We start from the raw sequence: 277,995 nt of genomic DNA on the forward strand, positions 1-277,995 counted from the left end.
TCTCTCTCTCAGTGGTGGGAAGGTTTTTACCACCGCTGGTCAAAAGCGCTCCAAAAAACTTTTGTCTTCCAATGGAAAATGTCTTTTTGACCAAAATGAACCTTTTCACACACCCAAAAAATCACTTTGAAGTTATTTTTAATTTTGGACAATCTTTCAAAAAGAAAAATTTGGATTCCCCTCCATGGCCCTGAACAATTGTTTGGCTTGGGTGAGGGAAACAAAACGAACATGCCCCTTCACCTCACTTCTAGACTTCCCTTCCCCCTTTTCCAAGGGAGGAAAGTTTTTTAAAAAAAGTGAAAGTGAGCAGAGTTTATTTTTCTCTACTGAAATAAAATGAAATATTTTGAAAATATTTCCTCGAGAAATGTTGTCTCAAGTACAATAGGTAAATACGTCATAGAAACATTTGAACAAAATTATTTATCTCCCCCCACATTTTGCAGATGGGAAACTGAGGCACAGGGCAGGGAAGTGACTTGCCCAAGGTCATCCAGCAGACCAGTGGCAGACCCAGGCATAGAACCCAGGTCTTCTAAGTCTCAGTACTCTAGCCGCTAGGTCACATTGCCTCCCAATAATAAATCTCCCCTTGACTTCAGCAAGTGCCCCCACACTGCACCCCCACTCCCCTTCCCCGGAAACTGTGTAGAACACCCGTGGATTCCCACTGAGACTTCACCCTCCGGTGTCTGGCTGCTGGCACTCTTGGCTGAAAAGATCACTTCCAGGTCTGGTGGTTCAGCTGAGAAGATGTGTGCTGTTATGTAGCTAGAATGACAACTTACAGGCAGGTTGGAGAGGGGAGGGTTCACAGGTTGGAGGCAGTTCCGTCACTCTGTCTGCTGCCTGCCTTGGCCCTGCCCTGGCCTGAACCCACGCAGGAACAGCAGGGTGCAGGTCCGTATTGGAATTGCATGGCGAGCGCTCCATTATCTTTGGTGACAGTTGGGAGGTCCTGTGGCATGCACCGAGAGTTCCTGCCAGCAACCGAACACTGGGAGCAGCTACTCCTCTGGAGCTCTGGTTACCCACCGGGGCAGGGAGCAGGATCACCCAGGCCGGTAGGCAAAGCTAATTTCTTCACAGAGTAAAATGCCAGCAGGAGCTCACTGGAGGCTGTAAGCCCCAGAGACTGGGACTGAATGGGAGAAGCCGCTCTCTGCATTTCTGAAACAGCTCTGGGTATTACTTACTGGGTATATACACCATGATTCAGGGTACCTACACACATTCACATACACACCCATCCCACCACCGCAGTGCGTGCCTCCAGCATACGACAGCCTCTCGGACCACTGGCAACGGTGCTGCATCTCAACCAACGGATTTGCTTTTTCACAGAACTCCGCAAAAAAACGTTTAGATTAATCGTAAAGGGGCCAAATTTTCAGTGGGACTTAAACTCAGTGTCTATTTATTCAGGCAAAACTTTGCTACAGTTGTATGCACATCAGTAACTGAATATAAACATTGGCCTGCAAATTCACGTGTATGTTTCCACATACAGCTGTGCACAATTCTGAGAATGTGGGTGTAGGCAGCTACTGTCCCAGTGTAGCCCCTTATGGCCTGAGATGGCCCTGCAGGCACCTGGCCTCAGATTCCCTATGAACTCCAAGAATAGACCACTTACATCCAGCGTCTTAAAGAACAATATTTACCCTCTCTTGGGGCTAGTGTATCCAGATTAACCAGCTCCTCCCACAAAGAGCTCCTCTTCTGGAAGCAGGATGAAGTGGCCATACCTCTTTATGGCAGTTAAGGATACAAGCCTGGGCCCACAATTTATTCAGTGGATTATATATCACAACCCGAAAAGCAATATAAATATCAATGGGTGCTAGTCAAGTGGCTTGTGCTAGTTGGAAATACTAGACAGGGCTCCCCTCTTTTACCTTTTCTTTACCCTTACTTGAGAGCCATTGACCTAGTTACACCATCAAAATTTCAGGTTTTACTGTAAATCACAGACAGCTCTTAAAATAGCACAGCCCCGTGATGACACATTCACCACAGTCCCCTTATCTCGGCCAGGCATCGTAAGGGCACATGGAACCTCTGACTTCTTAGCCAGGTTTAGAATTAGTCTAGGTAAAATGGAGTTGCTTTCTCTCTCTCGTCATCAGCAGCCTGAAGTCATCAGCGGCCCCTGTTTGTTCCTGCCCTGTGGGCCAGATGCAAGGCTCAATTACTGATTCAGGAATATTCCTGTCTCCAGAATGAGAGGAATTATGTGAATTAAATTTCTGCTCCCCCCTGCCCCCCCAAAATGAGTAAAGCCTCACGAGACTGGATGTCTTTGATTCTTTCCTGGAGAACTAGGATTAAGTCTTTTAACAGGCAAAATACATGCTATCATGAGGGCTTAACTGGAACTTAACTTATGAAGAGGCCTCCTGTTGGCCTTCTGCACAGGGTGAATTTGCCCCAAACAAAGGTCCTTCCTAGTCTGATGTAACAGGATCCCTGCTGCCAGAGTACGCCCTTGTAGCCTGAGGCATCCCTGGTTCAGTTTCCCTCTCCCCAGGCCTCCTTAAGAACTCCACACAGGCTTTTCCCTTGGCCAATAATACCCTGGTTTATTATCACAGACCATTCATAATAAAGTCCTCAAAGTTCGTATATTCATCCCATCCCACTCTTCACCAAGCCCCTCCCATGACCTCCTGCCTGGAGTCTTTCAAGCTACTCCCAGTCCTACCTGCTGAAGTCTTTGCTCCCCCAGTGTCTCTGGGGGTGTCCTCCAGGAGCCCTTCTGCTTCTGACAGCTTTCTCGAGCAGTTATCCCAGATGTCTGATAGAGCTACATGACCCATTTTCCCCATCTGGGAAGGCAAATTAGGCATGTCACAGGTGGGGCTGAGACCACGCTCCCCATAAATGGCCACCCAGTTGAATTACTTATTTCAAATCCTTCCCACTGGACTTCCAGATCCTATTTTACATTTTTTAAGTGACCATGAAATTTCTCAGGGCAGGTGGTAAAGATGAAATGCCAGATTCCCCTCAGTTTCCCCCGGACTCACTGTAAGCCCTATGTTGCCCTGTGAGCAGTCCCAGTGAAATCAAGATCTCCCCAAAGATCCCTGTTTTGATCTGTGTGTATTGATTATATTTTACCTAGATGGAAATCTCTAGCTAGAATGCTGAGCTCTCCCGGTCCTGACCCCCTCTCATTCCTATTCATGCGACTTCATTCTTCAAACCTGCTAACTTTCTGGGAGTCTCATTAGAATGGTTCAAAGGAGAAATCTCTCAGCATGGTCAATTAGGAGCTGAAAATGAGAGTCTAAAATTGAAGGAACTCCTTTAAAAAAAAAACACCCCAACCTCGATGAAACAATTATCCCTGCTTCGATGCATTCCAATTAAGGAAACTTTCCCCCTTACTAAGTGCCCATTAATTCACCATCCACATCTACTGGAACTTTTATTCCAAAACTATCAAGATAGCTTAAAACCTCCCAAACACTTGGTCCCTAATTTCTATGAGCTCCTCCATTTTGCCCACGCCCCTTCCGAAAACACCTCCCGACCCCTGCAAGACTGTGGGCTGGTTCCTTGGCTACTTGAGCAGTGCAAAGAGATTCTTAAATAGGTGGCTGAGATTCTACTGGTGGGGGGGAGAATCCTAATTTGGAATATTTCATGTCACTTCCTCTCCGCACTCCCGTAGGCGCATGTTGGGAGGGTGGGAAGGAAGTGCATCGGGGTGGGAGGAGGTGGAGCCACTGTGTAGCTCCAGTGATCCTGGACCAGCAAAACAATCCTAGGGATGGTTCCTGCTGGCTTTAGCTGGAGCAGCCCGGAGGCAGCTCTGATTTGCGTGGGCTGTTTTGTAGCTGTTTTCTAGCCTGCACAGGAAGCAAAACCACCATTTCTCAACCACTAAATTGCACTGTGCATTGGCTCAGTGCAACAGAGGATTCAGACCTCTGGGTTTAGGACTTGTTCATGTTGGGGATCAGGCTACTCTGTATGCTGGCTGCTGCTCCCAGAAGCATGGCAGCCAAGGAAGACTTGAGGGGCTAGCAGTCCATTGCCCACTCTTCCATACTGGCTGGTGAAGGTGTGCATGGGAGTTGGAGGGGGGTGAACACTTTGCCTCTGCTCCCACCCTTCTCTTTGGGGAATCTAGCTAGAAGGAACTAGAGGGCCCTGCCCATGGTCAGTGACCTCGATAAAGAATCCTCTTTTTGTTTATTACAGCCAGTCCTCTCTCTGCCATGTGAGGAGCAGTCAACACTGCATTCTTCGCTGGCTGTCATCATGATTCAGGGGGTCCTGCTTTGCCACAGGGCTCTGGCTGCCTGGGTCCCGTCGCAGGATCAGGGCCTCACTCCCTGTGTTTTTGTGCATCAGGAGTGCAAGAGCCAAGATTCTGTAGGGTCCAACCAGAACGCTGCAAAGCAAAGAGCCAAACTTCCTTTACCCACTTCCATCCTTACACCACCACACAGGGTGAGGCATAATTTAATCCTGGCTGAGAGAAATCCCCATTGATAAGCAAGATTCCTCCTGGCCTAAGGTCTGTGAGCAGAACAGTAAGATGCCTATGGGTGCCTCTGCAGCGACTAGGAATAGGGTAGTATTGTTTTAAATAGTTTGTGAGCCCTCCAGTGGAGTTCACCAGGTTCTGTGGTTTTAGAGGCCTCCAGAAAGCAGCCAGAGAACAGTGCGTACCTAGCCTGGCCTTCCAGGTTTGTATCTGTTTAGTAAATGCAGTTCTGTGTCGTGTGGCTGCTTCATGTTGCCGTATTGTGTACAGAGCAAAAGATTCAGCCACTTCCCCTCTCAGATCCTGCTCCACTCCACCCCTGTGAAAAAACTATTCTGTTCAGCCACCCGGGCGAGGCTTGCCCGTTATCCCTGCCACGCAGACAGGTTGATGAGTTTGAAACCACTCTGTGTCCCAATAACAGCAGGGTCCCCCTTCAGCAGGCCAAGTCTCATTATGCATTCCGCGTGGTGGACTCCCCTGCATCAGCTTCATTAACAAGGTAAAAAAGAAAGGACCTTTGAGGAAGTCTTAATGATATTATCAATCTCGTCCTGAATGGCATCTGATCCATCCCGGCACCATTCTGAGTTCATTAGCAAGGAATCGAGATTGATTAGGCCTGGAAATACCAGCAAGGACATTAGACCTTGTAAGGCTTCCGGTGAAATCCATTCCAAGGAGTTTCATGTCCCTAAGACAGATAGGCCAGTAAAATCCCCTGGGGAGGCTAGTCTCCATTATGGATGTCTATCAAGCCTCTTCCCATCGTGCTGTGAGTAAAGGCGAACGGAGCCATCCTATCAGCACTGAACTGGCATGACTGCTCCCATTGCTGAGGTGGAGGATGGTGCAGCTTGATCCTTCGGAAGGTTGTTGCTGATGAACAGATGCGACTGACAGGATCCCAGCACAGCGTGAGCTGCAGCCCCGCGAGGTGCCCTGCCGCAGTCCCAGCAGCAATGCCCTCGCTCCAGTGTTGTAACGCTCCAATCTGGATCTAGGTGAAGGGCCCCGGCTATGCAGAATCGGGTGGCAGTTCTGTGATGTGGAGAAATGCCTACTCGGGACTAGGATGGAACCACCAGAGTCACAGCCCTGAAAGAAGAGAAAAGAGAGACTGAGAACTCACTAAAAAGAACAGGAGGACTTGTGGCACCTTAGAGTCTAACAAATTTATTTGAGCATAAGCTTTTGTGAGCTACAGCTCACTTCATCGGATGCATTCAGTGGATTCACTGTCAGGCTGTGGCTGCATTACAGAAATGGCCGTGTTGGCCATCAGAAAGTGACTGCAAGCCCTCTTGGTATCTGTATGTGGAGACCTCACACAGTGGGACCCACTCCCGGGCTGAGGCCACTCAGTGCTACCATGATGCAAATAAATAAATAAATAAAATAAAAATAATGTGCATGAAAGCATGAATAGGCAATTCTGTGTGCACCCGACATGCCCAGGAGCACTGGATGCCAGGCACATCAAAGCCAAAGTTTCTGCATGCACATGCCTAAGAGTGAGTGTATTGCATTAGCAAAATGCGTGCTACTTCTCTCTCCAGTGGCTACAGTACTGGAGGATGACAGCCTACTACTGCTACTGGGTAACAGAATTATTCCTTAAGCTCAAGCAGTAAATTCCACATTCCGACCTTGCTGACAGCTCATGCGTGGGTGGTTATTGGAGCACAACCCCCACAGTTGCTCACATGTCTCAGATGTGGTGTGCGTGAAAGGGGCATGAGCAATTCTGAAGACCTGAGCCCAGGGTTCTCAGGGGACTGTCTCCAAGCTCATGTTTTAATATGGTTCTGTCATTGTTATGGCTGGGGCCACTGAGGTTTGGCTGTATGGTAGCAAAGTGTGTTCGACTCTCCACTTGACTCCGCTCTGCTACGATGGCTGGTGAATTTGTTTGACCCTGCACATGTTCATTTTCAGTCATCAGTGTAGAGGATACTCCTGTGTTTCAGATCCGTTGGCAAGTGATGTGGGGGAAGCCAGCCCTTCTGCTGCCCGCGCTGTATCTTCTGTGAATACATTTTGTCTTTCAGGGGAATGAGTGCTTCACTGTGTAACTTGGATCGGATCATTAGTACAGCTGGAGCTTTTCCACACAAACTCTAGCTCTGGTCTGTCAGTTCCCCCATCTGTGAGATGGTGAGAATGTTGCTCACTCACTTTGTAAAGGGCTTTGAGATCTGCTTATGGGTGAAAAGCATTAAAGCCTGCCCCACGCTCTGGTTATTTAGATACACAACTGCAGCTGTCCTTGTATTCAAGAACTCTAAAGAAAATCAATATCTGCATTTAGTATCTGCATTTAGTATTTTTGTTGGTGACGGTGGATTTGCACATGCTTCATGCGTGCTTCTGCCTTTTGGGTTTTCCAGTGTGTGCACCATCTGATAAGAAAAACCTTAAAATGTTTGCGAGTAGGGATTGGCTTTTTCCCCAGAGGAGATTCTCCTTATATATAAATGTTTACCACCAAAGAGAATTACCTGTCTGGTACAGATGCATGCTATGCATTGCGGGGATTGGAGGGCTCTCCTGTTCTGTCATGTGATACTGTAATATTGACTTTATTGTTTCTTACCTGTCAGTTTGTTATATTATTTCCTGCTGTCTCGCATTCCCCACTGCTTTTGCATGTGTACAAATTCCTTTACAAGAAGGATAATACAGATGAAAAGAAAGTGGTTTTGTTTAGGTAAAGTATGGGATTGTCATTTCCTGTGGAGACCTGTTTAATTTAAGTCTAGGTATTCAAACCTTAAATTTGATCTGGTGTCTAATCTCCTGGGGAATGTCTTCCAGGTACCAACAGACCTTGATCCAGCAAAGCCCTTAAGTACACACTTATGTCCATCCCTATTCAGCAAATCGTTCAGCATGCTTAAACTCCACTGAAGTGACTGGAACCGAAGTATGTGCCTAAAGTTAAGCAGGTACTTAAGTGTTTTGCTGGCTAGTGAGCGTTTGCTGAATTTGAGACATAATCAACCAGATCTGCAGGCAAGTAAGGCATGCAGATACCCAATTTGCCCAGGCAATCTTGGTAACTATGTGTGCAAATTAGGCATTTATTTTGCACATGTAATTGCATTGCTTTACTTGCTCAAAAACCCAGCATGATAGCTTTACAATTTATAACTGAGCGTTGTCACCGAGACTCTTATTGTTTAGGGAAAAGAAAATGATAGCTGTTATATTTGATGCAATGGTGCATTTTCCAGCTTATTACAAAAAATAGCCGAAAGCAGAAAAAGTCAATCAGATATAATGCAAAATCAAATAGCCCCCAATATCTACCATTTCCAGTTCTGTTTGCTTTAGGCTGAGCTTTAAATGTCTGTTCAAAAAAGCCTTTCTGTTGCCAAAGTCTTTCTTCGCACGGCATTGATTTGATTTGATTTTGGTGCTTTATGTTTATTTTAATTGTTGTCTGTTTTTAATCTTGCATGAATTTGAACCCTATTAATCTGCCTTTCATTGGCTTGTGTGTTGGTTTTGGTGCAGGGCCTGGAATGCTATTGGCAGATAAGAGCTAGATAAATATAAGTCATTATTATTGCTCTGGGAAAGCTGAGCAATGGCAGAGGCATCATGCCAAAAATATAAAATAAAAGAATATAGAAGGGTTTGAGGAATTGGGGGTGGGAGGAAGGAGGGTGTGTGAGTGCGCACATGCTCTCCATTCACATAGTATTTGCACAAAGGGGATTCATGACCTTGGGAATACATGTCTATGCCTGGGGCTGTGCTGATATACTTGCCATTCAACAGGGCAGAATGTGTCTCTACAAATGTGAGTTCATGATGCTGTTACAGTAATTGCCATAGCTGGTGAGGGGTTACATTTCTAATTGCTCCTCAGGACCCTATGGTGGTATCTCTGAAGCTTTGAAACAGGCATCAAGGTGGGCAGTGTTTGCCTGATACAGCCCACTGTGTTATCAGGCATTGATCCTACTGGGAGAGGGTTTGGAGGGCTCTGCTGACTTGTTAACCCTTCAGGAGTTAAGAGAGGGGGAGAGGTTTTCTGGGAGGATCTAGGGTGTGGGCTGAGCAGTCCTGATGCAGGATCTCTAGTAGCATCAGGCACAGGGCAGAGCAGTGCTTCAATGTTGAGGTGACAGCCATGAGTAACTGCTTCAATCCACATCTGAGAGGGAAGGTCACAAGCTCTGGGCCAGACAGACAGAGAAAAAGATGTCTGGGTGTGGATTCCACCTGGGAATCCAGCCACAAGTGTGGACGCAGAGGGGCCCTAACTGGAGACCTTCTTTAATAAGGATGGACAAATACCCTCAGTAGAGAGGACAGACAGACACAGCCCCTATCAAATCCTCCAGAGGCTCATCTCCACTTCTCAGTCAGGCACTGGGGCAGAAGCAAGGTGGCACAGACTGTGCCCGAAGAGAAGACATACCGTTGGGCCTGGCAGAATACCTGGCAGTTTCCCTGCATGGCCACGCACACACGGTGCCTGGGGGGCATGGGGAGTGGGACAGACCAGGGCTCCATGCGCCGACCTCATGCGGTGGCCAGGCAATCGCCCAGCATCACCCACTGAGGTCCCCAGAGAGCCAAGAATGAAGCTACTGGGTGGCACCCTGCCAGCATCTGCTGTCGACTGACCCACACCTCGTGGTCAGCAGTTTCAAAGGTGGCTGGTAGTGCTATGGGGTCATGATGGGCCCCCGACCTCTGGCAGTTGCTAGAAGATGGTCCACCAGAGGGACCAGAGGAGCCCTTCACCGTATCCACGCCTGAAAGCAGCCGGCAAGGGGCCATAGAAACCAGGGGACTCTAGATGGCGCCAGAGCTGTTCCAACCACAGTCACCTTCTCCAGAAAAGGAAGGAGCCTGGCTGTTAATGGGGGGTGCCTGCCCCCAGCACTGAGGCAGGATTTCCTCACTGGGGACCTGCCAGCTACTCCTTTGGGGCGGGCCAGTATTGAGACTCTTCCTTAGGAGCAGAGAGAGCCAGACGAGGGCTCAGGTAGAGGCTTGGCCCGTGCTTTACCTGCAATGGCATTTCATTGCTCGGGACCGGTAATCGGCTGGCTTGTTGGGACAGAGCTTTATAACCTGGCCACGGCCTTCAAAGGGGCTGGGGGCAGCGTGTTTTAATTCCGGACAGCAGAGCGGGTCCCGGGGCAATGGCCTGAGCTGGCCAGCTGGGGAAGGGCATCAGCCCCTTTGCAGGCTGGCCATGGCGGGAGGCAGAGCCTGCAGGGCCTGCTACACCCGCACTCCCTCAGGGCCACCGTTTGCCAGCTTGGAAGCTGACCCAGCATAAACCCCTGGGATTTATTTCCACTTGGGGGGGGCCCAGCCCTGAGGGCACCAGCGCTAGAAGATCAAGGCCAGAAAGGGCAGGGAAATAGCTGGTGTCAGGCTCTCTGGTGTCAGGCCTGTGGCCTTGCGTCCTGCAAGGCCACAGGCCTGCCCCTCAGCGGTGACTGGGTCATGTTAGGTCCACCTTGCATCTCTCTGGTTTTTGGCTGGATCCGTGACCCGGGGTGACCCAGGCCACTATACGTCAGCCTGGACCCACAACAACCCAGCCAGCTGTCCCCACATCCCCAGCCAGGCTGATCCAGCTGCGATCTGCCTGGACAGCAGAGTGGATTCAATGTTTGTTCCCTGGCCCCAGGGAAGAGTTGCCCTGTCCCAGACACTAGCTCCCGCGCGCTCCTCCTAGATCCTCAGTGCTGGGACCTTTCCGCCAGGTGCAGCAGGGCTGAACGTGTTAAGGGCGTGGTGGATGTCTACCCGCCCCAGAGTGGCTTCCAGGCTCGCGCTCCTGGCCCGCCCCCCCCACACGCAGACAGCGCTCACCATGCACCCAGCCAGGTGCGGGATGGGAAGAAACTACAGGCAAGAGAAGAGCAGATAAAACGAACTCCCTCACACCCCCCCCGTGCTCACCGATTGGGGAAGTTAAAGCCCCGGGCCCTTTGCCATAGGGTGAGTCCCGACATTAGGGGTTTTGTCTTATGTAGGACCCTATTGCCCCCCAATCCCTGTTTTTCACACTTGCTATCTGGTCACCCTACTTTGCCACGGGGCAATACGCGGCACAGGGCAGCGGGTGCGGAGGCTGATGGCTGGAGTAGAAGCACACTGCTGCCACCTAGGGGATAGAACAGACACGCTGGTCTCTAAATGACCCCTAGTGGGGCTGGGCCCTTAGCTTTCAATGTGCCATGAAGCGGAGGGCATGCTGGTCTCCCAGCTGCTCCCTACCAGTTTCCAGCTGGCTGGTGCTGACCACGGGCTCTTTGTCCCAGGGTCACAAACTGAAACAACGCAGGCACAGAGGCCGCATGGGGAAAGCATCATTTTGAAACAAGCAGCCACCTGCCCAGGTTGTGTTTGGAGGGGAACCGACTGAGATTAGCTGGTAGCGCGGCCTGAAGCCAAACCCAGCAACGATGCAGTCACTCCTCTTTCTGTCTGAGGGGCTCTCAAATCAAGGCGCAGCATCTCCTGCTAATGATACAATGCTCACCGACAGCGAGAGACGGGCCAGACGCAGCGGTAATGTCACTGTCCACAAACCCAGGGCAGCGGTCAGGGGGAGACCCAGAGCGTTAAAACAGAGCGGCATTACCCTGGGGAGGAGGGTAGGAAGAGTCTGAGCCAGAGATACAAGAGATTCATGGAAACAGTGCAGGCTGACCGGAGCACTACAACTACCTGGTCGCAACTGCTGTTTCTGTCTGCAGAACCCGGGGGCTCCCCAGGTGGGTGTGGGAAGGCCCCATGAGGCTACCTTGGCCATTTCCTCTGCCGGAATGTTTGGTTGTTCTCTCAGTACAAGATCCCAGCCCCCAGCCCGCCGAGCAGCCCTACTCCATTTGGGGAATGGAGCGGTGTTCTGATAGGCCAGCTACCTCTGTAATGAGCCCAAACCCCTAGATCTACGTCCCTCCAAACCTTGGGCTGCTGGAAATACTGAGCCACGTCTGATGTTCACAGCTCCAGCTGTGATGATACTTAGTCCTTCCATGAGTGCAGGGGACCGGACTAGATGACCTCTCGAGGTCCCTTCCAGTCTTATGATTCTATCCACTCATGCTATCCTCCTGTTGTATGGTTTTTTCAATTTGCCTTCCCACCACGCTCTTCCAATGATGCCAGCCTGGACTTCCCTCTTCCATTCCCCTCTCCATGTTGTCCCCAAGGTAGAGAATGACCTCCCAGGCCTGGTTCACAAAAACGCCACCCTCTTCTCATTCAGGTCCCTGTTAATAACTCATTTCTTCTGCCATGCCCACCAGTTGCATGTTCATAATAACAGTAACAATCACAAAAAGAAAAGAACCTGAAGTCATTTACGCTCTGGATTTCCTGGCGTAGCCTCTTTGGGGCAGACATTCTTTTTATTTTTGTCTCATACAGCACTGAGCGTAGCGTTAGCGATCAAACAAACAAGGATAATGGTCACATTGCTCAAGTGATGTGACTTAGAAAATGGTGCTTGTGTAGAAGTGTCTGAGTTTACTGTGTCTAAGACAAATCCAGGCTCCCAATGTCTGTCTGCAATACCCAGAGGGGGGTGCGGGGCTAGATGACAGTAGGCTGGCTGGGTATGGGTGTGCATGCGCACACGTGGGTGCAAGAGAGTTCAAAATGAATGAGTGAGACGCTGTGGATGGGATCAGAAATCACTCGGACCCCTGACGGAGCAGGCCTGTTTCTTTATTCAACGTGTATATTTAATTCACTTTGCAGTTGGGGAATGTGATTGTTTTCTCAGGGAACTTTTTTGCTAAATACCATGGGGAAAACATGGATCTGCGTGGAGTTCAGGGTGCCTGGACTGTGAGGATACATACCTGTGTGCCCATGTGTATACAGTCAGCCTTACAATGTTCAAAGTTCCTTAAATACCAGCAGGATTGAAAACTCAGCCCATGAATTGTTTCCTGCTTCCACTCCTTTGCTCTGTGTATGTATGTGTTTGTGCTCTGCTGGCAAGTTGCTTTCTTTTAGCTGCTTCCGCTGCTGGAGAGGGAGATCTGATCAATCCATCTATTTTAGGTATTGATATAAAGTTGCCCATCACTGTGGCAACCAGGCACAGAAATAAGACTACCTGTGTGTTGTGGAGCTTTCACATGGGGGCAGGTTTTCCCAAAGATTAGGAGCCCAGGAAGCTGCTTGCTTTGCTTTTGCTGCTTGCTGGCCAGGCGCGTGCATGCAAACATGCAGAGATGCACAGACACAGCACCCGACATTGACCCCTCTCTTCCAGAATGCGGGCCATCGTCCAGCAAATCTACTTGCATGCCCAAGAACGGCAGTTATCACAGAATCATAGGACTGGATGGGACCTCGAGAGGTCATCTCGTCCAGTCCCCTGCACTCATGGCAGGACCAAGTATTATCTAGACCAGAGGTGGGCAAACTATGGCTTGCGGGACCCTCCTGCCCAGCCCCTGAGCTCCTGGCCCAGGAGGCTAGCCCCCGGCCCCTCCCCTGCTGTTCCCCCTCCCCCGCAGCCGCAGCTCACTGCACCGCCAGTGCAGCTGCAGAGCCCGGGCTGTCTGCGCCGCCAGCCGCCAGCGCTCCAGGCAGCGCGGTAAGGGGGCAGGGAGCGTTGAATAGAGGGCAGGGGAGTTTGGGGTGGTGGTCGGGGGTGGGAGTGTGGATAGGGGTCAGCAGTCAGAGGGTGGGGAACAGGGGGGTTGATTGGGGGCAGTCAGGGGACAGGGTGTGTGGATGGGGTAGGGGTCCCGGAGGGGGCCGTCAGGGAACAGGGGGGGTTGGATGGGGCAATAGTCTGTGGGGGGTGCGTCAGGGGGCGAGAAGTGGGGGGAGGAGATAGGGGGCAGGGGCCAGGCCACACCTGGCTGTTTGGGGAGGCACAGCCTCCCCTAACCGGCCCTCCATACAATTTCTGAAACCTGATGTGGCCCTCAGGCCAGAAAGTTTGCCTGCCCCTGATCTAGACCATCCCTTACAGGTGTTTGTCTACCCTGCTCTTAAAAATCTCCAATGGTGGAGATTCCACAGTCTCTCTAGGCAATTTATTCCAGTGCTTAACCACTCTGACAGTTAGGAAGTTTTTCCTAATGTCCAGCCTAAACCTCCCTTGCTGCAATTTAAGCCCATTGCTTCTTGTCCTGTCCTCAGAGGTTAAGAAGAACAATTCTTCTCCCTCCTCCTTGTAACACCCTTTTACGTACTTGAAATCTTTTATGCACTTATCTCCTCCATGAACTCCATCACTCACGCTCTCTGTCTGGAAAACCATTCTGTTCTCAAGAAGGAATTGCATTCTGAACTCTCCCTGGGCTGCCACCACCCACCCTGCACTCCTTTAGCTGAAACGTTTTCACACTCTTCCTCTCCACACCTTCCATTGCAGCTTATTGCACCCAGCTCAGAGGTGTTTTTCTAACTTCACAGAGCTCTAGCTTATTTTGTTAGCTCTTTATCCACACACTGAAGCTGCAATTTTATGCTTCTCTCTTTCAGATGCTGGCTTGGCCACGGTCTGTATTGGAGCAGCTTAGAAACCCACTCTCTCTGAGCCTGTGCTTTGAGGAAAGAACTGCCCCCTCCGCCAGAGGATTTCTGGGGGGCTGAAAGCTAAATTTAGAATGAGAAAAAGCGAGTGGACAGGGAATGGAGCCGGGGCATTTGTCCACAGAATTTCAGTGCTTTGGTTTTTATTTAGCTTTGATCTTCAGTTTAAAAGCTTCATTGGGTTTTTATAAATTACAGTGTGGGAAGAAAGAGAGGCAACAGGGAACTGACTCCCTGCATGAACCAAGGCACCTCAATTTCATCTCTGTAAAACGAGGATCACAGTGAGGAAATACTGACATCTCTTGGGATGACTAAGGGCACGTTGCTGGCTGCTGACTGCTAGGTCCTGACGCACCTCGGAGCAACATGTGGGCTGTTCAGGTGGTGTCTGCCCAGCAGCTTGTTAATAAACTCAGTTTCCGCAGCTGTGAGAAGTCCTGCTGAGATCTTCAGGCTGCACAGAGTGAAGCTGAATACCAATAAATAAATAAATAAATAAATACAACCCAGTCAGCCTTGTTGCCTTGGGGAGTGCTAGAGAGGTGGCAGGAGCCAATATCAGCTGCATTTCTGAAAAGGTCAAAAGTAAGCAGAGAAGGAAATTCAGATTGCAGATTGTTTTTGCCAGCAACTAAGCAGAAAAGCCACTCTCTACAAATGGAGACTGGCGGTTTTCTTCCAATCAACCCGCTGCAGGTGATCAAACACAAATAGAAATTAACTGAGCCCCTGGGGTGGGATCAGGACCCAACCAACGTTTGAGAAAGAGGGGAGCCTGGATGTGGTGTTTTGGTTTAGACCAGCATCCAAATTTCCCCGCATTGGCAGAGCAGTGTTTGATCTGAGCCTTGAGTTGCCTCCAGAGCAGCATCAGACCTTCGACTCCAAGCTGAAGGACGATAAACGCCTCTTGGTGACAGCAGAGTAACACAGAAATCACTGGAGTCACCCTGGGGGAACTGAGAGCAGAATTTGGCCTCTGAGATCGAAGCACCATCTGGCAAAGCAATTAACCAAACCAAAGCTGTTCAATGTAAGAACCAGTTTTTATTCCTGATCTCTGTGTCAGGTATAAAAAGAAGCATTCCAGCTATTCTCCATCTCTTAATCCAACTCCCTGCTGAAACCAAAACCAAATTAACAAACCCTACACACAACATTCAAAGCCCAGGAAAAGGATCAGGTACCACAAAGCAAGAGAGAAAACTCGCAGACACCTTGCTTCTCACCACGTTCTCTTTAGTACATTCAGCCAAGACCATGATTGCCATTACATCACGTGCAGCATTGCTTAGGAGACAGCAAGAGTAGAGCCATGGGGCAGGACAAAGGTCACATGAGAGATGCACTCCCTACATCTGGCTCTCTCAGTGTGAACCTCTCTTGTCCCTGCGATGTTGGACTCAAACTGCAGCAGGAGGCCTCCTCCATTCACTTACAGAGTGGGAAATGGCATTCAAATAGGAAAGCCCAAGAGGTCTCCCCGTAACTTTTATTCTTTTAGGATACGCCCCATCTCCCTTGGAAGTCAATGGCAGAACTCTCCAGTGACTTCCATGGGCGCAGGGATGGGCAGTTAGTTCCCTTGTCGAGTTTGAAATACCGTAGCAGGCTGGGAGGTGCCCCACGTAGCACAACTTACTGCAGAAGCACTGGGGTTTTGGCCCTTTGCTGCCAGTGCCGTTGACTCCTAGTATTTCTGCCTCTTCCTCCTGATAGACCAGATGCTGATGAGGAAGAGGAAAATGCGGATAGACTTGGGTAAAAGCCTTTTGCTGGCCAATCACACCAAAGGGCACAGCGTTCCTTCAAAAGTCCTGCAGGACTCAGTGACTCTTGCAAAACCGGTGTCCTCATTAAAACACCACGTTGGAAGAACCAAACAGGCCCACGCCAGAAAAGCATGTAGCAAAGCTGTTGGCGAGCGTAACAGGATCTGGGTGCCTGGGAGAGCTCCGCTGTGCAGATCTAATCCCCCTTCTTGGTGGCATGCGCGACAAGGCCGATTAATTAAGGTGGCTAGCCTCCCAGGGGGCTCTGCTGTCCTCTCTTAAGCAGCCCTATTGCTGATATGGAATCCTAGGGAGATTTAGGGGAGACTACTTAGGGAAACCACTGTGGACACTTGAAATGGATAGTTATTGTGGAAGACGAAGCTGCTGTACAAGGATTGCCGGAGAGCTAATCGGAAGCATTTCTTCACGGCTGGCTCCCAGGGCGCTGCACCTCACCAGGAGGTGAGCAAGCCCAGCGTACCATCCAGCCACTGGGTGCTGGGGCTGGGAGCTCTGCCGAACCCCTTTCTGAGAGGGATGCGCTTAGTGGCCTCTGCAGAAGAGTGAGGGGCTGGGAAGCATGAGGGAACCGTATGTCTACACTGCACACGACCCCTGGGCTGTGACCCAGTGCCAAGCCCAGGCCCCCTGAGTCCGACTTGGGTTAGCAAGAACCCAGGACCCGGAGCCTACCACCCTGCTCAGGGGGTGGGTCAGAGCTTGAGTCCCATCGTGACTCAAGTCCAGGTCCAATCATTTTGCAGTGTGGATGCAGCACAAGCCCAAGACCTGAGTCCGAGGTCTGCGTAGCGCCGTACAGATGCATTGGCACGGCTGTGACCCGCAGGTCCAGTAATTGTAAGCCCAAGTTTACCACGCAGTGAGGATGCTCAAGCATGGGCTTGGAAACACTGAGTCCACAAGCGCTGGTTCCAGAGATGTCTGCGGTGCAGACATACCCTGGAAGGACCCTGTTTTATTTGGACAGGGTGTGGTTATGTGCCAGGCCTTGAGGACAATGTGGGTAAGAGCATAAAAGGGTGGGAGCTGGGGAGAGCCAGATCCACCTGGAGAAAAGATCCCTGCAGTCTGGAACACCCTAGTCTGCGCCGCGTGCACCCATGGTCCAGCCATTAGCGATTAGGGGATTAGACTTGGGCAGGGTCTTGCCTCCTCCCACCCTAAAGCAGAATGCTAGAGTTGGGCCTGAGCGGCACAGCTTGCTCTGTGCACCCCACCCCGAGGGGTTCCCTGGGCCGCCTGACACAGGGGCTCAGCTCCAGTGACGAAGGGCCACCCAGGAGCCGGGGGAAAACCCGTAGGGGTCCCCAGAGCAGGTGGGATGGCACCAGGCCCCCATGCAGATGGAGTGATCTGCAGGGCTTGGGAGCTGAGCTCTCGGATTCTCCCATGGAGTTGGAGGGGACAGGAGAGGTTTCAGATGGATGGAGACTGAACGACTAATACCAGCCTTGCCAAACTCAGACATTAACACCCATGAACCTGTCCCCCTCTAACATCATGAGATCAACTTAAAAGTCATGAGATTTTGTTTAAATCATATATTTGGGATCTTTCTATTTGCCTTCTGCTTTTTTAACCTTTAGGGGACACTCCGGTCATCTTTTCAACATTTTCAAGGCAACCCTGAAGGCTAGAAACTCAGGGGAATTCTCACACCGTCACTTGCCTCTAGGAGCAGGGACTTAAATAAATGCATAAGAACGGCCATAGTGGGTCAGACCAAAGGTCTATCTAGCGCAGGATCCTGTCTTCCGACAGTGGCCAATGCCAGGTGCCCCAGAGGGAATGAACAGAACAGGTAATCATCAAGTGATCCATCCCCTGTCGCCCATTCCCAGCTTCTGGCAAACTGAGGCTAGGGACACCATCCCTGCCCACAAACTATCATGATACTTGTGATAAAACTGCAATGGTTGGCAGCACTGTAAGACCCCTGAGCCAGATGGGTTCTCAGCCAGCCATGCACACGCCTCGTGCAGTTAATGGAGCTGCACGTGGAGGGCAGGATTGGGCCCAACATTTGGAGCAGTTGTTGGTACAGTATGTTGAAATTTCTGGTTTTCGCTTAGTACCGAACATGATCATACCCCACCACCAATGCTCTGCATGGGGCACACCTCTCCTAAAACCCCAAAGTGGCACCACGCACCCGTCCAGTGCCAATCCTGGAGTCCTGGCTCCCATCCCCCAACTCCGGCAGACGGGGGTTCAAGGGGGGCATGCAAGGGAGGGATTACAGTGCTCCAGAAGGGTCACTCCATCTCTTCCATACAGGCAGGGAGAGAGAGACCTGCCTGCAGAGGAGACCGGCCATGCATGCAGCTGGGGAGCCCCTCTGGCCCAACAGCTCATTGGCCATTTTACCTGCACTGTGCTGAGGAGCATTGCTAGATCTCAGCTGACACCACGAATGTGGGCTCTCAGCCAGCTGACCCAGGAGAGCCCTTACTGTGGTCACTGAGCACCCCCAGCACCCCGAGTCCTTGCTGGAGCCCGGCTCCCCGTTCTGGGCTTTGAATGCCTGGGTGCTGTGACTCAGCAGTGGCACCCAGCTTCCATGCTCAGATTTTCCATCCTGAGCTGCAGGGGTACGGAGTCCACTGCGGAGACCAAAATGCCCTGTACTGGATCTCTAAGCCATGGCAGTCATCAGCTGCTCCGGGGGGGCTGCCGTCCCCCGAGGATGACCTGAGACAGCGGCAGGTGGCTGTGGGGGGCCGAGAGGGGGCCAAGCCCCCCACAAAGATTCTGTTGAAGCTGCTAATATTAATGTGACTAAGTAAACCAGGCAATTGAAGTAAATCAGCCTGGGACCTGCAAGAAGCTCCAGCCATCCTACTCTGTGCATTATTAATAAGAGCCTGGGGCCTGCAGTACTTCCGACTAGAGACACACATCCCGGCCCCACACAGCTTCCCTTCTTGATCCTAATCAACCCCTGCAGCCCTCTCCCCACCCACACACACACATGAGTTCCTGTCAAAATCCCAAGTCCCAAGCCTCAGTCCATTTCCTGCCAGGCAGGTCGGCCAATGTACTTGAGCTGGGGTTAGCCAAGAGTAGAACAGAATTAACAAATTAACATAAAAATACTACATTTTGATTAAAATTGCATGGACAATATCCCCAAAGAGCTTACAGCTTCCAAGCCCTTTCCCTCCACGAGACCCTTCATCCTCCGCTTGGCCTTGCGCAGGGCAGCAGTGCTGTGACTGACGCAAAGAGACGCAGAAGCACAGACGGAGCTGACTGTTCACATGCTGAAGGCCTCAGGGAAGATGCAGGGCTTGGAGATCTTCCATGTCTTTTTGGAGGGAGCTCACCTGTTCAGTAGGGTAGGGTCAGGGCCCAATTTTCCTCTCATGGAACTTATCTGAAGGTTTTATATTGCTGCCCATCACCATAGTATCTGAGCACTTTCCATTGGGCTGCAATGGAGCTATTCCTGATTTACACCAGTCTGAGAAGAGAATCGGGCCCTTTGACTGGCGTTCCTCTTTAACAGCCCTGCAGAGCGTCAGAAATTAGAGGTTGTGAAGGAGCTGTCGGATCGTCTAATCCATCTGCTGGCCAACACAGGGTTGCTCCTTGCTGCATATTGCAAGAGGTTTGGTGAACATTCATAGAATGACTATGAGCATACAAAGCAGTCCACTTTTCATGGCTTCATTGCATTGTGAGGAATGGATTTTCCCCCAGACGCAGGGGGGAAAAGGTGGATTCTATGGCAAATAGATGTAAAGCTGAAAATTGGCTGGGATTTTGGGGACATTAATGTGCCTCACTCCTACCGGACCCATCACTGGGTTAGTCCCCTTTCTGACTGATGGCTAGTGGGTATGGAGTAATGGGGACTTCAAAGGCTGTCCGACTCTTTTGATTTCTGTGAGCTGTTGCTATTACTTTAGCAAATAAGACAGCTCTCTTGGCCAACTTTGATGGGCCATATAGCTTCACGGAGTGTCATCATCATTGACTGGGGACAACTTCATATGGTATTTTAACACCACACTGCTAGACCTCCATGTTCACAGGCCCTGATACTGCACCTCTAAAGATTTATACGATCTGAAGAGAAACCAGAGTGAGTCAATGGGAGCTTTATCATTGACTTCAGTGAGTGCAAAGCACTAGCTCTGTAAGTGATCACAGTCGTTACTAGGGCTGGGCAAATAATTCATAACAAATATTAATTCCACATCTTTTTCTCATTGCAAATTGTCCACAAACAGATTGTGATTTTCCCAAGCTTATTTGTTAATCAGAATTAGTCACTGAATTTCCACAATTCTTTGTCTCTAGCGCCCCCTGAGCAGTTAACAGAGAGTACTAGTGATCGAGTGGTTTTGATTGGGCACAGGTCACATGGTATGTTTCTGGTCCCTGACTGGATAAATGAAAGGTCAAGTTTCTGGTGTAAATAGGAGTCTGAAACTCATGATCTCTGAATAATCAACAACATTTGCTGAAATTCCCAAACATTCTTGCCAGTAAACTCATTTGCTAGACTATCCACGGGGAGCAAACACAAAAGGGACACATGCAGCCAAAGCAAATTCATTTAAACATTTTAACAAGCGGAAGTTAAAATTGCCGTATTTGCCCAGCTGTTGCAATGCTATAGTCTGCAGTGATCTTTCTGCTCTGGGGAGAGTGCAGGAGTGGCAGATGGGTGTTGGGTATTTGCACACATTCTCAGCTGCTAGCTGCACCTCTGTGATACCCCTGATATTGCCAGTTGCAGTGCTGTGATGGCTTGCAGGGTGCACCTCTGCGGTGTAGGCACCATATTGGGCTAAAACATCAAAACCTGGTTTAATTTTTCCAATTCCTTACGCATGAGAATCTCCAGCTCCCTTCCAGTGACACTTAAATGGTCTCTGTTATGTTCATAACATACATAGAGAGAAATTAGATAAAAAAACATAATATACTCTTACTGGAACACTACTTTATTTCTTAGACTTCAGAACCTAACACACAAGAGTAATGGTCTCAAGTTGCAGTGGCGGATGTTTAGGGTGGATATTAGGAAAAACTTTTTCACTAGGAGGGTGGTGAAGCACTGGAATGGGTTACCTAGGGAGGTGGTGGAATCTCCTTCCTTAGAGGTTTTTAAGATCAGGCTTGACAAAGCCCTGGCTGGGATAATTTAGATAGGGATTCATGGAGGTTAAGTCCATTAATGGCTATTAGCCAGGATGGGTAAGGAATGGTGTCCCTAGCCTCTGTTTATCAGAGGGTGGAGATGGATGGCAGGAGAGATATCACTTGATCATTACCTGTTAGGTTCACTCCCTCTGGGGCACCTGGCATTGGCCACTGTCGGCAGACAGGATACTGGGCTGGATGGACCTTTGGTCTGACCCAGTAAGGCCATTCTTATGTTCTTATGGGATTGGTCCTGCTTTGAGCAGAGGATTGGACTAGATGACCTCCTGAGGTCCCTTCCAACCCTGATATTCTAAGAACCAAAACCAGAAAGAGACAAAGCAGGCTGCTCCCTATGGCAAGTCACAACTCAACCCATCTCGCTCTAGTCTGGCTCTTTGCAGACTGACTCTGAAGAGTGAAGATCCAGATCACACGCTTCCCTACAGAGCCCCCTAGCCTGCAAGCAAGACCAAGAAGCCCCCTGAGAATTTAGAGTGATTGTTTATAATTTTAACACAGTTTTCAATGCATCACATTCTCCTCTTTAGTGACACTCAGGGGATCATGTCCCTGCCAGCACCCTGCCAACTAGCAGCCTGCACTGTCGGATGTGTTAATCAGTGGGTGCAGCACTGGGTGCTCCTACTCTGCTTACCACAACACATTAACTTTGGAAATGCAGCTTCCACTCAAGTTGGCGGCCTTTCATTTCCCATGTGTTGTTAGCTGTACTGAACTGTTAAAATATGAGCAAACATAAACCCCTCACTCCCACAGGGGCAAAGATTACAGGTTCCTTGATTCTCCTTTCTGTAGCATTTCTGTGGAATTGTTTTGGATTTTAAACAGTCAAAAATTAAAAGGCCAAGTCTTTCTTTTGAGATGCCCACAGCCACCCCTGCCCATCACACGGGGCACTCTGAGACTGTTGTAAGTCCCTCCCGCCTGCATCTCCCCCAGCGTGACACTTCTGAAGTGTGCTGCTTTTCTGGATGTCATCTATACAGGTGCCCTCTGCATCACTACAGAGTCAACAGGCTGGTCCAGTCTATTTTTAAGCTGCAGACGTGCTGAGTATTTTGTGCTGGGCTGTTTAAAAGAAAAAATAGCCTCTTAGCAAACTCTGATTGCATTGAGTCAACAGGGCTCAAGTGCAAGTCCGTTTGCTTTGCACAGAGACAGGGCCAGAGCTGGGTGAATGAGGCATAAGCGTTATCTAGGTATAAATCCCACAAATTTCCTTTGAAGTTACTCACACCTTATTTTAGCCCTTTGTGGGATGATGTGTGCAAGCCTATTTCATTCCCAAGGATGTTCATGGAAAGAGTAATTGTGGATACACCTATGAAGGAGTACTTTCCGTAGCATTTGGATCAGGAGCGTTCACGCAACCAGCTTGAAAGCTACGCATGAGCAGGGATACTAGAAACCCATCTGCCATGGAAAAATGTGGAATTTGCATTTTTACAGAGAATCTTTAGTTTTTATATTTTGTGAACAAATAAAAACATAAACAGTGGAACTCCGATTATCTCATCTAATTGGAACAGGAGCCAGATCGGATAATCAAAAATTCAGATAACCAGGAGAATGGGCAGGGCCCGGCCCTGTCGGCTTAAAAATTGTAAATATATCAATAAAATATTGTGTTTAACTGAAAGCTGTGTATATTGTGGCTAGGGAAACTAAAGTTCAACTTTTCATTTTAATCGCAGAAAAATGTGGATTTTTATGGTTTTCTTCATCAGAGAATTTTGTTTTGTTTTTCAATCACCAAAAACTAGGATACCTGCTCATGAGTCATCCAATCAGGATGCAGCAAGAATACCATGTGACTTAAGTGACCAATCACACAGATATTGCTATGTGAATACTCAAAGTAATTGTTTCTGACTGATTCCTATGTTTGAAGACTAGAAGAGGCTATTATACTACAGTCATCCAGTCTGCCCTCTTGCATAACACAGACCACAATATTTCACCCATCTAGTTTAATAACTTGTGGTTAAACTAGAGCATCTTGTTTAGAAAGGCATCCAATTCTGATTTAAATACTTCAGAAGACAGAGAACTTACCACAGCCCTTGGTAAGCCGTTTCAGAAGTCAATTACCCTTGCTATTAACATTTTTCATCTTGTTTCCAGTTTTAATTTTATCTACCTTCTGCTTCCAACTATTGGTTCTTGCTCTGCATAACCTGAAATGTTTACAAAACCACCTGCTGAGTAATATCAAATAATGGGCAAATCCATACAAAAAAGCAAAGCCTATTCTTTTGTTAACAGAAAAAACAGCTAGATTCATAGGATAAATTGTTCACTGCAAATAGTTTGCCCAGCTCTAGATAAGACAATGGGCAGATAAGACGAGCCTTGTTTGGTTTTTGTTTCTGGCCTGAGAAATTTGAGGGTGTACAGCAAATGTGGGTGGAGAAGCCCTGGGCCCAGATACTTAGGGCTGATGACACTTCTGACTGCTTTCTGGGTGCATAGGTTTGCCCTATTCACCGAAAGTTACAAAAGAATGGAAAGTCTGAGACATACCAGAGAGAGACCCCGCAGATGAAAATTCCAGGGTTTGTTTCACAGTTTCTTACCTGCCTGCTAGTTTGTGAAATGTGATATATCAGCCAACTGTTGCAGAAGCAATGCCTGCCTTACCAGGGTGGGGTGTGCAAGGAGGGGGCCAGATGTGATGGTAAAGGAGTGCTGCTGGTACTAATCATGTCACGGAGGCCAGAAAGGCGCCTGCATTTCATGAGCCAGGGCAAGCAGCAGCAATGCCAGGATACTCCTGGATAGCAGTTCAGGCTTCAGACCTGGATTATTGTGTGCGGTGGAGAATCAGAATTCAGAACAGAATCCTGGGTGAAAGCTCGAAATGCAAATGAACCAGGGGAAAAAAAATATAAACAAACATGGAGGTTTTATAAGGAGTTCTCTAGATGAAGGGTATGAGAGGACACAAAAGCAATGGACTATTGCATCAAAGAACCCTTGATTCTTAGCCCTTAAGCCAGTCTCCTGCCCAGTCCTGCCGCCACATCCTGTTGAACCAAACTACCCCGGAGGCTCCACCGCATTATAAATACAGCCAGTGTGAGCTTCACGAACTGTTAGGAGCTTGCCGTTTTGTAGGCTGACAGCCAGGCAAGGCCTTTGGCCACGGCATAGTTTCCCTCAGCCAGCATTTCTGAGCTTTACAAAGAGGACTGCCTGTTCTCCCTCAGCTCTGACTGCATCGGCAGTGCAGAAACCAGTCACAGAGGTGGGTGGTGCCAAAGCAGACCAACTAATCATGGTTCCTCCATATTCCCATAAATGAGGACGAGGCCAGCCCAATGAACGTTTCCTGGTGTTGCTTCCCAGAGGTCACAGTGACCTCGTCGAGTGTGTGGATCCTGCATTTTCTCTTTTATGGGTAAGCGTTCTGGCTTCGGTGACTCAGCTCTTTAATTCACAAAGCGAAGCCAATCTCCGGGGGCTTGGCTCTGCCGTTAGTTTTTCTGGCTTGTCCAGTCATCTTATTTGCTGCTGCTAACGTTATCTCCTAGGACACTGGAAGACAGCCCAGTCTGAAGAGAGAACTAAAGCTTCCCCAGTAAGCTCCGAGGCATTGACACTAGCGGAGTCTGGGGACATCTGCAGCCTCCACTGGGCCCAGAGGGCCTCCTGGTTAAAGCATGTCATTGGGCACATGTGGTTTCATGGTGCATGGTTTTGATTAGTCCCAAGAATGACCATGTCATTAGTCCTAAGAATGACCTTAAAATGAACTGTCTCCAGCTACCACATTCATTTTGAGGTCTTTCCCCCTGTGATTGACTGGATCCCAGAGGGGAGCATGTCACATGTCCTGGTGACCATTTTCCTAGTTTGCCTCTAATTGTCAGCCATGTCTGCTGGAGAAAATGTCTGATCTCTGCACAGGAAAATATTAATAAAAGAGAGAGCGAGAGAGAGAGAGAAGGGAGGGAGAGAAGACCCATGAGTGGTTTGGAAACTGTCTCTTTATATTCCAAGCATGCGATTCAGGTTTTCATATCTGTGGTCCACAGTCCATCCCAGAGGTGCTCGGTTCACAGTGTTGAAACAATCTGCCGAACAGACTGCTCGGCTAGGAGACGTTTCCAAAAGAAGCTGGAATAAGGAGGAAAGAGAGAAGAGGATGAACACCAAGCCTGCCGTGCAATAGCTTAGGGCTTGTCTACACCTGAAACTCTACTGCGGGATGGCTACAGCAGCACCACTATCGCGCTCCAGTGTAGACACTACCTATGCCAAGAGCCCGTTGGAGTAGGTAATCCACCCCCTGAGAGGCAGTAGCTAGATCAACGGAAGAATTCTTCTACCCCATCTACACCATGGGCTAGGTCGGCTTACCTATGATTTTTCACACCTCTGAGCGATGTTGCTGGGCTGACCTAATTTTTGAGTGCAGACCAGGCCTTAGAGAGTGTGCCCACTGCAAAGCACAGAGAACTTCGCTGCATCTTTACAGCTGCCACAAATGCCGTGCTGCACCCCAGAGAGCCAGCTGTCCCTCAGTGCTAATGGAAGGGGCCCTTGGCTTAGACTCAGCTTTGCTATGACTTACGTCGGGAATATGGCCCTAAAGGAAGCAGCGTCAGAGAATTCAGTCCTGTATTGTTCCAAGTTTCCTCCTCTATTCCCTTGCAGTCCTCATTTTGGGCTTGAGCCTTGAGAAATCCTGGGACAGCAGGCTAAGGCACCATGGAGGGTCCCCAGCTGTGGCTTGGGTCTAAGACAGTGTTGCAAAAGGAACAATGGCATTGCCTGTGTCAGCGGAAGGAGCTGACTGTTGCTCTCTGCTAATCTCCAAGAAAGCAGAAGCTCCACAGTGTAGCTGAGCCCTGTTCTGTAGTGACACTGCCAAGGGCAGAAGAACGGTTCTCATGCATGGGATCCTAGGTAGTACTTAATGGGGGTTGCTTTTGGGAGGAGGTCACCTATCCCCAGGGAACTGACATCATCAAATCGATTGCATGCAGGCCACCACATAGCCATTGGCCACAACAACTGTCAGTCAGAGCCGACCCGGGCTGGATTCGAACCGGTGACCTACAGACGAAACGTGCCACAATCCATTACCTAGCCTAAGCCATCTGACCCTTTTCCCCTGTCAAGCCCCAAGAATGTTGGCATTTACCCAATGACGGCAGAGCAAGGCATGTACCACTGCAGTCACCAAAGGATTCATGGCTGCTGCTTCACAGCCCCTCCTCGCCCTCCCATGTACCTTGGCTGAGCAGCTGTAGGTTCCGGACCTCCTCCCGCACCTGGAGTTGCAGGACTTGCTGGAGGACCTCCTGCCGCTGAGACTCGTGAATAATGCCCATACGCTGCAGCTTCTCTGCGTTCAGCCGCAACAGTGCCCGACCTGCCAAACGCAAGCGAAGAGACAGCGCTCGTTCAGAGTGACGGAGCAAGGCAGCTCTGACTCGCGTCAGCGGTGAAATGGTGAGTGCTTAGGAAAGCCAGGTGCTGGGAACACCGGCCAGATTCCATAGGCAGGCGCTGCGTTAACCACTGTTGGAGTTGGTGGGTGTAGCAGCTGCCAGGATGGATGTAAAAAAACCACTAAACTCCTTCCTATAACCAGATAGCTGAAACAATAGGAGCCACCACCCAAAACAGGCATCTGGCAAGGCTTGAGTAAAAACTGAAGTGTGAGGCCCAAGGGGTTTCCCTGGGAACTGTCATGGCAAACACAGGGGCTGGGGCATTGATTGGTGGAGCTGTGGGTGTCTGGGTGTCTCAGAGAAGCAGGGTGAGAAGCAGCAGAAAGCCAAGGACGCTGTCAGAAAAAGCACTGGCAACATGGCCCTGAGAAAAGCTAAGAGAGAGCTTTTGGGCTAAGCGGTGGCTGGAAAAGGGGCTCAGAACAAAGACACCATCTCTTGTTATTTGATTCCTGCTGGTTTAGGGAAACAGGACTTTGTACATTCTATGCAAATCAACAGGACTGCATCAGAGAATCACCTGATTCCATCACCAATTTCTCCTCCTAACTGGAACAGCCCACAAGACCTTGAATTTTTGGCTAACCGCTTGGGTCAAAAGGTGCATGCTTCCAACAGGCAGCCATCAGGAAGAGTCCTAGCACAGTGAGGCCAGGTACCCAAACAGGCTTCAAAAGTGCCCCATGAGTAACGGCCACAGGATCAAGCTGCAAACATCAAACATCCATACACATAACCTGGCATTTGTATCTGCTAATGGGGAGGGGCATGTTGAAAATTCATCCCCCAATTGCAGAACAAATAAGAACCTGAATTCCGATCATCAGAAAGGCAAGAAGGGAAGGGCGGAGGGGAAGAAATGGTGACAAATGCAGCCCCCTCCAGCAGTTATCACCTAACACAGCTATGCAACAGCCTCAGCAGCAACCCTACAATACAAAAGAATCATACCAGAGATGCACACATGTAGTGTTAGCTGCTGCCTTATCATGTTCTTAGGCTGAATCGTAATGCACCTCCAGTAAGACTGTTCGGAAATTGAATTGTATATTGATGACTCTCCCCAGCTCCCTTCATGGGGAGAGTCTCAGTCCGGCACTGACAAGATTTATGTCTCTGTCAAAATGACTTCTGTGGCCGGCAGTAAGTGCTCTATTGCTTAGAGCCCCGTGCAAGGAGTACAGGAGCCTGGGCTGTACCTGGGGCCTATTCCAGGTGGTCATGGAAAGTAAAATCAGGAACGGGGGGGAGGTGTTTTTCTGCAAATAAAGCCATGCTGGCACGCTTGTTCCCAGCAGGGGGTTTACTGTTGAATGCACAACTGCCAGTGTGTACTGCCACTCAGTGTAAACATTCCATTTGTGGGTTCAGTGAGCCTGCCCTAGAGGATAACCCGCGGGGCTCTCCCACGACACAGCTGCAAGGGCTGTGCGAGTACTCACACAAGGCTAGGACCATCTTCTGTCTCAGCAAAAGATCTAGTCACTCACCCTGCTTGTTAAGGGCTGGGATAAATCAAACAGAACCTAACAGTCACTGGGCACCCTTCACCATCCTCTGGCATTTCTGAAAAGGACAACTCTCCAGCAATGCCAATCAGACAGTGGCATGGTGGAAGCCCTAATCCTAAAGTTTGGGTCAAGGGCTTGCCCCTCAGATCACGTAATCCCTAAAGGCAGGAGCTTTCTATTTGTCAGCTCCATCTCCTGCATCAGGACATATTGTTTGGAATGCCCTGGCTCCGCTCTTCTCTGGTATACTGGCAATGTGAGGAGTTAAATTAGAAGTACCCATCAGAACACATTAACGTTCCCATCAGCGCTTTTAGTCACAGCCATTCTCCTCCAGTCCAGGGGCTATCAGAAGAGGGGTTTTACAGCCAGCTTTTGTCCCTGCCTCCCAGAGTACATTCGCTAATTCTTCCTTTATTTCCGATGCAAGGACTTGGGTGAGCTGTTACATTAGAGCCGTATCATTCCTCTAGGGCATGAGACAAAGGCATACAGCTTCCCATCTCACTCGCTCCCTTCCCCGCTGCCTTCTCCTGGCAAAGCATTGTATTATCCATCTCTGCCTCACAAAGCAGGCTGCAGACTAGTGGTTCTGTGCGAGGTAGAGAGGGAGGAAAAAAAGGCCGGGACTGAGTCAATTATGTTTGCTTTGTGGGGACTTGATTCATTTTCTGGGTGTCCTCTCAGAGAGACACACCCGTGGAGCGGACACTACTTTGACTACCAACACCCAGCTGGCTAATTGAAAACTTTAAAATATTAATTCTGCAGCTTCGCTTACTGTCTTTCTTGATGTTCTTCTACAAACATCCCTTTGTTCTTCAGATCAAACAGCCCCTGATTTACTATTTTAGGATACTCTGCTGTAGTCTAACACCTGAAAAAAGTGTAATTTATGTGACCATATCAGGTACCTCGATATTAAATACATATGTAAGCAATAACACCTGGCCAGATGTGCAGTGTTACCAATACCTGCATAATGTGGGTAGATTGTGTAATATGAGGCTGAAGATCAAAGACCCTTTAACCGCTTGAGAACGGCAGGTATTTACTATAATGAAACTTCTTGAACTAGGTTATTGCTTTGCTTTGTTGTTATTTCTGGAGCAGGGAAAGAGCGGGTGTTGACTACCTTTCTGTAACAAACTAATGAGCCCTGGCCTTTGTGGTTATTCCCAGTGACAGCTTGGCTAGAACCTTCATCAGCTGATTAGAGTCCTCCTTTGGTAATGCTAATGTAGCCATCCATTGAAATGAAAGGGATTCATGTGTACGCATTCCAGGGCAGAACTTTGGCTATAGTATGTGTGTGTGGGACATAGGACAGTAGCAGAATCTCAGATCTGAAGCCTTTGAGAGTTTGAGGGAGAAGTGGGTGGATCCTCACATATTAACCCACTGCCTAGGGCTTTGGTTCTAGGTTGGATCCAGAACTGGGAGAGGTCTCTGGTATTTTCTGGTTTCTGTTTGGATGTAGCAAAATCTTGCGAGAACAGTCGCTGATGAGATTTTTGCTGAAGATGGTGGAAGTCTTACTACAACTGCTGATCTCACTAGATTTACATCTTCCGAGATGGGCAAAATATCAGGATATCAGCAGAGCTGGTTTCATTTATTTTTCTTAAAACAAAAAATGGCCCTTTTTAGAAAACAAAGAAATTCACAAAAAGCTGGTGACTTTTATAAGCTTGTCTTCTTTTGCAAAATTTTTCACAACACTTTATCAAAAGCATTATCCAAATATTTTTATGTATTGAAAACTGGTTTTGATGAAAATAGATTAAAATGTTTTGCAAAAACAAAACAAAATACATTTTAAAAATCCCAGACAATGAAAAAAATAGGTCTGTTTTGAATGCTGCAAAACAGAAACAACTTAGACATTTTGAAATTGTTTGCAAAAAACAATTTGTTAAGATTTTTATCCAGCTGATATTATCATAGTCGATAGTTTGGGTCAACGTTCTTGCAAGAACAGCTTATGAGATTTGGCAACTGTTGATTTCTAATACACCACCTAGGCATGATTTGCCTTGTAGATGCATCTGAACTCAACCTAAACCTAAGTAAACTGAATTTGAATATACAGAACAGAGCAAACTGTCCCATTCATACATTATGTACATTCTGCAAAATGTTCCACGTTTGGCTCATATTTGAGGTGCAGAGGGCCCACTTTCCGGTGTATCATTGGGTTAAAGGCTTTTGATGGCATTTTCAGCCTTTTCCTTGGCTGCTGCAGAATGAAAAAGTGAACAAGTTCCCATGTCTAACCCTGCAGCTTTTGGCATGCAATGCAATCAGCAACAAATGATGAGGTAGGAAATTGATATTATGAGGAACAGGAAATTTGTTTAATATTTAATCCTCAATCATCTCTGCATTTCTACTGACTTTTCCAATCACTTCCATTTTTTTTGGTCACATCAGGCTCCTTATTAATATTATATGAGATGATGAGTCTATTGCTGCATTGAGCAGAGCAATAAACAGCAAGGCAGATAGGAAGAATGGCTTAGTAACTAGGGAACAAGATAAGGACTCAGAGGACCTGGGTTCAATGCCTGACTCTTGGGCCAGTCATTTAATTGAACCTAGCCTCAGTCCCACTTCTGTAGACTGGGATTAATATTTTCCTACCTCTCAGAGGTGGTGTGGGGGATAAAAGTCTCTGACTCATTACCAGGTGCTCAGATACAACAGTGGAGAACCTAGCTACTCAGACTCTGGAGTGACGGGATTCTAAAGAGGACACTTCTGTTCACCCGTTTCCTCTTTTCACACAAAACCCACAGCCGCCTAAATTCTGAACTGGGAAAGAAACTGGAAATGGTTAAATTGTGCTGTGAAAACAGTAAGCCCTGACTCTTGTTTATTAAAGAAATAAGGTGGGGGAGGTGATAGGTTTGATTGGACTGACTTCCGTTGATTGAAAAGGCAAGCTTTTGATCTTACACAGAGCAATTCTTCAGGTCTGGGAAAGGTACTCAGAGGGTCACAGTGGAACAGATTGTTAAACTTAAGGAGTTAACACATGTTGCAAGAGACCATTCAAGGTGAAGTGGGCAGCTAACACCTCTGCAGCTGCAGGAAAAAGAGGGTTAGTGTGTTATACAGATTGTTATAATGAGCCATAAATCCAGTGTCTGTTACTGAGTCCATGATTTTTAATGTCTAGCACAGTTATGAATGTAAGCTCCCAGGCTCGTCTTTTGAAGGTGTTGTGCAGGTTTCCTTTGAGGATGAGGACGGAGATCAGATATGGAGTGTGCACCTTTCCCAGACCTGAAGAAAAGCTCTGTGGAGCTTGAAAGCTTGTCTCTTTCTCCAACAGAAGTTGGTCCAATAAAAGATATTCCCTCACCCGCCTTGTCTCTCTGATATCCTGGGACCAACATGGCTACAGCTACACTGCAAACAACAATGGAAGATCCGTCTTTCACGACGTCACCTTCAGGTGCCTAGACAGATACTTGAACATAAGATCTCGCCTTACAGTTTATATTAAAAGACTGCTGTGACATCCTGACAAAGCCCCTAGCCCTTCTCAGAACCCGTCAGCTTAAAGAGATAGTGGCTAAGGAGCTCCTCCCAGGTGTTGGTTAGCAGAGGGCCAGGAAGAAAGTCGGCTGATTAGAGCCGGTCTTAGCATTCTGGGGTGGGAGTGTGAAGCAGTTTTTGCTGCTGCCTCTCCTCATGCTCCCCATGGCTGCCTGAGCAGGGAAATGGGAGAGAAACTTACTTAAAGAAAGAAAAGTAGCTGAAATTTCCCTTTAAATCAGGGATGTCAAAGCCCTCATGGGACCCAAAGACCAACTTTGCCTGTCACAAGACATTCCCCCTGCAGTGTAAGCTAGGGTTTTAAATGGCCTGGGCTCTGGGTGCAGACAGATCAGAGCTGGCCCAGCACCCTACCCTACAGAGGCATGACTCTGGCTTGATTCATAGAGGTAGGGGTCTCGTGCAGAGTTTGGATCTGGGGTTTGATTCCAAACCCCTGGGCCCTGAAATGGTATTTGAATCTAGGGGTTTGGCTGAAGGCTTCCCTCTAGCTCTGAGTGTGGTGTTAGCTACAGGTGAGGACTGAGCTGTCTTGCGGGAGAGGTGTTGGGGAAACGTGAATCACATTCGGCTAGTTCTGTTAATAAACCAAACCACCTGTACACAACAACCACCGAAAGTCTTTACTCATCATCAGCATTTTTCAATTAGTACCAGCTGGAGAGGGAGCATCTACTGTACCTGTGATAGCGTGATGGGAAAAGGCCTCCACATAGATGAGATAGTTATGGGGACAGTGTTTCTTTAGCCATCTGCACACATCCTGTTGGGTCCATAACACCACCGGCTTGGTAAGGCTGCCTAGCGTGGGGCTGGTATGGTAAATGCCATAGTGATCACAGGGACGACTCTACAGAGGTTTGGAAGCAGGAAACAGAGAAAGGGGAGGGTGTTAATGGACTTCAGTACCACCAGGAAGAAAAAACTCAGCCATGGGATGAACAGAGGCCAGGCTGAAACATCTCTGGAGAAGAGAGGTGCTTGGATAGTCTGAAAGGGAGAACCCCACAGTCGGTAGCAGGAATGCCTGCATAATATTGCCCAAGATACTTTGTAAGATCATCCTAACCCTCCTAATGGTCTTTTTCTTATTGGCGTGTCCAGAAGCAGCCACAGCCGAGTTGTAGGAAACCATGCATGGACGGAAGCTAACAAACCAACTGCAGAAGGGAGAGAGGAGAACTCAGATCCATGGCAAGCCTGTTGACCACACCCCAGCTGCATATTCTACTCCTGCATTGTCCTGTCTTTCCCAGAAAGCAGGCATTCAGGAAGGATGCTGCATTGCATGGGCATGCTATGACTGCTGCTTACTGTACTAATCAGGATAATTTCCCTGTCAGTCTGTCCTCCCCACATCAGCTCTCTCCACCCATTACCTCATCCTGTGTTTAGATTGTAAGCTGTGTGGGACAGGGACCATCTTTCCCTCTTTGTATGCACAGTGGCTAGCACAACGGGGTGCAGAGCAGGGCTCCTAGGTTGCCTACATACAGACTAATACCAACAATACAGCAACATTTGTCTCAGAAGCATTGTCACTCATGGTACTGCCCTGATTGAGAGGTACTGCCAGGAGCAATGCAAACACTGCGTGTCTTCGTTCAGTGCACAGGCAGATAGCACCTGTGCTCAGCTGCTCGCCAGTAAGCACCTTCACAACTTACCGCTGCTTTCCAAACAGTCAAGGCCCAGCTGCACCTATATTTAAAAAAAAGTCTTTGCAAGAGCACTCCAGCAACGTGCTCGGAGCTGCATGGGCAAACGGGGTAAATGCACCTGCACGTGGCGAGTGAGGCGTGACCCAGCCTCGTTAGCCCTCGGAGGTGCACTCGTCTGATTTGCACCCATAATCACGGAGGCTCTTTCGCCAGAGCATTTCTTGAACAAGAGCCTCTGACAGGAGAGAACAGCGCAGGCAGGCTCCCAAGAGTAACTGCAACCTGGGCCCCACAAAGCCTATCAAGCCAATACTCTGACCTCCCCCAAACAAATAACTCTGTCATCTCTCTTCCCTCCCTATCCACCAGTCCCAGCACCTTCCCCTGCAGGCTGCCAATCACTATCAGTGGTGAGGATTGTTTGGGGGAGGCACCTGTCCAGAGAGGATGGGGCTGAGACCCGCCCAACTCCTGACACAGGCTGCAGACAGTTTATCATCAGCATCGACCTCTTGTGGATGAGAACCAGCAACCCAGGGCCTAAAGGCGATCTCTCCAATTGCCAGTCCTTGAGGCACCTGTGAAGGGTTTCCCCTGGGATGCTACCTGGAACTGGAGTACTACTGAGCCCTCTGACCCACCAGCCTGGGCTCCCTCTCACATTGTGCTGCTGTGACAAATTGTAAAGCCCTCCAAGCTTTGCACTTTCACCAGCATTTACACAGGTAGGGACACGCCCAGCTGCAGTCACATGCAGGCTCTCTAACTACCAGCTTCCCCGCCTAGGACCCCAGAGCAGTACCGTCCTGCCCTGGTCAAACCTGGCCAAATCTGGTTTAATACCCGGTCCGCCTCGTCCTCAATGTGAAGAAGACCATGCACCTTTTGGTAACCAAACGGAGATTTTTCCCAGATACCTTAGTCAAATGCAAACTGGTTTGGATTAAACCACAAAATAAGTTTATTAACTACAAAAGGATAGATTTTAAGTGATAGCCAACAGATCAAAACAGATTACCTAGTAAATAAACAAAATCAGAAACTGGGTTTAACATACTAGATAGATAGGATATGAATTAGCAAATTTTCACCCTGAGTGAGAAACAGGTTGGCAGATTCCTAAGGCACAAGCTGCCTTGGCTTTGCCAGCTGGGTTTCCCAGGTTTTCATACATAGGCTAGAAATCCCTTTAGCCTGGGACCTCACTTCCCCCAGTTCAGTCTTTGTTCCTCAGGTGTTTCCAGGTGTGTTGTTGTAGGGAGAGTGCGGTACCATCACAATGTCATTTCCCCCTTTTTATATCTTCTTCCCCTTGCTGGAAAGCTTTTTTGCTGTGACCTGGGTCAGACAGTTCCCATTGGGTAATGCTATCTCTGAGAGGTTTCTATTGTGCCCAGTTTCTGGGGTAATCCTTGTGCTTGTGTGCATTTCCTCAATAAGCCATTAACATTGTTTGGCCTTTTTATTGTTGTACATGAAAGGCTGCTTGTGGGTGTTTTCAACCTCCAACATATTTTGGTAACACACACATGGCCAAACTCCATAACGTCACATATGACGATAACACATACAATCCAATGAGATATTACTGTCCAGCAGACAAGACTTTGAGAATGCTACCTCACAAGGCATACTTCATACAAAACATATCCTAATTACCTGACAATGGTGAATAAGGGGCTGCCAGGATGTCACACCACCCACTCCCCCGCTGTGTGTGATTTAATGCCGGCATGGCTGCGGCATCTTCCTCTGGATAAACAGGAGAGCTCCACCTTTTTGAATTCCCATTTCATCACTGTGACGGGGGCTTGACGGGGGTGCGGGGGATGGAAGGGGGGCCTGTCATGGGCTATTTCCTTCCCTTTCGCAGAAGAGTGTATGTGACATTCCCGGGAACCGTTCTGTGAAGATGCCCCAGCCAGCCGTGACTTTGCTAGTTAGGAATCCAATTACAACGAATGCTCAGGGCCGTTACGCACTAATGCACAGGCCAGAAAGCACTTGTTTATTCCTTCCCCCTGCCTCCACCTGCCCGGGAAGCCTCAGTCACACATAATACTAGGAGATGATAGCTCCTTCCTCAGCTCCCTTCCCGGGGGGGTTGCACCCAAAGGCAAGTAGCAATGAGCTCCCAGGTCTAGCTGTTACAGGGCTCATCCAGGACCTTCTGCACCCACCCAGGGGATCAGCTGCAAAATCAGCCGCCCTCTCCAGTGTGTTCCCTAGGTCCAGTGGGGAGGAAGAGCAGTTGTGCAGGGTCACTGTAGTGGCAGGATCATTTAGGGGACAGGGTTAATCTCCAAATCACAAGACGTTAGCCCTGACCAAAGGGGACCTGAATGCATTTCCCAGCAGTGCCTGATGCCTTGCTGTCCCCGTAGGAATTGCCAGAGCAGAGCAGTCATGCACCGAGTTTCACATCCCATCTCTGAGAGCTGCCAGTGCCAGATGAATCAGAGGAAGGTGCAAACCCCATCCATGGGGGCTGCTTGCTCATGGGGAAGTCACTTCCCTGCCCTGGCAATTAGAGGTTGGCTCATCCCCTGATGCAGGAAAGAGTCTCTCTTATGTATTTTCCATAAACTTTTCAGCAGAGCGCAGCTCCACCCAGCAGGTAGCAAGACCTCCAGGAGCCCTCTCACTCACCCCTTCTCTGAGAGAGGGTCTGGCTCCCAAAGCCAGGGAGCAAGACTCGCCAGTGCTGTCCTAAAGCAGCAGGGCTGAGTGTGCGGCACCACGTGTGACCTGGAAACAATAACAACAGGCTGGGACTCGTCCCTCCCCCCCCGGTGCTCAGTCCCGCGGTTTCAGTGCACATACCCAGCACCGGACTGGGAGGTCCAAATACTGCCAAGGGATTCAAATGGGGAGTTCGAGCGACATTTCACAGCCCGCTCCATGGATGGTCCTCCCAGAATTTAAGCCCAACATTTGAGACATTAAAGCTACCTAGAAACCCCCTCCCGCCACATAAAACCGCCTTGTGCTTTGCAATGCTCATGAGATGGGTACGGAAGCTGCAGCCCACCATCCTTTGCCATCCGGCCCTTGCTGTCCCCCTTTGGCTTCAAGAATCTCTCGGTCTCCATCTCATCCCCAAATTCTTTATCCCGCTTGCACTGGGAGTGAAGTCATCCCAGGCTTTGGACACTCACAAAGAGTCAGAGTGAGGGAACATGTGACTAGCTCCTTGCTAGTCTCTCCAGAGCAAGGGGGCCACCCTCACAGATTGCAGGGACTGGTCTGATTTAAACTGCTCAGTGTGGAAAGAAGCAGCCGCCAATAATGGGAGGTGAAGGGACGGACAGATGCATTGCACATTATGCAACAGAAAGAAAGGGGCCGGAACTGCATCTGCAGCTCACAGCTCCTGCAAATGAGTGGGCTAATAGACCTGTCTAGGGTCCACGGTAGTCAACCAGGCACCAGCAAGTTACCGCCAGCAAAACGCAAAAACCCTGTTGATGGCGCTAGGAGCACATGGCCTGGGCTGGTGCAATGGCATCACTTACACCTGGACCCTGTTGTTCTAAAGGGGATGGAAAGAGTACAAGAACAGCTTGAGATTCAGCAAAGGCTCCTCTGGTCCTGGTGGACCTGCTGGCTTGCTGGTGAGAAGAGTTTTTCTGTAGTCAGGCTGCTAACAACTGGAAACCCACCAAAACAGGGACTCCAGGGGACCACTCACCCTCTGCCCCACCCCAGTTGTGGATCCCCTAAATATCCCCACAGAAACCCTTTATCAATAAACTCCCTGCATTAGGAGGCAGAGAACCGTAGAGCATCCACTTTCTCTCCCCCCCTTTAGAGGCTGCATGTCTAGTGGTTAAGAGCATGAGGCCAGGATCCTGGATTGGAATCTTGGCATGGCCATGCCACCCTGGGCAAGTCACAGAATCATAGGCGTGGAAGGACCTCGAGAGGTCATCTAGTCCAGTCCCCTGCACTCATAGCAGGACTAAGTATTGTCTAGACAATCCCTGACAGGTGTTTGTCTCTCATCCTCTGTGTGCCTTGCTTTCCTCAGCTGTTAAATGGGATTCCTTATGGAGAAACATGGGGCTCAGCACTCAGTGACCCTCGGTGCCACGCCAGAGCAAAGGCCTACCTGCCAGCCTTAGTCATTGTCAACCTTGCTCGAAGCTTTTCTCTTAGTGGTCAATATGGGAAGAGGCCTCGTTGAAAAGCAGTCAGACTGTAGAGCCCCATGGGGGGACAGAAAGGCACATCCCTTCCCTTACCCAGAATCCCAAGTAGTTTTGGGCCTTACTCTCATGGTGTTCCAGCCAACGTTCAGTAGAACCTGGCTTGTCAATGGCTTCAGTGCAGCCAGAGGAATGTGGCGCATCCCCGCTTTCATTGACTCTAGCGGGCTCTCGACAGCAAACAAAATCCAAGATTCAGACTCATCCTGGTGGCAATGTGATAAGGTTAAACTTGCCTCCCAGCCTGTGTCAGGAATATGTTCCTCACTGGGGTTCCTGTGGCACCGAATTCCTGCCTTCGCCTTCACTCACCTGGGAAATGGTCTCCCCTCTCCCACCGAAGAAGCTGTCTCCTGCAGCTGGCCCATGCACTCTGATTCTGAACAGCGCTATGTCATGCAGACCAGAGTGTCCCATCAGGGACTTGAGCATTGGTCCTGGGTGCACATTATGTGTCTTCTTTGCCCTGGCCAAGTTCTGAAGCCTGCAGGTGGCTCTGAAGTTGTGGTAAAGTTTTCTTCTTCCCATTTGATTTTTACAGAAACTTCAGCGTTGCAAGGCCATTGCAACCTGGATTAAGCTCAGTACAAAGCAAATAACATGTCACGAGCAGCAGTATCAGGGAGCTGACTATTCCAATCCTTCACGGAGAATGTTTCTGGCCAGCAGGAGTTCTCGTCCTGTCAGGAGTCAGCCGAATTAGGTGGGGAAATAGGCCTGGGAGACCAAAGTCCACAGTTACTTTTTAGTGCTCCTGAAAAGGAAGGTAATAATAGCCTTGGCTGGAGGCTGGCACAGCCCACAAGTACAGCAATGGGGCTCTTGGAGAGCTCATTGCAGGAACTACCTGGGCTGGGGGCCATAAGAAGACCCCTTTCTGCACAGAAGCACTGAGTCAAACCGTGCTCAGAAACAGCTTCCACCAATGATCACAGGTCCCAGTCACTGCCCATATGGCCCAGGGCTGAATTTTTTAAATGTTTCTTATTAGCCACTGTGTTAGGGAGGAAGGGTGGGCCAGTAGTTAGAGCAGGGAATTGGGCATCAGGATTGTGCTTTCGACTCTGCCACACACTTACCACCTGCCCTTGGACGAGTTATTTAACTTCTCGGCCCCTCCATGTGTCACAGCACATTGGATGACACGTGGGTCGGGGGTGGGGGGGCAGTTTGGAGAAGGACCATAGAACTGCTCTCCTGCTCCTGGATAAGCAGGATCTTATCCACCCTACACCCTTCTTCCAGTTGGTTTGGATTCTGTACAGGGAACCTCCTCCTTTGCGTGTCCTCATCTCCTCGAAAGGAAGAGCTTTCTTTTCCGAGTCTTTGTTGAGATTCAGCTTTTCTGAGACAGAAGAAAGCTGAATTTCCCAACGCCCGCTGCGGCTCAGGAAAGGGCCAACGTGCTGAATATGGCTGGGGCATATTCGAGGCAAGCAAGAAGTAGGGGGTGGTGTTTGGAAGCGGCTAGTAGCAATATGCCAGGATTCAGAAGGTCAGCTGTGTTTGTACTGCAGTGTCAACTTCCTTATGTGAACACTGACTAATTAAGCAAGCAAAGAGAGACAATTAGTGCACCAGGAAGTTGGGCATTCCAGGATTACTAAAACTAGTCCCATGTCCCTGCAATGGCAAACACCAGCCAGCCACAGGCAGCTGTGACACGAACTTGCTGCCCCGTCCCTGCAGACAATCTGGTGCCTTTTATCAGCCATGACCTTAAATGTTCTCCTTTGTGACTCCCCTCCATGCAGCCGCAGGTGTCGGAGTGTGGCCAACTTTTCATCTTGGAGATAACAAGGGTAGGAATGCCCCAAATCCACCCCCTTCACACATTGGCAATTGGATGCACAAGGAGTGCTCAGATGGGTGGAGCTTTTTCTCGAGCAAATTTTGCATCCAAGGACGGATGAGACTGAACGGCAGCTTTGCCCTGGGGGGCAGGATCATGTGTTGTGCCTCCAGGTGGCATAACGCACACTGGTACAGCCCAGGGGCAGGTGGGGGAAGCCACCTTTCCTTCCTCCTGATTTTGGATTAGTCAAAGGCAAAAATTACCCCGGAGAGGGCTGGGCTAAGTTACAGCTCTGCAACACAGCGCTGCTCCAAAATCCCCCCAGCATTATGGCTGTGGGTCCGACATGACCCTTTCTATCCTGAGCCGTGCCCATCAGCACTTCAGGGGGGTCTGTATAGAGCAGCCATCAGCTGCCAACAGTGCCTGTACCAGGAGAATTTCCCCCGGCCATCTTAGAAGTGTTTAAGGCCTCAGTACACCACTACATCATACAGGGGCTATAAGGGGCGGGAGAATCCCTCCCGAGATCTTTTGGGGGAATTTTGGGAAAATAGCTCAGGTGTGTGTGAGCACATGCATGAGTGTTGGTGCTGTGTGTACAGGAGGGAAAGATTTTCAAAGAATCTGAATAGCAACTGAATAGCCTAAATACACACTCCATTTGTATGCACTGTTACCATGATTTTTGTGAACGCAAATTGGGGAACTGAACACACTAGTTACCAGAATTGGCATTTGCACATGCAGTTACCCACTTTGCATGAGGTTATATTAACGGCATGCATAACGTAGAGGTACGCTTTGAGACCCTTCAGAAATCTGGCCCAGGAGTCACAAAGAGTTTCTGTTGGATATCCCATGACTCATGGAAGCTAATGCAACAAGACATATTCAAAAGGTTCATATTCCGGAGAGGTGAGTAAGGAGGGGAAGGACTTTGAGCTTTAACATTTTCTCTCCAACACGCGACATGTTTTCTGATGAAGGCCTGACCTAGTGGTTTGAGCACAGGAGTGGGAGCCAGAGAATTCAGAGTCCTAATCCTGACTCTGATTTGGATTCCTGCTGTGGCCTTGAGCAAATCACTTAACTTCTCCGTGTCTTGGTGACAACAATGGTCACAACCCTTACTCCCTCAAAGGGGTGTTGGGAGAATGAATTCACTGGGGGTAGGAATTAGCAAAGATGCAAAATGCTATTTAAAACACCCAGGATTCGGTTCCATGTGTTAAGCAAGTTGCACATTTAAGTCCCACGCACATCTTTGCATGTCTCTTCCCCATCGTGGAGGACTCACAAGATTATGATCTTACATGGGCAAATCTTCCAGTGAGCTCAATGGCACCATGGGCAGGAAGGAGATTGTTACGTGCCTGTATGGAGCCTTTCCTCATTATAGCCAAAATCGGCCTGAGTCCCCACAGTTCATTCCCATTCATGCACCATGGAACACCAGGGGCTGGTTCTAATGCAGAACACCACTATTTGCCCACAGATATCAAAGTAACAAGCAATGATGGGAAAAGGAAAACAAAGTGCCCGAGCATAACAATGGCTCTTTAAAACCAAACAAAGAAACAATGCTGAGACTACAGCACCACTTACCCAAATAACCCACCAACGGGGTAATAGACACTTAGGAACCCGTAATTTCCCCAGACAGGAGTGAGCCATGCAAAACTCTTGGTGGTTGAGCACGTTTTCATAAATTGGCAAGCTGTCTGAAATCGCCTCTCCCCCTAATTGGCTGAGATTACACCTCGTTGCCTTGAACGTGACCGCTAAGCCAAACAGATGCAGCCTTGCACCTGGAAATTCTTTCAGAGCATATAATAAAATATTTCCTTTGCTCGCTCCAGATCAGAATCTTTCAAATCTCCTTTCCCCACCCCAGTGATCTTCAGACTCTCTCTGCTGGCCTGGGCAGCTGCAGTTCTGAGCAGTAAAGTCACAGTGGGACTTCCTCAAGCTATAGTTGGGGTCCAGAGAACCAGGCTCTAAGGGTGGGAACAGCACACCCTGAAGCCTACTCATCTGCAGGTTCTCTCTCTTGTTATTCCTGCTCAGCTGGAAGCTCAGCATGAGTCCCTGGGCTCCTGAAGGTGGTAAATGGGGAAGTGTAATGAATCAATGGCTCCTCTTCCAGCTGGCTGAACTAAACTGTCTCTCTGATAAACTCACAGCCATGAATATCAAACGCTAGTGTTTCAGGGACCGAGGTAGAGGCTGCCTTAAAGGCTGTTCTACTGGGAAGAGACCAAGGAACCATCTGCAAGATATGATGCCTTTTAATGTCTTCCTTCTATGGGTCACATGTGAAAGGGCTACGAGGCAAGGGTTTTGAATACAGTGAAATCGCTTTGCATTAATTCACCAGGCTTTTCTTCATTAGCTTCTCTTCCTTCAGGGACAGCAAAAGTTGAAACCTCTCTCACCTTGAATCCCTGCTTTGGGGACTTGGAGTCAGCCAGCAGGGAGAGAAGACAAGCTTCAAAGCAGTTAGTATTAAAAACCAAGTGGATGCCCTGACCCATTTCTGATGGGACTGTGTGACAGGGGGCAGCAGCTTTGCTTCCTAGTCCCCAGTGAACCAGGACTCAACCCCAGCTCCACTTCGCCATCACTTTGCACAGGTGCTCAAGGAAAGGGGTACAAGGATGGCTGCTTGGGACAGAGTTGGGAAAGTCAGGGGATGCACCCAGGGCTCATAGGGCAGGGCTGCAGCCCTAGCTGCTGCCTGGTCCTTTTCTGATGGTAAGTCACTTAAATTTTCCTCTCTCCTAGCAAGAAACCTTGCTGACCACAGCTGCATTTCTCCACTGAGCCACTGCCCCAGCTGACAGTCTGTGGGTCACCACTGCTCAGGGACCCAGAGGTGGATTACCACAGGGAGAGGGTGAGATCTACTTTGTTTTTCTAATCCCAGAGAAAAATGCCCTCCAGGGAGCATCTCCGGAGGCCACCCTGGGTTCACTGCAGGGACTAAAACAAAACCACCCATGCTGCAGCCATCAGATCTGTCTCTAGCTCGGTCACTGCAGAGCTCCAGCTGGAAGGGCTGGAGATTTTGTCATCAAGACACTGTTAATCTCACCCAAAGCTTGAGACCTTTGACTGTCCCCTATGAGCAAATTACATTTCCATCAGGGGAAAGGAGCCTGCCAGTCCATGGATGCAGCCGTGGGTCCTGAGCAGAGTGGTCACTGTTGGGCAGGATGGGTCAGCTACCTGCGTGGATTCTCTTTATCCACAGAATGGGCTCAGCACAGACTGCAGCAGGGCAGCTTCCTCAGGCTGGCCTGCCCGTCCGTGGAGACTCAGCCCTGCTGCCTGGGAGGCTGAAACGGGAGTTTAAGCTCCATGGGTCATCTAGGGTTTATGGACACAGAGACTTAGTGCGTGGCAAGCTGAGGCTGTGTGAATTTGCTGCGCACTGATCGGCCAGGTGGTCCCTGCTCTTGGGCACTAAAAGTCCCCTAGCGCACATTCACCAACTCCCACGTCAAGCAGCAGCGGGTCAAAGTGCCCTAGGGACCATTCAGTGCACGGCAGTAGGGTCCGCGCAGCCAGTTAGCGTGCTGCAGATCCACACCCCTGCTTCCCAGGCACTAAGCCGCCTTATGGACAAGCCTTTAGCCCTTGACTTCTCTGCCAACACTGCCAAGTGGAAATGGGCCCTGTTAGTACAAACTGGATTGTGGGCACTTGACTGAAACCCACCAAACTCATGTCACAAAGGGGAGGGGGCCACTGAACTGTCCCCCCTGCACTCACAGTGCGTACTGAACACCGGGGAAAGGAAATTAAACTTCAGTGGCACCCTGGCCAGGAGGAGGCAGGATGAACACGCAGCTGGAATGAGATATTGCAAGTTTAAAGCCAGACGCACGCACTGCATATTCTCTTAGGGTCTGATTCAAAGTCAATGGCAAGGCTCCCCAGGTCTTCAATGGTCCTTTAGCACCAACCTTTTGTAGTGGTAACCACCCATTTTTTCATGGTTTGTGTGTATAAAAAGATCTTCTGTGCTTTCCACAGTATGCATCCGATGAAGTGAGCTGTAGCTCACGAAAGCTTATGCTCAAATAAATTTGTTAGTCTCTAAGGTGCCACAAGTACTCCTTTTCTTTTTGCGAACACAGACTAACATGGCTGTTACTCTGAAGCCCGGTTGTAGTCGGTGGGGTTGGTTTCTAATGCTGCAGAATTAAATCAGAGGCCGAGACATTCAGCAAAGAGAGAGACACAGTCCTCGTCTCTCTGCACAGAGAGACGCTGAGCTGGAGACACAAAGCGAAATGCTTCTGGCACCCTTAACTCAGCCTCTGATGAACAGGAGTTTGCACTGGAAATGAAAGAACCCATGATGCAGAATTGCTGATGTCAGCACCTTTTGCCTCCCTCCTTGGAAATACTCCAGTGAGGAGGCAGCACTGACTAGTGCCTTATCGTTAATATCTTATAATAACGAATACAATGTCCCTGTGGGTTCACCTGCCGACTTCCTGCCACAACAGGCCAATCAGGGCTGTAGTGAGACCTTTGACGATGAAAGAACAGCAGGTGTCCCCAGTCCTGGCTGGAGCAAAATGCAGTGAGCTGTCCCATGGCAGCTTTATGGAGAAAGAACACCGGGGCAGTCACTGCAGAGATGGGGCCAGAACCAAACCCCTGGACTTTGGGGGAGTTCGGTCCAGACTCTGTAGCTCAGGCTCATCTCTGCTGCAGAGATCTAGCATTACACCCCCTCGGCTTCAGTGGCAGGTACTGAATGCCGTGCACAAAGCAGGCTTTAGGGCCAGTCTACACTGCAGTTGGAGGTGTGTGATTGCAGCTCTCTCCTGCACTACTTTTAATCTAGTTAGCACGGGTACTAATACCAGTGAAGACATGGCAGCTCAGGCCGTCCAAGCCGGCCTGGAAGCCTGGGGACATACTTGCATTCCTAGCTTGGGTGGCTGTGTCTTTACGGCTATTGTATCCATCCCACTTAGACTGAAGCTAGGGCGGGTATGTCTACCTGAGCGGCAATCACACTTCCAATTGCACTATCGACATACCCAAAGGGGACGCTGCAGCACGGTCTGTACAACAGAGAGCCCATGCCCACTCCAGGTCACCACGCCTGCTCAGTGCAGGACACCAGCATGCACTCTGATGGTGCCCCCACGTGCCACTGAACCCCAGTGGCAGGTGCAGCCTGACTAATCAAAGTACCTCTTCTCTTTTCAGCTTCAAAGCCCTGCAAAAAAAGAGAATTAACAATGCTTGCGGGGGAAAGGGGAGGCAAGCTCCACTCCCCACCCCTACTCCTTCCACAAGGTGGGTTTTTTTAAAATCTCCTTTCAATAATCATCTCTTAAATTCTGCAGGTTATGAAGTCATCATGAGAACGTAAAGCAAAACCAAGAGCCTGCTCTTGCGAGGTTCTGAGCTCCGTGGGAGAGACACTCCCCTTAAAATCAGTCAGTTTGGAAGGTGCTCAGCACATTACAGGACTAGTCTGGGAGGACAGGCCTTCTCTTTCCCTGCTAGGCAGGCAAAAGGAGCGTGAGCTCGGAGATCGGAGCAAGCCAGAGCCTATGACTCTGACACCTCATGCACTGCCAGGGGGTGGGGGTTAGGGGGACAGCATGCTGGAAGTATGCTGGAATGGCCCCCTCTAACCCAAAGGGCCATTCAGCAGTGCACATAGACATGGCTAGCGTCCCATAAGAGGCGAGGAACGTACACTCGCGACAGGCTGGTACCTGTGAGCCTTCGGTTCCCGGCTGCTGTAGGAGCTTGACGGTCCTGCCTCCTGCTGACCTCTGACTCCGCCCGTCGTGCCAGGTGAGGCTGCTGCCCGTGTTCCGCTGCAGACGGTAATTGAGGTTTTCGGCCGACACCGTGTGCTCCAGGAGGTTCCGGCAGAAGCTGAAGTGCGCGGCTGCGGCTGGGGAGGAGAACGATTATATCAGAAAGACAACAAACATACCCCATGCACCAGCGTCCTCCCACAGCTGCCCAGATAGCGCTATGCGCTGCTGCTCAAGAGACAGGACTGAGTCCACGTCCTCCAGTCTTCTTCTCTGCCCCTGAGGCCGAAGGACCTGGGAAGGACGGGGAAGTGCACCACATTGGCAAAGCCTGTGTTGCTTTCCCCTCTGGTGGCTGGTCCACTAGAGGACAACAGCCTACTACTGCTACCTGCTCTTAGCTGACGTGGCAGAAGTCTGTTCTACACATCACAGATGCAAAACTCCATTGAGCAGCCATGAGGAGAGGGCTGTTGCTATGGCAGCGCTTGCAGCCAGGAGAAGGTCTTGCTGGGAGGACAGGGGTATTTTCCAAGAAGAAGCAGGTGAGGCCATTCTAAAGGAAGGAAGCTTGTCTGTGGGCTGCCCAGGGAGCAGCTGCAGCATGTCAGCAATCCCACGTCTTCTGAAGGAGCAGGAAATCAGCCCCGGTTCTCAGTGACCAGCTTTGGCTGGTCGCAGGCACTTAAACGCACAATGACACCCTATGGGGCCACAGCCGCTGACGAGGACCCACGCACCCGGGCTGCAAGAGCTCCGACCGCAAATCCCAGTTCTGTTAGGAAATGGGCTGGCTCTGGAGCCCATCTCCCACTGGCATGTGGGATGCTACGCCCCTCACTCAGCTGCGCTTGGTGTGGACACAGGTGCTGCATTGGCGCTGATTCTGGAGGCTTTGACGTAGAGCCCCCCCCGCAGCCTAGGGCTGGCTAACTGGGTCCCCTGGGCCTGAAACTGCCACACACAGGCAATACGATTACATTTAGTGTCCCAGCAAATGAAGGCTTATTGGAGGGGAGTTTGCCTCAAGCAGCCATGTGACCCGCTAGGACCCGTTAACCCTTTAGAGGCGACAGTGCCTTAAACTCCTGGCACTGGCCTTCTGGTCCGTGGGGCTCCATACTGTGATGGGAGGTGCAAAGAGGAGGTTGAACAAAGAGCTGCTTCCCTTGCCAGTCCTGGGGGAGGTGCAGTGGGGAGCTCCGAGTGTGCACAGGACCCTCCGGCTGTGGCTTGAGCTTTAGGCTGGCCAGGCCTGCCCCTCTCCTGTGTGGGGGGAGGGGACCGAGTGCCTTTTTGCCGTATGGCTCCCCGAACACTTCTCCAGTCCGGGCACTGCCAGCAAAGACGTACCTTACCATGAAGAAATGCCCGAGAGCTCTGCAGTGAGAAGCCCACATGCCAGGGCTCGGAGCGGGGCAGGCGCCGTGTCTCGGACCATTGCTGGGCAATCCTGGCGCCTTTTCCAGGGGCAGTTCAGCACCAAAAATGCTGAGGAGGCAACATCCCGGGGGCTGCGTGCTGGGATCGTGAGCCGTGGAAACCACGCTCCAGAAAGTAAAAATAGGAGGACGGGAAGAGGGGGGTGTCGGGGGGGGGGGTGTCCAACAGCCGTACACCTCTGCTCCCGAAACTGCCAGACAGGGTCTGTGTAACCCAGGATCCCACGCTCAGTGCTATGACCGTTCCCAGAGCCGGACTTGAGGAGGGCTGGGGGCCTGGTGGGTAGAGCAGGACGAGCCTGTGTTGTCTGGCTCGATGGAGGCTCGCGAGTGACGGGGGAGCTGCCTCTTGCCACCTCGCGCCTGTGAAACCATCCTGTCTGCTCAGATGGCTGCTGTTACCATGGCAACAGATTCTGCGACCTGAGTAACAGTGGGTCTGCGCTGTGGGCATTCCCGGCTCTACCCCAGTCCTGCTGCGAACCCCCCCTTCCCCCCCGGACCCCAACCACTTGATGCCAGTCCCCGCAGCCCCTCCCTTCCCACAGCCCAGCCCAGTTTTCCTTCAAAGGAAAACACCTGATGGAGGAACCTGTGCAGAGATTTTGGCTACGATGGGAGGCCTCAAGCTTCTCATCACTGGTGAGCCAGCGAAAGGCCGTGAGCAGCAGGCTGAAGCCCCTTGACCTGAAGGAATGGCAGGTGTGGTCTGAGAGTGCGCTGGCTCTGGGTACCTGGGCACAGGCTTTAGGGATGTATCGTCTGAGGGTGCTCATGCATGGGGCTCTACGTACCCCGACTCTGGGTGCATGGTGGATTTGCCTGAAGCATAGAGATTATCATAGCCGAAGGTCGCAATACAAACTGCAAAGGCACAGCCTTCAGGATGAGGTTAAAGCCATGGGCCTGAGTGACTCCGCACGGCCTCTCGTGATCCCTTGGCACTGGTTGTTAGGAGTAGGGACATAAAGCACGATCCTTTGGCCAAATGCCAACACGGATTTTTATATTCTACTTCCCTGAAACACCTCCCCCGACTGCAATTTCAAGTGACTACAGGATCCTTTTGTACTCCCTGCCCTAAGCTGTTGTGCAACATTTCAGCGTCCGTGCGACCTCTGAGGTGGCTGCATTTCAGCAGTCAGTGAGGTGATTCCTCAACTGAGGCACTTTGAAATTCTTGGCCGATGGCGCTAGAGAGGTGACAAACATTACTCTTCTTCTTGACTCAGCCCCTAACCCGTGCTCTTGTTAACAACACCAGGAGACTCTGGGGATAGCAATGACCCATTCCCAGGCTGGGTCATACCCTGAATGCTGTTTAAATGTCTTCCTGCCCTCACCATTCTCCTGTTTTCTTTTCAAAGAGACGCGAACAGCCCGCAACGACAATTTCTTATGCCAGCTTGCTCTGATGAAACGAACAGAGGTGCCCGAGACATTTGCCCACACAGTGCTAGCACCGGCGAATCTTGCTTTGACACCAATATTCCAGCCAGCGAGACACACAGGGTCTGATTCACCAGTTTGCTACACCAGTTTTATGCCAGTGTGAATCCACTGGGCCGGTCCTCAAATGCTGTAAATTGGGGTATTTCCGCTGACTTCAACAACGCTACAGTTTGCCAGTTTATGAGAGCTGAGTATCTGGCCCATTGCCTCCATAGAGTCAGACTGGTGTTATGGAGTGGTCAATCCATCCCCTGGAGATCTTTGATAAAATTCCATCCACGCCCTCCTATCCCCAGACAATTCAGGGGTAAAGGAGATTTCTTGAGATTATAATGAAGCCCAGCAGATCCTGCCCATTTCCTCTTCCAAATCCTTATGAGACACCAATCAGAGCGTTTACAGAAATGCCCGTGTGTCTGTGAATGTGTGATCACTTACACAGCTCTGAGTACATGCACACATGTGAACTTTGAACAGATACACGCAAGTGTGAATTCACATCCAGCATATGTGTGTGCGTGTGTGTGAATGCACTGGGAACCCGAGTACATGCACACAAGGGTGTATTTGCATGTGTGGGTGAATAACCACATGTATGTGCGAGCTTGCCCACATCTGCACATGCACGACCATGGTGAGAAAGAAAAGTAATTGTGCTCATTCGATATTGACCGTTTGGTTGCTCAGAAGCTTGGGCTATTCCGTTTGTTCCAATTAAAATGTAACATTTTCCTTTGGGGGGAAAGAAAATGAATCCTTCTGTAAGAATAAAGTATCAGTACAAGAGACACACGCTCATCTATTCTAGATGAAAGGTGGGAGGCTTGGCATAAGCCACGTGGATCCCACAAAGCAGGGACTAAGATCTCGCTGTTTAGACTACAACGAACAATCTGAAGCCACACACAGAGAAGCCTCTTTCTAAGGATACCTGATGCACTGTAGGAATTAAAGGTTTAAAGAAAAACCATCACTATTGGGCGCTAATGTCTATAGTTGGGATCTCTAGGGGAGATCCCTCACTTGAAAAGAAAAATCAACCCTTGTGCAACAGGAAACTGAAATCTAAGAAAATGCCCCTCACTCAAATGATACATTGTACAGAACTAAACCTATCCAAGGAGTAGTACTGGGAGCAATGGGATCACATTCAGCAATGGAAATTTGAGAGAGAAATATCAAACATTTCCTAAGAGTGAGAGCGATTAGGCTGTGGAACGGTGTCCCAAGGGGCGAGGTGGAAATGCCATCGCCTGAGACATTTTAATCTGACTTAAGGAACCGTTAGGGAACACACTGTGGAAAGCAATCTTACACTGGTCCCCAAGGGAGGAACTAAATGACCCAACAGCTCAAAAGGACCATGGGTCTCTGAAAGGGAATGTCCTCCTTTCATTAATTTTCAGAAATAGAGAAAAGCCCTCGTCAATTAATTACGACATAAACCAGCTAAGGGAATAAGGGAAAACGGAATGGGAAACTGGCCTGATCTAGGAATGGGCTTGCTAAATATATCTGCTCTCTATATGCCATGAAGGTTCTGATGACGCCCAGGGTCATGAGAGCACCTGGCACCAGAACCCTTGATATGAGATTATTGCTTGGTAAACCACTGCAGCAATTCTCTTGTGATTACTTCTTCTTTGAATATAACAAATGGAGCTGAGTCTTCCATGGAAATGCAACTGCATAGAGAAACCTGGTGCTCGGAGGCCATGTCGGTACTTAGAGAGAGCTAAGTCAAATCCGTGCAAGGGCCTAGCAACAGAGGCCACCCCACTGCAAAGAGGGGTCTGCTGGAGAAGCCAGTCACAGGTAAATACCAAAAGGAATCAGTAACTGGGAACAATGAGAAGCCCACAGGGCTGTTCTGAAGAAGTGCAGAGGTTCAGACGTAAAGGGCTATTTCATCATTCTGATGCCAGTGCCGTGTAATGTGACTTTGACATCACAGACGGGAGGGGACCTTTTCTTAAAGAAGAGCTGAAATGTAAATGCTGACTCATCCACAGGTTATTAAGCATTATAAGATGGCTGTCACAGAAGTTAAAGCCCCGCTGGTGGGTGAACATTCCAAGCCAGGGTGATAGAGGTTACCAGCTGCACTCAGAAACCCAAGAGCCAATTGACAAGAGTTTGGGGGTTTTCCCCTTTTAAAAGCAGAAGTATTATATAATAGACATGATGCACCCACAGATGGAATGCTCGGTCTAGTATCATTTGTCTTTATGCGCCCTCATTAGGGGGACAGTAGATTCTATTTCCACACCATGCCATGTTTGGCTGTTTACTTCCTTTGCTGATGGGACCGTAATTCATAGATACCAAGGGCAGAAGAGATCATGCTGACCATCTGGTCTGACCTCCTGTATAACACAGGCCAGAGAACTTCCCCCAGATAATTCCTAGATAAACATCCAATCTCGATTTAAAAACTGTCAGTGATGGAGAATCCGCCAGGACCCTCGGTATATTGTTCTCGTGGTTAATTACTCTCACCATTAAAAATGTACGCCTCATTTCCAGTCTGAATTTGTCTAGCTTCAACTTCCAGGCATTGGATTGTGTTAGACCTTTCCCTGCTAAATTGAAGAGCCCATTATTAGCTAGCAGCTGGTCCTGCTGTTACCCTGAGGCTGTTGAAGATAGACAGCTCTACTGCAGGAACCCTCCAGTTTAGTTCATGTACCGTGTAATGCCATTCACATACATACCCACAATGTGTGTGTTATTTACATACATAAAATTGGGTGTGTAAGGAGAAGCTGGCTTCAGATTCACCGCAGAAGGACTAGCATCCCTTCCCAAATACTTGCATCTATGCGGCATGTAGTACAGAAGGGGTACACAGGGGAGCAGGGGTCCTGCTATGTTAAAGAACTCCTGGTCCTGGCCAGAAGCTGAAAGACAGGGGCCTGTTTCAAAAGGTCATTATCTTGCATCTGTCCCCCCAGTATCTGAGGCTCTCACAGGAGCTCAGGTAGCTGTATTCAAACTTGGTCTGAGACGAGTCAACGGTGTCAGAGAGCAGGGAGCATATGGGAGAAAAGCAAAAAATGAAAGAGCTCCAAATAAAGGCAGCATACCGAGCGCTCCGATGGGTTTATGCTCCGATGGAGAGAGGCAGCAGTTGTATTATCCCAGAGCTCGGAGGCAGTTCTTTAGAAAGCTTCTGCTCCCTTCTCCCACCCAGCCCTCAGGTTTCAACTCTCTGGTTACTCAACAGCACTTACTTCTGCAGCACAGAAGCAGAAGTCAAGGTATCGCTTAGCAAGGGCCGGAGTCCATTCTTTCTTGAGCAAGAGGGTTCAAGGTACAAGCAGATCAGCAAGCCATAGAAGGGTCCAGCAGCTAAGCCATCCCTAGCTTTTCCTTTGAGCCCCTGACTGTACCGGGACACAGTGGTGGCGATGGAAGAGATTTCCTGTCTTTGCATAGTCAAGAACCGAGGCCAAGCCCAGTGTCGCCCTGATCCATGCCTCTCATACGCTACAGTAAATACAGTAATAAATACGCACAGATGAATGCTCGCTAGCAGAGCCACAAAACCAAAAGCATCAGCCGGTTTCCTCCTACAATGACCCTAAAGGAACGAATTCAAAAATCAGCCAGGCCTTTGTCTCCTTCTGCACTGACTATAACTCCCTTTGCTTTGGCTGCCCCTGGGCCCACCTCTCCAGAGCCAGTGTTTGTACGGAGGTGGGCAGAGGCATCTTTGCAAACACAAAGCAGCATGACCCCTTCCCTTCCTGTTCTCAGACACATCTCCCTGCCGGTGCAAGTCAGCAGAGCTCCACTGACTTCAATGGAGCACCAGCCGTTTACACCAACAGGGAACTGGGCCCTTGCACCTCAGGTTCACCAGACCCAGCCTTCCCGGGGTGCACCGCAACGGCTCTGTATGTCAGCGCCGTGGGAGAGGGATGGTCGCCCTGGCTGCAGCCTCAGAAGAGGCTGGATGAATGGGAGCGAGCCAGCGCTGGGCGAGTGCTCAGGACGAGCTGTCCCGAGCGCAGCTGCGTCCCTTCTGCCCTCAGCCCTCTGCCATACCTGACCGACTCCTGCTGATCGGCGCTTCAGCCCTCCTGCCAATATGCAGCACTCGGTACCCTCTGCTTGTTCTGCGTGCTGGGCAGCGACCCAGCCAATCAGCAATGCAGAGAGGAGGATTAAGACCCTGGCATTCTTTATACCCAGCGCTCTCCTGCTGACAGCCCAGCCAAAGCTCCCCTCCCCCCACGTCATTGTCCTTAGATAATCCCCTCTTCTATCCCACAACCCCCAGCCCCCTCGCTAAGCTCCTTCATTTACATGGCCAGGAGTGACACAGAAGGGCAGAATGTAAACTACTTTGAAAAGGGCTTAACCCGCTAGCACTAGACCTAAGTATCTGCCTGTCATTTCCTCCGCTCGCCCCTTCTAATCCTATGTCAAGTGGAGATTTCAACGGGCTTGAATACCTGGGAGGTGAAAGTATTCTCCAAGAGGGGAAGGAGCCTTGTTCGGTGCACTATTCAGCAGCTCCCCACTGGAGACAAAGCTGCCAGTGGAAACCCAAATCAACAAATAAAATTAAGGCTAAGGGCCTGTGGCAATCCTGCATATCACAGTTCAGTGGTCATCAACTGCCCGTGCAAAGCGGAACTCATCTGAGAATCAGGAAAGCCTCGGCTAATCTACAGGAGACCCAAGTTCTGTTCCTGGCTTGATCCCAGACTTGCTGAATGCTCCTGGGGAAGTCACTTAGCATCTCCGGGCCTCCGTTTCCCCATGTTCCGTTCTTCATTTGACTCCCCTGGGGTGTTGTGTAGAGCTGAATCAGGAACGCTGGGCCGGAACAGTTTTCCATGAGAAAAACGCAGCCCCCCCGAATCGAAGGCTGTGCTAAATCATGTGGATTTCACCAACATTTAATTCAGAGGAAAACAAAAGGGGAGGAGGTGAGTTTGATTATGTCCCATTTTGACATAATCCACATTTCAATTTTTCCTTTCAAAATGCCTCATAATTTCCAGTTTCTAAAGAGATCCACACACAAACAGCTCTTTGGGCAATTTGGCTTCCATGGAGAATTTAAACATGTGTAGGTTTAGTTCCAAATCGGAATGAAATCGAATTCTGAAATGGCAAAATCCTCCCGGAGACGGAATCTCTGTGCTCTGCCCAGCTCTAGTGGTGCGGCCTCACTGGTTTGGGCTGCCGCGTGCTGACACCATGGAGCCCGGGGTGGGCGGAAATCAGGGGGGTTGGAACAGTTTGTACAGTGGGGGTGCTTGGAGCCACTGAACCAAACTGTAAACCCTGTATATGACAGAAACCACTTCAAGCCAGGGGGTGCAGCAGCCCCCCCAGCACCCTTAGTTCCAGCATCTATGGTGAGGATCAGCGTAGAGCTTCACCATCCCAGAGGGAGACCTTCTCAGTGCAACACAATGCCTCCAGGAGCCGAGCACGTGGCAATGCACCCTCGGTCCCGCCACTAAACTGGAGCAGTCCTTGCACTCAGGGGAATACTAGGAGTGTCCAGGTGTGCAAAGAGCAAAGGGGCATTTCCCCCTCCTAGCTCTGAGCAGGGGCTCGTCCGAATTGGGCAGTGTGAGATGCTGGGATGGAAGGCGCTACAGAAACGGGAAGTATTAATCATCATTTTTACTCACTGCTTGCAAGACTTTGGCTTCTTTACTTAGCAGGCATGTATGAAACACAGAGCGAGAAAAAGGTAGGAGACTTTAATCTTCTCAGCTTTCTGCCTCCCTCGCCTGTATTAACGGAGCTTATCCCGTCTCCCTGATGGCCCAGCACATTCTCTTTCTCATCCCCAAAGCACCAAGTCAAGTCTTGGACCCGTGGGCAGAGCCTGCGGCTGTGTCTACACTCGGTGCGCTTTGCCGGGATGGGGTGACTGGCATACTGCACCGGCAAAGTGCTCCTAGTGTGGACCCAGTGGTACTGGCCAAGCTATACTTTTACTGGTATAGCTAATTCCATCCTCCTATCCCCAAGTGAAACAAGCTTGGAAGCAGAGCTTTGCCAGTATAACTGCGTCTACATGAGGGGTTTCTGCCGGTCTGCAGGGGGTGGGGGAGAACGTGTCATGTCTCTTCACATCCCTGAGCGACACAGCTATGCCAGCAGAAGTCGGTAGTGTAGACACAGCCAGGGAGCCTCAGCCAGGGGACTTCAGCTGGGTTCAGAGGGATGTAACCTTTCTCCGCCACCAACCCAGTGCCATGGGACACCCATGTCCCCTGTGCTCCTGCACATCCAGGCCAGATCACTTGCTGCACCTGTGCTGCTCCCATTCTTACCCCAAATCCCTCTGCCCGCAGCCATCTCCACAGCAGTCAGAGAGCCCAAGTTCTTCACTCACATATGGGGGGCAGCTGCCCTGTCTGGACCTCCTGCAGCCTGGCCACACTCCCTGCTTTGGGGGCCTCCTACATACCCAGGATCCTCCCCCAGACCTCTCACCCTGGTAAGGCAGGCAAATATCATTAGCTTCACTTCACAGATAAAATGGTGTCCAAGGCCATAGACAGAGGGAGTTCATGTCAGAGATGGAGTGACAGCTCAGGAGTTCCTGCCTCCTATGCATCTCCACTTACCCACACGTAGTTTACACTTACCTCACCTGGTCTATTCTTCCTATACAATCTCACTATCCTGCCTTCCTCATCTTAAAATGCTATCTGGCTTCAGCTATGGAAAGTTGATGCTTCTTCCAAGCCTACCTGTTTCCCACCATGCTTCCTTTCCTAAAAAAATCATACTCCTGATCTGTTCCTTTGCTGCCACTCGCCTTGGAGCAGGGGATCTCTCCTCGCTTTATAGGGGTCTTGCCATTTCAAAACATCTCTGCTGGGGTCCGTCAACCAATTATTTGCCTACAATGAAACTTGGCAGTAAAAAACCTTGTAAATTATTCTCTTTGATTTATTGTCTTTTTGTAATCATAATAATACTTAGCACTTCTAGAGCGACTTCCAGCCCAAGACCGCAAAACACTTGACTCACATTAATTAAATATTGCAACACCTTTGGGAGCTAAATACAAAGAGGGAAGCTGAAGCAGGAAGATTATATAATTTTCCTCGTACCTCACAGCACTTCAGGAGCAGAGGTCGGACTAGAACCCCGGAATCCGGACTTTCAGTCTTCTGCTCTAGGGGATAGAACTCACCCCTCTTAACCCGCTAGGAGCAAACTGCAGCAGCAGCAGTGAGCAAATAACTGATGTCTCAGTTTGGGGCTGAACCAAAAAATCTGAAAAAATTCATTTCAGGTTGAACAAAATGTTTCGTTTAACCCAAAGTGAAGTTTTGGTTTCAGATCATTTCTGAGTGTGTCTTTTTCAGCAAATTTACTATTCTCCAAAAAAAATTCATCCAGCTCTATCCAGGAGTCCTGAATTCCAGTCCTGACCTGGCCCCCCCAATCTAATCACTAGACAACACTCCCTCCTTTAGAGTAGGTTTCACTGCATTTCTAGACAGCACTGGTTCTTGTATCCTCTTGCTGCGTTTTCCTTACTAGGCCAAGCTGATGTGCTTAACAGCAGCGTTGAACCAGGAAGAAAAAGGGTTATTTTTTATTAACCTGGTTCATTCCATCCCTCTAGCATTTCAGCCTCCACCAGCAGCGACTGGAGATGAGCCTGTCCTAAATCTTCCTTGGAGATAGGTGAAGTCTGGGGACAAAGAACTAACAGGTTAGCATGTGTGCTCTGAACAGAAAAACACTGGCTGATCTCCCACTGCCTCCTAGTTTTCTCTCGTTGCCCTTTGATTTATTTCAGTGCCTCTCCCCTAATGCTGGAAAGGCCAGAGAGGCTGAACAAGGCTAACCTGCTGCATGGAAACCTATAGCAGCTGTTGCTTTCTGTGACAGGTGACAGGAACATAGGCATTGCATATACATTCACAGCCTAGGGAGCTTCTTCACTGTGCATGCATCTTGGTTGGGTTCAGAATGGGCGAGAGTCTGGCTAGGAGAAGGTTGGGAGCTGCCATTTGGAACAGCACAGGAAGATGGAGTTCACTCGACTCACTCAAAATATACAGCAGCTTCAATTCTCCCCCCCCATCACTTTTAACACTAGCTACGTGTTGATGAAAAATGGATGTTACCTGAGCTCATGCAACATCAGTTACCACTGGGTAGGAAAGGAGAGGGAAATGTATGATTTCTGAGTCCTCCACAATAGATCCCACTGTTCAGTCCAGGACCTGAAAGCACTGAATGAGACAGACAGACAGTGGCAGTGTCTCAGGGAAGGGAGTGCCTCGTGTTTTGAGTCGATGCAGTTTGATCGCTACCTGCTGCTGTAAATTTGCTTGGAACAGACTTGATATGACAGTTTTGCCAACCCACTTGCAGATGTTACCAACCTCCCCTTGCGAGAGAAATTTCAAGCAGCCAAATTCATATCAAAAGCATACAAATTAGGAGCAAGATTCCCATCACCTGGCAAAGAGGAAGGATTGCCTAGTGGTAAGACCACTAGCCTAGGACCTAAGGATATGTCCACAGTGCAATAAAACACCTGCGGCTGGCCCATGTCAGGGGACTCAGGCTTGCAGAGCTCAGCTATAAAGTTGCATGTAGACATCCAGGTGTGGGCTAGCACCCGGCCTCTGGAGCCCTGTGAAGGGAGAGGGTCCCAGAGCCCAAGATCCAGCTGGGGCCTCGATGTCTGCACAGCAATTTTATAGCCCCTCAGCTGATGCCCAGTCAGCTGACACAGGCCAGCTACAGGTGTTTTATTGCAGTGTAGACATATTCGGAGAGTCCCAGGTTCAGTTCCCTGCTATGCCACAGATTTCCTATGTGACCTCGGTCAAATCATTTCGCCTCAGGTCCCCAGCTATAAAGTGGCCTTATCTGCCTGACCTCACAGGGCTGTTGTGAGGATAAATACTTGAAAGATTAGAGGCGCTCAGATACTATGGGAATAGGGGCCTGTTAAGTGCAAAATAAAAATGGCAGATCCCCCCCCAGATTTCTAGATCTGTAGGGATCAGCTCTCCCTATGCAGATCTAGAAAAGCAGAACATCAGCACACAAGTCAGAGAGGTGAATTTTGCCTCAGGGAAATAAGCTCCATTTAAAATTTGTGAGTGATTTTGCTGTTCATGAAAAGGAAGAGCTAATACCCGGGGAAAGGCAGATAATCTTACACGTACTGCAGCCCTGCTGTTCCATACCCAGTGCACCTCAGTCTTGACCTGTGACACTCCTGCTATTCCAATCTTCCCTTCACCTCCAGAGATAGGCCCTTTGATGCACCTTTTCCCCCTCTCAATTGTCAGTCCTTCTGAACCATGCCAGACTTCACGGGGGTTTACAGCCTGGGACAAATGTCAATAGGAGGCCTAAATATGGGGCCATACATTTATTTCAGAGTCTCTTATTTAAAAAAAAAAAAGCCCAAGCAAATAATTCAAACTCATACAAAACACAAGGGCACAGCTTTTGCATCTACTTTGTGTGCTCCGTTACTGCAGCTGTGTGAAGTGATACGTGCGTGTGCAAGTTAGGAGTGCACAGATGTTTCTTTCACACACCATTCTGGGAAATCTTGGCCCCAAACTCTTGAACTTCCTCAGAGAAGAAGGATGGTCCAGTGGTCAGCGTGCTGGGCTAGGCTGTGGGAAACCTGGGATCAGTTCCTACTTAGCCACAACATCCTCTAGGACTCTGAGCAAATCACTTAGTCTCTTGGGGCCTCAGTTCCCCATCTGTAAGATGGTGATAATAGCACTTTCATCTCACTGGGTGCTGTGAGGAGTAAAGATTGTGATGTGCACAGATACTATGGAGATGGGGGTCACATAAGTACCTACAATAGATTATACCCAGTAACAGAAATGCTAAGCTTCATACAATGCCTTAGAGAAGTGTGCTTTATGACGAATAAAAACGGTTTGTCATTTTGCTGCATTTCCAACTTCCCCGTGGGAAAGAGACATTTAGCACCTAATGGTGCAAGAAACTGGGCTGCAATCAAGAAGATGGATTTGTGGTTCTGATTAACTAGAGGCCCGTTGCATTTCCTTCATTGCTTGCAGCGGGGAAAGAAAAAACAATCAAGGTTCTTCTGGGGCTTCTGAGGACTGGGTGAATAAATCACATTATTCACTCATGGAATGGGTCCCCAGAGGTCGTGCCTGGCCTTCGACACCTTCACCATGTGAACCACAAAATAAATTGGTCTTCACGTGATTTTACTTTTCCCCTTCAGCTGATCTTAAAATGCTGTAAAGGATGGAGAATTCTACTCGACCCTCTGGGAAAAATTCCTGGGCACTAGGGCGTGAGTGACGTGGTTCCCCTGAGAAGAGTGGTTCATAGCACATTGGATCACTAAGCCTCCAAATTATGACATGGCCTTCCCACCCCCAGCCCAAGCTTCAGTGCAACATATAGCCCATATTCTACCCTCCGCTGTATCCAGAGATCCCCATTGGCTTCAGTGAAATTACACGCCATTAAAGGGAAGGCTTGACACCAATGAACCAATTCATTTCTATTGTCAATGAAGTTACACCATGGACACATTTGGCCCATTAAGTGTATATCAGAGCCTTGGTTTATGCTAATCCCAATATTCCATTAAAGCTTCCATTCCTTTAAAGCTCTCTCATTGAATATTTACATTGTAAATATTATTTTGTTCTTTTAAAATTAATTTACATTAAGAGGCATCAGGTCGATGCCTTTTCCTGCTATTTCATCTGAGGGGGAAGAAAGAAGAGAGGAAAGAAAACAAACTGCACCTGCTTTATTCTGTTTCCTGCACTGAATTCCCGGTTTTGGTTTGAAAATTAAAGCTAGGAGCCAGGTGAAGTGCAAGGAACGATGACAAAAGAGAACGGGACTGTGCCTGTAAGTGAGTGCTCGCTGACATGAGCGCAATCCGGCCCAAAGGTTGATTTAGCTGCAAATTTTGGAAGATTTCCCACCAGGCCAGAACTAGAAGGCACCCAGCGAGTACGCGGGCACGCCAAGTGGAGACAGGCACTACCAGGATGAGTTGCCTGTGCTGGGTTTGAGTGACAGGCTCTTTGTTTAATGTATCTGTATGTATAATATTTCAAAGGCCCTGACAATCAGACAGGAAAATTGGTGTTTCATTCCACCCAGAGCAAGACTACAGAAAATCTAGGCATGGAGGGTTACATGCGGGCAGGCGCTCAGGACCATGGGATTTGCTAGTGCTCAGTATGTGTCAGGATTTAGCCCAGAGGTCTTGTTCCTTCCTTGCCTGAAGTCAATGATTAGGCTGCTGCATTAGGGAGGTCTGATCTAGACTCTGGATCAAAGTCTTTTGAAAGAACAGTGTTCGCCCCCTGGATTTGTGTGGAGTCCTAAATAATGCTCAAAAAGAACAGGAGGACTTGTGGCACCTTAGAGACTAACCAATTTATTTGAGCATAAGCTTTCGTGAGCTACAGCTCACTTCCTCGGCACTTACAGGGACCTTTCATCTGAGGATTTCAAAGCACTTTACAAACATTCCTTTAGCTTCTCAACACGCTGAGAGGGAGGGAAGTATTATTACAGAGGGGTGACTTGTCTTAAGGATGGTCAGCCAGGGTGAGATGCAGAGATGGGGACAGCAGGTGGAAGATGCCCTGGACAAGCCTGACTCCGAGCAGCAAGACGGGCCCAGACAAAGGAGCGCGGATGGTTAGATGAAGCTGCCACATCCCCCTCGGGGCTGTAAAGGGGAGGAGAACTTTTAGCACCTAGGGCGTAGGGCAGCTCCTGGAAATTGCACCGCCTGGATGTGATCGATGCCAGAGTCTGGTGAAAGCACAGCCGGGGGGAGCCAGAGACCACTGTGCATGGAAACCACTCCCCGGGGATGTCCTCTGCGAGCCCTTCCAGCCCAGCACACCGAGCCTAGACAATTGCTTCGCTCATTGTCCTTCTACCCCAAGGCGATTGAAGTCTTTCTCCCCCCGGGTCCGTATCGCTCCAGCGGACACGCTCTTCTCTATCTGACCCCCCCTAGCCCCGAGGGGTCCCGCCCACAACCAAAGCACCCTAACACCTGAGCTAAGCCCCGGCCCCTCCGTCCCTCCCTGGCACTCACGCCCCTGCCCGCCGCAGCCCGCGCTTCCAGCTCCCGCCCCGTCTCATCCTGCCTTTACTCCTCCTCGTTCAGTCTTGCAAACCCAGGAGCGCCCGGAAGGAGCTCAAGACACCTCGCCCCCCCTCCCCGCAGCCTGCTCTGCGGGGGCTCCAGCTGCACAGGGGACCGACCCCTGCAAGGTCTGGAGGCCCAGATAAAGGAGGGGAGGGGGAAAAACACCCCGGGTCGAAAGCTTGCGAACCTCCCCCCACCTGGTGCATCCGGCGGAGGGCCAGCCCCAGCGCCAGCGCCAGCCCGGGCTCTGCCCCCCGCCCGCCCCCCTGCCCCTCGCAAGCGGCGCGTGTGGCTTGGGAAGAGCATCCCCAGCTCGCCCCAAGGTGCCGCCAGCCAGCGCCCGCCCCATCGCTCTTTACCGTCCATCTCGTTCGGGGCGCCGTAGCTCCTTTTCAGAGCCCCGTCTCGGCCTCTCGGGGGGCTGAGCTTGGCTCGAAGGTCGGTGAACATCGGGCGCCCGGCTCCCAGCGGGAGAAGGAGAACCGTGCTGGGGGAGGAGGAGGACCTAGCCCGCTGCCCCGAGCCCAGCCGCGGCCGCCTCCCTCTGGGCGTGTGGGCATCCAGCCGGGCGCCGGCTTCTCTCCCGCCCGCCCCAGGGGGATCCCACTTCGGGCGCTAAGAATCCGCCTGCCCGGCCCCGCTCGCTGCCCGGCCGCCTCGCCTCTGTGTCCCCGGCGTGAGAGCCCCGCTACGCGGCTGGCTGGAGGGAGGGGGCACCGGCGCCGGCATCCCAGCAAGGTCACCAGCCCAGCCCCGCCGGGGCGATGTCCCAGCCGCCTCCTGGCCCCGGCTCCTCGGCCGATCCGGCTCAGGGAGGAGCCTGGGCGAAGGGAGCCAGTCCGTCCTTCAGCGCCCGCTCGCCCCTTTCGGCCGGCGGCGCCGGGTCCGCAGGCAGCCGCCCTCCCCCTGCGCTTGCAAGTCCGTCAACAGCTGGTCGCAGGATCCGGAGAGGTCAGGGGGCCGCCCGGCCGGGTCTCTTCCCCTCGGGCGCCGGGGTTCTCTGCTCCGGGGTCCCCCCGGGCTGGAGGGGATCGGGGGAGCGGTGCAATGGTCACCCCCAGGCCCGCTGCGTCTGGCGGGTCTCCTTTGCGGCTGTGCGCTCCCTTCCCTGGCGCGCTCTGCAGGGCGCTGGTAGGTTTCACTCGGCCACATGTGCCGCCGCCGCGGCTGGTTCAATCCTGGCTCTGAGCTTGATCCGGGCGGACAAGGGAAAGCTGCTCCGTTTCCAGCTGAGCAGCCCCCTCTCGCCTCTCTCGCGCGCCGCTGCCCCCGATTGGCCCCCTCAGGGCAACAGCTGCAAAACCGAGCCCCGGGTATTCTCCGGGCTCCCAGGCATTATTCCCCCGCAGCAGGGAAGAGATACACCCACTTCCCTTCCGCCCACGGTTCCACCTGAGCGGGGAGGCGCCGGTTGGAGGGACAGGACCTTTGTGGTCGCGTCGTGCGAGGGGACGGTCGGACAGGTCATCCGCTAATTTGCATATGATTAGGGAAGCCCGGTCAGTTAACCATCAATGAGTGCTCGGCAAGCGGGGCGGTGCACCATGCGAGGGAGGCAGATAGGAAGATCGAAACAAAATATTTCTTCCCCATCGAGCCTGGGGGTGTGTGTGTGTGAAAACCAATCATCCAGCCGCCTGGTACAAAATAGCATGGCCGTGCAAAACATTGGCAGTTAATCCTCAGATGTGCTGGAAACTAAACCCCCTTCCCTATCAGAAAGCCCATTCTCTTCACGGCACAAAGCCTCTATTCTCTCCCTCCAGATCTAGAAAGATGTACAGGATTTACAGACTTGGAAGTTTCCGCAGTTCCCTGACAAGGTGCTATGAAGTGAAATGAGGAGTGAATAGTTTCTTCTGATCTATGCAACAAAGGAATCCTGCAAGCGGCTGGAAGGGGGGAAATATTTCACAAATGCCTCTATAATAAAAGCAAGAACTGAGTATTTCTGGCATGTAGGTTTCTAGCTTGTACTGTGTTTTCCTGAGTACTCTGAATTCAGCTGCGAACCAGTGACACTGGCACTGCTAAAGCACCGGGATACTGCGAAAACCTGCATCCCACTGCTTTTATTAATATTGATTATAAACCAATCTCATGATGGCATCAGATCCATCCAGATCAATGGGACTTATGCCCATAAGTGTCCAAGGCACTTTTTAAAACGCGATTAGACCCCTCACCACTTTCCAGATTTTGACACGGTGATTAATAAATATGACCTCGTATTAACATTAGCCAGAGATGTCAAACCTGCCCCCCCCAACCCCTAACCGCACCACTCCCAACAGTAATGCTAGACCAGGATCATTCACCAGCTCCAAATCGCACCCGAAGGGGCCACCAACCAGCCCCTACGCTAAGTGTAGTGTGAGGAAACCTGCCGACCCCAGCCCTGATACTAGGCTGAGGCTACCAAGGGGACCCAACCAAAACCCTGACAAAGGTTGACCAACTGTTCCAAACTACAACCCTAGACTGAGGCCAGCGACTGATGCCACATGACCAAGGCAACAATCAGACCTCAGCCCTGTCAGTAGCCTGGAACCACCAGCCATCTCAAACCCTTGCCTGGAGCCACGTGTTCAGCCATACCATAACCTTAGCTTGGAGCCACCGATTGAGCTCAAATGTAACTCTCGACTGGGGAGCCCTACTGGCCCCAGCCCCAGCATGAGGAACAACACCAGTATCAACAGCACCTCCACCACTACCTTGGCCAAATAGCCCCAGCGGCCCCTGCCCTAAACATAGACAGGGACCACAACAGACCCCAACCCTAACCATACTCCACACCCAACCTAGTCTGAGTACAGGCCCCCTGCCAGCCAACCACTGTCCCTAGCCCAGAGAGCCCTACTAGACCCATCCCTAACCCTCCGGTCCGGTCTATAACCTAGGGTCCCCTACTGGCCCCATCCCAAGGACCCGTACCGGCCCCAGCTTTAACCCTTGTCCAGTGAGCCCTGGGGGCCCCAACCCTACCCAAAGAACCTCAACCAGCACCAACCCTGACTTTGGCTTGGGGACCTCTACTGGCCGCACCCTTCACCTCGGACATTGTCCAACCAGGGAGCCCATCTTACAGAGAAAAATGGAGGCACAAGGCAATTTCCATGAGCCACCGTGGCAGCTTTGCCAAGCGGAAATGTTCTGGTTTTCAGAAACGGAACTTTTTTTGTTTTTCAGAAACCATGCAACTGTTATCTACATGCGGGCTCTGAGCCTACAACCACCGACGCACGTGCTTAGCTTCATGTGTAATGTCACTGAAGTCAGTGGGGCTATTCGCGAATGTCAAGTTAAACATGAGTGTAAGTCTTTGCGCGATCAGGGCCTAGGATTTGGGCGGGGAGGGGTTGCCCCGAGTTTCCTATCATCATTCCTACACACAGAGCTGAACTGGAGATTGCAATGTTGGGAGCAGTAGCAAAGGCCATTCTAACCACCTGCCAGGTTAGATGAGGTCCCAATAGCTGCTTGACATCCCATCTACACTAGCACGGTTGCTACCAGCATTCCTTTCCCACTGCGAGTAACGCTGTTGGGGAATATAGGTAAAGAAAGCTTTCTGTAAACATCTCTCCCTCTGTTTAGAGACCCTGTTATCTATTACTTTTTAAATCCCAGTAGTTTAAGGCTCTGTCTGTACACCATGTCCACAATCTTCCAAGAAAACTGTGCTTAAAAAATGGATCTGGGGAGAAAGAAGCTAACGCGATTGGAAAAACGTTTGCAGACCAAGCCCAACTGTGTTTATTACGAAATAAGTGCTTCCCTGTTCTGAATTCATACAGTTCACACTGTTCTAGCAGCAATCAGGGGTCTCGGGGGAAGTTCTAACAAGTTTGTGGGCACAGGGCTTGGAACCCCATTCTATGCAATGCAAACCTAGGGTCCTTTCTTGAATTCCTTGACGTCAGTGGGAGGTCCAGCTGCAGTCCAGGACTGTCTCTGTAGAGCAGCATTTCACTAACCTGTAATTTCATTTTATTTCTCCGCAACATTCCTTATCTAGGAAGCTGCTGAAACGAAGGGCCAGTGTGCAATGCCGAGAAGCAAACAGTTGTTGGAACAAGAGCTCTGCGTGCACACGCTCTGGGCTCTTGTATTATAAACCTAACCCCATTTTAACCCTGGGGTTTATAACCCTGGGGTAGCCAGGTGCCTGCCAGCGGTGAAGTGTCTCATACACTTCCTATATAAAACCGAGTAACTCAACTGTAAGCATTTGCTCTGAGAGGAGAGCGATCAGAGGAAGTCTGACCCTAAAAATACATTTCTCACAGGTGCCAATTCAGAATCAGATAATAACAAATAAATAAAATAATAATAATAATAATAATAATTCTGGACATTGTAAAGTTAGGTGATTTTTTTCAATGGAAGTTTGCTATTTTCAGTCCATTCTCGCACTCCAGTAAAGCAAATGGCTCTGTTTGCTCCAGTGAAATGTCGCAGGCAGTCAGGGCTCAGTTTCTAGGTAAATCCCCTCCTCCATCTTAAAAAGGAAGCAGTGAGCTGATCAAGATATTTTGGATGATTGCTTTCATATTTTCTTCTTCCTCCTCCGGAGTCTCAGCTCCAAGCCACTTCTATTGGGGCAAGGTAATCAGCACTGCCAATCCCAGCATTTCCACAGTCATGAGTCAGAACCTCCAAGATCATGAAATTAAGGGAAAAAAACCACTCCTGATATTTAGGCCAAAGAATAAATCCTGGGTTTGGGTCTGACCCCACTAGCTTCCTGTAACCCCCACTCCCTCTGGCAGGCTCCCAGAGATCCCCATTCCTGCACCCAATCACCCAGAGCCCAAATCCCCTGGCAGGTTCCAAGAGCCCCCACATGATCCCAGTCTCCCCACTTCCCTGGTGGGCTCCAGCAGATGCCCCTGTCTCCAATCTGCAAGGGAGGGGACTTCCTCTGGGCCCTTACTCCCGTGAGCTATCCCTTCCCAGCCTGCAGTGGAGGGTGAGTGCTACCAAGCTTGGAGAGAGGGGCCATTTCTGAACCTCTGCCTTGGCACTGCAAGGCAGCGCAGTGGCTTCTAGCAGGAGAAACGGCAGGTGGCACAAGCAGAATTCCTGTGTTTTATTGAGAGCCCCCCAAAATCAGCTACACAGAGTTGACATTATAGTGTAATTAAGAACAGCCCTGGGGGAAGGAGCCACCCAGAGACTAGCAGGGATGGGGTCAGTATGGTACCTATGCATCTTCATACTTGAGCCTAGTACTGCTAATTCCCTCTCCAGGCACAGCACGGGTGTGTCCCCTGATGTCCCAGACAGGTGCCACCCCAGCTGAGCTATCAGATGAGAGCAGTGGCTCCCAGGACAGGAGTGGGAAGTGAATGGGGTCAGTGGAGCTGGTCAGAAAATGGAATTTCCATTCTGCTGTCAATTCCCCTTTGCAATTTGTTTTGTCCAGAACTGGGATGAAATCTTGGACTATTTCGATTCGATTTCGATTTTGTTTCAGTAATGGCAAACCATTACAACAGAGACCATTGACATGTATGTTAATAGAACAGCATATGCATCGAAAGGAAAGACTCCATTTTTATTTCAAACCTTTTCCATCAAACGTTTCATTGAAATTGACATGTTCCCACAAAATGTTTCGGTTTCAACAAACCTGCATTTTCTGGGGAAACCTGCCAGACCAGTGCTAAGTGACAGTAATTAAGCACAAGCTTTCCTCCCTCCAGCCTAAGCCCTCGGATGCAATCTTAAAGGAGGAAGACGAGATAAAAAGATTTCTGCCGGAAGTTATTTGTATAAGGAGAAAAATGCAGGAACAGAAGTGGATAATTTCACCGTTACTTCACTCACACATTCATTAATGGAAACCTCTCATCAGCCGGAAAAATCATAGCACACGATGGGAATAAATCAAAGAGGCCATTAAGTATATCTAGAATCTAGAGGACATTATTAACCTTCGCCATCAGGATTCAATTCAATACTATGCCAAGGCCCATCAGTGCTAATGAATCAGCCGCATTTGATGTCTCTCCTTTTTATTCCGTTGTACTTAAACAGGGTAGGCCCTGAATTGTGGTTGGGGTGGGGTCCCCTGAAAAGCAACAAATCGTCCTCTGTCTCAGCTTACGATCAGGTCCCATATCCCCCTTGGGGTGCCCTCCTGCCTAACCTGTGATCCCCTCCCTCACCTCTGTGGAAGATTGCACAGCCTCTGGTGATTGTCCTATAGGGACCAGAAAGCCAGAAGGTGGTGTTGGAGAGCTATTTTCCAGGCGGGCAACTAGTGATTTCAGCTGCTGGTGCCAGAGGTGTAGAGGACATAGAATTGGGAATGATTCCAAGGCTGGATGACCAGGGAGGTGGGTAGGTAGGTATGGATATTTTATGAGCATAAAAGGGAGTTAAATTCACTGGAGATTTTAGTCCTTGCCAAAATATTCTCTTAGCTTTATAAATATTCTCAACAGTGAGAATGTTGCATGGAAAGAGTCAGAAAATTGTATTTAAAAACAGTAATCTATACTCAGCACGCTTAAAGGAGGAGGAAAGTTCACCTTTAACTCCAGCTTATAACTGTAGTGGTAGCAGTCTACAGGGCTATGAAAAGCTAATCAGGATTATGTCAAGGCAGCAAAAACAAACACTAGTAAAAAATCCAATTGAATATAAATGACTACTGGTCTCAGTATAGGGATTTTATCCGTTTTCAGGTGTCACTGCAGGCTACAGAAGGGTGACCCCCGTCAGCCATGGCTTTAGCAAAGGGGGAAAAGGTATTTTTGTCAAATACAAATGTGCAGAGAGGCTAGTTTTATTGGGGCTATAGTCTTGCAATATTCGTGCTTCTTCATTCTCCTCCCCAGCATCCTATCTCAGTCCCGTTAAATTATACTGTTGGCTTTGTTCTCCTCGCTTTCATCATCCTCAGGCACCATTGTCAGCTGCAATGCAAAGACAGAGGTGACACAATCCTAGTGGCTTAATGGAAGGACTTTGTAGTGTGTGCTCCCTTGATAATATATCCATGCTGTCTGTTCCTTTGGGAGCTCCAAATGCATCTATCCATGTCTTCATTCATTACTGAGTGTTCCACCTGCTCCTGGAGGTTCTGATCCCATTGGCGGGAGGGCTTCTGTTGTTATTTGTATTATTGTAGTACCTAGGAGGCCTAGTCAGGACCCTCTTGTGCTAGGCGTTGTACACACACACACACACACACCACAAAGACAGTTCCTGCCCAAAAGAGCTCTCAGTTTAAGTGCCCTCAACTCCTGTTGTCTTCATGGTGAGTGGAGAGAGCTTATCAGCTTGTAGAGGATGCTCAGCACTCTGCAGGGGTTTGTCAGCCAAGAAGGGAAGCAGTACCGGAAAACCCGACCCTCTTGGATGGCTGAAGAATCTGGCCTTGAACCTCCTGCGTCACCACTTTTACTACCTCCTACTCCCCCAGGGGTATTATAGAGTCTTGCCGCAAACCACCGCACATCATGGATGAGACCCTGAGAATCGGCACCAGGATGTGAGTGAACTCCATAAGCCCAGTAAAGAGTCCAACAATGGAAACCTCAATGGAAGGGTGAGCTAAGGGCCAGCTGGTCCACTGAAAGTACTGGTGAACTCGCTCACTTTAGCGAGCACTTACGCAAGTGAGTCCCACTGAAGGCAGTGGGTCTACTCACGTGAGTACATGCTCCACAGTTTGCCCTTGAAATGGCAGCATGTAACCCTGTGACACACAGGAGGCCAGAAGCCGACAGCCTTACTCTCAATGACTAGTTCTTTACTCTGCAAGCTGCCCCACTGAGATCAATGTGGCTATGTGCCTATTAAGATAAGGCCCTACAAAGTTACCCAAGAAGGGTTTCTAAGCCCCTAGCTGCTAACCTGCATGAGAAGTATAGTAGTTATATACAATAGTGTGACCTGAAGTTCTCACTCCCTTGCAGGACTGTGATTTGAGTGCTTGCTATCTTTAATTGCGTATGGCATTTGATTTATTATTTACACTGCTTGATTATAAAAGATAGAGGACAGCTTGAATTGATTTGCTGTGCTCTGATTATAACTGCATGGTGTTACGTGATCTGATAAGTGATAGGTACGTACTTGTGAACCACAAACCATCAGCCTGCGATACAGTTATATTACACCCCAAAAAAACTCACACTGAAAGAACATTAGTGAGGCTGCAATGTCCAGCCCTCAAAATTTAAGAAATGCCAGAATTAAGGTTGCCTGTGCAACCTTAATTCAGCCCCCTTGGGCATATGCATTATGATGCAGTCTTTTATTATGTGGTCGCATCTATTTTTAACCACAGGACCCCGCTTCACTCAGTGCACAGGTTGGACTTGCTCTGGGGATGAATCAGGGCTGCAGAGTAAAGGAGAGCATTGTCTGGAGAGCTTGCTCAATTGTTGCAGACCCACATGTAATTCTATATGCAACAACCAGCGGTCCCTTATACATTCTATATTCCCAATCAGTGATTGTTTTGAGTCTATTAATAATATTCCACACCAACTGTCAGCTCCATGTGCTTTACAAATAATTAATGTGAAGGAGCTAAGTATTATTACCCCCGGCTGGGAAGATTTGAGAAATCACCTAACTGCTCTGTGCCTCAGTTTCCCTATCTCTAAAATGGCTTTAAGAAGTCTCCTCTTTCACAGGGATGCTATGAGGGGTAAGCCAAGAATTTCAGAAGTGATTAGTGATTTTGGGTATCCAACTAGAGACACCTTAAAGGGTCTTCCAGAGGGCAGGAACTCAGTGGTTTCTGAAAATCTTTAAGGTATCTCAAGTTCCAAAATCATGGGTCTCTTTTGTGATAAATCTTGGCTTTATTTGGTAAAGTCCTTGGAGATCTCTGGAGGAATGGTGCTGTAGCCATGCTACGTATTATCATTAGCTGGCTGCTGGCAAGAAACTACTGCCCTTTAGCTTTCTCTGGGCTGTCCCTAAAATGGGGATTATTCCCAGGAAGCTGTTAGCTGACATTCACCCAGTTTGCACCATTTCAAAGGATGCAAACTCTTCACAGAGGAAACTTTAGAGACAGGCAATGTTCCCTCTAATTTTTTACATCCATGTGCGGAATGAATTTTGTTACGTGCACCAATATGGAGGTGATTTGTAGCAGGGGTGGGCTGAAGGGTTTGAGGTGTGGGAAGGGGCTCAGGGCTAGGGCAGAGGGTTGGGGTGTGTGGGGGGGTGAGGGCTCTGGCTGGGGGTGCAGCCTCTGGGGTGGGGCCATGGATGATGGGTTCAGAGTATGGAAGGGGGCTCAGGGCTGGGGCAGAGGGTTGGGGTGCGGGGCGGGTGAGGGCTCCAGCTGCGGGCTCTGGGGAGGGGCTGGGATGAGGGATTTGGGGTGCAGGCTGCCCCGGGGCTGCAGCAGGGAGAAAGGATTCCCCACAGCCCTCTCTTGCTGCAGCAGTCCAGGGCCGGGGGAGAGCGCCTCTCCCGGCCGGGGCAGCTCCGGGGCTGAGGCCAGGGGAGAGGCACCTCTCCCCACCGGGGCAGCCCTTTATAGCCTGCTGTGTGGCCGCGCAGCTTAGACAGGATTTATGAGACAGGCCCTGCTAATTGTCTCTGGGATATGGGCAGGCTTAGGCAGAATCAGGTTTTGCAGCCAGGGGTGGTGATGGGTCACTGGTGGTGGGCTGGAGAGCGAGTCTTCCCCGCGTGCGCCCAGCAGCGGTGGCTTCTGTCAGTGCCTCACTCCAGGCATTGTGACCTGGTGCACGGGGTTGTAATGCCATTGAGGTTTGGCCCGGCTATGACGGAGGGGAGGGATGGCTGGGCCAACTATGAGTAGGTGGCTTTGGGACCTGGCACATGGGATCCCAGCGCCACATGACCCTCTGCACTATCTTGCAATGCTCAGGCCAGGTGAGCATGGGGCAGGTTCACGTTCCAGTCTTTGCGCCGGACAATTCCTTTTGTCAATTGCAAAATATGCTTGAAAAGCTGCCACACGTACATGTGAAGGCCGCTGCGGGTGGCGGACATCATCCCTGGCTCTCTTGTTAGCTCTGCCACTGGGCGGAGGGGGAGATTTTCAAAGGCTCCAAATTCTCCCTGAACATTGATAGGAATTAGGCAGCCAGTTACCATTTGTGCCTTTGAAAGTCTCCCCTATGATCGGCAAGTTTTGAGCATCTGTTTCCCATCCTGAAGCAAGCAGATGTGGTAGTTGTATCCTGAGGGAGCCCCTCAGGATTGCTGCATGGGACTACTTAATATTTCAGGAAGTATATTTACCTAATGCAGAGTTGATTTCGCTAAGTAGGACATCCTGTCTGCTGAGGATTCGGCAGCACTGATCAAGTGAGAATAGTTTCCAGACGTGTTAATTTAATAGTTGATGAGGCAGACACAGGATTAAAAACAAGTCCTTTTTTATAGCCCTTTCTCTCACTTTCATAGCTGAAATCTAAGTCATCATCACACTGAGGCTTATAACGCAGCAACACCTAAACAGAGCTAGTTATTTGCAAAGTGCAGGGGCCAATTTCCCCGGATGTGGCTTTGCATTACATTCCGGGCTCTGGGCTTGACATCTCTGTTAGCATGAGACACCTCACTGTAATTTTTCCCCCTCCTGAGTTGCAGCCCAGCCTCCAAGGAGCCACCTGCAGGCTACATCTGTGCTCCGAACTAGGGGTGTGATTCCCTGCTTGCGTGCACAGACTCTGGTAGCTCGAGGAGAGCTAGCATGAGTATACATAGCAAAGCCATGGTAGCATGGGAAGTGGTGGCTTGGCTGAGCTGGGCCGAATGGGTGGGTTTGTAGCTAGACTGCTATTTATAAATACACTAGTTCTCGCCGGGAGAATTAGTACACGAGCTGGGAGTCACTCCCCTGCAGCGAATAGCATAGATGCGGCTTTAATGTTGTGCACAAGTCATAGTGTGTGTGCGAGAGAAACAGAGGGCTGGTCTACACTTGAAACACTGCCTCAGAGCTGTGCGGCTGGAGCGCTTTAGTGAAACCGCTCTACGCCGCCAAGAGAGAGATGGTAGCTATGTTGGCAGGAGAAGCTCTCCCACTGACAGCACTGTCTACACAGGGGGTTAGGTTGGTCTAACTGTCACTTGGTCTACACTACGAGTTTATGTCAGATTTAGCAGCATTAAATCGAATTAACCCTGCACCCGTCCACACAATGAAGCCATTTTTTTCGACATAAAGGGCTCTTAAAACCAATTTCTGTACTCCTCCCCAACGAGGGGATTAGCACAGAAATCGACATCGCTGTTTCAAATTAGGGTTAGTGTGGACGCAATTCGAAGGTATTGGCCTTCGGGAGCTATCCCACAGTGCACCATTGTGACCACTCTGGACAGCACTCTGATCTCGGATGCACTGGTGTAAAGGAAAAGCCCTGGGAATTTTTGAATCTCATATCCTGTTTGGCCAGGTGAGCTCATCAGCACAGGTGACCATGCAGTCCCAGAATCGAAAAAGAGCTCCAGCATGGACCGAACGGTAGGTACTGGATCTGATGGCTGTATAGGGAGAGGAATCCGTGCTATCAGAACTACATTCCAAAAGAGAAAACGCCAAAACATTTCAAAAAATCTCCGAGGCCACGAGGGACAGAGGCTACATCAGGGACACAACACAGTGCCGCATGAAACTTGAGGAGGTCAGACAAGTGTACCAGAAAACAAAAAGAATCAAATGGACCCTCCGGGACAGAGCCCCAGACATGCTGCTTCTACGCTGAGCTGCATGCAATTCTAGGGGGGGCCGCCACTACTACCCCACCCCTGTCCGTGGACTCCGATGATGGGGTACTCTCCACCATGCCTGAGGATTTTGCGGATGGGGAATATGAGGAGGAGGAGGACGAGCTTGAGGAGAGCACACAGCACACCATTCTCCCCGACAGCCAGGATCTTTTTATCACCCTGACTGAAATACCCTCCCAACTCAATGAAGCCGGAGAAGGGACCTCTGGTGAGTGTACCTTTTTAAATATAATACATGTTATAAAAGCAAGCGTTTTTTAATGATTAAGTAGCCCTGAGGACTTGGGATGCATTTGTGGCCAGTACAGCTACTGGAAAAGTCTATTAACGTGTCTGGGGATGGAGTGGAAATCCTCCAGGGACATCTCCATGAAGCTCTCCTGGAAGTACTCTAAAAGCCTTTGCAGAAGGTTTATGGGGAGAGCAGCCTTATTCCGTTCTCCATGGTAGGACACTTTACCACGCCATGCTAGTAGAAAGTAATCTGATATCATTGCATGACAAAGCCTGGCAGCGTATGGTCCCGGTGTTTGCTGATGTTCAAGCAACATCCATTCTTTATCTCTCTGTGTTATCCTCAGGAGAGTGATATCGTTCATGGTAACCTGGTTGAAATACAGGAATTTAATTAAGGGGACATTCAAAGGTGGCCGTTCCTACTGGGCTGTTTGCCTGTGGCTGAAAAGAAATCCTCCCCGCAGTTAGCCACGCGGTTGTGGGGGGGATATTGGCACTGAGCTGTTCGCGTTTGGCGAGCAGGGATCTTCCCTGATACCAGCCATGCGGTGGGGTGAGGGGTAAAGCAATCATCCCAGAGAACTGGGTGGGGGGAAGGGGTTAGTATGATTTCTGCTGCTGCACGTTAACAGGAAAACCGCAGCACTAAATGGCCAACTTAACGTGCTTTGCTTGGTATGGGAGAGGAGGGCGCTGCTGTTATGAAGGTTGCAGAAGCCAAAAGACTATGGCTTACCATGGCGCCTGCAAGCCTAATTCTGTTGCCCGGCCCTGCGTGTGTGATCTCTAACACCAAAGCCGCAGGCACTCAATATAAGATGCAAAATGCAACCTTGTACCAAAATCACATGTGCCACGTAATGTGAATAGTGTTGTTCACCGTGAAAGAGTATAGCCATTGTTCTGTAAAATGTATCTTTTTAAATACTTCACTCCCTTTTTTTCCTCCAGCAGCTTCAAATGTTTCAAGCCTCCCTCCTCCATCCCAAAGGTTATCTCAGATAAGGCGGCGAAAAAAACGCATAAGCGATAAATGTTCTCTGAGCTCATGCAGTCGCCTGGCACTGACACAGCTTAGCAGAATGTGTGGAGGGACACAATAGCAGGGTATAGGAAAGTGGCTGATGGACGTGAGGAGAAGTGGCGGCAGGAAGATCAGAGGAGGCATGAGGCAATGCTGGGGCAACTGCAGGATCAAAGGGACATGCTCCGGCATCTGGTGGAGGTTCATGAATGGCAGCAGGATCACAGACTGCCTCTGCAACCCGTTTAACCGTTCTCCCTCCTCCCCAGGTTCCATAACCTCCTCACCCAGGTGCCCAAGAACGCGGGTGGGGAGGAGGCTCCGGGCACCCAACCATTCCACAAGAAGTTTTAAAGTGGCCTTTTCCTTCCCTCCTACCACACCCCATCTGGGCTACATTGTGAGTTATCTCCCTATTTTTATAATCAATTAATAAAGAATACATGTTTTTTAAAGGATAGTGACGTTATTTTCTTTGCAAGCAAGCTGTGATCGAAGGGGGGAGGGCAGGTGGCTTACAGGGAATTTAGAGGCAACCAAGGGGGCGGGTTTTCATCAAGGAGAAACAAACAGAAGTGTCACACAGTACCCTGGCCAGTCATGAAACTGGTTTTCAAAGCTTCTCTGATGCGCAGCGATTCCTTCTGTGCTCTTCTAACCTCCCTGGTGTCTGGTTATACGTATTCAGCGGTCAGGCAATTTGCCTCAACCTCCCACCCCGCAATAAACGTCTCCCCCTTACTCTCACAGAGATTATGGAGCACACAGCAAGCAACAATAACAATGGGAATATTGGTTTCGCTGAGGTCTGAGCGAGTCAGTAAACTGCACCAGCGACCCTTTAAACATCCAAATGCACACTCTACCACCGTTCTGCACTTGCTCAGCCTATAGTTGAACAGCTCCTTACTACTGTCCAGAGTGCCTGTGTAAGGCTTCATGAGCCAGGGCATTAAGGGGTAGGCTGGGTCCCCAAGGATAACTATAGGCATTTCAACCTCCCCAACAGTTATTTTCTGGTCTGCGAAGGAAATCCCTTCCTGCAGCCATTTAAACAGACCAGAGTTCCTGAAGACACGAGCATCATGAACCGTTTCCGGCCATCCCATGTTGATGTTGGTGAAACGTTCCTTGTGATCCACCAGTGCTTGCAGCACCATTGAAAAGTACCACTTGCGGTTTATGTACTGGCTGCCCTGGTGTTCCGGTCCTAAGATAGGGATATGCGTTCTGTCTATAGCCCCACCACAGTTAGTGAATCCCATTGCAGCAAAGCCATCTAGGATGACCTGCACATTTCCCAGAGTCACTACCTTTGATAGCAACAGCTCAGCGATTGCATTGGCTACTTGCATCACAGCAACCCCCACAGTAAATTTTCCAACTTCAAATTGATTACCAACTGACCGTTAGCTGTCTGGCATTGCACGCTTCCAGAGGGCTATTGCCAATCGCTTGTGAAATGCGAGGGCTGCTCTCACCTTGGTATTCTTGCGCTTCAGGGCAGGGGAAAGCAAGTCACAAAGTTCCACAAAAGTGCCCTTACGCATGTGAAAGTTTCGGAGCCACTGGGAATCATCCCAAACCTGCAACACTATGCGGTCCCACCACTCTGTGCTTATTTCCTGTGCCCAGAATCGGCGTTCCACGGCATGAGCCTGCCCCAGTAATACCATGATCTCCAAATTGCTGGGGACTGTGGTTTTAGAGAAATCTGTGTTCATGTCCTCATCACTGCGCTGCTGTTGCCTCTTTGCCTGGTTTTTTAGGTGCTGGTTCTGCATAAACTGCACGATAATGCGCGAGGTGTTTACAATGGTCATAACTGCTGCGGTGAGCTGAACAGGCTCCACGATTGCTGTGCTATGGCGTCTGCTCGGGCAATCCAGGGAAAAGAGCATGAAATGATTGTCTGCTGTTGCTTTCACGGAGGGAGGGAGGGAGGGTTGCCTGACGACATTTACCCATTTACCCAATTTACGATATTTACGCGACAAATTTTTGGCCCCATCAGGCATTGGGAGCTCAGCCCAGAAGTCCAATGGGCAGCGGGGAGTGCGGGAACTGTGGGATAGCTACCCACAGTGCACCGCTCGGAATGTCGACCCTTGCCATGGTACTGTGGATGCACATCGCCGAATTAATGTGCTTAGTGTGGACGCATGCACTCGACTTTACACAATCTGTTCCCAAAAATCGACTTCTGTAAAATCGGAGTACTTTCACAGTGTAGACGTGACCTCAGGGTGTGGATTCTTCACACCCCTGAGCAACATAGTTATACCTGTATAGGGCTGTAGTGTTGACCAGCCCAGCCTGGGTTTAAGACCTTTCCCCATATATTTATGGGCCTAATTACTCCATAAAATCACTTTGTGTAGACACATTAGTTAATTGCACTCGCAATTGACCAAGGTTGGTTATTTGCATGAACAACCTTGGTAACAACACATATAAATTAAGCATGTAATTGCCACACTCTTCGAGAACCTTCTCCTTGGAGCCCATGGCTACTTGCCACTGACTTCTATACTCCCATTGAAATCAATGGGGAGGTGCTCAGCATCTGCAAGGCTTGGCCATTGGAGGTTTGCCCATGTAAAGAAAACAGTAGGATCTAGACCTTAGTAATTACCCCCACGCTCCAGGAGTCTGTATGTCTACACACCAAAAGCTGGGTAGGGGCTAGCTGACCCGAGCTAGCTTGATTCAGTCAGCAGGAGTAACGACAGCAGTGAAGATGGCTCGCCAGTGCGCTCTGCTCTGAGTACATACCCAGGGTCCACATTGGACTTGTTCTACCTGCGCTGTCCTCACGGCTATAGTTACCCTCTCTAGGCTAGCCCGTGTGCAGACATACCCTTGGAACTATACTCAGGAGATCCTAAACTAACCACCCTGGGACCAACCCCAGATTTGGGGGAGAGAGATAATCACTCATTATCCATTTGCTTTGCAGTGCATGGTACTCTAGTTACATTACTTTCTATACACATGTAGAATTCTGAGTTTCTCTGTCAGATAAAGCGCTAGCCGGCTTTGGAAGCCCGGAGGAAAGGACCAGGGGTTCCCAGAACCTGGTTATAATCCCTCCACTGTTTACAACAGATCTTGCAAAAGATGTTAAGAAAATACCATACGCAGCACCGAGGGCAACAGAGGTCCTAGGGGACAGGCTGGCTTTGCCTGGAAAGGTGTCCTCACTAGCCGTCTCCACGGAGACACTGGGCTACTCATCAGGCTGCTCGCCCCGCTGACAAGCCTGCGACACTGGAGGATTTGTAAAAAACAAGAACTTAATCGGAGATGGAAACAGACCATGCATTGTCCAGAGGAGTGACGGAATAGCCGACCGGCCCTGGCTCCCAACACGCTGGAACAGAATAGCGTGGGCAGAGGCCAGATGAATGCAACCCCGCTAAGCCCACCCCAGCTCCCTCGTCTTGTATTTCTGTTGTCCCGGGAGAAGAGGGCAACTTGGTGGTCCCTTCCCTGTTGTTAATGCTGAAAATAGCCCCGCTCAATGGAAAAAGAAAGGCCTGTGCCAGTCTGGTCCTGTCCTCTGTGGCATTTGATTTTTCAGAGGCTCAGAGGAGGGCTTGTGTGATAAAGGGGCATTGGAAATGTCATCATGTTAATTTCAGTCTGGTGGGAGCAGCCAGAGCATGACTCACGGTCACATGCCTGAAGTTCGACAGCTTGGCTCCCAGCTGCTTTCAGTGTTAACAGCGGCCCATGGAGACTGGGGATCCCAACACACAAGCGGTGCCCCATCTCCGGCCAAGCAGGCAGCTGCTTTGGACGCTGGGATCTGCTCTCCCTATGGCCTCTTTGTTAAAGAGGACAGATGCTTTTTTCAAGAGGGGAGTATTGTAAAGTAGGGCCTTCAATCTCCGTGGACGGTGCCCTCTGTAGCAAAGAGTTTACAGTCTGTCCCATTTTCAACTGTCCCTTGTGCTCCTGGCAAGAAACCAGCGTGGCTCCTTGGTAAGGCCAAGTTTGGACACCCTGACTCTGGGAGTTCCCCATGCCATTGGTGGGTTCAGCTGTTGGCTGCATTTGTGCTGTACACACCCGTTGTACGTCTGTAAGGGAGTTACTGTGACAGTCTGGAAGCATGGTTCTGATGTGCACCTGGCATGGCAGGGGACAGAGAACGATGTTCCAGAAGCAGCAGTGGGATGGGAGAGATGGAGCGTGCCCTGAAAGCCGGAGGAGAGGCATACAGCCTCGGGTGCAGATGGCTCTGTGCCTCAGGCGGGCCCCTTAAGAGCCATGTAGATCTGCAGGGTTTGGCTCCTGCACTACAGAGACACAAACCCCACTCTTCTGCTGGTGAAATTCACATGATATTTGTCCGGATTTGTCCTCCTACGGGTTTTTCAGGACGGCATCCTCGGCGTTAGGACTGCAGGGCTGTACGCGTGGGGGACTGGCAAAATGAGAAGACTCAAGGTACATACAAACAGACTCTAAAGGGGAATGGAGGAAACTCTTGGGAAGCTAGGAATTGAAAAACACATGTGTGACAATTCCCTCCCCGGGGCCACCAGGAACTGGGATACAGCTGAGCCCTCTGTCTCACCAATCTGGATTCCCTATAACACTGTGATGTTGTGACGAGCTGCAAAGCCCTCCAAGTTTGCACTCACACGAACATCCACAGGCAAGGGCCACACCCAGCTGTGTTCATGAATGCTCTGCCAGCCACTGCATGAAGCAACAATAGAGAGGCTTCAGCCAAAATACCCCCAGCTCCGAAGCCTAGGACCTGGTCAAAAGCCTGACCAGCATATATGAGTTATTACCCAGTTTGCCACTTCTACAAAGGAAAGTGGACGTGTACCAACTCTTGTTCATGAGCTGAGATCTTTTCCCCAAGCACTCCCCTGACAATTGCTGCAGAGTACAGCGACCAGGACAAGTGCTTGGTGCTTTCAGGCAAGGCCATGCCTCAGTCTCATTCTCTGAGGACGTTATGGAGAGGTTCAAATATCATAACAATGAGCAGCACAGAATAAGCACCAAAAGGGTACAGAAGCTTAAGTTCTGTTAGGGTCTGTGACACCACACCCAAAGCCTCACTGATGCACTATGGGTGGGGCCAAAGTGGCCAGGTTCATAAGGAAAACTGAAAGGGCAGAATAAATATTCTGGACTGGAGAAGCAATATCAAGTATAGAGCTCATAACATGTGCCAGACTGACAGCCTCGGAGAGTGACATCCTTAACTGACCCACAGAACAGGTGCAGTCTGGGCAGTGGTAGTGCAGCCTTCCCCCTCCCTGCCCCATCCATCTGCTTTGATGCTGAGAGGGAGGAGTCTCTCCTAAAATGGGGGTGGGAAGCTGATCATCTATGGGGGCGGTTCCTGGATCAAGTGAAACAAGGGGGAAAAAAACCTTCAGCGGCTTGAGTCAGATTCTCACGTCACTTTGGATTTACATAACGGTGACTGAGATCAGAATCCGGATCACTGTCATTCACACTCTATTCTTAGGAAGTCTTTATGCTCTGTAAGCTCTTTGAGGCAGAGACCATCTTTGTGTTCCGTATTTGTACAATGCTCAGCACAGCAGGTTCTGATCCGCGTCTGGGCCCCCAAAGCACCAGTACAATACAAATAAAGAAATCATTTTGTCTACATTCCAAAACCCCAGAACTTAAGTATCAACCCAGTGAAAGCAAAGCCAGATGAATTACACTGTCACGACAAGGGGCCAAAACGTTGAGGCCTAAGACAGAATCAGTGCTTGGGCAGATTTGTAAGGAAAAAGATATTAAAGGGCATGGAATACATCTGCCTGCCACTGGGATGGTAACAGGCAGTGTTGTTGTAGCCGTGTTGGTCCCAGGATATTAGAGAGACAAGGTGGGTGAGGTCTAATGAAAGATATTATCTCAGTCACCTTGTCACTCTGATTGTAAGTCAGGATCAAAAGCGAGCAGTTCCATAATGGCAGTAAAAGGGTGCCTGACAATAATATTAAGAGGCCAGCTGGCAAGTAACAAAGGGTTAAACCCTTCAAGGTGCAATGTATCCTCAGTCACCCTGTGTGGTAGGTACTATCATCCCCATTTTACAGATGGGGACACTGAGCCACAAAGAGGTAGTGTGACTTGTTCAGTGTCACACAGGCGGTTGCTAGCACAGCTGGGGATAGACTCCCAATCTTCCCATTTGTGTGCCTTCGCCGCAAAACACTTCTGTCAGCCTGTTTTTCCTCCACCTGTGACTCTAACACCAGTGGATGGCTGTATGTACCAATGTGAATTTTATGAGTGCAAGAGATGTGTATTTTTTGCAGGCTCTGCCCTTTTACTTGCCTTTGAAAAGGACACGCAACGTTGCCACACCAGGTATTAGACATCATGGAAATCAAGTAGTTTTGTGAAGTGTTTAAACTCTTCTTAGTCTACTGTGGAATGTCTGGGCCTACCGAGCGATCAGGAAATGATTTGCCCCCTTCTCCTCATGGGTGCAGAGGCGAGCCCTGGGTGATTCTAGCCTAGTTCCCCTAGCACATGAATCCCCCTTTTGTATTTTAGAACAACAGGGTCTTTTCAGAGCCATGTCTCTAAATTAAAAAAACAAAAGCAACACCACAGATGCACACACACACACACACACACACGATCTGCTTGCAGACAGATGCAGTGACTGGGAAGGGTCCACAGTTCACGTGCTGCACCCAGTGATGAAGAAGATATTGTCACATTTGTCTGGAGAAACAGATCAATCTTCTCATCTCCCAGCTGAATCTATGGCCCAGCACTTTGTGTTTGTAGCCAGCCAGGAGGCAGAGGGAAGAAGCTGAGAGAGAGAGAGAGAGAGAGAGAGAGAGAGAGAGGGGGGTCTGGCTAGGTAGTTTTATCTGTGAAATTTAATAAGGCTTTTAAGATTTCACCCAGAGACTTATGTGCAGTGGCACCTCTTCCTTCTGTTGATTTAATGTGCCTCCAACCTTCACAGCCAGCTGAAAGACAGGTAAGGTCACCTCTGCAATTCCCATCACAGCCTGTACCTGTCTGCCTTATGCAAAGGGTTCCTCTGATGACTCACTGTTTGATGTACTTTCTGAAGGGACATTGGCTGACAGTATTAACCTGGCACCCAGGCTGCCTGTGAAAACAGATTTACGCTGCCTTCAACCTGCTGCTCAACCCCTCTTTGGAAAGGAACTGGTACAAGGGGAGGACACTGTCTTATTCCTCCCATCAATCTTTCTCAGCTTCCCTTCCTCCTCTGTGACGTTACTAACCAGGGAGGCTGCAAAGCCAGCTCCTTCAAGGCCTCTGCTGCCTCGAGAAATGCAACTCTTGGCCTGGCCTTTCCTCTCTAGTGAGTGCCAGGCCCTGGCCTGAAAGGCCCCTTATGCCATTACTCCTTCAGCTGTGCTGCAGCAAGCTCTCCTCCTCCAGCGCCAGAGAGCGGGGAAGGAACGCTGGCTGTGGGGAAGGAAGAGAGAGGAGACATGAATTTGTTCCTTACCTTCTCTTCTCACCCCCTTCCTTTCATTCTTTTTCCTCCCTGAATCTCTTACCTCTGTTCTCTCCCCTCCCCACTTTCTCTGCTGTCTTCTCCCCCTTCTTTTTGCCTCTCCACTTCCCACCCCCCCCGTTTCTTCCCTTCCTCTGAGCCCATCCATCCTCTCCTCTCTTTTTTCCTGGCTTGATTTTTAACCAGTCCAGGTACCCAATGGTCCATCATCCTGTTGCCAGGCCCTGGCTCCGTGACCAACAGCAAGTAACAGCTCCCACCCACTGTAATTCAGCTCAGCTGGAGGCCTGTGAGAAATGACGCCCTTGGTCTGCAAAACCAGGAACCAACCAACTTTCCCAAGAAAGCCAGGCATTCCCTGCCCAGGTTAAAACCCAGAAACCAATCAGAGAGTGACCTGTCCCTCGTGTAGGTAAAAGGTAGATAGGTGGCGGCACTGCGGTGCCTCCGCAGCCTTGCACAAGCACTGCAAGTGATCACTGTACATCTGGAGACACCATCCTAGCTCACAGGCCAGGGCCAGCCAGATTTCCCAGGAGGGAGGCAACCCGCCACCTGATCTTCTGCAACAACAGCAAGGCTGGAGGGGCGGCACTTCACTACTGAGCCCTCCTCCTCTTGGCCCCAAGTCCTTGCTTGGGGTCCCAACAGGATAAGTCCACCCACCTGACACAGTATTAGTACTGTCACAGAGAGAACCATTGACAAAGTCGTGCCCCTCCCCCCCCCCCATCCCTTACCCTCGTCTGCTCCCAGTGGGACAAGCCAGACCTAAACACTGGCTCCCAGCTGTTGAAGCAATGATTGCAAAACACGCAGAGTGAACTTTCTAATGCCCCCCAGCGCACACCGTATGGAGAAGAGATGATTCATCTCGCACCCCAACAATCCAGCCAGAGCAGCCTTACAAAAGCCCAGCTGTAACAATGACTTTGCCCTTGGCTGGCCCCTCCCCTCCTAGGTTCCCAGAATTCAACGATTAGCAAACCAAGTCTCACACTCCATCTGGGAGGCAGCTCAGTGTCATTAGCCCTCTTTTATGGAGGGAGAAACAGAGGCAAGGAGAAGTTAGGTGACTTGTCCAAGGTCACGAAGGGCAGTCTGTGGCAAAGCCACAAATGTCTCCCACTGCTGTGAGTTAACCTCAAGACAATCCTTTTCCGTCTCACGCGTGGCCAACCTCCCTTCTTTGGGTCAAACATTAAAATTGCAGGCCCAAGCCTACAACTGCACCCTTACATTTATGTGCACAGAGCAAGTAATGGAGCATGAAAATGGCTGTTTCGGAACTTACATGTCTGTCTGCCTAGCCCAACACCAGATTTCCCTCTAGAACCATGGTGACAGCAAGCCCCGGCCTTTTATGTGCATAGTTCTGGTTTGCCGTGCTCTCCATTTATTACAACACTGCGAATTCCGGCCGCAGCGAAGGGTTACAGCCTGGCCTGCCATATTTGCCTAGAAAATGGCAGCTGAGCAGCTAGAAAACATTAAGCTAAGCAGACTGACACTTCAAAGCTAGGGTGGGGCAGCTGGGCTGCTTTCTTCTCTGCTGCTTGCATTGACAGTGTTGTTCTCTGATGATCTAATTTTAGCAAATTGGCGAGCGCACACGATGGTATAGGATAAAGAAATATTAGCAGCACCCAATCCACTGCACAGTTATTGCAACTATGCTAATGGCAGGAAGAACCACAGAGCCGGGGCAAGTTTGCCTCGGGGAACCAGAGTTGCTTTGTTTCTTCCTAAACTAGGTGAAGTTTGTATTCCTAAAAGCAACTGGCTAATTGCCTTGGCTGGAGCCAGGCCTGGCACACACAGGGAAGACTGCCCCATGCACGGCTTTCTCCTGACTGCTCTGATCTTGGGGATTTCCTCGGGAGAAGCTGCCAAATAAGTCATCTTCTGAGGACCAGTCTCAGATCTCTATGGGCATTTCCAGGGCTGGTCTTGAGAGCACAAGCAAGTGACCTCCTGGGGAGCTAGAACTTTGGAAGATCCTGCAACCACTTAGCAATTCTTGGTGCCCTTTCTCCTTCCAGCAGCAGGAATGGAATGGGAGGCAACTGATGCCAGCTCTGGGCTCGCTGATGGAATCAGAACACGGGCAACTCATGACTTGATCTCCTCCCCACCAGCCTGGAGTAGCAGCTAACGCATGGCACTTGGCTCCCTACAGCAGTGTGGAGCCCTGTTGCTCTTGCTTGGGAACCCTCAACCTGGAACCCTGGGAACACCAAGGGAGGAGAAACTGCTTTTGTAGTTGGCGAGCCATTCACAGTCTTTGTTTAATCCTGAGCTGATGGTGTCAAATTTGCAAATGAACTGAAGCTCAGCAGTTTCTCTTTGAAGTCTGGTCCTGAAGGTTTTTTGCTGCAGGATGGCTACCTTTAAGTCTGCTAGTGTGTGTCCAGGGAGGTTGAAGTGTTCTCCTACAGGTTTTTGTATATTGCCATTCCTAATATCTGATTTGTATCCATTTATCCTTTTATGTAGGGACTGTCCAGTTTGGCTGATGTACATAAGAGAGGGGCATTGCTGGCACATGATGGCGTATATTACATTGGTGGACGTGCAGGTGAATGAACGTGTACCCAGAAGCCTCCTGCTGCAAGACAAGCCCAAGAAAGAAACCAACAGAACTCCACTGGCCATCACATACAGTCCTCAGCTAAAACCTCTCCAAAGCATCATCAGTGATCTACAACCCATCCTGGACAATGATCCCTCACTTTCACAGGCCTCGGGAGGCAGGCCAGTCCTCACCCACAGACAAACTGCCAACGTGAAGCATATTCTCACCAGGAACTACACACCACACCATAGTAACTCTAACTCAGGAACCAATCCATGCAACAAACCTCGATGCCAACTCTGCCCACATATCTACACCAGCGACACCATCACAGGACCTAACCAGATCAGCCACACCATCACTGGTTCATTCACCTGCACGTCCACCAATGTAATATACGCCATCATGTGCCAGCAATGCCCTTCTGCTATGTACATCAGCCAAACTGGACAGTCCCTACGTAAAAGGATAAATGGACACAAATCAGATATTAGGAATGGCAATATACAAAAACCTGTAGAACACTTCAGCCTCCCTGGACACACACTAGCAGATTTAAGGGTAGCCATCCTGCAGCAAAAAACCTTCAGGACCAGACTTCAAAGAGAAACTGCTGAGCTTCAGTTCATTTGCAAATTTGACACCATCAGCTCAGGATTAAACACAGACTGTGACTGGCTCGCCAATGACAAAAGCAGTTTCTCCTTCCTTGGTGTTCACACCACAACTGCTAGAAGAGGGCCTCATCCTCCCTGATTGAACTAACCTCGTTATCCCTAGTCTGATTCTTGCTTCCATATTTATACCTGCCTTTGGAAATTTTCATTACATGCATCTGACGAAGTGGGTATTCACCCACAAAAGCTTATGCTCCAATACGTCTGTTAGTCTATAAGGTGCCACAGGACTCTATGCCGCTTTTACAGATCCAGACTAACATGGCTACCCCTCTGATACTGGGTCAATTTGTTCCCTATGCTGCATCTGAACTCTGAGATCCAGCCTCTCGGACAGAAGCCTGCCGTTCCATGCCCAGCATTCATGATCCTCATGCAACCCCAACCTTTCGCCTTAGGTGAACGATTTCAAAACTAAAACCATAGAGCTCAATGTGAAACGCGTATGTGAAACCTAGCTGTGTGTCCTAGCTACAGCTGCTTTACACTTCAAAATCCAGAGCTCAGCAACCTGGCAGGGACTTCAAAAGAGAGGGGGAGCCATTGGCCAGAGGAGCAGTGAGGTTTTCTGTGCTTGCCGGGTTCACATGCCGACATCTTTTCCTCCAGAGCCACAGGGCTCTCTCTTTTCCCTGCCCTCGCCGAGTAGGGAGTCAGTACAAGCTCCTTGGCTTGCCTGATGGAAGAAAAATCTCCCTGGGCTCTCTCTTTCGGACAGTCTTTTATTTCTCCCCCTTCCCCTGCTCAGATTCAATTGTACATGCTACTACTGCCTCTCTACTGCAAACAGATGCCAGCCTCAAATTCTGCAGAGCCCTAATGAGCACTGCTGACGTGGCCCCAGCCAAGGCCCTAACCTTTCGTGAAGAGCTGCAGACAGCAGCTGAGCGCAGTGTGTTCTAGGATGACGGCCGTTCAGCTCCACGGGCCCGTTAAATCTGTGTAGAGAGATATTAATACTTAGCGCTTGTCATCTTCAAAACCAGTTTGCACATCTTAACGAATTAATCCTGATACCAGCTGTATGGGAAAGGCAAATTAATAATAGCCTCGTGTTTACAGCTGGGGAAACTGAGGCAGATAGGTTAGGTGACTTACTCAAGACCACAGGGGGAATTAGTGTCAGAAACAGAATTAGAACGGAGAGGTCCCTGAATCCCAGCCCTTTGCTTATGCTACTGAGTTGTGTAACTAACGTCTTCCCTTGTGTACACACACAATTCTTCAGAGTCTGAGCTTTCATTAAAATAAAGAACCCTTTTCTCTTTGTGGTTGTGAAGAGCCTTCATGTGAATCTACAATTTGCTGTTTTAGGCCCCATTTACCCATCCCAGCTGCAGCAAATCTTCAGGGTAACAGGGCCTCTCTGAGTCTGTCTTCAGACAGATGGACCTAGCAAAGCAAGAGGGGGTGAACTTCCTCTACTCCGAATGGGCTGCTAAGTGGTAGAGATTGTTTCAAACTCCAGCCCCATTAGACAGCTCCCCAGTACATGCATTGCCAGTATGGCAGAGATGGAGTCAGCATGGGGATCATTTTGACTCTGGGGGATGCTGTTCCAAACATCCGCTCATCTACCTCCCCATAACCCAGAAATGGTTCCAAGTGTCCATGCTAGCGCTGCAGGCTCCAGCTTGAAGGAAGATAAATGGTCTGAACTGTGGCTTCTCCCCTTGTATCTAGGTGTAACATGCATTGATCGCTCCCGGATCGCTTTTGCAGGCTGCACCAAATGAATCATTTTCACAAAGTCTGGAATTTTGCTTTTCTGCACAAAAGAAAGAGAGAGACTGACAGAGCTGGTCTACGCTGATGAATTGCCCCTACTTCAACTTAATGTAGGAAGGTGAAGATGCTATTGACCACAAATTGCTTTAGTGCAAATGTAACCTGTCCACACTAAGGGTCGTGCCAATGGCTGGGCAACTGATGGGTGAAATTGGGGAAAAGCATCAGTGCAGACAAGGTCACAAAGAGAGTGCAACCCCCCACCCCCCCGCACTGTTTATCCCTATCGTATAAAGTGACACCATTGCATGTGGCCTCTTTGGATCTATTTAGAGAGCCCCCTGTGTGGAATCCTTTTATAAGCTCTTGCATTTCTTTGTGGATTCACTCACTGGCAAAGGCTGATTGGCAGGGCTATCTCCCTGGCAGCTGCCGAGAGCTGAGCAGTGAGGAAGCATGAAGAGAGTTCAGAAACCAGTTGCATGAGCAATAAGCTGCACCAGAAATGAGACACCGTGTGTTTGCTTGTCCTTGGGCTCAGACTCTGGAGACTCTTCTAATTGGTGGGTTGGCCCAGTTGACTAGAACATGGGTGGGGAAAGGAAGGCGTGGTTATGGCTGCCTGTTGTGTGTAGTAGTGGGAGTAGTAGTTTTTTTTTTTATAGTAAGCAGTGTGGGCAGAAACCCCATCGATGGGCAGGTCATAAGGGCAAAGTTCCACCACCCTTACTTATGTTGAGTGGTTCCTTCCTATTTGCAGAGTAACGGGGGCAGACTGACTCCATCTCGGTTAAGTAAAGGACTCAGGTTTTGTCTAAAGAGAGGTGAGAAGTCGGTGTTTTCAATGGTTGACTTGGTGGTTGTATAATCCAAGCCTTGGAAAGATTTCACTCCACCCCTTACTTTGTTTAGCTGGTCTCTACATGCTATGGAATTTTAGCCCCTAAACCTGCTGTAGAATTGGATCTAGAATCCACCACAGCCTAAAAGTGCAAGAAATCCAGACAGACCAGCAGCCACGGACAAGGGGCTGATGAAATTATTCAATACACCAAAACCTCTTCATAGTCACAAGGATAATTTGCCTTTGAAATGATTAGTATGTTTTATACGAGGAAAAACAAATCCAAGGTGAATTGAATCCTCTACATAATCCAGCATGCACAGGCCAGTTCCATGCCATGACTACTGGCACATAAAGCCAACGTTAGCTGTGGTTGTCAAAGCAAGGAGGTGGCCGGCAAGACGTTCTCTGTGAGGGTTCCAAGACTTTAGAGTTTGATCCTCCCACCTCCCCCCCGGGGTCCAAAATACCCTAAATCTGGTGTCTGGCAGCATACCCTGAAAGTCACCTGTTTGATAGGGTCTTTGGAGAAGGCTGAGGATATGCTTCCTGGATGATGGAAGGCTAGGTGGCCAACCAGCCAACTTCCTGTGGAATCGATTTCATTGCTGCTGAGTTTTAATGTAATTGCATTTATTGGGCAATTAATTACATTAAGGTGCCTAAAGCCTCAGAGAGGCTTCTTTATTATTTTTTAAATCCAACTAGATAATTACACATCACTTAGGTAGAATTGCAGGCATTTTTCCATCCTGTGTTGCCAACTCTCCTAAGTCTTACACAATCTGGTGTTTTTCTTAAATCCTAGTACACCTCAAGCTCTGCTTTTGGTTATTTTAAAGCCAGGTTCCAGCCCTGAAGAGTTTGAAAATATGAACCCTAAAAAATTAATAAACAAGCAGGCAAGTTTAAAAAAAACCCCTCAGTTTTAAATAAGATCTCAATTTTGGGAGGCGTGACATGATTTTTTGAATCCTCAGTGTTAGCAAAACTAGGTAGTCAACCAGAATGATGAACTATATGGAGTTAATACAAACACCAGTTACGGACACAGGACCCCAGCATGCTAGACATTGTAAAAACAGAGCAGAGTTCCTGACCCAAGGTGATAATTCAAGTAACCCAAGACTGCTCCTAAATATCTAAATTGGTTTCAGAAAACAGAAGTTAGCTCAGTTCCTGATAAATAGGAGAACAAGCAGCCCTTGTACCAATAATGATAGCTTGGGGAGTGGAAGGTGGGCTTGACACAGAAGGAAAGGGTGCACCAGACCAAGCAAGGTAAAATAAAATATATTAACCTCCTTTAGTGGAGAGAAAGGAGCCAAAGGCACAAGAATATCAACAAACTTACTATAAGTAAAATCTTTAGACCAAAAGTAGAATGAGGTTTTCTAGCCAGCTCCAGCATTAGACTCTCTCTTCATAGCTTCCTTATCTACCCTGCTGCTAAGTTTCCTCTTTATATTCCTGCACTTCCTGAAACTCAGGTTCCAAGAGTTTGCCAATTCACTGCACCTGAGATCTAAACAAGGCTAATCTGACTGTATGAGACAGCAGCAGCCAGGCCATCCCCATGGCAGTTCCTTATGCAGCAAGGTAAGATTTATACATTAGGGCCCTGATCCTGCAATGGCATCCATGTGGGTGGACCCTTGGACCCGTGTGGAGCCCCACCGAAGTCTATGGGCTCTCCATAAGCTCAAGGGACCTCCTGCATAGAGCCCTGTTGACTTCAAAGGGCATGCAGGCCTGTATCCATGGATGTACCTATTGAGTTCCCACGGCACTGGTGGGCACAAGCCCATCTAAAGGCCTATCCATGGATGCAGTTGCAGGATTGGAAACTAGGCTCAGATCCTCAAAGGTATTTAGGCACCTAACTCGGGTTGATTTCAGTGGCAGTTAGGAACCTAACTATCTTTGAGGATCTGAAACAGAGAAACTTAAGGACCAGCACTAAAACCTCACTACCTGCTACTCCAAGGTGCATTTCTTTGGCCTTGCCTTCTCTAACATAAATATAGAGCAATACGCACATTTAAACCCAGACCAAATCCTTAAATCCCAACAATAACAAGGACTTGACTGCACATGCTTGTGCCCCTGGAGAAACGGACGAGAAAACAAACAATCCATGACAGATGTGTTAGTCATGTTAATATGCTACTGGAGGACACAGATACTATGGTGATGAACACGGAATCTACAGAGACTAGAACAGAACAGAATGGAACAGACTAGAGATGGAAAGTCTACAGCAATTTAGAACTTGCCACCATTCACACTCACATTTGCTAGCACATTCCTGCCACAGGGAAAAAGGAATATCCAGCACACGAACAAAAAAAAATCAATCCTCAAATGGAAAACCTCCCCCCAACAAGCTCCCACCCCCCCAAAATTAAAAACAATTAGCCACCCGGCGGCAGGCCTTGCTTTTTGTCCTCCTCACTGTGGCACAAACAGGAAGCAAAATAGAAGCAAGTTCATTTCAAGCACCGTTAGAAACAATGTGGGGCGAGGGGAGGAAATCAATGTCTGCCAAATGAAAAAGAACCAATTGGTACGGGGTTAAAAACGGTCTATTTCCAGCTTCTGAGATGGGCTTTGGAAAGGAAAGCAAGTAGAAAACAAAAGCTAAAGGGATACGGAAAGGAGGGAGTGTGATCTAGTGATGCAGGAGTTTGCATGGATAGTCGGGGCTTGCGAGTTCTATTCGCTGCACCGCCACTGACTTGCTATTAAGACTTGGGCATGTCACTTCACCGCTGTGTGCCAGTTTCTTCCTCTGCAAAGTGGGATAATACAGAGCTATCTTACTGGGGGTGTCAGAAGTTAAATTCATTAGCATTTGCAAAGCACGTTAAGGTGTGGGGATGAAAAGCACAGCAGAAGGGAAAAATATTGTTAAGAATGTGCCTGACACCAGCTCATGCATTTCCGGGCTCACCAGAGATGAGTGAGAGAATTTATGGTGTGAGAACTGCAACAAAGCTGAGTGCTTCCAACTCCTCTAGGATGCACAAAACGCTTTATACACCCACAGGGGGCGTGCCTTTTATTTTATAGAAGCATTGCCAGTGTATTCTAAGGACTCGGGCCCCGATTCTGCCCATGGAACATGAGTGACTTCTCCAGGGCTCTGTGTCATTGCAGGTTGTTGCCGGCAGGATTGGGGCCTAAATCTGTGTTGTGTCTTTATTAGCCATTGTCACACTGGCCCAGATCCTCAAAGGGATTGAACCACATAACTCTCATTGATTTCTATGGGAGTTAGGTGCCTAAATACCTTTGAGGAGCTGGGCCATAGCTGCGCTCCATTTGTGTTACCTTTGCGACATCTAGAGGGAAATGGACGCGATGCCCTAAATATACATTTTTTTTAAAAACAATTTTTAAAAGAAACAATAGAAATTATTCCACGTGCAAGATTGCTGTGTGCCATTGAGAATTCACCAATGCCCTCATTTATTTAGGACCTGGGATCTTTCCAATTGCATTGAGGGAATAACTTTATAATCAAATATTGAGCCGAATGAAGGACGCCACATTTGCCAGTGGTTTAAAGAGATTTACACAAACAATAATCCTGCTTTAGGCACCCTCTGCTGCAGTCTCCTTCAGAGGCCCTGAGTTATACGTGTTAACTCATTAAACCATGAAATGTGTAATTAGAGGACTGGGCAGATTAGTGGAGCTGGGTGGAAGCCTCCAGGAGGTGAGCTGCCCTGGGACAGGCTAAGGTGAACAGCAGGAGAAGGCCACTGAAAGAGACAAAAGAGTCAGAATAGTTTTTTTTTTCTCTTTGCCTTTAGTCTTCCATAGGCCTTTGTTTTCCTCCCCTGGAGGCCTGGCCACTTCTTCCACCCTTTCATGACACAGCTGTTTTAACAGATGTGATGCGATGTAAAGGTCACAGGACATGGTAGTGGTCGAATTCTGTAATAAAATCTTGCCTCTGAGCCTCCGTGGAGTCATTTCCCTTTCCCCTAGAGATAAATGAGTGCTCTCACATGGAAGATGAGAGACCCAGGTACTTCCCAGAGCTATACATCAGCACATAATTCTCTCTCTGTCCTCCAACTGAGACTGTCAGATGTAGGACTAGCCAGCCAGCACTAGCCATGGACTGTTTGCAAACTGACTTGGACGACAGCTGAATGCACCATATGCTCTTTTCCCCATCCTCTAAAATCCAGGGAGTTTCTGATGCCAATATGCAGAAAAATAAAAAACAGAAATTCCGCCTGATCTGCAAGATTTAGATCCAGATTTGAAATACTCCAGATTTTGGTTGGGTTTTGGTTCATCATCTTAGAAATATAGGGAATGTTTGCAAAATCCAGAATTACCTCTGGATTCTGAACAACACCCTAACTGACAGCAGGAATGTTCAGATCGAGGGTTTTAGTGCCAGGCTGCCTCTTATATGTAATTAATAATAGTAATAATACTAATGGCCAAGATTTTCAAAAGTGACTAGTGATTCTGGGTGCCTCTGCTTTTGAGGGCCCAACTTGAGACACCTAAAAGAGATTGATTTTCAGAAAGCACTGAGCACCTGCTCTGAGCTCTCTGAGAATCAGGGCCCCTTGAGGTGTCTCAAAGTGGCACCCAAAACCACCAGTCACTTTGATCAACTTGGCCACAATACTTTTCATGTAGGGATCGCAAAGCACTTTAGAGACATTGATTAAGATTCACAACTGCCCATGAGGTGGATAAGTATTATTGCTCTCTTTTTACAGGTGGGGAAATGGAGAGCAGTTAAGGGACTCAGGAAAGGTCACACAGCAGGCCACTGGCAGAGACAGGCCTAGAACTCAGAAGACCCAACTCACAGTGCCCGAGCTAACCACTACACCATATTCCCAGAGACACAGAGTAGCTATAGATTCATTATGTCTGGAATAATTTACTGCATTTTTATATAAAATATGAAACAAGACCTAACATTATTTCAAATATACAATCTGGCATCAGCTGTCATTTCACTTACTTCCTCTGGATGTTTCAAAGTGAATGCTGAAAACTAAGATCTAAATGCTGCTTATTTTAGTGGCTTGTGTAATCTCACTGAGTCCTATAGGAGTAGTGGCATGAGTAGGGTGACCATATTTCCCTGTGCTGAATATGGGACACCTGGTGAAATTACTCATATTCAAGCGAGTTCAATAGCAATCGATCAGAACGAGGCAGGACAAACGTTCAGATTAACATCAAGGGGACTGAGCCCCTATTAAAAAGAAATACTGCGTAGTTGGAGTCTTTTTATTTACCTTCTTATCTTTAAGGCCTTAGGTTTCACACGGGATGGGGTGACACGCATCCCTACCCCCCACATACACACCTGGGGAGAAGTGACACACACAGACACTCACTACACCTCTCTCACATAGGTGTGTGTGACCGACCAACCTGACCCTCCCAGCCCATGCTCTCCACCCTCCATGCCTGGCTGGGCCCCCAGGACGGACCTGCCTCTGCTGGTACCTGGCACCACATATCCCTGAGGCAACATGTCGGGGGGAGCACGCAGGGCCACATGCCCCCCCTCCCTAGATTTCTGCCAGGATTTGCTCCAGAATGTGGCCCGGGAGGGAAGGGATGGGAGCTGCTTCCAGCTGTGGGGGGGATGACCTGGCCCATGTCTTTGCAGAGCTCATCTCTTCTCCCCCACCCCTGAGTGGCTAGAAACAGCTTGTCCCTTCCTGCCCCCACAGTGTCGAAAGGCAGCTAACACCTCCAGGCTGCTGCTGGCCACCGACATAACGTTCTTGTTAAACCCTGGATTTGTGCTGGAAATGGCCCACCTTGATTATCATACACATTGTAAGGAGAGTGATCACCTTAGATAAGCTGTTACCAGCAGGAGAGTGGGGTGGGGGGAGAGAAAACCTTTTGAAGTGATAAACACCCATTTTTTCATGGTCTGTGTGTATAAAAAATCCTCACTGCATTTTCCACTTTATGCATCCGATGAAGTGAGCTGTAGCTCACGAAAGCTTATGCTCAAATAAATTGGTTAGTCTCTAAGATGCCACAAGTACCCCTTTTCTTTTTGCGACATAACCCATCCACCTCTGGCTTCAGCGTGGGCTGGAAGGGGTTAAGCCCTAAGCATGCAGGGGCTTCAGCGAACTGGGCCAGAGAGGTGGCTCAGTAGAGGAGGGTGCTTAGGGGACAGAGTAGCCCATGCTCCCTGGGGGCAGGATCCAGGGCGGGGTAGGGGGTGTGGCTGAAGAGGGTGCTAAGCCCCTGCCCAGGGGGCTGCTGTGGAGTCTGGAGGTTCGGGGTGTGAACAGGCTGGAAATCACTTCCTCCCTCCCCCAACCACTCCAGAGCTTAGCAGAGGGGTGGAAAGGTTTCCCTGTGCCAGCGCTGTGGGGGGGGGGGGGGGGGGGGGGAGGGTTGGCACATGCAGAGCTCAGTTCCTCCTGGCCAGTACCCCTGGCCGGAGGGTCTTGGACTTTCCCAGGGCACCAGCCCAGCCAGAGGCAGTGGGGCAAGGAAGGAGCCTGCTGGCCAGTGCTCGGAGTAGGACGCGCCCCACTTGGGGGATATGGAGGAGCAGTGGGGCTGGGGAGGGCAAAGCAGGGAGAGGACAGCGAGAGGGGGAGCACATAAAAGGCTGATGGGTGGGCAGCAGAGGCGACATGTAACCGGCTGCTGCCTGGCACCTGCCTGCACTCACCAGCCACCGCAGCTCACAGCCAGCGCTGGCTGGAAACGGGATGGGGGGTGGGGCCCCGCCGGCCGAAAGCTGGCAGGCAGTGGGGACTGCACTGACGGACCAGCAGGGGGAGAGGCTGGCCCCGCGCGCTGCATCTTCGCCCCGCACCAGCCTTGCACACCCACCCCATCGTTGGCCACTGGAGCCCTTCCCCTCTGCTAGCGGGCGGGTGGCTGGCGAGCAGGGATCTGGCAAGCAGCAGGACCGCCAGCACTGATGGTGCAGAGACAGAAAATATGGGACAATTTGCCCATTTTTAAGAAAAATTCAGGATTCCTGCAGGAGGGCTTAATTATGGGACTGTCCCTTTAAAAACGGGACATCTGGTCACCCTAGGTATGAGTCATGCAAGCTAGGTCAGGCCCTAAGTGGTCTAAATTCCATGTTAATAGAATTGACCTCACTGGGGCTTAGGCAATCTTACATTGACCTACCACCTGTGTATTAATCACTTCTCTTCTAGTAGCTTTCCCTTCCTTTAAATCCAGTAATTTAAAACAAATTCTTAAAGACCTTTTTCGCGTGAATTTTGTGCTGGTGAAAAATGCTGGCCTGACAGCTTTGGACACTTAGAAAGCAGGTAAACCATGTATGATGGTAAACGTCCACACCTGGACCCACCAATTTGCCTCAGTCTTGGAGTAAAAGTCTTCATGCCCATTCAGTCCTGGAGCTCTAATGAGAAAGCCAGCAGAGGGCTGGTTAAATTTTGTGATGTGTACAGCCATCTTCTGGTAACTGGATTGAGACTGCCTAGCTCATTCCACTTGTCCCAGGGAAGAGGGTATTACTATTTACTTTGCACTTTGCTTGTAAATAGAGCTCCCCCCCCCCCCCCAAATTCTTCTTCAGCTACGTTTTTGATGCTAAAGCAAAGTAATAATTTCAGGTTTTGTGACACCACACTCATTGCTGCTGCAGCAAGAGGCTATGAAAGGAGATGAAGCTTCTAATATACCTAGGAGCCTTGCAGAGCCCTTTCTCGCTAGTTAATGTAAATCGCTCCTGTATTAATGTCCCTTTTCATCCTCACTGGGCAAGATTATGTACTGCCCTTCAGCGCACTGAAAACCTTCTCTATTTTCAGTCCTTTATTGACAATTTTAACGGCTTATCCAGGAGACGTGAACTCCAGCTGAACAAATCTCAAGGCTGCTGGTTGGAAGATGAATGCAAAATATTTAACTTGGATCTTTAAATCACTGAGTGCTCCCCAGATTACTGCCATGTGCTTTGGCAGCCCAGCAGCCCATTCCCAATTCATTATGTTTCCAGATATTATTCTGAAGCATTGTCCAATGCTTTGGAGGAAAGAATCAGGCTACTCCCTACAGTCACTCCATCTGCACAGCAGAAGCAAAGTTCGCTTTCTCTACCCAACGAGCTTACATTTATGGACAAAATCCTCTTAGAAAAGACGGATAGCTCAGGAGAGGAAACCCATCTATCAAAAAGACAAGGGCACAGTAGGTCTTTCTCTCTCCAGCATGATTAGAAATGAACTCTATAATTGCTTGTGCGAAAGCTTTCAGTGATCTCGGTAGAATGTCAAATCCCCATAAAATTTAAATTCCAAAGAACTTTAGTCTGGTCAATTTGTTTCCTTTTCCCTTTCCCAGAGGGCCTGATCCCAAGTCCACTGAAGCCAATGGAAAGGGCTTCCATTGATCTCAATGGGCTTTGAGTCAGGCCAAGAGACAGCAGAGGTGCAGCAATACTGGGAAAAGTATAAGCCGTTTCCACCCCTGTGCTGGTCCACCGATCATCAGGGAAAGGTCTTCAGCACTGGAGACTGTTTTTCAACAGGAAATACGGACTTTCAGATCAAGAGACTGGTCCTCAACATCAGAGACTGGCCTTCCGAACTGTCTTGATCATTAGGGTTGAAATTCACCCCTATGCAGAAGGCCAGCATAAGGCTAATGTGCCATTTAAAACCTATTAATCTTAAATGGGATTGAAGCAGGTCTAACGTGGACCCTGTGAACAGGGTGAATTTCACCATTGGTGCTCTGCAATTTTTGAAATCAGCCAATCATAGCTACAACAAATAGCAAGAGCTGTACAGGTCCCCAAAAGAACAGAAACACAAAATGGGTAAGGTGAGCCCTTTTCTTCAACCAATATATACATTACAAAACACACACTTCTGGGTGGCACAAGCCCCTATTTCAAATGAGAAATGACCCACTTCAAGTCATTTTAAAAAATGATTTATTTTGGCTTCTTGTCAATTTTGCAAAATGGCAAAACACAAATCACTTTTCGCTGGTGTAGTTTCACAAGATTGTCACTGTAACCAAAAGGCCTTTTGCAACAGTGAAAAGAAGGGGCAGCAAACCTGAGAAAAGTTTTGCCACTGCAAAGGTATCATGAAATGTCTAAGTAAACCAAAGAGAATGCAGCCACATTTGATATTGTCTACTCAGCTGAGAGTAGGGTGACCAGATGTGCTGATATTAGGGGCTTTGTCTTATATAGGCAACTATCTCTTCCCCCCCCCCCGAAAAAACAAAGTGTCCTGATTTTTTACACTTGCTATTTGGTCACCCTGAGAATAATACATTTGAACTGTGTCTGTTTTCAGAGACAGTGTGACAGAGTGCTGGGAGCTAGCAAGGGATCCAGAACTGTGTTCACTGGCTCCCACAGGGAGGTTTGATTGAGGAATAGAGTGTAATTATCTAATGGGCAGGGATCCTCGTTTTCTGTGATAAAAAACCCAAACTTCTCTGATAAAAAAACATAAAAATCCATGTTTTTCCATAATTAAAATGAAATGCTGAACTTTAGTTTCCCTAGCCACACTATATATAGGTATCCGTTGAACTCGATGTTTTACTGATATACAGTAGAACCCTGTTTATCCAAGCCTCCGTTATCCGGCTCTCTGTTTTAACCAAATCACCAGCTGCCTGAGCCCCCGCCACGCAGGGCTGAGTGCCCAAGCCCTCCCCTGCCCATCTTAAAGTAAGGGATAGAAAGCTCTTTTTCAATTCTCCTGATTATCTGAATTTTTGGTTATCCAATCTGGGCCCGCTCCCAATCAGTCACATCCCTGACTGATAAAAGTGTTACTGACAAAAGTGCTAGTGAAGACATAGCCTCAGAGAGTTCTCAGGGAAGGGAAGTAGACCTCTTGGGTCCTGGAGATGCTCTAAATCAGAGGTTCTAAAACTTCATTGCACTGCGACCCCTTCTGACAATAAAAATTACTACACGACCCCAGGACGGGAATGAAGCCCCGAGCCCCACTGACCGGGGGGGAGTTGAAGCCCAAGGGCTTCAGCCCCAGGCGGGGGACCTGTAACCTGAGTCCCAACATGCAGGGCTGAAACCCGCAGGCTTCGGCCGTGGGCCCCAGCAGGTGACCCCACTAAAATGGGGTCGTGACCCACTTTGGGGTTCCGACCCACAGTTTGAGAATCGCTGCTCTAAATAGTATTGCCCCATGGATCTGTAAAGGTATTGGTGGAGGGATCTGAAATAAACTGCACAATGTGGACATCTAAGTGGTGGAGGCTGAACTGTTTCTGTGGGGCTGGAAAGCAGGATCAGAGCTCTACCTGCAACAAGCTGATTTTCCATTTCTGTTCATATTCAACAGGCCACCCGTTCTACAGACACCTCTGCATCTCTGGGAAGACAAAGCTGAAAATTAAAGCCACTTGCACCTGATGACAACCTGCTGCTGCTTCTAGTGCTGGACAGAAAATTACTTTGGGGCTTAATTAGTCTGTTCAGAAAGTGCTGTGCTAGAAAATGTTCCTGTATTAAAGTTCATGGTTAAGAAAGGAGATCAAGCCCAAGGGGCTGACTATGATTAATATGGCTCCCAGGAGAATATTGTTTTTAAACCTTTCAAATATCCCCTAAACATAAACACATTTGCACAGAGGAATTCAGCAATAATGGCATTATGCCAGCTATAATGTCGCATAAAGGAAGCGTCCTTTCACGTATCTAATATTCTTTGGACTACAACGGGATGATTAAAGGACAGTGAAGAAGGATGCTGAGGAGTTTGGTAATAGTTGAGAAAAAAAGTAATCCTTTCTCAGAGACCTCATTAAAACAGTTTATTTAAAACACTGGGAAACTGTAGTTTAATAAAAAAAAATGCAGGCTTTGCATTAACCTGCAATTTTCTATCTATTTATGTATTTAAAGCTCTTCTCTGGCTACTGGTCTCTGATAAGATTTACCAAAGTTGTTGACTGGAGAGACTATTCTAGCTCAGAATTCCACAGCCTTCTTTTAGTTTCCTGTGTGGAAGGACTGTAACACATCCCAATAGTTTCCTCAGGGTGAAGCCTTCTGTTCCTCCCACTGCACTTCACTATTGAGTTCTTGCCAGTAGCTCTACTCCCTCCAGTGAAATGGAGAAGTATGATTTTTGTTTTTAATTGCAAAGCCCAAAACAGACAGTCCATTTCTTTTCCCCGTATGTACCTTTAATCACTAGATTCCAAGCAGGGCGAACATGGCTCCCCCCTTACTTCCTATTCCTGACAATTGTATGCCATCCCCTTATAGGGCTAATTACCTCACTACCCAACCATTGCCCCCAAGTGTCAACAATCTCCACCATAAAAGTTTAATTGCTTCCAGTTAAACTTGTGATCTTTTCTGTTACACAATTACCTGTGACCAGCGAGCTACAGGTAGCGCACTCTCACAGGCAGATTTATTAAAGCACAAAAGGTGCAATTGCACTCCCACTTTGTGCAAGTACAGTAGTTATTACAACAGTTTCTGCAAATTGGGTAAATTGCACATGCAAACAGTAATTAAGCATATTTACATGTGCAATTACCCCATTTGCACACTCATCTGTGGTATCTGCATGCATGAATATGACATGCAGTTGCACACCCATTTTGCCAGCCTAATATTTTTGAAATTCTGGACCTTACTCTTTTAAAAGCAGTTTCTTCTTCCATTATTTTTGATATGCTCTGAAGTCAGGAAGCTCAGCAACTTGCCTGCTGAGGCCCTAGTGGCAGTGAGAGGGTAACTCAGCAACTATGGCCCAACACTGGTTGCAAGGCAGGGCATGGATCAATGTTCCTGTTGTGCTTCTTGTCAGTACCTGGCCCGGACCAGGGAAGCTAAGCATCCAACCAGTGGACCAAATTCGGTGATGAATCCTGGTCACATGCCACCTGAGGCACATTGTGCATATGCTAAGATGAAAACTGGTTGCAAGGGTGCCAATCTTGATGATAGGTTTCAGAGTAGCAGCCGTGTTAGTCTGTATTCGCAAAAAGAAAAGGAGTACTTGTGGCACCTTAGAGACTAACCAATTTATTTGAGCATAAGCTTGATGATGATTTTTATCATATGGGTTTTGTCCCTTAGAAACTAGATGAAGTCATTACCACACAACCATCCATCTGATGTCAACAACTTTCAGTCTACGGCCCTGGAGTGGATCTGAACCGGTGACACACAGGCAAAAGGCAACACAAAGCATTAGCATACCTCTGGCTCATCTAGCTTACCCAATCATAAATTTCTAATAAAAGATGACTTCTCCTGTAGTCCTGATTCTTTTCAAAGCCTCTTGATGTAGCAGAAACCCCAGCACACAGAGATTCTGATTATTTCAAGGGATATATAAGTTTAAATTAAGCTTTCACCATCTGTTTCAACTCTTAATTGGAAATGCAAAAGAAGAAGAACCCAATTTGTAATTAATCAGCAAAAAGATCCAAGTTATTTAAATGCATGTGCACGTCTTTTGTTCAGTATGGCATGAATCTGTTAGGATTTTCTCATTATTAGACACAAATTAGGAGGAAAATTGCTTTGCTCTTTCTTATGGGCCAGATCCTCAGCTGTTGTAAATTGGTACAGCTCCATTTTTTTTCACTGAAAACATCCCGATTTACACCTGGTAAGGATCTAGTCTTATATACTTATTTTCAGTTATTGTGCCTTTTATGTAGCAAAGCGAGCGGCACTGAGAGGGGTTTTTTTAAATCAGATTTAGGCAACGCAGACTCTCCTTCTTTATGTTTATGAAAGCTCCTGAGAAGCTTAAAATTTGGAATATACCAAAGGGATGAATGTTTGGGGATGAAATGGAGGACAAGAGCTATTATTTAGACCTGGATGGCCTAACTCATAGTTATCACATATAAAGAGGTCCATCCATCAAGCCGTCTTCATTGCATGGCTGGGGATGCTAAAATTTGTCCTTCGTAAGCACTCTCCGGAACCGTCTGGAAATGCTCCAGCTATTGTCCAGGGACAGTTTCCACGGGGTGTCTCATGCCACTGATCTTGCTTCAGTCTCTATTGCAGGGCTTGCCTCAACAGGAATAATTTGTGAAGTAGTTGGGCAGTTTGTACCATCCATGATTGGCCTTGGGCCAGTATTGATGGGGAGGGTGGACTTACACCATTAGGGATTGTCCATGCAACACTCTGACCAGGATTACGATCTCCTTCTATCTTCTAAGCAGAACTGCGGTGCCGCAAAGCAATAGTGCTGAAGAGATATTAAAGCCCTTGTCAAAGGACTTATTTGGGTTGCTTTTGATTAAGTTCAGCTACGCTAGTCCTGTGCAATACTTCACTTTTCGTTTTTACAGTATCATACACACATGTAAAAGTGAAATAACTGCACAATAAAAATATTTTAAGAGGCATGTACAAAATGAATTACAATTGCCAGAGGATAAGCTCTTTCTGCTGCCCTGAGCCAAAACTGAAAATGTTGCTCTGTGCCAAGGGGAAGAAATAGAAAAACCATAAAGCCTTGTCCTGTCTCTGGGTACTTGTCCTAATTTTGGCAAAGAAGCAAAACATCAAGTAAGTATATGCAAGGATGCATTAAGTACAGGACATCCAGTTCACAGAACATCCAGTAATAGCAAAACGTACCATGGAGTCTGGTCAAACAGCTTTGGAAACATTTTAGAAGGGTCCAGAGTTACAAAGGGCGTTATGTGTTGCAATAATCATAGTTGTTGGGCAAGCCAGCAGAAGAATGATTCTATAGCTTGCTAGTTAGAGCACCCACCTAGGAGGTGAAAGACCCATGTTCCTGTCCCATTGCTCCAGTGATTCTTTAATTATTAATCCACAATGCAACATCTTCCACAGGAAAGAGTGAGGGAGACCTACACCAGAATAGCTCAGTGGTTAGCACCCCCCTCTCCCAAGAGGTGTTGGACTCCCCTATTCAAATCCTTTCTCCCCCCTCTGCCTGAAATGGGAATTGAACCTGGGTCTCCACATCCCAGGTTAGTGCCTTAACCACTGGGTTTATAAATTATAAAACCACCACCTGCCAGATTTTGAATGGGACCCAATCTAGTGGGCAGGCTATGAGCACACCTATCAGATCGTGCCCCATGCGTGAGAGGTGTTCCTCCACCTAGCTTCCTTCTGGTTTGTGGCTCAGGCTAGGGATTCGGTAGGATATAGGTATCTAGATGTGGCGAGGAAGGCAGCTGTGCGCATGCGCAGAGGCAGGAACATAGGCACCTGTGGAAGTTTAGGCACCTCCAGGGTTAGGCAACGCTGAAGCAGTGGTTTTGTGAATTGTAGTGGTGCCTAAAACTGGGACTCATGTGCCTAAGTCAGGGGTTTAGGCATCAAAGTAATTTTGTGGCTCTGGGCTAAAGTATATATGTATCCAATTTCTCTTTCCACTGCTGTTGTTTCCTGCTGCCCCAGGTTGCTGCATGCACATGGGATAAAAGACTGAGCACGCTGCCAGTGCCAAGCAAATAATAACTCATAACAATGACACTGAGCACAGTCTAGAAGAAAAGAACACTCTCAGCCAAATGGAGTCCTAAAGAGAGAGCACGATCATTATTCACGACAGTGAAACCACTACTGACGTTCAGACCCTATCTCCAGTGGTTTCACTCCTTTCTCCACACATGCCTTCCACCCTGGATCAATTATTCACATTCAAGACCCACCCTTGATCAGCTATGCACTTTCTGTCCTGCACTTCATCAGTAGTTAATGGAACCAGTTTTACGATTCTGGGGGACATCAGCATGACTTTTTAGGAGGATCAGGGCCTTCATAATGTCTTCCCTCCACATGCCCCATAAATCCCCTCAATCCATCTTTCTTTGCACCCCTCTCAATCTCCTTTCCCCCTCCCCCTGTAATCAACGCACTGACACAGCAACACACCCCATGTAAAATATCCTACTGTTTTGCAATTTGAGGCTTACTAGGAATGGAGTGGGACAGAGGGCTACACTTATTTTGAGGGTCCTAAAAGCCAGCAGCAATAGTTAATTCCACCCACCTATCCCAGATATAAACATCACTGTAAAGTCCTACAAAGATGGTGATAGCAACACACCAGTTGAAAACCCTTTTGAAATAAGAATAGATTCCTAAAAGTGCTCTCTAGTAGTACAATGGCAGTAATTGTCATGGTGCTGAACGATGTTTGCAATAAATGGCACTTGCCGTTGATTAAATGCCACAGCTCCACTTCAGCATTTAATCAACAACAAGCTCAATTATTTGCTTTGCATATATCAGTGCCATGGATATTATCCCTTAAATAAGCAATATAGCAAAATACACCCACACAGATTAAACTTAACTTCATACAGAGAGCTAAGATATGGAATTAATTTTCTCATAAAGATCTGTTACATGAGACACCAGTTCACTTGATGTACAAAACTAGGCTGTAATCATTAGGCTGAAGAGTAGACAGAAATTTACTAAAGCTATGAAGACCTTTTTTCCCTTGAGTTTTGAATGAATTCTGGAAAGAAGTACAGTGTGAAGATTTTATATGCTTTCATTCAGAAAGGTGGGTTTGAATGTTAAGTGTGGACATGTAGAAAGAACCTTTAGCTTCTTTCTTTTCCTCTTCAACTATGCATCTGTAAGATGATTATTTCTGATGGACAAATTCATGTGTAAAGTGCTCCATCTGGTGGTAAACAAAAAAGCAAAGGCCATCAGGAACCATCAAGATTTCACAGAGAAAAGTCTTTACTCCTCAACAAATTCTTAAAAGTCTCTCACAGTGGAAGAGTAGCCACTTGAGAGCTGAGTCAATGCAGTGGAGTTTTGTAGAGCTTTGTAATATTTCTAATGCAGCTTTAAAGCAAATCTGCCTGGTTTTGCTTCATCATGCATCCGACGAAGTGGGTATTCACCCATGAAAGCTTATATTCCAATACGTCTGTTAGTCTATAAGGTGCCACAGGGCTCTCTGCCGCTTTTACAGATCCAGACTAACACAGCTACCCCTCTGATACTTGCTATAAATCTGTCACTCAGGCCAGAATATGTTGAAAGTTCTGCCAAGGACATTTTTATGAAGTAGGGCTGAGATTCATTCCAGCAAACCTGGGTAGCTTTACTGGGTGAATGGAAACCAGGCAAAGCAAAGTAGCAGTGATGTTCTGATGATGCGAAGGACATGCTGACGTACAGACATCCCATTATCACGCTGCATCATGATGTGCCGAGGCAACAACGGGAAGTAAATGCCCTAACTTTACAATGTACCATTTTTCTCTCTCCGGACTACCCGCCTTCTCCACATTGATGAAGTGGGAAACCTCAGCTGTGCTTCAGAGGTACTTTATGAACAGAGGGCCATATCCAGAAAGAAAACTATGCAGCTGCAACTCCACTTCCTTAACAGATTACTTTCTCCCATATCCCCATGGGGATTTGGGCCCAAAGACCCCTGCCTCTCAAGTACTCCCTGAACTCTGTGCTACCAATGAATGGCCTCCAAGACAGCCCCCTTGAAAAACAAATCTGTTCATAATGCCCCACCCAACATACTCAGCACAGGTCTATGCAATACAGCTCTGGTCTACACTACAGGATTACTTTGGTGTAACTATGTATATAAGGTGCAGCTGCGCCGATGCAAGTTTCTAGTGTAGAGAAACCCACACTGCTTGAAACACTAATGGACACTTGGAGCTTTGTTTGCGCTCGCGCTCCCACTTGCCGGCCCAAAAGAGCAGTAGCAACAGTGGGAAATTTAAGAAAAAAAGATTAGACCTAGTGTAGACAAGGTCCTGGCTTCCTCAGTCAAAAGATCCCCTCGTCGTGGCGGATGCAGCATCTGCACAGTTTGCCAAATATCCTGGGGCCTTTGGGGATGAAAGGTTCTGCATGTGCAATAGGGATCTTCGCAGGCCTGGGCTTAGGAAGGCTGCTGCCCCCTTCTGTAACATACTGAGGGGATGTGTATGTGTGTAACAGGCGCTGTGTGTGAGAGAGTGTTCTGTTGTAATGAGCTGGGTTAAATCCTTGTTGAAACTGATGGGTGTGAACATGCCCTTCATGTAAAATACCTGTCAGAGACAGTTAAGGGGCCCTACCTAAAACAATCTATAATGGAGTCTGCTCAGAAATTAACACCACATGGGCAGAGGGTGCCACTGGGCCAGCGTGTGTGTGTGTAAAAAACAAGCTGAAGATGGAGTGCAGACATGAAACTGAGAGAGACTTAAAGGCAGAGCAAGAAAGCCACGGAGCAGCCTTGAAGCATGATGTGGCCCTGGAAGTAGTCCAGAAAGAGGCTTTGGGTTACACATGATGGATGAATGAAGTTTGGGCTAATACGCAAAAAAGCTATCCCCTGGTTCCTCCTGGTAAGAAGTAGAACCTTGTACATACCTTGTAAATAAACAAGATTGCATCAAGAAAATGCCAAACTCCATCGTCAATTTCTGCTCCCAACTGGAATAACCTACAAAGTCCTGACTAGCCATTCAGGTCAAAATGGGGTAACAGTATATAAATAATGCATTTTGTCTGTGTATGTATATAATGCACTATGTGTGCCTGTGTGTATGTAGTGCTGGGTGTTCACGTGCATATCACTGTGTGAATGCATGGGTAATTATTGTGTGTGCATGTGCATAACACGCTGTATATATGTGTATGTATCTAACACTCTGTGTGCATATGTAACACACTCCACATGTGTATGTGCATATGTAACACACTGTGTCTATGTCTGTGTACGTAACACTGTGTATGTGTGTGTATGTCAATGTAACACTGTGTGTGTATGCAACATACTCTGTGTATGTCTATGTACATAATATTGTGTCTGTAGCATGTCTGTAATACTGTAACACTGCATATGTCTGTGTGCATGTAAAATTGTGTAACACACCATATGGGTGTATGTCTATATATCACACTCTGTGTGTGTCTGTGTGTAACACGCTCTGCAGGTGTATATCTATGTATGTGACATACATCACACGTGTGTATGTAACACACATTGCATGTGTCTGGGTATGTAACACACACTGTGTATGTGTAATGTGGGTGTATATCTATGAATGTAACACACTGTGTGTGTTGTGTAACACACTGTGTATGTGTAACACTGTGGGTGTATGTCTATGAATGTAACACTCTGTGTGTGTAACATTGTGTGTGTGTAACACATGGGGGTGTGTGCGTGTGTAACACTGTGAGTGTATGTCTATGAATGTGACAAGCACTCTGTGTGTGTGTATGTAACATATGGTGTGTGTGTGTAACACTGTGGGTGTATGTCTATGAATGTGACACTGTGTGTGTAACATTGTGTGTGTATGTAACACACGGTGTGTGTGTATGTGTGTGTATAACACTGTGGGTGTATGTCTATGAATGTGACACACACTGTGTGTACGTAACACACGGTGTGTGTGTGTGACACTGTGGGTTTATGTCTATGAATGTAACACTGTGTGTGTGTGTAACATTGTGTGTGTGTGTGTAACACACGGGGTGTGTGTATAACACTGTGGGTGTACGTCTATGAATGTGACACACGGTGTGTGTGTAACATTGTGTGTGTATCTAACACACGGGGGAGTGTGTAACACTGTGGGTGTATGTCTATGAATGTGACATTCTGTGTGTGTATATGTAACATACGGTGTGTGTGTGTGTGTGTGTGTGTAACACTGTGGTTGTATGTCTATGAATGTGACACACTGTGTGTGTGTAACATTGTGTGTGTGTGTAACACACGGTGTATGTGTGTGTGTAACACCGTGGGTGTATGTCTATGAATGTGACACACACTTTGTGTGTGTGTGTGTGTATGTAACACACGGTGGGTGGGTGTGTAACACCGTGGGTGTATGTCTATGAATGTGACACACACTCTGTGTGTAAGTAGCACACGGGGTGAGTGTGACACTGCGGGTGTATGTCTATGAATGGGACACACTCTGTGTGTGTGTATGTGTCACACGGGGTGGGTGTGTTGTGTGTGTGACACGCGCCCGGCCTGAGGAGCGACACGGAGCCCGCCGGGCCCTTCCGGCCGCGCGGCCCGCCTGGGTAGCGCCGCCCCCTCGCGCGGCTCCCCAACATGGCGGCCAGCAGCGCCTCGGCCTCGGCTTCCGCCGCGGCGCCCCCCGGGGGCTCCAACCCGGCCGGGCCCGGCGGGGCCTCGGGCCTCACCGCCTCCATCACCGGCACCATGAACAAGAAGAAGAAGCCGTTCCTGGGCATGCCGGCGCCGCTGGGCTACGTGCCGGGCCTGGGCCGCGGGTGAGCGAGAGGCGGCCTGGGCCCCCCGCCGTCGCTGGGGACCCCCCCCCCCCGCCAGTGCCTCCCCAGCACTGCGGGCCCGGGAGAGCCGGGACGCTCCGGGCTCAGCGTCCCTATTTCCCGCCCCCAACTCATGTGGGTGTGTGCCCCCCCGCCGGCCATGCTGTGTGGGGGTGCAAATGCGCCCCCCCCCCCCGTGTGGGTGGGGGGCGCTGGGGCCACCCGGCGTGGGTCCCAGTGAGGCCAAAGACAGCCCCTCTCCTGGCCCCTTAAGTCTCGTCCACATGAGACAGTTGTAGCCCTGGGGTGAATTTAAACCGATTTAAATGGTGTACCTACTCCACTTCCAGGAGCGGCGGTAGAAGTCCTCCCGCTTTACACCGGGGGTTGGGTTGGGGTAACTGCCTCGCTCGGGGGTGGATTTGCGTCGGAAGTGTCTACACTGTGGTTGGTAGACTACCTTGCTCGCAGGGGTTGAAAAATCCGCACTCCTGAGCGACCCGGCTAAGCTGACAGTAGACTGCGCTTCTGTCAACGTAGCTACCGCCTCTCGGGGAGGTGGGTTACCTGAATCAGTGTAGCTAGCCTCTTCGTGGCGGTGTTTTAAGTGTAGACAAGCCCTAAATCAGTTTAAATTCACATCGTCGGTTAAACTGGTGCAACTTTCCCATGTGGGCAAGGCCTTAGGAGCTCAGTGTGAGAAACTCTGATGCAGTTAAAGAGCATTGGGAGAGTGGGGAAAGGCTAGGGACAGGGGACTTAGGGCTTCTGAGCAGCCAACAGCCTGCCCTCGGTCTTACATATTTTTAAAAAGGAGGTGGACCTGGAGGAGTGGCAGTGTTGGGATAATAGCTGGTGGGGGAACAGGGCTGTTTAAAACCTGGGTCCATCCTGCATAAAACTGTCTCTTTAAGAGGACAGTTGTTCCTGCATGAACAACTATCACATCATTTAGCTATGGGGGCCAGGTAACATACCTGTGAATTACAAGTTTGTTCAAAATATTCTGGAGAAATGATCTGAAGCAAAAAGGATGAAATTCAATAAGGACAAATGCAAGTACTCCAGTTAGGAAGGAACAATCAGTTGCACAGATACAAAATGGGAAACAACTGCTTAGGAAGGAGTACTGCGGAGAGGGATCTGGGGGTCATAGTGGACCACAAGCTAAATATGAGTCTTCAGTGTAATGCTGTTGCAAAAAAAAGCAAACATCCTTCTGGGATGTATTAGCAGGAGTGTTGTAAGCAAGACATGAGAAGTAATTCTTCCGCTCTACTCCATGCTGATTAGGCCTCAGCTGGAATATTGTGTCCAGTTCTGGGTGCCACAGTTCAGGAAAGATGTGGACAAATTGGAGAAAGTCCAGAGAAGAGCAGCAAAAATGATTAAAGGTCTAGAAAACATGAGCTATGAAGGAAGATTGAAAAAATTGGATTTGTTTAGTCTGGAAAAGAGAAGACTGAGAGGGGACATGATGATAGTTTTCAAGAACATAAAAGGTTGTTACAAGGAGTAGGGAGAAAATTTTTTCTTCTTAACCTCTGAGGCTAGGACAAGAAGTAATGGGCTTAAATTGCAGCGAGAGAGGTTTAGGTTGGACATTAGGAAAAACTTCCTAACTGTCAGAGTGGTTGAGCACTGGAATAAATTGCCTAGGGAGATTGTGGAATCTTCATCACTGGAAATTTTTAAGAGCAGGTTAGACAAGCACCCGTCAGGAATGGTCTAGATAATACTTAGTCCTGCCATGAGTGCAGGGGCCTGGACTAGATGACCTCTCGAGGCCCTTCCAGTCCTATGATTCTAAGGTTTATAATGGCTCACTTTCAGAGTGATTAAAACAGACATCTGTATATTGTAGCACTATTTCTACTAGGCTAAATGCTGGCTACTGGTCTCTCAATATAGTGCCACGGGTTTTACCACCCGTTCTGATATTGGCCCAGCTCGAGATGCCAACGACCCAGTGGATGATCGTCATGCTCCACCAGGGAAGAGAACTGTTGGGGACCAGATGAAGAAAAACCAGGCTGATGATGATGATGAAGATCTGAATGACACCAATTATGATGAGGTGATGTAACTGTAACATTCCTGTTAGCTTTTTCCTCCTAGCTGAGGGAGGTGTCTATAATTCTGCTCCCCTTTACCCCTGCGCGCGCGCGCGCGCACACACACACACACACACTAACCAACCAACCCCCTTAATCGTGGCAGATCTACAGTAGAGGAGACCAGGGCAGAGTTCCTTGTAGAGTCACTTAACACTACGTTTTGTTTGTATAGATGCCACAGTGTTGTTTGTGGTTTTTGTTTTGATGTTTGTCTGTTGTGGTTTAATTGTCCATATCATGCCCTGAGTATCTTGTGAGGGATCTATAAATAAAACATTAGTCTCGGTACTTTGTGGGATACATCTTTCATCTGCCTCCAGAAGTGAAATCTGAGCTTTGTTGCCCTTTGACGTGTCATTGTCTTTATTTGGACTGTATAGTCTCTTGAGCTGAACCAGGCAAAATTGAAGGAAATGGTTTTACCTTATGGGAATTTTTATTTACTAAAAGGTTTTGCTTTTGAAATTCATACAGTATGGGCAAGGGAAGGGTTGCTTTTATTTAGGGTTGTGTTAGATGGATGCTCCTGTTAGAAGTGGCTTGCTGAGGTCTTTTCCTTATCCCGAATGATGTTGTTAACTGTGCCAGATATATAACAGCATCTTTAAACTGAAGTTATTGTTTTTAAAATTCTCAGTTTAACGGCTATGCTGGGAGCCTGTTCTCAAGTGGTCCATATGAAAAAGATGATGAGGAAGCTGATGCTATTTATGCAGCTTTGGATAAGAGAATGGATGAACGGCGTAAAGAGAGAAGGTATAATTATTGCACTGTCAAGAGAGGCATTATTTGCTGATTTTAGTGGGTCTAGGAGTCAGAACTTGTGACTTCTGTTTCCAGCTCTTCCACTGTCTCAATCTGTGTTCCTGGGCAAATCTCTAAAGGAAAAATTTTCAAAAGCAGCCACTGATTTTGGGTAGCCAATGTGAGAGATGGTGGGTCTGATTTTCAGAAGTGCTTGGCTTTTTGCATGACACCTTGAACAGATGTTAATACTGACTAGCTTTTCTTGCATATGGTTGAAGTGGCTGAGGTTTGGTGATTTAGAGATATGCTAATCCAAAACTAATATAATTGAACTTAAATGCATCACACAACAAGTGAGATATTGTTAGAAAAGTCTTCTAATCTGGATATTTTGTATGTTTATTAACAAACGTTACTAAAAACAGAGTATTTTATCAGATCCATAGGGAGCTGGGGATTAAGACTAAACCTGGATCCAAAGTTCAATTTTTATTCTATAGTATTATTGCTTGAGGATCCTGAAATATGCCTTATTTGACTAGATATTTAATATTCTTCTGTAAATAGATAAATAACTTCAACTTGCTATATGCAGTATGTTAACAGTTCTCTGATACAGGCTTATGCCTTAAGAGCTCTGACCAAACAGGTTTCTTCTATAATAATGGTACTAGATTTAGAGTTTCTGTGAGCTTGACTTCAGCACTCTGTATTTTCTAGAGAACAACGGGAGAAAGAGGAGATTGAAAAGTACCGTATGGAACGTCCCAAAATTCAGCAGCAGTTCTCAGATTTAAAAGTAAGGAGATAACTGTCCTACACATTATGAAGAAAATAGCCCATTTTAAGAGTGAAGAGATGGACGTGACTTTGGGCATTTATTTGCACAGTTCCTATTCTATAGTATTTTGTTAAGAATGTTATGCATGTCCCCTGCCTTAAGACTAGAACTGATTTTCATTGAATAATAGACAAGAATGGGTATGAAGGTATTAGCTAGTGATGCAGAAACCAATTTGGGGCTGATAATGTCTTAAGTCTTGTATGATTTTCAGCAAATGGTTTTGGATTGGGGACACAGGTTGTTTTTTTTTTTTTTTAACTGGTCAGTATTGATTTAAACTGGAGTACTGTTGGTATATGCCGTTAACAGTAAATCAATATTATTGGTAGTTTGTGTGTGTATGTACTCTCAAGACTGGTAGGATTAAATACTTACCAGCCATTTAGTTGTAGGTGTATGTGATCATTGCCATTCCAAATGGGCATATTAGGGTTTTAAAATATACACAAATTTTGGTATCCAATCTTTTTGGCTCCACAAGTATAAACAAGCCCTGCACCCTGAGAGTTGGTTGGTCCGGTCACCCAGCTGAGAAGCTATGTTGCAATTCTGCTTTATTAAAATGTCCAGGATTGACATAACTGATGTGGAGGAAGAAAAATTTCAGTCCTGACTCTCAACGCTTTCAAGTTTCAGAGTAACAGCCGTGTTAGTCTGTATTCGCAAAAAGAAAAGGAGGACTTGTGGCACCTTAGAGAGGTGCCACAAGTCCTCCTTTTCTTTTTGCGAACGCTTTCAAGGTGGACATTGCAGTTAGTCAGATTAAACTACATATTTATAACACCCTGTTAAAATTTAAAAACAATTTCTACCAATTAACAAGGCAAAAGTATAAAAATATCAGGTCAAGAGCCCAGTCTGTACAAAGAGGGTTCCTATTAAAAGTATACAACTCCCCTGTGCACTGAAATTCTTTAGTGTTGACTTTTTATTTCAAAATGGGACTCAGTTGACCCTGAATTCTCTGAAACCAATGGATTGAGAGTCCACTAAACAATAGAAAAATTGTAAATTTTAAAAGCTGAATTTTCTAAAATTAGTAATGACAGCTTTTGTTTGCGTAGAGGAAGCTAGCGGAAGTCACAGAGGAAGAGTGGCTGAGTATTCCAGAAGTTGGTGATGCTAGGAACAAACGTCAGAGGAACCCACGTTATGAGAAACTGACTCCTGTTCCTGATAGTTTCTTTGCTAAACACTTACAGACTGGGGAGAATCACACTTCTGTGGACCCCCGGCAAACGGTGAGCATGAAAACAAACATGGAGAAGTTACTGCTTTACTCATGGTAAATTGGAGAAAATGATTAATAGTAGCTAAAGACAAGTACTTGGCTGTGAAATGTGCCTTATTCTTTGCCTAGAACAGATCCTGCAATTCCATTTAAAATAAAGACAAAGGCACTAGGTTTATAACCCTTTCTTAAGTGAATAGCATATGGAAAGACCTCTTTAGTATGAGAGCCTTTAGAAGAGGTTGCTGTGTGTTGCAGTCCCAGGCTTATTGGAAACTTCTATTTTAGTCAGCAAACTCTGGAGCTGAGCAGAATCTGAGCAAGAATAATCAGACAGCCTTTTGTTTTAACATCGGAAGCTTCTAAAAATCCTTTTGTTTTAGCTCCGTTTGGCTAAGGGGTGTCCAGAATTAATTTTGGTCAGTAAACCAACATTGTATTTCTTATTGACCGAAACTTTTCCAAATACGTAACACATAGTGGAATCTAAACTTCCCTTAGTGGCTACTGTATTCAATTTCTTCTAGAATTAAGACATTTCACTTTCAGTTGACAGGTCAGTGGTTGAAGTTTTTGGATCATAATTAATTGTTTAAATGGATGCAGAGTACTGTGATCGGCTGATAGAAGAGAAAACTTATTGGACTTAAATTGGCACCAAATGATTACATGACTTTATTGCTAATATTCTTTCAGTTAATATTGTCATGATTGTCTTTTGACACTTAATGAAAAAAATCTGAGAACATACCTATTCTCATGTTTTATTGTTGAATAGTACCACTTGATAGTCTATAGGAAGTTATTGAACTCCCAGTATAAGAACCACAGTTCATACTGTGACTTGGCAGCAATTGTTCAACTTGTACTGGCAATACTATGGGAAAGATTTTCAAACTCATAAACATCTAGCATGCGGTGGTCAAACTTTCTGGCCTGAGGGCCGCATCTGGGTATGGAAATTGTATAGCGGGCCATGAATGCCCTGTGGGGGAGGGGAACTCGATGGGGGTCTAGCATGGGGGGATCTAAAAGGGATGTTACTGGGGAGGGGGGCTCTACAGGGTGGTACCGGGGACTCCTAGGGGCCCTGCCGGCAGTGACACCAAGGCTGTCATACCAGTCACTGTCATGGGCAGAGGCACCCTAGCTGGGACGGGTGCGGCCCTTGGGTAGTTTCGAGGGTCTCGAGGGTGGGGCCATAGGAAACTGGGAGGGGATTGGGCGGGGATTGGGCGCGCTGCTGCATGCAGGGTGGGGGGGAGGGCTGTCGCCGCATAGGGGCAGGATTCCAATCCTGGAAGCAGCGCGGTGAAGTCACGCCTGCACAGTGTGGCTCTGCGTGCCAGAAGATGGTGCTCATCAGGGGAATTGGGAGTCAGGGGCTGGGGAGTTCCAGGTGGGTGGAGTGAGGCAAGTCCCCAACCCCACTCACTGGTGGGAGCTCGAGGGCCGGATTAAAACGTCTGATGGGCCGTAGTTTGCCCACCCCTGATCTATCACCTGTTGAAACTCCATAGGAGCTGAGCATCTAACTCCCTTCAGTTCTGTTGTAAATCCCAGCATAAACCTTAACATGATGTCTCATTTTTTGGCAGCAATTTGGCGGTCTGAACACTCCGTATCCAGGGGGTTTGAACACTCCATATCCAGGAGGAATGACACCTGGGCTAATGACACCTGGGACAGGTGAACTAGATATGAGGAAGATTGGGCAGGCCAGGAATACCTTGATGGATATGAGACTGAGCCAGGTAAGGGCACAGGAACACCATAACCCTGAAAGGTGTACTTGTTTTGTAATGAAGCCTGGTTTTGAAAAACTATTGTTTTATTCTCTTTGGGATATTAAATAGTGAAAAAACCATTGAAAAGCAGGACAATAATAATCAAAAGAATACCCTGCAGCCCTTAGCTACAGGCCTGTTCTAGAGGAATTCTCTGGGAGACAGGTCATTGCATTCTGGACCATCTCAGAGGAGTTGAGCGTGCCAGTCATGGCAGAAATGAACATCAGACCTACAGAGTCAGTTTTTAGTTTGATGCGATGGTTGTTCCTCTTATCTTAATTAGTGAACCATTCAGTACACAACACTTATTCTGAAATGGTATCATGGAGTTCTATATTTATTTCAGTGATTTCAAGAGCAAATTTCCCTCTGGTTCAGAAGTGAAAAGATGGCATTTCTAACTATCAGCACTACACTCTCCCACGGGATCTGAGTCAAGCTGTGTGCTTTTTGACTCTGTGGTGTATATTTGCAAATATTAAAGATTTGTCAGGCTAAATTGCACCTTTTGTTCTGCTTGGCCAACCTATTATCTGAGAGGGATTGCGCAGTATAACTGAAGGCAAAATTTGGCCAGATGTTTGGAACTTAACTAACAGTCCCGTTGATTCAGGTGAGAGAACAGAATCGGTCTTCCTTTCCTGTATCTGTTAGTTCTGCAGTGCTGTCACAGAAGTAAAAAATGCACCATATCATTAACATCAGATATGATTGAATACATACACAGAGTATGTTTGTTTTTACATAGTCATAGAATGTTGAATGAATAGCTGCATGAAACGCAAATGCCTATTAGAGACATAATCATGGGGATGTTTCTGTAGACAACATTACAAAAACTTTTTCTCTAATTGTCCCTTCTCCCCAGTAAAATCAAATATTTAATTGTTACTTTACTCTTCAGCTAAATTCCTTAAGGAAATCCCAGGAAAGGATTAACTAAGCAAGCCAGCTTCATGTTATCTTTAATTGCAAGCTGGTACCAGTGCCATTTCTTGTAAAATCAACAGTTCTCATGCGTTTGCCAACTTTTTAAAACACAAAACTAGAGTGTATGTAATAATAACAAATAACAGTTCATGGCTAGGGTGACTATCAGCTTTGGTGCCTGCAGCAAGTTCTCTTGCCTTTGACAATTCTCTTGAATGAAACCCAGTCAATAGGACAGGTGATATCAGATTCCCTTAACTTCTCAAAACTGAAGGTCTTAATGTCTAATGTGATCAGCTCACTGAAGAAATTAATGGGATTTTTTTGTAAGTCTACACCATTGAACTTTTGGTGATGTGTGTCAAATATCAAATATAAATATTTTTCTGTAATTGGCATTGCATAGTAAGTGCACCAGATTTCAAGATCGGAATTCAGCGGGAACATGGAAATTCAGTCTGTCATAGTTACACATATCTACACAGCATGTGCAGGCTATTTCTGCCTAGTTTCTCACATATAGGGAGGTTTGATTGCATTGCCTTGGTTTCAGTTCCTATTTTCTGATTGTAACAGGGTCTAGCTTAAAAGCATGGCTCCATCCTGCTTCACAGATGTTTTTCTTCTCTACTCAGTCCTCCCCTCTCAGCTTCTGTACCAAAACTAGTAACTTTGTAAAGGAGCAGTCTTCTCTGCAGCTGCCATTTGGAACACCCTTTCTGGATCTTTTTACCTCAGTAACTTTCCCTTTAATTTCTGATCTCATTTGCATACATTTTTCTGCTTTTGATTAAGCCTCTTAATTCCCCTCTCTGTTTGCTTAAATGCTTGAGGAATTCCACCATGATTTCAACAATTTCCATCCCACCATCAACCTCAGCCTGGTCCAGTCCACACAAGAGATCCACTTCCTGGACACTACAGTGTTAATAAACGATGGTCACATCAACACCACCCTATACCGGAAACCTACTGACCGCTATTCCTACCTACATGCCTCCAGCTTTCACCCTGACCACACCACACGATCCATCATCTACAGCCAAGCTCTGCGATACAACCGCATTTGCTCCAACCCCTCAGACAGAGACAAACACCTACAAGATCTCTATCAAGCATTCTTACAACTACAATACCCACCTGCGGAAGTGAAGAAACAGATTGATAGAGCCAGAAGAGTTCCCAGAAGTCACCTACTACAGGACATGCCTAACAAAGAAAATAACAGAACGCCACTAGCCGTCACCTTCAGCCCCCAACTAAAACCCCTCCAACGCATTATTAAGGATCTACAACCTATCCTGAAGGATGACCCAACACTCTCACAAATCTTGGGAGAAAGGCCAGTCCTTGCCTACAGACGGCCCCCCAACCTGAAGCGAATACTCACCAACAACCACATACCACACAACAGAACCACTAGCCCAGGAACCTATCCTTGCAACAAAGCCCGTTGCCAACTGTGCCCACATATCTATTCAGGGGACACCATCACAGGGCCTAACAACATCAGCCACACTATCAGAGGCTCGTTCACCTGCACATCCACCAATGTGATATATGCCATCATGTGCCAGCAATGCCCCTCTGCCATGTACATTGGTCAAACTGGACAGTCTCTACGTAAAAGAATAAATGGACACAAATCAGATGTCAAGAATTATAACATTCATAAACCAGTCGGAGAACACTTCAGTCTCTCTGGTCACGCAATCACAGACATGAGGGTCGCTATCTTAAAGCAAAAAAACTTCAAATCCAGACTCCAGCGAGAAACTGCTGAATTGGAATTCATTTGCAAATTGGATACTATTAATTTGGGCTTGAATAGAGACTGGGAGTGGCTAAGTCATTATGCAAGGTAGCCTGTCTCCCCTTGTTTTTTTCCTGCAAACCCCCCCCCAAGACGTTCTGGTTAAACTTGGATTATTGCTGTGCACATTGTAAGATGAGCTGTTGCCAGCAGGAGAATGAGTTTGTGTGTGTGGTTTTTTGAAAAAAAAGGGGGGGGTGGGGGGGGGGTGAGAAAACCTGGATTAGTGCTGGAGGTGACCCACCTTGATTATCATGCGCATTATAAAGAGGGGTTTCAAAGGGGGATGGGCTGTTGCCAGCAGGAGAGTGAGTTTGTATGTGTGTGTGGGGGGGGGGGGGGGGGGCGGGGGGGAAGGGTGAGAAAACCTGGATTTGTGCTGGAAATGGCTCTACTTGAGGATCACTTTAGATAAGCTGTTGCCAGCGGGGGAGTGAGGTGGGAGGAAGTTTTGTTTCATGGTCTCTGTGTGTATATAATGTCTTCTGCAGTTTCCACGATATGCTATGCATCCGATGAAGTGAGCTGTAGCTCACGAAAGCTCGTGCTCAAATAAACTGGTTAGTCTCTAAGGTGCCACAAGTACTCCTTTTCTTTTTACGAATACAGACTAACACGGCTGTTACTCTGAAACTTTTCCAGTTTACTCCATTTTGGTTTTCATATCAGATGACCATGTAAATTAAGAGAGAACAGTTTTTGTGTGTTTTCACTCTTACTGTATTTTTCATTGCCCAAACTGTAGTGCTCTGACTGGTAATTTCATCAGCTTTGGATTTACTTTCCCAGGTGTCTGACTCTGTGAGTGGCCAAACTGTGGTAGACCCAAAAGGATATCTGACAGACTTGAATTCTATGATACCTACACATGGAGGAGATATCAAGTAAGTCTAGTTTGGGGTGAATTGGTTTGGCATTTATTAATGGTTGACCCTTCTGCATGTAAATGGAAGTTTATATTTCTAATGTATCTGGCCAAAATGGGTTAAATCTCAAATATACACAGCCTTCACATTGACCTCAGTTACATTGAAATATATTCTCCACAAAGGTATAGTGGTAGTATACAATGTGTTATCTGTGTGCAAAAATATCTGAGGTCTGAGTTAATGTGCATCTGAGTGTGATTGTGAGGAACTGGGTGTGGGGAGCTTATTGGTGAAGGAAAGCTGTTCCTTAGCTTACTAAAAGCTTTGTTTGTATTTTCTCCTTTACCAGTGACATCAAGAAAGCTCGTTTACTTCTGAAATCTGTGCGGGAGACCAACCCTCATCATCCACCAGCTTGGATAGCTTCAGCCCGCTTGGAAGAGGTCACTGGCAAACTGCAAGTAGCTCGAAACCTCATCATGAAGGGGACAGAAATGTGCCCCAAGGTAAGAGTTGTTTTGCCTCCCTGTTGATTATTCCAAAAAATTGTGAAAAGAGTGTGGCTAGCTCTTTTACTAAAAGCATATTTTCATCCATTAAGCTTCTTGGTATAGATTAATATAACCTCTCCTGTAACTTATCAGAGGAGTTGGAACAGTGTTTATCCAAAAGCTCTGGTTTAAACTTGTTATGGAACTTTTGCCACTGTTTGCTCTGATGGAAAGGGTGTCAGTTTCACTGTTTGCTGACCCACAGAGTGAAGATGTTTGGTTAGAAGCTGCCCGGCTGCAGCCTGGAGATACGGCTAAGGCTGTGGTGGCCCAGGCAGTCCGCCACCTCCCACAGTCTGTCCGGATTTATATCAGAGCAGCAGAACTGGAGACAGATATACGAGCAAAGAAACGTGTCCTTAGGAAAGGTGAGACCTTCTACAGGGTTATAACAACTAACCCTTCAATTTCCTGCAAGCGTTCTTCTAAAAATATAATAAAACATAAACTCTTTAGGGCATGGCCTGGGGGTTTAAATGTTGTTGTTCTTGTCGTCAGCAAGAACATATTCTTTCACACTATGTGTGATTAAACTGTGGAAATCATTGCTACAGGAAGTTGTTGATCCTAAGAACTTAACAGGATCAAAATGGGATTGGATATAGAGTTATAGTTTTGACAAAAAAAACTTTGGAAGGGATATTAAACCTTGTGCTTCAGGACTTAAGCCAGCCTCTAACTATTAGAGGCTTACAAGGGGTGAGGTATTATACTTTTCTCTGAAGCATCTGGTCAGAGGATCCAGGAGATTGGATTGGATAGATCTCTAGTATGGACATTCCTATGTTCCTATGACAGATAGCTTTTCTCTACATTATTTACTCAAACGCTTGCATCTTTTATGCTGTTGCCATCACAACTCTTGTCCATCTGAAGTGTACTGCCTCCTTCAAACTCGTAATGCCTGTTCCTTAACTAGCACACAACAGCATGGCTGGCACTTCTCTCTCATGACCGATTCATCCTGGTGTGCTGAAATTAGAGGTCTTGCCCATGGCACCACAGCATTAATTCTTTGGCTGCTTGAAGTCAATCTGCTAATCCCATTTCAGAAGAGACTAAAACTACCTCCCTGTCAAGTTGCTGAATCCTAGCATTTAAATTCTGTAACAAACACTCAGAGTTACTGCAGTGTTCTAAGTGTCCAGGGAGAAGGTTAAGGATTTAATGTTTTTGTAGATCTTCAATATGCATCAATCCACAGTATTAAATGACTGCATAGCATCTAGTATGATTGCTGCAAGGATTAGGACCAAGGAAAGTAAATTACCTCCTACCTAACTGTTGCAACTTAGTTAGTTATCTGTGATGAAATGACACTTGTGTTGTATTTGCCAACATTTGAATAAAAGATTTGCACTTCAGGGTTGCAGCTGTTGTTCTGGAACTTGCAAGAGTTCAGATATTTATTTTGTGTGTGCCTTTTTAATTACGGGTTAGATGCTGCAAAAGAATTTGTTCTGCAATGTGCTGCTAAGCACAGCTGCTGCTATTAAACTGTGTGTGTGTGCCTATAAGAGTTGCAATAAGTATTAAATAGAAAAACAGATGTTAGTCATATGAGAAAGTGATAGATTTCTGGATCTGACTTGTGAGCTGGATTATAACGATGATTTACAGCATGTTAAGTACACAAGTTATTTTTTTCCGTCTGATGTTTAAATTATTAGAGAGTTTGTATATTCTGTGAGAAGCTTTTAGTTTTCAGTTCAGAATATTATCTGGTAAAAAGTTTGGTGTATAGCTGTTTATGTAGGTGGAAAAGAATACAAGTTTATCATGCTGCTTCTAATTTCCACATGTTACTATCAGCTTCATGGTGTTCCTAGGCTACTGCTTCCTATGGTGCAGCACAAAATTGATGCCTGGAGATATTTGGATCAGGAATCATGTGAGGACTGGTGATTTTAACCAGTATTTACCAGAAAATAATCAGGGCTAAGTGCCAAGTAACAGCACTGAAATATGATTCTGTAATGTGCTTCTCTTTTGTTTCTGTGGGTTGTATGATCCTATCACCCAGCAAACACTCTAGAGCTTCTAATGCTTTTATCCTCTCTAGTGAGGCAGCAAGCTGAGTGCTAGAATCCATTTTGAGGTGTAGAAATTAATGCTCTGTCTGTAAAGACATGCTCTTTCCTGCCAAGTAGCACTTAAAGCTATCAGAGGCTGACATTACTCATTTAGAATGCTTTAAGAAAAGCTCCTGCCACTATAAACTTGATGAACAGTTAACGTCCAGCTAGTCAGAATACCATAATAATTTTCTATATGTATTTCCTACTGGTTTTGAGTCTGAGAGAAGCTCAGGATAACAATCTTTGTCTTCTCTGGACCTTTGTTGGAACAATTAAAGGGACACCATTAACTTGAAACCTGCTCAACTTCAAAAACTGAGTTTAAAAGTAATTTCAGATGTTACACTTGCCTTGGAATCATCTTTCAGTTTTTTTGTGGTTTTACAATCACGTTTTCCTGTTTTTAAAACTGTTTCTCTTCCCCATTGCTATAACATTCCCATATAAGCATGGAGAAGACTAACCAGAGAGGCAAAACAATGAAACTGAATGTACACGAAGTGCATCAAATAAAAAAACACCTGAAAAGTAGAGAAATATTCTGTTGTTGTAATCTTTTGGTGTTGGTTGTAGTAAGAAAAGATTTTAAAAAAAAGTTTGATTTTTTTTTCCTTAAGTTCACAGTGTCACTTTAAATTCCAAGGTATCAAAAGGTGAGCTGAGAAAAGTTTTGTTTTGAAGTTTAATGTTTCAGACAGCACATCCGGGAAAATCTGCTGGGAATGCATTTCTATCAAGGATAAAAACCGCTTGGACAAGACTAAAATAAGCTGAAAAGCTCTTGGTTAAATGGAATCTTTACTGAAAGGACACTTAGAATTCAGTGGCTTGTATATTTTTAGTGTTGGCCTGGAACATTTTTTTCAAAGCTCTTCCAAAACCATAATTTATATATTTTTGGTTAATATGTTGATAGATCGCTTTGGGGAAAGTTAAACCACTGTCCATTAAACTGTCAGCAAATGCTTAAAAGAGAGCTTAATTGTTGAGGGATGGTTTTGACAATTAGGATGTATTGTTAGATGTTTGGCTGCGTGTGTGTGATCTCCCTGTGTGCTGTCCCAGCTCTGCGCAGACAGCCGGCACAGCAGACCTCGAGCAAACCACCCAATGACCGCAAGATCCATGAAGGTGCAAAGATGCTCGGCCAGGTTTAGGTGCCCACTACTTTCGCTCAAGTTTCATACCAGGCCTCTAATACGAGGACTTGTATCTCAGGCTCTCTTCCTACTACACGATGGTGTCTAATGCATGATGTACTGGTGAACAAATTTACTATTGAATAAAATCTATACTCTCTGGGATGCATGACTCTTTTATAGGAACTTTCAATGTTAAGGTGTTTTGCATATGCTCACACACCAAGATGTCTATATGGCAGAGACAAGGAGGGTTTAGGACGCTGTGGGTTTCATGCTGTAGTGGATAAGATTTGTTTGGGAGGAGGAGGAGGAGTAATATATGTCTGGTACATTAATCCAACTTCAGCAGCGAGAGATTGTAAATAAAATATAGAACACCCTCTGTCATATCTGTCTTTGTCAGAATTAATCCCTGCGTGCTTCTTTTTATACCTGAGTGAAAGACACAGTAACAAAATGCCTGTCCTAAGGAGCTAAAACATTTGTCATAATGTTCTAAAATTGATTTGAACCCTATTTAGACCTGTAATATCTAACAGCTCTAAAATCTCAAACTGGGCACAGTCAAGATTAAGTGGAAAAGCCTTTAACTTGCACAACAGTTGTCTGAAAATCACTTTTGTTTGGCTTGAATTGGGGAAACAGTGCTTTATGGCTTCCTTGCTTTCCTGATTTTGTGTTCTGACAACTGTTGAAGCAGTTTCTGAAAGAATTAACACAGATGTTACCAGTTAAGACTTCTGCAGCCTGTGGAATTTCAGGCTAGATTTTGCTCCAATTCCATCTCTTGTACTGGCTGAAGAGAAACAAGAGGACCTTCTGGTTTGGACAAACAGTACTTTTTCTTCCTCTCCAACTCCTTTTATTTTTCAGTGAGCAAAACTTTTAATGATTTTTTTTTAAGACTTCTATGAAAGAAAAGGGATAGCTATATTTGCAGAAGTGATTATTGCCAGTACAGCATTCTCTCTCTTGTAAAAGTCTTCTTTACCAAGATTCATATTATTATTTCACCTTACTAGCCCTTGAGCATGTTCCGAACTCAGTACGCTTGTGGAAGGCAGCAGTGGAGTTAGAAGAACCTGAAGATGCTAGGATAATGCTGAGCCGAGCAGTGGAATGCTGCCCAACCAGTGTGGAAGTAAGTCAACAAATCTCTCTCTGCTACAGGTTAAGGATATTCGTATAGAAAGGATCTGATGTTTACAAGGTTTGAAAAACAAAGTTGACAGTAAAGTGCAATGTGCGGATTTACCAGGCATTTTAACTGACCAGCAAGACCGGTCTGGCAGTATCTTTCTGGGTTAATTTGCACGCCTCAGGTGGTGGTTTTCAGCATGTTTTTACACCGCATTTTGTTGGGTACTTGTTCCTGTAATTGTACATGTAAATTGGGTAATTGTACCCATAAGTGGCTAGTTAGGCATATTTGCTTGCACAGTTACCTAATTTGCACATGCATTTATGATAATTGCACAAACACACACACATTACCTAGGCCACTGTTTTATTCACTTTAAAAACATTGAACCATATATTGAGCTATAAATCCAACTGACAGCACAACAGAAGATATTATTGCAGAAGTCCAACAGAGACAACATATTCACACATTTGGAGTAAGAGGTATTGAATTTTCAAGGCCAGTGGTAAACTCTGATTATTTTATTACTTATATATTGGCATCTTGCAGCCTAGCTACAATGTGGGATGGGGAGAATCTACCAAAGCCTTCTCTCTCTCTCTCCTGTTGACTGGGCAGATACTGCTGTATAAAGTGTTGTCGTCTCCTTGTTTTAATATATAATTTGTTGTTGCTGTCCAGCTCTGGCTTGCTCTGGCAAGGCTGGAGACATACGAGAATGCTCGCAAAGTCTTAAACAAAGCCCGTGAGAACATTCCAACAGACCGTCACATTTGGATAACTGCTGCCAAACTGGAGGAAGCCAATGGAAACACTCAGATGGTGGAGAAAATCATTGACAGAGCTATCACGTCCCTCAGGGCAAATGGGGTAGAAATCAACAGGGAGCAGTGGATCCAGGTACTTGTGTGTGTTCCCTTTTTTAAAAAAACCCTTCTGTGCATCCTAGTATTGAACTACAGTCACATTTCAGATTATTCATTCTCTTCCTATTCTGAAGTCTACTGATGCTAAATAATATGGAACTTAACATTTCTGATATAAACCAGTGTCCATGTCTGAGTCACTTCTGATCAATAACTATCTGAGCTGGAAGGAACCAGGCTAGTGCCATGATTAAGTGGTATGTCGGGAGTAACATGCAATCAAGCTGGAGAGTGTACTTTACTGTAGTCAGATTTACATCTTTTTTTTTTTATTTTTTATTTTTTAAACTTTGCTACTTCAAGCAGCTGCTGTATGGGGATGTTTTTGGCACAAGCCTCCAGCTGTGCTTTTGTGTATTACCTACACCTGGATTTATTGGTTTAAGAGCCATCTACTCACCAAAAGGAGACCTTTTCCAACAACACATTACAAGAAATGGGTGTAATTGATTGCATGTGGACAGCAAAAAGTAGGGGAGCGATTTTGTGCAGTGTCCATATCTGAATGTTTTGGGTAACAATGATGCCTGCAAAGCCCCTGGATTGGCAATAGCCTCTGTAATGTACCTCTCAATTGGCTTAATGTTCTAATCCTTCTGTTTAAAAAATTGCACTTGAAAGGCAGAAAATTATTTTAAAATAACTTATTTTATTGGCCTAAAGCACTTGGTGGAGTGCATGAAGGCAGCAAAGTGTTTTCATATGCTACGCTCTTGTTCTGAATGCAAACTAAAATTCAAGTAAGGCAGTGTCTGAGCCTACCCTGTTAACTTTAATCTTATATATGCACTAAGACCAGGTGGGTGAGGTAATCTATTTTATTGGATCAACTTCTGTTGGTGAAAGAGACAAGCTTTTGAGCTACACAGAGCTTTTCTTCACCTGTGCATTGCACAATTGGCACACCACTCAAAAGAATTTCAGTAAGGAAACTATATTTTTGAATTATAAAACTACCATTCCCATTATCATTTAAACCAGATACAACTTCATTTATAGCAATAGGAACCAATCTAAGGAGGGTTGAAATTAAAATTCCATTATAAACCTGCTGTCCTCCTCCTCAGATTTCTGTAGTGCTGGAATTTTCCATGCTGGATGTCCTGTGAGAAGCAGAATTTTATTTTTCAGGTTTCAAGAAAATCTGCTTAGCCTTTTTTGAGTTGTGTATATTAAAACAAACCTTTTCTCCTGTGTATTCTGATAAATGTGCCAAATGTTTCTTAACTTGGTGGTGGCCGACAGCGTTTTATTTAAACATTGAGATCTGAGAATCAAGCCAAATGTAAAGGAAGTTCAGTAATTTTGAGGTTATGAGCACTGATGCCACCATCCTCAATTTGTGTATTTGTTTTCACACACAGGATTTTTGTTAGGTTTCACGGCTCAGTCTGTCTTGGAGCGTTTCTTATCTTCTCATGCTCTCTCCCCTCACTTCCCTTCATAGTTTTCAGCATTTTATTTTGGAAAAATCCACAGTTGGGTCAGTCCAAAGGGAATCTGTGAAATAGAGAGAGCACCCTTCCAGGCTGGAGAGGTCATGCTTTGTCAGTCTTCTCCTGCTCAAAGGATGCTACAGAATGTGCTGTCTCCTTTGCTGGCTTTTCAGACTGAAATAACAGATTGTCTTAGTGTTGCTCTCATTGTCTCTAGGATGCTGAGGAGTGTGATAAAGCTGGGAGTGTGGCCACGTGTCAGGCTATTATGCGAGCTGTGATTGGGATTGGGATTGAAGAAGAAGATCGGAAACATACCTGGATGGAAGATGCAGATAGTGTATGTCCGATTATGGCCTTTCTGTTCTCTTTGAATTATAGTAGGGGAAAGGGACTGACAATTGGGAAGGTAGATCTGTTTTTTATGAAACCGAAGGGCTGATATTACTGGCCAGATGCCAACAGATTCTGTGCAAGCTTGTCTCTGAGTTCTGTCAGCACTTCTCAATTTTAGTTGTAGCAACCTTCCTGTTCTAGAGACTGCTAGTTGCGCAGAAATTTTGCAGTAATAGGAGTAGATATTGTAGGCCAAGGCGGCAATTTTCAAAGGAACCTAAGGAAATTAGGTGGCAGACTTCCTTAGGCTCCTCTGAAAATTCTAGCTCAAATGTTTACATAATCTAACTGGATTTCTTTGTCAGTCTGGACAGACTGAATATGCACTGACAACTAAATTACCAGTATTACTTTTATAAAACTTCCAAAGCTACACTTTCAATATGTTAACCTGGAATTGAGCCTACAAAGCCATGTGTGCACATGTAATCATGCTCACCAGTGAGTTCTGTAGGTACGCAATGCATATGCAAGCATATAGGACCAATTTTAAAAACATTGGATTTTAAAAATCATCTAAGTGATTTAAGAGCACAAGCCCAATTGAAAATCAATGGCATTCATGTTCCTGAGACTCCTAGGTGCTTGTGAGAATCCCACCATTGCACCTTATTTAGAATAAAACATTATTCCGAATCCAGTATATATTTAATTTCCACTAAGTGATTGTTATTCAGATGTTTGTCCTGTTGCTAATATATGGACTTGGTAAATACCAGTCACCGGAATTCTTGTAAAACCTTGAGCTCTGTGTCACCATTGATATGTTCGTCATTCTATCCTGCACATTATATCTCTAGGCCCTCTACTGACTCTCTTTTGTTTTACTCCCCTCCCTTCGTTTTTCTCTAGTGTGTTGCTCACAATGCCCTAGAGTGTGCTCGGGCAATTTATGCTTATGCCTTACAAGTTTTCCCAAGCAAGAAAAGTGTTTGGTTGCGAGCAGCCTACTTTGAAAAGAACCATGGAACCAGGTATGTATGCTGCATGTTTCTCATGCTACCAAAAGGGTGTTCTTACAGTTCTAAAGTGTGTGGGTTGGGGTTATTGTAGGCAAAGAAGCTAATAAATTGACCACAAACTATTGAATAACAGGATTTAGAAAGTCTCTGAGCTGATGAAAACCCATTGGAATTGTATGCAGAGATGAGTTTAATTTCTTATGGTGGTAGACAGCACCTAATACTGGTGTGAAGTCATTAAAAATCCTCTTGGTGATTGGGGCTACCTGGTATGTGGGAATGATATGGACGTGGTGTTAAACTGCTTGGGAATGGGACATCTGAGAAATGGTGGGAATGTAGGATGGTAAGTCACTTAGAAATCTAGCATGTGTTTCATTTAAACTTCTCCAGGTACACTGGGTGGTCGGTGAGCCAGTGTGTGTGCAGGGAGGCCCTCAGTCAGGTTTTAATTACAAATTTTGCTAATTTGTATCAGATAACTGTTCTGATTAAGATCATTCATGAACTTAAATTTAAAAAGAAAAGAAAAGCCACTGCAGATAGTGTATCTAAAGTTTGTGCTGTGTCACATGCATCTAATATTTTCTCCTTAGAAAGCTTGGAAGAGGGGCTAAACTTGTAAGGGCCTATGGCCACAATCCTACAAACACATACACACTCGCAAGTAATCCCATTAAAGCCAATGAGACTACTCAGATGTAACTGATTGCGGGATCTGAGACTTAACTTGTAATGTTTGAGTGCTTTCTCAGCACATTTGTTTGTTTTTTCCTCCACTGCTGTCAGTTGCCTTTCAAGTTTCCTGGTGGTGACTGACTTTTACCCCCGCATTTCACTTGTAATATAAACTTTTACTCTACTGAAAACATAACCTCTTATCAGTGTGATCCAGGCTACTTCAGCTGATACTGCTGGAAAAGACTTCTTCCTCAGTTGCCCCCATATGTAGTACGGTTTACTGTTGGGCTGAACAGCACTTTCCAAGACACACAAGCTGTATATGAGGTCTCTCCATAAACCCTTGCTTCAAATGATGGTGTCTTAACAACGATTCACTTTTTGTCGAGCCCTTTTCGGAAATTGATTTTAGAAACTTCATGGAAAAAGAACCCATCCCCTTCTCCTTATGACATGATTTATCAGAGTTTACAGCATTGGACTTTGCAACAATAACTATTTATAACATCGAGTAATAATTGAAGTAGGGTCTGGCACTTCAGCTTTATAGCTGTGCTTTCGAGTTATCGTAGCTCACATTTTCTCGTTTCAGGGAATCGCTGGAGGCTCTCTTGCAGAGAGCGGTGGCTCACTGTCCTAAAGCAGAAGTGCTGTGGCTCATGGGAGCCAAATCAAAGTGGCTGGCTGGAGATGTGCCTGCAGCCAGAAGCATTTTGGCCCTGGCTTTCCAGGTGGGTGTAGCCTTCATTTAACAGACTTGAGCACTTGGCAGATGCATAAATTAATTACTGCCAGGGTGGGACAGAGCAAAGCAAGTGAGTAGGTCCTTTCTAGAGTGGGCTCTGAGCTCCCACAGCAGCAAAGTTAGCCTTTCAAAATGGCAAAACTCACATTCCTTTTTGTTTCTGTATTTCCCAGATAGAAAAGAGAAGCAGGCTGGAAGCAACCCTGTAGACTGCAACCCTTTCAAAATTGCCACTCCCAGCCCAGTTTCTCCAATTAGCAGTCTCCCCACTATCAGCAGGTTCCTCTGGATGAATTAGTCTACTTCCTCCATTCATTGAAATGTACAGGTTTGGGTTCCAGAACCAGGATCACACCCACAGATAGTGCAGTGCCCTCCTATTTGCCCCCTGTAATTGTCTGTAGCCTGGACCAGTATAATCAGCCTACTGCATAATGAAGGAAGTTATCTTCTAGACACTGAAAGGAGTGGGGAGCTCCATAGTGCTGATGCTGAGGAGAGTGGGGCCTCCAGAGCAGAGTGGTAGTAAAACTGAATGACAGCAGAGACTTGTTCTTACTGGAGGTGACTGATTTTTGATTCCACAGCTAGGTTCTTGGAATTTTTAATTGTTCTTAGAGCTCTGAACCTTTCCCAACATTGATGCCCTGAAGTTATTTGTATTGCAGGAGTACTTACAGACCCCAGTCAGGGATCAAGGGTTCATTTTGCCAGGCACTGTGTTCAGGGGTAATAAAAAAAAGTCCCTGCGTCAGCATTATAATCTTTTCACTGTAATTGATGGTTCAGAAGAAGGTTCAAGGACCAACTCTTCTGTGCAGTTTAGAAATTAAATGTCCAATTCCTAAACTGGCGTAGATCCTTGGATTGTGGGTCTGTTTGGGAGAACTCTTTATAACCTTAAAAGGCCATAGATGATTGCGAAGAGCTAGAGCTGAAAGAATCCTGGTGCAGATTCACAAGGGCCTGATTACAGTTTTAATCTGAACCAAACAAAGGATTAAATCTTCTGATGAATCAGAGTATATATTTCACTCTGTTCTCGTAGGCCAACCCCAACAGTGAAGAGATCTGGCTGGCTGCTGTGAAGCTGGAGTCTGAAAACAACGAATATGAAAGAGCGAGGAGATTACTGGCAAAAGCGCGTAGCAGTGCCCCCACAGCCAGAGTAAGAACATGTGATGGGTGGAACGACAGTCTTCTTCTGATGTGGGGGAGAGGGGCGGGAAGAAGAGGAAGTTCCTTCACTTTCCTGGCCCCAGAGACTTGGCAGATGGCATCCTGCTATTTGTGCTTTGCAGGGAGATGACTGATTTGTTAAAGTGCTTCCCCAGCGCATTGCAACATGAAGTAAACGTATTATGGAGAAAAAAGACTAGGATCAAATAAAACTTTAGAATGTTACACAGATGGCAAAGGTCAAGAAATTCCCAGTTACAACGGACAGTTTATGTAATAGACATGTTACATAAAGCATGTCTTGCATTTCATTTCTCACGTTTAAAAATGAAACTATCCTATTTGTAGGGAAGATTTTCTAATGCATATTTTTTTGAGTTCCTAGTACAGGCATGTTATCTAAAAGGCCAGACTCTTCTGGTTTGTGATATAAAACTACACTGGTGTGTCAATCCGTAGGATGTAGCTAGCAATATTATGTGTAGGCAGAGGTTATTTTGCCAATTTTCAATTGGGCCATTTTAAAACAGCCTCCCACCCCACCCCTCAAACAAAATAGATCTAGTCTTTGTAATAGGGAAAATAAAGCAAAATTTAATTTAAAAAATTTACCCCTCATCCTTGATCTTTTCAACATTCCTCTCTACCTGGCAGTCAGGGTTGTGAAACTTTCGTATGTCAGATTCGATGCTTTTGCTCCTTGCATGGGCTATTGGGGGTGTTCAAAGATGTGGGAAGCTAATAGTATCTAAATGTCTTGCAGTCTGTATTTGATTTTTAGTTTGTCTTTCACAATCTGGACCAGCAAGAAGCACATTACCTCTCAACAATGGCCCTTCTAAATGTTAAAGCGAAGAATTGCAAGCAGTATGTGGCAGTCCTTAGCCTTCTAGTTCAGAGCTTTGGAGTGTGGGGAAGGAGGGAAAGAGGTCTTGGGAGCCACATTTACAACTGTGGTAGAGACCTGGTAAAGGAAAGTGGGGTGTGATAGGAAAGCCGGTGAGCAAACTCATGTTCATATGCTCTTCTACTGCCTAAATATTTGTGTCTGGAATACTTCTTTAATATCACTTGTATGTACTCTGCTTATAGTTGGGGCAAAGGTTAAGTTTGATCATGCTGTTCCAGCTCCTGGATAACTTTTGTGTTGATCTCTAGCTGTTGCTGACTTCCAGAATTTTTTTAGCCTTAATTTTCCTGTTTTCAGAAGTCTGTTCCTAGTCTGCTAATGTAATAGCTGTATGTTTGTGGAACAAGGAATCCACTGCATTGATATGTTACTGGATCAATAACTGCTAATGATAAAGCACCTTCTTGTCTGGTGTTAGGTCTTTATGAAATCAGTGAAATTGGAATGGGTGCTTGGGAACATTGCTGCTGCCCAGGAGCTCTGTGAGGAAGCCCTGAAGCACTATGAAGACTTCCCCAAGCTGTGGATGATGAAAGGGCAGATCGAGGAGCAAGATGAGCTAATAGAAAAAGCTCGGGAAGCCTATAATCAAGGGGTAAGAATGGATATGATTCCATCTCTGCTTCATGCCTCCAGTATGAGGAAATTGTGTATTGACTGTCTTCCTCAAAGCAAAAGCCATAACTTGTAGGAATCTGTCCCTTGCAAACTGGTAGGCTGGATGCTGACATCTTGCTAAAAGGGTAGAATGATCACATAGGAATAGCTAGGTGAAGAGGCTGAGCAAAGTATGAACATCTAAACCAGAGTCTCTGGATAGAATTTATCCTCCACTAGAGCAATATTCATTCCAAGATCCTTCCAAGTTACATGTATTTGGTGCATTCAGATTTGTCTGTGTAAAATGAGAGGCTAATCTCTTCTTCGCCACACATTCATGCTCTGTAGTATAAACATCAAACCACACATCCAAGTAGATTGACTATGGTTATGCTATAACTGAGTTACCTATTCTTTCAGTTGTATTGACAATGTTAAGAGGAAGCTGGCCATATGCTTGTTCTTGATTGGGGGGAGGGGGAATTCAAGCTCCCCTTTAAAATATTTACTTTTTCTATTTAATATTCTAATGGCTACCAAAGCAAAAAAAGTACCCATTGGTAGGTTTTACGAGGAACAAAGTGCAAGGAGAGAGCTTAAGTAGTCCAAAGAGATTCATTAGCCACCAAAAAGGTGCATGCTGCCATATACCCCAAATATATTTGGGGCACGTCTTGGGAGTGATGTGGAATAAGAGAGTGAATGCTCTTAAAATTAGCCATGAAACTGACTTGGAGACATGTTCGTAATTGGAGGCTAAAAGTGGCCTAAAGTCCCTTAAAGTCAAAGGAAACCTAAATTTGGATACCATGTTCTCCTCTGCTGATGCAGCACTTTATGTTCCATCTCAAGGCGGCACAGATTTTAAATACACCCATTAGTCAAGGTGTGTTTCCTCATAACACTGAGGCAGCTCAGTAATATACAATGCATTGCCCTTTTTTTCCCCTGGAACTTCAAGAGACAAGACAAAAAATTATTTTTCACAGGGATTCCTATAATAAAACTCACCAGAAAGGGTGTGAAAAATATCAAGTGACACCAGTGACTCCCATTTCCCCCTTCTCCACATACTTCACAGAGTTTCACTGGGGATTCGCTTCTCTGGAAGTTGCTCTGCAGCTTTGGCATAAAAAGTAGTCAATTCTATAAACTCCCCATTGTCATCTCTCCCTGTTGCCCCAAACCATGGTTTGTTTGCTTTCTTTTAAACAGTTGAAGAAGTGCCCCCATTCCACGCCCCTGTGGCTCTTGCTGTCCAGGCTGGAGGAGAAAGTTGGGCAACTGACCAGAGCAAGAGCCATCTTGGAGAAGTCTCGCTTGAAGAATCCAAAGAATCCAGACCTCTGGTGAGTAGTGTAGAGCTGAACTGAGTACACATGAACAATAAGGGCAATGTATTTTTTATGCTGACCACCTTTCACCCTTCCCCAACCTCCTGCCATCCAAGCATGGATTCTCTATTATCGCATATAGCCAGAAGGAAATCCTGGGTATTTCACTCTTTTGCTTTGGGGACAACAATTCCCTTCTGAATACCTGCAGTCCTCTGGGGGGCTCTTCCAGGACACAGCTGCCATCATGTTACTTGTTTGGGGAATGCAGTTGGTTGCCAGCTGTTTTCTTTTAATGGAAACTGTAGATTAATTTAAACTAACGTTCTGAAACCAGGTCTTTCCTTTTCCATGTTAATTCAGTCTCCTCAAAATGCTTTTATCTAAGATGAGAGTTACAAAATAAAGGTCACAATTGTCTCTTAACCCAGGGGATGGAAAAATTATGATAGTCATTGATTCTTCCACGATTTCCTGCTGAACACATTTAGCCCAATGAGCTTATGAGAGTGAGCAAAATTAGTCTCCTGGAAGCTGTGCAGAGAGCACTGGTAGATGTGTTCTTAACAAGTCCCATGTCCTTCAAATGAAATGTCTTACTGGTGGGCTCCTGCTTTCTTAGATACTGAATTGAGATGTTGACAATGGTATCTTTTCCACACCAGGTTAGAGTCCGTGCGATTAGAATACAGAGCTGGACTAAAGAACATTGCTAATACGCTGATGGCCAAGGCATTGCAGGAATGTCCCAACTCGGGTAAGGAGGAGCTGATTTTTCTGAAATGCAGTTATTTTTGCTTGGTGGATAAGAGGTTTCCTCATCTCTCTAAGATGTTTCTACTAGCCATGTCGTCTTATGTACCGGTCAGATTATGATATGCTGTAGGAGGTGGTAATTTCCTTCTTCAGAAGAAGTGTTGCAGATCTGTTAGAGGTCTTGACTCTTGCCTGAAGAAAAGGGCATGGATTGTTCACAGGTGGTTCAGTTTTTCTGCAGTGCTGCTTGGATTGTGATATCAGGCCTATGTCCAGTTTGTGGTTCCTGGTTTCCTGAGAGAGTATCTTGGGCATGGGTAACTTTTTTTTCCTCTGAGAACTAAACTGATGGCTCCTGTTTAAAAGAGGTGATGAGTTCTGGGATTGAATGAAAGCACTCTGGGTTAACAGAGATCATTTGTGCAGTAGAACTGTTCAGCAGGGTATGATTTAGTGGGAAAATTATGAGATTTCTTTGCATCTTCCATTACGAGATGTGCACTCATAAGAATTCCTTATATCGTAGCTTGTCGGCACCTTCACAACACTTCCATGGGATAGATAAATACTATCCCCATTTTATAGATGGGGAAAACTAATTGTGTGCACTTGCTAAGGATAACATAGCAAATTGGTGTTGGAGCCAGGACTAGAATGCAAGTGTTCTGACTCCCACCCTCCCACTAGGTCAAGAGTTTCTGAACATTTTTGTAGCATGAACCACATAGAAGTATTTCGTCCTGAACCTCCTTCCCTGCCATTCATGATTGCTGACTTCTCTTCCTAGTCACAATTGTATAACAGCTGTGTAGCAACTACATAGGTAAATAATCTTGAGAAAGAAAAGCTTTTTATTTTAAGGATCTTTTTTTCCCCCTGTTGTGGAATACCACAATAGTCATAAAACACATGGTCAGGTCATGGACTTTTCTACACTGGTACAAATATACCCTGCAAGTAAAGGGAAGCCCTGAAAGAGACAAAGGGAAAATTCTTGCTCTAAACGATCAGTGAAATCAGAACAAAGTGAGTGTGTGTGTGTGTGTGTGTAGACACCCCCCCCCCCCATGGTTAAGGCTACGATTATGTCACAGCGGTCGTGGAAGTCACAGAATTCATGACTTCCAGAGTCTCCGTGACATTGGGGGCCCTGCAGTTGACCAATCGCTGCAAGCAGCAGGGGACTGCCTCAGCAGCCGAGCCTCTGTGGATGGCGGTGGGTCCCCCCGCAGCTCCCAGCCACCACGGGGACCCCAGAGCTCCCTGGCCACTACTGCTGACTGCCCCCCCCACAGCTCCCCAACTGCCACCGCTTGAACCCTCCCCCCCACCCCCAACAGCCCTGCAGCTCCCAGGCTGGGGGGCAGAGTGCTGGACCCTCCTCCCTCCCCATTTCGTCAGGGATGTTTTGAGTAAAAGTCAGGGACAGGTCAGTGCTTCCATGAATTTTTGTTTATTGCCCGTGACCTGTCCATGACTTTTACTAAAAATATCTGTGACAGAATCGTATCCTTACCTATGGTGCATACATGGCTACCACTTACAGGAAGCTATTGCTCTGAACCACTTGATGGAATCCTGACAGATGTAAGACTTCTAAAGATTTTCACAGATCGAGAGTGTTCCACAGGTGTGGCTGGCTGACATGTGAACCAGAAGATTTCATGCTCCTTTGAGCAGATTTCCTTTTCAGCTTTTGGCAATGAAAGAAAAATTCTCTGGGGATGTGTAACCTTAAACTTCTGTGGGCATTTAGAGCAGTTTTTCTGGGCCTCCTGTGACTGGCCTGTTTGGCAGCAGTGTACAGTAAGGATCATTGGGAGGACTTCAGCGTTCTTCATCAAACTCTTCCAACTACTTCCAGGTGGTATGTTTTATAGCTTCTTAATGTTTTTCCTCCTGAGGGTAATTACCTGTCAGATTCGCTTTGAAGAGATAGATGTAGTGTGTCCCACACAATTAAAATTACATACCCTCAACAGTTTCACTCCTGCCTATCTGAGAGATTTGGTTACCTTTTTGGTCCGGTTTGTTCACTATGGGCTTGTCTCTGTAGTGCAGATGCAGAGCTCTCTAGGGCAGATGCAGTATAAGCTGGCAGAAGTTCTTCTTCTGCAGGCATAGCTGCTCCAGCTCATTCTTCTGTCAGCATCGTTGCATCTACACCAGGGTTTTGGTGGCATAACTGTGTTGGCTATGGGGTGTGATTTCCACCCTCCCCCGGACTCCTAGCCAACAACTCTGCTGGCAAAACTTTGTAGTGTAGACCAGGCTCAAGTTTAGCTACTGCCAATCTGCCAATAATGACCTTGTGTGGTCTATTATTTTCATACTAAGTGCCCCCTTCGTAGCAGACGACTAGAAATGTATATATTTTCAAGGCATTTTAGCTTTGCTTCTAATAATTTGTTGGCAGTGTTGTTGGGAAATATACTGGGTGCATGAAGAGAGCTGTGGAAAGTTTCACCAGACCGTTTATCCCTTCATGCTAACCACTGGAAAGCTGATGAGTGTATCCCACCTTTTGGCACTCATGAATTAACTGAATTAGTATGTAGGCAAATGCGTGTGATTTGTCTGTACAATTAAAACATTTACCTGCACTTGTGGGATAACCGTGTTCAAACATTGCTTACAGATGCATCCATAAATGGCCGATGGCCACCGCATAACACCAATCACGTGTGTTGCATGATGCAGGGTCTCCAGAAGAGGTTTGAGGATAGTTCTATATTGCACTGTTCCCACTGTGTGGTGGTCTCAGCTGAAAGTCTTTGGGGCCGGCACATACCTAGTATATGAAGTACCAAAAAAAATGGAAAGCTAAGAGTGTGTATTGTAGAAACTCTTCAAAGCTGGAGTCTCAGTACTCAGGGAATAGCAGCTGATACTGCACAAAATAAAGAAACATTCAGTACAAAGTTAGTGAGTTTTGGTAATAGCTATTTGAGCATTAGGTTGGTTCATCACAGGATGACTATGAAGCACCAATATGATGCGGCTGTGAAAGAGGCTAGTGCAATCCGAGGATGCATCCGGTAAGGTATTTCTAGGAGAGATGGGGAAGTGTTGTTACCATTATACAAGTCACTGGTGAGATCTCATCTGGAATACTGTGTGCAGTTCTGGTCTCCTGTCTTTAAGAAAGACAAATTCAAACTGGAACAGGTGCAGAGAAGGGCTACTAAAATGATCAGAGGAATGGATAACCTATCTTACAAGAGGAGACTTAAGGAGCTTGGCTTGTTTAGCCTAACAAAACAAAGTAGAGGGGGAGATATGATTGATCTCTATAAATACATCAGAGGGATAAACACCAGGGAAGGAGAGGAATTATTTAAGTTAAGGGACAATGTTGGCACTAGAACAAATGAATATAAACTGGCCATCAATAAGTTTAGGCTTGAAATTAGATGAAGGTTTCTAACCATCAGAAGAGTGAAGTTTTGGAACAGTCTTCCAAGGGGAGTAGTGGGGCAAAAAAACTAACTTATTTTAAGACTGAGCTTGCTAAATTTATGGAGGGGATGGTGTGATTGCCTACAATGGCCTATGGCCCATCCCTGACTGCTATTAGCAAATATCTCCACTGGCCAGAGATGGGACACTAGAGGGGGAGGGCTCCGAGTTAAAAGAATTCTTTCCCAGGTGTCTGGCAGGTGGTTCTTGCCCACATGCTCAGTGTTTCATTGATTGCCATATGTGGGTTGGGAAATAATTTTTCCCCAGGTCAGATTGGCAGAGACCCTGAGGGAGTTTGTCTTCCTCTTCAGAGTGAGGCGCATGGGTCATTGGCTGTTTTGAACTAGAGTAAGTGGTGGATTCTCTGTATCTTGAAGTCTTTAAATCAAGATTTGAGGACTTCAGTAACTCAGCCAGAAGTTGTGGGCCTACTACAGGAGTGGGTGGGTAAGGTTCTGTGGCCTGCCGTATGCGGGAGGTCAGACTAGATCATCATGATGGTCCCTTCTGGCCTGAAAGTCTGAGACAGTAAAGACACTCCATTCTGGATTTAAGCATCTATCATACTCATAATTCTTGGTAATGTGGCCTTTTAATCTCTGATTTAACAAAAATTGGAATCTTCCTATTTGGTTTTTAGGAATCCTGTGGTCAGAAGCAATTTTCCTTGAGGCAAGACCGCAGCGAAAGACCAAAAGTGTGGATGCCCTGAAGAAGTGTGAGCACGACCCTCACGTCCTGTTGGCTGTAGCCAAGTGAGTAGCTATTCCTATTTTAATTAAGTAAAAATAGACATTTTGTCTCTGGACACAAGTTGAGGTCACATACACAACAAAAACACTGCTGCAGATTGGTATCACGTGGTCTTGCTTCAATACAGTATTGATATGCCTCAAATCCAGGAGCAACTGATGCATCTGTATAGCTGCCTCTGAGCATCAGTGCAAATCGGCTTCTTTCGCTTGGTTGAACACAAGCTGTCTGCCTTTTCTCAGAGTACTAATGTCAGCTAGGAAGTGTAGGAACACAGTGGATTCATGCTGAGATCTGTTCTAGTGTTAGGTTTATGTACACTGAAAACATCACTAGCAGGAGATACCTTGGTACATAACTTTGACAAAGACTTGAAGACAAGCTGTCATTGCTTTTACTTTTTAGGATATGTTGTTCATGCCCATGGAAACATGGGCTGCTTGTGCTGGCACTGTGCCAGTTTAATGTGGACAGGTTATTTAAACTCCGTCTCTTCCCCGCCTGCCCTCTTAGTCCCCAAATTCTGCCAGTGGCCCATAATCTTGACCTGCTGTATTCTGCTTTTCCAGCTCTGCTTCCGTCATCCCATGCTGTTTCATTTTGGGCATTTCCTGAGTATAAGCTGCCAATTGTGCTGAATTTGCTTCTGTGAAGCAGGCAAATGTCCATTTAGGAATTGAAACAAGACTAAAATATCATTTTTCTCTTGTTGCCTAGACCAAATTTTGAGTTATCAAATGTTGAAGGGCTAGTACTTTAATCCACTGTGCTTCATGGCTTTTTTCCTGTTCTTTTATGTTAAGGGCCTCCATTCAAGTGCAGGGCTGATTTTAGTGCAATTGTGATTGAAACCAGCTGTTTTTTCTTTTGTAAATACCAGAAGAGTTTAATAGAGGAAGTGTGTAAAACAGTGCCCAACTCTTTCACAATTTTTCTTGTAAGCCAAAGCAAATCATACAGGATTCACTCCAGTTACTGTGGCACTAGGGTCTGCCAGACAATGACAGCTGACTTGTTCAGATTTGTCGGCAAAGGAGAAGAATTTTAACTTTCGCTTTAGGGAAACTGGTTCCAGGCCCTTTCTGGTACAGCCTCAGACTATTTAGTAGCTAAACTAAACCCAGCACAACTTGCTTCCGCCTCCCATAATGAGTCTTATGTATGTATCTCTGATACCTAGGGCTGTAACATGATTGTGAAGAGCTTTTGTTAAAAGTAAATAAGTTACTGCAAATTGTTACTTTGCAGGTGTTTTGTCTGTTTCCTATCAGTGTTCATGCTCTTTAAATCACAGTTTATCTAACACCGAACAATCAAGAGTATCATAAGGCTTAAAAATCAATCATGTTATCAAACCATAAAATTATACAACTTAGCAGCTTAGCCAATCACACAGCCTCCTATTCATAAAGACCTCGCTAGTTTTAATTGAACTCTATTTGATGTACAGAAACCAAACCCATAAAATATTGACACAGTTGAGTAGTTCTTGGGGGGAGAAGTTTTGAAATTCGTGAGAAAATTTTAGAAATGGTGACAGGCAATGTGAGTGCAAAAGTTGGGTTTAAACATCTAAATCCCACTCCTACCCTTGTGCATTGAAATAGATTTTCAGTGTACATCTGTTTCAGTAGATTTTAGTATTTCACTATATACATGCATGGTACGATGGGTTCTGCTTCAGAGCTTGGCCTTCGTAAATCTGGACACACTCCTGTAGGTACAGGACTTAAATAAGGTCCAAATATCTAAAGATTGTACATAGATTGTTAGATAGCTACAAGATCATCTCAAAACATTAAGAACGTGGAGGTGGGAGATAAGATTGCCTGCCTAATCCTGTCATTTTCTGACTTTGGTGCAGCATGATTGACTGACAATAAGCAAATGAGGGAGGAAGATTCTGTCTGGGTTTCAAGAAAGTAATAACATTCTTTCTTCAGAACATCTGACTCTCCCACCTGCTTCCTTTTTCGGTTGGGGGCTAATTTACCCTTTTAGACTCACCAATCAAAAAGGAAACAGTGGGTGTTCCATTTCACCTCTGTAGTCCCTCTTCCACCTTCCCAAGCAGAAGGATCTCTTTTGCATAGCTGCCCCCTTTGTTCTGGGAGAGCCAAGAGCTGAACTTTTTAAACCGTGTCAGATGACCAGTTGTCTCTGCAAGTAGAGTGACCTGCCAACTGCCCACTTCTGCTTTTCTCCCTTTCCTTCCCACAACAGGTTGTTCTGGAGCGAGCGTAAAATAACCAAGGCCCGAGAATGGTTCCATCGGACAGTGAAGATAGATTCAGACCTGGGGGATGCCTGGGCTTTCTTTTACAAATTTGAGCTCCAGCATGGCACTGAGGTAAGAGAGTGTGTGTCTCTCTCTAGATAGAAGCCGTGACCTCCTGGGAGTGGTGTGGCGTGCCCATCCCATCTTCCGCTGGCTAACAGAACTGTTTTTGCAGCCCATCGTCACTACAGATTAATCAGCAACAGGAATTACTGCTCAGCCGTTAAGGGCACCCTGTTCCTAGCAGAGAACGCGTTGCTCTGCATTACACTTGGCCTGAGGAGTGAGAGGCTGAGACTGCTTTTGCTAACTAGATAATTATGAGCAGTGTGACTTAAAACATGATGTTTTTAAAACCAGCATTGTTAATAGATGCAATTACTTTTTAGATTTCACCTTCAGAAATTGCCAACTGACTGCCTTTACAAAAGGAAAATGTAAACCTACAAACGACTTAATCATTTTATGAATCCAGAACCTTTCAGAACAGCTATCTCAAAGCTCTAAACAAAAAAGGTTATGTATCTTTACAGACAGCTTTATGTGGCTGGGAAACAATTGTGTGCAAGCCTAGTGTTTGATTATAGATCAGAGCAACTGTAAGTCTAGTGTACCCCATCTGTGTTCTCTGTGTGGTTCTGCAGGAAATGGTAATTGTCAAGCCAAATGCCATCTTGAATGCTCACTGCCATTGCACATCTACTCTTAAACTGAAGTGTGTAGTTTCTGCTTTTGAAGCAGAGGATGGGGGATTCTTCACGATCAGTTAGCAGTGCCACAGCTCTTGTACGTTTAGGCTGAATATGCACTTCTCTCTACATACGCGCTCTGGTGTTCCTTTACCAATTTCACTAGATATCACAGCATGGAAAAATAATGTAGATTTTAAAAATTAGAAACTGCTACCCCAATAATAGCTGCAGTAAAATATGCATTGTTGAGCACTGACCCCACGCACACTAATTTTTCTGTGTGGTCCTCCAAAGATAGTATTTCCACTCAGTCCACCAGGAGTGAATATCACAAAAAACACCACCACAAAGAACGCGACACAGTTGGCAGCCTGTCTTGGCCATCCACAGTTAATTAGCAGATACAAAAATGTATGAGATCGACCTTCATTCTTCAAGGCATAAGCCATCCGCTAGCTGCTTGGGGTTAGTAAGAAGCTTCCCTATAGGTGTTGCTTGATAATTGCCCCTTATGAGGGTTTTTATCCCATCCCCTGAAATATCTATATGGGTTGCGGTTGGAAGTAGCATATCAGAGCTGATGGACCATTGTTCTAATCCAGTATGGCAGTTCCTGTGTAATGCTCATGAGAAACCTGGTACTGAGCTGATGTGAGACTTGTCAGCTTCAGGGAGGTGAGTCCCCCTCGATATGCGTGATGTGTCTAGGCAACATAAGGAAAGCATCCACCACAGTTGCTTTGATTCTGCCTGAACTGTGAATAGGGAAACGGTTTCATTGTCTGGCAGCCTAGAATGTACTAAGACTAGGCTATAGAGCACCGTATTAGATTCATAACTCTGCAAAATATCCATTTTTGTGTGTTCTCTCACCACAAATCTTAGATTCTGTGAAGAGCAACTATGTAAAGAATGTGGGGAAAGGTAGACGGTGGAAAACCAAAAATAGTTTGGCAGCCATTGGGCCGCTTTGCAAAGCAGAACAGTTGCCATTGCTGCCAATCTTTAACCTTCAGTTATTCCTAACCCTGATTTCCACCGCTTTTTCTTTTTTTAATGGTTTGTATAGGCCCTTAACTTCCAGCACAATGTACCAGTGTGTTAGGAGGAATGGTAGGATCTGAAGACCTTCTTGCTCAGCTAGGGGAAAGAATTGGGGGATTAAGGTAGTCCCAGCCTGTTGTTTCCTTCCTCTGTAGGAGCAGCAGGAAGAGGTGAAAAAGCGCTGTGAGAATGCTGAGCCCCGCCATGGAGAGCTGTGGTGTGAAGTGTCCAAGGACATAGAAAACTGGCAGAAGAAAATTGGAGAGATCCTAGTCGTTGTGGCAGCCAAAATTAAAAATGCCTTCTAGAGTATGCTGTGTTCAGCTGCGTCAATCACCCCTGGAGGACACGGCCCCTTTGCTATACATGTTCCCAACCCTGCCAGCAACACAATTGCGTAGAGTAAACAAAGGAAGTTGGTGGAACAAAGGAGGACCCCTGGTTTTCCAAAAAAAATATTAAGATGAGGAGACAGTCCCTTCCACTTCTGCGGTAGCCCTTGAGACTGCACATTGACGTCGTTGGTATGGCATAATCAGATGCATTTGTATTATGGTGTCTTCTGTGAACATTTGCTGGCAGGTGGTGGTGCTGAGTAATTTTGCATAGGTTTGATGGGCATTCTCATTCGGATGTGTGAACCCATTCTGTAAATTCAAACCTTAATTATTACTTGATCACTTTCTGATGACTTGCAACTCCTCTGGTGTCTTCCCTGGCACGAGTTCTCTTCCTGTCAACCAGGCCTTCAGTTTCTTGGTGTTTGGCCCATTTAATGATGACTCATTGTCAACAAAGCTGTCTCCTTGATATTTAAACATACTGAGGCTTAAAGTAAATAGAGGAACCAAAGAACAATAATCGGTGGAAGACATGCCTGAAATTTTGGGGTGGAAAGAAGGGCATGGTGGCAGAAATGGAAGGCAAAAATGTGTGTTTGGTGTGACAAAGCTAGACTGGAACTGCCTCCTCAACTTTTGGGGTAGAATCCTGGTCAGATTTTTGTGGAAAACTATTCATGAGCATTTTGTGAAATTCAATAACCAGAACCTATTTTTAGTGATATTTTCTCTAATTTTTAAATGTATAATGTAAGCATATTATTTTAATAGAATAATTTCACTGTAATACTACAGCAGTAGTGTTAAAACAACATGGTAAAAACAACTTGAGGCTCTCTAAAGAAAAAATCCTTATTCTTAGAACCATTAAGAAGCCATGTGCTTTAGCAACTGAAGCTGACCTCCAGGATGGATGGATATGAAAACTAGAGAAACTAGCTAGTTGCTGGGATGATCTTGGAGCACATAGATTATCTCTGTGTCTGTAGTCCCTGTAAGTTGTCTTAGGTTCATGAGTAAGGTTTTCTAAACCTATGAGCAGTGCCATTTTTTGACCCAAAGGGGTGACTTTCGTTCTCTTGATCCTCCTTTGAGTGAAAAGAAATGTCCTCCAGAGAGATTGTGTCTATTTTCTTCACCAACTGAAAGATACAAATGTCTCCAACTTCATTTAATAGCATTTGTATATTAGGATATAGTGATTTTTTTTTTTAAGTATGTACCATCATAGAATGTTGCTTGAAGAAAACCTGTCACTTGCCTGGAAAACTGTACAGATGTAATGGGATGCTATAAAATACAACTGTCTTGTGTTTCGCTTTGAATTCTATTTGACCACCATTTCCTCCATTGCAGTGACTGTTGCGTGTCAAAGACTAAATGCAGGGTGGTTGGATCTGACTAGTGGGTGGGTATCCTATAAAAGGCCAGCTACTCCTTACAACGGTGCCCATGTGAGGAATGTATCTGCCAAGCTTTCTCATGTTCTTTTGCTTTAAGTGCACATTGTTTAAGAAGTGGCCACTCTTGAAAGTTTTTCTTCCAGATTTATAAATGCGAAATGAAACCCATGTGTTCTCTCTCAGGTATCTGGTGAGAACATGTGCAATTGCACCTTCATTAAGAAAAGTATACCGCATTGGTGTGCTGTGGGCTTGTAAGCTTTCAAAGGCTCAGGCCTGCAGCTGTTAGGGCAAGCAGCATGGAGAGGGAAGACCTCCAGTATCCCAAGAGATTCTCCACCACCAACAGTGACTTTCCTTCCGTCGCTGGAGAATGGGGACTGATGCAGAGGGAGAGTGAAGGTTCTCTGCATGGGGGATGCAGGGGCTGAGTCTGAGTCTGGGTTAATCGTACTGAGAGAGGACAGGAGTGTTTGTTGGTTGGGATGGGGAGGGTATAGATAAGGGGATAGTTTAAGTAGGATTTCCCAGAGTTGGGTCAAACTAATGTTCTGCAGGGGGTCAGCTTGAAAAAATTTGTTAACAAATTAGACTAGGTGGGTGAGGTAATACTTTATTGGACCAACTTCTGTTGGTGAGAGAGACAAGCTTAAAGCAATGGAAGTTGGTCCAATAAAAGATACTACCTCGACCACTTTGTCTCTCTAATATCCTGGGACCAATATGGCTACTGCATATATTAACAAATGGCATTTACATATTGAGTACCTGTGGGGCCTATCCTGACCCCTCTGCTTATTGGTGGTATCCCTTCCCTGTCTTTTCATCTGTCCTTTGTCTCTTTAGGTGGTAAGATCTTAGGTGGTAAGGGGAGGGGACTGTTCCTCTTGGTTGGAAAGTGCCATAGTACTGGAAATGTGCTAGACAATCTACATACAATAGTAATCAAGGCAGCAAGCTTGGGCTTCACGGTCACCCAGGTACCGAGGACCTGTGAAGCCCTATGGCACTTAAGTCCTGCAGTGAGGCTGTGTTGGAGGGAACACAGTGAGGTTTTTACACTCTGCTTTGGAATGGGCTGGGGAAGGGCTGTTGGCTCCAATGTCTGGGAAACTCCCAAATACGGTTGTAGGGTTGGGACTCTGACCTCCACAGTGCATCCCTGCCCATTGGTTGAGGGCTGAATTCCATCCTCCCCTACCCTTGCTTTGTTCCCAACACAAAGTCTATTCGTTAAGGCTTTGTGTGAGATTGGAGTGAACTTTCCCTAATTTAAAGAGCATAAAATGTAGCAACATACTAATGCAAAAATTCACCGTTCAGGGTAAATGTACTCTCTCTCCCAGTGCTGAGGCACAGAATGGGGTATTGAAAGCATCACGATGTGAGAGCGATGTACCAGTACGTGGATTTGTTTCCTTGAGAGCATGAAATTCCTCTTGCCACCCAGTGTTTCTACCTTTCACCTTATCTTTCAAAAGGCCCTTAATTGTTGATGCTTATTTTTTTTAAAATGGATCCTTCCCTTTACCAGCTTAATGTTTTTAGATGTCTTAAAATTTTGAAAATGGATTTTTGAACCTGTAAATTTGATTTATGGGCACATAGAGCACAATAAACATGTCTGGATCCAGCCTTCAGTGGTGTGTCCTTGAGTATACATAGTTCCTCCTGCTTCAAGCAATGATCCAGTAGACCATTCCCCTCTGGGAGGCTCAGTTCTGCCAAGACGTCTATAAGAATTTAGTTGGGTTATTCAGGTATCCTACGAAAAGCCACACATTTTTGCTTCATGGTTCTGTGCCCTCTCCTTTGCCAAGTAACTCTCTTTATTGCTGTTAACCCAGTTCTCCTTTGTTGGTCCATTAATCTTTGTTGCATCGTGTGTGAACTTAGATTGTAAACTTGTTGGGGCATGGGCCATGTCTTATTAATACCCAAGGGCCAAGCATGCTTTTGGTTGCTGTCAAATCTTTAGGTTAGTTATCCACAATTTGTTCTGTAAAAATCACGATGAAAAGAATTTAAATTAGGTTTAGCTGACTTCACACTCCAAATACGATTCTGGGCTCATTCGTCTGAGGCTAACAAAGGGACCTTTTTAACCTCTATTTGTGTGTAAACAGTGCTAAAGTGTCTTACCATTTCACACTGGCTACTCCCACTAAGGTCTATAAATTGATAATGTGTAGCAAGATTTTATAGGACAAAGTGCAGTTATGAGCACTAAAGTAGGTTAATTCCATTTTAGATCCACTTTCAGAAATTGCTAATGATTAAAACATGTTGCTAGTAGAAACTGAAAGGGAAAGGTCTGCCTTGCCATGGTCTGGGGTCTTTGACCACAGTTAGGCCTACTGCAAAAATTCTCAGCCCTGAAAGGTGGTTCTCGGGGAGCAAGGATGGAGCCAACGCCTTGTTTTTAAAGCAGAACTTGCAAGTGTTTCCTCTTGCTTTTGTTTCAGGATCTTCAGATCTCTGGCAGCTTGGCCTAGGCATGGCTGTCTTCAGCAGTAGTAGTTCCATAGTGTTTTGGAAGCCTTACCTGGCCTGTGCATGCTTGGTGAAACCGGCACCGAGGACTTCAAGTTGAGATTGGCTTTCAGGAGCCTTTCTGGAGGTGGTTGTGGTGTTTGAAACATTTAGGAAGGGAGATGGTTATTTATTACCTGTAGTGTGGTAGCCCTGTCCTGGACTCAGGGTCTCTGCAATGTACATACCTGGAACAAGGTCCCTGCCCCAAAGAGTTCACAATCAAGGTTTGAAATTTCAGTTGAAACCCAGAAGGGACTTGCCCTGGTTGCTCCATATACAGGTCAAGAAGCACCTTCTTCAACCAGGTACTTCTGGGGCACACTGAAAATCTGACCCTCCACCCACTGGGACTTGATTCCCAGCAGTTTGCACTGTAAAACAGAGCAATCTGACCTGACCCTCCACTCCCAGGCCCAGACTTGCTTCTCCATCTCCTCTCTAGACAAGTTACAATCTCCTGCCATGATCCTACCCCCCTGTCGAAGCTTTAAGAGGCTGATTCACCTCCCCCCCGCCCCCTTTTCCCTTCCTCCAGCTCTGGGAGGGCAGGTGCCGGTCTCCCGCTGGGATAACTCGGTCAGGCAGGATCTGGGGATGGGGAGGGTGGGACTAAAGCCGCCAGTGCTTTATCCCCTCCCACTCCTCCTCCTAGATCCTGGAGCCAAGTTCAAATGCTGGGACCCAGCTGGAGCAGGGGAGGGAGCGGCCGGGGCTCGGAGGGGAGGCAGGGGCACAGGTTGAGACGGGCCCCCCGCGCCGGGCATCCTGGAGCTTGGAGGGGCGGGAAGGGACCATGCAGCTGGGCGCCTCGCCTCCCTCCCCGGGCATTTGCAGAGGTGGGGATCGGCACCGCGAGCGATAAATGGTGAGTGTCCCCGTCGGGGGGGAGAGGAAGGGGGGCGACTTCATCCCAGCCCGCGGCAGCTGATACCTGGGAGTTTGCTGGGGGGAGGGGGCTGAGAGGGTCGTTTGGGACCATGTGGGGGTCCCCCCCGCCCCCGCATGGGAGTAGCACCGATTCCAGCTAGATCCAGGAGAAGGAACTGGAAATTCCCACTCAGCACCGGCCCCCGGGGACGGTTCCTGTCCAAGTGAGAAACCCCGCGTCCCGCGGGCCAGACTTTCCTGTAAATGTTCCCTCTTTTCAGCAGCGGCTGCTTGTTTCTGGAAAGGGCAGGATCCCCCCTCCCCGCAGTCCTGGTGCTGGCTCCTGGCTGGAGCCGGCTGGCTCGGAGAGCGTGGGCGGGCGTAGACACTGCGGGGAGCCCTGGGTTGAAACCGATTTCCTTCGGGCTTCTCTGCGAGGTTTCAGGCAGAGCCAACCAGACCCCTTCTGCCCTCCAAGCTACCCAGAGCTACAGGGCCCACACCCCCGGGCAGACTTATCAGGGCGCTGCAAGTCAGGACACTGCGGGGGGCAAAGTGATTTCTGCCGGAGCAGGTTCTGTGCCGCTGAGGTTAGGGCATGAGCCACCAGGAACTGCTGTCCATACTGGTGATTTCCCTTATCTGTCAGTGTTTGCTAGAGGATTAAAGCCGGGAAAGAAGAAACTAGCCCCTTCAGGAGTATGCAGAGCACAATTTAACAGGCTGAATTTTTCTACCTAGCTGCCTGTGACCTTCACAGACCTGTTCTTAACCTTACAGATAACCCCTGGTCCTTCCATGGAACCAGGTGACTTCTAAACCCAGAATGAACTTTTCCTGGATGCTACTGACAAACATTAAGTGAGGCCGATTTTGAAATGTTGCCGGGGGTGTGTGTGTAAGGGGGGCCAGGGACAAAGCCTTCACACGGTCATGGAGAGAGAATTAGTAATCCCCAGGCATGTGAATTAACTGTAACAACTTTTCCCACCTCTGAAGAGTGCCAGTTACTAAGAGAAAACAGTTCTCATGATTTGTTCATTAGAGTCTTCCTTCCACAAGGGCGTATCTCTTACGGGCGCCCCTCCACCAGGCTGGTCACATGAGTTGTGAGAATCGCGGGTCATGGCCTTTGAGAGTGTAGCCAGCCTGTCTTTGTAATGGCAGACTGTGTTTCTTCACATATTAAGTACTGAAAATGTAGTACCCGTCCCAGCTGCTTGGAAATGGTGCAAGTGTTGCTCTGTTCCGGAATTTGATATTTATGGAAAGAGTCCTTTACTTAATAGTTCAAGTGAAGTGGCATGGCCTTCTTTCCTCTGCGGGGAAGCCTTCCAGACTAGCAACCCTTAGACTTTGGCCGGTGTCTGTGTGGAAAGGGATAGTCCGTTTGCAGCGAAGCTGGTATTTTGATGAATGGCTTTGAGCATTATTTATATCTTCTGTGCTGTTTTGAAGTTTGCTCTGGAGTGATATCTCCCTTCTCTTGGGGAAATGTACAGAGAAAACAAAGCTATGGAACTGGCGTATCTGAGAAGATTCTGCCACACCCAAACAGCAATTCCACTCCCTGCGCTGGGGCAGAAGGAAGTAAACCTAGACCATCCCTTGACATGTCTGAGGATCACGGATTTTTCAAAGACAGGACAAGCATTAAGATAAAATTTATTTACTCCATCCACTCAACAGTCTCAGATATCAAAGCTTTGGCTTCAGGGCTGTGTCACAGCTGGTTTCAGCACTGCGTGGAAAGCATGAAGCCTGAAGGTTTGACTAGGGATCCGTGCTGCACCAATGAAAGCAGAGAGCTGCATAGGCTATTTCCCCCCTCATTTAGCCATCAAGAGCGTCTGTTTCATTCCTGTGGGAGACCACTGAGCACCTGGATTAAAGGACCCTTTTGAAAAACTGGAGCAGACGCAGAACTACCTAGTGCAGAACAATCGCACAAGAGACCACGTCTCACCGGATTTTATTGCTCCTGTATTTTATATTCAGCACCTTTTTAAAATGTGACAAAATAGGCTTCCCACACAGCAGCCATTCTTCTGCCTATTCAGGCCTCCTCTGTTCCTATGCATCATTGTGACAGCTGCCCCCAGTTTTGTTTGAACACATAAAAACACCTCTCCAAGGATGGAGATGCTCTTGCCATTAATTCTAAATGAAGTCTTTGGATCTGACCCTGAAATGCCCTACGACCATCTTACTTAAGAATGCATCACTCCCATGCTGCCAGAGCTGCAAGCTGGGGTGAAACGGAAGCTTCTTTGCTCTAAAGGGAGAAGGAAGTGCTGGTAGCAGGTCCTCCAGGATGGCCTCTCAGCTTTGGAGTTTCCTCTCCCCTGGTCTGATAAAGCCCAAATCTGCTGGGAATGCTGCACAACCTGGTTAGCTGACCCAGGGACATGTATTCCCCGAGGATACCTTATTTATACTGCAGTCCAATGCACCCTTAATGCTTTCCACTTCTTATATAGGAGCTCCCCATATGCACTTCTGGAGTCTGAGTCCATGCGGACCCCTCCCTGTCCTGCTTTTAAACCACACAAGAGAAACCAGCTTCCTTTCAGCCTCTGTGGCAAAGGGAAGGCAGGTGGGGCACTAGTGTACAATGCGGAAGCTGAGTTGTTCTTTCCCATCTAGATTCTCCCCAGGACTCTCCTTTGTGCTGTCCTGCTGCTACTGCTCGTATCGGTGCTGAGCAAGGGCAAGGCAAAGTGCAGCGTTGTGGAAATCCTGCGGCAGTACCAAGCCGTGATCTTTGATGAGCTCCAGAACCTGGTGAGCGGACGGTCCCCGGCAGGTGGGCGGGTATAAAAATGTAGCTATCTGGCCATGCGGCACGGGTTGTCTTAGGCTGCCTCGGTCCTTTGGAGCAGGGACTGTGGCTTCACTGATGTGGGCACAGCGCCCAGCAGAATCGGGCCTCCACCCTACCTGGGCCTTGAGGCATTGCTGGAATATAACAGCGTTCCCTGAGAATGGGAAGCGCGCGCCCAGAGCGCCACTGGAATGCAGCTGCCAAGGCAACAGCAAGCTCCCCGCCCCCATGAAAAGTGCCAGGAGATTTCTGTAAGGAGCACTCTCCCCACTCTCAAGCCAGCCGTAGAGCTTCATGGGGTGCTGTGCTCAGTTCAGTGGATCTCTTCTCCCCAGCGCATAAAGCCTGCGCTATGCACAGAGCGCGGGACAGTAACTTCAGGGGAGCCATGGGGAAAGGCCCAAAGCTGAGCAGCTTGTAATCCTTGTATTTTACACAGAAAAACTTGACGGGATCTGCTGGAACCCCAAGGAGGGGGAGAGCTGGCCTAGCCTGCCTCTCTAACAAGGTAAATGCTGGCTTCTAGACAAATGCTTTCTCTGCAATATACTTTGGTGGGGGTGGGGGTGTGGGGGTGTACACCAGCATCCTGTACTAGATGAAATCAGGACTGCTCAACTGTGTGTCATCAGCCCTGTACTGCTAGCTAACAGCCAGTACTTCCACATACACAGACAGGGCTCATTGAGCTAAAGGGAACAGGGTGATCTGGGTTCTCTTCCTGTTTTCACACAGGTTTTGCCATTGAACGGGTGTGTGTTTGTGTGTGAGAAAGAGCATGGAGGCTGAGATGTGAGTCTGTACAATACTGGGTCACACATCAGGCCATCCTGCAGTGCATGCAGGCAGGCCGTTTGTCTGGTTTTAAGCTGCAGAGTCCTCTTCTTGGGTGGTTTGTTCCCTGTCCAGGACTGAGACAAAACCAGATGTGGTTTTGTCACGTATTGGACAGGGCTGACATTTTGGAGAGTGCACCGCTCCACCCGCCCTTGCTGTGAACTTGCATACCCGGTGTATGCGAGGTCACGTGGCAAGGCTGGAACGGCACGCTCTTCAAAATGGCGTCATCTGTGCAACGTGACCTCATGCACGCCATGTGTGCAAGGTCACCCCAGCAGGAATGGAGCGGCGCGCTCTTCAAAATGGCGCCCGCAGAGCGATTTCCTGCGCCCCACGTGCGCAAGGTCGCACCGATGGGGTGGGCCCACGCCATTCCCAGAAGTACCGGAAAGCCAGGTGTTGTGGGAATGCGTGAGTGGCCACCCAGTGACTAATCCTCATGCCAGGGCCACTCAGCATTTCGTGGCAGCAGGGACACGGCCAAATCATTCTTATCGCACTCAGCAGAGGGCCGTGACTGACGCTTGCTCTCTAGCCAGTTCGACACACTCCCCTCGCTAGACAAAGCCCAGCCACGAGTGTCTGAGACTCACAGAAGTTCCCGTCTCACTTTGACCCTGGTGTGACAAGTCCGCAGCCAGTGTTGTCACTGGGCTGTACACCAGGGCCCCTCAGAGCTCCGTGGCTACCGAACTCCAAACCCCTGGGACTCCGAACCGCCACTAACTATTGGAGCAGTTACGAGTCCACCCAGGAGGAGGCAGTAGAGCATAGACACACTAACCAGTTCATTGTGATAGGTGCCCCTTTCACTAGGGTGCCCAGACAGCAAGTGTGAAAAATCGGGATCGGGGGGGAGGGTAATAGGCGCCTATATAAGACAAAGCCCCAAACAGAGGGACTGTCCCTATAAAATCGGTACATCTCGTCACCCCACCTTTCGCACCGTTTGCTGCTGACACTTGAGGATTTTGCTGTTTGCTGTGTTCTGAGTTCCTGTCCCCCAGCTTTTGTGTAGCTAATAACCGAGGGCTTTTTCTTTTGTATTCAAACAAGGGGAAGTGTGTGTGTGTGTGGGGGGGGGGGGGATCATCAAAAAAGGGAAATGGATGTGCCCATGACCTACCCTTTGAGGGAAAGGCTGCGGGTCCCTTTAGCGGCTGGGGTGGCTCCCGCTGGGCAGCAGCAATGCTAACGTGGGGGTGCAGGTGGATGGGTGGCAGGTAACACTGGTGCCTCTTCCCCGGTGACACTGCCTCATGCCTCGTTCCCCAAGCGGTCAGCAGAACGGCTTCCCTAAGCTGTGTCCTAGTGGGCATTACGGCACAGAGTGGGGGAAGGGAATATTTGGGGGGGGGGCAGGGGTGGCCAACGACTATATTTTAGGGCACTCTTTACTCCAGTGATCTAAGACTCTGGGACCCCGAGCTTGTATTAAGCTAGCACTGGCTCCTCTACTCATCCTAGTGTGTTCTGCTTGAGTTGCCTCTGCTCATCTGGATTTTGCATCCGCCTTTGTTCAGGAGCAGAAAATCCTGCTGTCTATCTCCACCATGAGCATGTCTCTCAGGGACATGGTAAGAGGCCCACGGAGGAATCCTGAAGTGGTGGCTGTGATGCAGGTGGTCAGCAACACGGAGTCTGTGACCAAACAGAACTGCAAGAAAATCTACAAGGTTGGGGCTTGCTTTTCTCTTCTGCCATGCAGCTGGGACAGTGCAAAAAACAGCAGCCATGGGTGGGGGGTACAGGGCAGGGGGCAAATCCTTTCCCACAGTCCTGATTGTCCAAGATCTGGGCCATCATTTGAGTCTGGGGTGCAGCTGTCCGGCACCTCTTCCCAACTGAAATTTGAGCTCAGTGAGTCTGATTAGCTCCCAAGCTTTTCACCTGGCATCCCAGACCAAAGGAGTACTCCCAGTGGAGGTTTAGCCCTTGGGGCCCCTGGGCTCTGACCTGCTCAGAAAATAAATGCAAGGAAAAAGAAAGTGATCTTCCTCCAGAGTCTGTGCCATTCCCAGCAGCTGGTCCATGGAGCGGATCTCCCAGAAGGCTGATCCCTATAGAGGAAGCTGCCCCCTTGCACCAGACTGCACCATGCACATTCCAACAAGACTCCAGCATAGAAGTGTAACACCAACAGAGCCCGGTAGTTGGCAGGCAGGATCGAACCTGGGACCTCTGGAGCTTAGTGCATGAACCTCTAGTGCATGAGCTAAAAGCCCTTAGCTAAGGCTGTAGCACTGACTCCTTAATCTCTCTCTCTAAGTGGTGTCGGTGCCACTCGATGGGATAACACCACACCCAGGGGGTGTGTGGGTTACAGAAAGACAGCTGCAGAAAGCAGCAGCCTTTCCAGGGCTCTCCAGCCCTTTCAAAAATGCCATTCGTGAAGACGTTTAAGTGTTGTGGCCATCTTGGTCCCTGGATGCTAGAGAGACAAGGTGGGCGAGGTGATATCTTTTGTGGGACCAGCATCTGGTGGTGAAAGAGACAAGTTTTTGAGCTCTTCTTCAGGTCTGTGCATGCAAGCTCGAAAGCTTGTCTCTTTCACCACCAGACGTTGGTCCAATCAAAGATATTACCTCACCCACTTTGTCTTTGTTGAGCCTCACATGCAGGCCTGGGGCAAGATCCAGCGTCTGCCCTGAAATGATGCCTTCGAACTGTCACTGAGCTGTTCTGCTGTGTCTGAAATGAATTCCCTTAGCCTTCTCCTGCGGGAGAATCTTAGGGAAACCCCAAGCTGATAGCCACCCTCTCCCTATCTGGCACTTGTGCAGGGTTCATTAACAGATACTCCTCACCTGGGAGAGTCGCGGGGGAAAGCCCAAGCTGAGGGGATCCATTCGTGTTTGATGCCCTTGTGCAAGAGTCTGCCGATGAACTCAGGTTACCTGGCACAATCTCAGGGAATCCCTGGCTCCGCCCCTCCTCCATTCAATTTGTCAGAGAAATTAATTTATTTAGTGTCGTCTCACTGGGGAATGTGGCTGACTGGTCTGAATAGTCTATCAGAGCACCTATGAATGGAGACTGATACCTGGGGGAGGGAACCATTTCAAGTCGTCTGGGGAACCGATCTTGTATCTTCTCCACTTGCCAGGTGACTTTCCTCCATAGTAGATGTGTGTGGTCTGCATTAATTAGCCAATATCCAATGCTGGGATTATTTATGAGGATTTTAGGCTGTTGTTGAAATATATATAGAGAGAAACACCTCCATGCCCCATCCCCATCATTGGAAGTTTTACCTTGGAAAGTTCCACCAGGTTGGAACGCACCCACCCTCTCTGGAGAGTGATGCTTGATGGTACAACCCCACACCTCACAGGTGGCTTCTCTCCTGTACTGCCCGATGTGCATGTGCCCATTGGGATGAGCGTCCAGGTATCCAGCAGAGTGCACGCAACCCACTGGGAAGTGTGTGTGATACAGGTCCCACCGTAACCTGTGGGTTACATGCATGCTTGGGGACCCTCATTTTCCAGTGCTATCCCCCTCCCTGGGGTACGAACAGCCCTGAACTGGTCTCTGTCCTGTTTGGTGTTTGTATCTAGGCCATGGTTTTCATTGCCGTGACTGTTTTCTTTCTTTGCATGCTAACAGAAGAGTCTGTCAACAGCTACAGAGAAACCGCGACACAGAGGCCAGGGCAACAGGAGAAAGCAGCTGAAGGAGATAGCGCGAACGGTGGAAAACTTGGTCACCTGCTGGGAGAAGCTGTTCTCTCTGCACTCAAAGGACTGGGACACATAGGGTCAGTAGGAAGCCATGTATGGTGCTCTCCCCATGGGTGCTGAGCACCTGGGGTTGTACCACCACCTCCATACTAGCCAGTAAGCAACACTGATTTCATGGAAACTCCTTGCCTTCTGATTTCTTGGTTCTGCTGTTGGGTGAAGCAGGCAGTGCTGGGGCTTGCTTTCCATTGCATCCCATCCATCTCTGTGGGAATTGGAGAGGGACTTCTCTTGTGTTCGTGGCCCGCTCTACTACTCTTCCAGGTAGCAAATACTAAGGGTCAGATACAGTCCTGAAATCAACTGAGTGGCCTCGACAGAATTTGCTCCTTTGTTCTGAATAACACTTTGTGGGACATTTCCACAGTGGAGGTCTCGGCTCCGACGGGTCTGTACGTTAGGAATTTGGAAGGACAGGGCAGTGAAAGAAGAGGGTAATAGGGTAAGAAGAGGCTCCTGGATCATGAAAATGCTTCTTGTCTGCTAGGAAATCTCTAGCACTGTGTAACGCTGACAGACCCTGATTGGTGGGATTGAAGCTGGCACCCCTCTGGAGCTTAGTCCATGAGCCTCTACTGCATGAGCTAAAAGCCCCCTGGCTATTAGCTAAGGCTGTGGAGCAGACTCATTTTATCTCTTTCTTTAAGTGGTCTTGGTACCACTAGATGGGACAGAACACCACACCCAGGAGGTGTGTGGGTTACAACTGCACCACCTGATCGTGTCTGCTGCTTTCCCAGGACTGTTCATTGACATGCAATATTGGCTTCCTATCCCAGCAGGTGCTGGAAAGAAAGCCATCTAGCTCCCGAAGGGCCAGTGCTTCAGGAAAGGCTGGGCATGGTAGCCATAGTGGCAAGTAGTCTAGGAAATCTTAGATCCCCTGATATTCCATGGGTTTGAACTAGCTCTCTCTCCCTCGTTCTTTCAACCTGAGCTCAACAGGCTGGTCGGAGAATGAAATGGACTTTCTACAGCTGCTACCATCTCCTGGAAAAACCAGGAAGAATAGGCAATTGAGAACCACTTGTATCTCCTCTCGGGGCCGGGTTTCTCTTCCCGTCATTCTTTGTGATGGACACTTGCAAGAGGGCAAGGGAAAGCCAAAGGGCTGTCGGAGGTGGGGTTGGTGACTCAGTAAGTGTGCTCTTCCCTCCGGGTCAGGGCTGAACGGATGTTGCCTCGTGGTGCTAAGGGGAAGGCTGTGCTGCCGAGATGTAAAACCAGCCTTTAGTTGCTCATCATTTATGTTGTTGTAACTACTGTCCTCTTCCTGCCAGCAAAACAAATCCCCTGCTTCTAGAGGAGAGGCACCAGACCTCACCCTTTCATCCATTATAGAAAACCAGTTGTTGCTGGTAGGGCTCCAGCCCTGGAGGCAATGCTGCTCCCATTTGCTTCACCAGAGGGCACGACTTGCTGTGGATTCATGCTGAGCCATGCAGTAGGACATTCAGGGACACCCTAGCCAGTGGCTGCTGAGAGCAGTCTTATATCTATATGAGGTGGCATTGGGACTTGGCTCCTGCTTGCAATGCTAGAGGGCGGCGGTTCAAATCCCCCTGTGGCCGTGGCAGGTGGAGTGAAAAGTGTTTGATCACAGTAGTTCCTTTTGGCCTTGGAATCTATGAATCTCCTTCTCTCTGCTCTTCATGGGACAATGCCATTGTTGTACTCTGCATCCTTACTGGTGGCAACCAAGCCCCTACATATACAGGTGGCTGTTGGCCAAGATATCTACTTGGTTAGAAACGCAACACCAAGGGCCAAATTCTTTGCTGGAGTTAGGGAGTGCCACTCCATTGCTGTCAGTGGCGAGTCTGAGTTCAGGAGGAGCTGCTCTGAGATTCACTGAGCACCTGCAGCTCTTCGAGAAGCACTCAGCCAGCCTCGTGCGGACAAGTGACCGTCACAGACGGTGAGTAGAGATCGTAAAGAAACATCCTTTTACTTACTGGCTGCCTGACATTTCAACATGAGCCTGCCCGAAGGAGCAGCGTTGGAAAGGAACGCGTTTTCCATGCACCAAAACAAAAACCTCTGCAAAAATCCTTCAAATCCATGAAATGCATAAATCCCCAGTGTATCCAATGTTGAAATGCCATAATGGTGATAATTAAAAAAAAACCCAGGTGGTGGGGGATTGGATAGTTTGTTTCATGAATAACAAATTTTCTCTTACCAACACATTCTGCCTTCTTTCAGTTCTTCGGTGTGAATGCCCCATTGTTTGCAGCTTCTCAGAAGCTTGAAAATAAAACTTCTTCCCTTACCGATTCTGGATATTTTATCTAGAAAACACAGATTTCCCCCCTCTCTTCTAGAGTTTGTACAGCTGGAGTGGAAGTCCGGGCCTCTGTGCCTTGGCTGCTGGTTTCAGCCATGCCAGTTGAATTAAAGCTAGTGCAGATCTGGCCTACCCGAGCTGCGGTCACGTCTTACTACCATCCTTTCCCTTCCTCGCTGCAAAAATACAGTCAATGGCTCTTCAGTCTGGGGACCAGATTTTATCACGAAACTAGAATCCCCCCTGCTGGCTGACGGAGGTGGTGCAGACTCATCGGAGCACCCTGTGCAACTCCCAGGTGTTCTGTGGCGCTGTCTTGCAGGTACGGTCCCTCTGCTGCAACCGTAACCCTTTGCAACCACCTGTCTGGGTACATCTTTGGCTCTGCTTCACCCACAGGCCTAAGGGAGTTTACCCTCGCAACACCCCTGGGAGCAGAGAAGTGCTATTATCCCTGGAGTGCAGATGGGGGACTGAGACCAGCTTATGTTTACGCTGCAAAAAACACCCAACAAAAGCCTGCCGCCGCAGGTTTCGCAGCCCGAGCCTGCAGACGCAGGCTGACGCTAAGGCACTAAATGGAGCCGTGCAGGCGTTCCCGCTTGGGTGGGGCTCGGGCTCTGAAAGCCCCCCACTCCCCAGGTTTCAGAGCCCCAGTGGGAACATCTACGCCGCTATGCTGAGCACCATACTGTGAGCCCCAGCCTGCGGGCTTAGAGACTAGCTGATGCAGGGTGTTTTTTGCAGGGTAGACGTCCCCTAAGTGACGTGCCCAAGGTCGCTCGCAGAGTTGGTAGCAGACCCAGGAAGGAGAGGCCAGATCTCCTGACTCCCGGTGCTTGTTTGAACTCCTGGATGATGAGGGAGAGGTGAGCGAGACAGCATTCAGAGAAGTGGCATGTGCTATCTGTGCGCCCCCCAGGCCTATGAGCCCCCCACTCCAGAGCCACCATGGCTACAGGAGAGCAAGCCGCATCCCACACCTCTCACAGCTCCCGCACCTGTCCCTGCTGACACAACCTCAACTGCTGCTGACGCTGGAGTTCCTAGAGTAACTGTGGCAGTCTGGCCTAGTGGTTAGAACAGAGGGCTGGGAGGCATCATTCTGCTGGGTTCTGTTCCTGACTCTGCATCTGGCTGGCCTTGGGCGAGTCACCCAGCCTATTAATCTCAGTTTCTCTTGCTGTAAAGCAGGTATGATACTAATCGCAGGACTTGTCATACAAACTTGGACCAGGGGACAATCTAGGCTGGTATCCTGTCTCTGACTCTGGCCAGAACCAGATGCTTCCGAGCAAGGTGCAAAGAACACTGCAGCTTGCAGGAATGGGAAAACCTGCCCATGGAGCAAGTTTCCTCCTGACCTCAGTTAGTTAGAGGCTGGCTCATGCACTAAAGTATGAAGGTTTAGATCCCTTTCAAAACCCTGGGTGGCTTTTAGTCCTACTGTCCTTTCCCTATCAATGCCCAGTCCTGATCTGAACCCTGCTATCATCTGACCTCAGTGCTATCTTGTGGCAGGGGGGTCCGGTTATACACAGGGTGAAAAAAATCCCTTGATCAGTTTTAAGTGAACCTCTCCCCAACTGCCTTCGAGGGCACTGCACACATGCAAATGATTCTGCTGGTTTTCTTCTAGCAAGGATGGCTTGTACCCTGAGCCAGCCTGTTAGGAACCGGACAGGGTGAATAAACAGGGAGCCCCATGTGTCGTTCCTGGGGAGGTGGCAGGTCAGAGAAGCGGCACCTAGGGCTGGATGGTCCATTGCCAGCTTGCAGCCGCCCATCTGTTTGGAACAGAGCCAGCCTCCCTTGTTCCGGGACGCCACGCTGCCCGAGTGAGGGAGGCAGGCTCAGGCAAGGGCTGTGACTATTCTCTCGACACCGGAGTGACAGCCGCGAGCAGCCAAGGGCCCCCGCGGTGGGAACGCCTGGCTTGGGGCTGCTCATCACTGATGCAGTAAAACCCCCTTCCTCACCGGCCCCTGTGTAAACCCGCCCGGAGCGGGGCGGCTGGCGCTGCTGCTAGAGGGTTAATGGGCATGGCAGGCTTGGCCTCTGCCCTCTCCTGCCCCCAGCCTCCACCAATGCACCCGGGGGATGTGTGATAAAAGGATGGCAGTGGCTCCAGCCAGCCCCTCTGGGCCCGATCCTGAGGGCCCCGCGGTCAGTGCACCGAGCGGCTTCAGCAGGGAGCTGGTGAACGGGGCAGGCTGGAGAGGAGCTCAGTTCACAGCCATTTCCATCAGCCCCTGCCCCGTCCCTTTACCCTCACATGTTCCTTGGCTTTCCCACCCCCCGCTCTGTCTCTGCACTCCTGCCCCCTGCTCGCTGTGCGGTGCCCTGGCAGCCCCACGTCCCTCCCCGTCCTGACGCCGCAGGCTGCCTCAGTGGCTAAGGTTAGTACCCAAAAAAACTCTTGGGGGGGCTCCTCCTTAGGACCCCTCCTGTCCAAGAGACAGCGATCTCCCTTGTAGAGCAATGCACTTTCCCTGCCCCCGCCAAGGGGGGAGAGCATGGGCTAGTGGTTAAAGCAGAGGACCGGGTGGGAAGGCATCTCCCCACAACTCTGCCGCTGGCCCTCTTTGTAACCCTGGGCAAATTCCTGCCTCACGCCCTGCCTGGGTTTTCCGAGCTGTGAAATGGGGCTAATCTCTCTTTATTTAATACTCAGGGTCAGGGAGTGCCCAGAGGCCCTGCTCAGGATCCCAAGTGTGCTGGGTGCCGTACAAGCCCAGAAAGACCTGGCCCATGCCCCAGAGAGCTTCCCCTTCCTGCTGGGCTGAGCCAAACTGACTGTTTGCAAAGTGGTCGCAGCCCCTCTGCGAAAGGACTGCTCCTCCCAAGACCCGAGTCCAGGTCCCAGCACCGGGGGCCAAACGCTGCCCCCAGCTGAACCTGGTCAGCGCCACTGAGGCTGGTGAGCTAGCATGGGGGCAGGACAGGGCAGAACTGGCTTCTCTTAATCCAGCTCGTCACTCTCCTTCCCAGGCCCGCTCGCCGCTGGGGGCTTTGTGCAGCCGTTGCACTGGGGCCAGGCCTGCGCGTGGAGCAAGGCGGGAGATTGGCATCCAGAGCCACGGCCTGTCTGGCTCTGCGTCGGCCGGGGGACGGCCGTGGTCCATCCGCAGCCTCTGCAGGACGCCCGCCCATCAAAAGAGCGCTAGGGCTTGAGAACCAAGCCCGGCCAAGGCCCTTGGACAATCTCAGCCTGAGAGCCAACGTAAGACAACACGGGGTGGAGCACAGAACCTGGCCCTGGTCTCCTGGCGTTTGCACAACGCTAGATGGCAGGAGAGGGCTGTGCAAGGCTGTGCTAGAGAAAGACTGTGCAGCCAAGCGGCCAGGACCTTGGGGTTTGAGCCACGTTAACTATGCCACGCAGCGTGGCTGGCGGCCACTGTGTGGGGCTGCCCAAAGAATTGCTGGAGGGTGGAACTCAGATTCCCGGGGAGGATCCCAGCCTGCCACCCCCAGCCTCCTTATGGTTGGGGGAAATCGTCTGCTCGCTCGCTCAGAGTGAAGTCAGTGCGATTTCACCAGAGATGGGGATGGAGGGTCCTCGTGGGCCTGTCGTGCCCTTGCTGCTGGGGGCTCGGTCCCCAGCAAGACCTAGCGCTTCCTTGTTTTGTTGGCTACAGGCTGCCACGCCGTTGTAACCGGAGAGGAAGTGTCCCTGCATCAATCGGAGGGGCATTGCCAAGGGGAGCCTTCCGAAAGCCTGAGCCCAGCTCCAGAAAGGCTTAAAAATCATGAGCTCTAAAAAAACGGGGCCTCCTTTTGCTTTGCCTTCTGGTTCCTCAGCCTTTAGGACTCCCTTGGCTCATGTTTGTAGGCAATGGCTAGAAACTGGAAAAAAAAAAAGTGAGAGAGAGCTGAGCGTTGCCCACAATCACCTGCCTCCAGGAGCTGGGGCTTTAAGGAAAATCAGAAGACCAGGCCCCTTCCCCACCCTGGCCCAGTGTCATTAGCAGGAAGTGCTGCGGCAGAGTTGGAGGAAAGAGATCTTTACGGGCAGAGAGGCCATTGTTGGCCAGCAGCAGCCTGGCGAAGGGTTTGCCGTCCTGAGTGCCAGGTGTCTCACCAAACTCGCTCCCTCTTGACACCTGACCCTCTGTCTCCAGCCCCGCCCCTGTACTATGCCCCTTCTGCCTGCGCTTCCCCTGTCCCAGTCTATAGTGGCTGGGTCCGTCTCCTTTCCTCACAGTCTGGGGTTCCCTCCTGGTGGCAGCTGCAGCCTATACAAGGATGTCAGACTCACATGGGCCCTGGAGCTGGGGTGGAGTTTATGCCCAGGGGTGTGTGAATCCTATACAGGGAGCCCGTAACTCCCAGAGCCCCCTCCTGTCCATGCCCCAGGCAGGCCTGGCAAGTCAGCGGGGAGCAGCGTTTACCCCGTCTGCCCAGCAAAGTCGGCTGGGAGGTGGCCAGGGTGGGCAGAGTTTGCTGCTTGGCTCCCGAGAGCCAGTAGCTGGTGCAGAGAACAAACACGGGCTTGTTTTGCTGATCCACATTCTATCAGCTCTGCAGGGGGCTTTGCATTGAAAACATTGTTTGGGTTTGGGCTTTTTTTCCTAAACAAAAGGTCAGATACAAAGAGCGTTTTAATTGTTAAATGGAGAGGGGAGAGGGGGAGAGAGACCAGCTATCCCGCCCCCTAGCAACCATCCCCCTGAGAGTCCTAAAATAGCAAAGATTTTGCCAATTTACATCCAGGTTTTATAACAATATCGGGGCAGGGGTTCCTCAATTGCCCCCAGGCTCAGCCATCAGCCTTTCCAATGCACCAGGGGAAGCATAATTCATGCAGGTCCCGCGGAGCGAACATTTTCCCTGTTTGTTCCCAGCAGCGGCAGGCTGAGGGTGGGATGGCGGGTGCTGCTTAGTGTGCCCCGGGCGTCCCGCTGGTGCCACGCGCTGTCCCCTTCTCTGGTGCAGAGCCTGCGGAAAAGCCAAGGGGTTGCATAGCAGCCCAGTGACTGGCTCAAGGCTGCCCTGAGGGAGCTATTTTAGGCAAGGTGCTTCGCAGCGTTAGCCGGTGCTGCCCCGTGCATTGCTGCAGCTAGCTGCGTTTGCAGGCAGGGCCACGACTGAGACGCTGCTGGGGCTGGTGGGACCGGCTGGCCCTTGGGTTGAGTGTCTGTCGTTTGGGCTGTGGGGGCAGATCAGTCGCCGAGGGCCTGGCAGAGGGGCGTGTTTGCTTGGGGTTGTACGTACGGGGGACAGCAGCATGTTCCCATCACACAAATCCCCCCAGTCTCTGAAAGGCATTCGGGCTCTGGACCATAGCTCTCCACCTTCTACGGGGATCCAGACGTGGCCGGGGGCCTCCGTCTGCCAGCTCCCAGCGTAACGGGCCTGGTGGCTCCATACGACAGGACGGGCTGTGACTTGCGTTGTCTGAACCACTCGCTCGGTTCTTCACCGGAGCCATGGAGCCAAGTCCCCCCCGAACTGGCAGCATGGTCCCAGAGAAAGCAGGGCAAAGCCTGGGCAGATTGTGCCGTTCTCTTGGCCCACGGCGCATAACGTGGAGCGGCCGTGAAACTCCCAGGCTGCTGCTTGTCCTGGAAACTGCAGCCAAGGCCTTGCATTGCCTAGACGGGCCTGAACTCGGATCCAGGCACTCCGGCGTGTGGGTGCCGCTTGGATCCACGTCCGGACGTCATGGCTCAGGCCCTGCCTCAGAGACCTAGGATAGCCGCAGAACGGGGTGGGAGCAGCAGCAGCCAGAGCTGGCAGGCAGCTTATGCTGACAGCAAAAGGCTGAGTTATCAAGGGGAAACGTGACAGAGGCCAGGGCAGTTACACGGACGTGGGAAGCGAGATGTGGAACGCACTGGCCCCGGGGACAGGGGAGGAGGTGTCCTTCCAGCGGCTGCCCGAGACCATGGCACCACCAGTGACGAGGGCTTTACAGTGATTGCAAGAAAGAACAGCTAATAAACACCAAGCCCCTGCCCCTCTCCTGTCCGTTCCTCTCGCTGCTCCATGTGACTGCAGCTCCGCCATCCCCTGCCGGCTGGGAGCAGGGTGCGTGGGGCTTGGTGGAGACTGAAGCAAGCCCGGGGGGGGGCGGTCAGAACCAGCACCGGGCAGGCAGAACGTTATGGACCATCAGGGAGGGATGAGTGAATGGAAAGGAAGGAAAATGCGAAAGGGAGGGAGGGGAAAAGGGAGGTTGGAGCGATGGTGGAATTGCAGCAAAACAGCCGGAAAAAGGAAACGGGCCTGAAAAGTAAAATAAAAATAGAAGGGAGGCAAGGCCAAGTGCGGGAGTGAGCACATTTCCTTGAGGGCGCACGCTCCCTGCCCGGCGGCTGGGGCTCCTGGCAAGTGGCCCCGATCCCAGCCCCCTGGATGGCTCCTTGTAGCCCGTCGCCGCTCCCCCTGACAGTGCCAGGCGGTTGGCTGGCACCCAGCAGGGTGCCCAGCTCTGGGGCATTGGCGCTTTGTAGGATTGCGCAGTCTCTGCCTGCTGGCTGCTGAATTTGAAAAGCAAATGTGTGTGTGGGGGGGGGTATGTGTCTGGGTTTGCCCTGAGTGTGCTTTTCTATATGTCTGTGTGCAGGCAGGCGTGAGCAGCAGTGCCTGTTTGGGTCCATGCCCATGCCCGGGCCACCGTGTCTTTTATATTCGATGCATGTGGAAGAGCACATGTGTGCGGCCATCACGTGTCTGTGTGAGCGTGATGGGATGCGTGTGTGCTGCAGAGGTCCATTTAACGGCCGTCACAGATATGCTACACGCACTCGATAACATCCGAATCCGAACTTCCTTCGCTGGGGCTCTTGTTGTGTAATTATCACTCATTAGGCCGTCCTTCAGCTGCGCCGGGGAAGCAGCAACAGTGGGGTGGGACCAGTGTGGGGTAGCTACTCCCTGCGGATGCTCCAGAGGATTTAGCCCAGAGCCTGTCTCCTAACTGGGGTAGTGCAGGGAGTGGTTGGGTAGGTCGTGGCATCAGCCTGGGAAGTCACAGCTCCCAAGGGGATTGGAAACCGATTTCAAGGGGGCCGCCCCCTCCCTCTGCCCTTTCCATGTTGCTAAATACAGGCCTGGCTAGATTGCGTGGGAGCTCTGGGGTGAGATGCCCCAGTATGGAGAAGTCCAGTGATCTGTTCCTTCTGGAGAGCCCTGGGACGCTAGCCCAGCCCCTTTGATGGATGAACTGCCAAAGGGTTAGAGCCAAGATGCTATTGGCTATTTTGCTATTCCCCAAAACTCTTAGACTGGGATCAGGCCTGGAAGAGCACAAACCTGGCCATCCTGTTATGGACCCATTCCTGGAGACTCAAAAACACCACGAGAACATCCCAGGGCAGCTCATGGGCTCCTGGAGCTGGAGAGCATGAGGATGTTGGAGCTGGGGAGGGAGAGGGACAGCTGCAGTTAAGACAACTGTTTCTAATGGCCAAAGACGTGCGGTTTGGGTCTGGGTTCTGATGGCGTCCAGACCAGCTGATCCTGTATCTGCCCATGTCCGGTGACACGCTAGGGACCCCTCGGATTGGCGCTGCAGCATTTCCTCCTCCAAGGATGCGATTTAATAACATCTTTCACATTTCTACAGTGCTGTTCACCCCAAGGGCTTCACAATTGCCAGGGACTCTGCCCCACCAAAATGCAGCTGCCTCTGGGGTGAAGGTTTGGCTGAGTGCAAACGCCCTTGGAGGCGCATTTACTTATGGGGCAGACTCTTGGTTTCAAAGGTCTCACTCAAAAGACCTTCCGGGAGTAAACCACAACAATGCTCCTTTTGTCGGCCTCCAAAGGAAGGCTGGTTGACTTGACCCTGGCACTCGTACCTGCAGTTCCAGAGCACCTGTGGGAGTTCCAGACCTGGAAGGTGGGCTCCTGCACCCCCCTCCTCCCCTACCCCAGACCAGCTTGAGCGAGGGACACTGAGGGAGAAGGGAATTGGCCTGGCATGTTAAGTCTGTGTATGACAATGGGAACAGTGTGTTGTTCTCTCCCTGTCTCTGCACAGCGTCATAAAGCTGTTGAAAGCCCAGATTTACAGTGTGATAAACGCTAGGGGCTCTGGTTAATATTTTACGGCTCGATCCTTTGGAGAGCAGTTGTTTTTGGAGAGCCCTGCGACGCGCCCATCTGCAGGCCCTCCCTGGCTCCGACTGGAGGAGAGGAATTCCTCTGCGGGCAGGAGCCCCCAGGTGTGGAAAACAATGGGAAGACACGCAGACTGTCCCCATCCAATGCAGCTGTGGAAATCCACGATGCGAGGGGCCAGGTCACAAACCCTGGAGGACATTTGTCCATCCCCACAATCCCCGCCCCGCCGAGATGTGCTCTTCACAGCTCCGTGCAGGACTAGAGTAGCAGGGATCCCGTAGGCCTGCATGGCGGTGCCTCGCCCGTCAGGGCGTCTGGCTGTCTCTGGTGCGGGCTGCAGCTCGGGTGGGAGGTGCCTGAGCGGAGCTGCCTGGAGACACTCATGCTGTCTGTTAGCTCCATGCCAGGCTTTAGGCAGCGCTCTGAGCCCATGAGCAAGGAACACACTGAAAACCTCAGGCTAACTAATAATAAAGAGGCTCTCTGGGTGGGGGAGAACCTCCCCCTTTCTCTGGTCCTGCTGCTGGGTTTCCAGGCTCCTGCATGACAACAAATATTCCTGCCATCTGCCAAGCAGATTGAGTGCCACAAAGCGTGGGGGCCTCCCCGGCGTGCCTGCTCTGGGACTCCATTAGCAGGATGTCCTCAGCGGGGGATGCTCCTTTCAAGGGACCAGCCCTTCCCAACCACACCAGAGAGGGGATTCCAGCCTGAGCAGCTGCTACAGAAATCAAGTGATGCCAATATCTCTGCAGTTCCAACCCCCATCTCTCCAGCCCCACCGAATTCTCCGTGGGCTGGTCCCAGGACACCTGCTCACCTGGAGGCAGGCACCAGACCGGGAGAGGAGCCTGTGGGTACATGATTTGCTGGATAACAATTTCTCCAACACCTGAGCTCCTGTCACTCTCTGGGTGGCTGGGTCTCCAGAGCTGCACAGCGTTCCTGAATGACGGATGAAAATGGGTGTCGTAAATAGAGCTGAGCTGACAGTTAAAAGAACAACAACCAAATAGTTCCGGGGGAATCGAAAATAAAGGGTTTCAAAATTTTTGGTCCCTGAAAAAGTTGGGGAGGGAAAAATCACCGCAGGCTGAACAGAGCGTTTCATTTAGATCCTGAAGGTTTTTTTACATTTTTAATTAAAAAAAAATAAAACGAACAGACGTTCCAAACCCAAAGGGCGTTTCGAATAGAAGAATTGAAGCATTTTTGTTTTGAAACGATCGAAACGAAACCTTCTGATTTTTTTTCCTCTGACCAAAACACTTTGGAGAAATTGACGGGAATGTTTTGGTGCAGCCGAAGCTGCATTTCTCACCGAAAAATGTTTCAGTCGTAAAATGTTGCCCGGTTCTAGTCATCAAAGGGCCACGAGGGTGCTGAACTCCCTCCAACCCTGGCATACACTGAGTTCTCTGGAGCAGAGATGACTTTGTGTGTGTGTGTGTGTGTGTGTGTGTGTGTGTGTGTGTGTGTGTGTGTGTGTGTGAGATTGGGGATGCTCAGTCTATGTGACCATGCTCTGTACAAGCCAAACAGCAAATTGGGGAGGGACGGGGCACATGATCCCCCCCCCGCCAATATGTCACCTCTACTCTGGAGGGTCAAATTTTCAAAAGTGACTTAGGTTCTTAAGTCTCTTTGCAAGCGAATGGGACTGAGGCTCCTAAATCACTCAGACCCAGATCTTTCAATGGGAGTTAGGAGCCTAAATACCTTTGACGATCGGCCTAGGGCACTTTTGAAATTGTGACCCTGAGTCAGTGAGGCCTAGGCTACACCCAAAGTGACACTGTTTTAACTAAAGGTGTGAGCTGAAACTGATGAGGTGAACCCAATGTAATGTTGTGTGTAGACACTTAATTCGATTGAACCTGGCTTGGAGCAGTTTATCTTGGGGCCAAGTGAAACCCATGTAAACAGTTTCAAACACACAGGAGTTTGCATTGATTTTGCCAGTTTGAGTGTTGATGTGACCTTAGGAGAAGATCAAGCTAAACTACAATAAGCTGCTTGCACAGACATACGGGTGTCCACACTGGGTTGAAGCGAATTGATTTCAAACCGGATCTAGATTAAACTGGTTCTGTTGGAACGTTCAGACAAAGGCCTGAGCCACGGGGCCTCATGTGGAGTTGATGGGACACGGGAAAGAGGGAGCCCACACGGCTCTGAGTTATACCTCTCCCAGCCCCCATGGGTCAGTCACCCCACCCTGTGGCCTCCACTTGGACGGGCCCATTGCTCTCGGGGAAGAGGATCCGGAGGGAGAATCCCTTTGGGTGAGTTTAACACTCTTTTATTCTAACAATTAACAAAAAAACCCCATGGCACTTGGGCCTGTTTCTGATTATTTCAGGACCAACTCCCAAGCCTTGCTCTGGGTGCTTCCTCTCCATGGCGCTGCGCCAGGAGGAGGGGAGATGCTCACAGTGCAATCCATCAAGTGGGGTCTGCTGGCTCCAGGCTGGCAGCTGGATGCCCTGTGTTCTGGACCTCCAGCCATGCAGAGACTCCAGACTCCTCAAGCAAGGGCGAGGGGGAGGAGGGGTGGTTTGGGGCAACCTTGCGAACAGAACACCCTCCGTGGCATTGTGTCTGCAACAGCAGCAGGATCAGAGGGGACTAGTGTCACCACATGGGGTCATGACTCATATGCCCTTTGCAGAAAGGGGTGTACAGGGGGGCGGGCAGGGGGAGGGGCTGCTCCCTGAATCCCAGAAGCCTTTGGGGGGGATGTTGGCCACTCATGGAGCCACTGCTCTGCCTTTCAATGGGCAGCCGCTCCCTTCCCTCCAGTCCAGTCCAGATTAAGAACCAGTTAAGAACCTCACTGGGCTCTCCAAGCCCACCCCTTCCTGGGCTCCTGTCCGGGCAATGCACAGGGTGTCTTGCCCGAGTGGAGCCTCAAACAGGAGCCAGCGCTTCTGGGGAAGACTCAAAGACAACACACACACACCGAAGTGCGCCATGGCGGGAGGAGCAGTCCGGGAGCGACCAGGAAGCCGCAGAGAAGCAGTGAGGTTTGTGCTGCTTTGCCAGCCCTCCTGCTGCAAGGACGGGTTGCAGTTTACACTGAACTCTGCTGCAGTGGTGTCTTTTTTCTGACATTTTTGTCTCCTCTCCCCTAAATTTTCACAGTCATGGGCAGGTAATGGGTATGGGATTCCCCTTGCAGCGATGGGGCAATCCCCTCTGCACGCCCCCTTGTACTGTCCTGTTTACAGCTCTCTCTGGGGCCAAGTGTTTGCTTTGTGCCCAGCAGTCAGCATCCTCTTTCTGTCTTGGGCCAGACTCTGAACTGCTGCTCGGCAGCCCCAGCAGAATAAAGCAGGAAACTTGCTCTGTGCTGAGGAGGGGCTGCAGCTGGTTATACTTTGGGAGACATGGCCATAGGGGTGCAGGCCTGTGCCCCTATAAAAAAGTCCCTAGACCCCTCTTTGGTATCTGCGTCAGAGAACTAACCACCGCTGAGCCCTCCCTGACACATTCAGATTCTGGTGAGGCCCCAGCAGCCCACCCAGGAGTTCACCAGGCAATATACTTTGACTCAGCAGGTCGAAAGACAGAAAATGAGTTTACCATCAGCACAATAAAAGCTTCCGGATAGCAAGAGCTTTTAGGCAGAGAGCCTTCCGCAAGGGAAGTCTTTGGAGGATCCATGGCCCCGGACGTTTAAAAGCAAGACTGGACAGAGGCGAGATATTTGTAACACGTTTGCGCAGTGTAGGTCCTGTCTTCCTCCAGCAGCCAGACCGCAAAGAGATAACAGTTGGCTACTGCTGCCAGCTCGTGGAGCTGCTCCTTTAGCACAAGCAGCAGAGGTCTATGCGCTGGTGCAGAATGTCCCCTGTTGAAGGGGGGAGTCACTGCGCGTATATATGAGCCAAACCTTAGATTAGTCTCACTAACCTGGTAGATTATCCTCCCTAGGAATCAATGGAGATGGGTCCTTTCCCCCATAAAGAAGAGAGGGGGGATTGGTAGGCAAGAAAAGTAGAGGACTTAGACTTCATAATCCAAAGGAAACATGGTGCAGGGACACTGTGAGGTGTTTTGGAGGAAGACAAGTGAGTCTCACCAATTCACGGCTGAGGGATTTGGGAGATTGTTCGCCTGGCAGCCGGCAGCCCTAAGAGCACGTGAGCCTCTGGTTCATAACAAGATGACAAAAAGCAAGGAGGGTGTGCAGAGGCAGTTAGCAGCACTGGTAGAGACTGGTCCCCCAGGTCTGCCCTAATACCCCTGGCTCTGTTCCCTTGCTCCCCACCCCTTGCCTGCATGTGTGCTCAGTGCAGGTGGGCCTGGCTGCGTGGGTGCTTTCCCCAAGGCTTGGGGAAGGGGCTTGGTTGAGACCCCGTTGCAATGTGGGACCCATTCTGGCAGCCCAAAGCCTCCCCGTTGGAAAGTCAAGAATGAGACAGAATCCAATCCAGGCCCACATGTGACGCTGTTTTGATTTGAACAGCCAAGTTGCCTTTCCGTGGCTTTAGGTCATTCCCACCTAAAGCAGAACAAGGGAACAAGATAGACACAATGCGAGGACACAGCATCATTTAGATACAGCCATGGGAGATAGGCCTGGAGATATCAGAGGCCAAGTGGACACAGTGAAAGCTTCTTGCGTCTCCTTCTTCAGGGACCAGTACAGGCCGCAGTCACTGAATAATTCAAAGTGCCATGCACACACAGCTCCCTGTCAGGGAGAGGATGAGGGCCTTGATCTAGCTGGTGCTTGGAGAGGAGGTCAAGTCGGGCCTGCAGCCCCAACAGAAGAGGACTGTTAAACCTTGTCGTTCATTGGCAAGGTAAACTTCCTGATGGAGGTTAACAGTGTCCAAGATCTCAGTCGGATGCAGGATCTTAAAATAAAGAGCATCATCAAAACAGAGGTGATCAGATGGTGGGACCAGGAAGGGGAGTTTCAGAACCAGCCCACAGAGGTACCCTCCAAAGAGGGACACCGCAAAGGATGCCCGAAAACCTTCAGCCTGGTAGAGAACCTGCTCTGAGGTGCTCCATCCCAGTCTCTTTCCCCAATGAGGATGCATCCAAGCTGACATTGCCACCTGGCCAGTCACACAGAGGGAAGACCTGGTAGAGTTGGGGCCATAGATCTCTTCAGAAGCAATCCAGATGTCCACCATCCTGCCCATGGTACCAATGACACCACACAGGTCATGGAGGCTGTTAATGCCACACTGTAGCTGGAGATGGAGTTTCCCAGTCAAGAAGGGAGTCGCAGACTTGAGACCCAGGATGCATGCCAAAGAGGAGATGATGTCCAGGGTGAAGGGTAGCAGCTGGTGTGATCATCATGTTGGCCAACGCCCTAATGGCCATGCCCCCAGCAGAGGTAGCATTAGGCGGGTGGCACATGCTCAGCTTGTCCTGCTTCTCCAGAAGGCGGGAAGCCGTGAATGTGATCAGAGCACTGGCGCTGTGGGTGATGAAGTTGTACAGCCCAGCCTGGTGCTAGGCATCCCCTGGCTGGGCAAGGGCTGCCACAAAGATCAGCCAGAAGATCCAGAGAAACATGGTTCCTACCAGGGACAAGAGATTGGACTGGTAAGAGGGGGTCTCTTGGGGGGTGCTCCTGCCACATCCCCGGCAGGCACAGAGCAGCAGAGACAACAACTCCAAAATAGCAAGTAAAGACAGGGAGAGGTATGGTTTCTCCAGCATAAGTGACCTTCAGATGGGCTTTGACCATCCATTTGCAGGCTACATAGAAGGGGATTTCACACAAAGCTAGGAGGAGGCGCTGGAAGGGGCTAGTTCTGCCAAGGCCGAGGTGAACCTAGCTATGGTGGTAGTCATGCACAAACCCCTGCATGACTAAGGCCCACTGGGTGGAGAAGCTGGCCAGTAAGATTGGCATTGAGCCCATCCAGCTTTGTTAAAGCCAGAAGAAGGCCCTGTCCCTCCAGCTGCATCACCTGCATGTCCTGGAAGAGGGGAAAGAGACTGTAGAGCTGGTTACCACCCAGGGCTGGCATCTGCAGCCTGAGAGGCGGTGTCCGTGTGGTCATCATAGGTCAAAGAGCACCTGTAGGGCTCACTGAAAGAGGCCAAGCGACACGCGCAATCGGCAGCAGAGACTGGGGCAAAACACTTTGGACATTCTGCACTGGGCTGCGCCAAGCAGATTCTGTGCGGAGGAGAAGATTAGGCAATAAACCAGCAGACGACACACAGCCTGTGAGTTAGTTGCCATTCTGGGCAACATCCGCCATCTGCCTCCACATTCACTCGGAATGGAAACCAGCCCAACCTGTGCCAGGCTCATGTGCTGGGCTGAGCACTGAGGCACTCTTATGTTTTAGGTTTTGTTGCTACAGTTAAAATTTAATCAGGGATACACTTTAATGCTCTAGGAGAGCAGACTTTTAAAAAAGTAATACTCATAAATTGTGGCTTGTCTCATTTTGCAATAATAAAAGCACACACAAGGGTTTTAAGATTTCCAAGAGATAATAAAGAAATAAATAAAAATTACAATGTGAGGGGACTGAACACTTGAAACATGTACAATTGGACCCAGGGTAATTGTATTATGTAACCCTTCTGCCAGGTGGAGCCAGCAGCAGCCAGGGATAGGTTCAATATCTAGGGGTTCCTTTTCAACAATGCAACACAAAACCGACTTGAGCTCCCACCCAGTAACCTGGGAAAATTCCATACAACTCCTGGGCGCCTCTGAGAGGCAATACTTCCTCACTCACAAGCACTGAGTCTGAGTGTAGAAAAGAAACTTTTAATGAAAGGAGAGAAGTCACCTGACATTAATTAGGGAAAATGCCACAAGTAGGATTCATAAACATAAAACTGTGAGCAGGACGCCCACCCCAGAGTGCGTGGGACAGAGCCTTCTGCCTCATGTTCTTGAGTTCTACAACCAACAGTTCCTTTACTGTGCCCCCCTCTGCTCTCTGACCATACCCCACTCACAGAGGTTGTCCTTGGTTAGTGAGGACCCAGGGTTCAGAGGTGCAGCTGTGTGAGTTCTCCCTCCAACCCGGGGAAGAAGGCACCTTGCTTGCTCCACCATCTGAGCACTTGCTCTGGCTGGCTGCTCCTTTCAGCCACCTGCTCGCTGATTTCACTGGCCACTTGCTCGTTGCTCTTGGCAGCCACTCTGGCCGCCTGCTTGCTTGCTACCCTCTCCTGCCGTCCTCCTGCTTGCCGGCCCCTCATCAGTCACCTTCTGTTGCCACCTGCCTCTCTACTGTGATTGCTCAGGTCAGTCTCCTAGTGACTTTTAGCTCTTAGCAGGCTGGGCAGAAACACAGTCTCACCACTAGTGATTTCAGCTCTGATTGTGCATTTAAAATAACAAAGAGGCTCCTAATGAAGCCTATTTAGCTCTTTCTTTGAACAGTGGGGAGGAACAGGTTAAACCAGACAGGCGACTTTTGGGGTGAGTCCCCACCTCCTGGCTGGGATATCTGGCCCCACCCCTCTTATTTTCACAGGGCACTGGCATTCGAGCCCCTGGCTTAACGAGGTCCTTTCAGCTAAGCGTGACCTCATAGAATATCAGAGTTGGAAGGGACCTCAGGAGATCATCTAGTCCAGCCCCCTGCTCAAAGCAGGACCAATCCCCAAATTTTTTTGCCCCAGATCCCTAAATGGCCCCCTCAAGGATTGAACTCACAACCCTGGGTTTAGCAGGCCAATGCTCAAACCGACCTCCTCATTTGGGACAGGTTAAGCACAGTTCTGCTCCCCTTTATTCATATAATAATGACAACGATATTGATAACAGCATCTCACTCCCCCTGCATTCAGCACTAAAGTGATTTGTAACCCAACACCAGCCAAAGTGGATCACTTTGAGCAACACACGGCTCTAACTGATGGATGTTTAAGCAGAGTAGGCAGGTTCATGTAAATACAGTGTGCTCCTGAAGTCTCCTCCCTTCCCAGCTAGCTGTCAGGGGAGAATCCATTCAGACCCTGTTTACATCATAATGATTAGCATCCTGAGGTCCCAGCCATGACTAAGGCCTCATTGCACTAGGTTCTGCACAATCACAATGAGAGACAGTCCTTGCCAAGAGTTTATTGTCTAAATAAAACAAGGTGCAGAAGAGGGGGTAACAACCAGTCAGAAGGAACAGAGGAGGAGGGATGGCGGTAAGACACAGGAAACCCAGGGTTAGCCAGGCTAGCCATGTACCACACTTTAACCCTTTCACTGGTCTCTGGGCAGACCAAGCATAATCTAAGAATTGTTCTATTTGGTATGTGTGATACTAGGCCAGGGGCAAATTCAAGGGGTCAAATATGAGTCAGCAATGTGAGGTGGTTGCAGAAAAGGGACTAATATCATTCTGAGGTGTGGTAACAGGAGAGTCCAGGTACATTTATGGAGGGTAGGTCCATCAATGGCTATTAGCCAGGAGGGGCAGGGATGGTGTCCCTAGCCTCTGTTTGCCAGAATCTGGGAGTGAGCGACAGAGGATGGATCGCTTGATAATTACCTGTTCTGTTCTTTCCCTCTGAAGCCCCTGGCATTGGCCACTGTCAGGGGACAGGATACTGCGCTAGATGGACCTTTGGTCTGACCCAGTATCGCCGTTCTTATGTAGAGTCATATGTAAAACAAAGGAGGTCATTGTCCTACTCTACTTTGCACTGGTGAGACCTCAGCTGGAGTCCTGTGTCCAGTTCTGGGTGCCATGCCTTAGGAAAGATGTGGACAAACTGGAGAGAGTCCAGAGGAGAGCAACAAAAATGACAGAAGGTTTAGAAAGCTGGACCCGTGAGGAAAGGCTAAAAACCTGGTCATGGTTAGTCCTGAGAAAAGATGACTGAGGCGGGGGAATGACCTGCTAACAGTCTTCAAATGTGGTAAGGGCTGTAATAAAGAGGATGGTGATCAGTTGTTCTCCCTGTCCACTGAAGGGAGGATAAGAAGTCATGAGCTTAATCTGCAGCAAGGCAGATTTAAGTTAGAAATAAGGAAAATTTTTCTAGCTATAAGGGTAGTTAAGCGTGGGGACAAATTACCTAGGGAGGTTGTGGAATCTCCATCATCGGAGGTTTTTAAGAACAGGTTGGACAGACACCTGTCAGGCATGGTCCAGGCTTAGCTGGTCCTGCCTCAGTGCAGGGGATTGGAATTGATGACTTCTCGAGGTTTAGAAAACCTGACCTGGCTCGGGACAGGTTTGTAAAACCTGGGACGTCCCCAGCCAGACGAGGACTGCTGGCAGCTACACCGGATTTGCCACAGCCTTGTGCAGTTCCTTATGCTAGTGCAAAGTAGGTGTCAAATGGTTCCAGCTCAGGACACGTCCACTTTGCCTAAGTGACTACCCAAGGCGCGAGGCAATGGTGAATCAGGCCCACTCATGGAAAACATTTGAGAGTCAGCCAGTGTGGTATGGTGAGGGGCCGTTCAGCACCTGCAACACCCCCTGTAGCCACTGTAAACCCATCATAATATCTACAATACAAAAGTGCATCATGCCCTTGGACCCAAAGACTCCTTGACATGGAACTATTATTCAATCAGCACACGTTATTCTGATGTACTCAGTATAGTAGGAGCATAGGAACTGCCAGCCTGGAGCAGCCCCAAGGTCCTCCTAGCCCGGTATCCTGTTTGTGACAGCAGCAAGTACCAGATGTTCCAGAGGAAGGTGTAAGAACCCTACAGCAGGCAGATATCTGCTCCCTCGTTAGGGCTCCTACTGAAGTCTAATAGTGATAATTAATAATAATAAATCAGCCTTATGAAGTGCTCCAAACAATTCCCCTGGGAGGGAGGGAGGGTTTTTATTATCCCAGTTTTACCAGTGGGGAAATTGGGACACATAAAGGTGAACTGGTGGCTTGCCAGTCATGTCAGGATGTGAGTTCAGGAGCTCCTGGTTCCTTGCCCTGTGGTCAGTCCAGTAGACACAATGTCTCGCCTGTGTCTCTCTCCATACCGAAATGTCAATGTGAATCAGTTCCAACACAGACACCTAGAAATCAGAGGTTTTCAGAGGCATCCGATGAAGTGAGCTGTAGCTCACGAAAGCTCATGCTCAAATAAACTGGTTAGTCTCTAAGGTGCCACAAGTACTCCTTTTCTTTCTAGAAATCAGAGCCGTACAGAACCTAGTGTGCCCCGCTGCGTGACGAGTGCAGCTTGACTGCGAAGGGTTAAAACTATCACCAGTAACACCAGGAAGAGATCAGTCTGCTGAGTTCAATCAGCATAGCCGCCAGTTGCCCTCAACCAGTCTGCATACAGCAGGTGTCAGACAAGAGGTGTGACCCAATCAGTAATGGGGGAGGAGCCCCCTGTGTGAGCCATTCAAAAAAAAAAAATCCAAGTGATCCCTAGTCCTTGGGGCCAAGTCCCAACATGATGGTGGGAAGGGGATGGGGAGCCACTGATCAAACCCAAGACACCTGTTTTAAGAGTAAAAAAAAAAAATATTTATTGCACCTATAAAAGGGTTAAAGTCCCAAAGAAGTCTGAAGTTCCAGCACAAGCAGTCACCAGCAATGTTCCAGTCACACCATTCCCAGTGCAAGGAGTGGGGGTCCCTCCCCTGCAGACCTGGGCTTGGAAAGGTGCAGTGTGTGTCCATTTCCTCCACCCCCTATTGTCGTGTGTGAAGGGGTGAGAGTGGCTTTGTCCCCTCTGTTGACTGTAGTGTTGTTAGCAGCCGTGTTTCTTTGGCACCCAGGCCGCTGAGGCTGGGGGTGTCCCAGCCAGATGAAGGAGGCATCTAGCGAGAGCTGGGGCAAAAGGGACGTGAATTTTCCCCCATCTTCCTTTAACTGCGTGGGCAGTCGCTTTATAATGGAAGGGCTGGGGAACCAACTCAGCACCATCCATGGTGGGAAGGCAACAGGCATGCTAAGCAATTGCTTGGGCCCCCACAGCCCCATAGCACTGGCCCATCTATGCCCAGCGGCCGGCAGGCGTTTCCTACCCCACCCTGCAGCGGACGCAGCAACTGGGCTTGCTCCATCACTGCAGGACACTCAGAGGTAGGTGTCTGCCTGGTCTCTCTCCCCCCCACCCCCGAGTCACCCCTCCGCTCCGCTGGGCTGGGGAGCAAGTCTCCATGCTACCCCTGTGATGAATCAGACGTGAAGGGCACGGGGCTGCCACCCACCTGGCCAGTGCAACAGCGGGTCCACTAGAGAAAAGCCCTAAGAGCTGGAACCTGGTGCTTGAAGCTCCAGCTAGGACAGTGGGTTCTGGGGGGGGGGGGGGGCATCCAGGATCTGAGACAGTGGGGAGGGATATTAGTACTTTTATTAAGTACATTTTATTTCAAATGCTTAAGCACAAGTATATAGAGACCCTCAAAATACCTGACTACATGAGAACACTGCCCTTGAGACACCCCCCCAGTATGCCCCCTTTGCGTGGGTGTACAAGGGTGTTCTGGGAAGGCAGCCTGGTAGCTTTCTCCCCCAATGCCTGCTCCCACCCGAGTCTTTAGGGTCTTTTATGCTGCTCCATCCCTTTTATGTGCTGTAAAGAGGCTGGCGTGGGAGTGAGGATCTCATCCCCAGTCTTGATTTGAAGACTTCAAGTGATGGAGAATCCACCATGTCTCCAGGTAAGTTGTTGCAGCGGTGACAGACCCTCACCATTCAAAGTTTGCATCTTATTTCTAGTCCTAATTTGTCTAGCTTCAGTTTCCAGCCAGTGGCTCTTACGCTGCCTTGCCCTCCAGATTAATGACTCTGCTGTTCGAAATCTTCTCCCGCAGGTCCATGCTGAGAGTATGGCTCAGCCACATCTTAATTTAAGCTAAATAGACTGAGCTTCCTTAGTCTCTCATTGTAAGGCAGGTTTTCCAGACTTCAACCCAGTCTTGCAGCTGTTTTCTAAACTCTTTCCAGTTTGCCGTTATAAAGTGAGCACAGCTCTCATGGCAGATCCAGGAGAATGGACGCAGCCTTCTCCGAAAACCTGTGAAATCCCTTGGCACTGTAGGTCCTACATAAACAGTATCTGTTGCTGTCTTTTTTTAAATGCTTCATGGGTAATGTGGTCAATGGCAGCATGGTGAATAAATATATTTAAAAACAACTAGATATTTCAGACCCAAATAACCTTGTCTCTCGAGTTATTACAGTCATAAAATACTGACAAATTATGGGCAGGTGGCCAAACCTCCAACAAAACCCTGTAAAACCTGGGGGGAAAAGAAATAAAGACGTCACATTCTCATTACCCAGTCCAAATGCCCCACTCCATCTTGTTAGCACATTGTGTAACACAACATGTTGAGGCAGCAGGACCGCACACACACACACACTCACAAACAGCCGGGGGGGGGGGGGGGAAGGAAGCAATTCAAGCTTTGAATCTTTCTCTTAAAATGTTCTCATGGCTTCATTGGAACTCACAGCCACAGACGCTTTGAAGCCCTTGGTATAAGGAGTGAAACATCTGGAAAAATTAGGATTAATGAAAACATAATTCCCAGGGCTAAAGCAGAGATTAATCCTGTGTTACCACTTGTGTGTTCCACTCATTCCCCAACTCATAAAGCTGAACTTATTAAAAATTGCCTTGAGCTGGGTTTTCCTCTTTCTCTCTCTCTCTCCTCCTGTTAATGCAAATGGAAGTTACTTACGTCAAATTCTTGTAACGACAACCAACTGTACACAGAAGTGTGTGTGTGACGGAGCAGGAACAGCAATGTCAGGGAATGACCGTGTTCATCCCAGGAGTATATACAGTGTAAGGATCAAGACAGAGGGGGGGGAACCACCTTTTTGTTCTTTGTTTGCACAGTACTTGGCAAAATAGGGTCTAGTCCATGACTACGTTTCCTATGCATTATAGTAATACAAATAATAATAATTAATAATGGGAGCGGGTAAAAGTCCTCTGGGTATGACCAGCCTAATTCTGCTCTCCATCACACCCAGCAACCCCAGGGAGGTCAATGGGAGTTTTGCGTGTCGCCCTGAGATGTACAGCGTATCGCAGCAGGCTTGCACCTGCTCTCATGGAAGTCAATGGCAGTTTAGCCGCTGACTTGAGCAGGAGGAGGATTGAGCCCAATAGGTGTTCTCTTGAAATACGGGGAACACCAACAGGATAAAGACAAACTTTCTAGGCCGGAATAAAGACTGGGAGTGGATGGGTCACTACAAAAGCTAATTTCCCCTGCTGATACACCTTCTTGTCAACTGTTGGGAATGGGCCACCTTGATTACATTGGCCTCATTAGCACTACAAAAGTGATTTTTTTCCTTCCCTTGGTATTCACCCCTTCTTGTCAACTGTTGAGAATAGCCCACTTCCACCTTAATTGAATTGGCTTGTGAGCACTGACCCCCTCACTTGGTAAGTGCTATGTATTTATACCTGCCTCTGTATTTTCCACTCCATGCATCTGATGAAGTGGGTTTTAGCCCATGGAAGCTTATGCTCAAATAAATGTGTTAGTCTCTAAGGTGCCACAAGGACTCCTCGTTGTTTTTGCTGATACAGACTAACACGGCTACCCCTCTGAAACCTGTTTCCAATCCCTGTGTTGCAATTCTCTTCGCGGATGAAATCTGTATCTCCGGAGGTGCTGTCTGCTGTGGGTGGGCATTAACGACTCCGATCTCACTTTCCACAACAGCAGGGGGATTGGCAAAAATTTCCTCTCCCTTCTCACCATGGTTGTGCAGAGTACTGTGCATGGGGTGGCTGCTGCCCTCTACCCCAGAGGTGGCTGCATTTCTGCTGTGATCTCTGTGTAGAGTTTGCAGAGCCGTGTGAAAGCAGGCAGCTGTTGTATGCAGAGCACTGTGCAAACATTCTCCTTGGTTAGGATGCATGTGGGGTCTGCACTCCTTCAGTTGTGCTTTGGGGGTTGAAAAAACCTGGAAACTCAAAGAGAATATCAATCCAGTGTGTGAGCTTTGCTTAATGCTGAAGTGAAGCCATAAATCATCACAGGCTTGTCCACATTGGGCCCGGGGTTACTTGAGTGGTGCCTTAGCAAAACCTCCTGATTCATCTGCACTGGGATTTCAGGTTGCAATGAAACCTGAAACTAGCTGAATTTTGCATGGTTTGGTTTTTATACACAGCAGTCATAGCTAGTAAAGTTCTTTCTGGATGAAAGACCCTCTAGAAATGTAAAATATTGTAACAAATTCCTAGTCAGTTAGGACTTAACTGTTATCACCATGTGGCATACAAACGAGAGCTTTTACCAGCAACAAGGTTAGAACTCAAACATTAGTGCTCTGAAAGCACAAGACTTTGCCACTTGGGCTAACAGAGAATCTCCATACCTGCTAACGCTATAAGGCCTATGGCACAATGCAGAACAGTTCTGATTCCATACAGTGGAGGGCAGGGTTACAAGTCAAGCCTGGTCATTATAATGTTCTATAGCTTTGACTCAGAACCTTGATCACAGAGTAGGTTGAGCAAATAGAACGGTGAGAAAAAAAGACAGTACTCGGGTGAGTTAGGGAGGGCTTATTTTAAAAAAACTGCTTTACAATTCATATATTTATTTAATTAAAAGAATGTAAAAGCATGAATTCACTTTATCTTTCGATTCATAGTACAGCTGCTCCTTTTACCACATTCCCAGTATGAACAAAACAAGAACAGTTCCCAGAACAGCTGCTCCACAGAAGCACCATTTTGTCAGTTTCAGAGATTTGAAGGCCAGAAGGTCCATTTACGATCATCTAGTCTGACCTCCTTTTATAACACAGGCCATAACTTAACCTGGTGACTTCTGCACTGAGCCCAATACCTTGTGGTGGAGCTAGAGCATAGCTTTTGGAAAGGTGTCTTACAGCATCTAATCAAGACAAGTCTTGATGTAGAGACTCCAGCAGTTGTAGATTCCACCATAATCCTTGGTAAAATGAGCCAATAAGTAATTACCCTTCCTGTTAAAGCTTTGCGCCTTCCTTCAGTGGATCCGTGTTCATTTGGACTGGAAGTCTTCAAAGGTTGGGTTTTTTCGCGAGAATTCCAGTCCGCTACAGCTGATAGAGATTCCCTTTATCTCATGGGGCAGGAGCTGGCTTCTCTGGGAATGTCTTTCCTGCATCTCAGCTGTCCACCCAGGTTGTCATAGATGGCATGGATTTTGTGTGTCCGGGGGACTGTGTAAGGGCACAAAAGTGTGTGTGTGTGTGTGTGTGAGTGAGAGAGAGAGAGAGAAACAGAGAGAGAGAGAGCACTTTGAACCTCAGAACTTCACATTTGGCAGAGATTTAGGTCATTTTTTATTTTATCCAAACCCATTTGCTCATCCTAAGGTATTAACCCACCCTCAGGTTTCCCGAGCAAATTAAAAAGACAGGGCTGAGATTCTGCACCGTGCCTCTAAGAAATGCAGCACTGGACTCCCAGCCTAGTGGGAGGGGAGCTCTGGTGACTTTAAGCCACCTTTGCACCTGGGCTACTCTGGGGGCTGGAGAGACCCTCTGTGTCATAGATGTAAGCAGAGTCAGGATGAGCTCCACCCTGACATCTGGTGGTGAGGTGTGGCAAGTTGTGGAAAAGAACTTCAGGGGCTGATCTCATTTGCATTGGCACACCCACCCCGCCTAGAATGAGGCCATAGCTGCCCAAATGGTCACTTTGACTGCTGTGGGATCCCCAGTGTCTCTGTTATTGAGGCAGGAAGAATAAATTGTTATTACCCTGATTATGGGAATCAAGGACAGTGGAACTGTACTTGGCCTTTTGTTATGATGGAGGGACTCGCCATCAACTAAATAGCACTCGCTAGGCAAGGGACATGGGTTCCAAAACTCTGTGAATGGAGAGAGATTGGGAACAGGTATTAATATCTGGTGGCATGGGCCCCCGGTGAGGGTCTTACATGCTAATTGCACTTTCTCCACTGTGGAATATCAGAGCTAATTTTGATTCTATTAGGAGTCTAGTTACAGGCCGCTGAGCTGAATTCACTTTGGGCTAATGGTGCACCAGCCCTGAGGCTCCCCTACTACAAGCTGAAATCACAAAAGAGCTGAAATCACTGAGTGTTGTGTTAAGTAGTGGGGGAGCCGTTTGCAGCATGGTGAGCGGAGCGGCTGGCAGAGCCGTTTGCAGGACAGCGAGCGGAGCGGCTGGCGGAGCAGTTCAGTTTGCGGGACGGCGAGCGGCGCGGCTGGCAGAGCAGAGTGGCTGGTGGAGCGGAGCCCCATGGAGAGGTGGGGCCATCAGTGTTGGACCACGTAAGGTGCCCCTTAACACAGCCCCCCCCCCTGCAATCTCCACCCAGGTTGGGAGGTAAAAACTCTGCAGATAAACTTTTGAACTCTGGGGCTGCCCTGACCAAGGACAGAGACTTTTGGGTCATTGGACTTTTGGGACTTTGGGTGATTTTGGGTTGCTGGACTCAAGAACCAAAGGGAAAGGACATGCCCCAGTTTGCTTGGCGTGGACACCCCAACATAATGCCACATTGTTTCTCTCTGTTATTAAAAGGCTTTTTGCTACACTTAGACTATGTGCTTGGAGAGGGGAAGTATTGCCTCTTGGAGGTGCCCAGCGGGGGTGGTATATATTTGTCCCAGGTCACTGGGTGGGGGCTCGAGCCGGTTTTGCATTGTGTTATTGGAATGGAACCCCTAGATACTGAACCCGGCCCTTGTTGCTGCCAACTCTGACAGGCAGAAGGGTTACATTTAGACACCCCTGAAGGCACTGGAGATAATGGAGAAGAATAAAATAAGACTGTTTAAATCCCTCCCTCCCTTCCCACAATGCCTCTGTCTCTCTCTGCCTTGGAGTTTGTTTTGTACAGAGGAAATCTGCAACCTTGCTTTGTGTGTGTGTGTCTGTGTGTGTGTGTGAGAGTGAGTGAGAGAGAGGATACAACACAGCTGGGAATGACGGGGGGTGGGGGAACACATGCACGCGTCCGGCTCCGCCTGCGACACTAACGACATGTGTGTGAGGGCACCAGGTGTTTGCACCGGCACTTCAGGAGGGGCCATTTTTTATTCTCCACTGTAAATCGTTATTGTGCCGCGGGTATTGTCTGATTTCGGAGGAGATGGATGGAGTTCACATCCTGTCACTCTTCCCATGCCCGGGATCAGGAAAAAGCTGTGCTTTGTAAATACAAAAATAAACAACAAACTCTTCCCCCAACTTACCACCCCCCAGAATCCCTGCAGTCGCAGAGCCACCTGCTCGAGGAAGTGATTTTTCATACAGAGAGGAAGTTGGGTTCTAATTAAATCTCAGGTCAATAACATAAAGGGAGAAAGAGGCTTATTCACGCTACCTACGGTTAGTTAGACTGTGGGGGAAGAGGGGTGATGCTCTGGGACCTGGACGGTGGGACATTCCTTAGGGAATCTCTGCATCTGGAGGGGCTGTGTCTGCCTCTGTGCTGTGTATATTTATATGTCTGCATGTCCGGGACAGATTTTGATTTGTTTTGTCCCTATGTACAGGTGGCATCAAGGAAAAGGGAACCCGGGACGGAAGCTTTGGCTCTGGTTTCCTCCTGTTTGTTTGGCTTTGTTGTTGTTGTTTGTTGTTTGATCCCACGGGGGATCTAGTGGAAGCTGAACTTTGAGAACGTGAACCAAAGATGACCTATACGGGAGAAAGTAGAGTAAAAAAGTTCAGATAAAGGTAGGGCTGGTCAGAGAATGAAGGAGGCGGAGGTCTCTCAAGCTGACTTCATGACAGATATAAATCAAACTGAAGTCCTTCAAAAAGAGTAGCTCATCTGATGACATGTTGAGATTGAGATTATGGGTATGGTATATGATAGGGGTCTCTGCCTTTCCCATTGCCTAGTACAAGGCAGTCTCTGTCCCACCCTCTGGGAGAGGGACAGAAAAAGTTATTGAGGACTTTCCTCAGCAATAATACAGCAGAAGCAAGTGGCCTCATCCCAAGAGAGCTCTTTCCTAGATGCTTCTTTTCCGATCTTCCACGCTGGAGATCTGGTCCTTTGCAGTAGCAAGGAGACACATCTCCCTTTCCAATATATACAAGTTTTGCCTTGTCTTCTACCGCCAGAGGTTGCAACTCAGCCCCCTTGGAGGAAACAAAGTGAACTGACAGTCTTCCATTCTCCTCTATCCTTGCAATGCAGCATACAGGAGAATAACCGGAAGGACCATCATGATCGGCCCTGCAGGGAGACCCCAGCCTACAGACAGAACACGCCATGTTTCTGCCATAAAAATGCTGGCATTTCCTTTGTGCTCGCTGGGGTTCATTTTGCAATTGCAGAAGCTTCCATGCTTGGTCGATGAGGTTCCTCTGTGCCAAGTCTCATCACTATCTAAAAGGAACCACTAGGCCCCGCTTCCCTCTTTCATTAAACTGAGGGCTGGTTCAGTTCCCTGCTAGCCTGAAAGCTCCTCTCTGCTGACTCCCATAGAGTCAGAGGCTGGAGGGCTCTGGGTGGTTAGGTATGTGTGAGCAAATGGAGCGCTCCCGAAAGAGATGGACTGAATGTCCTAGCAAGATCCAGGAAGAGCACCGGCAGGCACTGCACAAGACGGTCACACAGCTCTGCACCTGCGTCTCCATCCCAGTCTGGGCCTTCTGAGCAGACCAGGCCTGGTTGCATGGTGATTTAGGGATGTTGGCAAATGGGGATTTGCATAGGGCCATCTAACTCACTTCCCCTTGTGGATTTACCAGGCTTGCGCCCTAACTCACTATGGACCTGACTTAGTGCCCATTGAAGCCAGTGGAAAGACCTCTACTGACTTCACTGGGCATTGGATCATGCCCTGTGCTTGAGGACATGCTCCCTTCGAATGCTAGTCTCAGGACCTGCTGCTCCAGGACCCCCCCCCCCCCGCAGAAATCCCAGCCCCAGCTGATGCCTTGACAGTAGCACCGAGTCCCGCCAAAAACATGAGCTCAGATTCCACCTCGGAACAAGAGCCCTCTTCCACGACGGGGCCTGGACTCGTTGGAGGGAAAAGCCTGGCCTGACACGCCACGAGTTGCTACATCCCAGCTCTGCCGCGGGCCTCCCTCCAGCTGCGCTCTGTTTTTGAAGGAATTCTGGGCCTCTGCTGCACAGAGATAAGCTCAAGAATTCACAGGCCGTTCCAAATATCCTGTCAGCTTCCGCCTGCTTCCTTGCTGCCACTGCATTTCATTTGTCTCATTTCCGCTGCATCACGCTGGGGAGAGCTTCCTGTTTTCTAGCCAGCCCCCGGAGTGGCTGTAGCGGGGGCCTGGAGGAGCCTCGCTTGGGGAGTGAGCAGGAGGAGTGGGGGGTGGGGGACGGGTGATGGAAGACAATAGGGCGTGGAGGAGAATGGGGGCGGCTCGCCCCTCGTGAGAGCTGGGGAGCCAAGCAGCCTTGAACCTGAGGGGACTGGCTTGAGCTGGTGCTTCCCTGCGAGAGCCCGCCGCAGGTTTCACAGAGAGAGCCAGATCCACTCTGACTTCCGAGGGAGCGCAAGGCATTGTAATTAACTGACCATGGTGAATGTGAGACTACTGCCCTCTACTGTGTGGAATCAGAACTGCTCAACTGTGTGCCATATGCCCTCTACTGCTATCAGAGGTTCCCCTTTAGCTCTGGAGGCAGATGTTTGCCCTTCCGGAGCAGGAAGATCCTGGGCCCAACTCTGCAGCTACTGAGACACCATGAGTGTGCAGCAGAATGATGCTGGGATGTCCTTTGGTGGCCATGGCTGTGTTACAGCAGGACAGCGAGGTAATTATGGTGCTGTTGCTGACGTAGGCCAGCCAGAATCCATAGTTGATGGATCTTAGGCTACAGTCCATGGATAGTCAGGGGTCTATGCAACTCTTCCTTTCGCCAGCAGAATGAAACATTTTGAGGAGCAAGCGGTGGAGGATTGAGGGCTAGGATAGGACGTGGTCCTGGGGAGGGATGCTATAAATCTAATCATCGTCTCTCCGGGGTTTCCTATCTGAACCAGAGAGTCTATAACATCACTCTCTTGAAGGCAGAAGGAAGAGAGGTTGTTTCTCTGGAGACAGGCAAGAGGGCCCTCTCTGCTGCATTCTGTTCTCAGCGGTGGTGCAGAGACCATGCATTTGAACCTAGTTCTGATAGCCTTCCATCAGACTCAGCCTGGAGGAGGGGGAGAGAGTGGACTAAAGTCCTCCCAGAAGGACCTGGCAATTGGTGGGGGATACCCTAGGAACGTGTCTCAAGAAGAGTAGGTGATTTGGAAGAGCCCTATTGGAGATACCTCCTCTCTCCAGAAAATCCAAGAGAGAGCTGCACCTCCCTTTGAACAGATGAGTTCCAGCACAGAGCCCCAGGTCCCACAAGAAAGCAGAGGCAATCGCATACCCCTGCATTTTCCTTTTCTGCCATCAGTAAATAGAGATTGGAGAACTCATCCCGGCATCCCCTGGGTCCTGATGCCACACCAAAGAGAGAGGAAATCAGACTCGCTCCTGGACAGACAGGCCCCGGGACCTGAGGCAGCTGCTGGGGATGGACAGAGAAAACCTGTTTGGGGGGTCGTCCCCTCCCCCTGCACACTCAGAGCTGATGTGGTAGGAGGAGCACAAACCCATGGCAACGCTAACTGCCAGGACTGAATTTTCTCCATGAGCCTCCGTATTGAGGGAAATCGCCCCTGCAGATCTGCCCCAAGAACCTGCTGTGTTTTTATTGCAGCCATGGAGCCAGGGGGCTGAGGGGGACACGGACGGGACACATCCTGACCTCCGAGCTAGCCCCTGACCAAAGACAGAGCTTGGGGCATGCTGCCTGCTCAGTCACCTGGTTCCGGGCTTCCCGGCCTTTCCTGGTTCCCGGTACAAAAATGAGCTGGGCCCCTCCCGCTAGATGGGAGCCTTTCAGGCTAGGGGTGAGACATGGTGACACGGCCTGGTGGGGAATCTTGCCTTGCCGTGGTCTGGGCTGTGTGTGTGGGTAAACGGAGGACATCAGCTTCCGGTGGTACCTTTTGCAGCAGCTCAGGATAAATGGCCTGCTGTACTGGGGTATGTTAGCTAGAGTCCAGGCCTCCAGGTATCTGTCTTTCCTCTCCTTCCCCCATCCCCTCCCCAATGCCCTCCAGCAATGACCTGAGCGGCAATCTTGTCCGAGCAATGCAGGGCAGCGTGTGCGTCTCCTGCACAGTGACTACCTAGTGGTGTTGGGCTGCCCGGGACAGGCACAGCCTCGCTGCATCCAGGGGGCATCAGCTAGATCTGGAATTAGTGACTGGCTCCTACAAACCCCAAAACAGGCCAGGAGACCCACTCCTGATCCCAAGGAAGAAGCAACGTCAGTGCAAACTGGGAGATGCTTTTAGGAACTGGGTCGTCCTTACAGGCTGCCGGGGAGAGCTCAGTGCTCTGCCTTGAAAGGGCTTTGAGGCGAATCAGGCGGTGTGGTATTGAGCTAGCTCCCCTAATGACACACACCCCAGGCACAGGATCGGCCCACGCACCAAGCAACAGGTGCAGGCAGCCCTCTTCCCAGCCCCTTCCCATCAGGCTCCTCACCTGAATGTCAAGCCAGGCTGATTCAGAATGTTTTGGGGCTGGGGCAGGTGGGCCAGGGTGGTCTCTTTATTCAGCGCCTCAGCCGGCAGGCCAAAAATCCCTGCTGGAGTGTGAGTGTTTATTCCCAATGATTCTCATCATTTGCAGCAGGGCAGGAGTTATTCAAAGTGAGGAGGAAGCGAGAGCAGCAACTGAAACAACAATGAAAAGGAAACGGCGTTTCAAAAAATTCTCCGTTCATAAATCAAATGAACCGCAGGTGATCCCTGAGCAGGACAGAGCCAAGGAAAAGACACCAGTCCGAGCAGCCAGGAAGCGGCTTGGATACAAAATCCTGCCTCTTGGTAACATAACAAGAAATTCCTAAAGGTTGTCAATGGAACCAATGCAAGTGTTTGGAAAGAGTGCGGGAAGAGAGGGAAACCGAGAGGAGCTGAGCAAAACAAAAGAAAGAGGATTCTTCAAGGGGTTTCTATGTGTTGTGGTAGGAGAATTGGAAGAGGGTTCCCACGCTGCTGACCCTAAGACCTGCTCTGACAGGGTTCATAGAATGATGGGCACAAAGTTTGGGCTGTGGTGTGAAAATTCTTAGGATTTCAGGGTGCTTAGATCCAGGTTTTCATCCAGTCCTTTAAAGAGATGGGGTAAATCACCAAGTTTGGATCCAGATCCCAAGTTCCCAAGAGTTTGGGACTTCTTGGGTCTGGGGCTTTGGTGCGGCCTCAGTTCTAGTTTAAAATATTTATTTTTCTTTTTAATCTTTGTTCCGAACCAAACTGTAGTGGGGGATGCAAAGTTTTTTCCATGGTGAATTTTATTTTGGCAGCACATCCGGGGCCACGCACAGAAGTGCCATTCAAGGAGTGGAAATGCAGGGAAATCTAACAAACCAAAGGCCAAGCATTGAGAATGAAACTGGCTCCCCACCTAGACCTCTGTCCCTCACTGCACCAAGAGATTCTGCAGCACATGGGCTTTAGAACAAGGCTGCAGCTTTTGCAGCTCGTCCCATCAGGACAAATGTGTGGCGTTGCAATATTGAACATAAGAACAGCCATACGGGGTCAGACCAAAGGTCCATCAAGCCCAGTATCCTGTCCTCTGACAGTGGCCAATGCCAGGTGCCCCAAAGGGAATGAACAGACAGGTTATCATCAAGTGATCCATGTCCTGTCACCCAATCCCACCTTCTGGCAAACAGAGGCTAGGGACACCATTCCTGCCCATCCTGGCTAATAGCCACTGATGGACCTATCTTCCATGAATCTATCTAGCTCCCTTTTGAACCCCATTATAGTATTGGCCTTCACAACACCCTCTGGCAAGGAGTTCCAGAGGTTGACAGTGCATTGCGTGAAAAAATACTTTCTTGTGTTTGTTTTAAACCTGCTACCTATTAATTTCATTTGGTGGCCCCTTGTTCTTGTATTCTTGTATTATGAGAAGGAGTAAAAAAAATTGCACTGAAACATTTTCCCAGCATGTACCGTGATGGGCTTGTAGGATGTGGGACTTCGCTTGAGAAATTGGAATGATCCTCCAAAGTTCAGGGTGGTGGGCAGAGCTATCATATGCCACGACCAAGACCCATGCACAGAGGTGTGAGCAAAGGACGCCTCAGGATTTCTCTCCTGCTTTGGTAGCAGGCTGTAACTTTGAATCTCCTGGCTCCTGTGTTCTGTGTCAGGGCCAGTTTTTGTTCTATGTGGCTTTTATGTGGGAGAAATAATCACCTAGAGTTACCATGGCACTGCCTAGATTTTACTGCCCTACGTCACCCACCGCTCTGGTCATCTCTGCACAGACTTCATTTTAGCTCAGTTGAGCAATTGAGTGTGCTGGGGTTTTTTGGCTAGGGAAGGGGATGCATTTGATGCTAATGGGTGTCCAGGCAGAACTGGCACCCAGAGCTGGGCACAGTGTGTGCATATGCCATGCAAGCTCTTCCAGTGCACTCCAATCCTGATACGCAGCATCCCTGTTAATCCAGCTCAAGGGGACTTGGACAACTCTTCCAACAGATCCCAGATCTGCCTTATCAGTTCGCTTTGTGGCCTTATCACCCAGCTCCACCTCCTAGATGCCTCAGTTCTGCTGTGCCCTCCCCTCCCCTGAACTGGCAGACCCCTCAGAACTATCCTTCTAAGTCAGGGGTTCTCACAACATATTTTTGGGTGGCCTCAAAGTGCGGCCACCAACTCTTGCTGTTGGCTGCTCTGAGAATTTTTCCTAAAATACTTAATTAACTTTAAGCAAAACAAATAAATATGCATATACACATCTCCAGATTATTGTAATTTATTTATGTAGGGTTCCTTTGCAGCTTCAATAATAAAAATAATGTACAGTTGTCTCTATTCTTTACTGGACCCTAAGAGAATAGAAACAAAAACAAGGTGCTTTGCATGTTTCGATATTTTTTAGATTGCTAGTTAGTAAGTCTGCTACCGTGAAAAGTGATATTTGTATATTTGTTAATATCACTTTTCATAGCAGATTTACTCAGCCCTGGCATGCTGGGGGAAAAATTAAGCCCTGCATGAGGAGGTGGGGGGGGGGGCGAGGAGGCAATGGGGGTCTGGAGGAGGCAGCGGGGGGTTGAGGTGATAATGGGGGTGAGTCCAGGGATGGAGCCCAAAACCCTGCAGCTGGGGGACAGAGCCCCCCGCCGCACAGCCAGAGCCTTCCACCCACCATCCCCGGGCGGAAGCCTGAAGCCTCCCCTGGGAAGGTGGGGAACTCCCACTGATGCCTGCTTCTACAGCATTGGTGGCTCCAGAAGCGGGTAGGGACCAAACCCTGCAGGCAGCCCCAGGGGAGGAGCTGCTGCTTTGCCGCCCCTCCCCCCAATCACAGCCCAGGAGGCCTTGGCCACAAGAAAAGCACCCGGTGGCCGCATGCGGCCACGGAGGCCGCATTTGAGAAATGCTGTTCTAAGTGATCATCCCTGGGAAGATGCTGCTGAATTGCCTCCAAGGCCTGTTCCTGTGTCCTGGGAGCTGTGCTAACGGCACCGAACCGGCTCCATTTTGCACTTTGCAATGAGTGCACAGACTGAGAGGAGTCCCTTGGTGTCCTGCCACCTACACTGGGTACGCTCTGGGTTCCACCGCTCGCCGTAATGGACCAGCCTCGTTTCCTCGGCATGTTCCGTTTAGCTCGGGGATAGAGCGACCGAGGATGCTGCTCGAGGATGCTGCTGCAATTCCTGTGGTCTTGTCAGTCTGGGCGATTCCCTGTCTGCTTAGCTGCTTTGCAGCTGTCTTCCTCGGCCCGTTCCCCTCTCTCCAGCCGGCCTGGAGAGTTTTATGTACACGGGCAAATTTAGTTTTTCAGTTGCATAAAGACACATAGAGGGATTTTTTTTTTTTTTTGCCCTATCTTTTTCCCCCCTTCCAAAGCCAGTTTGGGTCCCTTGAAACTGAGTGACTGCCTGCAGTGGGAACAAAGCATAGTTCAGTGGGCATCTCACAATTCCCCACACACAGCTGTTAGCCAGCACGTTAAAACCCACATCCCCTGCCATTCTTATCCTTGGGGGGGCTTACTTCTGAGACTGGCAGCTGTGCCTCATCATAGGGCATAAACAAACCAAAGGCCTCTTCAGCATTAAGTCAAGGCTGTCAGACTTGATTAAAGTCTCCAGAACTGGACATCTGTAAATCCACCAATTCCTAGATTCCATTCAACCTGTTCCCTGAATAGGAGGTGTTTGTGATTAAGGGAATCAAGTTGCCAGGTGTCTGCTTCCAGCTCTGCTACAGCCTCACTCTGTGACCTTGGGAAAGTCACTTAGGAAACCTTTTCAAAAGCGGCCACTGATTTTTAGGTGCCTTGGGTTTTAGGCGTCCAGCTGGAAACACGGGGAAGCAGATTTGCAGGCGTGCTGAGTAGCTGCAGCTCCCGTTGCTGTCCCCTGGAGATGGGCGTGCTCATCTGCACTTTCTCAAAATCAGGCCAAAGTCATCTCCAGTTGGGCAACATTAGTGGCCACTTTTGGAAATTGGAGTCTTCCGTAAGTTGGGGACAGAACTGACCTGGGTTACAGAGGGATTGTGAAGTTAAATAAATGCTTTGATGTTTATAAAGCCACATGCAGTCACTGATAGCACTGTATTAATATTCAAGAATAATTACCAGTAAGGAGCATCTGCAAAATTAGATGCTTCTCCAAATGTACCCAAATCTCTTTGCTGTAAACAAAGAGCTGCATTCTCCTTAGATCCAAGCTTCCTGGGAGATTTCTGGTACTTCCTGGTTGTTCCATTCAGATTCAACACCCTCCTATGGTGGTTTTGATGCTTTTGCTTCCAGGGAGCAGAGAGATGCTTGAAAATTAAATTCCAGAAATGGGGGCAATGGATTTGAATCTCATAAATGGTTCTTGTTTAGAGAAGGACTCAACACGCATAATTTAGACCTAGATCTAGATCTCCCCAAAGCCAAGCCAGGGTCTTGGTTTAGTCACTTAGAGAAACATCCAGGTTCCAGTGTCCCCAAAGTAAGTGTGTGTGTGTGTGTGTGTGTGTGTGCGCACGCTGAGGAGTCAGATGTGGGAATTTGGTTGAGACTCATTCCTGTTGCATTTGGGGTGCTAACGTCAAGTATGACGTAATAGTTTGTGATGGTCCCTAATTTATACAACCCTATTTACCTACCCCCAGCAGAAGGTCCTTCTAAAATAATTCTGTGACAGTAACTCATGAGAGACATGCAAAGCACAGTGGTTTGAGTTTGCAGGTGGGTTATAATGAACTTTTACATACTCCCTGAGATTCACTTTGAGTTTGGGGTACAAATGGGATGATGGTGGAGGAATGGGGCAGTGCAGGGGCATATTGTGCACCCTACTCAGAGGTGTGAGATGCTCCTTGCATTTGCACTTCTGTTTCTCTATGTCTTTGTTAGACAGTGGAGCAAATAATTCATTCACTGGATAAGCCTCCTTCTGTTTGAGCCTGGATATTCTTCCAGCAGCTTAGGATTCCCTCATATTTACCTGCTGCTCAGATTGCTTTCTGAATTTTTTACTCAATGGATTGAACATGAATATTTGAAAATCGGGCTGCGTTGGTTACTTGGGATTGGTCAGATAAGTCCCACGGCATCATCTTTGTTCCCTAATTGGATGATACAGAGGCATCTCTCATGCAAACCCTTGCCCGTGTGAATTTAAATTTCAGTTTCCATGAATTGTCATGGCAAACTTTGGAACTAGTTTTCTGCGAACATTCGTGTCTGCAAAACTTGTTCACACAAACTAGTTCAACCAGGAATTATTCTGGGGAAGTTCTCCGGCCTGTGTTATACAGGAGGTCGGACTAGATGAGCACAATGCTTCCATCTGGCCTGGGAATCTATGAAAATGTTCACAGAGACCAACGTGGCTGAAGGAACTTCATTTTTAAAATTAGAGCTAATATTGATGAGAGAGATTTTTTCAGTATTCACCAAACTCTAAAAGAGATACTAGACTGTCAGTTTGTCCGACTGCCTCTCCCTCCCTTTTCCCCTATCATCTTGTCTGTCCACAGAATGCCGTAAATAAACGCTGTTTCTTTAAGCAGTTTTGTACAGTACAAGAAAACGTACTTGTTGAATTACAGCTTTTTAATCAAATACATGTAACCATGTCACTTAAAGTGCTCAAGAAAAGAAAAAAAAAAAACACAATTGGAAGAGCATGATATTAAAACCATCTGTTTTTTTACCCCCACCACAGTTAATAGTTTTTGAATGTTTTGAATGGGAGAGAAAACAGAGCCAAACTCCACTTTCATGTCCATCTTTCGGCTCAAACTTTGTCTGTATTAAACTTTGGGGAGACCAGCAGGCTTGGCTTCCCAACGAGGTGTGTGTGTGTGTGGGGGGGGGGGGATTGGGGGTTCTTTCTATTTTTTCTGGTTTTCTTCTCTTTTTGTCTGTCCCTCTCAGTGCCAGCTATGAAAGGACATGAGAGAACCCAGGTTCTGATTCCAGCCAAAGAAATAAAATTGTACAAGCCCAGCACATCTGGGATCTAATAATGTAAGGATGCAGCTACAGGTTTCCAAAAACCAACCAGCATGAACAATTCAGCTGCAGGGTTGTGCTGTGTTTCAGCCATTTAGAAGCACATACCAGTGGCAGTTATTCCAGGGGCCGCTACTCAGACAGACCTGTTTCTTTTTTTTGGCTTGCATGGGGAAGGGAGGTCGGTTGAAAATGGTGGTTGTGAAAGTGACGGAAGCCCAGCGCTGAGTGAGGGCTTCGTGTGCCAGGCTGGTGAGCGTTGGAGGGACACCTAGGCAGGCATAGTGCACTGACACACGAATGAACGTCGCTTTTCCAGTCCTAGGCCTATGTACAGCTCTGCAAGCGCACCTCAGTCCTGACCCACAGCCCCCCTCCTGTTTCCATGCTCAGCCTCCCGGCACACTGTTCAATCCTGAGCTGTAGCATCCCTGCTTTCCCACACTGCTCTGCCAATTCATCTCCGTTCTGACCTGCAGCAGCCCCTGCAGTTCCCCTCCTGAGTGCTCACGCAGCTCTGCCAATGTACCTCAGATCTCCTGGCTTTCAGTACTTGCTATTATTAGAGTGCTGGGCCCCCATATGCTTCCCCCCAGTGCACTCAGACCCAATCCGTTATGCCCCTCTTCTTTCCGCCGTGAGCTCCCCTTGCCGCTCCTCTCTACCTCCACCCACGACGGCCAGCACCACTGCAGCCGTGACCTCCGGCACCCTGGTTCCCCCGGCCAATGGTCTCAAGCTGTGCGGTTAGTTTGTAACGTGGACAAACATTCATTAAGTGTGAGGCAGAGACCACCAAATATGTCAAACCCCCATTAAAATTTATGGCTTCATACCATACGTTTGAGTAGCTTGAAAGCTGGCCAGAGGTTCCATCTCCATGATGGGGCCCGATCTGCTGTCGCCGACATTTCACATGGACATGCAGCCCGGTTTTTTTAAATGAAAAAATACAAACAGTTGATGGAAAATGTACATTTGTTCCATATGGGACAGCCGGCGTGTGGAGGGGAGCCAGGAGAGTCATTTTTAGGCAGGCTCCTCCACTGATGGCTGGAGCGGTTCCCAGAATGGCCCCTGTGCGGCCTGGCCTGGCTTTCCTGATGGGCCTCAGAGAGTCTGTGACGTTTCTGCTCCAGCAGGAGAAGGATGCGAGCGAAAGCCCTGCCAGGATTTACCCCCTGGGAGGCAAGTGAGCACAGAAGGAAGAAAAGGTTTCAGTTGAAATCTTCATGCTGGATGGTGTTAACTCTGAGCCCTAATGTAGGCCTGGATTTCCAGACAGGCGGAGCCCCAGCTGACATCAGTTGAGACACTCAGCATCTCTGAGAATCAGGCCCATAATGCTTCTGGGGGATGGCTGTTCCCTCTCAGGGAAGTACCACCAAGTGCCTCAGAAGGGTGTTCATGGGGGCCCAGCACAAAGCCAGGGCAAATGCCACTGAAGGAGTCTCTCATTGCAAGTGTGATGTTAGGGATGGGTCCAAACTGAAACACAGCTCTCCAGCATTGAGAGCTCTTGGCTCAGAGCCTGGGTCTCAGCTTGGCAGCTCCCCTTGTGGATCTGAGGGTTTGGCTTGGGCTCGTCTCTTCAACCTGGCCCCGGGGTCGCTGCACATATGGAGAGAGTTGGCTTGCTGGCCTCCATGCGCCTGGGTGCTAGAGGAGGGCCTGTCAGAGACCTGGGCGCTCTGAGAACACTGAGCTGCTCTTGGGCTGCTGGTGGGAGATGGAGACCAAATTTCTAGAGGAGGAAATCAGAGAGAAAAAGCAAAGTCTGAGCCATCGGGTGCAGGACAGGGGGAACGCGGCGGGCAGGAGGGACCAGGGGCAGGGAGAGAGCATGTGGAACAGCAGCCAGACCTCCCTCAATCAACGGTATCTCCATTCTAGGGTTGTTGAGCTTCACAACAGTAGAAATGCTGTGAAAAAAATTAGTCTCAGGTGGGGGAACTCGTCCAGGAAGGCATTTACGGACTCTGTGCTGGCTCCTTGCTTCTTTGCAAAGCCTATAATATGGATGATACGAGGGGCCAAATTCTCTGTGGGCACCGTACGTCTGCTGCAACCAGTGGAGTGGTGCCAGCAGACGGTTTGATCCACACTGCACACGCGTGTGTGTGTGCGCTTGTGTATTCACGGGTCTGAGTTTCTCCAGTGCTGAGCCCCGCAGCCCCCACTGAATCAATGATGGCTGTGTGTGCTCAGCGGCCTTGAAAACCAGCTCCTATGTACGTTATTTGCAAAAGCAGCGGGGTGGCAGGAAGGCCTCGGTTCATTTTAGATTTGTGTTTTATGAAAATTCTTTTGTTGTTGTTGTTACTAGTTTTCTTGGGAATAGGCCTGTAACTTGCAGAGAAGCGGGGGGTGGCGGGGGGGCACCTCTGGCTGCTGCAGATGCAATGCTGCAGAGATGAAAGAGATGCATAAACATAAAGGTCCTCTGGGGCCTGCAGGCAGCACCTTGGTATGTGATCAGTATTCCCAGAAGGAGAGTAGCCCTCCGCTACTGTGCTGGACAGGCATCGGTGCAAGATAGTAATAACAATTATAGCCAGGGATGTGAAGCCTCTTTGATGGAGCTTTGACTCATGCACAGACGGTGGAATTTTGCCAGCGTTTCATTGATCACCAAAAGCAAACCTTGATATAAGTGAATCAAAGATGTAGCTCCACTACGTTTCAGAAATGTCTCCAAATCAAACCAGAAGGGGAATTTTAGGTGGCCAGAATGCAATGGAGTTTGGCCAGGACACCAGGATTAAACAGTCCGACTCCTGTGGAAAGAGCCAGGGACGTTTAGTAACCACCAGGAGCGGAGACCCTCTGTTTTACATCTCCTTCGAAAGAGAGTGTCTCTAGCAGACGGCAGAGCATTCCCCTTCACATGTGAGTGGGGAGGCAGGGAGGAGATCACCGCATGCTGAATTTCCAGCATCATTCCCCGCAGCACCTTGTGCCATGGGCCCCAGCAAGTCTAATGCCGTCCCTGCTTAGCAGACCCCCTGAAATCTGATTGCGGCCCCTGGACCCCTGGTTGAGAACCACTGCCTTAAAGGGTGCTTATTCCCAGACGCCAGGTGCTCAGCACTTTCTGAAAATCAGACCCTTTCAGGTATCTCAGGTTGGGCACCCAGAATCACTGATCGCTTTTGAAAATCTCAGCCACCAAGAAAGAAAGTTGGATGTAAACCATGTAGAAATGTTCATTCCCGATGACTGGCAGAATGAGAAGTATGAATGAGTTTCTCTAAAACATCCAGAGTCAGTAGGTGGCCATCTCCTGTTGAATGTCAATGGGATTTTGGTCCCTAACTCCCTTTGAAAATCTCTGCCTTGATTACTTGTTGCGCTGAGTCCCTATCTGGTTCACTTTGCCCCCTTCCCGCCCTCCCTTCCTGGCTCCCCCTGTGAGACAATAAGACTCAAGCCAGCACTGCATGTTCAGTGGAACCACCACAGCTTTGTCAAGTCCAACAACAAAGACCTCCATGTCTAGAATCTCTTTACCCAGGAGCACAAAGAAGCTAAAGGATGTTGAAGACGAAGGATGGGGAGCAGAAACGGAGAGATGGAGCAATTGAGGGTGGCGTCCAAAAGAAAAAGGCCCCATTTTCCAAAACTCCTCCTTTGGTTTTTCACCCTTGAATAACTTCAGATTCAAATCTGCATATTCCACTGGAAGGCCTCATGGCCCATGCTGTTTTAATATTTGGCTGATGTCATCGAGTACTTCATAATGCCATAAAAACACCAGAACCTCTATAAACCTGACCAGTCACCCTCCAGCAGAACACACACAGGCTCTTGTGCACCAACACGGGCACTCACACAAACACATCCACAGACACACACCGTCAGACCGTTCCTCACCCCTCCTACACACACGGCATGTCCACACCGACACACAAACTGAGAGGATTGCTCTCAGAAACACAGACTCACCAAACCTTGTCTGTGCCCCCATAGAGAATACTCAGGGGCAGATGTGCTCATTCGCACAAACACACACACGCAAAAGTTACTATTGCTGGATGCGACACTTACATGCATGGGCAAGTTCGACACACGTGTGCAGCCACACTCGCCACATGCATGAAAGCGGAGATTCTTCTCTGTGGGGCCCTGCGGGGGCTCTGTTAATGAGAGGAGATCACGGGAGCGGCTCCCCCCGCAGCTCCTCAGAGAGCTACCCATCAACCAGCCAATCCCCCTGCTAAACAGGGAGCAGCCGCTGTGGCGACTGGCGCGCTGAGGCTGCAGTAACTTCGGAGCAGCCCCCCTGCAGCTTTGTGAAGTGGGGGAAGAATTATAGGCCCCACCCTGGAACTGTCATAGAAACCCCTGCTCTGTGCCTGCTTCCATGTGCTTGGTGCAGAGACCTGGCTTGGACCAGCAGAAAATGCATGCAGACATCTCCCCCACCAGAGGCCCACACATACCGAGTGCATACTGACCCACATACGCAAATCTACCCCCGCGCACACACACAAAATACAAACCCTCTCTGCAGATTGTGTTTGTAAGACTGGGAGTTTCTGTGGGCTTCCGAATGTTGTTCCCCGCCCCAGCCTCTGCCCTTCCTGGCTGTGCACCAGTGGGGTTAGTGGCAAGTTGAGCTGGATGAATCTCAGCAGGTTTGCTGCACGGAAGCATTATCCAGATCTTTTCTCTCGGTCTCTGGCCAGGTGGGGCTGCCCCACAGAGAGGTCTGGGATTCAAACCCCTGCCCCCACCCAAAAAACCTCCCCAAACTCAAAGGGAAATGTCATGTAAATGAATCTTTCTATCTATTCCAGCCTCCCAATGGCATTTCTAATGCACCCATCGGGCCAGTATGTAGCAGCCCCGTGCAAAATTAATATCTACATTGAGTGCATCCAAAAGAGACCTTGAAAATGGGCGTGTCTGGACTCCATTGGGAAGCCCTCTGCCCACAGCTCCCCCAGGATTCAACCTAGATGCCATCACTCTCTCTAAGGTACTTACATGGCTCCTATTACCAGAGTATCTCAGCGCCTCACCAGCTTTAGTGTATGTGTCATTGTGAGGTGGGTGGATACCCCACTGCACAGATGGGCATAGAGAGACAAAGCAACTTGCCCGGGGTTACACCGGATGCCTGCGGCAGAGCAGGACCCAGGTCTCCCAACTCCCAGCCTAGTGACCTCCTCACTGGGCCGCCCTTCCATCACTGGTCGCAGGTCTGATGAGAACAATTGTAGGGGATGGAGAGGCTCTCCCTAACATAGCTGGGCCTTGCCCCTTTAAGGATCTTAAAGACTACTAGGACCAGGACCTTGCCTTGTGTTTGGGAATGAGTGGGGAGCTCACAGAATGTGTGTGTTGGGGGGGGGGAGAGTGGGGGGGCTGCTAGAGCTCTCGGTAAAGTCTCCCTAGCCCTGAGCTGCCCCTGCAGAGCTTCCCGGTGTTGCCTCTAGGAGAAGCTCTTAGAAGAGTACAGCCCGATTCCCCACCACTACTAGGAGGTTGAACGCACCCCCATGTGTGTCCTGCCACATGCCATGTTACTGGGGTAGGGAGCAAAGGTCCCCAGCTAACTCCTACATTCTGCAAACCGGTGTCCCTCGGGTCTGCCAGAGCCTTGAGAGTTTAATCCCACATTGCACTTCCCACCTTGCCGTGGAGATGACTTGTTCTCCATGCAGCAGGCCTCCCTACTGGTATCCCCCAGCTGGCTCCGTGCTGCATTCTGCGCACATGTGTTCGTGTGCGTTGGGAGCCTTGACAGAAACGGACCCAAGATCCACAGAGCATAAAAGCAGGCGGGATGAAGCGGGAGGAGAGCCAAAGCTAGTGAATAGATTCCAAACTATAGTGACAGGACTCGGAACAGATACCACCTGCCCATTAAGCCAAATACATTTCCTCCCCATTCTCCCTCTTCTCGAACTCCCCTCCCTCCTCCCCAGTAACCATCACTGGAAAAGTCGACAGGATGGAGCTGTCAATTTTTAAATATACCTGTCAAATACCTTCTCCATATTTCTCCAGTAACGATCTGTTAAGAGCCCTGCGCTCCACCTCTCCCAATATTAAACCATCAGGCACCAAAGTTTGGAGAGATTAAGTCATAAAATTGGAAGGGGACTGCATGGTAACAGGCCCAGCCTGAGCCATAACAGCCGTGAACTCATCCCCAAACTATTTCAGCAAAGTCCATTTCCATTTCCATTTCACACCTGACCCCCACTCAATAGTTACTCAACAAAATAAAAAGCTCTTGTATTGTTTCCTGAATTCCAGAATTGCCATAAAAGGAACGGGGCGGGGGGGTACATGGGTGAGAGTTTTTAAACAAATCTTTCCATGATTCTCTGGCTTTGCACTGCCGTCTCAGATGGGTTCCCACTGGGGCTGGAAGGAATGAGAGGCCTTAAGTGGACAGGGACATACACTGGACCTGCAAGTTTTGGGGGCCGTCCAAATAATTTGTCAAGACATATCTGTTCGAATTCCAAAGCACCCATCAGTCTTAAAGCTGGGAAACTTTCTGCAAGTTGTATCCCAGTCTAGGGGCTAGTCTACACTGGCAAAGCGAGAGCGCTGCCATAGCAGCATTTCAACGGGCCTTGTGTGGTCACGGCAACTGCCTCCACGAGGAGCGTAGCTCCCAGCGCTGGGGCACTGTCTACACTGTTGCTTTACAGCACTGAAACTTGCTGTGCTCGGGGGGGGGGGTTCACCCCCCCCCCCCAAGTGAGAAAGTTGCAGCGCTGTAAATTGCCGGTGTAGACAAGCCCTGAGACTCTTTCCAAAGCCCTTTGTGACCCTGTCTAGACTAGGAAACTGTGGTGTAGTTATCAGTGGTGTTAGCTAACACCTGTTAATTAACATGGTTTTAAACACTACTTAACACCTAGTGTAGACAAAGACAGCTGAGCCAAGGTCTCTGTTGGAGTAACTCCTCGACTTCAGTGAAGTCATGTTAGCAGGGAATTCAGCCCAGCTGTGCCTATAAAAGTCTCAGCTAGTGTTCAGCATGACCAGCTAACGTGTTAGCTAACAAGTTTGCTAACCACATCTTATTTTCCTGGTGTAGACAGGGCCTGTGGCAAAGTGAACCGGAAACTCTCTCTGGACCTTATGTGGCTGCCGTGCACCTGTCTTTGTCATGTGTTTCCTGGGTGGAAAACTCAGCTGTGATCGAATCTGCAGACAGCACCACAACTGGGGTGCGAGGAGGGTTACAACACACAGGAGGAAAGAACCGGACTGCAAACACACAGGAAGGAGGAGAGCAGTGGGGCTGAAGGTAGCAAGAGGAGAACTGGTGCTAATGAAGAGACAAACCTGGGCCTACAGCCAGCTGAGGAATTAAACATCATGGGGAACAATCTGCGGGGGCCTTGCAGACCCCCATTCTGTTAAAGCCATTTCATTTTCACCTTGTCTCCAGACTGTCTATAGGAGTCTTTCAGGCAACCAAGCACAGATAGTTGCCATGGAGAAAGTGTAGGATGAAGGCTGGGCGGGCTGGATCTGCGGGGACGGGAGGGGTCTCAACCCGGTCCATGAAAGAGACTGAGAATTGTCTATGGCTCTGGAATGAGAGGAGCCAGTGCAGTGAATTGTGCAGGTCCTGGAGTGTGCACCTGGCCAGGGCATCATGGAGCGAAGCCGTCTCTTTTGCACATACTCCTCCCCCTCCCTCCGAGAAATTCTGCAAGCACATGTTGGGAGTGGGCTGGTTTATGAGGTCAATTGTGAAAACTAGGAGCTAAGCTCACTCACCCAGGGGTCCCTAGCCTCTGTTTGCCAGAAGCTGGGAGTGAGCGACAGGGGATGGATCATTGGTGATTACCTGGGACACCTGGCATTGGCCACTGTCGGAGGACAGGACACTGGGCTAGATGGACCTTTGGCCTGACCCAGTATGGCCGTTCTTATGTTCATCCTTTTCTTGCCCAGTTTGTGGAATTTCATGCCAGCTTTAGATGTGTTGTTTTGGTAACATTTCTCCCTCATCCCTCTGTCTTTCTTTCCCTGCCCTATCAGGATGATTCCCTTTCTCTCTTTTTCTGGCTTTCTCTTTTTAGCTCCCCTTGTCTTCCTCTCTCTCTACCTCTCTTTTTTCTCCATGTCTGGCTCATTTTCTCCCTCCCACTCTCTCTTTCCCTCCATCTCTCCTCCCTCCAATGCTTCTCTTTTTTCATCTCTGCCTCTTAGGTGCTCTGCCACCAAGGTGACAGAAGTCCTACAAGAAAGCACAGATAATAGGATTTCTCTTACTCTTGACCTCATTTTCTTTGCCCCACTTGTCCCGACCTGCTCCACCCTCGAAATAGCACGAAGAAAGGTTGCATGGCTGTATATTTGCCATGCACTGAGCTGTATATTTAATCCCTAAATATCTTTGTATATATACAAAATGTTAAGGGGGGAGAGGTGAATGTGGCTTTGGAAAGTAAAAGCCTGAAAGAAAAAGAGGTTCTTCTCAAGTGTTCCCTCCCACAGCACTCTCTTCTCACTTGCAAAATGGGCCCCAGCTTTGGTAGCAGTCTGCTGAGAATGAATCCCCAGCCGCAGACTGGAGCCATCACTCAAAGTGCCAGCGTCCATATCTGAATGGTAAGGAGTCTCCTAGCTCACAGCAGTGACAGTGCCAAGAGGAGAGAGGGTGGCTGGTCAGCTCCATCTCCCAAACTGCATAACCCTCTCACCACCAAATCCAAAACCAAGTGCGCAGGGAAAGAAAACGAAGGGCTTCAGCTTGAGGCCGGAGACACAGGAGGAGACAACCCAGCTTTCCTTACCCCTGGCTTTTCCATGCAGGCTCAGCCTTGCCCATCTCTTAGAGATTCCCTGCTGTCCTTCAGCTGGTGATTACAGCAGCAGAGTTGTGTCAGTCCACAGGCCCCTCAAAGAAGGAATCTGCAGCACAAAGGGTTGCCCAGAGCTTTGCGTGTGGCGGTAGCTGAGGTGGCATGGGGCGGGAGTGGGTAGAGTTGAATTCCACTTGGATTCTCTGGGCTGCAGGGGAGGTCCCATGTGGATGTGTGCGCCAATCTTTCCAATCGTCTCACTTAGGGTCAAATCCTGATCCCAGTTAAGTCAATGGCAATTACCCCCCATGACTTCAAGGAAACCAGGTTCAACCCCCGGGAAGCAGAGCAGGAACCGAATTCTCTATTTCTTCCTCTCTGCACCTCTCCCTGATGTGTGACCAAGCAATTCACACATGCAGCTTTCTGAAGGGCAGGAACAACAATAAATAGCCAGGGCATCCACCGTCGTATCCTCAAGGGACCCAGCTGCCTGTTGAAGCCCAATCACTGAAGCAAGTCTCCTGTGGTTTTGAAAACCTTGTAAATACCAGGTCAAGGATTGGAATGAAAGCCTTTTAAAGCAGGACCTCCGGTCTCCAGCTCCAAAAGCATCATCGTAAGGGAACATCCTGTTCTCTAGGAAAACAGGAAGTGCCTGCCCCTCCATCCTGCCATGGCATCCTTTAGAGATTAATCAAACCGCAAAGGGGAACTATATTTGTGGGCAAAATCAGAACAATCAGACTTTCTCTCGAGGGTATGCAAAAGCCTGGGAACCTTTTGTTTCTCTTCCTGATTCTGCCTCCTCAGCATGTAACCCACTTGTGATCTGTTACAAAAACCTTGCCTATGGGCTTTTTTGGTTATTATTATTTATTTAAATGATGCTGGTTTCTGTAGGTTTAGGGACCACTAGCTTACCAGGGCTACAAGTCTGCTAATGTCTGGACTTACTTCTCACCTAAGCTGATCAAAGCTCTATCACTTTGCTGTCTTGCATGCTAAACCTACCGTGAGGAGCACAGACTTATTATGGGGCTGAGCAGCTGATATTCATCCCAGATGCTCAGCGGTTCTGGAACCCATGTCACTTATTGAGAGACATGATCAATATATAAGTCAGCTTTCCTTCAAAAGCTGACGGTGTCCCCGTACGGGTACCTGCTATGAGAAGACAATGAGGGAGTCATATGGGCCACCCCTAGGAGGGTCACAGGATTATCTCTTTTATTTACCCTGAGACTCCTCAGGTCTGGAACCCTGACATCTGGGGCAGAAACTGCCAAACCACACAGGCATCCAGTTTTATTACCTAAATGAAATAACGACGCAAAACATAAAATAAAAAAATATATACAAACTAATCAAATGTAAAGAAAGTGGGTTATTATCAAATCATCCCATTAATCTAATAAACAGATTGAGTAAACCGTAGCAAGTGAACCCACAAATTCCATATAAACCCGATGTATGAATTTGGGAAGGCAGCAATCTCGTTTAGCTATCAGCCCCCAAAGTAACAGGCCATCCTCTGTCTCAGTGGCAATTGATACATTTATGTTCCAGCCAAATAGCTGGTAGAGGGAGGGTCAAATCTCAAACGTTGAGATTACAGCTCTGATGTCAGTTAAGGCAGCCTGCCCAAAGTAGTGGTGTATTGGTGGTTAGGTAATAGCCAGTCTCTTCCTCTCCCTTTCCTCCCCGCCAGTATGAGGTTACATTAAACATTCCAGTGCAACTCACAAGGAAGCAGTTTATTATGTTTAAAATTCAAATGCCAAATTCAGGGGAAAATAACATGGTTTCTCGGGATTAAGCATATATCTCCGAACCCAGGGAATACATGTGTGTGCGATCTTTACACACACACACACACGAATGCTGAGGTACAGGTCTCCCTCTACTAATAAAAATCGGTGAAAGAAAGGTTGCTGTTTATGCTGGATGGCTGTCATGACTCTCATGGTTTCATTCTGCTTCAGGAAGCTGGTACATAGCTGAACAAATTTGCTGGGGGTTGTATTGGCTCAGGTTTTTGAACACCAGTGGACTTGCTGGCTGGCTAGAGGCTACTTGCTTGTAGATGTTGGATCATGTTGATGCACATTTCTGGAGTCCTGCCCCTCAGTGAAGCAGCTGGGAGGATGGAGAAAGCACAAATCTCTTTGGAAGCATTGCATGGCCCAAGGCCAGCAGCGGGAGGCAAACAATCAAGTTGTCTTCTTTTCCTCCTGTGTTTTAAGATGGTGGCCTGCCTGGTTCCTCCCCCTCCCAGCTAGAACTCTTCCTCAGGACTCCCTTGCCAAATCAGAACGGAGCACAAGTGTCCCAGTGGCATTTGATTAGATCACCTTTCTGTAAATGAACACCCTCCTCGTTCCAGTAGTTTTGAACTAGGAAAGTCCACGGATCCAAAAAGATATCCAGATAATCAATCAGCAGATCCACAGGTGTTATGAGACATTTGAGATCATGGGTCAGTCCACAGACATTATCTCAACCATTCTACGAAAGTCCTGATTACAAAATAATTAGAAAATGCGATGCTGGCAATAAGTTGGAACTGAAGTCATGGGAAAACACCAATTATACATTCACTAAACCATGCATGTAGAGGGACAGCTCTTTAGTCTTCAGCGGTTTCTGTTCTACAGTCGGAGCCGTATAACTTCCCCTTTAATATTTCGCTACTCAGTGGCTCAACTTCGAACAGCAGTGTTCAACACACAAAATCTGGGTGAAAGGTTAGTCTTTAACTTGGCCGGAGCAAAATGTCTTTTCCTCCTAAAATCATGATTTTGGGGGGGGTCAACTTTTTATATTCAGGGCTGTTTCACACTGCTAAACTTTTATTGCTTCCCAGCACTGCACTGGTCTCTCTGCTTTTCCGCCCTAGCCTGCAAGATGCAGAAGGTCAATGTTCTGGCTCAGGAATCAGTTTTCTCCCAGGTCCAAGGCTGCTTAGCCACACTTCTCTGTGTGTGATGCATTGGGGTGATCTTCTGCTCTGTAGCTGAGCGTGCTAGACTAGTGTGCTAGCATGCTAACATGTAATGTGATAATTTAGCAGCTCCTGTGTTCCGCTCCAAAAGCAGTTACATTTCAGTGATTCCTGTGTGTATGTATAAAGCTTGTAAAGTGCTCTGGGATCCTTTGGGCTAAAATACAAATACTAGATAACCTGATTATCTCTGAAAATACTGCAGTGGAGATTCTATAAACACAGAGCACTGCGAATCTGTGCCCCCTGTGCTATCTAATATTGAGGGTCAAATTTTCAAGAATGCCCCCTAAATCTGCACCCACAAATGGGCATAAATAAACGGCTGCTGCTGCACAGTTCTCGACATGCACATTTCTGTGCACCCAAACAGTGTGCAAATCTGAGATTTGGGGCACACGAAAACGTGCTTGGCAAATGACACAATCGCAACATTAATAATAAGGGTACTTACAAAGATCTCTCACTGCCCCCACCATCATGCTTTCAGTGCTGTTCATCAACGAACAGGTGCTCCAAAAGCATGATGCCGCCCAATACAAAGGATGGATTCAGGCCCAGGGTGGGGCCCTTTTGGGTTTTGTGATGAAGTAGACACAATACTCCTGAATATAAGGCTATCCAGTTGGTTTCTTATTTGTTAATTCTTTGAATTGCAAGATTGAGATCGGGCTCCCAGAATGCTACCTCCAAGCCTGGAAATGTGAAGAATTAAGAAAAGTATCTCTGGGACATTGTTGGTGATAGCATTATGGGATGGCCAAGGTAATCTGGGATTCTGTTGAGCTTTAAAATGACAAGGGGAAATCAACTGGAAAGAGCCATAGTGTGGGGTAGGTTGTATCTTGGCCAGCAGCTATATGGCTGGATCCAACTCTGATTGAAATCAATGGAGGTTGAATCTGACCCATAAAGAAGTTGTGGTTTTGGGATCCAGAACTCAATGAGAGACCTTCCTAGCTCTCCATGGATCCTACAAAAAGGGGAGATTGGCCCACATGTCAGGAGGGAAGGTCTATGGGGAGAGCAAGGTCAGGAAGGACTCAGCCACACTGAGACAAACTGAGCACTGTCAGTGTGGAAGAAGTGAAGAGCAAATCTGGTTCCTCCTATGGCCATTTGGATAGCGGACCGGGGAGGAAGATGCTTTTTCTATAGTTCTATTTATAAAGAGCCGAAGTATTGTCTAGTGATTAGAATGCGAGCCTGGCAGGGAACCCTGCCTTCTTCCACCTCTACCACTGAACTTGCTGCGACCTTTGTCAAGTCACCTTTCTAGGGCTCACGCTCTCTGTCTGGGAAACAGAGAGAACAATATTGTCCGCTTCCACCACCAGGCATATTGCGAAGCCTTAACTTCTTACAGCGACTTGTGCCCAGTATTCTGGCTGATCAAGACAAGGCGTTTGTCACCAAAAGGGTTAGACAGAAATCTGCGACTGACATACACTCTCCTAACCTTTCATCTGCCATTATGATGTGGTTTTGTTTTCCTTCGTCCTCGTTTCTCTGATCGGGGGGGGAAGGGCGGGGTGTGTGTGTAGCTTTGCATTGTTCACGGTATTGGTTGCAATTATGCTTTATTATTAAAAAACACACACATGCCTCATTGTTAGGCCACAGGGCTGGAAGAGCCTCTGCCGCTTTGATGTAGAAGAGAGAGCAGCCTTTACTGTAAAACGTGGGATGGAGTTAGGGTGACGCACAACGCGCATTTGCCAACAGCCTTGCTGGGCTGCGGGATACGCCTTTGAGAATTCAGGAGACACCCCGCCTACGTGACCAGCAGCTAGTCTTCAGTCAGGCCCACGAGCCGATTGTCATCTAGTTGGACGGGGTGTGTGTGGGGGGGTTGTGTTCTTGTCACTGTCCTCTCCCTGCCTGTCCTTGCGGGTGAAAACGCTTTGCTTCCACCAGCCACGTTGCTGCCTGGGGACTCAACCTTTCATTGGGTGTGTATCCAGGAGAACTCCCTCATTAGGGGTATGGGTAAGAGAACGGTGCAGCTGAGATGATTCAGTAGGAAGACGATCCTGCAAGGAGACCTGCTAATGCTGTAGATGGGACTCCTGGGATGGGATGGACTAACTAACCGTAAATCACTCCAGCTTCTTTCCCTGCAGTGGTGATTTGAGCTACACCTTTTGGTGGGTGGCTAGGGAGAAGACACCCCTATGAATACAGAATGACCCACCTGATGGAAACTTTGCATCCTTACAAAAGCCACATTCCCCTGCCTTCCCAGAGCTGCACGCCCATCGTGAGGGAAGAATGCCACTGTGCGTGGGATGGGGAATACTGGCCGCGCAGAAGTAATGATCTATAATGATGTTTACAAAATGCTTTAGAGTGCTCAGTGACTTCGTCAAGACTTGAGAACCGGCGGACAAAGAAAGGCCTTAATAGCAGAACAGACAGGTACCGGGGTGTAGCACTTGTTATTAAAGAAAACCAACACTGAACTCTTGGATCAGGGTGGAATCCAGCAGTCAGGATTTATCAGCAATGAGCACCCCAGTACTAGGGGCTATTGTCAGTGCTTACTACTAATACAGAAAGTCAGGTCTTCAGCTGCAGTCGATTGCCAGACCGCCACTGAAGTCCATGGAGCTGTGCAGATTGACACCAGCTGCAGATCTGGCCCAGCATGTCTGAGAGATGGTGTGTGGCTGGGGTGGGGATTGTTTTGTTGCAAGTACCTTTGTGCTGAAGCACATGGAGCTCCCAGGGACTGCATCAGTCAGTGTTGTTTTGCAGTGGTGCAATAGAGTTTTAAACACCTTAAGTCTCAAATGGCCATTAAAACGCAGAAATGCACAGTATGATTCCAAATGCTCGGCTGCAGAAATATTTAACCAAGAGCAGGTCCCTGTCAAGCCATTAACTTCAGTGGTGAGCCATTGCCAAGGAATTAAAAAGCCCTGGGCTGTAGGAACAGGAGAAGTGGGAATGAGGTTCAGACTGTTTCTGACTTTTCCAAAGGAGCGACACGCACAAATCTCTGTTTGCAGTTTCCTCACATGCCGCTTCTCTGCTTCCTTTGGCTACCGACCTACTGTTCAGTGAGCCCTGCAGAGGAACAGAATTAGAGATGGGCCCAAGCTTCAGCCTTTGGATCCAGATCTGAACTCTTCCAAGGTCTGGGGCAATTCAAACCTGGGGGCTTGATTTAGTGCGTTATCGAGACATTGGTTAAGTGAGATTTGTGTGTGTGTGTCAGGGGCAGGGTTTTGTCCATCTAAAAAGAACACGATCTGGAGCCATGAAGCCGTCAGGGACTCTCTCCCATTGTAAACAATGGCTAGAGTGAAGGAACACTTCAAACATCTGGCCAGTATAGTCTCTCTCCGCTCGGCTAGATGCATCCATCAGCTGACGAAGAGCCGCTCGCTCCATGTATTTTTGCAGCTGTTAAGCAGCTACATCTTAAACAACAGCAAAGGGATTAAAAGAACCTCATCCACATACAACACATGGATAGAAACCTGTATTTTGCTGTTTGATTCCTTCTGGTGAATGACTGCAAGGCTTGGGGGACTGGGGATGGGATACAAAACTGGTCATCTACTCAACTCCAGCTATGGATAGTTAGCAACCTCCGTAGAGAAGCCAAGGTTTGACTGGGCCATGGACACTGAAGTGCTATCTGACCTCTAGAAATGTCCCCTCCAGCTCAAGATTAGGGCACATCGGCAGGGCATCTTCTACCCATACTGGGCCTTTTCTGCAGATAGGATTTGGTGACATTTTCAGAACTGCCCACGTCACTTAGACACTTTTGAAGATGTTAATCTGCCTTCCTAGCATCATGAGCAGCATTCAATTAACAATGAAAATGCAGGGGGGAGGACCCAAATAACTATAGTATAAGAGGCAAAGAATCATCTAGCTATCCTCTGGGATGGCAGAATTAGCATAGCTTGCAAATCTAACAGTGGGGGGAAAGAAGGAAATTCTAGTGGTAGAAAATGACTAGCATTTCCTCTGTGATCTAATCTACCCATTACCTTTCCTCTGTCAGCTCCAGGGCAGATGGGAGAGGGGCTGAGTGTGCTTTTCTTTTTTTTAATCACAGGAAGTGATCACATGGTAATATGCAAGGTACTTGGAAGCTCAGAACTGGACAATCAGTCAGAGCTTGCTTTCTTTTTCCCCTGGTCTCCTTCCTTCCAGACTGTTTCTGGGGACTAGAATGGGATTCAGCCTATATAAGGCTGTTTCCTTTCGCAGTCGTTTGTCCAGGCACACAGGATGCTTCCCATTTCTTTGTTTGTTTGTTTCAGCCGGTGATCCTGGCACATGCTGGACACACCCACTGGTGGCCATAAGCCAGCTCTCCCGTTTAGCCTATGATGTCATTTTTCCATGTATTCCCCCCCACCCCCTTTTTACATACTGTATATGGAAACACAATGGAGTTCCTTTCTGTAATTTAATGGGAACAAACACTCCGTTCATTTATTGGCACTTCACATAAAAAATGGGGCAGGACTTAGTCCTGTTAACACTAACGTGGGTCTGATTTAGGAGAAGCTTGAAAATTCATGTCATTTGTTAAATATCCCTCTCCCCTAAATGGCAAATCCCTGCCAACAACAAAAACCTTTTGTCTGTTCATTTTTTTAGTAGCCTTTTTGGGCTAAATCAATCTGGTTTAAATCACCAGCGTTCAATGAACGGATGCCGCAAGCAATTTATGCAACAGATTGGCATTTTCCTTTGTAAATATTCTGGTGCAAGTGCTGCATTTACCAGAAATAAATAGAACTAATTAAAGTGAGAGGCATAAAATAGGAAAGAGGGATAAGATTTGCTTTGGGGGACCCAAATGAGTATAACAATGGGTTGAAACCATGAAAAAGACCATGTAAGCTGCATATCTGCAAGGAAGTTCTAATGGGTGCAAAGGATCAGGGTGGAAGCTCTGTTGCTGGGAATGTTTTATAACTAGACTGAACAAAGCATTAGAAAATGTGTTACAGGGAACAAGCCTGCACTGGCCGGGCTAGAAGCCGTTCCCATTTGCAACTTTTATGGGCCCCATCCTTGCACTTTTTGACTCGAATGAGGGTAGGCGAAAAGCTTGTAGGGATCAGGCTGTATATGATAGCATACAGCCATGCTAGCAAAATAATAACCACACAGAGGCACACAAATGTCAAGAGAAGGATATCACATGTTTTATTAAATGTCATTTATCTGAGAACAGATGCTTTCCCCATAGAACATATCTTTCACACTTACAAAATGAGAAATTTAAGAGAGGGTGAGACAGCCATGAGGACTGTGTCTGCTGACATTCTCTGAGCACTAGCCGCCTTTCATATATCTTTGGAGAGCGTTTACAAGGCTTCCTAGCGCTGGCGGGCGATACTATTGAAATTAATACAATTGCTAGGCTGTCAGGACATTAATCAAGTGATCCAATAATCTGGAAATGGTTGCGACAACATGCATTTGCGGAAAATATGTGTTCACACGGCAAGCACACAAGATGGGAATAACTATATGAAGATGTTTTAATAATGAACCAGTATGCAAACCAGAGGACAGTTTGCTCTCCAGACAGACCTAGACAATAAAAATGTATGCAGTTCTATTTTGGGGGCAGAGGGAGGAGAGGGGTAGGGAGTGTACAGAATTCTAGTCAATTGTTCAACAATATTGATATCATAATTCCCTTTTCTCCAAATATTTCTTCTTTTAAAATCCAGCCTTGCTACATAAATGCTGTAGAGCTCATGGATATCCTTGGATTTATTTTAAAAAAAGTTTGATAATAAAAAACCCCAAACACATTAAATATAATTTTATATATAAAAATGCTTAGTAAAAATATAGCCTCGTTGCCCAGTTAAAATATATTGCTGAGAATACAGTGAAAACTGTGCTAAAACCCACCTCTAATAGGCACCCAGTCTTAAAACAACCAGTTCAAAAGATCCCCACGGTTTCCCATGCTATGTAGTTTGCCCTTCAGTTAAACACTTGCACGGTCAATTTGAGCAGGTCCCATTGGCAGTTGTTTTAGACACGAATCACTGTAGTTTGTCTAAAGACATGGTAGAACAGCCTGATCTTAGAAGTTACAGCTATGCCCGGCTGAAAACAATGTGTAAGAAGCTTTGCCATACTTTCCAGTCGGCATAGAGTTAAGAGATGGAGTGCTGTAGGCTGACCTCTTGTCTATGTTAACCTTCTGCGTTGGCAAATGCATCTATTTGTGTTATATAGTTATACAGTATATCAGTGATTTCAGCATGTTTTTAAAAAAGCGATGCATTTAATGAGATATTCTAAATATTATGGAGCTCAATGGTTAAAGGAAGACGGTTTTTCTTTTTTAAAGGAGACTCTGCACTGAAGGGTCATACGTTCTCCAGGGTGAGCGCATTGTACAAGGTGGGGCAGACCTAGCCTGTGATGCAGGAGCTATAGTAGACCGCACTGCTGGCATCAGACAATGCAGATATCAAACTGCTCTCCTCACAGGAGATGCTTCTCGGAGTCACTTTGGACAGGGAGACATGGTAAGGGAGTCCTGAGGTTTCAGGACGAGTCCTGCTCATGTTCAAATACTGGTCAAACTCATTGCGGTCAACATCTGTCCAAAGCTCAGTTTGATTTAAGTGATCTACACTGTCAACATGATGGGCTTCAGGAGGGGGTGACAGCTGGCCCAGATGGGCAGAAAGGACATTCTGCGGTCCAGAGCACATTTGGTTGTAGTACATGCTAGATGGATGGGGAGTCCTCATAGCATCAGCCAAATGTGATGGGGTCTGAGCATAGGGCAGTGCCATGTCCCGCCCCATGGGCTTCTCTTGGGGAAACTCCATCTGGTGATGGGGATGATAGCCTCTAAAGGGCATCATGCTGCAGTCATCCTGCATGTGAGGAGGGAAAAACGCTGGCTCGGTCTGTTCCAAGACATCCAAGGGAGACATCTCGGGAGTTGGCAAGCCATAGTTTTCAATATCCGACCCCATGGAGTGGAGTTCTCTGAAGTGGTTAAGTGGGGGAGGCTGGTGGTGGCCAGGCTGGCTGCCACTATGATGATTCATGCTGAAGCTGTCGCTGCACGGCTGGGAAAGGTTGTGGAGAAGGATATTGGGTTCCATCCTCTTGATTTTCTTGGCTTGCTTCTTCCTCCTTGGGCGGTACTTGTAGTTGGGATGGTCCTGCAGATGCTGAATTCGCAGCCTCTCTGCTTCCTCCACGAAGGGGCGCTTGTCGCTGGCACTCAGGGCTTTCCATGACTGGCCTGGAAGTGGAAAGCACACCCCGTTAAAAGGGCTCAGCCCTGCACCCTTCCTCCAGAACGCACAGACCTTTGCAAAGAAGCAACGCATGCAGATACAAGAGAGGACAGTGCTTTGGGGGACGGGGACGGGGGCGGGGTGGGGGGAGAGGAGGTCACATCCAGAATGCGGTTAAAAAACCGGCAACAGACAAACCTCTGGTTTAACCCCCCTCTGGGGAGAAGGCTGAAAAGTGATACCAAGCTCCCCTCCCCCAAAAGAAAAATAGGGATTTAACTCTTCAGCCCTGCACAGAGATGACTGCAAAGCTCTACTCGGAGCCCACCTTCTGCTGAGAATTCCAACGCTTTCTGGGCACAGGCATGCGGTTCCCCCCTGCAATGGGACACTGAACGCCACCCCCCGGAAAGGAAAATAAACCCTGACCGGATAGGAAAGAGAATAAGCAAATGTCCTTTGCAAGGCAAGAGAGGAGGCGGAGGGGCCACTGTACTGGAGAGTTAGCAACAGCAGCCGTTCCAGCTAGCTTCCTAACCCAGCCACCAAGGGACCTGCAGCCCGGACCTAAGCCCTGCAGCCATGTCCTTACCCAAGCTCCCGTCTGGGCTTCAGCCTGACCCTGGCCCAGATCCAGTGAGGGGCGCCTGTTTCTATGCCAGTGGGTGCCCTCTGTCCCTATCCCAGGTCCCAGCGGGTGCAGCCCACCCTGGGTCCCAGGTCCCAGTGGGGACAGCCTGCCCCTAATCCCGGGTCCCAGGTCCCAGTGGGGGCAGTCGGCAGCCTGTCTCTGTCCCAGGGCCCAGAGGGGGCAGCCTGTCCCGGGTCCCGGGTGGGCAGCCTGTCCCAGAAGGGGCAGCCTGTCCCGGGTCCCAGAGGGGGCAGCCTGTCCCAGAAGGGGCAGCCCGTCCCGGGTCCCAGAGGGGGCAGCCCGTCCCGGGTCCCAGAGGGGGCAGCCCGTCCCGGGGCGCTGCAGTGGCTCGCCTCGCCGCTTACCCAACATCTTGCTCAGCACCGCGTTGTGCAGGTCGGGGTTCTGCTGCGCCAGCCGCTTCCGCTCGTCCTTCGCCCAGACCATGAAGGCGTTCATGGGGCGGCGGATCCTGGAATCCTCCCCCGGCTTCCCCTCGGCTCTGCCCGAGGTCGGACTGTATCCATACCCGGGATCCGGGCTCGGCGACCGGCTGGGAGCTGACCCGAGCGCTCCTGGATCTCCCCCCGCCGCGCCTGGGCGAAATCCAAAGCCGGGGTCAGGGCTGGGGGTCCGGCTGGACGCGGAGTCTGCCCCCGGGGTCTGCGGGTAGGCGAGCCCGGGCTCAGCGGCGGGGGCCGCAGTGGGTCCCCATGAACGGCCGCCCCTGGGTTGAGATATCTCCTCTCGGCAGTAACTAGGCTCAGATCTATTCATTCCAGCTGGGCGGCCCTTTGGATCGGAACCGAGCAGTGCGGGGCAAAGAGGAGAAACCTGGCCCGGCGCAGCGCCTGCGGTCGGCAGCGGCTCAGCGGTCCGCGTCGGGGGGAAGCCAGGGAAAGTCGCGTTCCCCTCCCAAAAAACTTTTGGGACGCCGCGAAGCGGGAAGGGGTCAAATATAGCCAGCTTGGGCCAATCAGCAACGGGGAAGGGAGGGGGAGGAGGCGTCCCCGGGCTGCCTCGGGAAGGGGGTGGGCTGGGGGGCCAGTTTGAAACCTTGGTTGGCCGGTTCCCTTCCGGCCAAGGAGCTTGGACTTGGCGGTTGGTTTTTTGTGGGCAGGCTCGAGGGGGGGGGGGGGGTCGCTTAAATCCGCGGCGCGACAGAAACCCCCTCCCCGGCAAAGCAAGGGGGCCAGGGAGGCGGCTTCCCTTCGCGGGGCCATTGGGGCGAGGAGCTGCGATGCTCCTGGCTTTGCCGCCCGGGGTCCGCCCCCAGCGCCCCAGCCAGGTCTGGCTCCGCGGGCAGGTGGGACCGCCGAGGGCCACGGCCCTGCAGAGGAGCGGCGCTCGCCGAGCCGCGGGTGCCTGCGGAGCGGCCCGCGGGCCGGGAGGCGCCGCCGTGGAAATGCCGCGGTCCCTTTGCCGCCAGCGGGGCAGAAAAGGCTCCGCTGGCCGGTGCAGTGACAGGCCAGCCGTGCCGCGGGGCGCTACACAACGTGTGTGTTTCCCTGAAGTGTCCAGGCAGGGGGGGACGGAGCGAAGAGACCGGCTTGGAGATATTGTCCTCGAGTGCTCCCTGCCATCCGGCCCTGCGCTCCGGGTCACATGCGAAGGTTCTCCCCGCTTCTAGCGGCCTCCAAACCCCCTTCTGTCTGCAAACTCTCCCCCAGACCCGGGCCTGAAATCTGACACTGAGCGTTCGGCGGACTCCGGGCCCTGGATTGAGCAAGAGCTCGCAGCGGTGGGGCATTGCATGCCACGGTTTGTGTGTGTCTGGAAGTGATTTGAAAAAAGCCAATCTGCATTTAACCCTAAACAAAACAAAAGGCTTTTTTTTTTTTTTTAATTGTCCAATTTACCCTTCAATCTCGAGACAGAAACAACGGAGGTTTCAAACTCGATTTCCTGCTAGGTCCTGGAGTCCCTCGCTATTTTGCAACAACAAATCAGCAGTGACTGCAGAGGAGATCCTGAAAGTTTCCAGGCCCCCGCCCTTCCCTCCTGCGCTGGGTTTCATGGGGAGCCAGCTGTCTGGGCCCTGCACTTTTGAAGGAGCACACATGGGCTTGCAACCTGGGGCTGGTAGCTGCGGAGAACTCCCACTGCGCTGCATTGCCTTCTGAAAGAAAAACGCTGCCCTTAGCCTAGGCCATGGGAGCAGGGAGGGGAACTGCAGTAGGTTATACCTGTCCCGGGCCAATGCCTGTCCTTACAGTGTTTTTCAATTAGGGAAAAATATACAACCCGGAGGGAAAATACAGCCTGAGTATCTCTGAAGCAACCCCAGGCCCTCTGCAGCAAGCACCTTCCCTTGCTATTCACCCCAGCCCCTCTCTGGCTAGGTGCATGCATCCTAGTGCCTTCAGCACCTTCCCTGGGACCTGTGCGTTCACACTCATCCCTCCACGGGCACCCCCAACACACCCACATCCTCTTCCAGGTGCCCTCAGAGGCTCTCTTTGCACGGGCCGTTTGTTTTGGTGCCTCTGGGTGGCGTTTCATGCCTGCGGAGTGGCTAATCCCAGATCAGCTCGTGTCTGTCTGCGGTTTATTCCTCAAGTCCAGGGGGGTTTATTCTGACTGAAAGAAAGTCAAATAATGTAGAGCGATGCTGACAGAGACGTGGGCCTGCCGTGGTCAGAGGTGGCGTGGAGGGTCCATCGGAATGTTTGCAGCTGCTGCCTTTCCGTTCTAGGACTATACACGCAGGCTTTAGCTGATCCCAGCTGTGCTGGAGTTTGGAGGGGGGGCAGGCTGGGAGGAATGTGGGGAGGTTCCCATTCCCCCTTTGAGAAGTGGCTGAGAGAGGGGCCCAAGGAGCTACTCAGAACAGCTCCAATGCCGTAAAAGCCCAAGCTTGTTCTCTCTGCGGTACCGTACATTTTAAAGACAAAAACTGGTGGTCGCATGAAATAATAAGATGCCCCTTTCCTTTCGGTATTCCAACAAGAGCTATGTAGGGCCTCGTCTGCTCTGGACACTTGTCTTAATTATAGCAAAGCTATATATATATACATAGCATAGCAACACTGTTGCAAACCAGAGCTTACCCCTGGTTGAAACCCAGCTAAACGGCACTGGTGCAAATTGTGATGCATAGCGGTTAGGCCTATCTACTCTTTGCAACAATGCAGCTGTACTGGTGTCTGGGCCACGACTGGCTGAAACTGGTGCAGGCCTACGATTAGATGACTGGGCCACAGTGCAGGCAGCAGGGCCAATGCATTAGAATGGAGATTTCATGTCTCTGCAGGAGCACAGCTGTAAGTGATAGCTTGCCAGTGAAACAAGTGCTTCTTTGGGTGACTGTCCTTTTAGTAATTCCAGTGCAGGGAAATGTGCTATTATTTCCTTGTTTCAATGGTATCAGTCCAGGAACCACTTCTGCAACTGTACATTTCGGGACCTGATGCTGTTTGGTCAGTTTCCAGGCCAAGATGCAGAGTAAACATGTCCATATATTTTAAAGTATTACTAGCTACAGAGAGAGATTTCAGCCAAACACAAGCTCAAAATTCACCTCAAAATGCCATAATCATCACCATTTGTCTCAGCACAGCCTGGACCAGCGAAACGTAGCATAACAGAATAGCAAACCCACAAACAAATGACCCAATCCTGTGTTCATTCAAGTCGATTACAAAGCTCCCATTCGTGCAGGGTCAGGACCAAACTTTGCAAGGTTACAGCTGGACTGATATGTGAGTTCTGTGAGCAGAACCCTATGACGCACCAAAACGCTGGTTCATGCAACAGTCTCTCCACTATGGTTTTGGCCAGTACAATGCTATATTATTGGCCCTCTTTCATGACCACATCTTGCAACAACCCTACCTTTTTCTGTGGCTTTGGGGACAGTGATTTATATCCCAAGTCTGTTGTGAAATCCTTTTTTTGGTCATTCCAAGTGTAACGCCTGACAGACCCCGGTCGTCAGCGGGCGGGATTCAACCTGGGACCTCTGGAGCTTAGTGAATGAGCTAAAAGCCAACGGGCTGTTAGCTAAGGCTACAGAGCAAACTCATTAATCTCTCTCTAAGTGGTCTCGGTTCCACTGGATGGGACGGAACACCACACCCAGGAGGTGTGGGGGTTACATACTTCCCCTAGCTGAGGAAACACGTCCCAAGCTTCAGAGATTTCCCAGTTGAAATCCTGGACGAGCCCCTGCTTGTAACACTGACAGACCCTGGTCATCGGCCGGCGGGATCAAACCAGGGCCCTCTGGAGCTTTGTGCACCCACCATGACCGCTCTTGTAAACTCACGCCCAGCATTGCTGTAAACTGTCGAGATCTCCCAGGCCATGTTCACACCCCGTTGGGTGTGATCTGCAGCGTGGTTTGTATTGCAACGTAGCACACCCCACAGGCAGATATTTCAGCGTGCTCCATTGGGACGCTCAGCAGAATTATGGCTCATGCCTTTTGTGTATTGCATTATGAGTGTACTCCTAATCCATCAAAGTGGCGCTGCTGGGCTGGGCTGTGTGCTGCACCTGTCTGGACAGCCATCTGCTCATGGTCAGCATGGGGTGGAGCATGGACATAATAAATTATTGCTACTTATTGCCGCATGGGAGAACCCCCCCTCCCCCAACTCCTTTCAGACGGCATTGTCCAGCATCAGACTACTTCTGAGCAGCCCACCCCCTCAGTTTTGGACTGGAAGCCAGAAATACTGAGCCAGATTTTCAAACACACTCTGCATGCTGGGGATTGGGACACGTTGCGTGCTGAGCTCTTTGGAAAATCTGTCCCGCTCTTTCACTGTGTTGTTGTGTGCACACACACCTGTGCAGCTGGGCTCGTGCCAGGTGGTGTGAGGTTTCTACGGATAACAATCTGCACCATGGAAATGCCTAATGTAGACATTTTTCATATGTTAGATTGGCTAGATTAGAGAGGAGGAGAGCCAGAGAGGGAGGGAAAGGAGGAAGGCAGACAGAACAGGTGAAGGAAGAAGGAGGCAGACAGGAGGGGAAATGAAATATGACTAAGGCAGGAAAGCAGGGAGAGGAGGGAGTGGGGAGGTCTGCAAACAGACAGAGCCATGAGTAAGGGAACCAAAAACTTTCGACTGCCGCTGGTGCCAGACACGGTCATGGTAACGTGGCCTGAGTCAGCCAATTTCGTCCAGGCTCAGCGACCGAAGCGTGGTGAGCCCTGGGCCCTCCGCTGGGCTCTGTGTCAGTCAGGGGTGGCTACGTGGGCAATGTCTTCCCTCCCTTGGCTTTCACCCTTGCCAAGGCCAGAGAGGGTAAATCATCCGAGCCCAGCAGACACCAAGCTTGGGGTGTGACATAAACACATTCCGTGCTCCTGGCCCAAGGATAGCTCTATCGCTCCTCTAGTCTCTTAACTTTCACTGGGGGGACGGGGACTCTGCCCCCCCTCCAACTCCTGTGTATCCAGATATACACACGCGGCACCTCCCACGCACCAGAAGGAGAAAATAAATAAAGCCCAGCTGAAAGTGGGGAGAGACAGAGCAAGAGAGACAGCCAGGGAGGGAGAGGGAAAGCCACTGTGGGGGGGGGGGGGGCTGCCCTGGGCCCTCCAGCTTCTCACAGTTCAGATTCGCAGCGGCCGTATGGAGAGGAAATGTTGGATATTCCTGGGCAGAGATAAGATCATTGTAAAAGCCAGCTGGGTGACCTCTCCCATCACCCGCCTCACCAGGGCTGGCGTCTGACGAGCTGGCCGGTAGCCCAGCAGCCGCCACTCTACATAGGGCTTTTTTTTTTTTTATTGGGCCCTTGGATTTCTGTCTCCCCTCCACCCCCTCCCCGCTGCCCCGGTTTCCCTTTATAGACTCCTGTGCTTCAGTGCGCTCCAGCACCACACCTAGGAGAGGAAGTTTGGCTGGGGATGCAGACTCTGTGGCTGAAACGCTCTTTAAACACAAAAGATTTTTTTTCCCCCCGAGTTCCCCCCCCCACCCTCAGCTCCTCATCTCCCCTTGTCTTTCGTGCTTCTGATTATTTGTCAAAGCGGCTGACGCTGAGGCTGCCATCAAGCTCCCACCGGTCTAAAAATAGGCCCAGCGCCTCCTGCCTGCTCCAAAGGCAATTGGAGCCCTCCAGAGTCTTTGGGAAACGGCGCAGCAGGAGAATAGGCAGGGGAGGAAGGCCATGGGCAGTAGGGCTGGTCAGGGGAGCTAACTCATGCTATTATTTATGATTATTTGTTTTGAGGCAGCGCTTAGGAGGACTCGCCGTGGAACCTGGCGGCAGCACACTAGGTGCAGTACAAATACAGAACAAAAAGACAGCCCCTGTCCCCACCCCCGCAAGACTAACAATATAAGTTAAAGACAAAAGGCAGAGTCAGAGAGACAGACGAGGGACCCCAAGGAGCCAATGATCTCAAAGCTCTTTCCCAAGAAAAGTAAAGGTCATTAGCTTCATTTTGCAGATTGGGAAACTGAGGCACAGAATGTTGAAGTGAGTTCCCCAAGGTCATCCAGAAATGGCTGTAGCAGAGTCAGGAACTGAAGGCAGGTGTCCTGAATTCAAGTTCAGTGCCCCAATGTGCTGGACCACACTGCCAACAGCAGAATAGTATTTGTCATATCAAAATCATTCAGGAGCCACTCCTGATTCCTGAAAATGGATTCATTGTTTTTAAGGATTCCCCAACCAGTTGGGACAATGTCCAGACTCTGGGTGGGTTCAGGAACTACTGCATGAATCATTCACTCCAATTATTCACAGTCGGGGTGTGGGATTGTTTCACATGGTACTGCTTCTACACTCTGATTGGATGGGTGAAACTGTTAACAGGGGGATATTTATTAATAATTTATTATTAATTATTATTATTATTTTATTATTGGTTAACATTATATTGCAGTAGCACCTAGAGGCTAAAAAATTCAGGGTCTTATTGTGTTAGGTGCTGTACAGATATAGAAAGTCTGTACACCAAAAAGCTTACAATCTAAAAGATGAGATAATTTCACTCCCCACTGAAATGCAACCACCTCTGGGGTAGAACATGGTAGCTGTTTAACAGCACATAACAACACTATACAACATGCTAGGGCAGGAAATAAAGAAGATTAATATACCGAGTGATAACTTTAGGGGGATTTAAGTAAGAGTTAATTACAAGCATTTGAAGTTAGCTGGGACACTGGGGTTAACGCACCCCTACCCATGTCATGGGACAATCTACAAGGCTGTACTGGATGATGCTGATTGCTGTTGGGGTGGGGGCATGATTGACCTTTGGTTAACTGAGTATCCATTAACCAGAGTTTGGTTATACTGTACATGGCACAAGACAGGGAATATAACGATGCAGTTTGCAGAAGAGTAGGCACTGGAGCTGGACTGCTGTGATCCCAATCTTCAGACCTGCTGGGTTGCAAACCTGGGATTTGCAGATATACAGTGTATTAGAGGATTGGGCCAAAAGAAATCTGATGAGGTTCAACAAGGACAAGTGCAGAGTCCTGCACTTAGGATGGAAGAATCCCATGCACTGCTACAGACTAGGAACCGAGCGGCTCGGCAGCAGTTCTGCAGAAAAGGCCCTAGGGATTACAGTGGACGAGAAGCTGGATATGAGTCAACAGTGTGTCCTTGTTGCCAAGAAGGCTAACAGCATTTTGGGCTGTATAAGTAGGAGCATTGCCAGTAGATCGAGGGATGTGATCATTCCCCTCTCTTCGGCATTCATGAGGCCTCATCTCGAGTACTGTATCCAGTTTTGGGCCCCACACTACAAGAAAGATGTGGAAAAATTGGAAAGAGTCCAGCGAAGGGCAACAAAAATGATTAGGGGCTGGAGCACATGACTTATGAGGAGAGGCTGAGGGAACTGGGATAATTTAGTCTGGAGAAGAGAAGAATGAGGGGGGGGTTGATAGCTGCTTTCAACTACCTGAAAGGGGGTTCCAAAGAGTCTGTTCTCAGTGGTACCAGATGACAGAACGAGGAGTAATGGTCTCAAGTTGCAGTGGGGGAGGTTTAGGTTGGATATTAGGAAAAACTTTTTCACTCGGAGGGTGGTGAAGCACTGGAATGGGTTACCTAGGGAGGTGGTGGAATCTCCTTCCTTTGGCCTGGTCTACACTACGGGGGGGGATCAATCTAAGATACGCAACTTCATCTACGAGAATAGCGTAGCTGAAGTCCACGTATCTTAGATCGACTTAGAATCACTTACTTCGCGTCCTTGCAGCGCAGGATCGACGGCCACTGCTCCCCCGTCGACTCCGCTTTCGCCTCTCACCCTGGTGGAGTTCCGGAGTCGACAGCAGAGCGATCGGGGATCGATTTATTGCGTCTACACTAGATGCGATAAATTGATCCCTGATAGATCAATCACTACCCACCGATCCGGCGGGTAGTGTAGACGTGGCCTTAGAGGTTTTTAAGGTCAGGCTTGAAAAAGCCCTGGCTGGGATGATTTAGTTGGGGATTGCTCCTGCTTTGAGCACGGGGTTGGACTAGATGACCTCCTGAAGTCTCTTCCAACCCTGATATTCTATGATTCTATGATTAACAGGGCCCTCCATAGACTCATTTGACCCCTGCATCGACCATGCACCTCTCCTGTCCCCTACTTTCTCATTCATGCACCAACCTATCCCCTACATCTGAGCTCTAGTGGAAGAAGCAGACTCTGTTGGTCTCATTGCCGGTACTGGTCGCCTTGGTATTATGATCAGCAATATGTACTTCATCTTTTTCTAAAACAAGTATTTCCAAAAAACTTTTAAAAAGAAAGACATTTCCTGGAGAACAAAATGCTCAGAAGTCCAAGATTGTTTATAAGCCTTGTGGAGAAGTTAAAAGATGAAACACAGCTAAAGTGGCCAGCTAGGTGAGGAGAAATTCATCTCTAGTGACACTCATTTGACTCCCAGCAGAGTTCCATTCGGCCCCTTGCCTTTTAGTGTCAAACTTTTTAGCCAGCTTCCAATTTTTCACACCTCTTTCTGCATGCACAGTTGTTGTGACCACTTCTTTTGTGGTGCAAACCCCACACTGGTGCACCCATGTTTGATGACTAACCTCCTGGTGTGCAAATGCTGAAATCTGTTTACCCACTGGGATGTGGTAACACTGGACACCAGAATCAGCTGATCACTGCAGAGGGGGAGCAGAATGGGAGGCCAGGACTGGCATGCTTGTCCTTTTTGGTCTGACCTTTGTTCTCTGTAGCTTCTCCAATCCTTGCTTCCAGGGGTGGGGAGAATCCCTAACCTGACAAATGTAGCCTGGCTGACCACAGATGAATACCTTCATGGTGAAAAGATGACCAATGGCGTTGACTGCAGGTGAAATTCCAAGAACTTTGATCCCTTCTTCCCTTGAATAGGTCCAAACTTTACTACATTTGGGTATTTCAATGTGGTCTACTTGATGTTGCCATGTTCTCCTGTGCAAGGACAGCAGGGCAGGCTGCTATTACCTTTAGGAAGGCTGGATGTTTTTCCCACTTGCCCAAGGTGCAACAGGACAAGTTAAGGGTGGAAATCCCCCTTAGCTTTCAGTGTCCTGGCTCCTGTTAGATCAGGTCACTATGATAACTGAAGCTTAGTTGGGTTGTGTAGTAATTTCTTTCTCACTTTTCTGTGAAGCTTCAGAGGCCGCATTTAACTGAGTACACTTTAAACATTCAGGAAGGGCTGTTTCTGAAATGTTTCACAAACACACACACACACACACACACATTGCTTATTTGAGTGGGTTATGGAGGTTTATGGCCCTATGCAAACTCACTGACGCAATGGAACTTTCCCACTAACACCACTGGGCTTTGAATCAGGCCCATAGGGGGGTTGAGCTGGCTGTGGGGACACCCTCTTGTCTGTGACTCCATCGTCTGCATTCCCTGCTTGGGGTTGTTTTCTTAGTGTTTGTCTATTTTATGTGGAAGTGACCTTCACGCTTTTGAAAAGCGATGAGCTCCCAGCCTTGGAGAGCGAAGTCCTTTGTCTACAGAGCAGGTGCAGCAGGCTTCCCTATGATACGACCCACCAAGGTGTCTCTGCCTTAGCCTGAAGTCACCACGTATTAGGACAGGAGAGGAGCTGTCTCCAGGGTCCATTCTGTCCCTTGGTCTCTCCACTGAGGCAGCCAACAAAGGGCCGGTGAGTGCCAAATGAGATGGTGGCATTTGATAATGTGCGCACCCCCAATCAGCACTGTCCGGAGACATAAGAACATAAGCTTGGCCCTAATGGGCCAGACCAATGGTACTTCCAGCCCAGTATCCTGCCATCTAACAGCAGCCAGTGCCGGATGCTTCAGAAGGAATAAACAGAACAGTCAATCAAGTGATCCATCCTCTGTCATCCAGCTCCAGCTTCTGGCAGTCAGAGCTTAGGGACACCCAGATCCCCGATCATCTTGGCTAATAGCCATGGATGGACCTGTCCTCCATGAGCTTATCTAATCCTTATTTGAACCCAGTTATATTTTTGGCCTTCACAACATCTTCTGGCAACAAATGCCACAGGTCAACTGTGCTTCGTGTGAAGAAGTGCTTCCTTATGTTTGTTTTAAACCTGCTGCTGCCTATTAATTTCATTGGGTTCATGTCTTCTGTGAAGGGGTAAACAGCACTTCCTTATTCACTTTCTCCACACCAGTCATGATTTTATAGACTTCTCTCATTTCCCCTCTCAGTCGTCTCTTTTCTATGCTGAACTGTACCAGTCTTTTTAACCTCCCCTCATATGGAAGCTGTTACATATTCCTAATCATTCTTGTTGCTCTTCTCTGTACTTTTTCCAGTTCTAATGTATCTTTTCTGAGATGGGATGCCCAGAACCGCACGCAGTATTCAAGATGTGGGCATACCATGGATTTATATCGTGTCAGTATGATATTTTCTGTCTTATTATCTATCCCTTTCCGAACGATTCCTAACATTCGGTTTGCTTTTTTGACTGCCGCTGTACATTGAGCAGATGTTTTCAGAGAACTATCCACAATGACTCCCAGATCTCTTTCTTGAGTGGTAACAGCTAATTTAGACCCCATCATTTTGTATGTACAGCTGGGATTTGTTTTCCAATGTGCATTACTTTGCATTTATCAACACTGAAGTTCATCTGCCATATTGTTGCCCAGTCATCCAGCTTTGTGAGATCCTTTTGTAACTTTTCACAGTCAGCTTTGGACTTAACTACCTTGAGTAATTTTGTATGGTCTGCAGATTTTCCCCCTTCACTTTTTAACACTCTTTCCAGCTCATTTATGAATATGTTGACCAGCACTGGTCCGAGTACAGACCCCCGGAGTACACCACTATTTACCTCTCTCCACTGTGAAAACAGACCATTTATTCCTATCCTTTGTTTCCTATCTTTTAACCAGTTTCTGATCCATGAGAAGACCTTCCCTCTTAGCCCATGATTGCTTACTTTGCTTAAGAGCCTTTGGCAAGAGACCTTGTCAAAGGCTTTCTGAAAGTCCAAGTACATTATATCCATGGGATCACCCTTGTCCACATGTTTGTTGGCCCCCCTCAAAGAATTCTAATAGAAGGGTGAGGCATGATTTCCTTTTACAAAAGCCATGGTGACTCTTCCCCAACATATAGTGGTCATTAATGTGTCTGAGAATTCTGTTCTTCACTATAGTTTCTATCAATTTGCCTGGTAATTGCGAGGATCACCACTGGAACCTTTTTTAAAAATCGGCGTTACATTAGCTATCTGCTAGTCTTCTGGTACAGAGGCTGATTTAAGCGATAGGTCAAATACCACAGTTAGACCCTCCCAAATACATTTTGCATGGGCCACCAAACTGCCCCTGAGGGTCTGTCCACACCGCAGTTACAGACCTGCGGCTGGCCCTTGTCAGCTGACTTGGACTGCGGGGCTGTTAAACTGTGGCATAGATGTTCAGGCTTGGGCTGGAGTCTTAGCTGTGGGACCGCAAGAGGGGGGTGGGATCCCAGAGCCTGGGCTCCAACCTGAGCCCAAATGTCTGCACCACAGTTCTGCAGCCCGAGCCCTGTGAGCCCAAGTCAGCTGACATGGGCCAGCTTTGGTCTTGTGGACAGCGCTTAGTGCAGTGGGGTCCTGTTTCATGACTGGGGCTCCTAGGTACTAGGATCATCATACAAATAAATAAATAACTCACAAGGAAGAAGGTGCCCCAAGACACCTTCTGAGCCCTGGCTTGCACCCAGGCAAAGTGAGCCTTCGCAGCACAGAAACCAGGCACCAGTCGCAAGGAAGTGGAGAAAGTTTTCTCCTTCTGTGTAAGAAACCAAAGTCATCCTTGTTTATACAGGATTCCCACTGTGACCAAAAATCCCCGCTGTCTGAGCAGACGAAACCCACAGCTAACCCAAAAGAGCTGCTGCTCTGCACATGCTCCACCCACCAGACAGCTGGAGCAGTTGCCCCAGGAACAGGGGATCAAGTTTTGCATTGCGAGCATTTCAGGATCGCCTCTGTTGCACTCAGGGAAGCCTCAACCCTCACCTGAGGAAATCTTCCTTCTCGCTCCCGTTGGACATTCACAGAGTTATTTGCCTTTAAACATTCTCTTCTGGCACAGACCCTGCTGTTCTCCTCTCCAGCACCTCATCAGAAGTCTGCCCACAAAGACTCCAGGGCCTGATTTGCAGAGGCACTGTGCCCACTGAATTCAGCACTTCTTAAAACAGGCCCTCAAGCAAGGGGTTGTTGCCATGGCTGCTCCAACTGCCTGTCTTCCACTCTGGCTGTTCTGTAACTCAGAGTGCAGCCAGCCAGAAATCTCTCACTTTAAACGGGCCCCTCTCGCCCAGCTTGAAAATGGGAAACTCATCACACCTGTGACATGTGTTTCAGTACTGAGATAGTACTAAACACCCCTTGCACTGAGTCGGCTCTGTGTGTGTGGGATTGAATGGTCTGGGTATTTCTCAGTGACATGGCAGAGGTGCCTGTGGGGGTGATGTCGTGACTCAGTATTTTCAAGGCCTCGACTTGGCCTTGATTTGTGAGCCCGCAGCGTTGCGTGCAGAGACAACTGTGCGCATGTGGAGGCCTTGGAATTGAACAGAAGCCGAGAGAGGGTTTTGCATGTGCAAATTCTATCCCCAGTGCACACGCTGAAAAAGGTTGGTGCGTACAACGTTGCACAGGCACGAGCAGAAGCCGTGCTTTGGAAGCGTGGCCCTGTGTATTTAACTGGATGGTGCAGAAATAAGAATGGGGGAAGGGGCGAGGGGGGTGACTACATAGGTGTGTGTATATGTGACTGAATGGTATATGTCAAGTATTCTCAAACTTCATTGCACCACAACCCCCTTCTGACAACAAAAATTACTATTCCACCCTGGGGCTGGGGGGAACCAAAGCCTGAGTCCACCCGAGCCCTGCCACCCCAGGTGGGGGGGGGCAAAGCCAAAGCCCAAGCCCCACCGCCCTGGGCAGTGGGGCTCAGGCTTTGGCTTCAGCACCAGGTGGTGAGGCTTGAGCTTGGGTTTTGGCCCCAGACCCCAGCAAGTCTAAGCCCGCCCAGGTGACCCCATTAAAATGGGATCACTACCCACTTTGGGGTCCCGACCCACAATCTGAGAACCTCTGGTGTATGTTATGGTCAGCTATGAGCACTTTGGAAAATTCCACCCACTGTGTTTATAACTAGTTAGTTTGTCAAGTGCTCTGATTATGAATAGTGCCACACAGGTGCTAAGTCCCACTGTGTGTGACAGCATCCTGTGTGGGTGTAATGGGGGGTCCCGATGTGCATGAGTGCATATAAAAGGGGGTACATGTGGGTCTGACTGGGGTGCATGTGTGCTTTTTTGAAAAGTCATTTGTGTTTGTGTTTATTTTAGTATTCAGTGCTCATCACTGAACCAGCCCAGCATTTCAGAAAGGAAAGTATTACATTTCCCCCAACCATTTCCAGACTCCCATAAACACATTTTTGTTTCAGCATTAATGAATTACCTCAATGCATAGCCAGCCGCATGCCAAATACGTGGACACAGATTGCAGAAAAGCCATTGAGAAACAGAACTGGCTGCCATTCTACAGCTCCGATCAACACCATTTATTTTCTTGATTACAGCATGAAAATAGCATCCCGTACAGGCAGGGGAAAGCATCTGGTCCACACTGAAACATTGCAAATGTTCGCTTGCTATGCTTGACTTTTTTCTTAATTGTTGGCAGAAAATATTATTCATTAGTATTTGTACAAAAGATGCATACAATCCTGAGTTCCTTGAACAGCCAGGACTCTGCTGACTTGGCTGCTTTGAGTCTGTTAAGTGGCTCTGGGTGTGCAAGAAATGCAGGAAAAGACCTGCCAAATCAATAGTGCCATCATCCTTGAGACTTTTGCATAACTGAGTTTGTAAAATCGGTTGTACAAACCCAAGCAGTCTTATAGGAACTCTTGTACTGCTTATCTGTGTAAACTCCAAAGCTTGTCTCTCTCACCAACAGAAGTTGGTCCAATAAAAGATATTCCCTCACCCGCCTTGTCTCTCTAATAGCCTGGGACCGATACAGCTATAAGAGCACTGCATACTTTACAGGAGCTCAGTTAATTATATTTATCTGCTACAATCTCGAAGGAAAAAAAAATCTTTGCATGGACCACTTTCGGGAATAGCCGTTCAAAAGTGTGTACCCTGCCTTGTGCATGCATAGCCTCTGATGGACATACCCCAGGGAATTATGTATGCATATCAGTATGTACAAAGCCCACCTTGTATGTGGGTTTTGGGAGTAGCGTGAACAGAAAAGCACACATCTGTTTTCATAAAAATCTTTTCCTAAAACTGTATACACCAAAGTGACCCCGCTGGAGAGGAAAGCAGGACCAGTTTAAGTGCCTGATATCACTCCTCTGTGTGCTACGACTTTTACAATAGATGGTTTCCCATCAATCTTTGTGTCATTTTGTAATATGTTGCACACTTGTGTCCATGCAATACACATGGACCAATGCCTACACACACACAGTCCTTCTGCCACTAATCTACAGTAAGACGAAGGTTTGCTGTGGACTGTTTTTCCATTGAGAGAAAAGGTGGGGGAGGTAAAATCTTTTATTGGACCAACTTCTGTTTGTGAAAGAGACAAGCTTTCGCGCTTACACAGAGCTCTACTTTAGGTCTGGGAAAGGTACTCAGAGTATCACAGCTAAATACAATGTGGAACAGAGAAGGAGTTAACACATGTTGCAAGAGACCATCCAAAGTGAAGTGTGCAGCTAACACCTCTACAGTCTGGCACAAAGGAGAGTTAGTGGGTTACAGATTGTTATAATGAACCGTCAGTCCAGAGTCTTTATTAAGTCCATGATTTTTGGTGTCTAGCACAGTTGTGAATTTACGTCCCAGGCTCGTCTTTTGATGAAGTTGCACGGGTTTCCTTTGCAGGTGAGGACTGTGCAATGAACCACGCAGTGAGTGTTTTGTGAAAAGTGCTCCCCTACGGGCGATAGAGTGTTTTTGTCCTTTACCAGTTTTCTGTGGGAGTTCACTGGAGAGCGCAGTGATTGTCTCCTTTCACCCACGTAGATGTTCCTGGGCGCATTTAGTGAGGTACACCACATGTTGTGATAGGCATGTGTAGGATCCACGGATCCTGAAAGGGTGTTGGGTGGGGATTGATCACTGAAGTAGTGGAGCTATGTCGGCAGGTTTTGCATCTGTTATAGCAGGGGCTGAGCTGATGTATCCCGGTCTGTGGGGAGCTTGCCTCTGATGATGAGCTCGGTGAGGTTGTTTTTTCATAGCACTTTGCTGTCAACAGAAAGGGAGGGAAGCTCTTTATGAGGCCAGCGTCCTGGAGTACAAAGTCTCTCTCACGACTGGTAGTGTCAGATCAGATGATTTGCAGGAAAAGAATATCTCCCCCTTTTTGTGTGGAAAACCTTCTCTCCTGGGCTCTGCTCTGAGAGTTTCCTAATCACCAGGTTTCCTTTCTTGAAATTTATTTTGTCTTGTTGCTAAAACTTCATTTGATTGAAGATGTCGTAATAAAAAGTTCCACGTGGCCTCACAGAAACCAATGCTACTTTAAAATAAGGGAAATGAGTTACATACTGTGATGATGATTCAAAAGCATTTGAAAGCAAGGGCATCCCCAACACATGATTCTATGGTGAGTTATTATACCTACAGCAGAAATATGGATATATGATTTTTAAATGCTTATGGCTTCACCCAGCATATCCCGATGCAGGAAAATATCTCAGTGAGTTCCAGTAAAGCACACCCACAAAGAAGGAAGTGGGCACTCCAGAGCTTGAGCTCCAGAAATACAGGGCCTCTGATTGTTTGGGGAAGGAAGCAACCTCACAAGCACAGAGCAGGGTCTCCATGAGCGGGTCTGTAACGCAGAGTTGGCTAGTGGTGATTGCTGCTCATACACTTTGCCAGATAGCACCGCCTGTCAGACTGCAGAAACGCAGCTAAGAGTGAAAAGGAACATTCCCCCGTCTCAGAAGTATCTGATATAATAATGTAGGATGTGTACATCTGGGAAAGGTTTTCTGCTCCTCCAAACTGTTGTGGTCCTTGACATGTTATAAGTTATAACAGACCATTACCTCACCAGCCTTCTGCAGATGGCTGCTGTCTGCAAAATGCACTAAGTAGTTTTCTTGCTTTCCCAGTTGAGTCTGCAGCCCTTTAACTCAGCTCCTTTAGGTTTTCGGTCTGGTTTCCTAGTTTTGTCTGGTTTCCTCATTGTAACCTGGCTTGGGATTGGCATGTGCTTGTTTTGTTTGCATTGTGCTAGGTTGGGGGCTGGGGATATTGGAAAAGTCTTGTGGTAAGATTTGCACAGACAGTCTTCACTGTGGAGCGGGAGGTTGGAGGTTGACCCCAAGCATGCAATGAAAGACCTCTGGACTTGTGTCTGATGTCACGACTCACAGAGTGGCGCCCAGGCTTTCAAAAAGCGGAATTCCCAGTGCAGCGGCCGTGAATATTCATCATAAAGAGAGAGAATATTACAGAAATTAATAGCAGCTTGATAACAAGAGGAAATCACTCTGGGGGGCAATGTTACAATAATAGAGCCCTGCACAGATACAAAATTTGGATCCACATCTGATCCTCAAACAAGATCTGAGGACATCCGCAGATTTGCAGGGCTCTTGCCTTCTCGAACCATGAGCAGGGACTGATGTGTCTTAGAAGAACCAACATCAACATCAGGTTCAGACTAATGATAACATTTAGAGTCCCTCCTGATTAGGCACAGCCGTCAAATCCCATGATTCCAAGAACTAGTCAATTGACTCTGGGGTAGGAAGGGACCTCTTCTTCCAAAGCATAGCTTTGTCCAGTGGCTGGTTGGTGTACTGGAGACAAAGTCACTGTCCTCAGAAACATCAGGAATTAAACGCCTGCCAGAGAGAGGAAAATGGATTTGAGGGGCCATTTGTCCAATCTGCTATGGCAAATCATGCGACTGTATGGCTATGTGATATGCAACATCCACAGATCATGTGTTATTCTTTACGTATGAGACAGTGGAATACATTGCAAATACCCTGAAATGTGGCCAGCTAGGTAATATTCTCAGTGCATGATGTATATATGACCATTCCTAATAGATGTAAACTCAAATATGGCTAATTTCCTTTATGGGTTGCAGACTGCGAGGCAGCCTATAGATATCAGTGCAGTGGACATTCACCTCCTATTCACCCAAGGCTGGGCAGGAAACGTCCAATTGCTAGAGCACATGTTTGTGGCTAAAGAGAAATGGTGTCTCTTTCAGGTCTTGTAACAGACTTGCCCTGTGGCCTCAGGTAATTCACGTCACAGCACTGTGCCTCAGTTTCCCCATCTGTGAAATGGAGATAATGTTACGACCCACCTCTCAGGGGGCAGCAGGTTGAATTCCTCACTGGGTGAAATTCACCACTGGGCAGTCAGCCAGCACAAGGATCAGGGGCACCACTTAAGAATCTGACAACGGAGAGGCTGCGCAGCTGTGCTGAAACCACTGCCTGGCACGTGGACCAATAGTGTCTCATCGCTTCCTTCTGTTCCCCTGTCGCTCTGTATCTAACTGTTGTTTCTTACCTCATACTTAGAGTGTCAGCTCTCTGGGGCAGGGACTGTCTTTTTGTTCCATGTCTATCCAGCGCCTAGCGCAACTGGGTCCTGGCCCAGGACTGAGGCACCTAGGCGCTACGGTAATACAAATAATAATGATGAGTGGCGGCTCACTGTCCGGGGTGAAGCCCATCCTATTGTCAGTAAAGCTCTTTGGAAGGAACCACTAGGAGTGCAAAGAGCAGATTATTATTGTCTGACAGCGGTGCCTGCAAAAGGAAAGGCTGGTGGGCCCTCCCAGCTTCCTCTGCCACGACCCCTGGCTATTCCCATAACCAGAGGGCTGGGAGGGGAAGTCAGCGGAAAGGAAAGGGCCAGAAGGAAGCTGACAGCATTACGTGGCGCTGGAGCCTCGTGTGGAGTCGCTGGGCTGATTACTCAGCGCGGTTCCAGGGGCTGGGAGGAGGGGGAACAACCTGGATCTCACCTCGCTCCATAACGAAGGGTCTCCAAGCCAAGGGACAGGATGTGCCGGGGCCATTTTGACCGAGTGCTTCTTTCCTGGTGGGGAAGGGTGTTGGGGGGGGGAAAAAGGCCCTGGAGTTTTCTGTGAGATGACGATGCCTTTTCTTTTCGGGCCTTGGCAGCTGAAGCTCTAGCTGAGAGGTTCAAGTGGAGAAACGCTTTTCCCTTTCGGCACTGGGTTTCGGAGCCAGCGCTGACGCCTCCTAAGATAAGCCAGCCCCAGGCTTCCGACCAACTGCCATGCTCAATCCCGAGAAAAGCAACGCTCCCGTGCGGGGTGGGTGCTCCCCCTGCCGCGGGGCTCCCAGTCAAGCCTGCCTGTGGCTCTGATCTTGCCCCTACCACCACAGTATCCGAGCACCTTACTAGCTTTAATGCTTTGACCCTCCCAGTGCCCCGGGAGGCGGGACAGTGCTATTATCCCCAGTGTACAGATGGGAACTGAGGCCCAGAGAGGCTCACCCAGGAAGTCTATGGTGAAGCAGTGACGTGAACCCAGGTCTGTATATGTAAACCATAGGCTAGTGCCCTAGTCACTGCCTCAAGCAATTCTCACTGGTACTTGGCTAGCACTTGGCCTCCCTGCCCTGCACACTGCATCCCACACTGCATCCCTGCCCTGCACCCCAACAAGGACATAGGGTCTAGTCTCTGCACTGATTCCCATTCACTGGGTATGCTGTAAGCCATGATAGGGGTTGGCAATACCGTGTGTGAATGCTCACAAATTTTGAGCCAGGCCTCAAAAAATCATGGTATTGGCTTAACCAAATGTCAAAGGGGTAACTGCTGCGTTCTTTTTTCTTTGCCTCCAGGCTTGCGAGATGTCAGGCCTCACTCAGGGCACGGGCTCAGGCTTTTCTGTTGCACGGATGAAGGCTAGAAACGTGCTTTTCGAAAAGGAAGTGGACATTCTCACAGAATCATTCGAGCCCTGGAGCTGGGGCCAAACTTGCGGTCAGTTGTGAGCGGATGCTGCGCTGCACTGGTGAGTGGGAGACGGCCAGAAGAAAGGCAGAGAAATGCAGGGGTGGGGAGGGGTGACGGCTATTTGTGACAGATGGAGGTGTGAGTGGCTGTACGTCAGTACCAGGGATCTGGAAGCCAAGAGGGTTCTCTTCTGTGGAGGAAGGGAGCAGGAGGTTATTCACCCGAGGGGTTGGAGGTCACTGGTGGCTGGGGGTCATCGACTGGCACAGTGGAGATCTTACTATAATTAGGGGATCTGCATCTGCCACAGAGATTGCAGAAGTTACGGATTCTGTGACTTTCCGTGACCTCCGTGACTTCTGCAGGGGCCAGTGTGGCTGACCCCAGGGCCGCCCAAGCAGCTGGCTCCGAGGCCAGCTGCTCAGGTGGTCCCTGGGGACAGCCACATCAGCTGCTGCTCCGGCAGCGGTCCCCGGGCAGCGGTCCCCAGGTGGCTGGCCAGAGCAGCCGCGGCCTGGGCAGCTGGTGCAGCTGGCCCCAGGCACCCCCACTCAGCAGCAGCCCCCCCCATGCTCCCTAGCCCTCTCCCCCATGATTTAATTACAGGACACAGGCCATGAATTTGTGTTTATTGCCCATGACCTGTCCATGACTTTTACTAAAAATACCCATGACTAAACTGTAGCCCTAACTGTGCTCAGCGGAGAATCACGGCTCTGCTTTGCTCCTGCCTCAGACCGGGACAGGGGTTGAGCTCAGGGCTCCTGCTTGGCAGAAGAGCGTTGGGAAGTGTGAGACCAGGAAGGGATCTTGCGTCACTTTGCTAAGATCAGTGTCGAGAAAAGGTTGTCCAGGCAAAGGATCCGAGATCCTCGGCTCAATCCTTTGCTGCTGGTCCAGCGGGGGCGGGGGGGAGAGTGTGATGGGGTCTGGAGTTCACAGTGCTGCTCTTTCACTTTGCTCCTGAAGACCCCTACATGTATGTGCCTTGCCTTGAGGCTGGCCGCCCCGGGGGATGCTGGGGTGGAGCAAGTTCCTAAAGGAGCCAGCTGATGGCCCAATGCTTAGGCCCAGAGAAGGTGTCTCTATCCTGATATCTCTCTCCAGGGATCTTATAACACACATTTTGACACCATTCCCCGAGGAACCCTCGCTATATACCTCAATTCCTACCACCCCCCATAACAGTTCCTCTTTCTTAAATCTTTGAACCCCACCAGTGACTAAAATACTTGCAAGAAGCAAAAGCAAGCAAGCACCAGAACTCCTCTTCGTCCCCGGGGCACGCTGGAGCTGAAGAAATAAGGTTAGTGCTCTTATCTGATGGAGCACTCGTCTTGCCAAAGCTTGCTGCTATCAGCTCAGGACACATGTGCAATTGGCAAAGGTTCTGGGACAGAATAATACAAACAGTTTTCATTGTGGAGTCAACAATGATGGGAGAAGGAGCGCCACGCTATAACCAGTGTAAAAGGCACACTTCTTGCAGGCTCAAGACAGGAGGATGCCGTCAAAATCAACAGCAGGGGCAAGCCGATTATTACAATTATATTTGTATTCTCGAAGGAGAAATCTGACATTCAAAATGGCTCGGAGCCAGAAATAGGAAACGGAGGGATTTTGGCTGCCTAGTAAAAGGCCATGAAATGAACTGAAATCAACTGCTTTTCCAGCTTATCTGGAGAAATGTGTGCAAGCTGGGCAGGTTTGCCCCTGTGCCAGGGTCCACATTAATCTATTGCAGCCTCAGGTTGATTTGGAGGAGGAAAGAGATTCTCAAAGCTGCTGAATAACACATGGCGGGATTTTCAGGAAAGAAGTGATACAACCGTGACAGTCAGAAATCCGGGGATTTGTTTCCTTGTATCCAGATCCTCTAATTTATACGGTGCATGGCCCTGATTTTCAGAATACCTGGATGTGTGCAAAGTGTGTGTGTACAATTAAGCATCTAATCTGTGCATTCAGTTACCCTGATTGTGCATAGATTAGTAATTACAATGAAAATATCAATAATTAGGTATTGGTGCACACGATCACCTTATTTGCACACACAATTAGTGTTTATTAACTATGTGTTTTGCTAGTGCCATTGCGTGCCCACATTCAAGTACATATAAGGTTGTTACAAGAAGGAGTGAGAAGAATTGTTCTTCTTAACCTCTGAGGACAAGACAAGAAGCAACGGGCTTAAAGTGCAGCAAGGGAGGTTTAGGTTGGACATTAGGAAGAAATTCCTAACTGTCAGGGTGGTTAAGCTCTGGAATAAATTGCCTAGGGAGTTTCTGGAATCTCCATTATTGGGGATTTTTAAGAGCAGGTTAGACAAACACCTGTCAGGGATGATCTAGATAATCCTTAGTCCTGTCATGAGTGCAGGAGACTGGACTAGATGACCTCTCGAGGTCCCTTCCAGTGCTATGATTTTATGAAAATCTGCCCGTGAATATACCGTGAATTCTTTTCCAATCACATGATACGTCTCCCCAAGTGACTACAGTTCTACCAGCCCAGCTTCTTGTCATACCACTGGTTCAGTATGGACTTAGGAACATAGGAATTGTCAGACTGGGTCAGACCCAAGGTTCATCTAACCCAGTATCCTGTCTCTGAGGGTGGCTGGCATCAGATGCTTCAGCAGAAGGTATAAGAACCTCACAATAGGCAGATGTGAGATAATCTGCCCCTCCATCAAGTCTCATCCTGGTCTTTGATAGTTAGAAATTGGCTTACCCCCTGAAGCACAAGGCTTAATGTCCTTTCCAGAATTTTTGTTAGCAAGGACAGTTATAACTCTAGATATACTTTTTATCCATTTAAAAGCCTAATCCCTTTGAAACACTTGTTAAATTCTTATCCTCAGTAACTTAATGTGGCATTGAGTTCCACTGTCTAATTGCATGTTACATGAACAGTATTTCCTTTTATTAGGTTTGAATTTGCCACCTTTTAATTTCGTTGGATGGCCCCTTGGTTTGTGTTATGAGACAGAGAGAAAAGAACCTCCCAGTCTAAATTACCTAAACGATTCGTTATTTGATATACTTTTATCATGTCCCCTCTTATTCGTCTCCTTTGTAAGATAATCTTTCCAATCTTTATTCATACAAGAGTTTTTCCAGGCCCTTGATCATTCTTGTCACCCATCTCTAATCTCCCTCTAATTCTGTGATATCCTTTTGACAGGGGTTGACTAGTATTGTGCATGAGGCTGCAGCACTGATTATGATAATGGCATTATAGTATTTTCTGTATTATTCTCCATCTCATTCTTTATTCATCATAAGTCAGTTGGGTTAGTCATGTGCTTACATACCTTATTGGATCAGGGTCTTGACTCAAAATGAAATTGTAAATGGAGAATCATCTTCAAGTGGGTGTGTTTCTAGTGGGGTCCTGCAGGGATCGGATCTTGGCCCTATTCTATTTAACATTGTTATCAATAATTTGGAAGAAAACTTAAAAGCATCCCTGATAAACTTTGCAAATGATACAAAGACTGGGGGAGTGGTGAATCATGAAGAGGACAAATCACTGATACAGAACGATTTTGATTGCTTGGGAAACTGGGCTCCAGCAAACAACAATTTCAATAGAGCCAAAGGTAAGGTCATACCTCGAGGAACAAAGGATGTAGGCCATACTTACAGGATGGGGGACTCTGTTCTGGAAAGCAGTGACTCTGAAAAGACTTGGGGGTCCTGGGAAATAATCAGCCCAACATGAGCTCCCAATGCAATGCTGTGGGCAAAAGGGCTAATACAATCCTTGGATGTATAAACAGGAGAATCTAAAGTAGGAGTAGAGAGGTTATACTGCCTCTGTATTCAGCACTGGTGTGATTACTGTTGGAATCCTGTGTCCAGTTCTGGTTCTCCACAATTCCAGAAGGGTGTTGATAAACTGGAGAGAGTTCAGAAAAGAATCACAAAAAGATTGGGAAACTTGCCTGATAGTGCAAGACTCAAGGAGATCAATCTACTTAGCTTATCAAAGAGAAGGTTAAGGGGTGACTTGATCACAGTCTATAAGAAGCTACCAGGAACAGACATTTGATAATAGAGAGTCTTCAGTCTAGCAGCTAAAGATATAACAAGGTAATAAGATTTAAAGGCTGGAAGTTGAAGCTAGACCATTCCAGACCGGAAATTAAGCACAAGTTTTTAATTAGCCATTGGAACAACTTTCTAAGGGTTATGGTGGATTTTCCATCCCTGGTAATTTGTAAATGAAGGTGGGATGTTTTTTTCTAAAAGATCTGCTCTCCTTCAACTGCAGCTATTGGACTTGAAGCAGTAATTAATCCAGGGAAATCCCATGGCCTGTGTTATACCGGACATCAGACTAGATGATCACAATGGTCCCTTATGGCCTTTGAATCTATGAATTCTTTCCATGTAGATTTGCATCAGTTTGTTTTGTGTGTTGCTACTCGTTGTGTTAGGTGAGTGTGCGCTTCTGATGGACTGCTGAAATCCGTCCCCTACACAGTTGGCATCCTCTGTGTAAGTGAGGGCAAGGCAGCTCTTGTCTTGATACTGAATTAGAGTAATGCTTAAAGTTGGCCCTGGCCTTGGACTGACGTGGTGTGAAATTCAGACGTTGTGTTTCAGGACGTTCGTTCCCTGTACAGATGTTGCCGTTTAGCCTTGCACGGCGTCATTCGCCCCGAATGTCGCTGAGGATGAATTTTAACACCCACCTGCCCAGCCCAACCCCATGAATTTCCAACCTACTCCCCCCCCCCCCCGAGTTTAATTTTACTTTTCCCCATCTGGGAAGCTGCAGCTGGCAGCAGACTGTCCAGGAGTTGGCCTAGTGGCGGTCTCTGCGTTTCCATAGCAATAAGCGCCAAGCAGGAAACAGCGAGAGGAGCAGGAAGGAAGTGCTTTGCTCCCTCTGTGTGGCGCTTTAGGGCTCAGGCTGTGGCGAAGCCTTGAACCCATGCCATGAAAACACAAAGCACAGAGGCACGGAGGGGAGGGTGTGTGTGAAAGGCCGAGGTGAAGCAGCACCAGATGAAGAAGGAAGATCATTTCCCAGCCCAAATGGTTGGAGATGGTCAAATAGTTCAGCTCAAAATTATACCTACAGAGTCTTCCAATCGGGTGGCAAATGACTTCCAGACTCCAAGCATCGAAGGCAATATACATCCGTACTGCTCAGAGACATGCCTTTCAACGGCCTGATCCAAACTCGTCTCTGGGGTGACTCCCGCTGAAGTCACGGAGGGGGTAGATTTGGCTTATGATTTTAATAGGGCCTGAATAAAACCAACCTTGTGTGGTTTTGCGCTCTTCCTGCCAGTTCTGGAGCAGAGGTGGATGCAGGGTTTCGCCCTACGGCCGCGGTTCCCAACCTATTACCACCGTGGGACGCATCTGCAGCTCTCTATGTGTTATGTAGGCCACATCCACACAATATATATAGGTTTCAGAGTAACAGCCGTGTTAGTCTGTATTCGCAAAAAGAAAAGGAGTACTTGTGGCACCTTAGAGACTAACCAATTTATTTGAGCATAAGCTTTCGTGAGCTACAGCTCACAAGTGAGCTGTAGCTCACGAAAGCTTATGCTCAAATAAATTGGTTAGTCTCTAAGGTGCCACAAGTACTCCTTTTCTTTTTACAATATATATACTTCCTGTATGGCCCTGAGGATGTCACATGGGCCGCTGCTGTGTGCTGATTGGGCCGCAAGTGGCCTGCGGGCCACAGGTTGAGAACCACTCCCCTATGGTTTCATGTTCAGTTTGGTACTAGAATGAAGGTGGCATCTGTCGGATGGGGGGAGTTTTTGTGGTTTATGAAACCATCCCTCCCCCCACCAAGAAAAAAACACAACACAACACTGCTTAGCCCTTTCAATGCCCCTGCCCCAGATTTGCAAAGGGCTTTCGGCAGATTGTGCAATTTACAAAAGCGCCTAGATAGTTCAGGCGTCTCACTGCCATGGAAAGGCAACAGGAGTTGGGCACATAACTCACGGAGGTGCTCTGGAGATCTCACGAGGTACCTTGCTGCATCTTGACCTGCGCGAATCTCCCCCTGCTGCCCTGGGACTAGCCACTCTTGGTACAAGTGCAAACCCAAAGTGTGTAGGTTCGGGGCTTACTAGTGGAGTTCACTGACCTCTCACGCCACTGCAATGGGGATGACATCCTCACGTCATGAACCCAGCTCTGAAGAGTCCATGCTCTGAAAGAAAGCTGGCTGTCCCAGGGGAGAAGCCTCCTCTACCCCCTTCTCCAGGACTGGGTTCGCACAGCACAGGCCTGTGGCTGGCTCATTCTCCAGCACCGGCCTTTGCTTTCTCCCTGTGCTCTGGCAATTTGCTGGACACTGCCTTAGACCAAGGGGAAGCTGCAGGGAGACTTTGCCGACCTCCACCTCCATCAACCCACCCACTTCCTGTGACCCCACAGGGCTGTTCCCAGCAGTAGTAATCACCTCTGCATTTCCGTGACTCCAGATCTTCCTCCGGGGTCAGAGGAAACGTTTGTCCTAGAGTAAGACTGAGCCGCTACGGTCACTGGGTTCTCAGCCTGACTCTGCCACTGATTCATGGCCACCCTCGTCATGTTCGTGAGGGCAGCACCGTGTCTTTCAGGCACGGCCCTAGGTGGGTGGGGGAGGGAGTGGAACTTTCCGCAGAGGGCTGCACAACCCTTCCGAACTCCCCTTCTTCTTTCTGTGGGCTGGGGCCACGTCCCCACTGCTCCCCTGTTCTTCGTGGGGTGACGCGTGCAGAGAAAGAGCTTCCGAGCCTTACCACCACTGCCTCGCGAGTGGATCTCCGCCTTGCCGTGCCAACACATCGGGGCGAGTTCCCCACCACGGCATGCGTCACCTCAGGCACACTGAGCAGCCTTGCCCTGGTAGAGCTCGACAGCTCATCAGTGGACTGCAAACCGGCCACTAGCTGAGGGTGCAATGGCATAAGATGCAGAGCTGCTGCTTTTGGACTCGAAGTTCTGTGGTTCGTGCCCCACCAGGCAGAGGTTCCCCTGTGCATGGAGAACTTCAACAACAGCCCTGCATGTTGACAAGAAGAGGGAAGGTTGCAGAAGGTCTAATGAAGACCCCTCCAAAAAAAAAAAAGAGGGACAATGAAAGAGAGAAACCTGCTAAAAAAAGAACCAGGGAAGGAAGGGGTAAAACCAGGCTCCAGGTCAGAAATTCATCCATTACCATCAGACAAATGAGCTGGATCCTGGGGCCCGAGATACCCCCAAGTACAATGATGTCCTTACAATGCCCGTGCTGCTGCAGCCGAGGAAGCAGGAAGCGTGAAGCAGCCAGCACGTCTCTCTTCCTCGGCTTTCCCTGTGTGTTGCAATGAACAATGTGTCCCCGCAGCGGACATGATGTGAGGCAGCAATTTCTGGAGAAGGGGTCCGGTGTCCAGAACTTCCTCCTTGTGGCTGACACTGGCTCCCCTTGATTGCAAAGGCTCTTTGGGAGACCAAGGGATAATCTCCTCAGGGCCATGGCGGAAGGCTCATGGCTTGGGCCCTATAAGGGATATCTACACTGCAGCTCGCCTCCCAGCCTGGGTCCGCAGACTTGCGCCAGCGGGTGCTAAACAGAGCTGGGTGGATGGTGCAGCTCAGGCTCTGAAGCCCGGCATGGCAAAGCACCATCTGCATAGCTACTTTTAGCAAGCTAGTGTGACCCCACTAGCCCAAGTCTGTGGACCCGGGCTGGGATGCTCGCTCCCAGCTGCAGTGTAGACACACCCTTCAAACTAGTGTGGGCTGGGCCAAGCACGAGAATGGTACAGGAGGGACCTGCCCCTCATGGGAGCTAATGGCCCTTTTCTATCTCCGGCTCCGAGGACGACTCAATGGACGTCCAGCCTGCAACCAGCTGGGCCCATCCTTATATTCTCTCTTTCTCCCTTCTTGAAACCGGGCATGCAAGAAAGGCTCTGAATCCAGCCTTCCAGTGAATGAATCCGGGGCTCCCGTAGAGCGGCGGGGGAGCTGGGAGTGGTACCCCTTGAGGAGCTGTGCTCGAAGGCTCCTGGGGAGGGGCATGTCCAAGAAAGCCCAGTGCTCCCACCCAAGAGGAAACCCCATTTAACCCCTAATGTTCAGGCGGCGATGCTGGCTAGGGTTAGAACAGCATCCTGGGGGGCAGGAACTATTGCGTTCTATCCACAGCTCTGCCCCTGAGCCTGTCACCGTCACCTCTGTCTGCGTCACTTTCCCCCCAGATCCCTACCTTCCTGAGTTTGGGGCTAACCAGTTAATGCCCAGAAAGCATTACAAAGAGGGAAGTATCAAATGGAACCACCGCCTCTCTGCAGCCAGTCTCATCTACCTCTGGGGCTGGCTGATTATACCGTGCCCATCACCCTGCGGTCTGGGCATCTACGTGCTATTAGAATAGGTGCTGAGGCTGCTGCAGACTGGGGTGCTTAATAATGCTGGGGCGGGGGGAAGCCAGCACAGCCCCTGACTCCGCTCTACCCTAGCAGGCACTGTTAGTCTTTCAGTTTCATGAGCACAATAATTACGCCCAGCAAACATTTACGAAAACAGAAGACCTGCTGACCCCTGTCAATAAATCAATATCTGTCTGCTGAGGCTCCCGCAATGCATCTATCAAGGAAGATCTTCCCAAGAATCAATAACTAACGGGCCAACTGCCAGATTCCATCTCAGCCTTTCCCAGTGCTCCCCCTGCCGCTCCCCCCACCCCACGCCCACACCCTTGTTTTGCAGAGGGCTGTGAGAAATCCCCACACCAGCCTTGCTGAGGGACGTGGTGGACTCCGGTTGCCGGGGGCTGGCAGCGACCGTTTGTGCTGGTGCCGACAGGCCGGCTGGCATGCTTTTCCCCAGGGAGGCTTTAGCAGAGGCTGTGCATTTCTGGGAATTGTGTAGGTCAGGGAAGGAGGTTATTGTTTGAGTTACAAGTGTGCAGAGCACTGATGAGATCAGGGCTTGGTGCTCGGTAGTGGAGCGGCGGAGCTGTCTGCACCGTGGCTGATGAAGTGATAAGCTGGAGATGGATTTTATCTGGGGCAGATCCAGTCACATTGGTACAATGAGAGTGGAGGAGCAGAATGCAGGCTCCTAAAAACCAGATGTCCCCAACTCCACTCTCCTGCCCCGCTCCCTTTTAAGAAAGTAATCAAAAGACCTGGGCAAAGCCAGAAGCAGCATGGAAGGCAATATGCCCAGGTAACATATGGCTCTGCCACTGCTCCTCAATGCAGACAAGCCACGCTCCTGATAGTCCAAACCTGCAGCCCCAGACCTCTGCCAGCATTCCTCCATCCAGACCTGAATGTCTCCAAATACACCAGACCATCCCGCCCCCTACTGGGCCAGTCCCAAACTGCACCAGCCCTGAGAGGCCAGTCCAGAGGCCCACCACACACACACAACTCTGCCAGTGCATCTCTGTTCTTGGTATCCCCATGCTCAACTTCCATATAACTCTGCAGATGCCCTTCAACACTGATTTGCAACACCGTTTTTATTCCTGCCTCGAACCCCCACAATTCTGCCCACCAGTACTCCCTAGTTGTCACTGCCACCATCCCTCTCGGTGACCTCTCTCGAGCTGCGACTATTAGCACAAACCGTAGTCAAGTGCAAACTTCGCTCATCCAGCTCTGCCAGCTCCCGTCGCTCCTGGCTAGAACAAGACATTACGACCCAATGTTATGGACGTGTCCCACACACAGCCTTGCCAATGCACATTCATTGTGACCAGCAGCGTCCCTACCATTCTGCATCTGCATACCTCCTCCCCAGCCGCTGACCCATGGCAATTCTGCCCTCCAACGTCCCTGCTAATTCAATCCTGGGTCCTCCAGCCTTTTCCCAGCCCCCTGCTGCCCTGTCAGGCACTGCCCTCTTACAGACCGTCCTCTTGGTCCCACCACCCCATGAATCACATTGGTGGGGGAGAAAACACCAGCGTCCTGATTACACAGGAATGGTGCAGCTCCGGGGTGTGAATGGATTGCAACCCGAAGCCAGGGCTTTGCCTTCAGCCCTTTAGCATGGATGAGCCTGGAGCTGCTCGTGTTGGCACAAGAGATTGCAGTGCTTTCCCCTGCAGCAGCTCTGCCAAGTAAGCTAAACAGTTCCCTCATCTCCAGACCACATTGCTCTCCAGGCTTGGAGCTGGCCTCTGGGTGGAGCAAGCCATGTGACCCCAGCAGAGACAGCCCTGCGGCATGGTAGGGGCAAAGCTGTTCTGGAAAGCCTCCTTGCCATCCTGGCTTGGCAGCTTGCGCCAGTGAGTGGAGACAATATAGGAAGTGCTCAATGGGAAAGCCCTGTGTGAGAGTTCGGGAGCCCCTGCCTTCCCACAGCAGCCTTTATCGAGGCCCCATTTCAGATCGGCGCTTTCCATGGGCCAAACGGAAAGTGTATTAACACCGGACTTCTCAAGGTCAAGGATGCAGGGCAGGCCGAGAGGAGAAAGGCTGTGGGAGGCCAGAGGGGGAATGTAAATAGCAAAATGAATGACTTTGACTTCCTATGCTTCATGTAGGCAAATAGAGTGACACAGCCACCCGTCCACCCAGACCCCAACCCAGAGTGCCAGATCCTCAGCTGGTGTCAACAGGTATCACTTCGTTGGTGTCAGTGGAGCGACGCTGTTTTACTCTGGCTGAGGATCTACTCCGCCGTCCCCAAAGAGTGCCTTGTTTAGAGTTAAAGGCGGTTACTTAGCACTTCTTCCTCATTATGCTGTTGCTATTTTGAGCAGCAGCCAAAATAATTAACATAGTGAAAGGGAAGAGTTATAAGAAGCAGCCCCAGTGTCTCAGAAAAGCACCTGCAGAGCTAGTGGGCCAAATGCCACCCTGGCGTAAACCCAGCGTCTAGCCCATGGGGATTTATAATCTCATCCCTAACCTCACCTCGATGCAGCAGGGGTAGGCTTTAGGTAGCTATTCTGACCACAAGGGGACGCTTGGACTATAAATCCTCCAGCCACAGCCAAAGCAGGCGGTCCTCACTCATGTAGAACTCTCACCAGTGTTAATGGGAGCTGTGATAGGGCAAATGCTGCATTTATTTCCCTTTTGGAACCGAACAGAAAACAATCAACTTCCTATTGCTTTTTTGAACTATTCTATGGAATTAATGGAGAATTATCACCGAAACATAGAATATCAGGGTTGGAAGAGACCTCAGGAGGTTATCTAGTCCAACCCCTGGTCAAAGCCGGACCAACACCCACTAAATCATCCCAGCCAGGGCTTTGTCAAGCCGGGCCTTAAAAACCTCAAAGGAAGGAGATTCCACCACCTCCCTAGGTAACCCATTCCAGTGCTTCACCATCCTCCTAGTAAAATAGTGTTTCCTGATATCCAACCTAGACCTCCCCCACTGCAACTTGAGACCATTGCTTCTTGTTCTATCATCTGCCACCACAGAGAGCAGCCTAGCTCCAGCCTCAATTATGTGCCTCCTCGTCAACCAAACCTACAGAAAGATGCCACTGTCTATTAACTGCAGAGTCATTTTTATGGAATTTTGTGAAATTTCTATAGAACCCTATTGACTTCTGTTGAAGATCCTGTTAAATTCTGCAGGGTCTTTCACAAGTGTTGGTGCACTGAGAGTTTAGACTCTCTTACAACAGTGAGATGATCCCAGATGATGAGCCCAGCCCAGGCTGCAGAATTCAAGTTTGAATTTGGGTCCAAGCTTTCCCAGAGTTGCAGGGGTGCTTAAATCAAGAGTTTTGGCTGGATGGCCTATGAGATCTAGAGCCAAAACACCACAAAGGTCAGGGTGTCTGAGCCAGAGATTTCATCCATTATATCGATACCAAACTGGTTCCTCAGCTGGTGTAAGGCAGAGGAGAATCAGACCCCATGTTTGGAATCAGTGGTGCAGTGGCCTAGTTACATCGGCCCCGCACAGTATCTGGATCCATGCAGCAGATAGACATAACCCCAATCTCAAATAGAAATCAGAATTTTGCAGCTACCCGTCCCCCTTAATAATGGCTTGGATCCAACCCCCACATTCCCAAACGGTAGGTGAGTTCAGGTGCTGATCAGACTAGCTTTGTGGCTCTTGCCCATCTGTTGGTTAATCTGAGAGATGCATTTCAGAGATTGCCCATGTGCGGAGAGCAGCATAGATTTCCTGAATTCATTCATTCATGGGACTCTCTTGGGATTTTTCAGATTCAGATCTGTGTGGCATCGGCACCCTGGAGGTTGGCTTTTAAGTTCTGGGCTCAAACAAATCCAGAAGCTCAGAGAAACTCCCCTGACTCTGCCCATTTTCACCTGGCCCACCTGCCAAGCCGGAAATCATCAGAGGTTCACAACTTTCCAACAAACCTGAGTCAAGCTCTGGGCTTGGCATCAGACCAGCTGAGTTTCAGGTTTTGCGGTTAAAAGTTTTCATGGCTCCACTGCTCCCCCTTCACAAGGGGCGGATGAGAAGCCAGGCTCCATGTGTACACAGATGTAAAAGGGTGGCTATCAGCATGCAGGGTTTAGCCAAAGCCCCCAGACTCTGCTCTAGAGGTAGAAGCAACCTGGGTCTGTTTTTAGCACATTCATGGGCTGGTTTTGCAAGAGGTAAGAGAAAGTTCACGGATCTGTTGACAGATCAGCCCAAGCGGGAATCTCTCTGGGAGTTCCTGCTCCAGCAGGTTGGCTCCTGCGGAGGTGGAGTTTCCTCCAGTTCTCCACCCAGGGCTCGGGGAGAATATGCTGGCGATCAACTCTGGACTCAGGGGGCTGGGCTGAGCGACGCCACCGCTGCTGCTTCCCAGCTGAGGTCGTCCAAGAAACCAGCAAACTCTGCAAGCCTCCCTGTCTTTTTGAAAAGGAAGCTTGTGGGCGGAGGGGACGGTGTACTGGGTGAGATCAGAAATCCAGGCTCAGGATCTGATCGAAATCCCTGTCTCTGCTAGGGAGAGATGGGGGATGAAGGTTTTCAGCCCACACCAGGCTAGATGCAGCCACTGAAGGGATTGCAGGGGTAGAGTGTGTCATTTTTTTACCTGGGTCATGCCCCTCTGGGATCCCTCCCCCATTGGGCACTGGAGGGGAGGAGGAAGGTGCTGGAGCCAGCACTACTGGGCAGCATCATGGTGCACCAGTGTATGGAGACAGTGGAGAAGCAGATTATAGCGCGTGTCAGCGGAGACTTGCTGAAGCTTGGAAGGTAGCTCCATGTACGGGACGAAGGGGGGTAACGGTGCTCCACAACTGCTCCGAGTGACTGAGCTCTCTGGAATCTAAGAAACGCCACAGTCCATATTTGTGGTTATGAATCATGTTTGAATTGAGATGATACAAACCATATTTCCAGTGTCAACAGAGCCTCTTGTGTGCGCCTCTGAAGCAGAGTACTGGGGTATCCCAATTTCCCCACCCACTCCCCATTTTCAGGGTCTCCTGCCTGGAGGGACTCCATCCCACTCCCACTGGGTTCTGCCTGGTTTGAGATGTCTTCTCCTCCCTTTCAGAGACAGTCTCCCTCTGCAATGACCTTCCTCCTTTCAAGCCCAGATCCTGTGAAATAATGGAAGCTTTCTAGATCCTGTGAAATCTCCAAACCCTGGTTTGGGCAGAGCCCTAATTTGTAAAGATGGGTCTGAGCCATGATGTTCCAAGGTGGATCTACATTTCCCCAGGGATGAGAGTATTTGGAGCGAGGCTTTTGGGTTTGGCCCATCTCTGCTCATCTATGAACTTTCAAGATTGTCCCTTTAGTAACAGCACACAGTATTCGTTACTAAATGATCCCCAAGTGTAGATCATTGACTTCAGTGGGAGCTGCAGGCGCCCGGCAATTCTAAATAACAGATTTAGGTGCCTTGATATGAATGTAAGCAGCTAACTTGAAACACCCACGTTCAGAGCTGTTGGCCTGACTTCATTCAAAGCCACAGAATTCAGTGTCACGGTGAGGTTAGAACTCACTGGTTCCTGACTTGTGGTCCAGAGCTCAGAGCAGCAGTCTATAGTACCAACTCTCTGCAGGTTTTACTTTTAACTCCCACTGAAGCACCACCACCTCTGGGGCAGAACGCAGTAGCAGTCTAGCAGCACACAATGGCCCAACACAACCCTTAAGGAGAGCAATGCAGCTGGCCCTGTTTAACTGCAGAGGCAATGTAAAGCTCTCCTCCTCTTGGGGATCAGCTGAAGAAAGCAGCATTTCTAAAATAAGCCCCATAAATAGGAGCTTTACACTTAATGAGTAGACCCCACTGGACCAACTTACTAGTGAATATGCGTCCGGACACAGTCTTTATACGGCTCAAGACTCCCATCTAGAGGAATTTCGGAGACATTGACACTACACTCACAGACCCCAGAGTGGCAGGCCCACGACCGCTGGCTGGGAATTGTTTGACAGTGTTTTTTCACTGGAAAATGTCCGTTTGTAGAAAGAGAAACTTTTCATGGGACTGGATCAGTTTTGAAAAACCTTTGGTGGGGAAATGGTTTCTCGAGTCCAGGACAGAGTTCCGGGCAAAATCGGAAAGAGGGAGAGAGCCTGTCCCCGCCACATTCTTTTTGCAAAAACCTTTGAAAGATCTCAGGTTCGTCCTGATGCAGAGCAGGAATAATTTTCAAAATCTTGAACATCTTCATGAGACAGGAAAACGTTTCCTGCCCAGATTTACCCAAGGGTCAACTCTGGGTTTAGCTTAAGCTGGCCTTGCCATTAACTAATTCTGGAAGGTACATTTGATGCATTATTCTACCAGAAAAAATCCTGCCCATCCGATTGCCTTGACCGTTAGAGGTTCGGGTGCTTCTGTGCTTGGTATTTGAAAACCAAGTGTTGCTGCATGCATGGGGGAATTTGCCTTATATGGATGGCCTTAACACTCTAACCTAACACATTAGTGTACATAAAGACACTTTGCTTCCAGACATCTTGAGCCTAATTTTCAAAGCGCCACAAGATTAGAGCCAGAGGAAAAAATAAGGTGGGTGCAATTAATGCATATGCAAAGCAAATCAGGTATTGGCATATGCAAAAGTCCAGTTAGTAGCCTATCACACTATTTGCATCCACAAACACCTCATTTGTCCTTGCAGATGTCATAAATACATATTCAAACTAAGTGTGCAATAGTGCACACATTGCGGCATGCATCTGATGGGACAAAAATGAACCCGAGTATGTTTTGTTGCTTTATCAGTTTACCAAATTCTTTTTATTATTTTTAAAAAAGCAAGTAGGTAGTTTTTTTAACGAAGGACCAGATTTTTCACCAAAATTAGTTGCACAAAAGATACACGCAAAATGTGTGTGCAATCATACACCTAGCTGATGTGTGTATTTATTGCAGTTGTGTGGAAACTGGGAGATTGCTCGTGCAAAAGGCCCATGAAGGACATCTGAGGGTGCAATCATCCAATTTGCGTGCACAGTCACAGTAACTGCATGCAAACCAGGCATGCAATTGTTCTGCAGGTAAACAGGCTCTGTCAATGAAGCCCTGTATGTCTGAAACTAAATTTATCAGTTCAGTCCAGGGAAAAAAACTAATGAAGAGATCCAAAGGAAATGAACATCTGTGTGACCATGTGAGAAAGAAGCAATCTACCCCAGCCATATGTCTGGGACCCTTCCTTCATGACAACTCCTGTTTCCGAGAGAGCATTTTTAACTTGACCTGCATCCATTTCACTAACACTTGCAAAGAAGAAAGGAAAAAGAATATAGCCAAGGTAAGGAAAATATATATGCCCAGAAATAGCAAGTAAAGGGTTCACATATCGTACATGACAAGAAGACGAGAACCGATGAGGCCAAACTCTGGAGTCATTAGTCGGTTTTTATTTCGTCAACGCTCGGCGCCATGGACTTTTCATTGCCATTTTGGTTTAACAGAAGCCATTGGCATCAGCTTTTTCTATTTTTATAGCTCAGAAGACCTCTGTGGTCTGATAAGCCGCGGCAGCATTTGTTGTTATTCCTATAGATGATGTCATGAATAAATCAAGGTTGCCTGTGGCTCTGTTCACCTCCATAGGGACATTTCTGGGGCAACAAATCGTGTTTTCCTTGTAGAAGCACCTAGCCAGAACTGCTTCAGTTTTTGGTAAAGGCAGCGCAGTCACGCTGCCAGCCTGCGAGGCAGAAAGGAGAGGTTTTAGACACGCTCCAGGTGTAGAATATCAATGAGAAGCTGCGGCAGTGCTTTGTTACTGTGCGATATTACATGCACGCTGGCACCCGGAATCTTTTCTGTTGATCTGTTGCTCAGAAACACGGCTGTATCCTCCGAACCACATCAAAGAGCCGTCATCCTAGCCCGTCGTTACACAGATGGCAGGACGAGGTTTGGGAATGACAGCAACGCTATCTGTGTTAACCACCTGAACGCTGCTGAACATGCCGGTTAGAACACCCGCACTGCTGCACATAGACGGCTACACATAGTGGATAGACCTGAACGCTTCATTGCCTTCAATGGACTAGGATGGATACTGGTCGCACTATAAAGGGGGTGAGTGAAGCAGCAGCCATGGGGTCAACCTACCTATAAAAACACAGCAGCAGCTCCTGCTGCCTCTCTAGCGCCATCAGCTGACTGTGCCATATCAATTCCTACAGAGCAGCTTGGCTAAGTGATGTCTAGGCTGTAAATATGCAGGAGTAGCTAAAACGGCCGGGGGGGAGGGGAGAGGGGGGAATCAGAGATGGTCTTTTTCTGGTGGAAGACGAGTTGTCAGTTTCAGGTGAGGGTCGTTACTCTTTCCTTATGCAGGCAGAATCCCTGATCCCTTAGAGGTCAGGATGGGAAGGCAGGAGTGGAGGCATGCTCCCACTGTTGGGTGACATTCCCCCGTCTCTCCCAGTAGCAGGAGGCAGCATCAGATGAACAGACAAAATCAAATCTAGGACCAGGCTGTTGAAATTCAAGAAGCCCCATGGCATGAGATTCTCTAAGCATGACACCCATAACTTGGAGCACAAAGAGAAAAGAAGGGACACCAAACAAAGCCAAAGCCCAGCCAGTGAAACCCTTTTTGGTTTACACTGGGTCTCCTACTTCTCAATCCATGGAAAATGACCAGGCTGTTCACAGCCATCCTGCCAACGTTTCTAGTACGTTTTCTAACCCAAACAATCTTCGCTCAACAACAAGAAAACCTTGAGCAGTCTCAAAGCATATCATCACAAATCCCGTTTTTTAAACAAAGCTCCATCAAGGTCCCAGCATGAACCGTGGTTATTAACATGGCTTTGACTAAACGATTTTCAGCTTTTCCCCCAAAGTTCTAGGCTCCCTGTTTCATAAATCTGCTACAGTCACTCTCCTGGAGGGAGGCCAGGTTGGTTGGTCCATTGCCACAACACCCCCTCCTGTGGCGCTGCTGAGTTGTGGAGGAAGGAGACAACATAGGAGCTAACCAAGCTCCTTTTCTTATTCAGCCTGCTGATTCCTTTGTCCCGCCTAAGGTCTGCGCACCATCCAATCACACACTTTAAAAGGCCACTTCCAGCATGCACTTGTTGTATGGTGTTTCTGCACCAAGGCTTGATTGCCTGAGTCCTTGTCTATACTAAAGTCACACAGGTTTAGCTAAATTGTTTTGTTTCTAAATCAATTTAGTTAAAATTGTGCAACACCCAGCATGGTCACTCTTACACCGATTAAAGCCTAGAGAATAGTAACGTTCGAATTAAGTGTAATCAACATAAACTAGGGTAAAATTGAATTAAGACCATCCACACTGATGGTTTTGCAGCAGTTTTACTAAAGCAATTAAAAACACATCTTTAGTTAAATCAGGGCAATTCTGAATACAAGCAAGGCCTGAGAAGTGCCCCTGTCTACACTCAGGGTTATAGAGAATCACAAACCTAATATGAGTCAATCTAAATAATATGGTTGCAAAAAAAAAAAAAAAAAAGAAGCAAACATCATTCTGGGCCATATTAGCAGAAAGTGCTGTAAGCAAGACATAAGAAGTAATTCTTCCATTCTACTCAGCATTGATGAGGCCTCAAGTGGACTACAGTGTCCAGTTCTGGGTACCACATGTTGCAAAAGATGTGGACAAACTGGAGAAAACCCAGAGGAAAGCAATAAAAATGATTAAAGGTCTAGAAAACATGACCTGGGGGGAAAGATTGGAAATATTGGGTTTGTTTAGTCCAGAGAAGAGAGGACTGAGGGGGGACATGATAACCGTTTTCAAAGATGTAAAAGGTTATTGTAAAGAGGAGAGTGATAGAGTGTTCTCCGTATTCACTGAGGACAGGAGAAGAAGTAATGGGTTTAAAATGCAGCCAGGGAGATTTAGGCTGGACGCTAGAAAAAACTTGCTAAATTAAGGACCGGAGGCTGTGGAATCTCTGTCACTGGAGATTTTTAAGAACAGGTTAGACAAACACCTGTCAGGGATAATACTTTATCCTGATAATCGGGACATCTGGTCACCCTAGCTGGCATACAGCCACTGCAGTTATTAAATCGCTTGTGTGGGTGCACAGTTGGCTCCGTGTGTCGGCGGCTCGCATCCTCACCAGGAGCGTCCTGTGAGCGTGCGGCATTGTGGGACGGCTCCTGGAGGCCGGTAATGGCTGGCGTAAGCAATGCAGCGCCTGCTCTGACGCTGCATGGACCTAACTGCATGGCCCGGGACGCCGCGCCAGTCGGGGAGGCAGTGTTACTGAATCGGCGCAGAGAGGCACTCACGCCAGCAGGAGACGAATTTAAGTGAAGACCCTCCCGCGGCAGCTTACGGCGACCTAGGCCTGTAGTAGAGGCCGGGCCTCCGGCTCAGTTTACCGCCTTTCCTTTATTTCCCCTCCTCTTGTCTTTTCCTTCCTTTTCCACTCCCATTTGATTTTCTCTCTTGATCCTTCTTCCTTCTCCCCTGTTCTCTCGTTTGTTCCCTCCCTCCATCTCCCCCTCTTTTCCTCCCCTCCCGCATCACTCAGCCCCCCCCCCCCCCAAAACAGCTGTAGCTCCAGCCACCCATGCCGGTCCGTTCTCAGCCTGCCTCTGCGGTGACTGCTGGGGCTTGTAGTCCCCGCCTCGCCAGAAGCGCACGGGGACGAGGGCGAACGTGGACTACAAATCCCACAATGCCCCGCGGAGGGGGCGGGGGAGCGTGCCGGCGCACTGCCCTCTGCTGGGCTGTAGTCCCAGCGCGTCGCCCCGCCGCGGGAGGCTGCGCGAAAGAACTACGAGTCCCGGCGTGCCCCGCGCTCCGCAGGGCTGGCGGGGGGGGGGTTGGGCGGACTGCGGACACTGGGGTGGCTGAGTGCATCGGCAGCCCCCCCGCTTCGGCCCCGCCGCGTCCCCCGGCTGCGGGGAGCGGAGCCATGGGCGGGGAGGACGAGATCGTGCGCATCGCCAAGCGGCTGGACAAGATGGTGTCCAAGAAAAGCGCGGTGAGTCCGGTGGGCGGGGAGACCCAGGGGTGCCCCCCAGCTCCCGCCCCGGAGCGCCCGACCCCGCTCCCGGGGTCCCCCCGGAGCGCCTCGCTCCGCCCCCCAGCGCCTGGCGTGCCCCCTTGGAGCGCCCCTCTCCCCTGCTCAGCTCCCGGGGTGTCCCCCCCGAGAGCCCCTCTCCCCTCCTCAGCTCCCTGCGCCCGCCCCCCGGAGTGCCCCGCCCCCCAGCGCCATCTGTGCCCCCTTGGAGCGCCCCTCTCCCCTGCTCAGCTCCCGGGGTGTCCCCCCCGAGCGCCCCTCTCCCCGCCTCAGTTCCCTGCGCCCGCCCCCCGGAGTGCCCCGCCCCCCAGCGCCTGGCGTGCCCCCTTGGAGCGCCCCTCTCCCCTCCTCAGCTCCCTGCTCCCGCCCCCCAGCGCCATCTGTGCCCCCTCTTCTCCCTGGGGTGCCCCCTTGGAGCGCCCCTCTCCCCTCCTCAGCTCCCGGGGTGTCCCCCCCGAACGCCCCTCTCCCCTCCTCAGCTCCCTGCACCCGCCCCCCAGCGCCATCTGTGCCCCCTCTTCTCCCTGGGGTGCCCCCTTGGTGTGCCCCTCTTCCCTCCTCAGCTCCTGGGGTGTCTCCCCCCGGGTGCCCCTCTTCCCTCCTCAGCTCCCTGTGCCCGCCCCCTGGGTCCACCCGGAGTGCCCTGCCCCCCAGCACCATCTGTGCCCCCTCTTCTCCCTGGGGTGCCCCCCTTGGCGTGCCCCTCTTCCCTCCTCAGCTCCTGGGGTGTCTACCCCCGAGCACCCCTCTTCCCTCCTCAGCTCCCTGCCACCGGGTTGCCCCCTCCCTGAAGAGAGCCCCACTAGCACTCCAGTCATGTCCCCTGGGGTGCCCCCTACCAGTCTGTGGCCTCCCCTGTCTCCAATTGTGTCTCCCCTCAGTATGTGTACTCAGGGGTGCCCCCGCAATGTCCCTGGTTATCCCCTTCTCTCCTGAGTGTGCCTCCATCCCTCTCATGACCTGGTTTGTGCGACCCCCTTTCCGTCCCCCATACCCCTCTCCCTACAGCCCTATCCTGGGGTGTCCCTCTGTCCCCTTCTGAGCCCTGGGGTCCCCTCTCCCTGCTGCCTTTGTGGAGTGTTTGCCACACCCCTTCCTTTGTTCTCAGTTATGTCCCCACCACTGCGTCCCCAGGTATCTCCCCAGAACATCTAGTATTCCCCAACACAGCCCCCCAAAGCCTGCTGCTGCCCCCAATGCATTGTCCCATACAGCCCCCTGTCTTCTGCTGTCCCTCGCTATGTGTGTGCCCATAGCACCCCTTCACCTACTGTCAAGTGGATCTAGCTCCAGTGCCCTCATGTTCCCTATCAGTAGGGCCCTACCAAATTCACGGTCATGAAAAACGCGTCCTGGACCATGAAATCTGGTCTCCCCCCCTGAAATCTGGTCTTTTGTGCGCTTTTACCCTATGCTATACAGATTTCAAGGGAGAGATCAGGGTTTCTCAAATTGGAAGTCCTGACCCAAAAGGGAGTTGCAGGGGGGTTGCAAGGTTATTTTAGGAGGGGATCACAGTATTGCCACCTTTGCTTCTGCACTGCCTTTGGAGCTGGGTGGCCGGAGCGTGGCGGTGCTGACTTAGGCCCAGCTCTGCAGACAGAAGTGCAGAAGTAAGGGTGGCAATACCATACCATGCCACCCTTACCTGCAGGAGATGGTTCTGCCTTCAAATCTGGGCCCCCAGCCAGCAGCCACCACTCTCCAGCTGCCCAACTCTGAAGGCAGCCCGCCTCCTACAGCAGCGCAGAAGTACTGCAAACCCGCCCCCCCCACAACTCCCTTTTGGGTAGGAACCCTACAATTACAGCACCTTGAAATTTCAGATTTAAATAGCTGAAATCATGAAATTTACGATTTTTAAAATCCTGTGACTGTGACATTGACTAAAATGGACTATGAATTTGGTAGCGCCCTACCTATCAACCATTTTGCAACAAAGCATTGTAATTCTGGGTTAGCCATCTACAACATTGTGGTAGGCGAGCCACCTGTTGCTTTCTGCTCCAGCCCTGTTAGCCCCCCTCCTTGGTGCTTTCCTTGCAGAAATGCATGGTGGGCCCTCATCTATGCCTTTCTGCCCCTATAGTCCCCTCACCAGTGCCCTGCTGAAAAGCACATGCATACAGGGAACCCTCCTTTGCCTTTTGGTGGCCTTATCATTTACCATCAGACCTCCGCAGAAAAGCATGATGAGTCTGGGGGAGCCCCTCTTGCTGTTCCCAAATCCTCCCCTCAGCTTCCTTGTACCTTCCCATTGCAGCTTCGCTGACTCCTGAAGCCACCTCCCATCAGTATACCTGCAGCCACCATCACTTCCTCTCAGCCCCCTGCAGTACAGGAAAGGGTAGACCTTGCAGCTCCCTCAGCCCTCTGAGGTCTCCATTATTTCCTATCACTCGGTCATCACTGCCTTGCCTCAGAAGGGGAGCACCATCACCTTCCCTTGCTTCCCCATCCTATTCCGCTGCAGTAGTGAGATGAGGAGGAAGCTCCCATCATCCCTCTGTAGCCAGAGGTGTGAAGAGCTCCTTTCTTCCTCTCAAATGGCCAGAGACAGGGGAAGCACTCCCATCGTCTCCTAGTATGACAGGAAGCTTTCTGCTGTCTCCTACCTACTTGTGGATTCCATTTGCCTCCCAACCTAGAAAGCTTTGGTGGGAGAACTCATAATCAATCTTCACAGCTGAAGTGAGGGAATTCCTTCATTTCCTTTCTCCCCCCAGCTCCTTCTGCATCTCCTTCCTGGGGACTGATCCTTTCTTGCTTCCTCCTCACCTAGCAGTTCTCCCCAACTTCTGTGATTGCCCTAGTTCTCCCACTTCAGTCCCCAACTTCCTTCTTCAGAGGTGGATCCATGTCTCCTCTTAACCTTCCCTTTATACAATAGCTATTTCTCCAATCTTCTTCCCCTGGACTGCCCCCCAATATGCTTTCTCTGCCATGCAGACCTGCTCTCCAGTACTCTTCCTCCCTAATTCTCTTCTGTCCCTTCACTGTGAAGATAAAATGACAATCTCTGCTTTCTCCTAAAATCACATCACTGAAGAGGTCCTCAGCCTCAAAGTGGTGGGGTGTTCTTGAGAACAGGAAGCATGAAAGAATCATTATTGTTGAATTGGCTTCCAAGTGTCAGTGATGAGCAAGGAGAAGCAGTGATTTGACCTAGTTGGCATTGGAGTGTAAGGTAATGGACTGTCCAGTTGGTAGTTTAACAGGTGGGTCACTATATCCTGTGATTTTTGGCTACTAAACCATGTGCAATTTACAACTCATGAACCAGCATCCAAACCTTTGGTTACTGCAGTCATAGTCCTTCGCCACTGGATCCTCATTTTGAGTACTTGTGCCCCACTCTGGCCCCACCTTGTCAAATGAGGAAGTTAACTTTAACACACAGTGGTCCCAATCCTGCTTTCACTGAAGTAAGTGGCAAAACTTCCTTTGAGGGGAACAGGAATTGGGCCATTATGTGCACCGTAAAGGCTGGATTTATTTGACTCTTGATCTCAGAATGTCAGAAAGAAATTTGGCAAGTCATTCATTCTGGGTAAGTTGCTGTAAGGCTCCTGAGGGAGTGAATTGTCTGTGTGTGTGCATATTGAAACCTTCAACTTCACTTTGATTTAGCTCTCTCAGCCTCTGTCCTGCAGGATGATGCTGGCAGCTGGATCTCTTTCTGAGCTGAATCGGAAACAGCCTTTCTGCATGGAGGGAGAGGGATCTGAAGCTGAAATGTCTTGTCAGTTCAGGCTGCTTCACACCATTGCAATTATAGTCTCTGTAGGTTTTGTGTTCCAAATGGGCCTGGAGTGGTTAGTATTTTAAATGAGCTGTTAAATGTGAACACTAGAAGGCCTTGTCGGTTAGGAGAGGAGGGGAAGAAACGGCAGTCTGAATGGAGGCTGACAGATTCCAGGCTGTCGTTTTCACGGAGAGCACTGCGGAAGTGAGGCTTTGCTAACATCTGTCCGTAGAGTTTGCAATTGTACCTGATATTTTAAAATGTGCACATGGTGTAGTTAGAGCCATGCAGCAGCTGAATTTTCTGGACAATGAAGCTGATGAGTGAACATTTTACATACCATGTTCCAGGCGACCTGCTTCCTAACTTCCTTGCTTCTTATCAATTTTGATTCAGTGGTCAAAGCTTTCCTAAACGGCAGTGGGTGGACATCCTGAGTACTTTTGCAAAGCAAGTTTTCCTTCTAGCCACAAATCCTACCAGGGACACAATGCCAGCAGCTCTCTCCTACCATAGGCACAATAATCACTACCCCCAGGGCTGACTGTGAAGTGCTCTAAGAGCCTCTGATGCAATATCTTGGCAAAGGTATCCGCATCATCAAGCAGGTTGCTTAAAATGGTGATTTGCTAACAGGATTATTCCTAAAGGAAAAATGTCGTGGGAGGGTAGTTTTTTAGATGGCAGTTTTTGTCTGAGGTTCATTGCTTCGGAGTTGTAATTAAACCATCTGGATAAGGATAATAGTAAACTGTGTAAGTAGTAGCATAATAGAATTGTGCTGTGTGCCAGGACAGATCTGTTACATAACCAGGGCCAGTTCTAGGCACCAGCAAAACAAGCAGGTGCTTGGGGTGGCACATTTCTAGGGGAGGCATTCCGGCACCGGCCATGCCGCCCCTAGCAATGTGCCCCGCCGCCCTAGCTTGCCTCCGCCTGCTCCCCTGAGCGCGCCACCGCCACTCCGCTTCTCCCCCCTCCCTCCCTCCCTCCCTCCCAGGCTTGCTGCGTGCGAAACAGTTGTTTCGCTCGGCAAGGCTGGGGGCGAGGGAGGAGAAGCCGAGCGGCGGTGCGCTCGGGGGAGGTGGAGGTGAGCTGGGGCAGGCAGCGGTTCCTCTTAACCACTCCCCGGTTACTTCCTGTGCTCCCCCGAACCCTCGCTTACCTCCGCTCCACTTGCTCCCCTGAACACGCTGCCTCTCCCTCACCTGAGAGGGAGGGGGGAGCAGGCAGAGCGGAGGTGAGCTAGGGTGAGGGGTTGCAGGTGGGGGAGAGCCGCAGGAAGCAATGGGGTGGGGAAGGGGTTGGGAAGGAGCGGAGTTGGTGCGGAGCGGGGGGTGGGGGGTGGGGCATGGAAAAAAAAGTGGGGGCGGCCAAAAATTTTTTTGCTTGGGGCGGCAAAAATCTTAGAGCCAGTCCTGTACATAACGATGCTTCTCTGTCTTGCTTGGTTCCCATACCTTAGCTAAGGCCTCATTATATACTGTTAGTTCAGGAATATAATGGGGATTGTTTCTAGTGTCATCTCAAATATCAGTCCCAAGATTGGTTGGTTGGCTCCCTCATGCTCTAGGAACAATTATTGCTTCATTGGCCTGTGTAGGCTGAGTTTAAGTAGCTGTTCTTCCTTCAGTGATATGGTAGAAGTGGCCCGTAATAACTTTTTTTTTTTTTTTAGTAACTAGTAGATTTCCTCCTCTCCCCCCTTCTTTCACAGGATGGTGCGATGGATTTGCTGAAGGAACTGAAAAGTATGCCTATAACTCTGGACCTCTTGCAGGTAAATCATGCAACTAAGGCAAGGAAAACGAAAATCTAGATGGAGGTGGAATAAATGCTGATTTTTTTGGAATGAGATTAAGCCAGTCTCCCCTGCCATTTGTCCCCTCTCCCCAAAAACATCAAACAACGCTATGCAATGTTATATTTATAAAGCCTCACCAACAGAGGGGCTTGGGGTACTATTCATCACCGTCATCAGAAGAAATTCAAAATTCCATTTGTAAACATGAAGTGAAAAGGCCAAGCTTCACAAAACCAATGGAGGGATCGGATTAAAGAAGGGGAAAACAGATTGGGGAAGCAGCAAATGTGTGGCCAGGAGCAGCCATATTTTTTAAAAAGCTTTTGTAAAACTACTAACAAACGAGAGCATCAAGGTATGTTTTAAGTGGGGGGACAGGGACTGAAGCAGAGCTTGAGGGGAAGCACAGCCTAGGGCCCACCAAACTCATGAAGCTGATGGAATCCATAAAAGTTGGGGGGCATGTTCCATCGGGATGAGATTCTAGGGAAAACTCTCGGGCCAGGGGATAACTCCAGTCTGGTTTTTAGAGCTAGGTTAAATAGTTAATAAAAGTTAAGGGCTTTAGTAATATGCTGAAACTTAAAAACATTCCTTATGGGCTTTCGTTACAATTAAGGTGCTGACCGTCCTTTTAAAAGAAAATCCTGTTCGAAGAATGGTTGTGGTTTAAAGGCTTGAAGTATTGTGCATTACAGCTGTGCATCTGTTTATAATTTTGGCCCTGTTTTTAGATTTCTAGGACTCTCTGAGGGATTTTCTTTCAAATCATGTTCAGTTTTGAGTAATATATGTACTGCTTCTAGGTGGTTAGGAAGGGGAAAAGGTGTCATGGGAGATGGAGTCCACCAAGAGACAGCCATATGCTATGTAAGCCAGATATTCAGGACTCACCGAAGAAGCCAGCTGGTTGGTAGCTGCTCTTCTGTAGAAGCATCAAGCAGCTGGCCCTGTCTCCAGGGATTTGTACACCTTGGTCAATGCTGCTGTGTCTTGTGGTGGAGACCTGTTTTTCTCTAATTTTAGCGCCATTGGCTAAGTAGTCAGTTCTTGAGTGGTTCACTTCTTGAATGTTGGTTTGCAGTCCACCCGGATTGGGATGTCGGTGAATGCGCTGAGGAAGCAGAGCACTGACGATGAAGTGATATCGCTTTCCAAATCACTTATCAAGTCCTGGAAAAAGCTTCTCGGTAAGAAAATAAGCAGGGTTTGTTGAATTCAGTTTACCAAATAGCCAACTCTAGCTGCTTTGCTATCCTGTAGGCTGCATTACTCCTTCAAGCTTCTGTCTGCATCAGTAGAAATAGGAAATTCTAGCAGGCCACAGAACTTAGAACCTTAAAATTAGACTCCTCATCTGGAGGGTTTCAGTGAATTCCATTTAATAACATTGAGTTCCTATTTTAAAAGAAAATGGTCCCTGCAGAAGAAGTGGAATTAAGGGCCAGGACTGCATGTATTTAATGGGTACTTGCTCAGGCTTGCGCGGTTTGAAATAACAATAGTTAGCGTGACAATGATAGTAATACTCTGATCTTATTTATAAAGTTCTCCATTTGCTGACTGAGGTGCTGCAACTTAACGTAAATGTAATATTAAAATATAAACTAGCATAACCGATAAAAAGCCAACTAGTGTAACATCGTAAGAAACCTGCTAGAAAGCATTTCCAGTTGCGATGGGTTGGATCAAGAGGTCTTATTTAAAATCTTATTGCTTGACTATGCTTCCCGGAATGGGATATTGTAATGCTTAATGAGCAAATGTTCATAAAGCTCTTTGAAGATGGTATTTTGCCTTTTGCTTGCTCAAAAGCATTAACCCATTCAACCCCCTTTCAGACTAGCTAATTAGCATGATCCTCATTTTTTCTAAAAGTCAGTCAACTTGTCTAACTTAGTGAGTCATTAGCACGCGGGGGTTAGAGCTCAGGAGTTTGTCTCACACTTCTTTGTTCATTCCTCTAGACCACCCTGGAAATAAAAGTGCTTTATAAACAACCTTTCCTGTGGAATTTCCAAGAATAAATGGAAATACTCCACCTGAGTACTAATAAAGACACTTTATCAGGCTTCTGGAGCCACGGAATTGTTTTTTTTTTTTGCTGACTACAGAACATGAAGCCCTAAGCCCTTTTAATTTCAAATCAGAAGAGAGGATATGTCTTGAGTGGGTTATTTGTGTCATTGGTAACTGATGTAATTGTCTTTAGCATAAAGCATGCTTCTGAGCCATATGACAGTACCTGTGTGTGGTGAAGCTCAGGGTAGAATGTCCTTTCATCAAAACTAACAAGTCTGTTTGAGTCAGTAGAAACAAATATCTTCCATATTTAATACCATCGGGGGCTGTTCAAAGTGTATGTGAAATGAACTGCTAGTTCCAGTCTGCATCTCAAAGAAACCTCCTACAAATAACTTGGCAAAGAAGCCAAAGACAAAACGGGTGTTGGAGACTGGACTATCTTTTCCTCCCACTTGCTGCTGGGGCTGGTCCTTCTACATCAGGGTGGATACGTAATGGTGGGACCATAAAGGGAAGTCTTCAGTGTCTGTTCCTGGCCTGTATCTGTTCTGCGTTTAACCAGAACTTCTGTCTCCAGGACTGTGAAGCCATCACCTTCCAACAGCACCGAACTACCTGGAAAAGAAATACAATTTATTCTTTTAAGAAGTGTGTATCCCTGGCCTTCCAAACACCTACCTTGAGAGAGGGGCTGGCCCTCATAGTCACTTTTGAAAATTGGATTGGGTTTAAGTCCCATTTTCAAAAGTGATTTTTGAAAATTTTATTGTCTATATTCAGCAGCAGGGGCCTCACTAGAAAAGAAACTTTGGCTGGGATAGGTCTTCCCTCATGAAGAAGCTAATCTCCTCAGGGAATGAAGGACGGGTCCTTTCACACTGGCTAGCTAGGGAAAGGTTTGTGGTATGTTTGCCAGTTGCCTGACTCCTTGCCACTCAAAGGCAAGTAGAAGGATTACCATGGGTGCATTACAGAGTAGTTTAGGCTGTATAGACCTATTCCTCCATGCTGCTTTTCTGGAGCTAGTCACTTACCTCTGACCAAATATCCAGGCTCTTAACCGTACTTTGTGCTCTGCTTAGTGTAGTCAGGATTGTGGTGTGAAGATCAACCCTGAACCCTCTGTAGTGTCTAAAGTGTTTGTTTTTTCCCTCTTCTCACTGGGTGCAGATGCTTCAGAGGACAAAAGTGAGGAGAAGAGGAGGAATTCTTCCTTGTCGGCATCCTCCTCAAAGGAGAGCGGTGACTCGAGAGACCAAAGGTAACGCTTCCTTTTAGCCCAAGATGATGCTGTTGTACATGTTCCATCACTTGGGGTTTTCTGTGTTAACATTTGATCTTTAATGTGTCTATTGGGCTGTGCAATTGGTCTGCTCAGGTGCCTCATTCTGGTCAGACCTGCCAGGAGTTCAGCCTATCCAGCAAAGGTGACAGGCTGCCTGTAGATCCGTGTTCTATAATAAAGAGAAACTACAACTGTAATGGAAGAATAAACATCTACAAAAGACAGTGGCTTTAGTGAGTTTTTTTGCTTTCTGTTATACATGATTTGTTTTACCTTCACGTTTCCATTTCCTTCTGTTTCATGCTGGTTTCTTTCTCTGTTAATAAAACATTCCTTTGGGTTTGATTTTGTTTGTGTTGCATTTTTATATTTTTTTTCCCTTTGCTTGTTGTAAACCCTTGGAGTCCTTTAGAAGGGCTGTGACTATGCTCAGCCTTAGCATTTTAAGCTGATGCATGGGAGCCAAGTATTCACAGATGCTCCTAGCAGGAGCTTCACCCCCCCCCCACCCATTCCCTGCACAATGATCTCCCCTCCACAAGCGGTGGAAGAAGTCCACCCGCCTGCCATGCCCATGCATCTAGCTGGTCTGCTGCTGGCTCGCCCCTCTTCATGGCGTGGGTGCTCCCCAGCCTGTTCCCCATCTGAAAAATGTAGTTAGAACAGTCAGCAAGGGGAAGTGGGGCCCAGATGGAGGACAGGGAGGTTCTGGGGTGGGACCAGCTTCATCAGAGTCCCAGCTGTGCCTCCCAGAAGCAAGAGACCGATCTTTCCTTTTAGCCAGATTTCCCAAAAATCCCGCACAGACTCCAGGAACCTAGCCATTTCATAAGGTGTAAAACACCTGTGGATTAGTCAGTTTCTTAAGGATTAATATTAAGAATGTAAGAATGGCCACACTGGGTCAGACCAAGGGTCCGTCTAGCCCAGGATCCTGTCTTCCGACCGTGGCTTGTGCCAGATGCTTCAGAAAGAATGAATAGAACAAGGCAATTTTGAGTAATCCACCCCCTGTCGCCTGGTCCTAACTTCTGGTAGTAAGAAGTTTAGGGACACCCGGAACATGGGGTTCCATCCCTGACCATCTTGGCTAATAGCCATATTCTAGTTTCTGTTTATTGGTAACTCTCTTAGGTCTGTATTTGTCTCTCTGGTTTGCGAGTTTTCCCATGCTCATTAAAGTGCGTACCAGTCAGTCAGTCCCTAGCCTCTTTACCGTGTCTCCTTTTTGTTTCAGAACTGTCACGTGACTGCTGTTGCAGCTTAGTTATTTTCAAACCCCTGCAACTTTGTGCAGGGCTGGTACAGTGAAAGTTACTTACGTGATGGCTGAGCTACAGCAGTTTAACTTGCTACATATATATCCTCCTCCACTTGTGTATAAACTTGAATTAAATGTTCCAAAAGATCATGATCTGGCATGTGCATTGCAATGTTTTTAATAACAATGGATCCCTCTGATTTTGAGGCCATAAACCCAGCTGCAGTGCAGTGTAAAATTGGAGCAGGGACTGTCTCTTGTTCTATGTTTGTCCAGTGCCTAGCACAATGAGGTCCTGGTCCATGACTGGCTTTCCTAGGTACTAATTCTACAAATAACATTAATCTGGAATCTCCCAGCTGAAATTTTCCCTTTGCACTGTGCAAAGGCAAGGATTTCTCTGGGACGGAGGTGGCAGAGCTTCCCGTATTTTCAGTGAAAGGCGTGCTTTTGTAAGTTGGGAGAGGAGTGGTGTGAGCACAGGATTGGGACCCAGGACCACCCGCCATCTAAATCCTGCTTCTGACACTGGATCCTTCTGTGCCCTTGGGCAAGCGTCTTCAATTCTTACCCCCATTTCTCAATCTGTAAATGGAGAATGATACTTGCCAGCCATATAGGAATCTGGTGAATCTTAGTTCATTTGTGTTGGCAAAGGGGAAAGTGCGTTTGTGTTAGGCTGATGGTATACTAGAGTCAGGAAATAACATCTCAGAGAAACCTCTGGCTTAGCCTCTGATAGACTTTCCTCAGGAAATGCTTGTGAGCCTAAAGTAAGGGGCTTTTCCCAGCACATTGCCCAGAGTTCCTCAGCTGTCCCCAGAGCCCCTGGGAGAGTGAGTAGGGTGAGAATTGTGTGAGTAAAACAAACCCAGTCTGTTAGGACACTCGCAGTTTGGAGGAAGCGGCCTGGAGTTGTTGCAGCCCAAATAACACACCAGTTGTGGTCATGGAGGCAGAAATATGGTGCTACACGCTTTTTCAGCAACCAAGGACCAATGGATTTCCCATCTGTCCCACTGCTTTGTCCTCCACCAGTAAGGCTTTAGGAGACACTGTGCAGCTGGTACTTCTTTTTCATTTCAAAGTGTGGTGCAGACATTAAACCTTCAACACCCCTGTCAGGTAGAAGTACCTCTTCCTTTTACAGAGGGGAAACTGAGGCAGAAGTTAGGGGTTAGAGATATTTAGCTCCTGTCTCCTAGCCCGTAGCCAGTCCCGTACATCATGCTTTCTCGTTACAGAGAGAAGAGCATATGTTCCTCTGATGGTAATGAAAGAGACTCCCAATGTGCCCTGACAAACTCAGAGAGCTTATTGGCCAAGAATTGCCCCTTGTGAAGGACAGACTGAGGCTAAATTAGTCAGACAGTATGGCTGATCTATGGGCGATGAGTGCACTACTAGGCTGGTTTGATGAGGCTGCTATCAAAGCTGTAGAGAGAGGCCAGCCAGTGTTGAAATGTACATACTTCAGCCATGTAGTCTGACAGATTTTGGCCGAGCCTTTACCCTTGTGTCAGTGAGGAAATTTGGGATACCTCTTGGCCCATAACTTTTCTTGATTTCTGCGGTGCAGATGGGGAATTTCTTTGGCAATGACTAGGGGAACTAACATCAGTAGAGCTGTATCCAATGTGGAGGTGGAGCTTGTTCTGGTAGGTGAGATATTTACGTGACACACTAGTATATGGTATCCCTTATAAAATTATATCCTGCAGTTCTGTATTGTTATGATTCAGAGCCCTCTGGATGGTGTAGTATTGTGGACTGTTACTACAGTATTTTTTAATAGGTTGCATATAGAATGTCTTCATCTCTGGCAGCACTGTGGTTTCTTTTTTGCCAGGACACTCATCAGGCCACTTATTGGGAGCGTCTGGATTTGTTGCCTGTCAGTGTACTACTTTTATGGCAATTTCTTTCCACTGCAGTCCAAATCCTATTACGTGTCTGGCCATCACACTTGTCATCATTTTGTTCTTGTGTCACTTCTTTTGTAATGCGGAGGACTTTTTATTCTCCTCTTGGGTAAAGTGTACAGCCTCATTCCCATGTTTGACAGGAGCAGTATGAACCCCCAGGATTTCCTGAAGCAAAGCTGCTCTGTGTGGTGTGTGAGGGTTCTTATTTGCCAACTATTGTAAAGAGAGACAAACCCCCTCTTACACAGACTTTGTAAATGTGGCCTGCACTGCTGTGAAATCTGTTCTGTTTGATCCAAGAGCAATCAGCTGAGGTTGTTCTCAGGCTTGCTATGGTTTTAAACTGCAGGAGTGAGGAGAAGCTTGTTCTGCTTTCCTGCCGGTCCATTGGACTACGGTCTACTCTCAGTGCTTCAGTTACCTTTCATTCTACTGCACAAGCAGGCAGCTGCTCTACAGGGTTTTGGGGTTACTTTGAGCCATAACCTTCCTGGGGCAGGTCTAGGTGACTTCTGTCCCTGAGGTAGAACTGCACTTAGACACACAACACCTAGTGAGGTTTGTGGGGCAGAATATCAAATTCTCTCTGAGGTTGGCAATGTCTTTTTATACACATGTCCACAAGTGAGTCTTCCAAAGCTTTGGTGGATGGTTGCTTCTTGGGCTGTTGAATTCTACCAAACCACAAGCTCATGTAACAGCTGCTAGGTACGGCAGGCTTTGCACATTTCCCTGGATGAGTTTTTCTTGGTCTATTTAAAGCATCAATTGTTATAGGCCCCATTTGCATGCATGCAATCACTTGTGCACTCCATAGTTGGCAGGAATGGTATGTGCAAATCGCACTGAAAATCAGCAGGTACTCCACATCTTTCAAACACTAGGCCACTTTTCCTTAGCTCCCTAAATATTGATTTAAGAATCTAATTTTCGGCAGCCAGACTTGATGTTTTAGCTCTTAAAGCACATGGAGCTTATTTTACTCCTTTTTAAAGATGTTTAATTAGCATAGATGTGACAGTTAATGGAAGCGGGGTCCTTGAGTGGAGATTTTGCTTTGGGATACTTTTGTGGCTCAATGTTTCTATCAGGCTGAGACAAAGGACTTGTAAATTTCACCCAACAAAAGCACCAGTCTCATGGCGACAATTTTAGAAGTGTCTTAGAGCCCCACGTGATCCATGGAAATATACATTCAGCCATGTATGGGTAGTCTGTACAGAGAGGCATAGATTCATATGTACTGCAGTAAACGATGGAACTTGCTCCCTTCAAAACAGCAGCTGTTTCCTGGCAAGCCACCATTTGCAGCATCTCTTGCAAGTGACACTGTCTATACTCAGCTTCGTGACACTAGTTTTTTAGTCTACATTTTCAGAAAAATGCACACACAAATTCATTTGTGCTGATAAACTATTGTACATCTCAGTGACTATTTGGGCCATTGTAAATCTGGCCCCAAGACTTACATTTTTGCAAAAATAGGCCCTGCAGGCCCCTTTTGCACATTCAGTTACTACAAAGATGTTTAGACACCTGAAGATGCAGATGAACCCCTAGTGGATTTTGCAAAAACGCCTAAACCAGTTACCTGCCCAGATCAATGGGAGTTAGGTGCCTAAAAGCCTTTGAGGATCTGGACCTAAAGGCTTTTGTTCAACCCCTCCACAAGCGCCAGGCTTCAAGCTCCCTCTGCGTCACTGTGCCCTAACCCTTATAACATTGCCCCTGCAGGGAACACCAGTAGGCCTGAGCAGGTAGTTCAGCTTCCCTTCCCATTTCATCCTTGGCTACTTTACTGTCTGTGCCTGCAGGGTGCCATTTGGGGTAGGGTACGTCCAGAACTAGCGTCAAACCACTTCCTCCTCTCATGACAGCGTAAGATTTTTGGGCACTGATATGCTAGGCTGGGTTGGAATTAGCCCTACTGAACTATTCCAGGGTCAATGCCTTGAGCTGTCCAAGTCCCATTGTCCTACAGCAGCAGCTTCACGATTAGAAGATAAACGCACAAGGTTCTAGGACAGCTTCATCTCCTTGCTAGTAAACCAACAGACCAAGGACAGTAGAGTGGTGTCTGTTTCCGTGGCTATAAATGTCAACTCTAAAGGAGTCATTCTCTCCCTCTTCCATAGAATGGACAGAAAACGGGTCGGGTTCTCTGCGGCCCCCCCACTGGTGGGGAGCTGGTTATAGACTCCCTGATTCTGTGCCCCTGCCCCCAAATAGGTTAAACAGCTGGATGTGGTCCCTAGGGATCAGATATCAGCGGAGGCTAGCTGGAGTGCATGGGCTTTGGCCACTCCCCCTCTCTGCTGCTGACATGTCCTCTGCCAAGGGGGCTGTGGAAAGGGAAGTCTGCTGGGGCTCCCCAGTGCTGGGGGAAACCTCAGCAGCAGGCCTATGGTTTCTGCTCCCTTTGTGTTGCCTGAATGTGCAAAGAGAAGAGAAGAGGACAGAGAACCTATCTGTATACGCAGGGGATCAAATACCCTGCGAGGCTGAGCATACGATACAGAGGCTTTCACCTCCAGGTCACTATCTGAAGTTCAGCCTAGGTCAGGAGGAGCTGAAAATATTCCCTTCTTGTTAAGTGGCCTAGAGGGAGTGAGTAGGTGTTTCCAGGCTGTTTCCTAGTGGTGGTTTGTCCACATTACACTCGCTCTTGTTAGCAGCTCAGTTGGTGAGGGCTAAGCCTGAGAGGGCATGGACACTCATTTGCCCTTTCAGCCCTAGTAGTGGGCCTTCCCACCGCAGGGTTAAGCTACGTGGCTAGAGAAGCTTGCACTGTCACTGTCTGGGCTGTACCTGCTCTGTGAATACACAGAGGACTTTAGTCTCCAGGGCTGTCCAACCAGCTGTAAGTGCATCTGTAAATAAAACCTGTGAATGCTATGGGGCCTGACTTTAGAAAACCTGTGTGTGATTGTGCATGCAAATGACTGGCTGTGCCTGCCCATGAGAATGACCCTGATTCACCATTACAGGTGCAGTTACTCAATTAGCGTGTTAATTCACAGCTGTTGTCCATGCTCCCAACACCTCTGGAAATTTGGGCCTTGAATGACTCCAAGTTAGAAGCCTTGATGTGTCTCTCCTAACCAGTGTGCTCTAAGGAAAGGTTCAGAGTGGGGGAGTTCTGGTTGCAAGACCCATTGTGATTGTCACTTAATACTACAGTACAGACAAAGCCCATGTCTCTCACCCTCTACTTCTCGTTAACTGCTGACCTTTTCTACAGGTTTTACAGCTATATTTCAACTCAAATCATAGAGTCATAGAATATCAGGGTTAGAAGGGACCTCAGGAGGTCATCTAGTCCAACCCTCTGCTCAAAGCAGGGCCAATCCCAATTTTTGCCCCCAATCCCTAAATGGCCCCCTCAATGATTGAACTCACAACCCTGGGTTTAGCAGGCCAATGCTCAAACCACTGAGCTATCCCTCCCCCCCATGGGACTCGTTTGAACTGTTTTGGTGGTAGGAGTTGCTGTGTTGAAGAGATGAGGCTTTACATAGAAACCAAAGAGGTTACAATCTGTGCTGAGAGAAACTGTGCTATGGGACAGAGAGGGGGTTCTCTGCCTTCATCCTACATTTGGGTAGTACTCTCGGTCAGGGCCAGGCTTCCTGGGGTGTCATAAACAGGGAACATCTTCAGCTGGATTCTAATAATCTTCACTGAAAACCCCCTCACCAGTCGGGAATTTGCTAAGCAGCGCGCCATTACCAACGCTCAGAAATCAAGTCACGCTAATTGTGGGTGGAATTCACCTCTTCCCATTTAAAGCCGGGGTAGCAGGGAACTGAGTGGGGGGCTGGAGACATAGAATTCAGACCCCTCTACCTCTAAGCAGGAAGTGAGATTACAACTCGGAAGGACTGCTCTCCTGTATGGGGTCTTTTGGTGACTGGGTCCGCATAGTTATGGATCCCGTTACTTCTTTCCTGGTCTACTTCCTAATAGTCCTTCATGCTGGCCTCCCTTTGCCGTGTCCAGGGGGAGTAGCGGCCCTGCTGCACCCCTTCCCTCAAGAGGTCCCATAGACAGCCCCACCACAGTGCAGACATGGGGTGAAGGGCCTTGATCTGATTTTCCCCTCTGGCCTGCATTTCGCTCTAGAAGATTGAATTTCAGGCACTTAGCTCAGCCGAGAGCCTTGTTTTCGATACAGTGTTTTTGGCCATGAGACCATAGCCCCGGTGAAAGGTGTGGGCCTGCCAGCCCTGGAGATTAGAGATCTTTATCTCTGGAGAATCTGCAGTGCCGTCAGTAGCTGAGCAAACTTCTCCTTGTTACCCTGCCCATATGCCTCAATCTTGAGCTAGAGGAACTGCCTCTGGGGACATGAGTCTCCATGGCCCATTTGCTTCTGGGGCTCTCTGATGAACCTACCTCCTAGGGTGCTAGTTAGAGGAGCAGTTTCTGATGTGGTCACTTAGGAACTGGACTGCGATCACCTGACTCATTCAACAAATATCAGATTCACAGGGGGAGCAGAAGGGGTGATGTTTACATTTATTGCATTTTGAAGGGGTGAATAAGGGCATAATTTGGGGGAAGTGATGCATAGAACGATAAAATATTGGGGCATGATGGACCAGCTCACTAGAATGGCTAGACATGCCTGACCCTAGCATTTCACATACGGTGGGAGTTCATGGTGCGGAATGGACCATCCTTGATCTTGTTGCATTTTAAGAATGTGCAGAGGAGCACACAGTGTTTATTTGAACAAACTCCTTTATTTGACTGGATATTCTAATTGCTCGCTGAAGTGCCTTGCAATGCATTGTGTGGTGCGTGTAGTGCTTCAGATAAAAAAGTCTCTTTTTTTCTTTTCTTTGTTACACCAAGGAAATGAAATACACAAACACTCCAGGAATAAAATCGACCCTACTCCCACAATCCTAGCCCAGGCCCCCTCACTCCACCCCAGTTCTAACAGAATTCACTCCTGAGCCCAATTAATTTTAAACTCCCCACAAAGCGGGCATCTGTGAAATGAGTCGGGCAATCCCTGAGGATCCCATCGTCGCTAACTGGCATTGATGTGACTGGGATTTTTGCCTGAGTAAGGCTCTTCCTCGGGTCTCGGCATGTCATTCCAGGAGGTTCCATGATCCAGAGAGCTCTTACTTGGAGTTGAGAATTCCCATATGGCTGTGTGCCAAAATACCAGTGCCAAACTCCCCAGGCCCCATGTTGGCAGGTAACAGAAAGTCGAAACCCAAGCATGGAGTATTGGCAGTGTCCAATAGCTGTGTAATAGCCCTTCTCATTGGGCCTGTTAGGAGATTTTAAATGGGAAACTCTAGGTTCTGTGGCAGGATTCTTGGGTCAAGCTGTGTTAGGGGAAGCTCCAAGTCACCTCCTTGTTCTGCTGATAGAGGGGTGACCTGGGATAGTTCTGCACCAGCCCGGAAATGCCCCATACAGAGCACCATCTCTGTAAGGCAGTCTTTTTGCAAAGTGGATTCACTGAATGCTCCAGTGCTGATTGTTCAATGTAGGGACAAGGCAGGCACGGTAATCTCTTTTATTGGACCAACTTCTGTTGGTGAGAGAGACAAGCTTTCGAGCTCCATGGAGCTCTTCTACGGGTCTCGGCATGTCATTCCAGGAGGTTCCACGTTCCAGGGAGCTCTTACTTGGAGTTGTGGATTCTCGTATGGCTGTGTGCCAAAATACCAGCGCCAAACACCCCAGGCTTCATGTTGGCAGGTAACAGAAAGTCAAAACCCAAGCATGGGGTATTGGCAGTGTCCAATATCTGTGTAATAGCCCTTCTCGTTGACCTGCAAGGATATGACCGTTTTCTTTTTGTTCAGTGGAGTAAATCAGTTTGCATAGACAACATCATAGAATCATAGAACTGGAAGGGACCTCGAGAGGTCATCTAGTCCAGTCCCCCGCACTCATGGCAGGACTAAGTATTATCTAGACCATCCCTGACAGGTGTTTGTCCAACGTGCTCTTAAAAATTCCCAATAATGGAGATTCCACAGCCTCCCTAGGCAATTTATTCCAGTGCTTAACCACCCTGACAGTTAGGAAGTTTCTCCTGATGTCCAGCCTAAACTTCCCTTGCTGCAATTTAAGCCTGTTGCTTCTTATCTCATCCTCAGAGCTTAAGAAAAACAATTTTTCTCCCTCTTCCTTGTAACAACCTTTTATATACTTGAAAACTGTTATCATGTCTCCTCTCAGTCTTCTCTTCTCCAGACTAAACAAACCCAATTTTTTCAATCTTCCCTCTTAGGTCATGTTTTCTAGACCTTGAATCATTTTTGTTGCTCTTCTCTGGACTTTCTCCACATCTTTCCTGAAATGTGGCACCCAGAACTGGACACAATACTCTAGTTGAGGCCTAATCAGCACAGAGTAGAGCGGAAGAATTACTTTTCTTGTCTTGCTTACAACACTCCTGCTAATACATCCCAGCATGATGCACACTTTTTTTTGCAACAGTGTTACACTGTTGACTCATATTTAGCTTGTGGTCCACTATGACCCCCAGATCCCTTTCCGCAGTACTCCTTCCGAGGCAGTCATTTCCCATTATGTATGTGTGGTACTGATTATTCCTTCCTAAGTGTATACTTTGCATTTGTCCTTATTGAATTTCATCCTATTTGCTTCAGACCATTTCTCCGGTTTGTCCAGATCATTTTGAATTTTAATCCTATCCTCCAAAGCACTTGCAACCCCTCCCAGCTTGGTATCGTCCACAAACTTTACAAGTGTACTCTCTATGCCATTATCTAAATCATTGATGAAGATTTCGAACAGAACCAGACCCACAACCGATCCCTGCGGGACCCCAGTCTTTATGCCCTGCCAGCATGACTGTGAACCATGGATAACTACTCTCTGGGAAAAGTTTTCCAACCAGTTTTGTACCCACCTTATAGTCACTCCATCTAGGTTGCATTTCCCTAGTTTGTTTATGAGAAGGTCATGCGAGACGGTATCAAAAGCCTTACTAAAATCAAGATATACCATGTCTACCACTTCCTCCCTATCCACAAGGCTTGTTACCCTGTTAAAGAAAACTATCAGGTTGGTTTGACACAATTTGTTTTTGGCAAATTCATGCTGAATGTTTATCACCTTGTTATTTTCTAGATGTTTGCAACTTGATTGCTTAATTACTTGCTCCCTTATCTTTCCAGGTACAGAAGTTAAGCTGACTGGTCTGTAATTCCCCGGGTTGTCCTTATTTCCCTTTTTATAGGTGGGCACTAGATTTGCCCTTTTCCAGTCTTCTGGAATCTCTCCATCTATAGTATTAGGCTTCATTGATAGGTTATAAGGACTTGTCAGCATCCACATGTGTGCAGAGCCACCCCAGCTCCTAGGAGCTCTGTGTTCATTTCCAGGGATAGCCCTATTGGTTGGCATATTGTCATCTGTGTGAATTTGGGGGGTGGGCTATTGGCCAAGGTCTTTGCTCTGCTTTTTCCTGATTGGTTTTACGTCATCGTAACGAACAGGATACTTGACCACATTGTCGTTGAGCCCTGTGCTGCTCTCAGTGACATGAACTGAATCATTCTGACAGGTGAAGTTTCTCTTTTAGCTCCAACAAAAGGCAGGACCCGCCGAAGACTCCGACCACACCCAAAATCACCACCTTTCCGCCGGTGCCCGTCACCTGTGACGCTGTCCGCAACAAATGCAGAGAAATGCTGACTTCTGCTCTGCAGACCGACAGTAAGTAACCAGGAGCCTCGCCTAGGGCAAAGGCTCCACTGGGCTGGCTACAAACTCCTGCAGGGGCCCCTTTGCCATGCATTCCTAGTGAGTGTCAGAACCATCTGTGAGTAGAGGTCAGTGCTGCAGTAGGGAGGAGTTCCAGGCTCACAAACAAGAGGACCGTAGCCCTTAATCCCTTGGATAAAGTTTATTTCACCCAGGAGATCTGAGGATCGACCTCTCTGTGCCGTAGAAGGGATGAGAGTGGGGGTGGCCAACTGCTACCTGACACTCCTGTTGGGAGTATTCCGCTGGGCATCTAGTTAGGGTGACCTCAAGCCAGGGAAGTCCCATAGGCATTGGGTTCACTCCCCATCGCCCGGTCTTGTCCGATAGCTTTAAAACTCAGCTGACATCCTCATTTCCCCGCTGGGAGAAAGTGGAGCTGGAATGCGATGGGCTGGATATGTTAGTAACCACACTGCTGCCCATTGTGTTCTGCAGCTAGGGCTGGACTCTTAGGGAACGCAGCTATTAGAATGGATCCCCTGGAAGGTCGTACGTCTCTAATGGCTTGGGGTGCGTTTGTCCCTCAGTTACACCTGTGCTGCCCGGGTTGAAGTCAATGGGAGCTGTGGGTGCTCGGCACCTCGGAAAAGCAGTCCCTGAGTGTCCCAAGTTGGGCCCCTAATACTTGGGATGTCCAAAAGGGGAGGTCACCTTTGAAAATGCGGGCCTGGCTGCATGCTGAGGCTCTGCATGAATTTGGAATGATGGAGCGTAAAAGACAGATGGAGAAATGCACAAGTCACAAAGCTTTGTTCAAATCGCTCCTGTATGTCTGACATGTCAGAGAGTGGTAATGGCAAGAATTTCATTGTATCGTCACCTCACCCCATCCCTTGTCTGCTTTAAGGAATCCCAGCCTGTGGCTGTCCATCCCCTTCCTGCTCATCAGTCATTTGCCATGTCCAGGCTCCAAACACACAATCATTACATCACTCAGGCTGTTCCTTATACAATAAAGGTTGTTTACTGGATTTCACCAGCTCTTTGCTCCAATTAGAGTGAGTAGGAAGTGGGGGGGAGATAAGGGTGTGGGCGGAGGGAGGTTGCTGGGCATTTGGCCAAGAATAAGTAAAGTGAAGGCCTGATTCTGATTACACCAGCTTTACTGCTGTGTAACTCCATGGATCGGAGTGGAGTTATCTCCAGGTTACACCAATGTGAGATCAGAATCAGGCCCTATGTATACACCTTTGGCTAAGCTATAAGTTCCCGGTATTGTGTTGGTTACGGGCAAACAAAGCATATTACTGCACCTGGGTGCCAATCATTGCCTTCGCTCTGGACACCCCTGTTGGAGCCAGTGGAGCACCAGAGGGCAAAAGTCAGCTGGTGGTCATCAAATTTTGTCGTTGTATTTTAAAATGTGTCAAGGGTGCCGAGGCACTGCCGGTGACAGAGACAGTGAGTGAGTCGAGATAGGCAGAGAGCTTGATATTGGTCCCCAGGATCTCCCTTAGGGCACTATACCCCAGGGTCTCCCTTAGGGCACTATACCCCAGGGTCTCCCTGAGGACTCTCTTGGTGTTCGAAAATGATCAGTAATTGTGCGGGTTGTTCTTTTGCAGATGACTACGTTGCCATTGCTGCTGACTGTGAGCACCTCTCTGGCCAGATTGAAGAATATATCCTTGCGCTATTGAGCGTTCCGTGAGCAGCACCCCGGGGGGGGTGACGTTAACAGGCCAGCAGGAAAATAGGGGCGAATGGCGTTGTTTGTGCAGCCCGGGCTCTGGGCGGGGTCGCAGCGTTTTTCTGGATTAGCAGAGCTGCAGGTTAAAGAGGAAGCCCCTGGATGCATTTGTTGTCGACTCAGAACTGACCCCCTCACTGGTGAGATTGTGCATGGCTGCCTGTTTGTACTACTCCGATTGCCCCATCCTCCTGGGAAACAGACATTCCCTGGCAACTTTCCCACACTTACCTCCTTGATGGCACTCATTGCCACCAGGCCATGGGGCAGGGGCCAGGCAAGATATAGCAGTTGATGTCACGTAGCCTGCTAATTTCAGATAAGATAGAGTGTGTGTGTGTGTGTGTGTGTGTGTGGGGGGGGGGGGGGTTAGTTACATGCTGTTAGTGTAGGGTTGCACAGCTTTCTAGCCGCTCTAGTAGATAACAGCAGCACGTGGAGGTACTTGAGGATAGTGGAAATCAGAGATTAATTCCACCATGCTGCCATTCCAGCGCTGGGGAGGAGTCATTCGTTAGAAGGGAATTAGCTGCAGCACTGGGACCTCTCCTCTCCTCCCGGTCCTAAATTGGCTTTGAGGGAACCCCTTTGCAATTTATTTCTGGGGAGGGCGGCAGCTCAGCACTGGTCCTGGCACACATTTGACAGCTCCTGCCGTGCAGGCAGGGAAAGAGCCCAGCATCTCCCAGTATTAATCCCCGGCCTTTACGAGTGCTTGAGTTTGGTTAAATTCAACAAAACCATGGCCTGGCAAGTATATGTGGCCTGCTGGTCAATGTGTGGGCCTGGGAGGCCTGATTCCGGCTTCTACTCAAAGCTCTGCCACTGACTTGCTGTATGCCTCCGGGCCTGTCACTTTAACCCTTCAGGGCCTGTGTCCTCATCTGTCCACTGGCTGCAGTAACACCCCTATCTCACAGGAGACTGAGGCGAAATTCCTTAACGCTTGGAAAGTGCTTTGCGATCCCTGGATCCGAGCAACGGAGGTGGCAGGGCTAATTATTTCCCTTGTAGCTCCTTAACTGTCCTCGTACGTATATACCAAGACGTCAAGAACACCGACATGAAGTACAAAAACCGCGTGAGGAGCCGCATCTCCAACCTGAAGGACTCCAAAAACCCTGAGCTGAGAAAGAATGTGCTGTGTGGAGCAATCACCCCGGAGCAGATCGCGGTGATGACCTCAGAGGTGAGGAGAGGAAACTTTCATAGGTGTTACCTTAAGGGATCGTGTCCCGTTGATTAAGTTCAAGGTAGTAGCTGGTCTGCTCTCAAGATGGCAGCTCCGTTAAGGTTCAGACTAGCAGCAGCCAGTGATGTGCATGTCAGGATCAACCATGTGTCGGGGAGCTTTTTAGTTACTCAACGGAGTTTGGAGCCAGAGACTGGTCCTGGACAGCTCTGGAAACTGAAGCCCCCTGTGTATCCACAGAGCACTACAGGACACCCTTCCCTGCACTGTCTCAATGCTGGCTGGAGAAAGCACTGCTACAATTCAGTGGGCAGTTCTGTACTTGGCCTCTCAGCTGAGAATCCCACACAATGGGGCCAGTTAGTGGTGGAGACATTTGTCTACTGGAAGCTAGACCGAGCATCCCAGTCACTTCCCATTGGCCAGAGGTGACATGGGCTGGATTTGAACTGGTAACCTATAGTTGAGAGGCTCTGTAGCCCATTATCTGTCCCTTCAGCCATCCAGCTCTGCTGGCTGTGTTCTCCCTCTGCTTCAGTGGGACCGGCAGCAGTGTGGTGGGAAAGTTGAGCTGATGTGCCTTTGTTTGTTTCCTAAAGGAAATGGCCAGTAACGAGCTGAAGGAGATCAGGAAAGCCATGACGAAGGAAGCGATCCGGGAGCACCAGATAGCTAGGACGGGAGGGACCCAGACCGACCTCTTCACCTGTGGGAAGTGCAAGAAGAAGAACTGCACTTACACTCAGGTTAGCCACCACCTTTGCTTATAAAGGATATCCTACTGCAAGGTTCTGAGCCATCTCCGGTCAGACTAGTGGAAGCTGATGTTCAGCATCTCCCCAGCTGTCCTTGGCACATCATGGGATTGGGCACTGTCAGGTGGCACGAATCCTGCAGCTCACCAGGAGAACCACAAGGGCCAGATTTTTCAGGGTTGTTTAGGTCCACAAGGTATCTGCAAAATGTGCTCACTTAATTTGCGTGTGTAGTTACCATGACTGGCAGCTGGGTCACTGCACATGCAGAGCACCCTAATTATCCCTGAGCATGTGCTGTGACCTGAGATGTGCAGGTAGTTGCAGTGATTTGACATGCAAGGAGGCACCCAGGATCATCTGCAAGCTTTGAAAATCTGGTTTCTAGAGTTTAGTAAAGTTCCTGTGTCTGACAAGCCTGTTCAGAGGCCGCGGTCACATACCAGGATCCCCTATAGGCCTAAATACAAACCAGATTGGTAGTTTGCAGGCAGCAATGACAGCATATGGCCCTGGCAGACTGTAAAGCCGAAGTTAGGACTAGCCTGTAAAAGAGAATGGGTTGAGTGCTTTTTTATGTTTTACTCTTAAACCTGTGGCTGGAGGATTGGGAGATGCAGAGGCAATTTCCTTAGGCACTTACCTACACCAAAAGCATGAATATCATGGATCCTGTGAGCTCTATTCTTTCCAGATTTCAGAATGGGAATGGATCAGCTGTGAGCTCGAGCTAGGGTGACCAGATGTCCTGATTTTGTAGGGATAGTCCCGATATTTGGGGTTTTGTCCCTATTACCCCCCACTCCCCTCCCAATTTTTCACACATGCTGTCTGGTCACCTTAGCTACAGCACACAGAGCGCAACCTGCTATCGGAACGGACTGCGTTAGGCTGGTGTTTTAACCACTAAAACAGAAGCCCTTGCTGCTTTGAGCCCATGCTTCAACACGAATCAGTTTCCGGGGGTGTCATGGCAAATGGTGACAGGTAGATGGACCATCCCCCATGGCAGTAGGTATCAGCCACATAAAGACCATTGGGGACTCATCTGCAGAGTGCTGCCATGGTGATGACCAGAAAGAAAATGCACTCTTTGACTAGCCCAGCCCCACGTGTGACCGAGCCAGGCTAGTGCTGGGCACTGACAGTTCAAACCTGGAAGCCCTAAGGCCTTGTCTGTAGCAACGGTGGGCACACCGATGTAGTGTAAAATGGCATTTTCACCACCATCCTGTCTATGCCTGCTGTTGGCAGTTATCCAACACAATGGTGACAATCCCAGTGCCCTACCTCCATGACAGCTTCCACTGTCCCTGCTGTCAGATGGGGCTAGTGCAAGGGGAGGTCATGGCTGAGAAGCATCTGGGGTGGAGACACAGCCAGAGGTTTCCTTGTACATGTCAGCAACATAGTGTCTCTCAGGGGTCTGCGCCCTGGTTCTGATCGATGAACCCAGAGGATATTTGAGGACTACCATGGAAAGCCCATTATGAATCTCTTTGAAAGGTCCAAGTGGGGGCTTTTCCTTCCCATTTCCTTTCTTGTCTCCTTCCCACAGGTGCAGACCCGCAGCTCTGACGAGCCCATGACCACCTTCGTCGCGTGCAACGAGTGTGGGAACCGCTGGAAGGTAGAGCGTGAATGACACTTGTTTGAATGAGGGTGGGAAAGGTATTAAGATAAGTGGTGTTGACAGCTGTAGTTTGTCATTTTAGGAATAAATCCTTAGCCCCCTTCCAAGCCCCAACTGACTCTAGCAACTGCTATCACACCCAGGCTAGAGGGAGAGACAGAGCATAACATGTCCAGCGAGTCTGTGGGGATGGGACACTCAGAACTTCTGCTCTGATCACTGTTAGGGTGGACTCGGCTGCTGGCTGTATAGAGCACATGATCTTCTGGGATACAGCGGGACGATGCCTTTGCAGCCAGTCACTTTGCAGGCCTGGCCAGATGTACATGCTGGCATTGGTGGGAGATCAGTGGTGCAGGAGTTCGTAGAACAAGCTCAGCCTCCATGGCCCCATTCACCCGCAACAGCCACAATGAATCATGCCGCCCGTGGACATGGAACACTTCTCCGGAGCACGTTCACTAGGCTGCTCCCCTCCTGCCACGCACCCGACAGAAGGGAGGCAACAGTGACAATTATTCAGGCTTTTAAAGCTCTCACATTTTTGCCCCTTTGTGCTGTGCCCAGACTTGGATCAGAGCAGAAACCTTAGCTATAGAGTGAATGGTGAACAGCAACAGCACTGGCCCCAGCCCCTTGATGAGAGTGGCACGTCCTTATGCCCAGCTCTCTACCCCGCCTTTATATTGTTCACCCTCATTTACACAGGGTGGTGCCTGTAGCTTCCCCTGCAATGGGAGCTGAATGGTGACGCTGGAGGTTAGCAAGATCGCCCATCTTTAGAGGAGAAGGTTCCCCCTACTCCAGGAGGAGCAAGATTCCCCAGCCCCATGAGGAGGGAGACCGTCAGCCAGATCCCTGGTTCCTTCGTGGCCACAAGTGCTGCCCGCGGCCCTTGTTTACAATGGGGTTTTCTAATCTGGGTATAAACTTCAATCTCTTGCAGTTCTGTTGAGACGTCCGTGAGCCCGATGGCAGCGGCCGAACCTGGACAGACCACAACCTATATTCTCTGACTTCTCCAGCCATTGTGTACCATATCCCAAGTGAGTTTCCGTTGTGTCACACACTAAGTGCATCGTCTTGGGGGGAGACCTGGCTCTCGGGTTGTGCACCTGTGGAGAGAAGCAGCTATGATTGGAATCCAGGGGGCAGAAAGACTGGCAGGAGAGTTCACTCCATGCATTTTGGCTGTATTTTCTCATCCAGATAAGTATTGTCATTTTTTCATAACAGTATTAAACTTCTTCTTTTTTTTTTTTTTTGGCCAGTTTCTGACTTTTATTTGAACTTGCTGCTTGCAGCACTTTGCATTTCCTGCCCAAATGTCGTGTGGACTCGGTGGATGGGCACAGCCTGAGATAGCATCCAGCCAGAAACCACACCGCTTTCCCTAGATCTAGTTAGATACCCTGACATTTGGTCTGTTAGGCAATAGGGTTGTGTGTTAGCCCACTGTGCCATCAGAAGAGGGGTCGGCCTTCAAACCTCAGCTGTCTGAATCCTGGCTGTGAAAAATGCCCTGGCAGTTTTCCTGACACTGCAGTTTTCCTTGGGATGCTTCCTAGTCCTAAACATATGACACTTTGTTTTTAATCAGCTCATGAACCAAAAAGCCCTGAGCCAAATCCTGCACCCATGACATAGGCCACATTCCAGCTGAGTTAGTGGAAGCTTTGCTCAGATATCCAGTGAAGGACACGGCTCATTGACTGGGGTGGTGGGGCAGAGCAAGGGCTAGATTCTGATCTCAGGGTACCGCTGGAAGGCAGTCGAGTTACTCTGAATTTACAGCAGCATAACTGAGAACAGCGCCTGCGTTAGTACAGATCTAGGGCTTCTGGTTTTGGGGGGTTTGTTCGTTTCATTTTGGGGGGGTTATTTTTAGCAATTTTTGAGTTTTATGGAGGTGTCCAAAAATTGTTTTTTTTGGGGGGGGGGCTTTCTCTTTGTACACTCTAATGAATAATGTCTATTATCTTTGCAGTGTATATTTTTAATGTACATTATTCATTACAGTAGTATAAACTGCAACCTCTGTAATGTTCCCTAGTGCACTTTAACGTCGTACTGTTCAAACAGCGTTGCATTAACGCACACTAGGGAACATTTAGCGTACCACCTTTAGGTGTCCTGACCAAGTAATGTGCAACACAGCGTTAGAAATCACACCCCCATAGTCCACATTACTGCTCAGCGTAGACTAGCCCTTAGATACAAGTATTATTGGATAAACACCAATTTCAGTTTTTTTTGTAGCGGGGATGTTCTAAAAGCTAAAATCAGAAGCCCTATCCACAGCTTGCTCTTGTCACAAACCTTTTAACACCAGCTGGGGAAGGCTGATGTAAAGGAGGGTTTTGTAAAGAAAATCAAGGACAGATTGTCTGTAAAGTCACTGATCATAAAATAACACAGCAGCTCTGAAAACAGATGTTTAATTCCCGATGGAGGGTGGGAGGAAGAGTGCTGGGAACCCACAGGAATACCCTCTGCCAGAGGGGCTGGCAGTCCCCAGATTGAATCCACATCGTAGAGACAGATTCCTTGCAATTGTAATACAATACAGAAAACCTGGCAGCTGGCGAAGGTTCCCCTAACACCAGGCCCCATGTTACAGGCCTGGAAGTTCAGCACTGCTTTAGCTGATTCAGAACATTGTGAAAAACAAAGGGGTTGTATCTGTTCGAACTGATTCAGCTGGCTCATGCTACTAAATGCCACTCAATTGGCTGGGAGCTCCCATCTGGCCGTAGGCTCCTGCCTGCAATAGTTAGAGCAAGCCCGGGCAGCCTTGATGTAACTGGGAGGCCAGTTCTAACAACTGGTGAAGGGAATCCATTTGTGACTGAGTCTGTAATTGATGAACTCCTTCATCTCCATACACTGAGATTTCCATAGGTATCTTCCGGCCTCTCGGTATTTTGCCCTACAATATATGTATGCAGCTCCCCTTGATTTCACTGCAGGTGTGGGGCAGAATATGGCCACACACGCCGAGGGCCAGATTTTCAAAAGAGCTCAGCACCCAACAGCTCCTATTGAGAACAATGAGGACTTCTACCCCTAGCCCACGTGAGAACAGGGACAGCTGCTGCGGGCCGATCTCCTTTGGTTACCTGGCCATTTCCTTTTCATTATTTATTGCTTCCCGCTCCCAGCCACAGAATCAACCCTTTGGGTCGGGCCAGTTGTTTGGACAGTATGTTTCTAGCAGAGCTCTGAGCCATGGGTCATCAGCAGAATGCTCTTAATAGCACTGGGTGAGCTCTTGCCTCTCCATCCAATAAACAGACACGCCTCGCTGCTACAGCAGGGTGGGGACAGTTTGCATTTAACAGTTCGTGCTGGAGACGTTCAATGGAAACAGATGTGGGGCAAGTACTCCAAGTCCTGGAAAAGTCTGGGGAGATCAAAAAGAAAAGGAGTACTAGTGGCACCTGAGAGACTAACCAATTTATTTGAGCATAAGCTTTCGTGAGCTACAGCTCACTTCATCGGATGCAAGGGAGATCCTAGCCTGGGAGGAACATGGGTTGCCAGGGTAACTAATAATCCTTAGCTCTTAACTTCTGCAAAGTACTTGTAAACCATACCTCATTCATCAGCTCCTTTCATTAAACCTGGGAAACCAGCATTCAGAAGCAGTGGATCAAGCTCCCTGAGCCTGCCTCTGAGGCCTGGTGCAGATATGATGGCAGCATGAGTGAGCATTCAGGGAGTTAATCAGCAAGATAATTAGAACCTGATGGACCATTGTTTTCCTTCAGCAGAACAGAGAAGCCAGACTGAGACCCATGCGGGACTCAGCCTGCTTCTCTTGCAGGATGCTGAGCCTTACACTGGGGAGGCAGGAATGTAAAGGAAGGATGGTAGGAACATCAATTAGCATTGAAAGGGCTGCATTTGGTTGCGAGTCCAGGGCGGTCTCCAGTGCGGTCTCCAGTGCATTCCAGGGAGTTATTCCCGATTTGGCGCGCACTATTTACGAAGGTGCTTGCAGTCACCCTTTCTGTTGCATTGCTCGTCCGCTCCAAGAGCGACACCTCTGCACGAAAAATGAGCCACTGCGTTGTTCTCCCGTCAGCAGGCGGGCTGCAGAACATTCCATGCTCCTTGGAGACCTCCAAAGTGGGGGGTGCACGTGAGACCTGTTAGAGATCAGACTCGAATGGTTTCCCACAACATGTGCTTCAGGTTCTTTAAATAGCACCCAGCTCATGAGGAAATGGTTCCATGAAGCTGGTTAGCCCAGGGCTTTTGCTTCACAGGAGGCAGCTGGATTTACAGAGAACGAGCAGATCCTAGGAGGCTGATGACTTGTGGAACTCCATGCCACTTGTTGCTGACTAGAGATTCTCTCAAAGCAGAGCGGTGGTGGAAACAGGTTCCTGGCAGTAAACGTTTAAACGAGGCACATGCGTTTAAACAACACAGCATGGGGGCATTCCAGGTACTGAAGAAATAGCAAGCTAGCCAATGAGCAGCCACTGTTGCTTTTCCTCTGGTGCGTTTCCAGGGATGTGCTGCTTGGAGGGAGTTGTGCTCCCTGGTTAGCTAGCCAGCACCGCCACACTAGGAATGCAACAAAGACTCATGACTGAGCTGACAAGGTGCTTCTGCATGGGTGTTTCTTCCCGGGGGGGGGGGGGGGGTGGCTTTAGTAGCTTGAAAATCCACAGAACTGGGTGCATAGGCGCCCTCCCCCACACCTCATCCTTTTAATCTTATGCCGAAAACCCCCCTGCCTCCTGGCATTTTCCTTTAACCTCTGGCTTATTATCTAGCACCAACCCTTAGGTCTGAATGAGGGGAAACCCATCAATTAAGCACTCCTGAGGCCAGGAGGAGCCTGAGAGTCATTCTTCGGATGCTTGAATGCATGATAATAAATTCATGAGCATGCGAGGGAAAGAAGT

General features: G+C 48.6%; 5 protein-coding genes and 2 long non-coding RNA genes across 9 annotated transcripts; 4 read left to right on the forward strand and 3 right to left on the reverse strand.

Moving 5' to 3' along the window:
* Positions 1–23,915: 23,915 nt before the first annotated feature.
* SAMD10 (sterile alpha motif domain containing 10) lies at positions 23,916–61,472 on the reverse strand. 3 transcript variants are annotated; one of them, XR_006285448.1, is made up of 7 exons: positions 60,434–60,703; positions 54,232–54,395; positions 44,982–45,166; positions 32,246–32,414; positions 26,267–26,407; positions 25,604–25,768; positions 23,916–25,146 (listed from the first exon to the last, which is right to left on the reverse strand). XR_006285448.1 is itself a non-coding variant. In XM_037915742.2 (5 exons), the coding sequence occupies exons 1-5, from the start codon at positions 60,522–60,524 to the stop codon at positions 25,124–25,126; spliced, it is 609 nt and encodes a 202-aa protein (XP_037771670.1). In that variant the 5' UTR covers positions 60,525–61,465; the 3' UTR covers positions 23,916–25,123. The 3 variants fall into 3 exon arrangements, 1 of the variants encoding a protein (XP_037771670.1); XR_006285447.1 differs by lacking the exon at positions 54,232–54,395 and having other exon boundaries at positions 60,434–61,472; XM_037915742.2 differs by lacking the exons at positions 25,604–25,768; positions 54,232–54,395 and having other exon boundaries at positions 60,434–61,465.
* A 6,639-nt stretch (positions 61,473–68,111) lies between these two features.
* LOC122462725 lies at positions 68,112–71,641 on the forward strand. Its single transcript, XR_006285449.1, has 3 exons — positions 68,112–68,141; positions 70,245–70,253; positions 71,494–71,641. It is a non-coding gene; the product is annotated as an uncharacterized LOC122462725 (long non-coding RNA).
* Positions 71,642–79,852: 8,211 nt separating this feature from the next.
* LOC122462726 lies at positions 79,853–87,829 on the reverse strand. Its single transcript, XR_006285450.1, has 3 exons — positions 87,763–87,829; positions 84,694–84,774; positions 79,853–79,897 (listed from the first exon to the last, which is right to left on the reverse strand). It is a non-coding gene; the product is annotated as an uncharacterized LOC122462726 (long non-coding RNA).
* Positions 87,830–105,440: 17,611 nt separating this feature from the next.
* On the forward strand, positions 105,441–140,739 carry PRPF6 (pre-mRNA processing factor 6). Its single transcript, XM_037915224.2, has 21 exons — positions 105,441–105,675; positions 107,587–107,752; positions 108,430–108,548; positions 109,260–109,338; positions 110,448–110,624; positions 112,213–112,368; positions 115,937–116,031; positions 116,366–116,522; positions 116,773–116,935; positions 120,810–120,928; positions 121,613–121,831; positions 123,511–123,633; positions 124,542–124,663; positions 125,925–126,063; positions 127,126–127,245; positions 128,585–128,761; positions 129,982–130,115; positions 130,766–130,857; positions 134,959–135,073; positions 137,295–137,421; positions 139,241–140,739. The coding sequence occupies exons 1-21, from the start codon at positions 105,494–105,496 to the stop codon at positions 139,391–139,393; spliced, it is 2,934 nt and encodes a 977-aa protein (XP_037771152.1). The 5' UTR covers positions 105,441–105,493; the 3' UTR covers positions 139,394–140,739.
* A 3,280-nt stretch (positions 140,740–144,019) lies between these two features.
* Positions 144,020–153,910, forward strand: C13H20orf204 (chromosome 13 C20orf204 homolog). Its single transcript, XM_027824946.3, has 5 exons — positions 144,020–144,229; positions 146,878–147,015; positions 147,495–147,563; positions 149,419–149,571; positions 151,505–153,910. The coding sequence occupies exons 1-5, from the start codon at positions 144,227–144,229 to the stop codon at positions 151,652–151,654; spliced, it is 513 nt and encodes a 170-aa protein (XP_027680747.1). The 5' UTR covers positions 144,020–144,226; the 3' UTR covers positions 151,655–153,910.
* A 52,490-nt stretch (positions 153,911–206,400) lies between these two features.
* On the reverse strand, positions 206,401–210,537 carry SOX18 (SRY-box transcription factor 18). Its single transcript, XM_037877115.2, has 2 exons — positions 209,498–210,537; positions 206,401–208,506 (listed from the first exon to the last, which is right to left on the reverse strand). The coding sequence occupies exons 1-2, from the start codon at positions 209,907–209,909 to the stop codon at positions 207,656–207,658; spliced, it is 1,263 nt and encodes a 420-aa protein (XP_037733043.1). The 5' UTR covers positions 209,910–210,537; the 3' UTR covers positions 206,401–207,655.
* Positions 210,538–247,717: 37,180 nt separating this feature from the next.
* Positions 247,718–274,338, forward strand: TCEA2 (transcription elongation factor A2). The gene is made up of 10 exons (XM_037915827.2): positions 247,718–247,955; positions 253,457–253,519; positions 254,628–254,733; positions 256,739–256,829; positions 267,622–267,755; positions 269,372–269,428; positions 270,531–270,685; positions 271,288–271,434; positions 273,002–273,073; positions 274,023–274,338. Exons 1-10 carry the CDS (start codon positions 247,887–247,889, stop codon positions 274,029–274,031), a joined length of 903 nt encoding a protein of 300 aa, XP_037771755.1. The 5' UTR covers positions 247,718–247,886; the 3' UTR covers positions 274,032–274,338.
* The last annotated feature ends 3,657 nt before the right edge of the window (positions 274,339–277,995 follow it).

This window comes from Chelonia mydas, chromosome 13, assembly GCF_015237465.2.
Source record: "Chelonia mydas isolate rCheMyd1 chromosome 13, rCheMyd1.pri.v2, whole genome shotgun sequence".
NCBI classification, from domain to species: Eukaryota; Metazoa; Chordata; order Testudines; family Cheloniidae; genus Chelonia; species Chelonia mydas.

What these genes read in the sequence shown, in the direction of transcription:
- PRPF6 (XM_037915224.2), top strand. Translation starts at nt 105,494, where the DNA reads ATGGCGGCCAGCAGCGCCTCGGCCTCGGCTTCCGCCGCGGCGCCCCCC. An exon ending in GAAACGTGTCCTTAGGAAAG is followed by an intron (nt 116,936 to 120,809) that starts GTGAGACCTTCT and finishes TCACCTTACTAG; the next exon opens with CCCTTGAGCATGTTCCGAAC. An exon ending in GGATGGAAGATGCAGATAGT is followed by an intron (nt 123,634 to 124,541) that starts GTATGTCCGATT and finishes GTTTTTCTCTAG; the next exon opens with TGTGTTGCTCACAATGCCCT.
- SAMD10 (XM_037915742.2), bottom strand. Translation starts at nt 60,524, where the DNA reads ATGTTCACCGACCTTCGAGCCAAGCTCAGCCCCCCGAGAGGCCGAGAC. An exon ending in CGCCCCGAACGAGATGGACG is followed by an intron (nt 45,167 to 60,433) that starts GTAAAGAGCGAT and finishes TCTCCTCCCCAG; the next exon opens with CCGCAGCCGCGCACTTCAGC. An exon ending in CCTACAGCTGCTCAGCCAAG is followed by an intron (nt 25,147 to 26,266) that starts GTACATGGGAGG and finishes TCCTTATTCCAG; the next exon opens with CTTCTTTTGGAAACGTCTCC.
- TCEA2 (XM_037915827.2), top strand. Translation starts at nt 247,887, where the DNA reads ATGGGCGGGGAGGACGAGATCGTGCGCATCGCCAAGCGGCTGGACAAG. An exon ending in TTCTGCTCTGCAGACCGACA is followed by an intron (nt 267,756 to 269,371) that starts GTAAGTAACCAG and finishes GTTCTTTTGCAG; the next exon opens with ATGACTACGTTGCCATTGCT. An exon ending in TCGCGGTGATGACCTCAGAG is followed by an intron (nt 270,686 to 271,287) that starts GTGAGGAGAGGA and finishes TGTTTCCTAAAG; the next exon opens with GAAATGGCCAGTAACGAGCT.
- SOX18 (XM_037877115.2), bottom strand. Translation starts at nt 209,909, where the DNA reads ATGAATAGATCTGAGCCTAGTTACTGCCGAGAGGAGATATCTCAACCC. An exon ending in GGTGCTGAGCAAGATGTTGG is followed by an intron (nt 208,507 to 209,497) that starts GTAAGCGGCGAG and finishes TTCCACTTCCAG; the next exon opens with GCCAGTCATGGAAAGCCCTG.
- C13H20orf204 (XM_027824946.3), top strand. An exon ending in TTGATGAGCTCCAGAACCTG is followed by an intron (nt 147,016 to 147,494) that starts GTGAGCGGACGG and finishes TATTTTACACAG; the next exon opens with AAAAACTTGACGGGATCTGC. An exon ending in TAGCCTGCCTCTCTAACAAG is followed by an intron (nt 147,564 to 149,418) that starts GTAAATGCTGGC and finishes GCCTTTGTTCAG; the next exon opens with GAGCAGAAAATCCTGCTGTC.